Here is a 288,358-nt window from a genome sequence, read left to right as displayed (position 1 = left end):
AATTAGAAAAAATATTAAGTATATGTTTTGATTAAGTAATACAAGCACAAGAAGAAAACAAAAATATTTTCAAGTATCATTCAACTTGTAAGTACAATAAAAATTTCTCATATGGGAGAATTTCTTCTCTAAACTAAGAAATCCTCTTGTAACTGAAACTGTCATGAAGTTACCACATTAGACTAATGACCTTTAGTTATAATTGGATAATTGAATTTTAAATTGTCAAGAAAACGGAACTAAAATTCATAAAACTTGCCAAGAGAATAACTCTTTGATACACATTTGACAATCTGAAAAATACCACAGCTCAAGAAAAAAAATGAACCTGCTCTTACATTATCCAAGGGCAAAGCACTTGAATATTCCTTTTAAAAGCCTTTCCTCCCCAAGATCTCAGGATTAAAAAATAGCTCAGCTACATTTGTTGAATTTGTGGTGCATTTGCTTTAAGTCTCCTTTAGAGTAACATTTTATTAGTTAGGATTGTTACATGAATCCTGTACTTAATATAGGGATCATTTATAGCTAACTTCTTATTGTAATGACATTTCATGATATACTGACAATGATACCCAGTCTCTAATTATTAATTAGGAGTACAGAAGAAATAAGCAAATTATTTAACTGGACAGAAAGTGTAATGCATAGGAATTAAATATTTGGAGTGTTTGTGGATTAAGAAGACTATCCATTCCTGAATTTCTTCCACACTGAAAATTGTTGACACTAGAGGCAAGTATTGACAGAAGTAGGGCTGATCAATATTGAACCTTAAGGGTCAAAGGACTTCATGTTTAGTGTAATAAGCAACTTAGTTTAGGTATTACAGTGTTTCGGTAAAGTAACAATTATTAAGGGTCAGGCAAGGTTTCTTTTATAAACTCTAATTTGGGGACGCTTGCATAGTTCCAGAGTCTCCAAAGGCATGAGATAGTTTGATTGAAGCAAGACAATGGCTTGTGCGTCACTACACTCAAAGTTGAGGAATTAGATTATCTCCACTCTCCACATTCAAATCCTATCTTTTCTTACCATCCCCATAGAACTTTTATGAAATCTCTAAACCTAGAAGCTTTAGATGAGAGGTAAATCTCTTTTAAGTTTTAAATAGAATCTTTACTTTTTTGAAAATTATCTAGCACATTCAAGTAGGCTACGAATTACAAACACTACCAAAGGGAGCTCTGTATCTATTCAGCCAGATATGGTTCAATGAAATCTCAGAAACAACCTCTACACTTTCCACTTAGTTGTGTGTAGAACATTAGTACCACATGGAAATCATTATTCTTCACTCAAACATAGTCGATCATATTGGCCTACTGAATTGTTAAGGTTTGGTTTTCCAGCAAATCTGACTTTTAATGTAACTAAGAAATAGTTTTTAATTATTTATTTCAAAATTTGTGTTGGACACATTAGGATTGAACTTGGGAAAAGGCAAACAATAAAGTAAATAGATGCCAATTTTTTTTTTTCAACGTTTATTTTTATTTTTGGGAGAGAGACAGAGCATGAACGGGGGAGGGGCAGAGAGAGAGGGAGACACAGAATCGGAAACAGGCTCCAGGCTCTGAGCCATCAGCCCAGAGCCTGACGCGGGGCTCGAACTCACGGACAGCGAGATCGTGACCTGGCTGAAGTCGGACGCTTAACCAACTGCGCCACCCAGGCACCCCTGCCAATTTTTTAATAGTAACAAAACGATGATGAAATAAAAAGATAATTACATAGAAATAAATCCCTTATTGTTATTTTCTTAAGTTAATGTAAAACTTTAAAACTAGCATGAAAAAATTTAAGATTATGGGCTTGAGAGAAAGGATGGCTATCTGAACAGAGAAGAGGAGCTGAGTGCTAACTCAAGTACTTTCTCCCTCTTGAGCCCCATATAAACACAATTCTGAATCTTCAAGTCCTTCCTGGGCAGACACTAAGTGCTCTGCCCTCTGTGACCTTTCTTCTAGAATTTAGAATGTATAGATACATTCAAACAACAGAAGTGGGCATTGATCAGTCAAGGAAGAAGCCGTGCACTTTCAGTTTCCATTACATTAAACAAAATACTCATTAGTGCTTGGCATTTTCCCAAGCAGACACAATCTAGGTGTCCACTGAGGCCTCATTGTGCAGTTAAGAAGTTTAAAAAGACCTTCTAGACATCAGCTAGGGACAATTAAGGGATGGATAAAACTACTCCAGGGTAAGAAGGCTGAAATTACTGGAAACAAACACACATAGAATATCAACTACAAATAGACAAACTATCTTTACCTTTAAGATCAGTTAGATATTTAAGGAGAGAAAAACTAAAGATACTTTTGCTTAATAATCATTATCCTCCTTAATGAAACCACAAGACACTACGGGAGTATTCAGTTATATTAAAACAAAACCATGTCTAGATATGTGGTAGAAAAAGCATAATCTCATGGAAATCTGTCATCACAACATAATTATTCTTACCGTTTACCCAACAAGGAAACTAAGTGATACTATTATTAAGAGGTCATAATAATGTAAGTTAGCTCTGAAATCCATATCCATTAAAACTGTTGAAACATGTTTTATTGTTAAACATCACTCCCAGATCCAAGACAGCTTCTAGAAAATATTAGAGAGCAACTACTTACATGCAGGTTAGGCTGACAAACTGTTTTCCCAAGTGTTTCCTTCCCTTCTGCCTTGCTCTCTTCCATCCATCCATCCATCCATCCATCCTTTCATACAACAAATATTTATTAAATACTGTCTGTGAGGCACTGTGTCAAGTTCAGGGGCTACAATAGTGAGCCAGTCCAACAAGGCTTAGTTATACATGAAGTTACAGGCTAGCACATAATGCAAAAGATTTGATATGATCTCTGTTGCTGTCGGTATTAAAGCAACTGTATTTGAGAAATCTTCATGCAAGACCATTAAAATGAGTTAAGTTTCAAAAATCATTCACATTACCTGTTTCTCACCCTCTGGGTATGGGAATGGGAAGCAAAGCTTTTCATGACAAAATTTCTCTTATTTTAAGGAGACATTTATCTTTCCACTTAGGCTGATGCAATCTAATTTACCAGCAAATTGTAGGAACAAATTTCAATTATGAACTCTTTCTCAAAAGGATGCCTTGTTATCTATTCACAAGGAATGTATGAAAGAATAAGAAAAAAGAAAGACCATAAGCTTAATATGGAACATGAAAACCTCTTTGAGTTTGCTACAATATACTCTCCATGCTTCTTAACTCAAAGACACCATTCTATCAGTATTAACACAGATCTTTAAATCCCAGAGCTAATAATGCTTCCCAGTTACATACAGCTGGATGCATCTGACAAGCAGCATGTAGTTGGAACCTCACAGGGGATAAGGTTCCTAACAGTCAACTAAGAGTTCAAATCCCAAAAGAGGTGCCCCTGGTGTGCAGAGCACTTAACCCTTCGACCAGTACCAACATGACTATTCACAAATTATTGATGTCCCTAAATCCCTGGCAGATTGCAGACAGTTCTCGTATCCATCGAAGCCCAAGCATATGGTCACTAATGGGATGGATTAAAAAAAACACATACACACGTTCAGTCTTTGCTACATGAATATAAAGCCACTGAAATGCTAGAAGGTGATTGAACTGGATGGAACACTGTTAAATACATGCTTAGCCTCATGTTATGGATCATTTCCATTGACATCTATCCGCGTCCTTGGTACAGTTTAATTAAAGCTGTCTGGAACAAGTCTGCCCTCTAAATGATCATCAGTGCAATGAAAAGGTGAAACATGAGGAGGCTTGAGGCCTTTTTTTTTTTGTAAAGCATTCAAATGGCTGTCTCTGTGGTTATGAACAGCAGTGGGGGAGAAATTCATTTTCAAAATTAGCCAGCCATTAGACTTTTTTTGCAGGAGAAAGTGGGGCTCCTTTTGATGTCATCTTGGAGTACCAGAAGCTGAGTTAGGTCATGCCAAATCTTAAGAACTCAAACTGGGCCATGTTCTGGTCTAAAATAGATACACTTTTTTTGGCCCTAAAGCAGTAAATTCTAGAGCACGCTTGCATTTGTAATTTATTTGGCAAAATAGAATGCCCCGGTGGAACAGTTTTGCCTGAAATAGTCCCTTTCATAAGGCGATTGTGCACCTAGAAGGTAGGAACGTCATCTATTTAATTTGGCTTTAGAGCATATAGAATACTATCATAGCAAAGAAATAGTTTCAAACAATTAAGGTATTTATTGAATATCCTTTATATTTCCACCACTGTTACGGAGCCAGAGAAACAAAATAAACAAAATATGGATTCAGGGTATAAGAAATGTGGGACGTAGTTTAGAGGCTGAATCTTAAATTAACTAATTATACCTACTTCTTATGGCACTTCCTCCTCTTTAATATGATTTTATTTAAAGAGCTATAAATTAAATTATACATGCCCTTTAATACCAAAATTAATTGTACTTTATAAAAGGGCCCAAAGGACTGTGCCATGTTTAAAATTTTCATTCATTGGTTCCTCCACACAAATCCATCAGTCATGGGCTTATCCTTTTCATTTAATATTTATTTGGTATCTACTTCATATAGGATGTTGAGTTATACCCCATGTCTTACCCCCACCCCCAAATGCTTGTCTCTATCCATTCTACCATGTTCATCCAGACTGGTGAAAGGCAATAGTAGCACTAAACAGAAAAGCACTCCTAAATTTAGTTAGGATGCTATTCAAGAGTGCAGACTATCTTAGCTTTGATAGAAATTAGTCAGACCTGTAAGACATTATTTTCAACAAATAAGTTATAAGTGAAAGCCAATTAATTGGGGCAACAGGTATTGAGTGCTTACTGTGCACTGACATTGTGCTGGGAACTCCGGGGACCAGGAAACAGCAGAAGCATCCTCAACAAACTACAAACTGGGAAGATGCACACATTGGAAGTCACCAAGGAATGATGGAGTTGGAGGACCAAACACTAGAGTGATATTGGAAGGCTTTCTGAGGAAGACAGAGCTTGAGCTGGCTTTGAAGAATGAGGCCAGATGTCCGAGCCTAAAGCACAGTGGCAGGAACATGGAGGGTGGAAGATGAGGTAGGAAATTATCCTGCCTTGAGTGGATGCTTTGTGTTGAAAAGTGTATCTCTTGGGGTCTGATCGGGAGACTAGAAACCACTTTAGGTATTTAACATAGAAAAAATTTTAAATTAGGAACTGATTTTACAGGTGATGACCTGAGATGACCAACAGGAGACAGTGTGGCAATGAAATATTGGCAACTTCAGGTAACTGCCAATAACACTTGGGTTGAAAGAACAAGGGAGAAGGTAGGGTCTCGGGAGCTCAGAGACCAGGACCACCCAGTGGAGGATGGAACTAGAGAAGGCGTGGCCAGTGGGTGCTAGAACAATGGAGAAATACAAATGCAGTTAGTACTAGAGATCTACATGAAGCTGAGAGAAGAGGAGAACTCTTGAAACCTGGCTTCTTTCTGCCTGCCTCTCCTCCCCCATCACCTGGCAGTATCTCCCATGGGCTAAGTCCAGACAGAAGCTGACAAGAAGCCTAGGGAAAAAAAAATTCTCTGCAGGAGTCAATCTGTATAATACAGAACAGAGTAGGTGAAGGAAGGAATATTTATAAGAGAAAACCAGCTAATATCAGCAAAGAGACTAATACAAAATAATGTTAGATTCTTATTATATAATAGGTTTTTAAAACCTAAGGAGAGGAGTTTAAACCAAACAGGCAAGAGATAGTCATTTGAGGTTTTGGGGAAGGAAAGAGACATAATGAAATTGGTATTTTAGGAATATCTGGCCAGAGTTTGGAAAAAGATTTGAGGCAAAGAAACAAGTTAGGAGGTAGGAGATTAAAGGTGGCCACAAACTCTTTGACATTCCTCTCCTTGAGAGGTGGGGTATATTTCTTTTCCCCTTGGATCTGGGCTGGCCTGTAGATGAATTGATGCTGTACCAGTTCTGGAACTAGCCTTTAAGAAAAGACTGGCAGACTGGTACATTGGAACCCTGAACTGCAATGTAAGAAGTTCAACCACCCTACCAAAGTGGTCATGCAGAGAGGTCCTGACACCACTGAGCCCTCCAGACAAGCCAGCTGCCAGTTAAATTCCAATGAGTGACTCTAATTAGTGCCACACGAAGCAGAACAATTGCTCAGTTGAGACTTGCCCAAGTTTTTGATCGGCAGAATCATGAGATATAATACAATGGTGGTTGTTTTAAGTCATTATGTTTTGGAGTATTGTGTTATGCAGTAATATGTAACTAGAATGGAGGGTATTCAAGAATGTGAACATATCATGTTGTGTCCCCAAATAGTAGGAACTGTGAGGAGGCCCCATTTTTGGGGGGAAATGGTCCTAAGTTCTCTTTTGTGTTTATAACAGGTAGACAATTTTTTTTGTAAACCTGTAAAGGGCCAGATAGTAAATACCTTTTGCTTTGTGGGCTATTTGGTCTCTGCTGCTACTATTCAACGGTATCATTGTAGGGCAAAAAAGGTCATAGACAATACGTGTAGGTGAGTTTCAATAAAACTTTATTTACAAAAATACAAGCAGCTGGCCCAGAATTGGTTGTGGATCATAGACTGCTTGCTCCTGGTGTATAATGCTTCAGATATTAAGGAAAATTTAACTAGAGATATGCTATATGTGGATGACACACAGGAATTGAGACTTAGATTGGAGAATAAATATTCTGAAGAGGGCCTAGGATACGGCTATTGTATCTTTTTAAAGTTGCTTCTACTTCATCATTTCTTTTAAATGACAGTAGGATAGTTGGTAAATATATTAGTGGGCTGAAGAATTATTTGAATTTATAAGGTGGGGCCCTTGAACCAGACGATTTATAATATGGAGACATACAGAGGACAAAATCAAACAGATTTTCAGATTATGAATAGTAGTCCTGGGTCCACCGTCAATGGTTTTCAAATTTATATAATTTCAACCCAATGTATTTTATGAGTAAATTGGACTATTCTAGAGCCATTTTTCTAAGTGTGACTAACATCCATCTAATTTTTAATTTATATCATATTTATGATTTATTCGAACAATTATGAGTTTGGCAATATTTCTTGTTTGTATTTGAAAAGCACTTATAACATTAATCTCAAAGTATTTATACCCCAAACTATCCTGAAAAGTCAATGGTTATTTTCCATAATTTATGATATATTGGAGGTATTTTATCATGCTATTTACTGTTATGTCATAGGAAAAAAAGTGTGACCTTTGAAGAAATAAAACAAGCAGCAGCTTCTTAGTTCTCCTGCATATCTGTTAAGTTTATGGATATTTATTTTAGGCTTTATAAAAATTCTATCAGGCAGCTAAACAATTTAGAGTCACACAGCATGTAAATTCTATTAAACAAGGGCTTTTTACCCTTTCACCTCTTGCCCTACATGTGCTTGGTACAGTGGTACCGCTATTCAGAACAAACACTAATAGTCTGCTGGAAATCCTTAATATAACAAATGCAGGTACGCTAGAGGATACTAGTGAATATTCAGAAGTGTTTTTATCCATTTAAGGCAGAGAATGGCTTGAGCAATTCTGTTTTTGGCCTCAAAAAGAGCAACCTGGTTAAGAGGTGAAGCTTTCTTGGAGTTTCTGCATTTGATAAAGTATAGACCTTGCAGTGTTCCCTCATAGACCTGTGACCTCACGCCCTGGCCTCTTAACTTTTTTTGTCCATGAAGGTAGAATGATTAGTCAGTTCCTTTCATTAGATATGTTAGCAGTTTCTGCTAAAAAGATGATTTTTTTTTATTTTTAAAAAAAAAATTTTTTTTTTTTCAACGTTTATTTATTTTTGGGACAGAGAGAGACAGCATGAACGGGGGAGGGTCAGGGAGAGAGGGAGACACAGAATCGGAAACAGGCTCCAGGCTCCGAGCCATCAGCCCAGAGCCCGACGCGGGGCTCGAACTCACGGACCGCGAGATTGTGACCTGGCTGAAGTCGGATGCTTAACCGACTGCGCCACCCAGGCGCCCCAAGATGATTTTTTTTTAAACTTTACTTATTTTGAGAGAGAGAGCGAGTGAGTGTGGGGGAGGGGCAGAGAGTGAAAGAGAGAGGATCCCAAGCACTGACAGTGCAGAGCCCTGTGTGGGGCTCGAAATCACAAACTGTGAGATCATGACCTGAGCTGAAGTCAAGAGTCAGACGCTCTACTGACTGAGTCACCCTGGAGCCCCAAAAGATGATTTTAATAACATTAAATTGCAAAGAATTATGAGGCAAGGCTTGCCCCTAGATACTAAGACAAACCCAGTTTAAGCTGATGACACAGCTCCCATGAAGGGCCATCTGTTTAGCCCTAACAGCATTTTCTTTGTTTCACTTTTGTGGCTTGGCGTCAAACCCTGTCTGGGACACCTGCTCCATGTGAAATGAGACTGGCGGTCTCAGTCCATTTGTGGCTGGCTGAAATTTCCCATCTTCCTCTCCAGGAAAATGGTCCATAAGGAAATCAAGTGAAAAGAGTTAGACGTCACACATGGCTTCACGTATAGGTGTACTGAAGGCCTAGATAATCTTCCTGTGTGAAAAGTACAATATAAATTCAACACTGGTTCATTGGTTCATCTACTTTGCCTCACAGTAGCTCTCTAACACCTGAGGTCTCCTGTATCCCGAAGATGATGCAACTTTAGGGACATCTTTTTACTATTAAGCCATGGCATAATTTGAGCTGAGATTGTAACGTGGCTTGAAATTGGCTGTGATTTGCTGCTTCATTTAAACAGGGATGGTGTATGAAAGTAGCATAAGAGGTACATGTTCTGTGCTTTTTACATTATGTAAATAGATCCGAAGTCTCCATAAATAACAATTAAAGAATATTCATAGGCTAAGAGTAAACAGATTAGATGCCTTCAGACCATACATTACCCAAGAGAGGAAGTAGAACACTGTAATTTATTATAACCCAAGGCAATATTACCTTAAAACGGTATGAATTTTGATTTCAAAAGTCAATAAGGTCTTTTCCATATAAATTTGAAGCCACCAAAAATGGCACTAAACTTACTAAATACACAATTAGTTTCTTGTTACAGATAATTTCTATTGATCCAAATCTGGTTTGTCAGCATGGATTAATCAAAATCGTCAGGGATTGAGATCTGGATGGCTCAAGGGATCAGTTCCTGGGCTATGAGCCTTTCCCCCTCAGGTCACTATTTCCAATACTTACAGGAGTTTTGAGAGGCCTATCTGACAGCTGGTGTGAAACAAACCAGTCCTTTCAACTAAATCTCTTGCATAGATTCATTGTCCCTTATGTTCAAAGACATTATCATTTATAGTCTGAGGGTATAAGTAAGGGCAAAAGTTACTACATTATCAGCAGTCCTAGTTATTATTCATAGATAAGTCCATATTTATAATCTCCTATGGTAAGCAATACTTATTGCTGTCTTCAAGGCCTGCTGTATCCAGTTATAGAATATTTATCTCTGTATGACATTTCCCTGCAAACCTAACCAGTCGATCTCTGATTGGTTGTCCCAAACTATTACATATATATATATATATATATATATATATATATATATATATATATATATTTTTTTTTTGTAGAATAAACTGTAGAAATGTTTCTTTTCTAGAGATTATATATATATGTATCTCCTTTCTTTGTTTGCCTTTCAGGTATTTTCTGTAGTGCAGGTTATAACATTCTTTTATTGCATAAAAACTCCAGGTCCAGGCCCTTACCAGACAGATGGCTTCCCTGAAGAAATACTGTTCCCTACAGCTCTTGTGTTAGATGATTATCCTTCACCTGCTCATAGTCTTTAGGAAGCTTTTCATCTCAACCTGAGCATCCATAGTGATATGCTGGCTAGTACAGATGCCCTGATCTTTGGCCACCTGATCTTATCATTAGGTCTAGGAAACCCTTTGGAGATCCTCTTTTTTGCAGCCCTCAGTCTATCAGAAGCTCCTGACAGCTTTCTTTATTCAAGATGAGTCAGGCAACCTTGTTATTAAGATTTTCCTAGTTATAGGGGTGCCTGGGTGGCTCAGTCAGTTAAGCATCTGACTTCGGCTCAGGTCATGATCTCGCAGTTTGTGAGTTCGAGCCCCGCATCGGGCTCTGTGCTGACAGCTCAAAGCCTGGAGCCTGCTTCGGATTCTGTGTCTCCCTCTGCCCCTCCCTTGCTCACGCTCTGACTCTCTCTGCCTTTCAATAATAAATAAATAAATGTTAAAAAAATTTTTGAAAAAAGATTTTCCTAGTTGTAGTCCCACAGATTTTGTTGCCAGGGGCCAAACACCCTGTTTCTGTTCTGTCTGGGTAGAAAAATTAACAGACTTTGATTACAAAGATACTTGGCATTTTTGGTTAGAAGAGAAAGAACTTTGGCTACTTGGGATTAAAAAAAGGGGTTTTAGCTATCCTTGATCTTTTATAAAATTTTGCCTTTTCTTTACTAGAGCATTTTCAATTTCTGTTTTTTCTACAAAACTATGCATCTAGGAAGCCCAAACACAGTGACTAGTATCTGTGCTATACTATCAACTCAAGTTCATGGTTCTTAATGATATAAAGAATGGGAAGTATCTAGTGCTTTCCGAGGTATTCTCAGAGGGAGCTCATGGTACTCTTTGGCTGTTGTGGAGGAAACAGTGTGGTTCTCTACTACTGGGCCACGTCCATGCAATGAAGCCAGCTTGGTGGAATGTCCTCATGATGGAAATCACCTGTTAGGGAGTGGCCAAGGGAACTGGTAGTTTTGTTACTAGTTATCTATATGTCTATGGCTACTTAATTTCAAGTCTCATTACCTTGGAGTTGGAAGTGGAGGTGTAGGAGGTTCTGATTAAACCAAGCAATGTACCTTCATGGATTCCAGATGTCAGGGAAGTAGCCCAAGAGAGTTACCATCCATTTCCAGATTGCTGACGTGAGTGGCTCCAAATTGATCTGAGTGCTCCTGGCTCATAAAGCTGTAGGTGTGGAAGGAAGAAAGAAGAGCCTCTGATTTCAAGTAAATGGATGGAGATGATCTGGCTAAGTTAGGTTTCCTTCTTAGTCCAGGGAAGGGGAAGAAGTCACTTTTGTAAAACTTCTTAGTTGAAGATGAAGCTATTCTGGATTCTTCCTTAGAGGATCTACTATTCTCCTGGGGATAGGCTGCCCACAAGTTAAGTGAAAACATAGCATTCCTTGGACTTTATTTTTTCCCCAGTGCTGTCACAGTACTTCGTATACATTTCAGTTAAAATTTCATATTGAACTGTAGTTGTTTACCTGGTTTTCCTTTCCAGTGGATAATGAAAGCAGTAACCACGTGTTATTTGTCTTTTTATCCTCAGACCATGGATAGACTCTGGCGCATTACCTGCACAAAACAAATGTATGACAAATGAGTGAACAGTAGAAACCAGAGGAAAACCAGGTCTGCTACACTTCCTTGTAATCCTACTCTTTCCCTTTGGTGATAGTGACCTAGAGATTGAATCATTCCATGTTGGTACAGTATAGTCGGTAAGCACATGAATGCCATGTGCTTCATTTGAATCATGATTCTGAATCTTTTTAGCTATGTGATTTTGAGTAAGCCTTAAGTGTCTTCCTCTATAGAATTAGAATAATACTTATTTCTTTTCAAAAAATTTTAAAAATGTTTTTATTTATTTTTGATAGATAGACAGACATAGCATGAACTGGGGAGGGGCAAAGAGAGAGGGAGACACAGAATCTGCCACAGGCTCCAGGCTCTGAGCTGTCAGCACAGAGCCTGACGTGCGGCATGAACTCGTGAACCACAAGATCATGACCTGGGCTGAAGTTGGATGCTCAACCTACTGACCCACCCAGGTGCCCCAGAATAATACTTATTTAATTTGGGATGTGAGGATTAAATAAATTAACATGAAGTACCTGGCAAATACAGGTTATATTATTATTATTATTATTATTATTATTATTATTGTTATTATTATTATTATTATTATTATTATCATTATCATCATCATCATTATCATTATTATCATCACCACCCTCAAAGTGAGAATATGGCCAGTTTGCTGCTGCTGAATTTAGGTGAGAGAGACAACATCTGTAGCAGCAGGTAAGAGTGCCAGAATTACTGTTATGAACAACAGTAATAGATCAGTTAACCTGCAGTTATTGTGCATCCTCTGCGTGGTTTGATTTACCAGGTGGAAATATGTGGCTTCCTTGTTTTAATTTCCTTTAGAAAAATAAAATCTGATTATTTAGTCAAGGGGATCCCTTTTTGCTTCCAGGAGGCCAAGAGGGGTGTGTGTGTGTGTGTGTGTGTGTGTGCGTGTGTGTGCGTACGCGTGTGTGACTGATTTGAGCTATGTTTCAATATCCAGCAATTGTTTAGGCAGAGAGGGAATGTGTGAGTGCAGAGGCATGGAATGCCACCATCCTGACCAAGCCAGAGAATACTTTTAGATTCCCTGGGGCCTAGAAATAAATGGGGCCTAGAAATGCAAAGGAAAGCAGGCAGGGTGGACAAAAAGTTTTGGAAGTCTGGCATTGGAAGGGCAGACCTAAGAGACCTATGGAGGAATACTGGAGAAGAGAAAACCTCTTAGCCTACTACCTTTCATACATAGCAACAGAATAGCGTAATATGCTAGAAAGTAGATGTACTGATTGCCCATAAAAACCAGTACAAAATAAGAAAATTCTAGAAAGACTAGACAATGTCTAGAGTCTATATTGCTCTGAAGGAATGTATTCATTTAGTATTTAGGTTTCTTTCAGTTAGCATCTTTTACTTAATCTTAAGTCTCTCTATATTACCTTTTTTCTTACTTTGTTAGCCCCTATAACTCTGTTAAAATAAATTGGTGACCTGGAAGTGTACAAGTTCTGTTTTTCTCTCGCCATGAACAGTTCTAAACAATGAACAAATAAAAGAACGCTACATGCCCAAACATTGATTTGAAGGATATCTTGGAGATTTACAATATGCTAAACTAGGGAAAAACTTGGGAATAATCCACACAATACATGTTGCTCTCCATTATAATCAGTTTTTCAGGCTCTGTGTCGATACAACTTTTTCTCCTTTTTCACAATGGTTTACAACTTAAATAATTTAATACAACAGTTGTTATATTTTTATTGCAAGCTTATAAAACTGGAACCATAAGTCTTTTCTATGCAATATATTATCAAAAAGTGACACTGGAGAAGGGAAGCTGATGATTACCGAAACTGTAATTCAATCTTCAAGTTCTGAAGATGTCATAAAAACGTCTCCTTCTTTACTTGCATACGGCAGATACCATCAGGATGCCTCAAATGAACTCTCTCTGGGTATTCAATCTCTCCTCCAGCATTATTTCATATACAATCAGAACAAAAATGGGACTCCACAATGCAAATGCAACTGTGATTCAAGCCCAATAGTTCTTTTGTCAAATAGGATTTCCTTTTATGAAGTTTCATTTTAGAATTAATTTTGATATCAATGCCTGTCAAGCTGTGGAAATTGAGCTGAACCAAGGGAGTCTATTCCTATTTGAGCCGCATTGTAGAAAGTGGTAATTAGAAAAAAACGCAGAGAATTTGTACTGTGCTAAAGAAAATTAAGCTCGTCATGCTGCATGCTGTCATTCTGGTTAAAAGTATAGGTGTGGTAAACAGCAACATTCTATAAATGCCTATTTTTTCATATATTTAAAATTTACTACTTTCACCCTGCCGTATTAGTTGTCAGGAAATAATTTCTTAATTCTGACTGATTCTTCCTGTGGTCTGAAAGCTGTGTGAATTAAATAACAGATCCCTATAGTATTTACGATTAACAGCGTCCCCCATAACTAGCATGGAAGGAAATACATTCCTTTTAGAGAAAGAGGATGGTTAGTTATTTATACATTCTTGCCAATGATTATCATTCAGTGGACTTGTCACGCCTGTGTTGACTTCAGTCTAAGACAAAGAAGCATCAAATTTCCCAAACCTCTTCTTCATATGTCCAACATGCGGTTAATCTACTGACGGTGTTGCGAATGGAATTTAAGAACTGCTACCTTTCTATTAAAAATGTCACTTTGCCTTCTGCAGGAAGGCACTGCAGCAAGACTCTACAAAATCTTTTTGAAAACCTCCCAGGATGAGAATAAACTAGCTTCTTGAGGGAGGCGGAGGAATGGAACTTTCATAGTATGGCTACAGAGGGATCAACACATCCAGTTGGAAAGTGAACATTTCCAATTATTCCCCCAGCCTGAGAGACTGCAGGTGGTGCCATGACAGTTCCTGCATTTTGTCTCTCGGCCAAGGCAGGCCTGGCCAGGCCCATGAGGGGTGAAGGGTCATAGACGCCATGTGAGTGGGTTTCATTCTCATCACAGCAGAGGCTGCTAATCACATTACATTCAGGTGAGGTATGGTGATTATAGCAGGCTGAACGTGGAGAGATTAAACAATAGAAACAGCACAACCATGCTTGTGATGGCTGTGATGAAGGGTGGTGCTTTCATGGCCCTGTGGCAATAGGTTTGATTGGATTCTGGAAACCTTTGGTGAAGGACACCTTGCCCCTCCCAGGTTAGCTTTTTCTAAACCATCTTGGTAGTAAGTGGAGGGACAGAGGCCATTTTAACAGTTTTTAGTAATGAAAAGGGTACAAAACCTTCTCCTCCAGCATGCTGAGGTCTCGTGAATCTATAGAGTGAAAACACATTGCAGGGTCACTGCTTTCCAGCAGGTCTCTACTTCTTCCAGCTGTTAGCCGCTGCACCCTACATGAACTTTTAATCTTGTTTGGTCTCATTTTACCCTTCTACATTTGTAACCCCTGGAATAGATTTCATTTTCCCTTAGGGACATTTGGAAGGAGAAGAGCCTATTCCTGAGTGTTTTTAAATATAAGAAAAGTTGCTTTCATGCTTTAAAATCAGAAAAAGACAGGGTCGCCTTCGGTGTCCAGCACTTGGTTTCGGCTCAGGTGATGATCTCATAGTTTGTGAGACTGAGCTCTGTGTCAGGCTGTGTGCTGCTGACAACGTGGAGCCTGCTTGGGATTCTTTATCCCTTTTTTCTCTTTCCCTCCCTGCTCGTGCTCTCTCTCTTTAATCATGAATAAACTTTAAAAAAAAAATAACTAAAATCAAAGAAAGTCAGGCGCTGGGTATAGCATGAAAGGAAGAATAACTCACTTGTATAGTTAGCCCCTACCATTTAGATAGTTTGCTTTTCACATTTTAGGGCAAGAAATGCTTAATAATAGTGTATCCATTGTCCATCAAGTTGAAATGCTATGCAACATGGGTTGTTCACCTGAACCAAGAGAGGCGGAGATAATCTAGAAGTCAAGAAGTGCAAGGAGAAATTGAGCCACCACCAGCCATCCAAGTTTACCTTTGGGATACTGGTTTTTGAGAAATGCTCATTAACTGCACTCCTCAGAAATACAAATGAAGATATAGGGTATGTGTATGTATGTATAGGTATATACTTGTGTATATATACATATGGAGAGAGAAAGAAAGAAAGGAAAGGTGGGAGGGTGGGAGAGAGGGAAAGAGGGAGAGGGAAGCTTCAGGAATATTTATAAACTAAAGGTAGCACCCTAAATTTTACCAGGAGGTTGAAAAGTAGTCCATGTTGACAAAATAAATGAAGTGGTACATATATTCTGTGCAAATAATGCTGTAAAGCAAATAGTCTCATATGCTCCAGCTAAGGTATCTGGATAGTTTTTAAAGGTGTTTTTTTCTTCTTAAAATATGATGCAATGATCCAACACGGAGGAAATGAAGGTGGCAAAAATCTATGACAAAATCTGAATCATGAAGAAAAAGTTCAAAACTCGCTGGCATAGTTCAAGAGAAGCAACACCAAGTGCTTTTTAAAATACGATGTTGTTGGGGCGCCTGGGTGGCGCAGTCGGTTAAGCGTCCGACTTCAGCCAGGTCACGATCTCGCGGTCCGTGAGTTCGAGCCCCGCGTCAGGCTCTGGGCTGATGGCTCCGAGCCTGGAGCCTGTTTCCAATTCTGTGTCTCCCTCTCTCTCTCTGCCCCTCCCCCGTTCATGCTCTGTTCATGCTCTGTCTCTCTCTGTCCCAAAAAATAAATAAAAAACGTTGAAAAAAAATTAAAAAAATAAAATACGATGTTGTCAAGATTCCAAACTTGGGTGTAGGCGATTGATCTTGAATAGTTGTACCCCACCTATTCTGGATGGTTTGATGTTAGCTTCGTGAGGGAGTTTTGGGCTAAAAAGTGCCAGGGCATTAAGTTCCTGTTAATCTTTCAGGGCATTAAGTTCCTGTTAATCTTTCAGCTGATATGAAAATATTTACATTGAAAATTTGCATAACTACTGAGGTAAATGGATAATTAAATGCATGCATCTTATTTGAGTCCTGAACCCCAAGAAGTAATGATGACAATAACCATAATAGTAACTGAAACTAACATTATTTACTATGTACAGGCATTGTGTTGGATGCATTCCGTGCGTTGTCTCATTTACTCCCCACAACATCCAGAGGCTGCCTTTGGTTATCCTCTCTATTTTACAGATGAGAAAATGGAGGCTTAGGGAAGTTAAATAACCAGGCTTTCTGAACTCGGTGAAAATTTGGGCTCTACTGAGTTTCAGAAACGTTCTGGGATAACAAATTGAATCATCCTGCTCTTCTGTGATTATTGGCTCTTAGCACTGCAGTTTTAGGAATCAATATAGTGCATGGGTTCTGTAAATGTGCCTCTTAATAAGTTAATAAAACAGAGATATTCTCATTGCCTCTCCATCAAAGTTTCAGGGAAAAAATGAGAATATTAAATGCAGTAGGATAGGGAAGATCTGCTCCATTTGCTCTGCAATGATAATCTTTTACAAAAGAGGATTTTTATTATTAATTCTTTGCCTTCTGGGGATATTATAATTTTCTAGAATATAGAACTGCCTTAAGCACAGTAATTTGCTGAGCTAGACTGAATCTCAAAATGTTTCAAATGAGCTGATAAACAAGTGCATAATTAGCCATTATTAGATCAAGTCTGTATGTTACTGATATCCAGATGAACAAACCAATGGATAGGCAAATTGTAGATATAGTTTAAAAAACTAAGAGCCTGTGTTATATTTTTGCATGCTTTGTAACTTGTCCTTTAAAGAATTAAAAACCACATTTCATTTGCCTTTTAAAAAAAGAAATTTAGATTATTCTATCAAATAAATCCTTGGAGACTTAATCATTAAACACATACTTCCATGTATGAATAATGAAGGATTTGTGTGTTAAATGCAGCTCATGCTTTAAAAATGAATAGATGGTGGGATTTTTTTTTTTTCAATTAAAACTTGCCTCAAATCTATTGGTTGCATGGGTAATGCTCTTTCATACCCCTTTTGAGTTCTGGTTCAAGTCCAGAGTACAAAATACATTTGGCCCTGATTATGAAAATAAAAGGTTTTGCATGCTCAAATCAGAAAAGGAAAATACAGTCAGCTTTTATGCTTAAACACACACACCTTTTTCAATTGGTTAACATCCAGTCCAAAATGTATCCATGGTACAGTTAAACCCTCTTTCCCCTCATTTTTCATTTTTCAGGAACTTGACACTGGATCATAAAATGTTGCTCTGGGCTGGAATTCGTCATGCAGGTTTACAGCCTAGGAGTAAGGTTTTTATTTTTAATATTAAAATCAGCTCAACAGTTTTGAGGATCAAATAAAGAAAAGAGACATCTGCAGAACGAAAACAAATTCTAAGCTGGCTTAATTTAAACAAAACGGTAGTTTATGCTATGAATTTAGGGGCCACAAAGCAAAACAGGTAAATGTGTTGGGTCATCTTTGAATAGAAAGTGCTGCAGCAGCAATTTTCCTGAGGATTTCTAAAATTAGAAAGTTGATATTTTGTCTTTAATGGTTTATGTGTGTGTTGGGAGGGCAGACCAGATAATTTCTTGAGGCTTTTTGAAGATCAATGATTCTGTGATTTATATCTATCCGTATTTCAGATGCCAACAATAAAGTGTGAACTGGCAATCTGCAACTGTGCAATGGGTACAAGGCCATATGTGAACGAGCCTAGGTGGAAAATGAATTTGTCACTAGACAAAAACAAGTATTTTGACCTTTGACGATTTTAACAGCTTCCAAAATTTTATGCCATTCTTATGCTTCCCATTATCACCAGTCCTCCATTTGATGCCAACTAATAGCCTTAGGTAAAATTTTATTGTCGTTGGGTTCAAGTTCTGCTTTTATTACAATGATTATATATATCCACGGTCTGAATTTTTTTTTGTTGTTTGTTTCAGCCTTAATTTATTACAGATCTTGGGTCCTGTTAATGTTCTTATATTTACATATCTTCAACTAGTCCTTTCATTTGGTAAATTGGCATGCATTCTCTTTGCATATTTACATGGTTCCTGAAATAGACCATTTATATCCTCAGAGTTAAAGCCGTAAGGCCATCTGGGCTACAAATCTAAGGAGTGCCAGTTTTTCTTTCCATAGGTGTGTCCCCTGTACCCAAGTCACAATGAGAAAATAAGACCTTTGGTTCATAAGATATCAGCATAATTGCTTTGATGTTTTCCAAAGGCATTAGAGAAGTGTTCAACTTTTTTAGAATGTTCCGATTTTGTCAGGGACATTTTGCCATTGTGTATTTGATAGGAAATCTGATCTTTACACTTTATAACCTTTCTGTACTAAACTCATAAAAATGACATGAGTATTCTCCAAAGTCCAAGATGCCTCATTAGGATTTTATTAATGAGCCTTTTAAAGATACTCTCTCCCTAAATGGGAAATTATATTTGGTTCAGAATAAATGAAGCTACACACTTACAAGATCTGAGTTGATTTAAGGCTCTGAAGCAAAGAAACTTAAGCAGATTTCAAATTTGGAGCAATATACTGTCATAGTCCCAGAATAAGAATAGTATATCTAATTTGATTATACTATCACAACATGTAATGCTACACATATTTTCAGAGTTAAGTAAATATTATTACAGAAATCTGGGTCATTACTGGGCTGCAGTGTAATGCATAAATAAAATAAGGTATGGAAAAAGTTTCACTAAATTTTATTTCAATTCCTTGCTTTCCCTGAATATTTCATCGCTGGCATTATTGTATTAAAACAAACCACAGTTTTGCTGTTGATGAGAGACACACAAAACAGCTTGTCTGGCATTTGATTCCTCTACAAATTTTAAGGTCAAAAGTTATTTCTCACAAATGTATGCCTTCAGTTGATATTGAATATTTGAGCTAGGCTTTTGCTCTGAAAGGATTCTGAACGACCCCTTTAATGGACAATGTATTGTTACATTAAAACCCAGGAAACGAACTGAAGATACTACTGCTGTTGCTATAAACAAAGGAGGAAAAAAGACCCCCCAATCATCTTAAATAAGTTGTTTCCTTACAGATGTGAACAGAAAAACATTGCAAAATAACTACAAAATCATACCTGTCATTTGTTTCTGACTTGTATGAGGAAGTAAGTAAAAACTACCTTGGGGCAAAAGAAAATGTGAACCTAAATCCTTTATTTTAACTTTATTTTAATGTTTATTTATTTATTTTAGAGACAGTGAGAGAGAGAGAGAGAGACACAGAGAGAGAGAGAGAACGTGAGCAGGGTAGGAACAGAGAGTCAGCACAAAGTCCAATGCCGCGCTTGAACTCACGAGTTGTGAGATCATGACCTGAGCTGAAACCAAGAGTCCAATGTTTAACCTACTGAGTCACGTAGGTGCCCCATATTTTTCACTTTTTATTTATTTTTCTGGTTTTATTGAGAAATAATTGACATACATGTCTGTATAAATTTAAGATATATGACATGATGGTTTGAGTTACATATGCTGTGAAATGATTATCACGAGTTCAGCTACCATCTATCATCTCATATACATACAATATAAAGAAAAGAAAGAAGAAAAAAATGTTCTTGTGATGAGAACTCTTAGGATTTACACTCATAACAATTTTCCTCCATATCTTACAACAGCATCAACTACTGTCATCATACTTTACATTACATCCCCAGTACTTCTTTATCTTATACCTGGAAGTTTATACCTTTTGACCATCTTCCTCCAATTCCCTCTCCTCCTAGTCCCCTGCTTTTGGTAACCACAGATCTGGTTTCTTTTTCTATGAGTTTGTTTGTCTTTGTTTTGTTTTATTTTTAGTTTCCACATATAAATGAGATCATACAGTGTTTTTCTTTCTCTGACTTATTTCACTTAGTATAATGTCTTCAAGTTCCATCCATGTTGTCACAAATGGTAGATTTCCTTATTTTTTATGGCTAACTAATATTCCATTGTATACATACATATATATATATATATATACACATATGTATACACACACATATAGAGAGATATATACATATATATGAATAAAGAAGTGATATATATATCACAACTTAAAGAAGTTTATATATAAGTATATATATATTTATATATATATATATATATATCACAGTTATATATAAGTATATATATATCACAACTTCTTTATTCATCCATTGATGGTCACTTAGGTTGTATCCGTGTCTAGATTCTTATAAATAACGCTGCTATGTATGTGAGGGGTACAGACATATTTCTGAGTTAGTGTTTTTGTTTCCTTCAGACGTATTTCCAGAAGGGGAATTGCTGTATCATATGGTAGTTCTACTTTGAATTTTTTGAGGACCCCTCTTACTGTTTTCCATAGTGGCCGCACCAGTTTACAATCTCACCCACAGTGCACAGGGTAAACCTAAGTTCTGATGAACAAATTTCACAGTAGATAATTCTTCTGTTTTTGGGTTTCTGCCATCAAAACACAATCGATAATTAAGAATCAGAGGCCATGAATCACCAAGAAACATCAACAGACAGCTTCCAGGGAAACAGAAGCTGCAGACATAGCTATAGACATCCTGGACTAGAAACAGTGGAATGTGTGCAAGATGTTTGCACCAGCAAATAAGAGCTATTAAAGGGGGAGTGTGATTTTTGTTTTAATTGTTTGACTGAAACCAGCAGTGAGGATAATTATTGCTTGAAATGAAGCTTTGATACCATTCTACTATATTAGTTCTATTAAAAATATTTGTATGACAGCCCCTCAAAAAGTTAAACATACAAGTGCCATTGATCCAACAATTCCACTTCAGAGTATGTGCCCTAAATAATGGAAAGGGGGGACTCAAACAGATATTTGGACACCAATGTTTGCAGCAGCATTATTCACAACAGCCAAAATGTGGAAACAATTCAGATGTTCATTAGCAGATTATTGGATAAATAGAATACATATGACGACAGTGGTATATACACACGATGGAATATTAGTCTTAAAAAGCAATGAAAAATTCTTACACATGGTGTAATACAGATAAACCTTGAAGATATTATGCTAAGTGAAATAAGCCATACACAAAAGGACAAATACTGTATTATTTCACATATCTGAGATACCTAGAGAAGTCAAATTCATAGGGACATAAAGTGACACAGTGGTTACCAGGGGCTGGAGGAAGGGAAGAATGGGGAATTATTGTTTATCGGGATCGGAGTTTTTGAGATGGTGAAAAGTTCTGGAGATGGATAGTGGTGGTGGTCGCACAACAATGTGAATGGAGTTAATGCCACTGAACTGTGCACTTAAAAATTGTTAAAATGGTAAATTTTATTTTACCAAAATGGTAAAATCTTATTTTACCAAAATAAAAAAAATATTCACATGGAGTAACACAAATTATGTCGTATTTAAGCATCTTAAACAGTGTGGTAGACCCCTGATATTTACAATAGATTTGGAGACTTTTGTGAATCTCTAATTTTATATGTATGGAATGTTCTGGTTTTCTTCCCAGTTACTTTTCCATTGATAGTTCTTTCTGGTACATCTCCTAACACCAAGGAAAGAAATTCAACTTTTACTTATTTCTTCCCCATGTCTGCAATTTTGCATTGCTGAGACATGAATCTTCTCCCTGAAATGGTTTTCTTTTGCTTTGCTTAGAAGGTTCTGGGAATTCTTTCATGTTATACCTCTGATCTACTATCAAATTCAGTATTCTGCCACTGAAGCTATTGAAAACCTCTATTTTTTTTTTGGCTAAGAAACATTATTTTTCCAAATTATTTTGTTTCTTGTTTATTTCTGTCAATAGCCCCTAGTAGTTAGCCTTCTTTTTTGAGTCATTTTCCCCCCATAAATCTTCATGACAATTACTGTTGAAAGCAAGTAAAAAAGCAAAGCTGAATAGTAGTGAGGGTGCTAGATGGTAAGATATAGATACTAGGCAGTCATGTAGGTTCATTCACTGGTTTAGTGATGCTTCTTATAGGTACCTGTGATTCCACTTCTTGCTTCAGAAAAACTACAGGGGTGCCTGGGTGGCTCAGTTAGTTAAGCAGCTGACTTCGCTCAGGTCATGATCTCAGTTTGTGAGTTTGAGCCCCGCGTGGGGCTCTGTGCTGACAGCCCGGGAGCCTGGCGCCTGCTTCCGATTCTGTGTCTCCCTTGCTCTCTGCCCCTCCCCCACTCGCGCTCTGCCTCTGTCTCTCTCTCTCTCTCTCAAAAATAAATAAACATTAAAAAATAACTAAATAAAAAGAAAAAATACAGATCACTACTTAAATGGGTTCATATTTGCAAAGTCATAAAAACAGTCTCTGACATGTAGCAAACACGATGTAATTTTTAAATTAAGAAATACACACCACGGGCCTTTGGCACGTCAAAATCGATATATAAAAATCAGAAAAATCAGAGCTGAAAATGCCAATGCTGGGTCTTTTGCTGGACAGGAAAGGGGGAACACCTCACAGTGTTGTGAGGGTTTAGGGCTCTTTCCCGAAGTTCCTGGAGCACTGCACCTAAAGTTCTTGTGTCATCCTGTAGTATACAGAAATTTCATTGTGTGTTGATACTCCTCAGCATTCATTCAGCGCCCTTAGTTAGTGCCTGTCTAGAGTAGACACTCAGTAAGAACCAGTTGAATGAATAAGCCTAGAAATGAATAAATTGCCAAGAGAGACAGGGCTGATCTTCCTTCCCTTTACTCAGGTCTAAGCCGCAGGTGCTGACCTCTTTGTTCTTCTCCACCGGCACCAAGAAACCGTATTGTTTCTTCTAGGTCATGAGGCCAATTTCATAGAATGAGTTTTCTCCAATTAGACAAGCCACAAAATATAAACTGATTTGAACTGGAGACTTAGGAGAAAAGACTACTAAACGTTGAAATGATTAAAGAAATAAGTTTATCAGGAAAGGTAAGGTATGTCTTATAGAACGAAGGCTTCCATGGGAATGGAAAAGGAATACACTGTTTTGCCCACCTTTCATGCATGGAAGGATAGATTAAAAAAAATCATTCTTAGGGAAGTGAGTTAAACTGTAGAGATGAAAACATTGTACTTCATTAATTTAATTTAAAAATGTTAAGAGAGTGAAGTAAGACATTATTTCCCCATTAATGAATGTTTCCATTTTAAGCTTGGGGAAATGGCAGGTTGGTCTTGCCACACAGTAAGTGATTCTTACAGTTATGGCCATTAGAAATTCCCCCATCATTTCTGAGTGGGTAATTATTACTTGAAATAGCTCTTTCAGAGTGATTATTATAAAATGTACCTATCTTCTGTTGATCTACTGCTTTATTTATCTCATGTTAAAAGATCTTTAGAAACCTTTCTATCATTAATGGACAAATTCCATTTTACAGATACATCCATTAGTTGCCAAGAATAATTCTGATCTGATTAAAGGATAACCATTTAAGGCCAGTAATTCACATATTAAATGCTCAGGGTGGTACATTGTTAAAAAGACCTTACATGTCCAGACCCATTATCCTTTCTCTCTTGGTAGGAGACAATAAATGAGAACCTCAAATAGTGGATGGGTCTTCTTTCATGTAGACTAGAGAAAAAGAGGGCTACAAAAATAAGTATACAGTTTGAGGAGTCCTTCCAGAAGGATGTTCAAGGGTCGGTTATGAAATAACAAAACACCACAAATCTCTTTGAGATGGTGGGAAGCTCATCAACAAGGAAAATATTCTTGGATGATTATGATCTCAAATGAGTATTTAAGGAAACAAACATGACAAAATATTTCCAATATCTATGAGGTGTTTCTCAGAAGGATAAAAGTTAATTTATTATTCTCATAAGAGCTGTTTTCCATGTGATTAAGGTCATAAATAGAATTTATCTGTTTTCATGAGGGGCAATGAAGACTGGAGAGGCAGAAACAGAAATATGCCGATTTTTAACAAAAGTTACGGGTACACTGTAAACTCCTAGAAGGCAGGCTCCTATCCTTCAAGCCTGATGTTCATCCTGACAAATGTTAATCAATAAAAAGTTGCTGAACGAATACCTCAAATTAGTACGTATCTGTTTCCTTACCTCAGTAGAAAATCCACAACCTACAAATATGTTAAGTTCCAGAAGAATTTTGAGGCAGATTGTTTGCAACTTAAAATACATTTCCCCACAGAAGAAACTATCATGGATGGTAGGGGAGTGGGCAGGCCAGCCCTTGAAAGTCACTTAATCTACAACGTAGCAGAGATATTATACATTTGAGATGAACTAGTAGCAGGAAAAAAAAATATTGCAGCAATAAAACCAAAGAGAGAAATAATAAAGTTGAATAAAAACTTAAAAATTTCTTGTCTGTTAGTGCTTGAAGAGAAGCAGATTTAAGTATGAAGAGATGTATGGAGATTGTCACAGAGAGGCTTAGAAGCTCAAGGAATTTAGAAGCTGAAAGCTTTTTAAAAATTATGTAGAATCCCCCTTCAAAACAGAATTCTACTTATCCATGATAAGAGTCTTTGAATAATTATTTTAACTCTTATCAGCCAAGATTAAAGTGCTTTTTAAAATTCAAAAATGGAATGGTAAAAAGAGGAAAAGAGAGAAACAAGTGAAGAAAAATCAGGTAAACCAAACAACAGCCAAGATGAAAATACTATAATCCATATCAATCTAGGCCCTCCCCTGCTCCAGGCTCTAAGAGTATAAAAATCGATAGGACATAATGTCTGCCCTCAAGAAACTGCAAGTGTAGTCAGGTGAGTCAAACTCATAAACAAGTAAAGTGATAAGGAGCATGACAAAGGTAACTGGGCATAATGGGGCCAGAGAGAGGCTGGTGGCCAGAGCCTCCTGAGGGGGTTGGTGAAGGCTCGTGGTGAATCTTGAAGAAGGAACAGGTGCTTCGCAGGCAGATGGGGAGAGAGGGAGAGAGAGCCAGAGAGAAAGAGAGAGAGAACCATCCAGGCTTGGGGAACAGTGTGAGCACATCAACGTGTGCAGAGTACAGAGGCTGACTGGGAGAGAAGAAATGCACTGGGAGATGGGAATGGAGTGGCAAGCCAAGGCCTGGCTGGAGGGAGGAAGGGCTTCTGTGGTCCTCTTGTGGAGCGGACTGACTCATCGTGCAGATGACTGGAAATGTGAGGGTTTTAAACAGGGAAATAACACGATCAAACAGGCATTTTCGAAAGATCACTCTGGCAGCATGATGGAGGATGGATCGGAGGTGTGAAATACTGGTGGCAGAGAAACTGGTTAGAAAGCTGCAAGAGAATGAAAGCTGGGAGTAAATAGCAGGCTAATTATAGAGGCAGCCAGGAGAGCCATTTGGTCTGTTCTCATCTTCATGAAGGGCCTCAGATTTAGACTCCTGATGTTGTCTCCTAATGAGGCTATCCACACTGTCACTGAGATTCATTGTCAGGACTGAACTTTTAAAATATGCTACAAATTCTTTAACCTCATTTTAATGCATCTTTAATGTTTAGTGTACTGAGAGCCTCAAAAAATGGAAGGGATCTGAGTCCTCCCCAATCTCAGAGAAGCCTGTTAACTGTCTCTGTGTAATTTGTGCATAATCTTCTTGAAGACTAAGAAAGGGAGGCATAGGGAAGAGATAAGAGGTAGAGGGTTTCCATAATTGGCACAGATTAGCTTTGTTGCAGTGAAGGGAAGAAAATGTGCATCTCTTTACTCATGAGTTTTTGATGTTTGCAAATGGGTGTGTTCACAGCTTGGGAGCACCTGAACGGTTGTTACGTAATTCTTTCTTTACCTACTTCTACCACAGATGAAGGCCTTGGATTGGCAATATTTTAGGAAAGGGTATTATGTATCTCTAAATGACTCTCAGTTTTCCTGACATAGAAGATGGACTTTGACAAATGACCCAGAGTTAATAATTTTAAACCAAATTATTGGAAGCGACTTATTTCTTTAGGTTTATGTTTCTGGTGTTATGCTTTTTAATGCCTGATAAAAAGCATTATAATCTGCAAAAAAAAAAAAAGCATTTTGTCATTGTTGACTACAGAGGATGAAATTTACTTTTACTTTTTGCTTTCTAAACATATCTAATTAGCTAGTGTTGAAAGGAGGACCAGACATGAGGCAACGTTAGTTAGGGGCTGTTTGTTTCCGGGTAATTGCAGCATAATCACCTGATGAATAAAGGTAAATAGTAATACAGTGTGTTTGAAGAGTTGAATTTTGAGGGTTTTTTTAAAAAAACATTTATTCACTAAATGAAATTATTAAAACTTTGCTAAGTGATTAAAATACACTTAACACTATTATCTATCCTTCACAAAAGGTCTATAAATCTAGTATATACAAAAATAAAAATACACCTTCAGAACAAAGTGACATGGTTTTAAGGCCAACCTTGAGTGAAATAAAATGTCACAATTTAGTCTTGTATAAATTCAGACTCTAAATAAATCTAATTTATGCCTTCTGAGCTCAGTTGTCCTTGACACATAGAAAACTACAAAAACATATCTCTGCAGAAAGAAAACACTTTTTCCTTGTAGTGATGACTAGATCTTTATCCATATTGGAGAAAGTGATAAAAATGATAGAAGTATTACAGTATTAAGATGAAGAAAGAGGGTCTTCATATTTTTAAAGTTAGCTGTTTCACAACAAGCCAAGGACACAGAAGGGCTCTTTCTCTTTTGGAACATTTGACTTCACATTTATCAAAGCTCTGAGCCTCAGATAAAGATCACTTCTTTCTTCTTCCTCTGCTTCTGCATTGGACATGCCCTACCTAGATGGCTTGGGCGCTGAGGGGACCAAGCCAAAGAAGACGCTGGCTGTATGCTAATTAGTGTTCTGAGGCTTGAGACAGTCTGGGGATCTTTGAGAGGCTTTGCTTTGCTTCTTTCTTGTTGCTCGATCAAGATGAGCATGGTTCTGACAGTTGGTATTGAAACATTATATCATGCAGATATGAAGTTGTACATAAATATTTATTAACTGAAAATGCATAAATAACTTCAAGACCTTTCAGTATTTGAATTGGGATTGTTCAGTAGTAATTATTAGTACGTTTTAAAAAGTTAAAAGTATTTCCCTCATCGGGTGTTGATTTCTTCACCTAGGATTCCTACATGAAGATGCCCCGGGAACGGTCATATATGAAGCAAAGAACTTTATGAAGCAAATTATGATCCTCTTTCATGTTTAAATATGTTCTCTTCATTGAAGTATTGATTTCACCAGACATTTTTGGGGGGTGGTGGTGAGGAAATTGTTACTGTCAGGTATACTGCCTTAATTAGCTTTTGGCTTTTTTTCTTTTTTGTAAGTCATGCTTCCCTTGACAGGAACAGTGGAGTGATGCATCCCCCACCTCAATAATGTGTGACCCAAATTTTGCGGCATAAATTTTCAACCAGTAGTGGTTTTCTTTCTGCTTTTTTTTTTAAACTGGCGTCAACATTACTTCTTATTCAGCTTAGAGAAAAAACAGGAAGGTTTTGTCTGCAGAAGAATTCACATGGAATCTCCCAATGTATTTCTTTACTTTTGTAACAAACTAAAAAAATCAGAGCTTCTAAGATGTTGCAATGAAGCAAGCAGTCTCATGGGTATAGCTGTGGGCATGTTCCAATACTCACTTCTATCAGGGATCTTCCTAACTTCCCTTCTCCCATGTGATAGTGATTAACTGGAAACTGACAAGAGGAACTTGGGTTTTTATGATGACTAGTCTACACGTTTATATTAAACATTTATCCATCATGCTGGGAAAGGCTGATTTACCTTTGGGTATTTAACTCACAGAGTATTCTAAATGTCAGGTTTCTCATAACACAAAAATATAGAGGCTATCAGGTGCCCAAAGTAGTTCCATGTTTTAAGATTTCTTCTCATGAGTAGCATCCACTGGCCTCAATCCATCTGTACATCAAAAAAAAAAATCTAATTCTAAGTATGGATTCTAGATTCTAAAGCCTAAGAATAATGAATAAAATCTGAACGATGGAAAACTGAACAACTTCCTAAATGTTACTATTTGCTGGAGACATTTGCATTCAGATCTTCCCTCAAATTAGATCTCTGGCATTCCTTCCTTGCTTTCTAGCATTGCTCCAATGTTATATCTGTTCATGGCTGGGAGGGAGCCAATTTCAAGGATTTATTGCACAAAGAGCTATTTACTGAGACATATGCAATGCTTTCACTATGAAATAAACAGGAGTAGCATGCCTTTAATATAGGTTTTGACAAGAAGAAACAAAACTTATCTGTCTTAAGCACTCTCACACTGTGGGATGCAGGGGAAATACCTTTGCTATTTATTACAGTGTAGTACCTTCCATGGTTTTGGGAATATAGAATTTTACAACTTAGTCTCACATTTTACCTTACACATGACTTTATATTGTTTCCTAAAAGGTGAAAAGCTATCACCTTACGTGTTTTTAAAATGAGGAGGCCTTTTCATACTGATGGACAAGTCTCCTGTATTCTGCCATGATGGTGTCATTCTCTCTGCCTGCAAGGTTGGAATCAGTCATATGGATTCTTTCCTACACTTTGCAAAATTCGGGCAACTTGTCCTCATTCACTATTTCCCTCAAATGTAGATCCTGCTTTGAGGCCTCTCCTCATCTTACCCCTTCTAGGGCAGTCATTCAAACTTTAGTGTGCATATAAGAATAAAGGAAACTCACAACAATCAGATTCTTTTTTTTTTTTTTTTTTAACAGTCAGATTCTTGATCCCAATATCAGGTGATTCAGTGGTCTTAGGAAAAGCACAGGAAACTGAAATTTAGTAAGTCACTTAAATATAATCCCTTGTCCAGATTTTAAAAAATTCTATAGTCTTCTTATCTCTGCTGGGTCTTATAAACTATCTCCAAACAAAGAATCCTAAAGATTATATCATGTTCATTCATTCATTCATTCATTCATTCAGGCCTTCAACTATTTATGGAGTACCCATGTTTTCTAGACATTGGGTTTATAATAGTGACAGAAGCAAACATCATTGACTCCATGGAATTCATGATCTGTGTTTACCCAGGTTTAAGAAGGTGCCTCTATTACTTATCAGATTTGATCCAAACTTTCTTAGTTTGATGTTGAAGATCTTCATCGACCCTGTCTCTTAACTATCATTCAACAAAGATTCTCCCCTGTAGGCAAGTCATTGTCTCTTACTGTTCCTTAGCTTTTCTTGTCTCCATACCAACTCAATCTACATCTGGTCATTGGTCCTAACATTCCTCCTCAGAAATACTGTCCAGTGTTGTAGACAGGGCAAAGAAATGGGAAAGTAGGTTTCATCCATCTATTAAGCACATTTATTGAGACTCAAGCATTGTTGTAGATATGGGAGAATTCAGTAGTGGACAAGACAGAAAATAAACATATAAACAAAAAAAATATCAGATAAATGCTATGCAGGGTGTGGTGACCATGTCTTAGTGGCTACTTTATATTGGGTATATGAGGCTGGGAGCTAAATGTCAAAGATAGTGGCCATGCAAAGTTTGGGGGGGCATTATTGGCAGAAGGAAAAAGCTAGTGAAGACTCTCAGTGAAAATGTATGAAAGAAGAATATAAGGAAGGCCAGTGTGGCTGTTGCATAGTGGGAGATGATAACATGGTAAAGGCTGGGGTCAAATAGGTCCATATGAGCCAGATGACATAGGGGCAGAAATATGGATTTTATTCTAGGTAGAATGAAATATCATTGGAGGATTTTAAGCAGGGTTGTGATGTGATCTGATTTATGCTTTAATGTAGCTGTCTTCAGATGTTGTGTGGAAACTGGATTGTAGAGAGACCAAAAGGAGACCAGCTAGGAAGTACGGTAGTAACCCAACTCAATGATAATAGTTGTTCAGATAGGTAGTAATTCAAATGGACAGATTGGGCATATATTATGGAAGTAGTGTCAAGGGGATTGGTGGTGGATTGAATGTGGGTGGTGCAAGAGAAGATTCAAAGATAATTCCTAAGTTTTTTACTTGAGTAACTTGCTGGCTTGTCATATTCTTTATTGATCTAGAGAAGGTTTGGCTAAGGGAGGTGGCAATCCAGTGTCCAAATGGTGGGTGACATGGCTGAAAAGATAGGCTGCCATCGTCAGACTGCAAAAGATTTATAATAAGAGATGAAGAAACTCAAACTTCTTCTGAATTGTGACTTAGGAGACATACATTGATGTGTAGGATAAGTTGGAAGGGGTAGAAATTGCATACCTGCAGTAGGATTTTGGGAGTAAGAATGGTGCTGGATATGAGACAAAGAGAGTCAAAAGTCACAAGAATAATTATACAAGAGCCAAAAAAGATTTAGATAAGAGGTCATACAAAATATAAACAGAAAACATGTTTACTTGAAGATATAAACAGAGCAAGAGTGCAGTACGTTTAGTCATAGATAGCTTCTTGATTGGTAGTTTTGAGAAGAGGAAATGCAGAGAATAGAAAGGAGAGAGCACAGCCAGCTCCTGGGAGAAGGGCTAAGTCTGCTTCAGAGGGAGGAATTCCTCAGTCATGGTTACGTCCCACAAACACAATGATGTGGGAAAGAACCTGGGCTAAAGGAAGAGAGTAGACCCTTAATGTACATATGGTCATTCCTTCACTGGTGGCAAGAGAATTAGTGTGTGTGTGTGTGTGTGTGTGTGTGTGTGTGTGTGTGTGTGTGAATAGCAACTCCATCTACATATTAATTACCACATATCTTTTTACTATAAAAAATTTGGGCAATATTGGGATCTTCTAACAGGTTATCTGATAAAACTTACATATTGTAGCATTTCCAGAGCTTGAAATATTGGTTCATAAAATGGGAAACTTCCTCACCTTTATGAGTTCTATTGCCAATGAACAGTATCTCCAAGGCAGGATGTTTATAAGGCAGATCTTTGTCACGTCAAGGGAGAAAAGCTATTGCTCTTTATGAGAAAATGTTTCTAGTTTACAATTAATTTTATTTTTCTGACTGAGTTTTCTTTCTCCGATATAACAGGCTAGATCAATAAGAACTCTGCATCTATAAGTTAGGAAATCTAGACAGGGAAAATCATCAAAGAGAAAGCAGATGATGAAGAAAATCAATATGCTTACCTTCTTGGTATTCCCTTATCCTTCATTTTCCACTTTCCACTCTTGTCTTCACCAAAACCTCACCACTGAAGCTAAATGAATCACTGGAATGAATTTTTTTCTAAAGAAACAAATTTTGGCTCATTTGTGTCAATTGCAAAAGCAGCTGCTTCTTTCCTATATGAGCCATTTTCTGAATAAGTGATTTTTTTTGGTTGGCAAGCTGAGGGATTTTGCCTTAGTCAATAGTTGGCATTATCATCAAATAGGAGCCAAATTAGTCACTGCAAATGAATTAATATCTTCCAGAACCAGAGTTATTTATGCCCTGAGTGATAAACTTGGGAACTGTTAATCAGCGCACTGACAGAATTTGTAAATGAGATCAATGCATCACTGTTGGGGATCTTCCAGGAATGATGGAGGACAGGATGGCTGCCAGAGGACTGGATTCATTTGTTTGCTTGCTCCTTTCTTCCTCTCCTTATTTTGTCTCTTCCCTTCCTTCTTCCCTTCTTCACCTTCCCTTTTCCTCTCTTTCCTTCTTCTCCTTCTCCCTTCCCTCCTTTCTTCTTCCCTCCCTCCCTCCATTCTTTTCTTCCTTCTTTCCCCTATATTGATGATCTATTCTGTGCTAAGTGTCAGGGATATCCTTAAGGAGATCATGTCCTCCACCTTTAAGAATCTAGTGGGGATGTGGCACCTGGGTGGCTCAGTCAGTTGTGCATCTGACTCTTCATCTCGGCTCAGGTCATGATCTCACTGTTTGTAGGAATTGAGTCCCATGTTGGGCTCTGTGCTGACCATGCGGAGCCCACTTGAGATTCTCTCTCTTCCTCTTTCTCTGCCCCTTCCCTCACTCATGCACGTGCTCTCTCTCTCTCTCAAAATAAATAATTAAACTTAAAAAAAATCTAGTGGGGCATCTGGGTGGCTCAGTCAGTTGAGTGGCTGACTTCAGCTCAGGTCATGATCTCACAGTTCATGGGTTCGAGCCCTGCGTCAGGCTCTGTGCCGACAGCTCAGAGCCTGGAGCCTGCTTCTGATTCTGTGCTTCCCTCTCTCTGCCCCTCCCCCATTCACATTCCATCTCTCAAAAATAAATAAAACATTAAAAAAATTTAAAAAAATCTTGTGAGGAAAAGAACTACATGAAAACATCAGACACCATTAGAGTATAATGCATTAAACACAAGTATAAAGGTCTATAAAAATGTTTTATCATACAGATAAGGAAGATCCTACCTTACTCTAGAGGTGTTAGAAAGGCCCTCACTGAGAAAAATAAACATGAATTTTCCAGGTGGAAAAAGCAGTATTTTGGGCAGAAAATAAAGATATGTGTAAATCCATGGATTTGGGGGAAAACATGATCGTCACTACCAGAGCAATCACAATAACAACTAACATTTACTGCATACTTACCCTGTGTCAGATATCACGTTATGAACTTTTCATAAATTAATGCTTTGAATTCTTACAAACCACACTATAAAATAGGGTATTATTCCTATTTTCCTGATAAGAATATGAGGTCCCAAATGGTAAAGAAATGTGCCCCAAAGAGGAGCTGATATGTTTTTGGAGTTGTAACCACTTCAGTGTATCGGGCTGTGTGTGTGTGTGTGTGTGTGTGTGTGTGTGTGTGTGTGTGTATGTGTGTGTGAGAGGCAGCGGGTAGTAGAAAAAGCCAAGAGATGAGACTGTAAAAATCGTCAGGAGCATGTGTTAATAAACACTAAGATGCACTATAGGAAAGGGTTCAGGTTCATTCTTAAGAAGGACAAATTTGTCCATCTATCCCTCTGTCTGTCCATCTACTCATTTATTAAATATGGAATTTTAAGCAGTATACAGAGAATGAGTAAAAATGAAAGTGGAAGAAGAGAAAAGATGAGGGAAAGGACGTAATGAAAATAGGAATAGGCATCACTGAATCTTGGCAAACACCTTTGTGTGTTTGCTACATCTTTGTGTGGAAGTTAAAGAACCAATTGAGGAAAGAATGCCACCGTAGCTCGAGTGAGCTGAAGCAGTACCCACTGCAAAGGCCAGAATTTTTCAAAATGATGATTTTTGAAGTCATTTATTCTGATTGACATATGGGTGAAAGATGTCCTGATATCCTCATTCTTATAGCATTGTCATAAGATTTTCACTTGAAAATAATTTTTAAAGGAGGTATAACCAAATTCTTCCTTCATCAAAACACAGTCTTACTAAAGCGCTTGTGGAATGTCTGTCTTTAATAATTCTATTGCCCAAATATTTGCTAAGATGACTTATTCATGACATTTATGTCAATCCAAATACATAAGTTAACTTGTTGTTTGGCTTGTTATTTTTAAACCAAGTAAAAGATGTATACATCTAACAAATACACTAACTTTGGTTTTAGAATGGTTGACATGTCGCTCTTCCTTTTGACAGCGATTAGTCAGCAGGAGGAATTGCCTGTTTGGGCTATTCTGAGCTTTCAAGACCCAACTGGCATCAGCCAAATAGTCTCTAAGATGAGGGGGCTTTAGCTGAGTATATCCAGACCTGCTTCTAAGATTATTTAGAGGCAAGTTCAAAAGAAGAAGGGACAGAACACAAATGATGAAAAAATTAACTGCTGTGTTAAAAGATCATCCTGGCCCAAGCCAATTCTAGTGTCAGTCAGCTGACTATATTTTTGTGTAAACATTAGAGAGATAGGATGGAAGTAGTCTATGTTGAGCTTGTGTTTCTTGGCCCATAACTGATTTCTGTTCTCAGAGGCAAACTTTCATAAAAGCTGCACATAATCTGAAAGCACTCCTGGAAGATATCGCCATGAAATGGTAAAACACATAACAGTATAGTGACAGTTTGTAGCATGATAGGCTATGTCTAAGGGCCACCAGTTCCTCATGATGTCCTGAGTAACTAAGTAATTGGTCAGGTATGTGGGTTGGTGTATGATTCAAGTGAACAGTCGAGTGGTCTTGTAAGTCTATGATTTGGGGAAACAGAGGTGGTCCTTTCTGAAAATGGGATAAACGATGGATTCCCACCAGGAGCTACTAGGCGCAGAGTCAACAAAAGTGTAAAAAAAATCCATTGACAGGAGAAAAGAGCTCAGTTCAGAAAAGTCACTGAATAGCTTTGGGGGCAAAGTATCTTAACCAGGGCCTTTACTGATTTATATTTTCAATCAGCTGTACAGTTGAAGCCCTGCTCGACAGAAGTTGAGGTAGTTAACTGTGTTGTAAGGCGGTGAGAAATGAGCCCCCTAAGTCTGTTGGACAACTTCCCCACGCATTTCATATCTATGGTAATTCTGTCTAGAATTTATCCTTTTTGTCTAATGAAATCTAATGGCATGACTCTGGTCCTCCTTTACATCTTATTAGAACAAAGTTGTCCTGAGGTAACAAAATGTGTTAAATAAACCTGAAAAGCTTTAAATTTTATGGAGCCATGGCCTCCTGTTTAACTGTGTTACTTTCAGCTTTGTAGCCAATCTTGGCAAACTAGGTACCAGAAAAATGAAAAGTGGAACATACATTTTTTTGTGAAATTTTGTTTTTCAGGTAAAATTGGTTTTAAAATCTGCTAATAAGTAGGAAGAGATCAGCTTCTCTCAAGTTACAGATTCAACTGTCCTTATACAATGTAAGGTCTTCAGTGCAGGTTGAAGGTTCACTTGTCCCACTTAATGCTTTCCTGATCTCTCTAATCCAGTCATCTATGCTCCCAGCTCATAAGTGTGCAGTTATGTCTAGAACTATCCCAGGACAAAAACGCTTATTTACCACCAAGATGAAAAATCCTGTCTACAGAAGGTAAGAATCCCAGAAAATCTGTGAGGCTGGCTTTTGGAGTAGGGCCATGGATAAAATCTTCTCTGGATTTTCCCAATGCATTATGATTCAATATATCAGATAAATGAGTTGTTAGAGAATTTACTCTTAATGTAACAAATTTACCACCAATAAAATATTCCATAGGGACACAGTCTTCATGCCTTTTTAAAAATTTTTTTTTCATTTATTTACTTTGAGAGAGAGAGAGAGAGAGGGAGGGGGAGAGAGAGAGAGAGAGAGAGAGAGAGAGAGAGAGACAGAGAGAGAGAGAGAATTCCAAGCAGGCTCTGCACTGTCATCTGCACTGTCAGTGAGGTGCCCAATGTGGGGCTCAAACTCATGAACTGTGAGATCGTGACCTGAGCCGAAACCAAGAGCCGGGAGGCTTAACTGACTGAGCCACCCAGGTGCCCCACAGTCTTCCTCTAGCAATTTTGGGTTGCCATGGATGTCCAGAGGAACTAAAGGTATTTAGCCTTGGGGTGACATCTGGGTTACTTTCTGTTTCTAGACTGTTATGTAGAAGTAGTATTATACTTAGAATAGTACTATGCTATAGTGTAACTATAACAACTATAAGTAAACAACTATATAGTTAGTAGAATAACTCCATAGCTGCATTGGTGGAATGAAATCATAATAATCATAGTTGTCCAAAGATGAAATAAACTAATTCAGGGGATGTGACCTCCCATCCCTCACCCCCGGATATGTTCAATAAACGTGTGGATGATCATTTGGCAGGAAGTTTTGTGTCAGAGAGTACTTGGACCAGATTATATGAAAGAACTCTCCAAACCTAAAAGTTCTAAGAATCTGTAATGAGTATTTTTAAAAATTATTTTAAACCATTTTTTTTTTTTTGGCGGTGGTGGGGATGGGGGGATTAAACCTGAGGAAGGGTTGTTTGCTGGAAGCAAAATGTATTCCTATATTTTTATACTTTTAAGCTTGAAAACTGTTGCATTATTTTATCTTTTTTTCAGATAGCTCACTAGAAATAAATATGGAAATTTCCTAAGAGGCTGAATACTAATGAGGTTGTAACTGAATTTGGAATTCTCTTCTAGACGCAATTCCTTGGATGATATAAGGTCCTAAATTTATATATGTTTTACCTTTTTGTTTTCAAAGTTAAAACCTATAAAAATTGATAGATTGGAATAACGAACCCTTTTGTGCCCATCACCCAGTTTCAAGAATTATTAACTCACAGGGTAGAATAATGACCCCCGCAAAGATGTCCATATCCTAAAGCCTGGAACTTGTGAATCTGTTAGGTTACCTAGTAAGTAGGAATTATGGTTGCAGATGGAATTTAAGTTGCTAATCAACTGACCTCAGGATAAGGAGATGTGTGTGATTAGATTGGTCCCACCTGGAGTATCATATTAGCAATTTAAATATCTATTTAACTTTGGTGGTATATATTCAAATCTCTTTTTATAGGTATGCAGACTGGTATCCATCCCCACTACAGTCAAAGTACACAAATAAGAGCATTGTCTGCCTTTGCTAAGTTGGCAAATACTTGTTTTACTTGAAAATACAAAGAAATTTCTCGATTCATCCTTAAGGATGATTTTATCCTCTTCATACTGTAACAACAGTCTCTTTTTTTTTTCTTTTTCAGAAATTTCTTTATAGCTGCTATAAAAAATTACCACAAACTTTGTGGCTTAAAACAGAAAACATTTATTATTTGGTAGCTCTCATAGGTGCAAGACAGTGCAAGAGGGAGGCAGAGGAGAGAGACCCAGACAGATGCCCACGTGGGAAGGTCTGGGCCTGAGGTTGTAGCTGGGCTGAGATGGAGGGAGAGGCCCTGAGCCGAGCATGTGGGTGGGGTGGTCTCTGGAAGCTGGAAAGGATGAGGGATCAGATTCTCATCCAGAGCCTTCCGAAGGCATGGAGGCTTATTGATACCTTGATGTTAGCCTTGTGAGACCCATTTCAGATCTCACCTACAAGAACGATGGTATTTATTATCCAATTTCCACACAAAGGTGAATATTGAAGAGGAAAAATGCATTATTTTATAGAGGCCAGTGACATTGTTTATCCTTATCAAGATATTAAGACTTTCAACAAAATCAGCTAAAATCTATTGTCATTTTCTTCAAAACCGTTCTCTAAATTTCCATTTATATTCTTAGGTACTCTTTTTCGTTGTCTTGATAAATACAGTATTTGAGTTCAAAAATCAACCAATCACTCAACCAGCTGAATGACACACTCTGCAAACACAAACATGAGCAAAAACCAAAAATAAAATGAACCCAAACCAAAGCATTTAAAGATTATAAGCAGTCACTTTTAACAATAGATGCAAATGGCCTGAATGAAATTTCTAATAGATTATTTTATCTTGTTAGTATTAAAATGAAGGACAAAAGATCAATGCCTAGGCTACCGGAGTCATATATCCTAATGGGTCATTTATTTCTTATGTTTAAGTCCTTCCCCTTCAAAGATACTGGACGTATTATCCATAGTCTGCAGTGGGATTCTTTACGTGTTATCATTAGAGGTATGTTCAACTGTAGTGTTTGAGACGTACAGATTATATTCTTTTGGAAGGTTGCATTAGAAATGCTATGGCAGCGTACACTTGTCTTGCAAGTGTAAGTTAGAAACACACACCAGAAATACTGAGCATATGGCACAAACTTACACACACACACACACACACACACACACACACACACACACACCCAGAGGCACACGACACTCCAAAATCTGAAAAACACATATACTATTTAACATTTTCCTTAATATTTAACATATCATATCATACTTAAGACCCTATGAGAAACTAAAATGTATAAAAGTTAAGGGTAGTCGCTAAAGCTACTGTGATGTGTAAACTTGGTTAGGTGTAGTGCCTAAATTACTTAGTCAAACACCAGTCTAGATGCTGTTATAAAAGTAATTTTTGGATGTTATCAACATTTACAATCAGTAGACTTTGAATAAAGCAGAGTACCCTCCATAATGTGGGTAGGCCTCATGTCATTAATTAAAGGCTTTAAGAGCAAAGTCTAAGGTTTCCTGACGAAAAAGCAAGTCTGTCTCAATACTGCAACATGGAAACATTGCCTGAGTTTCCCACCTGTTGGCCTACATTGCAGATATGGGACTCAAGACCACAACATCAACTCTTACTTGAGTTTCTAGCCTGCTGGCCTCCCCTCTAGATTTGACTTTCTAGCCCCCACAATTGTGTAAGTCAGTTTCTTAAAACCTCTCTATCTGTAGATGGATGGATGGATGGCTAGCTAGCTATATCTCCTATTGACTCCATTCCTCGGGAGAACCTTTCATTAATATACCTGTTATTGCCCAAACAGGTTTCAAATAGGACAATACCTTGATTAATTCTGACATAATTTGATAGTCTCATTTTGGCCACCTATCACTTGCTTTATTTAAATTGAGCCAAAATTTAAGTTTTATTAGTCAAACTTGATAATGAAAACTTTAAAAGCTCAATGGGGCACCTGGGTGGCTCAGTCGGTTAAGCCTCTGACTTCAGCTCAGGTCATGCTCTTATGGTTTGTGAGTTCGAGCCCCGCGTTGGGCTCTGTGCTGACAGCTCAGAGCCTGGAGCCTGCTTCGGATTCTGTGTCTCCTTCTCTCTCTGCCCCTCCCCCACTTGTGCTCTGTTTCTATCAAAAATAAATAAATGTAAAAAAAAATTTAAAATAAAAAAAACCTTACTCTTTCTACCAGTATTGCTTGCTGTTTCCTGTGTTTCTTTCTCCACCTTAAACCAGCCCCCAACAACTTTCTTATTCAGCCCATGAATCATCCCTAACACACACTTCATTTTCTAAAATACGAGATCATTGAAGAGCTCTATAGACACTTTGTTGTAGTTTGGGGGTTTATTTGCTTTTTTGGTTCAAATCTCTTTTCAGTGACTATCACTACTGTGTTTCTAATCTCCCTGGTGACTATTTTCTATCAATTTATGTTTAGCCAACAGTTCAAGTAATGTGTGTTGAGTTACTAGCAGAAATAAGCTCAAAAACTCTAGATCAATTACCATAGGCTATCATAAGAAGACTTGCTTTGCCTGCCTTAAAACAAAACCCTTTACTAGGGTTTAAGACAAAGTTGTGTCTTCATTTTCTTCTTTAGATTCAGAGTAACTAATTTGACCAAAACTCTAAAAAGAATTGGAAATAGTTAATTACAGCAATGCAGTCTATGATCGAGAGGCCTGAGTTCCTTTCTAAGTTGATAAAATACTTCAAAATGCATAATTATATAGGACTTTTTTCAAAGCAAAGATACGAAGTTCAAAATAACAAAACTACTCCTCTGCTGTTGCTTAAGAGGGATTTAACCACTAGACAATTTATAACTCAGATTATGTTCTTAAACAAATGTTACCCAAATAAAACTTCCTTGAAATCAATGGTACTGGTGTTCAAACATTTCCCTTTATATGGATTTAAATGTGTCCTCTATCATCTGACTGAACCAACTAAAGCCATTTCTCTTAAAGACATCAACAGCTCAAGGGGGAAAAAAAAGTTTTCTCTCCAGGGCTGGGGGAGGACTTTTGCTTTGCACTTTAAAATGTTTGCTCTGTTCCAAGAAGATATTAGGATCAGTTGACTGACAACAGGAAAAATTTTCCTGGCAGAGAAGGAAGCCAGAGGAGATTCATATGCAGACAAAATTTTAACTATCAGGCTGTTTGTATCCCCATGTCTATTCTAATATGCCAAGCTGGGATAAATCAAATGGGCTCTAAAAATGGTAGATAAAAATGTGATTTCGCAATAATTCTGGAGTTTTGCAGAATATCCATCTTGAGCATTTCTTTTTTTCCAAGGAGTTATTTATTACTGGGTGAAGCTATACAGCTATTTCAATATATGTACTACTCTAAGAAAAAAAAATCCTTGAAAACTTTACATTTTAAAGAGTGTTATAAAGATATGATGGTTTTGTTGAAGGGCTAGTGTGAGTTTAAACAGACTGGGGCCCAGGCAGAGATGCCTGAAATCTGAAGGGAGGAGGGAAACCGGGTCAGATGATATGGTGTAGTTGGATGTGTCCACCTTCCCTCTGGCCATCCCTCCTCAGGGGAGGCCTGGACAGAAGGGTCCTGCTTCAGGGTATGTGTTACGTGTGTACACAACCTGTCTTTATTAGGAGACCCCAGGACTGGCAATCTCTTATTGATGTGGGAATTGGATTCATGGCATAAAATCAAAGAGGACTAAGAACACATGAAAGCGATGTTGGGTAAATTCATGAAGCAAACACTTCAGAGACCTCAGGGTGGACTTTTCTAGTCAGCGTTTCATAGCAACTTTATAATCATTCACTTTTTCTTGGTTTCTCAAAGAAAATGTGGTCCTTGTAAGGATTAGAAGAGTAACAGTTTAATCCAGGCCATAATTTATACTCTTTAGAGTATCAATCTATATAAAATTCTATAAAAATAGGATTTTTAAATCCCTCAAGGAGTAGAAGAAATTCTACTTTCTGAGATTAAGGGGAACAAACAACAGATAGACCTGTTTACCGTCTCTTTTATTGCCTTCAGGGATTTCAGCTGCCCCCTGGCATGAGACCTCCAAATTGGGTCTTCTAGCCTAACTCTCCTCCCTTTGTTGGTATGAGCCTTGGGCTGTTTTTCTTACTGTGACATTTCATAGGGCTTATAAATGAAAATTCAAAATGAAGGCACCCAGGGTTGATTCATGGCCCGCTAGACCTATCTGCATTCAACTTTAAATGAACTAAGACTTAAAATATACCTGGTCTAAATATACATCTCATCACAGGAATGCTAGGAGAAGGTGATTAAGTCTTACCCTCATTCATTTCTGAAGAAGGCACATTGTGAGAACCATTGAAGAAATAATGTAACTTAAATTTGATATAAACTGGACCAAACAGCTAAACAAAAGGCAACAATAATAAAAAAAAAAACGTAAAAAAGAAAAGCCCCCAACACAGATAATTCTAAGACTTAATTTAGTTGGAAATTATGTACTGTAAACAGCATATATGATTCTATTCAAAAAGTGTAAACTATTCAAAAAGACTGAAATTTATTTTATTAATGATAAGTTTATAAAGCTGTTAACTTCCTAATGATGTTTCAGGTTAGAAGTTGCCTTCGAGGGGCATCTGGGTGGCTCAGTCTGTTGAGCATCCAACTTTGGCTCAGGTCATCATCTCACACTGGTCTGTGAGTTCAAGCCCCAGGCCGGGCTCCCTGCTGTCAGTGCAGAGCCAGCTAAGATCCTATGTTGCGCTTTCTCTGCCCCTCCCCTACTTGCATTCTCAAAAATAAATAAATTATTAAGAAAAAAGAAGTTGCCTTAGAGTTCTTTAATTTTTTAATTTTAATTTTAAAATATTAATTTAATTATTCTTTATTCTAGGGGCCATTCCTCAAAAACCCTAACTTTCAATCACTTCCTAAATGCATAGTATTTATCAGAAAGCTATTTTTAGTTGGATATCTCTTTCATATACCCTGGGAATTAGACTCTTCTTCTCTGTCTCCTTTCTCTGAAAAATCCAACTCAGTTTATTTCAAAGCAATGCCAATAAATAGGAATTTTTCACAATTGTTAACCTGGGCTAACTGAACCATACTGGTAAACCAAGAACTTTAGGAATTGAGTTATCAGCCTACTTGGAACCTGACAAATGTTAACATAAATAAAACAAAAACACTGAAAAAAGGTTTTTCTATAATGAAACTATATTGTCTTCAGTGAATTTTTGTCCTTTCTTTTTTCTTTTCTTGGTAAGAACTTTGAATTTTAAGGATTGTGAGGCAAAGACTTTTGTTGAGATCTAATTATAGGGAAATAACCCTAACCTTATGGTTAATTTTTACCTTAATCTTCTTTCTTCTCTAGTGTATTCCTTAAAATAATTATTATTCTGTTTTCTTACAATATGTTCTTTCTGCAATATCAGAAATTTATAATAAAGATGTAAAAGGACCCAGGTTCACACCCAGAGAGTTGTGACACAGAGGCCTTTCTTTCCAGGAAGCAACTTTATTTGTGCTGGCACTGGCTCAGTGGGTTTGTACCCAAAAAACTGAGTCCCCAGCACAGTGAGGTGTAGCCTTTTATAAGTTTCCGACTTCTTTATCTCCCATACATGGTAATACAGACATATGGTCTGATTGGGCGGTCTCATGTGACAGGGTCATGAGGGATATCACATTCACACACACAACCAGGTTGCCTTCCCTTATCTTGAGGTTTTTTTTCCTCACCACATTCCTTAGGGAGGGGACTCTACCACAGAGAAAACCCAAATCATCGTAAACCTAAACCTACGTTTATGTAGAGATAACCTCTTTTAACATTTTGGTAAATTTCCTTTCAGGTGGCTCAGACGTTCAAGCCACCAACTCTTGATTTCAGCTTGGGTCATGATCTCACAGTTCGTGAGTGTGAGCCCTGCATCAGGCTCTGCGCTGATAGCATGGAGCCTGCTTGGGCTTTTCTCCCCCTCCTTCTCTCTCTGCCCCTCCCTTGCTCACATTCTCTCTCCTCCCTCCCTCCCTCCCTCCCTCCCTCCCTCCCTCTCTCTCTCTCTCTCAAAATAAATAAATAAACTTAAAAAAAAACCTATAAAAAATAAATTTCCTTTCAGCCTTTTGTGTACACACACATGCATTTCCTGGTGACTAATTTTAGATTTCATAGCAAGGACGTGCTATGTTTTGTATGTTTGGCATTCACAGTGAGTTTAGTTTTTACTTTCCTGGTGTCCTTTAATTAAAGTTCCTTTATATGTAAATCATACTGGCCTGAAATCAGGAATACCAGCAATTGGCATCTACTGTCCATTAGAGTAGTTAGAAGGTGAACATACTTTTTGGGAGCTCTTTCCATGTTCTCTAAGCTGGTGGCCTCCCGAGAAGTTCAGAAAGCCCTTGCTCAGAAATACACATTCCCTGTTCTTGTCTGCATGTGGCAGATCCCTTCAGTTTGTCAAAATTCTTCTGCCGTTTCTCCCTTTGCTGCAATGTAGGCCTGAATACTTAATGAACAATGACTGACTTCACTGGAACTCACAGGGATGAAAATATTTCCAAGTTCTAAAGTAGTGACCCTAGCCAGCAGTCAAAGAATAATTTTTTTTACGCATCATGAAAAGGATGGCTGGAGATATTTCTGTCTATATATCCATTTAGCTATCTTGAGGCACAAAAACACTTCACCTAAATACCTTCATTTTAAAAATAAGGAATGATAAAAAAGTAAATAGCATAATGAAACATTTAAATCCCCTTTGCAACAGTATTTGTGTAATATTTAATTGATGTGTAACTAAATAAAAACAAATTAAAAAAACCCCAAACACTGAAAGGCAAACACCATAATGTATATAAAATTCAGATGAATGTACTGGGCTTATAGGGTTTTTGTATGTAACTACGAGCATGCATGTAAACACACACGTGTACCCACATGCCTGAGTACTCATTCAAAGTTTTACTCATTGAATATATATTACTTTTGTGGTAGAAAAAACAAAGAAGATTCATGATAAATAATTTTAAAAGTTTCCACTGCAATCATCTTCCATTTATGGTTCTTAAAAAATATATTTGACCACAGGATGTTTTAGAAACTGTGGTATCAAAACCCAAGACGGTCAAGACTATCTATTTGCTTAGATGTTATAGATGCCTCATGTCTATTCCAATATTTTCTTTTCTCACATCTAATTTCTCCCTATTTTCTTCTTGAACAGTCTCACATTTATATCTTTAAGCATTATCTTTTCTTTTGGATGTTATGGGGAGTGGGAGAAGAAAACATACTTTGTTTTTACTTATAGGTTACTTTAGTGTGATCTCATACAGTGCTTTGTACCATTCTTTGCCTTCTATATCTTCCGTCTCTTCTCTTCCCAACCCCTTCCCTCTCTTTCCTAGAATAATCACACTGATCTGCCATATTCCAGAGCTACCACTAGCCGTGCTGCTGAAGGTGGGCTTGGAAGACTTTACGGTGTTTGTCTTCATATTGTCTTAACACTGCTTTGGTCTGCACATTAATAGTATATTAAGCCTCTACATTGGTTAGGTTCCTTTGTTTAAAATAGTATTCATTTGGTAAATGCCCACCATTAATTTACAATCCAACATGTCACCAAGTAACTGATCAGACTGTCCTGCCAATCTAGCATTAATGTTAGTCTGCTCATAGATGTCTTGGGGGCGGTTGCAGCTAACTCTAGAAAAGTAAAAGTGTAGAAGATGCTCCTAATTTTTTTTTTTTGGAGGAAACACAGGTTAATGTATATTACATATAGCAGCGTCACATTATTGCATAAATTAAGCTTTAAAGGGCTAAATAGATGTCATTATCATTGTCAAGCAAACATTTATATGGTACTTTCTATATGGCAAGAATTTGATTTAAATTCTTGACATATATTAACCTGTTTCTTCCTCTAACAATACAGTGAATAGGTACAATATTATCCTTGTTTACCAGTTGAGAAAATGGAGGAGCAGGGAGGTTAGAGTACTTGTCCAAAGTCATGGAGCTCCTAGGGAGAAGAGCTGGCATTTCAAGCCAGGCAGCTTACTTCCAGAGGCTCTTAACCTTAATTATAGTATCAGTAAACATTTGATCATATTTGAAAAAATTTTCAGAGTATTATGTTATGTACAGGGAATGTTTAAGAAAAAGGTATGAGGAACCCCTGGGTGACTCAACTGGTTAAACATGTGACTCTTGGTTTTGGCTTGGGTCATGATCTCACAGTTCATGGGATGAAGCCCTGAGTCAGGCTCTGGCAGACACGTGGGAACCTGATTGGGAGTCTCTGTCTCTTCCTCCCTCTCGGGCCCACCCCCTCCCCCCTGCAAAATAAATACACATTAAAAAAGAAAAAGGTGCAAGACAGTTTGTGCCCTTACAGGTCTTCAATCTAGTTAGAAAGACAGGGTAAACAATATAAAACTTCAGAGAATACCAGGAAGCAGAAGCTGTGATAAAGGAGCCATTCAGAAGAGCTCTCTAGGGTTGTGAAGGTGGCCAGGTCACTAAAGGCAGGGGAAATCTGCAAAGACCTCATATTTATGGAGTTCTGAGACATTTGGACCAAGATCAAGATGCTTTTTCTGCTCCTTATTGAAAGTTATCCAAAATATGAATAGCTTAAAAATGCATCTGAAAATCCCTAAGACAGATGGTCTGAAAGTAACTGGAATCATCTGTAGATAGAGCGAGAACTTGATTAAACCCCAGCAGGTGAGTGGGAATTACAAACACAAAACAAAGGAATTTAAAACACCATTATTGTAGCATTAATATAGAAGAATTAGGGTGATCAGATAATTCAGAAGATGCTTGTCTTGATGCCTTTAAAAGTGGGACATGCACTGCCTTGGGCTCCGAACAATTAGTCCTGCGTGTCACAGAAGCTTGGGAGTGACAAGACCCTTTGACAGCTCTGAACGATGAACCCATACCCAGGGGAACAGCAATCTAGAAACTAACTTGATTTGATACTTCTTTTTGTTCAAAGCAACAAACATTTCAGTGATCTATAGTACTCCAGGGTTGTATTTATCTACTCTTACTGTAATGCAATTGTTTCAGAAGAAATAATGGGTGAGTTAAATAACAAGGCCACTGGTATCTCGGGATAAATGAGTACAGGAAAATTTAAATTGTTAAAAATCCTCTCTATTCCTGCCGTTTCTTTTAAGTTCACAGTAAGATTATACTTTCTTCCACTTATCTGACTTGCTATTAAACTGTACTGTGGTTTGGCTTCCCATTATAGTTCATGATAACTTATTCTAAACATTCCATATTTTCAGTGAACATTGTGTATCAGTTTCTTAATATTAATGTCTTTTGTAGAATGTGTTTAATTCACATATAGATTGAATATATACACTCTCTCAATGTATCTAATAATCCATTATTATTACTTCCTCTCCAGTATTTCTACCATCTATCCAGTTATTTAAAATTAGAAACTTGGGAGTCATACTTAATTTCTTCCTCTCCCTTCCCACTTCATAGCTAGTCAACATGTGTTCTTGATTATATCTCTTAAATATCTTATAGATGGGTCCAATTCATAAAGCCTAATTATGTCTATGGACCCAGAGGCATAGATTGTCCTGCTGAAACTAGAACCTGGGTCTTCTAATTCCTGGTTCAGCCATCTCTCTGACCTATGTGATGGTTTTAGAGAAAGGGCTTTGTTTCATTTATTTATTTATTTATTTATTTATTTATTTATTTAATAAATAAATATGTGAAATTTATTGTCAAGTTGGTTTCCATACAACACCCAGTGCTCATCCCAAAAGATGCCCTCTTCAATACCCATCACCTACCCTCCCCTCTCCTCCCACTCCCCATCAACTCTCAGTTTGTTCTCAGTTTTTAAGAGTCTCTTATGCTTTGGCTCTTTCCCACTCTAACCTCTTTTTTTTTCCCTTCCCATCCCCCATGGGTTTCTGTTAAGTTTCTCAGGATCCACATAAGAGTGAAACCATATGGTATCTGTCTTTCTCTGTATGGCTTATTTCACTTAGCATCACACGCTCCAGTTCCATCCACGTTGCTACAAAAGGCCATATTTCATTCTTTCTCATTGCCACATAGTATTCCATTGTGTATATAAACCACAATTTCTTTATCCATTCATTAGTTGATGGAGATTTAGGCTTTTTCCACAATTTGGCTATTGTTGAGAGTGCTGCTATAAACATTGGGGTACAAGTGCCCCTGTGCATCAGTACTCCTGTATCCCTTGGGTAAATTCCTAGCAGTGCTACTGCTGGGTCATAGGGTAGATCTATTTTTAATTTTTTGAGGAACCCCCACACTGTTTTCCAGAGTGGCTGCACCAGTTTGGATTCCCACCAACAGTGCAGGAGGGTTCCCGTTTCTCCACATCCTCTCCAGCATCTATAGTCTCCTGATTTGTTCATTTTGGCCACTCTGGCGTGAGGTGATATCTGAGTATGGTTTTGATTTGTATTTCCCTGATGAGGAGCGATGTTGAGCATCTTGTCATGTGCCTGTTGGCCATCTGGCTGTCTTCTTTAGAGAAGTGTCTATTCATGTTTTCTCTCCATTTCTTCACTGGATTATTTGTTTTTTGGGTGTGGAGTTTGGTGAGCTCTTTATAGATTTTGGATACTAGCTGAAAGGGCTTTGTTTTAATTCTAATCTGTCTCAACAAAATATTAATATATATTAATAAAATAAAATATCATAAACACAAGTTCCTCATACTCATTCAAAAAAACACATAGCTAGTATTTGAATACATAAAAGACTGTTACTATTACCTATGATACCTAGCTCTGAATTTGTCATTTTTATGCTTTACTGAAGGTCTTCTTGCTGAAAGTTCACCACGTTTCCCTCTTTTTCTTCCTGTCTCAATAGAAACCTTGGCCTTCCTTCTGTTCAGGTGGATTTCTCCACCTGTGCTATGGATCTTAATTGCTTTTGCCTTCTCAGGAGTCTTGCTTCAAGAATCTTACCATCTCGGGGCATCTGGGTAGCTCAGTCAGTTAAGCCTCCAACTCTTGGTTTTGGCTCAGGTCATCATCCAACAGTTTGTGAGTTCAAGCCCCGTGTTGGGTTCTGCACTGACAGTGCAGAGCCTGCTTGGGATTTCTCTCTCACTCTCTTTTTGCCCCTCCCCGGCCTGCTCTCTTTCTCAAAAAAAAATTGAATAAACATAAAAAAAAATCTTACCATCTCCAGATGCCTCACTGGCTCAGTTGGTAGAGCATGCGACTCTTGATCTTGGGGTTGTGAGTTCAAGCCCCACACCGTGCGTACAGCTTACTTAAAAAAATAATAAAATAAACAACAATTAAAAAAAGATCTTACCCTTTCTCTCCAGTATGTAACATTCCCCTACTCCACTTGCTCATTCCCATCAGCCTATAAATATCCTTAGGTGTCTTCCAGTTTAAGAAGCAAAAGAAAGCAAACAAACAAAAACAAAACCAACAAAAAACCTTAACTAAGAAAATTTCCTTGCCCTTCCTCCCTTTCTAAACACCAGTAAGTATCTCATCTTTACTCAAGTTACTTGCAGAAAAGACCAGTGCATGGGCTGTCTTTACTGCCTGACCACCTTGCACTTCTCAACCCATTCCAGCTTTTGCCCTTCTGTCACCATGATTACCATCACCATCACCGTTGTTTTGACAAAGCAAATGAATATGTTTCTGTGATTTAGCTTGGCCTTTTATGGAATTTGACATAGTTGACCATTCATTTATTTGTTGAATAGTTATTCAGTTCTTTCTATGGGCCAAACATTGTTCTAGGTGCAAAGGAGACACAATGGTGGGGAAAATGTAAAGAAATGGATTTCAGTGACACTATAGTTTCCTGGTTTTCTTTCTATATGTTTGGTCTTTTCCCCCTTTCCCTTTGTAGGCTCTTATGCTTACCCTTACAATACTGTTTTAACACATAATAAATGTAACACAAATAAGTACATAGGTATTATGTAGTCTTACTGGTGGCCTCACTCATATGAGTGAATATGCACATTTACATGCGCAATGAATAGACAGAAGCTTTACCCAGATCAACTTCCAGGAAGGGCTGAAGACCCAGCTGTGGTGAGTACAGTCATATTAGAGCCTCCAACTGCCCATTCTGCAGATTCAGCCTGAACTGCGTTGCCTTGCCAAGGTCTTGCATTTTTTTTAGGACAAACTCTAATGATTGAGTGGGGGTGAGTATAAAGACCTGTCTGTTCTGGCCTGAGACAATAAGTTGTGCAAGATGAAACCAGAAACCTTGACCCATGAGAAAGCAGGGACACCATCAAAGACCCTGATGCCAAGCTAAAAGACTTTTAGTGGCCAAAATATGGGGCAAGTTGAGTATCAATAAGAATACTCATGGCAATGACTAAAACACATCAAATCAAAAATCCATGCATTCATAGAAATACTGAAGGAAAGCCACAAAATCTTATTGATTTTCTTTGGAGAATTCTGGGAAACTAACTTATTATTCTCAAAAACAGTACATGGAGCATTTAATCTGCCTTATCAGTATAAGCTAGACCTCAGTATAACCGAATAGTTGATGAAGAGAAATTTCTCCTTGTAGATGTACTCCATCTAATAACAAACAGAATTAATCATTGGTATATGTTATAGAATTATAATATCATTGTTTTGCTAATCCTTTACAGAATAATGGATCTAGGCAAAGATTGTGCAGAACAAATATCTATAGAATGAGCTCACTCATAAATATTACTATAAAAAATAATCAAATATTAGCAGACAGAATCTAACTGTTATAGAATCATGCATGTCTATGGAAAATTTATGCCAGAAATGTAAGAATGGTTCAATATTAGGAATATAGGTTATATTATCAGAAAATACGTTAGTGTTATTCATCATATTATAAACTAATGTGAAAAATAATGATCCTCTCCACAAACTCTGAAAAGACAGTTGACAAAGTTAAACACCTATTCTTTTAAAAACACTTAATACAGGGGTGCCTGCAGGGCTCAGTCCATTGAGCATCCACCTTCAGCTCAGGTCATGACTCGTGGTTCGTGGGCCCGAGCCCCATGTTTGGCTTTGTGCTGACAGCGTGGAACCTGCTTGGGCTTCTCTGTCTCCCTGTCTGTCTCTGCCCCTTCCACGCTCATGCTCTCTCTCTCTCTCTCAAAAATAAACATTAAAAGAACACTTAATACAAAAGAAATCAACAGACGCTTGATTAACTTAACATAAATATATCTTAGCCCAAGTCTAACATCTAACTTACTGGGGAAATCTGGAGATATTTCCTAAAGTCGGATGCAAGACAAAGATGCCCACTATCATACTCAATGACCTGGGATATTAAGCAACACAATTACATAAAAGAAAGTGATCATATAAAATTATTGTTATTATATATTATGTAAGAAGTTACCTAATTGAATTGTATAACAGAAAGGCATAGGATTGTATAAGATGTAGGCATAAAAATTTTATGGAGAATGCAGAGCTATATTATTTGCAGATGGTGTGATTTTATGCCTGGAAAACCTGAGAAATTCAGCTGAAAAGCTACAATATACAATAAGATAGTTTAGGAAGATGGCTGATGTCAAATTACTTCGCCAAAAAAGAAAAACAGTATTCATGTACATAGATACCCAGTTAGAAGATATAATTGAAGAAAAGACTTATTAAAATCAAAACAAAAAAGCAAAATATTTAGGAATAAACTCAATAGGAAAATGTGAGACCCATGTGAGGAAATACTCCTGCTACACAGAAAAGTACACTTGGAACAAATGTAAAGATAAACGTGTGCTCAGGAAAGTTCAAGAACAGATAGTTGTTTGTAATTTTAATAACATCTTCACCCCCTAAAAAATATCACCAGGTTTTGTTGTTCTTTCCCACTCCCCCAAATTATAAACCTAAGTCTAAAGTTCACTTAGGAGAATAAATAAGCAAGAATCACCAAAGGAGATCAGTGAGGGGGAGATAGTGAAACAAACTTTAAAGCTTTAAGACGTGTGTCATTCTGGCATATGAAAGAGACTCAAAATACCTATACAGAAATTTAGTATGCGATCAAAATGACATCTCAAATCAATGGGAGAGGCTTAATAAATGTAATTATTAATTATATTAATTACTTAATTCAAGAATAAATGATAGTAAGACTTAATAAGTGACGTGGCCATGGGGAGAATTAGAAAGTTGTATATTTTACCCTGCTTATCAGAATAAAACACCAGATGGATCAAATATTAAAAAAAAAAACCAAACCACGAAACTTCTAGAAGAAAATACAAATTTCTTTATAAATGTGAAGTGTGAAAGGCCTGCTAAATCTTACAAATAATGATGATGTTAGCTGCTAGTACTTTGACAGCATGTACTATGTGTGTGAGACACTGTTCTAAGAGTCTCACATATATTTACTGATATAATCTTCATAACAACCGTGTGACGTAGGTACTATTATTACCTGCATGTGAACATAAGCACAGGACGAGGCAGAACAGCATCATATGTGCCCTAAAGGAAACACAACATACTTCAGAGATTCAAAAGAGGAAGAATTACCAGCTTGGGGAAATAAGAAATGATTTACTAGAAACAGCAGAACTGAGGTGGATCCAGAAAGAAGGAAGGTGGGCAGTAGTAGGGTGAAAATATTGTATAAACCCTCATTCAATCGACATGGGTCACATGTTAACCCTTTGAGAATTTGAGGTCTAATTCAGTTTTGTTACCTTACACTTAAGGTGCCTGAATGAGATAGCTAGATATTGACTATTTTGGAATGGCCACATATCATGCAGAGGTTTCAGTTTTATAGGAAACTTAGGCTGACATATTGGAGCAGAAGAATTTTGTACCAGCGGAATCCTTGAACATCAGGGAACGTACTCAACAAGCGTCCCGTTCGTATTCTGCAATAGACCACAACTAGGGCTGACTGTTCACAGGCTATCATTGCATCAGAGTTGTGTAAAAGAATTATTGCTGGAGTTAGGGTCTTTTCAGTGCCACCACAGCACAGTGAGTGCAGGAATATTTTTATCACGTATATCCATCCCTGTTAACTACATGTGTGGCCCAGATGCTTGTTCTGCTCCATGGCCCACACATCTCTTTAATGCAGACTACTCTCGATGGCTTTCTCGGAGGAGAATGAGGATCTGGTCCACTGGGAGTCTTATGACTTTTTAATCTTATACGATGAAGTGTTTTACAAAAGGGATCAGAAAATTGGAAATCGGAAATATTTTTTTACAAATAGAGATAATGTGAACGCTATTTTCAATCGTGCCTCATGTACACCTTTTAAAATCAGATCATTCTTTCTGAAGTATCAGAGGGCATGATAGATTCAGAATCATAACTGGAGAATAAAATCAGGAACATATATATTTTTTTATCATGTGGTGCAACTCAATAACAGTTAAAAACAAAAGGTAGGATTGAGAAGAGCAATAGAGATAAGTCCCTTAGCTATCCAAACTAGTGGTAAGCAATGAAAATTTATATGAACCCATTTAAGAATCTCATTTGGTTTCCAAACAGCATCTGACATTAGTGAGTACAGAACACCTTCACAGTTGTTATTCTTAATAAGCACTTACAAACTTAAGAAAACCATTGCTCATGGATCATGGTAGTTTTAAACTAACACATGTCTGGAAGGCAGAGTATGTATTGTAAATTTTATACAACACCCTTAAAAATCTTCTTACAGTAAACAGCAGTCAAATTTAGCTGTTATTCCTACCTAAATACACAAGCTTGTGGTGAAGAATATGTCCTGGGGGGCTTTTACCTGGGACATCATCGTATTTACTCAAAGTAACAAAAATAATAACAAAGGTTCAGCTGCTCCTTGAGAAAACGGATTTATTAAAAGATGAGGATTATGAAGATTAGTGGTTCTATTGAGGATCGGAAACAAAAAGAGATGGTTTTTTTCTAGTTCACATTTTTGGCTCCAAAACCATAATCTCTTTTTTAAGGCTTTGAAGACATTCAGAACATTGAGTTAATGACTATATCTTTTGTAAGTTTATTTTTTAATTGCCTTGTCTCTCTCCTGCTCTCCCAAACCCACAAAAACAAAAGAAAAATAAAATGAAACACCAGCATGTAACGAGAAAAAGAGAAGGAAAAAATATAGGCAACTAGCCTGAGTTACTCAACTTTAACCCATGGAAATGGATTTTACTTCCTACTAACCAAGATTTCTAGTAATTCATATTATGATTTAGCTTCTGGATCTATGATATTCCTTTAGCTTAAGTTACAGGATTATTTACAAAACTATGGTCTGTAGCACTGTTTTAAAATTTTAATGTGCACTTTAAACACCTGGGGATTATACCAAACTGAAGATTCTGATTCAGTAGTCCTGGGGTGTGGCCTGAGTCTTTATTTATTTATTTATTTAAACATTTTTTTAATGTTTATTTATTTTTGAGAGAGAGACAGAGCCTGAGCAGGGGAGGGGCAGAGAGAGAGGGAGACACAGAAACTCACTTAGGCTCCAGGCTCTGAACTGTCAGCACAGGGCCAAACGTGGGGCTCAAACTTGTGAACCATGAGATCATGACCTGAGCCGAAGTCAGACACTTAACTGACTGAGACACCCAGGCTCCCCTCTGAGTTTTTATTTTTAACAACTTCCCAGGTACAGCTGATGCTGCTGGTCTGTGGACCATATTGTGAGTAGCAGGCATCTAGATTGGAGAATCATTGAGCATTCATGATTACCTTAATTTTTCAAATGTGAGTGCCAACATCCTTCTAAGCAGTCTATACTGCTGGTGAAATGGAAGACCTGTGGCATTATGGGATTTGTGCTGAAGTCTGATCCAGGTATTAGGAAGAGCAGAAGAGCTCTCTGTGAAAGGAAGAAAAATTTGGGCAATCCTGGAGAGAGGAGGGGAGAGAGACAGACAGAGAAAGAATATGAATGAGTGGAAGATTATGAGGTTCGTAATGTGAACCCTTCAGAGAGGCCTTCAAAACCTTCAAAAAAAGTCTGCAGATAACATGAATGTTTGGTGCAGGGGATTTGGTTTGTGAAAACCTGGAAAGAATGAGGTTTCCAGTTGGGGTGAGGCATAGCTGGAATCCAAGAGACAAAGAGAGATGGAGAGGTTAGTGGAAAAATTTGAGAAGGCCGGGGGTTGCAAAAGGTGCATAACTGAGTGGTTCAAGACCATGTTACCTAGCTCTCCAGAGGAAGGAAGGTGTGACTGACATCTCACTTGTATAATCGATAAGTATTTGTTGAATGGTGAGCTTGTACAAGCTACTTCACTTTGCTCCGTCTCATTTTTTCAACTGGTAAATGGGGACAAGGGTACTTACTTTTAAGGGCTTTGTGGAGCATAAATGAAATAACTTATATAGAGCTTATAGCCCTGTACCTGGCACATAGTAGGGTCTCAATCAATGGCTGATATTATTGCTACCAATACTCTTATTTCATCATTCTTGGCCCACTCTTGAGCACCCAGTAGGTGCTCACACAGTATTTGTTGCATATAAAATAGAAATATTTTGCCTCCCTCCCTGCTGTGAAACAAGGTATACCTTTTAAAAAGTGCTGTGCTTTTACATTTTGATTATGACTGAAAGGAACACCAATAAGACAAATTGCCTGAACTGTTATGAAATTTGGATTATTATAGTAGTAAGTTCCTTTTACTTACAGTAGCCTTAACATGATCAAACCTATGAGGCCCTGGAGACACATTGGCCCTACACTGTTGTGAGATATCGTGCAGAAATATCACAGACCATTGATGATTATAATCAGACACTCACAGGTTTGATTGAGACAGAGAGGCAAAGAAGATAGAAAAAAAATCTATTCATTTTAGAAAAATGTGAATAAGGGAGCCACATGAGGAAAATGTTCTTTCTTCCTCAGAGTATTTCAGGAAACTGAATATTCTACAACTGGCTACTTCTTCCCTTTCCATTCGAAGGCACGCCAAGTTCAAAAAGGAAAATGGACCTTTAGCTCTGGCCTGTCTATGACCTTCAGCAGAGGTTGATTGAGATGGAAAAGAAAAAGTACCAGATCTTCTCTTGCATGATTATAGTGCACAATCCCATTCCTTTTTGCATCATTATAAAGTATTAGAGCTAACCATAAAAAAGGGCTGGATTTATGGAACTCCTCATAATTCAAACAAGAGCCAGAGAACTATAAAATTTGAATCCAGATTTTCTTTTACCATGTATGCGTGTAGTGCAGTTTTTGAAGCATATTCACTTACATTATCTCATTTGGTTCTCATAACAACTTCACCAGGCAAGCAGGCGTAATTACCCTCCATTTTATAGAAAAGCATATTGAAACACAGAGAAATTTAGGGTTTCATCCACTTTTGCCTGGTCAGTAAGGGGCAGATATGGGACTAGGTCTTTCAATTCTCAGTCCCCTGCTCTTGCTATATACAACACTGCACTACCTTGGTCCATGTGTCCTCAGGGTAAAGGGTAAAGGGAGATGATGCATCTCCGGGCCTTCCATGGTGTTAGCCAAGGGCTTGGCCATCCTTATGTGAAACACATGCCAAGATGACATTTATCATGTTTGAATGTGTGTGTAAAAGTGACACTCAGCTGGAGGAGAGTAGGTCACATTCATGAAAAAGGTAACCACACATGAAGTTCAATCTTGTTTGAATCACGCATTCTTCCATGGGAAAGGTGCTATTTTATGAGGCATTACTATTATTACTTTAAATCATATCATATTTGTTTCACCAAAGATAAATTAGACCTGTACCAATTTTTGAAATGTTTATATTTTATGGGCATAGGTTGAAATATCTTAAATAAAATACATCTTGAAAGTTATTATATTACAGAATCACCTGTCTTTTTTAAAGGTCCCCTCCACCAGTAACACTTCAATGACTTTGTGTTCCTTCACCTCTGATGGCATTCACATTTGAGAAATTAAGGTAATCCTGAATGTTCAGTGATTCTTGCATTCTCTCTTATGGAAACCCAGGCCAGATTTAAGGAAACCATAATTTTTTTTCATATTAAATATGAAATGTACTTAAGATTTCTTTAAAAACATACAATTAAACACACACATAATACCTGATTTGTGGGGCTGAAGTTTTAGACCTGTTTCTGTCATATGTTGAACAAAAGGAAGCAGAACATATGAATGGCTAAATTGAAATAATTTGGGGAAGCTATTTTTAGAGGATAAGAAACATTTGAAGAAAAGCCCAAATGTTTCCTTTTTTAAACATCTGGAATTTTATCATTTAAATCCTCTTATTTGAAGTAGTATGATATATGGAAAGAGTTGTAATAATATTGTCTTTTGTGGGGCGCCTGGGTGGCTCAGTCGGTTGAGCGTCTGACTTCGGCTCAGGTTATGATCTCACAGTTTGTGAGCTGGAGCCCCGCGTCGGGCTCCGTGCTGACAGCTCAGAGCCTGGAGCCTGCTTCTGATTCTGTGTCTCCTCTCTCTGCCCCTCCCTCGCTCTCACTCTGTCTCTCTCTCTCTCTCAAAAATAAATAAATATTTAAAAAATTAAAAAAAAATTGTCTTTTGTAGTTTAATGTTAAAGCACCACCATTGAACTTTCAGTCTCTGTGTGTGTGTGAGTAGCTGGGGGATACACTTACTTGAGTGGGATAGAGAGGAGGAAATAAAGACTAGGGAATGCAAATTCATTCAAAGTGTTTGAGAAACACTCTTGTTTTTACTTTTGTTTTGATTTGGAGACATGGATTATCTGTCTCGATCTGGTTATGCTTTTTCCCCTTGGCCCTATTTAAAATCTGATGCACAGGAAAGCCCCAGTGCATCGTGAATAAAGAAATACAGTTTTGTAGGTGCTCTGTGTTTGTGTTTGTGGAAAATGGGTGTTCATCTAAACATATATAAGAGAGATGTCTGTCACAGAGTTACGGCTTTCTGAGCATCATAGCTTAGAATTAATGCCCAGGTGACAGAACACTGGAGAAAAGACTTCTTTTAACTATATCTTGGAGATTTCAAAATATTATCTTCTTAAATATTTGACAGACCCTGTAATTTTGAGATTATTACCCAAAATTAGATCTTGATTAACCAGAATCATTGCACAATCTGTTTTAGAAAAAAAGATTCTAGACAGCATGATATGGGACTGAGGCAAGAAGGGTGAGGCCTTAAACATATTTGGGAATGTTTCTGATGGTATTTGATTACCATACTATTAACTTTTGAGATAGTGGTGCTTCTAATTTTTCTGTTTCAGCATGTAAATCATTCAAACAAATGAAGAGAATCAAAATGATTTATAAAAAACATTTGTCCAAGACACCATTACACTCCGACATCAAGGTTGGAACTTCATACCACAAATAGCTTATTGGTTGTCTACATTTTTAACATTTATAGTGCAGTGATTCCTTATCTTGGGTGCATGAACTTTCTTTTCTTTTATGTGTGTGTGTTTGTTTACCATAGCTTTCATTAGATTCTCAAAGAAATCCATAACCACTTCTACCTCCTAAAGTTAAGAACCACTGATAATAAATAAGCCCTACAACCCAGCAATTGCACTACTGGGTATTTATCCAAAGGATACAAAAGTACTGATTCAAAGGGGCACATGGACCCCAGTGTTTAAAGTAGCAGCACTATCAACAATAGGCAAATTATGGAAAGAGCCCAAATGCCCATCGGCTGATACATGGATAAAGATGTATTTATACACAATGGAATATTACTCAGCCATCAAAAAGAATGACCTCTTGCCATTTGCAACAACATGGATGGAGCTAGAGTGTATTCTGCTAAGTGAAATAAGTCAGAGAAAGACAAATACCATATAATTTCAAACTCATATGTGGAATTTAAGAAACAAAACAGATGAACATAGGGGAAGGGGGAAAAAAGAGGGAGGGAGGCACATCATAAAAGACTCTTTAACTATAGAGAACAAACAGGGTTGATGGAGGGAAGTGGGTGGGGGGATGGGGAAAATGGGTGATGGGCATTAAGGAGGGCACTTGTATTGAGTTCTGGGTGTTACACGTAAGTGATGAATCACTAAATTCTACTGCTGAAACCAATATTACACTATATTTTAACTAACTGGAATTTAAATAAAAACAAAACAAACAAACAAACAAGCAGACAAATTATATGAACTTAGAAGGTCTTAGAGACCACGATTTAGTAGTCCTTTCCTATTAGAGTCCATTCTTGTGCCTGTGAACCAGCTGGATAATGAAGAGAGATATCGAAAAGTTTTCTCCTTCACTCTCCTTTTTATGCTGAGAACCTAAGGCAAGCCAGTTTCCTAAATTTTAGACTTCTACAGGGAGTTTAGCAGTCAGAACTCAAAGGCACCTCCTGAGCAGGACTCCACATCTATCCAGTGAATAACCCCTTATCAGATCTTCTGAATTTATAATTTCTTTGACTTTCTGATTAAAACAAAACAAAACAACTTTCATTTTATGTTTTAGGATCCCTAGGTAATACATAAATACCACCATATTCCAACCAGGCAGGAAGAAAAGAGGGTATGTGACACTGCCTAGGCTCCAGTTGTGATACCCTCTTGTTCTCTGTATTTCTACAGTATCCAATTATTTGTTTATATGTTCCCAGTTTGCATCTGGACTCCTCTCTACAGGACACAGAAGGGCAGAAATTTTTAAAAAAGGGAGCGGGGGGTGAGACCAAAAGTCTACATTTCAAATGGACTAAGATCTCTGCTTTTTATATCTTGATTGAACTTTTTCTCGGGTTTGTTTGATCGGTATTTGAATTGCTACCTTTACCATGACTCTCAATAAAACTAAATTTACTTGTGGTTTTCATAGAATAATGGAGTTCTAGGCATGCACTAAATATAATCTGAATCATTTAAAATAAACCTCCTTGTGTGAATAGCATATTTTTCTAAACATTCTTACAACAAGTTGTTTTGAAACTCAAAAGTACCAATGCTAATAACATCCATAATTATTTCTCTACAACTTAAGCTATTACATATTATATAAGAAAAATTGGTAAAAGGAATGTAAAAAATAGAGTCCTCAAGTTGAATTAAGTAAGTGAGAGATAGAAGAAATTATAGTACTTATGTTGGGAAAGCTACTCTTCAGATGTTGAGTTTTTAGTTTTGGCATGACAAATTAAAAAATTGAACGCCTACACACCAGCATACACAATGGGTTTGAGTTAGGGAAATTGGTTTTAGCTCAAGACGACTGGAAATGATGTTTTAAAAATCCTTTCTCCCTGCTTCTATCTTATTCACCAAGCAAAACCCTAATCCTCTTAAAGTCCAACTCCACCTACTTGCTGCCCACACCAAACAGTAGAGGTGGCTGGGAAAAAGTGCTGGCTGACACTTCTTACACTCGCACTCTTTCCTTTGTCCTCCAACTTCTAACACTTCTCCCTCCTCTTCACTCCCAGCTAATGATCCTGCCTCTTAAATTCAAACTTGAGAAGGCAGAAGAGGATTGCTTCATCTTCCCACTAAAAAATCTGCCTCTGCCTTCTCTTCCTTTACATTGGGGAGCCTGGTCCCAGGGAAGGCTGACCTCTTTACTTGCACAAGGATCCCATTTCCTCTGGACCATTCCAGGACTTCACTTCTACCATGATCCTACCTTTATCTTATATCTTAAGTTTCTACTTTTCTACTGGATCATTCCAATCAGCATAAATACAGACTGTAGTATCTCTAATTAATAAAATACTTCTCTCTAGACCATACATCCCCTCTACCCATCGTACCATTTCTTTGTTTTTGTTTGCAGTAAAATCTTCAAACGCCTTCTGTGTCTATACTTTCCATATCCACCTCTTTCACTTCCTTTTTTCCCAAACCCACTCCATTCAGGCTGTTTTCTCCATTGCTCCACAGAAGCCACTCTTGTTGGGATCCCCAGAATTCTCCATCCAGCTAAATCCAATGGTGAGTTCTTCGTTTTCGTCTTATTTGACTAACGAACAGAATTTGACACAGTTAAGCTGTCTACCTTTCTTGAAACATGTTCTTTCTTTGGTTTCTGAGATAGCATATTCTGGTTAGCATTGCTGTTAACTCAGAGACCTCTTCTTCTTAGCCTCTGTTGCTGAAACCAACAACTTTTTCATTTCTAAACAGAGTCCTAGTCCTTCATCTTTTTTTCTTTGCCTCCAACTCTCTTAGGTATTTTCATTTCTTTTGTGGTTTAGAATCAAAATGCTGGAGGCGTCCCAATTTTTATCTGTCTTCAAACACTCCCCAAGATCTACACTCATGTGTCTGTCTGCTCATCTTCTCTCGAATGATGGATAGATTCATCTACATCTGCAGTAAAGAAAAGCAGGAAAATGACCAAAACCATACCTCCCTTTTAGGGAATGCATGTTTGTGTCCCTCCCCATGAAATTAATACATTGAACTCCTATATCCCAATCTGATAATGTTTGGAAAAGGGGTGTTTGGAGGTAATTATAGTTAGATGACATCATGAGGGCGGGGCCCTGGTCTAATGCAATTAGTGCCCTTTTAAGAGACACTAGAATGCTTATTTTCTCTTCCTACCATGTGAGGACACAACAAGAAGGCAGCCAGCCATCTGTGAGCCAGGAAGAGGGCTCTCTCCAGAAATGGAATCAGGTGGCACTTTGATCTTAGACTTCCCAGCCTGTAGAACTTTGAGAAATACGTTTCTATCGTTTAAGCCCCGTCTATAGTATTTTGTTATGGCAGCCTGAGCTGATTAATACAGCTTTGCCTTCCAACCTGCTCCTCCCCAGGCTACGCCATTTGATAAGTGACACAAGTATCTATCCACTTGCTCAGACCAAGAGCCAGGGGCATCCTTGACTCTCTCCTGCATTCCTCATCCAAATTCACCAACAAATCCTGTCAGGTCTTTCTTCTTCAAAATATATCCTGAATCTTGGATTCAGCAACATTGCCCGAGACACTTATATTTCTAGTTTATACTTTTGCAAAATTTTCTAGTGGGTCTTCTTGTTTCCACTCTTCCGTATCCTCATCCCTGCCTTCAACCCAATATCCTCCGCACAGCAGCCAGAGATAGCTTTTAGAAGGAAAAGTCAGAAAATGTTACTTCCTCTGACTACAAATTTTGTGGTACCCCAGGGCATTCAGAATGAAATCCAATGACCTGACTGTAACCTCAAGGTCCTTTAAAATAGAGGCACTGTTTGTATCTCCACCCTATTTCCCTCCCAATTTTTTTGTTTACTTGCTTTGGTCTGGCTATATTTGCTGCTTCTAAATGTGCCAGTCTTCCTCTTGCCTTGGGGCCTTTGCAACAGTTGTTCCTTCTGAAACACTCTTCTCCCAGAGTGTTGCGGTGTTCACTCCCTCCCTTCATCTAGGTCTTTGTTCAAAGGGCACCTCTTCACAAAGGTTTCTCTTGAGCATTGTGTCTAAAATAGTCACCATCCTGCTTTCTTTCTTGTCCTGATGTATTTATCACTATTGCATTTACAATAATTTATTTCTTTTATCAACTTTCTCTTCCATCAGAATGTAAGCTCCAAGTTCTTTGTCTTGTTCACCACTGGATCCCCAATGCCTAGAAGAACCCCCACTAAAGAGCAGATACTCAACATATATGTGTTGAATGAATGAAGTTTTTAGATGTTTTTCCAAAGGTACAGAAATTGTTATTTATACATTTTAAGGTCTGAAATCTGTTTTCAAAAAATGTGTTCTTCGAAGGGGGAAAAACCCCTGAACAGATGGCACAAGAGCCAGGGCCAGTTCTTTGTAAATCAAGAGGATTTGAAAGTGGCAAAGTGGGAGGTATCAGCACAGCTTACAACCATGCTTACAGCAATGATGATGAAGTACAGAAAGCAGAGCACAGAAAATCACATGTGCTTTTCGGATCCTTGAGTGAGCAGCAGACTGAAAGAGAAGTTGGTTCTACTGTGCCACCCATAGTCTTCTCACCCCCATACCATCAGAACTATAGTTACCACATCTTATTTGGACTTTGTTGAGGCTGCTAATGACTCCAGCAGAGAAGACCAGTTTGCTCCCTTTCTCTTGGCTTTTAGCTTTGCGTAGGACCCCAGCTTTACTGCCATTTATTTTCTTCCATCCCAAATTCCAAGACTGACATCACCCCTCAGTAAGATCATGCACCAATCCCGAATTGTAATATCTCATCATATTTCTTCACTGGCCTTTATATTTTAAAATGAATTTCACAACGTCCCTGAAATAAAATAAGATATGCTTAAAATATTAATTTTAAGAAACAACCAGGACTTTTCACTCAGGGTGAAAATATACTGAGGTAAATGGAATAAACTAAATAAAACATATTTGATTTAATAAGCAGGGGATCTAAAAGTTATGCTAAGTAGTTTATCCAATCACAGTCTTAAATACATCTCTGGGCACTGGCTGGATATAATTGGGAATAAGAATAAGGAGCAAGCTCCAAAATATTAAATCTAAATTAGTCAGCCGTTCAAATGAGCAAACCCTTTGTGGACTGTATTGGTCATGAAACTGCACATCGCCACCCGCCAATGACATCCTAGGACAAATGCTCAGAACGACTCATTTTTTTCCATGGTTGCTAGGTTGGCCTTGAGCAGCAAAAGGCAACTGGATTTATTTTGTTCTGGCAGCAGCTCAGTGGGAACATAAACTAGCAATGCTAGGGAACAGAAGGTCTACACAGAAAAGGAAGCTCCACTCGTATACTATACTAAACCCTCAAATGCCAGCTACGCTTAAACCAGAAGCCATGTAAGTGGTAAACACTAACATTTTTAAAGAACTGTCTAATATTCATGGCAGAATCTATAAAAGGTGACTTTGAATAATCCCTTCCCAGCAAACCTGTAAAAGTTTTATAAAATATGCTGCAAAAGTGACTCACAGTAGATGTAATTACTGTGCAACCTTGGAAACTGATGTAAAAAATTCAGCTGCCAGCATGTTAACAGCCACCTAATATATGGGTTGTTTGATTGGACTCTTTGGGCAAAACTGCAAAATTCCTAACCCATTGCTGCTATATATTTTATCAGGGCCAAATTTAGCTACTTTCATTTTTTAAAATGCCATTTTAGACATCACAGTGAATCAAGTCAGTGTTGCTTAATTGCTTGCATACATTACAATCTAATTCATTTCCCCAAACACTAATTTAACTAGTTATTATTTATTTTTATTTTTTGGAACAGCAGCAGAGTTCTGATGCCTGAACTATGAAACTTGGCAAAATCATTGCTTTCTTAACAAAAAACTGTAAGAATCAGCAGTGAAATTTCCTCCTCTATGCAGTCAGCAACTGTTTCCCAGTTTTTTTTTTTTTTAACGTATTCATCTTAAATTAACAGTTTGGTATAAAAATGGTTCATTGCCCATATTCTGTTTTCAATCATAATGTAGTATTTTTGTGGGCAGGGAGAAAAGCCAAATTATAGGAGGGTCATATGCCATATTTTCACCCCGTGCCTCATATCCATCCTTTGGCTTTGGCTGAGGTGATCAAGTGTATTGTCAATTTAACAGCTAATAACGCCAACCAAATAAGTGAACCTTTGAAAGATGTCCTCTTATTACAAAACGTTCACTCCGTAGCCGTCGCCATTCTAGGCTTTGGTCTTATGTGCTATTACTTTTGGAAAATTGAATTAAATTGAATTGTTGCAAAATTAATTCTATGCTAGTGCCCCTATATGCATTTGCTATTTAAATGACCTTAACAATGAAACTTTTAGAAAAGAGCCCGACCCCTGTATTTTATAGTGGAATAAGTCTATCCCTTCCCCCCAAATTCACCTATTTGCTGAGTTTACTACATACATATGATTTTCTCCTAAGTGGTGTCTATCCCAACTGTAGGTAAAAGAATGGATGATAAAGAAATGCTCTATAGGCCCTTTTCCAGATTAAGATTTAGGATTGTTAGGATCACCCAAATAAAGCTACACAAACTGTCTTGAGCCCTCAGTCTAACCCCTTCATTACCAATCCCCTCTTTATTCTAAGACATATTGTTAGTGAGCAGAGATTTTGTCTTATTAATCTTTGTGTCCCAATAGATATTAATAAAATTGAATTCCTATGTTGGTATATGGTCACTCTGGCATAAAACATCCTTTGATTTACTTGTAGGAAACTAAAATTAATTTTACGAAGAAAAATTAAACAAACACAAAATTTTGCCAAGGTGGGGAGGATCAGTGGAGAAGCCTTCAAGCATAGCAGTAACAATAGAGACTTTCTGATTTCTATCATTTCAAGTTTCATAACTACAGATATTGAAATTGAAGTTATTGCACATGATTAATTTCAGTTCTGTATAAAAATATACTTGTAGATTCTGTATGAAATTGAATTTGCCAGCACTAAACTTCATGTGTTTTGAGGATTAGAGTCTTTGGCTCCTAGAATGGTGAAACAGAGCAAATGTGGAGCCCAGGAGTTGTTTTAGCAGCAGACAGTGCTAAAACCTTTAATTCACTTAAACAGGTTTAGTTAAGTCATGATCAGTAATTCGAAGATGCACATCTGCTCAGCCAGCTGATCTTAGCTTATAATTCTGTTCAACCTAAAGTTCAGAACTTCAACTTCACTTCACAACTCTGTAGAGTACACAAGGTTTAGAGATCTGTGAATTTTCCAGAAACTCCCACAGAGCAGTACAATTCTGTGTCTACAAAGTTCAACTATTATACATCTCCTCTCAAATAATTTGGGGTCTTATGGTAACAAAACAATCAAATTATTGTCAAAACATCATTATGAGAACATCTATATGCTGGGTCTCTTAACACACATGCTAAAATTGGTAACAAGGCACAACATTCTTTTGCTTTGGAAACCAATAATTAAGAATGATCTTTCTGGTTCAAAACCATTCGTCTCAGAATTACAACATCGCACCTGTGCCTCCATTGATATTTTATAGAGTTAAAAACATGACAATGGTTTATTCCTGGGAGTTGGTACAAAAAAACCCTCAACTGACCACAACAAAACACACACACAATATGATAATGATGCAGCAGTGCAACAAGAAGAATGCAAAAAGAAACCCCATCCATGCTTTGCTCACAGTTCTTAAAAAAAATAAAAAAAGTCTGCTTAGACTTGGATGCTAAGAATGACCACAAAAAGAATTTTGAAAAGTGTCAAAACGTAGAACTCTTTTCCCAAAGGGGACCCTATCACAAGTCTGCCAGCTGGGAGGAGGGACTGGTCAGTGTGCTCTGTTAAGGGAGGGGGCAGGACGTCCTGGAAGTTGAAAATCCTGTCACTCAAGCAGCAGGAAGAAGGAACTCGAGGGAAATAAGCATTTTGCAAAAGGCAAACGAAAGAAGATTCTGATCAAGGAAGGAAATATTTTCTGTTTTTTTAGAAGTACTGAGGAGGTAGATGAGTTAAGAGTGTCCATAGAAGTGGATTCTCTTCCTATTTTAGTATATGCCTGCCTTAGGGAAATCTATTTATAAAGATCAACAATAAAACTAGACATATCTTTAAACTTGGCTTTTAAATTTCGGAGCGAACAAAAGCCAATTTATTACAGGACGTGACAGAGATGAAACCTTGATTATACCCTTTTTAAAGCCAGTAGGTATCTCGGCAAACACAAGAGCAACACCTCGCATTGGTACAATACTTAAAAGCACTTTCACTTACACTGTCTCAGTTGATCACCAAGCAGCACCCTACATGTGGACAAGGCTAATTAGCATTACCTTTTTGCAGAGAAGGACATGAGGCTTTGGAGAAATTGCCCGTTGTTTTCAAAAAGATATGTCACTCTTGATAAAGAGCAGTTTGACCACATTAAAAAAACAAAAAAACAAAAAAACAAAAAAAACAAAACCAAAACACCGCATCCATAGAATTGGAAAATTTGTCAACAGTAGTTGACAAATATAACCAAAGTTACATTTTACACTGTATGGTACTCCTTTTGTTCCATAATGGGATTTTATGTCTGTTGGTGGTGGTTTTGTTTTTATTTTTACAAAGCAGAAAGTTCCAATGACTGCTTCAAAATCAGAAATCCCACAGCTCCTAAGCTCAGAGAGTTTAAGAAAATGGATCATTTGTAGCCAGTGTCTCTAACAGCCTTGTGCCAAATTCTGAACACTTTGCGTTCACCTACAATGTTTCCACAAAAAGACTCCAACATCTCTTCCTGATGACTCCTGAACTGCATCACCTGTCCAAATTGTGAGGGTACTGTGGGCAAGGGAAGGAGATGGCCACTGCCAGGTGTAACGACCCTTTGGATTGGTTACAGGTACCACCTCTCCCATACTTCTAGATGCCACCCGGTGTTCCCAGAGGAGTGGAACTTGGCCTTGCGAATCTAGTTCTAATTCTGTTTCTCGAGGTTGTGCAGAGAAGACAAAGCCCACGCTGTGTTCACTGAGTGACTATGGGATATGTAAAGTACCTCTGAGACAGGATTTCAGAGGGTTTAGTTCAAAACCTTTCTCACTGATAGTTTTTCATCCACTCACTGGACAGTCTATATTACATGCAAGGAACTGTAAGGTAAGAGAAATGCTTGAAATTAAGTTTTGATCCTGATCATTCTTAAATTTTTTATTTTATTTTTTTATTAAAAAAATTTTTTTTTAACATTTATTTATTTTGAGACAGAGAGAGACAGAGAGAGACAGAGCATGAAGGGGGGAGGGTCAGAGAGAGAGGGAGACACAGAATCCAAAACAGGCTCCAGGCTCTGAGCAGTCAGCACAGAGCCCGATGTGGGGCTCGAACTCATGGACTGCGAGATCATGACCTGAGCCGAAGTCGGACGCCAAACCGACTGAGCCACCCAGGCGCCCCAAATTTTTTTAAAAATAATTTAGTACCTTCTTAGGACTGATGCCTTTGACTTCCAATGTTTAACAATGGTTGAGTGAGAACTGGCCTATACTTTATTTTCTCCTGAGCCAAATGATGTTGCCTTGTAAAAGAGAAGAGAACATCTCAGTCACAAACTTCATAAAGAAGATCGCCTGACTGGTGATCATAAACTTTCAGCATCTTGTGTCCAGGAATATGCGTGTGATACTATTTCAGGTCCTTTTTACTGATCATTTAGTGCTGCCTCTAAATTTAATGCCTATTGCCTTTTCTCCAGAAAGCAGTTTTTGCTGATGATAATGATGATGGTCATTAGGGCCTTGGAGACTTTTAAAAGGATCTAAGGATGAATGAATAAATAAAATCCATGATGACTCATTCTGCACCCAGTGCCATTAGCTGAACACACATGGGCCTAGTTCCTCCCTCACAAAACTGCACTATTTAAATACATGTTAAATTTCTTTTTCAAACAGAATGAATATAATTTATTCAAAGAATATCATGAGATTGTGGACTGTCAGCAATCAAATAGGCATGTTGCAGAAAGGAAATACATTTTACCAGGTTGATTTTTTTTTTTTCTTTAAAACTAGTCCTTGTAGAAAAACCACCAGATTCTGTCAGGCTCTATGCTTATTCCGTCCCTCATAAATGAAAGGAGCTTATTCTTTGCTACATTTTCGTTGCCTTCTTTAGTTTATGTTTTAAATGTGTTAAAGAATGTCAAGTTGAATTTCCTTCTAGTATTGCTTTAGGTTAAGTGGGGAAAAAATAGGATACTGCGATCTTAGAGCATCATCTTTTACATTATTGAATTATTACAGATGAACTAATATTTTATATTCATATTCATAAAAAATGTGAATGCACAGACTCTGACCCTTAATACTAGCATACAGGTACAAAGAGATATTCCAGAATTATTTTTATAAAGACATATGTAGTATTTCCCTAAAAGTAAAGTTGTCACAAGGTGGTATGGTATGGCCATGATGGTGCCTTTTATTTCACAAAAGATTAAATGATAGAAAATCCCAAGGCTGCAAAAAGATTTGGTGATGCTCATTAGGCACTGAGTTTATTAGTAGAGTTTCTGTTTTTCCCTTTAGGAGCCAGTTTCAAAGCCACTGACAGGCTTCCCAGTGACATGGGAAAGTATTTCTTTATCTAGTTCCCATATACCTGTTCTTCTCTTCTTGCAGCAGTCAGTGGAGCAGTGAAAAGGACATTGAACCTGAAGTCAGATAACACGGATTCTATGCATAACTATCCACTCAAGGGTCAGGTGACTGATCACTGGATGGTGGCCAGAGTCGCCTGTGGCTTGCTCTCTTCCTCATAATATAAAGAAAAGAGCACCACAGGGTCGGTGTGACACAATTGTCATAATTCTGTTTAGTCTGCAAAAAAAATAATCACCAACAGCCCCAAAGAGAAGTAAGCTTTAGAAAGGTTCTGGCTTTAGACAGATTCAGTATATTAAAATTTGTATTTAAATTAAAAGATAGGGGAGCCTGGGTGGCTCCATCAGTTAAGTGTCAGACTCTTGGTTTCAGCTCAGGTCACGATCTCAGGGTTTTGTGGGTTGGAGCTTCACGTCAGGCTCCGTGCTGAGAGAGTGGAGCCTGCTTGGGATTCTCTGTCTCCCTTGGTCTCTGCCTCTCCCCCACTCACACTGTCTCAGTCTCTCTCAAAATAAATAAATAAACTAAAAAAAATAAACTAAAAGATAGATGAGGAGGTATTCACTTTACTTTAGAAATATCTGATACAAGAAATGATGCACTTTAAAAGCTCACTTCCATAAAATGTTCAAAGCACAATTCAATTTGCAAATATTGAATTAAAATGTACCTATGGCAAGGCCTGAGGCACAACTGCATTTTAAAACCCATTGAGGGGCTTTGTACACCATTTAGGCTAATACGATAAGGAAGAGTACTTCAGATCGGGATTGAATGTTCTGAATCAAATTCTGTCTGTCCTATTTTCATGAGGCTGGCCCAATGAAAACCAAAACTTTGATCTGCCTGTGAAGGGCGAGAACTCCCCATGGCTGTTTGGGCTGGAAATGAGCCAGTTGCCAGGCTTTGAGTTTGGACTCTTGAGCACGACTTGCTGCATGAAAATGAAATGTGCCTTTTGGTTCATTTGGCACGTTTGCCAAACCCCTCGCTTTGGTAGCCAGCCACAAGGTGATAGATACTAAGTGCACACTGGTGCATTTCTCTTTCGGGAGGATGAACCAAAGCCCTTTTGGTAAAATGCTTTTGGAACATGAGCAGCAGAGCTCCCCTTTGAGTCAGAGCTGGTTTGGGGAGTGAGGCTTTGACTCTCGCTTATGTGTGTGTGTGTACCGTGGAGTCAGATTTACACTGGGTGGGTCTGAGCACCGCAGGGCATCTCTGAAGTGTGGTGTTTATGGTACTGTGTACACAAAACCTATTCACAATATGTATGTATAAATGTCTAATGCGTGCAACACGGCTTAGAATATAATAAAGAGGGTTATACGGTTGAAAAAAATAAATGTCTTTAAAAAACTTTTTTTAAGTTTGTTTATTTATTTTGAGAGAGGTGGGGGGAGAGAGAATCCCAAGCAGGCTGTGTGCTGTCATCAAAGAGCCCGATGTGGGGCTCGATCTCACAAACCTTGAGACCATGACCTGAGCCAAGATCAAGAGCTGGACGATTAACCCACTTAGCCATCCAAGTACCCCCCCCCACAATAAATTTCTTTAAACACTTTTAATCACTCATAGGGTAGTGAAGGGTTCACACAAAGGGTATAAGACAAGCGAGGTGAGCAGCAGAAATGGTGGACTCCTGTCTCCCACTCTCTCGCCGACTGGATGGGGGCAAAGCCTCCTGCACTGCTCAGGTTGTTCTACCTCTATCTCTGACAGGCACAGATGATGTGATTCCACAGTCTGTACTTCCTGTCAGCTTTCTAATAGCAACCTTACCTGCATGTAGTACTTTGGCATGAATGCTGTCTTTTCTATAGAATCTTCTAAAACACAGCGGTGCGGTTTGGCTGTCTTCAGAGACTTCTTGCTTCTAGAAGCATAGCCATAAGGTCTTCTAGTGTCCTGTTTAAATCAGGTGCGGAAATAGACAGTGATGTCCATCTTTAAGGAAATGGAAATTGAGGTACTTGATGCAGAACTGGATGCCACCGCTTCACACTCAATTTGAAAACCCTCAGTATTGTCTTCAAAGCAAAATACTTCCTTCTAAATGGTTCGTCCACCACTGCAATGATGTGCCACTCAATTGCAGCATCTCTGGGGAGACGGGGAACTGCCGCTACCACCAGGATATGACCTGTGTCATTGGAATTGCCATGACACTTGTGTTCTTCCCAGAATGAAAGAACACAAGCAGGATGTAATGTCAGAATGGATCTTCTAGGATTTCAGAAACTTTATTAGGTTTACGTATGCATACTTCAGTAAATTTTTAGCAAATTAAATAATTATGTAATAAATGGAAATTGGTTGAAATACAGGGGATATATGAGGTGTTTCAGTTTACCAGCTCGTAATTAATTAATAGGCATTGCCCATAATTACCAATATAAGTTATGAACCTGTTTTTTAAAAAAATTTTTAACGTATATTAATTCTTGAGAGACAGAGAGACAGAGCATGAATGTGGGAGATGCAGAGTGAGAAAGGGAGACACAGAATCCAAAGCAGGCTCCAGGCTCCGAGCTGTCAGCAGAACCTGACGCGGGGCTCGAACTCATGAACTGTGAGATCATGACTTGAGCCAAAGTCGGATGCTTAACTGACTGAGCCACCGAGGTGCCCCAAGTTATGAACATTTTAATGTACTTGTGCGATCTGAATAGTTTTTGTAACTTCACTTTAATGTCTTCAGTAGAACAAGAGAGAAAAGGTAAGAAAAAATTATGCTTAGAAACATATGTGAGCATATATATTCAATCCAACTTGTTACTTCAGTATGTCACCCAACGTGAATGCGAACATATTGAAGTGTATTTATCTATGTAGATACATATAACTCAAAAAGGTACAGCACATCATCTGTGCTGACTTAGTTGGTGGTGTCATGCTTTTCACTGACTATACCAGTTCAGGGTCATGACAATAATTTAACTCTTAGAAACAAGTGCTTTTTGTATACCTTTACATTTCAAAAAGACTCTTATAAGGAAAGAAGAATATTTTTATATTGAACAATGTGATTTGTTTTGTATGTAAGGAAAATATGCTCATAATTACTATGTAGGTATTTAGATTTGTTTCATCCATTTGTAATGGATTTGTGTACATCTAGTCTGAGACTACAGGGAGGAGTCCAAAAATAAACTTACCACTTTCCCTACCAAACACATCTTCCTCATCTTAGGAAATGGCATTTATCTACTTGGTTTCCCCAGGCTGGAGAACTGCACCTCATCCTTGTCTCTGTGTCTTCCTTAGGAACTTCTCCCAATGTCATTCCAAGTAGCCACTAAGTCTTGTCATCTCTAACCCCTTAAAATCACTTAAATAGGCCCATTCTTTCTGCCTCTTTACGTTTACCTTAATTTAGGCCACTGTCATTTATGTTGCTTAGATTTCTGTGAAGCCTCCTAATGGTTCTCCTTACTCATTTTCAGTCTTCTTCTTCAATCCATTTGCCACACTTCAGCTAATGTCATTTCTTTCTAAAATATATCTGCCTTTTTTTTTTTTTAAGACTCTGCATGATTAATATTATTACTTAGTGGCTTTTGATCTAACATTTAAGTTCCTTAGTGTGGCCTACAAGGCCCTTCAGGATCTGGCCTTATTTATCTCAATCAACTGTGCATGCCCCACCCCTCATTCCTGGGACCATCTACAATTAACAGATGTTCATCCAACTCTGTATTCTGACTTAATCTTTGGAATTCTCTGCTCCCTTGATACAGAAGGCCTTGCTTCAACTCTGCCTGGCTTAATCATTCCAGGACGTTAGACCTCTCTTTCACTGGGAAAGTCTTTGCTGAATTTCCCACAGTCTCTTAAACGCACTGCATGAGGCCCAATCATATCTCTTCAACATCCAACAAATATCTGTTAGGTGTCTGCTGTGTGCCCAGTAATAGTTTGGGAAGTAGGTGAGGTTGCTGATCAGAAGCAGAAAAAGATCCCTGCCTCCACGAGCTTTCATTCTTCCAGCGTTAGCATGGCAACCTATCTCACTATCTTCCTGACTCTCTTGCTTACTAGATGAAGGAGGGCTCTCCTGAAGTTTTTGTATTATTCTGATTAGCACAGTGTCCAATCAGTAAATGTTTAAAGACATGAATAGACTAACAAGCGTGAAACAAAGAAATGTCAATATATTTCCTTTATCTAGGTCATTATAATTATTCTAAAGCCAAAATAATAGTTCAGAACTAAAAGAACCTGACTTTTTACATGACATGGGAATTTCATGAATAGACACAGAAACATGTCTTCAAAATTATATGTAACCTTTTCTTTCCCTTAACTTGGTTTTAATCGAGCCTATCTATCACCTCTTTTAATGTCTAGGCCAATCTGCTCATTTTCTGACCAACAGAGTCTATAACAGAGTCTCTAAGAATCTGTCTGAAAGACAAAAACACCGACTAGTCTTCTGAAACAGAAGAATAAACTGAACAATAGTATTAAATATATGCTTTCAATGGGCCTGAGATTACTTGAGGGAAAGATATTTTTCTTGCATACCTAAAACAGCCACACTAAACTCTTAAGCCGTCCTTCAGAATTAAAAGTAAACATCTAGAAGACAAGAAAAGGGTTTTTGATGTTTTGAAGTCTCATTGATTTTCTTTTTCTATAGCGAAAAGGAAGACCACAGCAGTATTTTGCTTTTGATAAGAATACATCAGATGGACTTGAAAAATCAGAAGCTAATTACTTTTAAGATGATCTTAGGCACGAAAAAATTTAAGGTGACATGTAGAGTTGGCGTATCTAACATTTAGCATTCAAGTCCCATAATTCTTTTGCAAAACAAATATGATCAAAACATGATTTTTAAAAATGGTCAGGAACATGTATATTTCTTATCTGCCTTCTAAACATATGCACCTTTATTTAAACAGGTTTATATTTTCTGCTTCCTAGGTGCTTTATACTTCTATGCCTATGCTATTCTTTTTCCAAACACTGTTGGTGTGTTTTGTTTTTGTAGAGATCACAAGTCCACTTGATATTAGTGACTTATACTTTCCTCTGCTTTGTGAGTGTGGGTAATAGCCTTTTTGTATACCAATTTGCTTACACTGCAGTCTATGCTGGTAATACTGTACCTTGCCTGACCTCTGAATGGAAAAATAATAACAAGTTAAAACAGTCATTTTACCTGAAGTCGATAAGGCCATAACACTCAACCTGCTTTCAATTCACATACTCAATTTTCATCCACTCACTCTCGACTTTGAGAGGAAGGAATAATGACAGGTTACAGGCACTTTATTTCAAAATTCACTCACAAAGTTATTGACAAGCATTTTTCACAGAAACAGCTCTTCTCTCTGACCCTCGTGAGCTGTTTACATGAAAAATGCTCTTCCTTGTAGATTAATGAGAGAGTGGAACCTAATTCCATACCAAACATGTAGCAATTGCTTTAGCATCTCTGTTTTTGATATGGGAACAAAAATAGGGATAATTTGCCTCAAATTGCAGTCACTTCAGTCATAATAAAATCTCAGAGAGTACTGTTTGCTTTCAACTTTCATTAGGTGAGCTGGGGCTGTTATTAAGGCACCAACACATAAATGTTATATTAGCACTTAACAGAAGCATAGCATTCTCCTCTAGGAGATAAATTCTACCCTTGTCAATATAATTCCTTACTGAGTGCAGTAAAAGAGTTTGAAAAGATGAAATAGTGAAGCTTTGAACTAGAGGAAAAAAAATACCCTGTTCATTCAAGCTTAAAGGCCATTTTGCTGGCCCAAGGTGCTAGGGTACTGTTTAGAAAATAAGTCCCAGAGAGACTCTCTTAGGTCAAGTCAAACATTGAGACAAACTTTCAGACATGTTCTCTTTGTCTGAGGTTGTTAAGTCAGTTACTTTAAATTTCGGAATGCTTTCAGCTGGCATTTCAACTCTGTGTAGAAATATAAGAATTTAGGGCCAAGATGGAGTTCATTTCCAGAGAGTAAATGATAATCCTTATGTGTAAGCCACTGTGTATACACAGCACCCACACTTTGGGTGTTTTGTTTTGTTTTTGTTTTTGTTTGGTAAGCCTTTTCAAAATGTAAGATACTGTGTATAATCGTTGTGATATAGCTGTTGAAATTAAATCTGTGTTTATCCATACTCTTACTACTATGTGTTGTAGGTATTTTTAAAATAACTATCTCCAATTTAGGTCTAAGAAAAGTGTTGTCACCCTTAGTGAAGTGAGGAGCAAGTAATCATCTAAAATTGGAAATAAAGGAAAAGGAGGGGCATCTAAAAGTTTGGTTATTGCGTTTCGTTTCCATGGTCCGTCTTTCCCAACCTTTCAGAATTCCTTATCATATAGTATTTGGCAATTTTAAGGTCTTTTAAGGAGTCCGTTGTCATTTGGATTATTTAGAAGCCTGATTGCATACAATAGACTATTTTAACTACCAAGTTGAAGCCATAGTGTTCTTCATGTGACATGTGAAATACAGAAGTGGCTACTGTCCCTCTGCATTTGTAAGACACATGATTACAGACAACAAGATACAGTACACGACTATGCCTAAAAATGGCGTTGATGACTATTTGGCTTAAAGTTCTATTCATAGGGTCAAATGTATTTGTATTTGCCAATTTATGTTGCTATTCTGCAAATCTGGGAAGTCACTGTCATTCAGCCATTCCCAGAAGGTTAATGCATTTCTGTCTACCCTCCCTCATGTCCTTTACATTCGGGTAATCCTGAAAACGGCCTGTAAATGTCTGTGGTGGCCAGCCATAAGGAGAAAAGAGGTGGTAAGTAAATTTCTGCTGAGACTTCAAAGCCACGGGTTTAATAGATGTTCATTTGTAATCAAGTTTTGAAATGGTAGTTTTGATATATAACATTTATATCAACAAGTTTCCTCTTCAAGACCAAATTAAAATAACTTTCAATTCATAAATATGAAGCAATTATCTTTTCCTTATTAAACACATTTTGGGGGTAAAATGATAACTATTGAATATACCCACAATTTAATATGAAGACAAATATTTTACGTGGAAGTTTTTGGTTGGCTTCAAAACTTAGAAAGGCTTTTTTGGGCAATATATAGTTAAAAAATAAATTTAGGTCCAAGCCAGGAACTTCTCAATCATACCACCAATAGAAATTCAAATACACTTTTTAGGGAAAGTAGCAGAGGCCTACCATCTAATTGAAGCAAACGGCTAACTGCAAGCTTTTTGATATGTCACATATTTTTGAATCCTCAGCAGGTAGCATGGTGCCTGGTACCCAGTAGGTGCTCAATCAAGCTTTCATGCTAAAGGGCAATGTATATCAAATTCCAAAATGCTCATTCAATTTGACCCTGAAATCCTAAATTCAGAAATTTTGTCTAAGAAAATAATTAGAGATGTCCACAAAGAAAACATCTGGAGTTATACAGGATTTTTATCATAGTGTTATATGTAATAGCAAAAACTGCTAGCAATCAAAATATCCAATAATAGAGTATTAGCCAAACACATTAGGGTCTATCCTGTAATGAAATTATGCAACTACGAAACTGTGTTTTGAACATTTGATGGAAAACAAAATATGTGGGAGGAAAAGAGTTCCAAGTCTAGTAGGTATGATATTAATAAAATGCATATGTACATGTGTGTGCAGGTTTATATACACACACATATATATATACACATGCATACATATCTGAATGAGACAGGACAAAATTATCTAAGAAAAAACTCCACGGGTTTTTTGCAAGCCCCTGCTAGCCTATAAAGGTAGAGGATGCTAAAATGGACCCTTTATTTACTGCGTGAAGACCCAGAAAGAAGAGAGGCTAGAGCAGCGGACAGGGCCAGCTCTGTGCAGCAGGGCTAGTGATGGACAAGGAATTAAGGCAGCTGGCAATTAATAGGGAGAAGAACCCAGATGTCTAATGGGGATTTTTTATTCAGTTTTTTTGTGCAATATGCATTGTAGCCTTCTCCTTTGCCTCCTCCTGAAAACTTCAGCAAAATTTTCATTTTTCTCTTACACTTTGTTAAGGTAGGTAGGTTTGCTTTGAGGGGAAGTGACAGAGTGTTGACTCCTGCTCAGGGGCAAAATGCAAGGCTGCCTAAGGGGCCCAACCACATCTGGGATATCTTTAAAAAGAAATGAACCAAAATATTAGCTTTGGGTAGACAGAAAAGAGGGATTTTTATTCCCTGCTGTGCATGGTAATGGATTTTCCAAATTTATTTAATGAATATGCATTACTATTATAATCAGAAAAAAGTTATTTAAAAAAATAAATTGATGTCGGATGAATGAATAAATAAGTTAATAAATGAATGAATTTAAAAAGTGGTAGTCTCAAGAAAGACTTTAAAATATATTCAAAAGCAAACTCCTCTAATTTACAATTAAGAAACCTCAGAGGCTCCTTTCATTTTTGGTTACCCTCTGAAATAGGACACTTGCTTTCAGCATACACACATACACATAGCATATTTATATTTATATTTATATTTATATTTATATTTATATTTATATTCTCAATGACTTTTATAATGCCTGATTAGCCAAATAATAAATTTACCAATTTTTTTGTTGAAAAAAATTAATTTTACCCTTTCAAATCAATATTTTAGTAATACACTTTAATATATATATTACTTGTGCCTATAATAAAGTAGGCAATGAAAGTAATTTTAAAAATTCCATTCCTGGGGCACCAGGGGGGCTCAGTCAGTTCAATGTCTGACTCTTGATCTCAGCTCAGGTCATGATCTCAAGGGTTCATGAGTTCGAGCCCCACATTGGGCTCCTCGCACTGACAGTGTGGAGCCTGCTTCCAGTTCTGTCTCGCTCGCTCTCTCTCTGCCCCTCCTCTACACACTCTCTCTCACAATAAATAAACTTAAAAAAGAAAAAAAAATCCATTCCTCTATATTTTCCATTGTCTATCTAGCAAAATAGGCATGTGCATTTAGGTGACTAATGAATGTAGTTGTGTGGACGTTACTGTTCTCTCAATTGTCACTGCCAATGATCAAGATCACTGATACCAGCCAGACAACAGGTGCTTGACTCTTGGCTGCACCACTTACTGGCCATGTGATCTCAGGGCAGGCATTTCACTTTCCCGTTTCCTATTCTGTAAAATGGGATAACACTAATTCCTGTCCCAAGGTCATCATGAGAATAATAGAAAGCATTTTTAGATTTGTTTAGATGATCATCTTTTATGTGGCATTGCCACACATATTTATGGCCATGTTTACATTGTGTTGATGCCAGCAATCATGTAAAGCACCTAACGGTTAAAGTATTCATTTGGCACCAACATATGCAAACACGGACCCTACATCCTGTAGTTCTTGCATTCATTATTACTGCCCTCACAGTCTTTCATCAGCTATGACTGAACTTGGCTTTGTAGTAAAAATTCACCATTAAAGATATTTTAATAGAGTAAGATTTTAGTTTCTTAACTTATGTAATAAATTGAGATTATGATTTGACATCAGGAAATTATATTGCAGTGGAGTAATGTACTACTTTAACTGTCTTACACTAACAGGGAAAGAACCTAGATGGACTAATATATAAATGATGCCCTTGTGCCAAGTAGAGGCCAAATGATATGACATTCTGCTCAGAAGAAGGTTTTACAGTGGTTCATATTGAGAAAAATAGTGGGAGAAATGAGTCACTACATGTCATGCGATATAGCTACACCAGCCATGAAAGGGCTTATACCATAGGAGTCAGCATTTATTTGATCAGGAGATCCATTACGTGAGTCCTACTTTTCAAATATTTTTTTGCAGCAGCTCATTAGCAGTGCGGAGAAGTAAATATACAATAAGCTCTACAATTTCTTTGTTTAACAATATTTCTGTATTAATCAGTGTTAGGATCATTAAAGTGATTATCCTTCTAAATAAAGATGTATATACTTGTGACTAAAATCACAGTAATGTCACAATAATGTGATGCTTTCAATTACAGTTGTGTCGGCCTTGTAGGTTGATTTTTCTTTCACCTTTACATTTGTTTTGGTTGTATGAGTGATAAGAGCTGTAGTTAAAGGAGTTCATAGACTGTTTCATAACTTTATGTGTACAAGTAATGTTATACTAAAAATAATACAGACCCAAACTGGACATTTGCAAACATTTTTTCCCTTATTTTCAAGAGTAAAAAGTTTGAGAAACACTGTAGTAGAGCAACCTGCTTTTCTTTGCAGAATGTTTCAAACCATATCATTACCAAAAGTAACGTGCAATTTTGGCTGAAAATCCAATACATTTGGCTTCTATTCAAGAAGCAGATAGCTTTGTGGGCTTATTATACTGACAAAGTCGACAATGAGAGTGGTTGAAGATGATTCTGCAAATCTAAAGATGAGGATCCCAGTCCCCATCAACAGTATGTGCACAGATTTATGCTGACCCATGGACAATTTTCATCTGGTTATGATAAATGACATGCATTTGCAGGTTTCCATTCTTACATCTATAAAACGGACAATACCTGTGTGATTATCTTTGAAGTTTAAGGTAAGGAACAAAGGAATGTGTGAAAGCAATTTAAATAGCAAATTAAATAGTCTATGGCTACCCAAATGACATCATTATTATTTCATTAAGAATAGTCTCAGGCCTATTTACCCTTTGAGTTCTTCTTGTTCTTCCTGTTTAAGTGATCAGGAATAGGTTATATGCAGTTAGGAACAGGTAGCACGTTAGTTCTTGGGCATAATAAAATGTGGTTGCTGAAACCTGATTGTTTTCAGACATTACACATCACTAAAACTTTGGCACCTTTTAGAGAACCAAGGAAGCTTTCAAAGCAAAAACTACCATTACATCTCTTTGATAAATATAGAGATACATATTATATATTTATAGAGATGTATAAAATTATTGTATACATCTCTATACATATATAATATTGTATACATAATATGTATAATACATATTATATATGTATAGAGATGTATATGTATAGAGATACATATTATATATATTAAAACACCAATATAAATATATATAAACAATAAATATATATAAATTATATATATATAAATATATATATATAAGTAAATATATATATATATATAAATATATATAAGTAAATATATAATATATAATATTTAATATTTAATTAAATATTTAATTAAATATTTAATATTTAATTTAATATTTAATATAAGTAAATATATATATTTATATATATATAAAACACCAATATAAATATATTGGTGTAGATGCCCCATGCAAAACAGCCACTGTGCCTCCTGGAGGCTGTAGCCCACGTTACAGAAAGAACGGAAGCTGAGAAACAACTCCAGAAGCTGAGAAACAACTCCAGTCTTACCACCTGAGCGTCTGCCCTTGAATTGATATTAAGTAACCATATCACTCATTATAGCCTTTAATGTCCCTTGCTGATACCTTTTAATTTTTAAACAGCCCTACTTTACAAATCATATCCTCTTTCATGTGTTCTCCCAGCTAAAGAATTAATTTTGCAAGCAAAATATCTAAACAGTAAGCATAATAAGAATGAAACAGGTTAAAGCTCATTAGCAGCAGGGAGCAGATGTAGTAAAACTCCGCCAGTTCCCGTACATTTCCTTCTCAGCGGGGACTGGGCACCAAGCTGTGAGTTAGTTCCACTGCACAATGCTTCGCTGCAGTTTCAGCAAGTGCACCTCTATTGCTTCGAGTATAAAACTAAGAATTCACTTTGAGTTTTGATTTTTCTTTGCAATAATAATGTCTAAAAGGACCCTGCAGAGCTAAAATGTAAAGTTAAGCACCAAGTGCCAGCTAATCAGGAGACTATAAAAAATGTAATTTATAGGAAAATAATTATAGATTATAAAGTCATTTTATCCTTTTAAAAATATTACCTTCTTGACAAACAGAGGCCCCCAAATTACTGCATGAAATCAGTAATTGCTCAAGTTAAACTTCCTTGAAACATCATGCCATATCTAACATTCATTAAAATATTTGTTGCATAACTGATAAAAGAAAGCTGCATATGGATCGAAGCAATACACTGATCATGATATAAACTAAATGCAAATGAGTTCTGTTGGAAGAAACACAATCTCAAATTATTAAAATAGGAATTCTTCCTCATAGAGCAGTGTTAAAATAGATCCATCTTTTAGGAAACAGCATTATCTACCAAATAGAGGAGCCTACAGATGTGAATATTAGCAAGGTTTTACTTAAAAAATACTCTCCTAGAAAATAGAATACATTCCTGGGACTATAAGTAGTGCCTAGATGTGTCAAAAACACTGTCTGAGAGACAAATCATTAATATGAAATCACCTGCTAAGTTCTGGATGTCTAGGATAGATTGTTAGGACATATATTTTTTTTTTCCAGAAAAGTGAAGATACATTGTAGAATCCAATTCATGGAATTTTCAATAAATAAAACTGCAACAGATCTGCATGTAACAATCAATAAATTTATCTGCATGGTCTTACAACTCTATAAATTACTCTAAAAACTGATGCCGCGTGTTTGTTTGCTGTGTTAGTGTAGATTTAGTTTTTGCAATGGATTCATTCAGCCAAGTCTGATAGACAAGATGCTTTTAAAAGAATGACATTAACAGTGTTCCAGGAAAGCTACTCTAAATCTTTCAGAGAAAGAAAAAGAAACTTAGAAGTGTAATTACTGGGAGAGAGGGAACGCACATTCTGAGTCTTCGAAGCTGCTAAAATAAACTCCTAATCTTTCCTCTGAAAAGTAATAGCATTGGCTTCAAAGCCTGAAGCAGAGCTAAACCTACAAGTGGGGGCTAAACTTGCCCATTTCAAGAAAATTCAAATGGTAAGGTCAAGAGGATCATTAGAGTGTGAAGAAGCTGACCTAAAAAAAGTCACTTATATCTTCCTTTTTCCATTGTAAAAGGATAAGTGGGTTTCCTGACATGTCTCCTTTCATGCAAACATTTTTGAGTACCTTCACACTCAACTCCCAACAGTTTATATCAATTGGATCATGCATTTCAAAATCTGGGTTAATTCTTCAAACTCAATAGATTGTAGGTAATGTTGGAAGTCATGGCAACAGTGACCCGAGACTTGTGTATACTTTCAGGTGACACAAGACTGTGGGTCACTTTGTGGTATCAGCATTTTACTGTGCAGCTTCAATAACTAAGATCAACTGAGCTCTCTTAGCAATCGCCAGCATAGATCCCATGGACAGTTTCAGTATGGAAATATGGAACTGAAAACTTCCAGAGGATTCTGCCTTTAGGTTTTATTAGAAATTGATTAAGAATAGAACTGAATTGAAAGAGAAGACACATATGTAGAAGATGCATCTCTAATGTGGCAGGAAAACCCACCCACAAAAAAAATTAACTAAAAAAAAATTATGCTCTCTAATATTTTACAGGCTAGAAAACATGGACAGTTGCTGACATTATATCTACCTTCTGGAATAATTTTACTTGGGTAACTTGTCATCGGACCTGAAAATCAAGTGACAAGAAAAGAGTAGTAACTATAAAGTCCTTGAGAGAAACCACACCAACGGGACTGAAGGGATGCTCATCAAAACACAATTTCTGCCTACTGGTCATGTATGAGGAAGAGACAACAGCAGGGTACTGAGCACACTGGAGTAGAGTGTTCTGAAGTGTGATATTTCCAAACAGGAAGGCAGAGAAATGCTTTAAATCACTACTGAAGCAGAGCCTAGAGCAATATGGAATTAACTGTGGATGACTATGACATTAGGTGACAGAGCAGCCTAGTATGCAGCTACAAGAAATAGAATTGTTTTTAGTAAAAAACAAAACAAAACAAAACAAAAACAAAAACAAAAAAAACCCCACTTCAGGCTGATTACTGCCTAGAAGGTAGAAGGTAGAGTTGCAAATAGTGACGAACCTTTTCAGGCAGTAGCTCCTGCCATATAAATGACAGTTTTCACATGAAAATGTCTGAGTGGAGAAAATATTAAAGATCACGGAATTATAGGGGCGCCTGGGTGGTTGAGCGACTGAGTCTGACTCTTCATTTCAGCTCAGGTCATGGTCCCAGGGTCATGGGATCCCACGTTCAGCATGGAGCCTGCTTAGGATTCTCTCTCTCCCTCAGCCCCTCTCCCCTGCTCATACTCAATTTCTCTCTAAAATTAAAAACAAAACAAAAAAAAAGCATCATGGAATTATAAAACTGTAAGATGGGGCAGAGCCATAGTCCTCATCTGTTCAATCTTCTCAAGTCCTCTTTGCTCACCAGTTAGAGAGTTAGCACTTGAATCCACGTCTCTGGATGTCTGGTCTAGCCACCCACCCTACTTACAGTGCATTTTAGAAGCATCAGCTTTAAAATAAAGGTGATACTGTTCAATTAGAAGAAAGCCTGTACCAATTCCTTTATATCTTCAAAGAAAATCTGGGGAGGGGCCGGTATACAAGGTGTGAAATCTGTACACTCAAAACCTTCACGGGATCATTAAATATGACACCTTGATGATGTCTTTGAATTTCTAATCCAGCTGTGTGATTTTTAGTCTACCACAAAGGCCTGTTTTGATCTTGAAGGTTACCTTGTCCAACCCTTTCATTTCAAGAAGTAGGAGCTCTCTTAACTCATTTCCACATAAGTAGCCCTTTCTACTCTCTCTGTAAACATATGCACTGATACTTATGGTGGGATGAATAATTTGGGCTACTAACACTTCTCCAGAGTTCCTACCACTTTGCTCCTACCAATTGAGTTGTGCATTTACAAATCATCAGTTTTCTTTATTTTGAACTTGAGTATGCTGGTTGCAATTGCTATTGACATTAGGTACTTTCAATTAAGTATTGCATAATCCTGTGAAATACAGATGTGAAGCAAGGTAGTGTTGTTTCTATAAAGCTTAAGTTGAATAAACTTCACAAAAAATGAGCTGTTAATAAAAATATACTGTCAGTGTTGGTGAGGCTACAGAGAAATTGGAGCTCTTTTTCACAGTTGGTAGAAATGTAAAATGGTATAGCTGCTATGAAGAACTATATGAAGGTACCTGAAAAAATTAAACATAGATGTACCACATGATACAGAAGTCCCACTTTTGGGTATTTATCCAAAAGAATTGAAATCAGGATCTCAAAGAGACACCTGCATTTTCATGTTTTTTTTTTCTTTAAAAAAATAATTTATTGTCAAGTTGGCTAACATACAGTAGATACAGTGTATGCATTTTCATGTTCATTGCAGCATTGTTCACAATAGCCAACAACAGGTGGAAACAACCTAAGGTCCACTGATAGATTAATGGATAAATAAAATGTGTCATATACCTACAATGGAATATTATTCAGCCACAGAAAAGAAGGAAATTCAACCACGAATTAAACCTTGAAGACATCATGCTAAGTGAAATAAGCCAGTCACAGAAAAACAAATCCTGCATGATTCCACTTACATGAGGTGTCTACAGTGTCATATTCCTAGAGGCACAAAGTAGAAGGATGGTTGCCAAAGGCTGGGGAGAGGCAGGAAGTGGGAAGTTGCTGTTCAATGGGTATAAAGTTTCAGTCATGCAAGATAAAAAAGCTCTAGAGATCTGATGCGTAACATCATGCTGATAGTTAATGATACTACAATGTACACTTAAACATTTGTTCAGAGAGTAAATCTTGTGGTATGTGTGCGTGGTTTTTTTTTTACCACAATAAAAAAAGCTATTAATTTAGCTGCAAAAGATTAGAAAAAAATGTTAAAATCCAGAAATGTTTTTCACTCAGATTATTTCATAAGTGTCTTTAATTTGTTGCTCCATTTTATAGAAAAAGAAAACAGAAATTTTAGGAAATGTATTATGAGTAGGATTTATGCAACAGATATCCAACACATACAGCACATGCCAAGACCAGACTTAGGCCCTACACCAAAAGACTAGTGAATTAATGTACATTATTTGTTTTAATCAGAATGTTTTAGGCCATGTGTAGTTCTTTTCTTAATGAATCCCGGATTTAAACAACTTTTTCAATCCATAGTTTAAGTATAGGTCCCATGTCTAAGTTATTAGTTGAGACACCCAAAATTTTCACTCATAATGCATAAATGATGATTTGGGCCTAAACTTTAAAGGCTATGTTTGATGATTTGCTCACTTCCACTATAACCCAGCTCTTTTATCAGTTCAGTAGATATTTCTTGAGGGTCTGCTTTGTGCTAGGTACCATGCCTGGCATCTTACTATGTGGTATGGAGGGCGCATGAAATTTGGACTAAAACTCAGGCTCAAGGCCTGGCTCTGTAACACCCACCTCATTAAGTTGCCTAGAAGAATAAATGGTAGGCTACCTGACTCATGGAAGGTGCTCAATAAATATCAGCCTCCCCAAATATGTCATTGCATTGAATCACAATGACAAGTGACAAATGGGTACTACCATCCTTATTTTATAATTGTACAACTAATCATTTGGAGAGCCTGTATAAAAACCCAGGCCTGTCCAAAGCCTGTGCTGTTTCCACGGCAAAATGCTGTTTCATTATGGTCTAATTTTGAGTAGGATTCCATTCTGGATGATTTAGCCAGGTTGGGTTGCAAATGCACCGTCAATAGCTAAATGAATTAATGTAACTGTTGAACATGAAGTAGACAGAATGGCTTAGTGGCACCCATTTATAAACTGGGGAATAGCTGCCAGATGCAATGATTTAAATTTCATTAGTGTTTATGCCTAGCTGCTTTTTTGTTTTGGCGGGAGGGTAGGGGGCAATAATCACTCAGGTTGTCCGGATGCTTCTTGGGTCTGCTTCTTTTATTGTAGTTTGATTTATTGTATTTTATAAGTTAAGAAGTAGCCATACAAAGCAATTTAAATATAAGTTTAAGAGAAAGGAATGGCAAGGGCACAGTCATACTTCTCACCAGAATTTTAACTGGTTTCCGTGCACTCTGATTTCAGGAGGGCTACTGCTCTGGGATTTGGAGAAGCATGAAAAGCCTGGGGTCACTAACAAAGTACTATTGTTAGTGTTGCTATCGTTCTGCCTTTCTAGTTGAAGGAGCATCAGCATGGCTGGATAGGACAGAAACAGATCCGAAAGTGAACACCAATGCCCTTTTCTTTCAGCTGGTAACTTCACAGTAGGCTTCCCAGGCAATGAGATGATCACTTCTTTGCTCTACTTCTTACTCTAAAAGTAGCATTTAAATGACTTGTCATGATTAGGTATCTTAGCATCGTGACCAGCTTTACTTCATGCTACATTTCAGGTTTTTTTCTATCACTGTTCTTATGCTGGTACCACAAAGGTACTGACTCGTCTTAGTGTCCCTTTCTCCATTTTTTTCTCATATTCCTTCTGCTTCAGAGAGTCTGTTTCACAATTTAAGAGCCAGGCAAACCCCAAACCTGGAATTATCTGCTAAACTTGGAATTATCTCTCCCTGTTTGACTTCTCCATTGCATTTGTTATGGCATTGATTATAATTTACAGTACATTTGCAAATCCCTTGAAGGAACTTTCGTAATTTTTTTCTCAAAAAATTGTTTGAAATTTCAATGAATTTCAAGATGTATCATCAATCACTTTATAATGAAGCAAATAACAAGCAAAAATATAAATTCAGTGTAATGGGCCGTATTTCATTGTGCGCCAAAGGCATTTTACATCAAACTGACCCATAGCTTGAGGTATATATACCTTTGTCATAAAATCAACCAAGCTTCCCCTAGAGACAATGTTTTTCTTTTTGTGTTGTGTTCCAACAACCAAGTCTTTCTTTAGGTAGCATACCCAGAAAGAAGAACGAAGTATGATTCTACTAAAATGGTGATTAGAGCAACCACCATTTTTGAAGGCCTTCTCTGTGTTAGGCATTGACGGTACTTGTCATTTGGAAATTCTGTGAACACCTTCACTTTGTAAATGATAAAATTAAAAATTAGCATGGATAAGCAACTTGCATAAGATCACCAAGAAGTAGAACAGGGATATGGATCAAAGTTCATCTCAAGTCAAAGTCTGTTCTCTTCCACTATGAAGACCCTCCCTGTTAGTCCCTCTCCCCGCCGCTGAGATGGGTATGACTTCTGATAAAGGTGGTGAAAATAACTTGTGTCGTTGGTTTATGCTCTGCCTTATTTTAGAAAGGATTCAAGATACAGGTGAAGCACAATCATGTTCTCTGCATAGAAGAATGGGTTTTGGGTTGTACAGCCCCAGTTTAAATCTTGGGACCCCTACTTGATAGCTGTGAGAAACTTGTTTCCTTATTAGTAAAAGGGAATAATACTACCCAACTCTTAGTGCTGTGAGAAACCTGTTTCCTCATTAAATCTTGGGGCCCCTACTTGATAGCTGGGAGAAACCTGTTTCCTCATTAATAAAAGGGAATAATACTGTCCAACCTCTAGCTGTGAGAAACCTGTTTCCTCATTAACAAAAGGGAACAATACTGCCCAACTCGTAGTAAGAACTACAAGAAGCAACAGTTACAGTTCCTGGCATAGTGGCTGGTGTGAGTAGAGATCGTAAATATTAGTTCCCTCTTCATTCTACCCTATCTTGTGACCATGATTTCCCTCTCTTTATGTGGCAGTCCATTTGAGAGCAAAATAGTTCTGCTGTTTTCTCCCACTGACAATTACCATCAAGTTTAACCATTATTTCCCCCATGGATGAACAACTCTAGGTGCCATCCCAAGCCTTAGAAAAGGTCTTCAGTGACCACATCCGTTTTTCTCCATAAGATGGAGCCATATAACCTGCTTGGGATTAAGCTTGCGTGTCGATCTCTATGAGGTTCTTTGTTGCTTCTTGATGTACATTAAAATATAGTTAACCGGCACTGTTTTGTAAGACTGTTGAATTTGTACACTTATAGCAACCTACACAATTTGTGTGCATCTGTAACATCAATATCATTCATTTATTTATTTACAGAGCATTTTTGAAGTATTTGCCAGGCACCATGCCAAGAACGTATGTGTTGATAAGAAATGAACATAAGGCAGGCAAGGTTGTTGCTTTCTAGAAACTGCCAATCTTGAAGGGGGAAGAGACAGAGGTGTAAGTTAATGCTGGGAACTCAAACTGACACGTGCTATATTGAATTATATTAAAAGATCTAATAGATCAAAGAGAAGATTTCACACCTTTGTAACGCCAAATTCTTATCTTCTATCTCAAAAATAATATTAATAACAAAGATAAAGATAATGTATGTGTTGAGAAAATAAATTTACAATATCTATGAGTAATATCTGAATAGTAAACTATTTTCATTAAATAGTATCATTGAAATATATTTTTTTCAGGGGTTCCTGTGTGGCTCAGTTGGTTAAGCGTCCAATTCTGGATTTCAGCTCAGGTCATGATCTCATGGTTTGTGAGACTGAGCCCTGTATTGGGCTCTGCACTGACAGTGTGGAGTCTGCTTGGGATGCTTTCTCTTCCTCTCTGTCTGCTCCTTCCCTGCTCACACACGTGTGTACACGCTCTCCTTCTCTCTCTCAAAATAAATAAATAAACATTAAAAAAAACTTTTTCAAACCTTTACCCTTTGTAAGGATGATGCAAACACAGAGAAATTCGGACACTCACTAAATCTGGCTTCGCTAAATGATCCTAACTTAATGAAAAAAAGAACTTTTCATTTAACATTAAAAAGGGACTTTTCATTTAACAAAGAAAATCATACCAACAGACATGCAAACCAAAGATGAATTAACAATATTTGAGTACTGTTTAATTCTTGCAGTTATTGCTTAATATTTTCTCAGATATATATTCAGCTTTACATTTTTCTTCTCCTTTTACTTTTGGCTTTCACTTATTAATCTAGATGTTCATGGAAATGTTCATTGGAAGTAGTGAAGGTAGTTGCATGAAATGAACAGGAGGGAAGCGTTTTAAATAAGACTCCTTCAAAGACTGTAAAGACAATATAGTGTTCAAACTAAGAAATTTTAGAGTTAGAATAATACAAACAGTTTTGGTTTAGAAATCACAACTAGAGGATTAGATGGGAGTTTTCGAAATGCATCTGAGGCATTTTTTCCCACCTCATGCATGATGGACAAAAACATCAAGAAAGGTTCAGTAATTAATCAGTGCCAAACCAATATGTGACTGGGACAATGACACCCACTTGTGAATAAGACTTTCAAGAAGTAAAGTCAGAACACACACAAAAAAACAGCATATCATGAATAAGATAAAACACCAAGAGGGAAGAGGCAACAAATAGACATAGCTCAAAGAAGTTCTCAGCAAATGGTGTGGCACGGTGCTTCCTTCCCATTCTCATTTTGATGTTTAGTCTTCATCAGGAGTGCCGATTATAATTGACATTTGCTCAGAGCATCTAAGATGACATGGTTCAAATGAAGACTCTGATGCCAGTCAAAGAGGATGACAAGAAAACCTTGTTAAGAATACTCATTTACTTGTTAACAGAGTTTTTCTATACACTTTTTTTATGCTGCCCTCTAGGATTCATTTTTATTTATTTCCTCCTACGATTCCATATCTTTTATGACAGTCTTCTCAGTCATGTTGCCCAGAAATGAAAGAGCCTGGGGTTTCCTGACATTAGTGCTTTTAAGATATGCTCTATTCCCGGGTTTTGAGCAAAAGTCAAAGGAAAAGATAATATATGAGTACAGGGTGACCTGAAGCTTGACAAAGGATCTCCCTCTTTCTAGAGAGCGAGAATACCTCTTCCTCATTAGGAATAAAAGCCCAGAAGCCACGAGCTGACATCAGCCCCTGCAACCCCAGGCTTCCTCAGGTTGTCAAAGTACACAATAGCCCTGTAGTGTCTGAAAGCATGACAACTTCTCATACCCAGTAATAACCTATTTTTCTGGTCACCTTTGTTCTAACACGATGCACAGTATGTGTTCATGGAGTCAGATGTACCGATCAGCTATGTACCCACATATAGGATTATAAGATCTATTAATTGCAGGTCCTGTGAAAAGGGGATGATGGCCAGCACTATTTCGGGCACTGCACTAGGGTTGCACTTGTATGTTTTCATTTAAACTTCACAGGAACAGAATGTTGAAATACTATTAATATAAACCATTTTACAGAAGAGGAAACCAAGGCTTAGGGAGGAGAAAGTCAAAAGTTTGGGTAAACAAATACCAAAGTCTTGCAGGCACTGAATCCACTTTCAAAGCAAGAGAGGTGGATTCAAGTATGGGAGATAAGGAAACATTTAGACAGCAGGCTAAAATGCCCTTTTATCCACACACGACTGTCTTAAGTCTATAGATCCAGTTTCTTATAATGGGCTGTGAGCAGGTCTGATACTCAGTCAGTATTTACAGGTAAGGCTCCACAGATTATTAAAATATTTTAAATTAAGAAAAATTTAATGTTTATTTATTTTTGGGAGACAGAGAGCACGAGCAGGGAATTATTAAAATATTTTAAAACTCCCCAAAAGGTTGGTAAAAGTGTCTGCCATGCTGGCTTCTCACCTAAGATGCCCTTGGTATAGCAAGTAAAGAGTTAATGCTCTGGTTTGCAGAAATCTGCTCTAACTCTGACTAGTTGATGCCTGTGCCAGTCTCTCAAAGCCTTCCCTCCTGGGTACGGCCAGCGGCTCCTACAGGGATGCCTACAGATTGACTGGCCCTTGTCCCTTCTGTAGCTCTGGGAACTTAAGTCTCCAGGGGAATTTGGCTCTGACGGAGCCAAGGAGAGAAAAAGAACCCAGAAGTGTGGGTTGGTTGGTGGGCCACGAGTGGGTGCTACAGTAGATGTTAAATATTTTACTGTCATCTCTGAATTGAAGGGTAGGAGAGAAATTCAAGTATTGATAAAATGAGATATCCTTTATTTAATAGAGTAGGGCTCTTAATCACATTTTAATGGAATCCACAGGGAAAAAATAAAAACTTCTTTCCAAATGCAAACATGAAATCTAAGGTAAGACAGTGTAAACATTTCTCAAAAAGAATAACAAGAATATTGGGCTATGCTAAAGAGATCATGAAATAAATTCACCACAGGTGAAAATAGATTATGGTGTCAGAAACTCCGCCACTTCTGGTAAAGAGACAAAAATCCCTCTGCTTTGGCAATTAGTTATTTTTGTGGATCAATATTAATCATGTACCTGAGTGGGTAGAATCTTTGGTAGAGATTTTAAGCTTATTAAAAAGGTGAAGTTCTTAAATCCAGTAAGGTTCCAATTATTTATTAGCCAGAAAAGCTTTATAGTGTATTGCCCTATCCATTTGGCGGGGCGGGTGGGGGGGCGGGGTAGCTGTGTGGCAGGGTACTTATGCTGAGGAAGGAGAAATGGCAATGAGTTGAGAACAAGATATTAGCACAATATCTTTCTGGGTAGCTGATCTATAGAATAAGCTTGTAACAATTTATGCATTCTTTGACTCTGAAACTTGGTGGTGGCTTTCTGCCATATTTGAGCTTGCTTTGTAAGGCACTTGACAATGTGTTGAAAAGAGGTTTGCTGAGTTATTTGTGTCCTTGCCTTTTTTTCCACACCACCAGTAAGTAAGCTCTTAAGGGTTGAGATAGCATTGACGCTTAAGTGTCCATTGGAAGGAACTGAATTTATAGCATCATTTCTTTCTTTTTTTTTTTTTTTTTAATTTTTTTTTTCAACGTTTATTTATTTTTGGGACAGAGAGAGACAGAGCATGAACGGGGGAGGGGCAGAGAGAGAGGGAGTCACAGAGTCGGAAACAGGCTCCAGGCTCTGAGCCATCAGCCCAGAGCCCGACGCGGGGCTCGAACTCACGGACCGCGAGATCGTGACCTGGCTGAAGTCGGACGCTTAACCGACTGCGCCACCCAGGCGCCCCAATATAGCATCATTTCTAAGAAAACTGCATTTTGAGTTCAGGCAACTAACTTGTAAGCAAAGTCTGGGAAACACATTCAGGTAAATTGGTTACCACTTGAAAGTATTACCATCTTCAACTAAGTCAACTTTAAATCAAACATCTCTTTGGGATTCTCGAATAAATTCCCTATTGTTTTTGTACTTTTAAATTTTTTGCAATTATACAAGGAACTCATAACTTGGTTAGTACTAAAGATTAAATTGCACTGGACTTTACTCTTCAAAGGCGCACACAAAGAATTGCTGGACTCAGTCACATTAATTCTTGTGAACACAGTCCTCTAAAATACAAGAAATGTTAATACTATAACTCACAGTAGAGCCCTGCAATCTTTAATGTAATAAAATGCAACCCAAAACTCATAGGACTGGAAGAATATTGCTGTCTAGTGTTGAAATGCATCATTTAAAAAATTGGAACTAAGTGCTGAACAGGGAAATCCACAATAAAAATGGCAGCAGTAAAGGGAAAAAGCAGCTTTCATAAAGAATGTCAACATTTCCTTTCATATGGATGCTTCTGCTAAAATATGTTAATCTGATCATTTTGACTTACTGGTTTTGCTTAATATTTACAAAAGGCCAATCATGTAGAATTTTACATCTTATAGTAGACATTCCATGGACTTTTACTATAATATCCACCCCTCAAAAAAGAGGAAAAAATACTGATGAATGGTTGTGGCCCTGGATATGAGTACTATAAAAATGAGATAAGATGGTAACACACTCCTTTTGTAAAGCCCAACTAGAACTTTAAAAGGTGGCAAAGAATCTTATTTTACACATGGAAAATGGATACGTGCCTGAAGTATATGCAATCGTCCTATCTCTAGGGTTTCTAGGCATTTCAGAATATTTTTTGAATTAAGGCACATTACCATAGCAAGCAATTGTGTGTTATCCCCATAAAAGCAGTTTTCCTTGACCACTGACCTGAGAAATAGCTAACTGAAGTTCTCTGATGTTTACCGTGAAGATAGTGAAGAGCCAAGTGACCTCCTAAAAATGCAAATGGAAGAAATTTTTCTCAGCTTTCAGCATCATTCATTCATTCTGGAAATAGTTATTAAATCTCTAGAAATAGCGGGGCTTCACCTGAGTGGCCAGTTTGTTTTTATCTCATTGACATTACGGATTCTTTCACTGACTGCATTCCCTTTTTTGCATAGACTGCAAGAAAGCTCAGAGCCAAATCTGACAAGGACATAAAACTTTATGGCACATATTTTTATTAAAAAAAAACAAACCTAAACTCAACGCCTGCTGGTTTCATTTTATCATAAGAAACAAACATTTAGTGAGCATGATAAATGAACCAGGTACTCTACTTGGGTTTTCTTTTTCTAATTTCTATATTTAATAAAGACAATTTTTTTCCATATTTTATATACTTTTCTAAGCTATCGAATATAGAATACTAGGCTCCTAATTTTTAAGGGTACAGATTGCAGCCATAAGACCACGCTTCTCCAAACTAGAGAATTAACTTGCCTCAGTTCCTGGCAAGAAGGATGGTTTTCTATAAATTCCAATCACATCATATGGTTTGGTGCAAAATGAACTATCTATATGCATGAAGCTAATTGCTTAATAGCCCTTCTAGCATATGCTTTCTGAAAAAAAATGTACACACACATACACATACAACAAATGTACTTGGTGGAATCCTTTGCTTAAAGGTCTCTGGAATCTTAGCAGAAAGTTGTAAGCAAACCAAGAAACTTGCATGCAAAATTATTCATTTATTCTACTCTTTGAATCACGTGCAAGTCAGGAAGAGCTATTCATCTTGGAAAACTGGCTATTCTTTCTTTTAAAAGCAATTTCCTCAGGTGAGCAAATATGAAATGTGTTAAGTTCTTCTTGAAGGATACCAAAGATGTACCTTCCTATAATCTGAAAGTAACAGTAAACATAATGGGATCTGAAATCTTTATTTGAAAAGTCATCATGGAAGAAAGTTACCTGCTCAAAATTCTTAAAAGTTGAATATAGGTAATATACCACCGTAAGTACAACTGGGAGGTGATTGTAAAAAATATAAATGCATTCCTATAAAATAACACTCCAAATAGCTTTAAATATAGAAATTAAAAAAATTTATTATTCTTTTGATAGAATGACATAACATAATTTAATGCTTTAGGTGTTCTATTTTAAAGATATATACATATATGTGTATATATATTAATATTAACGTATATTTAAAACATATATACATATATTATTTAACATATAAATATATATATATTTATTTATAAGTAGGCTTCACACCCAGCATGGGGCCCCACATGGAGCTTGAACTCACAACTCTGAGATCAAGACCTAAGCTGAAATCGAGAGTCGGAAGCTTAACCAACTGAGCCACCCAGGTACTCCTTAATTTAAGCTCTAGTTTTAAAAGACCTTGCCTAAGAAGCTCAGTCAAAAGCCAAGATTCAACATCTTAGTTATAGTATAATCAGCTCCCTCAGAGTTTCATGAAGAAAGCAATGCAACTTGTATCATGGAGGTGAGAACTACCTCTTAATCATTTCTGTTCTAATTCATTTCTAAATGAATACCTGACACAGTGGTGGAAAATCAGTAAACATTCAATAAGTAGCATTGGTTGAATATATAAATAAGTGAAATGGTCAAAGACTGTTAGAGATGGAAGAGAATATTATTTTTAAAGAAAACGGAGGTCACAGTTGGTTTAACTGCCATTCATTTTAACTTGTGGCTGAGAGAAAAACAGTAAGGACTAGAACCCAACTTTCTGGACTTCCGGATCAATTATTTTTCATGTTATTATGTTTTCAGTGTAAACTGAGGATGACAAATTGCCAAGCTTTTATGTGGAGAGTCCTGTGTCATAGAGAAGAATGGAATAACTACAACATCGGCTGAATACAATTCAGCGAAATGCTGAGCATAAATGACCCTGAGGGGAAGAAGATCCTCTCTCAACAGGACAAGACCATGCTCAGTGGGTGGCAGGAGGGGTATGGGTATATAATAGAAGAAAGAGAAAAAAAAATACACTTCTTAAAACGAAGGCACCAAGACTTGAAGAAGGGTAAGGGTCCGACATTGTGACACCATTACAACGTAGACTCCAGGGAGTTGTTTTAATGAAAAATGATTCCCTGAGAATTAAATGTTGAGTCATTCAAAAGAGAGGTGGAGGAGAATGGTTTCTGTTTCTCCACTGGAGAAGTTTTGGGCTCCTCAAAAGAAATAAGATTCCAAGCAAGGGAGAACTTGTAAGCCAAATGCCCAGAGATGCTCTGGAAAACAAAGAAAGAATAGAAGAGAGAGGTTTTGAATAGGTGACATGGTGCTATAGTTTAAGGGGGGGGGGTTTAAATTTCCAAAACCAGAAAGTCCCCTAGGAAGATTACAGGGCTAGCATGGCAAAAGGGAAGAAGTAAGACACTACTCTGATGTTTTCAGTTCTTGCCTGTGTACTATCCTACATCTTCCTAGGTTAAATTAAAAGAGGATTGTTTTTGGGTTTTTTTTGAGAGAGAGAGAGAGAGAGAGAAAGAGAGCGAGCATGTGTGTCTGTGAGTTGGGGAGTGGGGCAGAAGGAGAGGGAGAAAGAATCCCCTTGATCTCATGTGGGACTTGATCTCATGACCCTGAGATCATGATCTGAGCTGAAATCAATAGTTGGGCACCAACTGACTGAGCCACCCAGGAACCCACAAAAGATGGGTGGGATATTTTTAATTGGTTCAAATTAGATACTAGATAATCCAAGAATTGGCATTCCTTAATTAGCTTGTCCCCTTAAAAAATGACTAACATGGAAAGAAAAAGATTATTTGAAAGGACCAATTCATTAATATTTTTGCAAATAGATGAGTTTTGAATTGATTAGTTATTTCTTTAGTCAAATATTTATTGCATGCCTACTATGTATTACACATTATGCCAGGGTGCCTGGCTGGCTCAGTCGGAAGAATGTGTGACTCTTGATCTCAGGGTTGTGAGTTTAAGCCCCACATTCGGTGTAGAGATTACTTTAAAAAAAAAAAGAGAGAGAGAAACCATTATGCTAAGTGCTGGAAATATAATGGTGAGCATTGCTGTATGCCCTCTGCTTATAGAGGTTATTCTAATTGTACATTACAAAAGGAAAAGGAAAACAACAACAAAACTGTATCTTATTTAAAAAAATTTTTTTTCTAATGTTCATTTATTTGAGAGAGACAGAGTGCGAGTGGGAGAGGGGCAGAAAGAGAGAGGGAGACGCAGAATCCAAAGCAGGCTCCAGGCTCTGAGCTGTCAGCACAGAGCCTGATGGCAGGCTTGAACTCACAGACTAGGAGATCATGACCCGAGCTAAGTCGGATGCTTAACTGACTGAGCGATCCAGGCGCCCTGAAAATTGTATCTTGAGGCAAGTCTGGAATTATTTTATGCTAATAAATTTGATGCTAATAAACAACTTTTATAATATTTGTTATGTGCAGGGATAACATGATGGCTACTTTAAAATCCAAGGACAAAAACTTTTGCTTTTCTGATTATATAATATACTATAATTGAAGAAAGAAACTGCAAATTACAAAAAGTATAAAGAAGAAAATTAAAATCATCTGTAATCAGATCAACATTCCCTGCCCCTGCCCTCCCCCCCCTTTTTTTTTTTACCATTTTTATCATTCTGGTATAATTCCTACCAGTTTATATGTATGTATGTGTGTGTGTATGTATATACATATGTATATATACACACATGTACATACACACACATGTTTTTTACCTGACTAAACTCATATTGCATAAATATTTTCAATTTTTTCTATTTTATGAGCATTTCTATGCAATTAAAACTCCTTAAAAATTATGTTTAATGTCTGAATTCTATTGTATCATTCTTTTTTTTTCTTTCCAAATTCCAGCCAAATCTGTTACTATCATTCACTGAATAGCCCATCCTGTCTACATTATTAGGAGTTTCTGTCGTATTTGGTTCATAGAAATGTAGAGTTAATTTTATGTTTATCTCTCACATTTTACTAATCTGGCTGCAGCTGTACCAAGCCATCCTAAACATGGTAGTGTTAGAAAAATATTTTCATATTTAATACATCATATCTCTTCTTATTAATACTTTTTAAATTGTCCTTTGCCATTTTGATTCCTAAACAGTTTATTTTTTTTAAATTTTTTATACATTTATTTACTTTTGAGAGAGAGACCGAGACAGAGAGTGAGTCGGGGAGGGGCAGAGAAAGAGGGAGACACAGAATCTGAAGCAGGCTCCAGGCTCTGAGCTGTCAGCACAGAGCCCGACGCAGGGCTTGAACCCACAAACCCTGAGATCATGACCTGAGCCGAAGTCGGACGCTCAATTCTGAGCCACCGACTGAGCCACCCAGGCATCCTGATTCCTAAACACTTTAAAACAGCTTTTTTCATGTTTCTAAAATAATCCCACTAGAATTCTGACTGATGTGTTACAGTTATGTCTGTACGTTGAATGCCGTCTTACAATAGTCCTATTAAGAAGCATAACTCTTGACGCTTATCTGTCTTCCTGTATGTTACACAGGAAAGTATTGTAATTCTGTTCAGACAGGGGTCTTGTGTAATTTTTAAGAATGTTACCAGTTATTTAATAGTTGTGATTATTATATGATCTTATTTTCCCTCTTCCCTACCCACAAATCAAGATATTATTGGAGGATGAAAAATTTAAAAATATATTCTTTATTTGTATCATGCCATCTTAATTAATTTTCTTTTTAGTTCAAGAAGTTTTCCCAGTTGATTTACTTGGATTTCTCCATGTGAGAATGAGCTCAACACAAATATACATATGTGTAAGGCAGGAGTCTGCAAATGTATTAGAAAAAGTTATATCAGGCAATTCTCATTGTCCCAATTTATTATAGTCTTCCGAAACAGGATGAGTAAGCCCTGGGCAATTTTAGGTATGTTTGATCTAAATTACATTGTATGTGATTATACATTTCATGATAATGACAATTTGCTCTCCTTTTTTCTAATGCATCTTAGTAGTTCAGTGCCTTACTGAATTGTCTAGAACTTCCAGAATAATCTTAAATTTTAGTGCTATTGTTAGCTGTCTTTGACCCGTTCCAGATATTGATGTGGTCTGTGCCTGTTATGTACAATATAGTAGCTGTTTTTGAGGTCTTCATCAAGCATAAACAATGAATAGTAGCTATATTAATATGTTAACTCCTACCGGTACTGGGAAGACACTTGTTTGTTTCCTAAAGTAATGTCTGGGTTTATCAGAACATTCAAACAAGCTGCTATGCTAGCATGTGCTCCACACAAATACATGTTCACTTAGAGAGAAAGTCTGTAATCTTTTAGAAAATGTTGTATTATTTTAGCCTGTTACATTGACCCAACTTATCATTTTCTTTTGAGACAGTATAATTTAGCCTCAAGCAATCACTGGGTATGTTTTAGCACTAAAACAGTTTCTGAATATCATTTAGAGCTCAACGAACTTTATTGATATTTGCACTCTTTTGTAAAGAAACTTCCTGTAAGATCACATGATATCATCCAATGTAATACAATTTTTACATTGGTTTTCAGTAACTGATCATTCAGTGACAGGCTGGTCCAGTTTAGCACTCACAACCAGCACAAAGAAATAATTTATTTCCTTTTGGCTTTAACAAAGCCAATGTCCTGAGAGAAAGAGTGAGAGAGAGGAAGAGAGAGAGAGAGAGAGAGAGAGAGAGAGAGAGAGAGCGGTCCTACTATATCTGAGCACTTCAGTGAGAAAGATGGAAAATCACTTATGGGGCTCAAATAAAAAGACTGCTTCGGGGAAAAAGGAGTCTGGAAAAATCTGCTGTGGGTACATAGCTCTGCTGAGCAATTCTTTCCCAAGTCTGTGAACAAATAAAATACAATTTTCCTCCCACTTTCCATCATGGGAATAAAAAGGAAATATCAAGATTTTTTCAAATATATATATCTCTGATTGTAAAGATTGTAAAGATTGTTAATAGTATCTCATGTGTTTCAAATGTATAATTATTTGATTCAGACGCCTTATTTTAAAAATTCATTTAAGCAATTTATGCTCTTTTCTGCCAAAGATTTCATTAGATTCACAAATAGAACAATATAGCATCGTTAAACAAGGCGTGGTAATCTTTTTCAATCCCGCTGTGGAAAAATGTATAAAAAGGCAAATTATTTCTAAGCACTTCTAGGGTGCCAGTATTCTCCATTTGACCCATGTTAAATATTCTCATTACAATTACTTCAAATGAATACAAAATCTCAATTTAATCCCAACCCTAGGGAAATGAAACATACCACTCTGAGATGAAAGGCCTAATGTTACTTCGCTATTTGAATGCACTGCGTGTTCTTAGCATAGATCATAAGCAAACTCTATTTTAATAACTCAAATCATTGCACATTCACAACAATATCTAGCTACCAAATAAATGTCATAAACCTGATAATGCAGAATAAATAAACAGAAACCTGCATATTTTAACTATTGAATTCACGGTGGAGTCCCACATGGTTCATGCCGATAATTTTCAAAACTCTTAGCTTTCTCTTAGTAACACAACCAATTATATTAATTAATCGGTAGGAGTTCATTGACAATGAAATCTAGGGCATAGCTTTTTGATAATCTAACAGCACAATTTTTGTTAATGTCAGCCATCTCTTTGTATCTTTTAAAATTCTACTTTTGTGTTAATTGCCAGACTGTTGAGTAGTTTTTTGGTGGAAATTTTACATTATGTTTTCAAAAAGGAGACCTGATCTCAATTAACATTTCCTTGACAAGGTATAACAATATTGTACATCTAAATTTTTATTTATTTTGCCTTTCATTGTTGGCAATCCCCTAAGCTTGAAAACATTTTTCTTCTCTCTGATTTGACATTTGGCAAACATCAATCTTTCTTGTACTTAAATGCATCATAGTTGACAGGCTGCTTTTGTTCAAGAACTTCAGCTTATATACTGCTTTAGTATGAAACATTTATTTCTTTATTCACAGCATGATCAGTTACTATCATCCCATCTTCAAAAATTAAGTAGTAGCCTGAAAAAAAATTATATATATTTTTCGCCTGACAAAAATGATTAAATCAAAGTCCGAATGACTAGGGACTAAATTTAGAAATTTATTATAGAGCACTTTAATATTGTTTCTTCTGTAAGAACATTATATCTTAAAAAGAAGATTAGTTGGATAAATATTCCAGGGCTCTTAAAATATTATAAAGAAAATTTGCTTCCATATAGTTCTTATTTTTTTAAAACACAATTTTAATACCTTTTGTTTGCCTTTAAATAATTTTGGGCCATATGAAATACATGGAATACAAATTAAGTTCTGAGATTTAGTCTTCATGTCTTATTTTTAGGAATGTATGGTCTTTTTTGAGTGGAGAGGATGGGCCATTCTCAAAACTATAGTTGAGAGGTTTCAAGAGAAAATTCTCTAGCAAAATACAGTGAAGAGAGTCATTCATTCACTACACATATGATCAAATATTTTTAGATATTTGCTCTGTTCTAGATAGTTTTTTCTTCTTTCCATCAGCGGGAAGACATAACAAACTGTCTCCAAATATACAAAATTGAAAATAAGAAAGGAAAAATAAAATCTTAAAACAACCACCAGATAACAACATAACTACATTGCAGTGTTGCCTGAAAAGTTTCTCATTTCATGATCCAAAGGAATGGCTGATGTGTCTTTCTGTCTTTGTTTCTGTCTCTCAATGTGTGAAAGACTACCAAAGGAGGAAGGAGAGAGGGAGAAAGACAAACATCAATAATGAGAAAATTTAGAAGGGTATTAGAAGGGGCAGGGTAAAGGCTGCGAATGTAGTTCAGAGTAAAAAATATTCCCAAATTTTATTGGAAAGCACTTTTATTTGTGATTCCATAAAGGAAGAAAATAAAAGTCTCTACTGATAAAAAAAAAAAAACCCAAAAAACAAAAAACAAAAAGCAAAAAAACAAAACAACCCATGCCTTTTATATTACTTAGATTTGATTTTTTTTAAGTTTATTTTTATTTTTGAGAAAGAGAGAGAGGGTGAGAGAGAAAGCATGGGAGGGGTGGGGGGGTGGAGAGAGGATCCCAAGCAGGCTCTGCACTATCAGTGCTGAGCCCGACATGGGGCTCAAACTCATAAACCATAAAATCATGACCTGAGCCCAACTAAGATTCAGACGTTTAACCAACTGAGCCACTCAGGTGCCCCTGGACTTTGATTTCATCTTAAATGTTTATTTATTTACTTGAGAGAGAGAGAGAGAGAGAGAGAGAGAGAGACAGAGAGAGAGAGAGATTGGAGGGGGAGGCGGATAAGAAAGAGCAAGCATGGATGGAAGAGGGGCCGAGAGAGGGAGAGAGCGAGAATCCCAAGCAAGATCCACTCTGTTAACACAGAGCCTGATGCGGGGCTCAAACCCATGAACTGTGAAATCATGATGTGAGGCCAAATCATGAGTCAGATGCTTAACTGACTGAGCCACCTAGGTGCCCCTAAACTTTGATTTTTTTTTTAAAGGAACATATTTTTTAAAGTAAATATGAGTAGAATTCCATATCACTTCAATTAGTGCTAGTCTTTTCCTTGGTTTATTATTGGTCCTAAGATTTCTATCAGGATATTGTCTATGCCATTTTAATCAGTGCTTCTGAAACTGTCCTAAAGTGTTGGAGAAATCTGGAATCGTCAGGGTGTATTTGGTTCATTTGTATTTGCTAGCGCAGTAGGAATACAAGTAGTGTTGTTTTGCTCTAAATCATATGGCAGACAGTCTATCTTTAATGGGATATGTCTAAGTTACCTTGTCCTCTTCTTGCCTCACTGAATGCTCTTACATAGTTTTGACTAAATAAACCTTGGTCAACTTATTCTTTCAATATGATTACATAGTCTGTATCTATAGGAACTTTCTTAAAAGATTGACCTTATCAAACTTTAGCTTAAAGTTTCTATTTGATTCATGGGATCACACTATAACTTTGAAAATATATAAATAACTAAACTCTATGTTTCCAAATGTTTGTAGATGTACAGCGTCGTACCTTATTAATCAACCAGCAAACATCGAACTCTCAGTATGTGTAAGGCAGTTAGCTAGATACTGGGAATTTAGTGATGTCAGTCAGGAGTGCAGGTAACTTGATAAATTTTTAGCTAAATATAAAAGGCTTTAGTTTTTATGTTTTTGTAATTTTTTCACAGTAATAAATTTACAAATTAAAAAAAATGCGATTGGACAATGTGTTCTGAATTTTAGTTTGAAACATAGTCACTACTCTTAAAGAATTTATATTATTTTCTCAATAAAATAGTAAGTTATCTGGAGGTAGGATCAGAGACCTCCTAGCAGTGTTTAAATACATATAGACTTGCTTCAGATTCTGTGTCTTCCTCTCTCTCTGCCCCTCCTCAACTCATGCTCTGTCTCTCTCTCTCTCTCTCTCTCAAAAAGAAATAAACATTAAAAAAATAATAAATACATAGTAGACTTTCAACAGTAGGGATTGATAGCATTTTAAAAATAAAACAATGGCAATAGAAGTTTGGGAATGACTCAAACTATCATTTTTTTACTCTGCAGTTGCAAAAGTAAAGCTTGACTATATGCATTCAGTAAGCATTTAAACAATACAAAAGTATACACAGTAAAAAGTGAAGACCTCTTTCCCACTGGATTTCATCTATTTCTACTAGTGCAGGTGTGATTTTGGAATGAAGTCCAACATTTGTGAGGCCAGTGCATTAACTATACTATACCAGCAGTAACCCTTCTTAAAATGACTCAATTTTCAAATTGAGAAAATGAAATATAATTAGAACTTGAATCATACCATTCATCATTCTGTCCTTATGTTCACACTTATATTAGGACATAATTTTAGGAAATCTATTGGGGGTAGAAAGTTGTGCAAGAGGCAAATGTATACAGAGTCTTTAAGACTAGCCCTTGGGGCGCCTGGGTGGCGCAGTCGGTTAAGCGTCCGACTTCAGCCAGGTCACGATCTCGCGGTCCGTGAGTTCGAGCCCCGCGTCAGGCTCTGGGCTGATGGCTCGGAGCCTGGAGCCTGTTTCCGATTCTGTGTCTCCCTCTCTCTCTGCCCCTCCCCCGTTCATGCTCTGTCTCTCTCTGTCCCAAAAATAAATAAAAACGTTGAAAAAAAAATTAAAAAAAAAAAAAAAAAGACTAGCCCTTTCCTCTCTGCCTCCCACTGGAGGTGATGTTGGGGAAGGACTGTTATGGAATCTGTACTTCATTCACTTTGGGGATCTTATCTTTAACTTACTGTCTGCTCCAAATACTGTTTTCAGCCTTAAAATCTTCAGTATTGAACTGATGGCTTGGTCAGAAATCAGATAAACACAAAGGCTTATAAAGAAAAATGTCCATCATGTAAAATAAAGTATTAACTGGAAGGTAATTAATGCTACAATTCACACAGTGATATAATTAAATGGAATACATGGTAACTGAATAAATTACTTAATTTGCCTGTTACTGTAGAAATTAAAGTATTAAAATTCAGAAGTCAGAGTCCCTGCGATAACATTATACAATAAATATTTGGAATATTTCCATCTATCAATAATGCCATCTGTCCTATCAATACAAATGGACTACAACCCATATGGCTCCTTTCCCCATTGATTACTCTGATGAATGAGATAGCAAAACCACTCATAAAACCATCATATTATATGACACTGTCATTAAAAAGATATGGAGAAAGGAAAAACACAAGATGATACTTAATTTGAAACTGTCAAGTCAATTTAGTAAAGTTTTAACAACCAACACTGTGATCCTAAAAAGTACCAGCATGTTGAATAATATTATGTCAGTCGGTACTCTCCTTGCACCTTCAGAGAAAACAAAAGAACCAAGAAATTTCTGGAAAGCGTGTAATAGCTTATTATGATATGTTCATATTACTAATTATTCCAGTAAGAACATACTCAAATATCCTTTTAGGCATAGGTAATTAAATTAAAAACACTTTTCTTTCACTTTATAGAAAGTTATAAAGTGATCATTTAACTTCTGATAGCAAGTCATTTTTATTTTTATTTTTTTATTTTTATTTTATTTATTTTTGTTTTTAGCAAGTCATTTTTATTTATTTTTATTTTTTAAAAAAATTTAACACTCATTTTTGAGAGACAGAGAGACAGAGCATGAGCGGGCTAGGGGCAGAGAGAGGGAGACACAGAATCTGAAATAGGTTCCAGGCTCTGAACTGTCAGCACAGAGCCTAACGCGGGTCTCGAACTCAAGGACCGTGAGCTCATGACCTGAGCTGAAGTCGGACACTCAACCGACTGAGCCACCCAGGTGACCCAGCAAGTCATTTTTAAAGCAAAAACTAGGTACATTCCTTTTATATCTTGGAATACTGGCCATAAGTGTCAACTCTGCAAAATAATCTTTCCCAAACTTACTTTCTTCTTCACTCTAAATGCACTCTTACAACAGCAAAAATAATTACATACAATGATTCTGTAACAAAGTATTATAAGCAGTGCCCAAACTGACACTAACTAAGCAGGACACTAAATACCACTAACTGGAACACTCAAATTTTCTGTTTGATATGGTAATTTGCATTACACTTAGTTGTAAAGTGGGCACGGTTGGCATGCTTAGAAATTACCTTTATTTTTCAAGATCTATAAAGACGACCAGTATTTATTTGGCCCCTTAGCCTCACTGAAAATACTGCCCAATCTTCTCCTGGTGAAACTTTTTGAAAATTGGGACTTACATCTGTGGATAAGTGAGAAGAAATACATTATGACTAAATATTTTAATTCTATATTAAAACTGAAGTTTAGCTTATATAATTTAAATTTTTATATCATCTTATTTTTAGCTTACATTGAATACCAAATGAAGCCACTAGGGGCGGGGGGGGGGATCTGTGAAATAGCTCAAATTCAAATGTGTCAGCCACAGCAAAAATTAAATAAAGCACAAATCCAGGAAATATTTTCCCTACCAATTGAAAGTGACTTTTGTAAGAATGCTACAGACCCCCGTAGTCACGAGGAGGAGGGAGGGCTCTCAGATACTTGAGCTTTAGACCCTGCTGGGTTCGGAGGAACTTCAAGTGTAACAATCAAAGTAAGAGGCAGCTAGTACAGACTGTTGGCAAACTCCACCTTTTATCAGGTGTGGAATGAGCAGGCTCGTTCATGGAAGAAAGGCATCTCCAAAGCAAAGTTTGCTAAATCCTTAACAGGCAGCATCTAAGCAAACACTTCTACCTCTACAAATATGAAGGCATGTGATTTTAAGAGAGATTTCAAGTTTGGGATTATTATCTGTTACTGTACCAAAGCTACTTGATTTTAATTGTATCTTTCCATTATATTTTAACATCTGGCAGTGTGAGGCTTTTTTTTTTTTTTTTTAATTCTTCCTCCTCTCCTCCTTTAAATCTTTCTTTCTCCTTTAGTTTTTTTTCTGGTAAAAATTTCCAGGCTATTTTTGCCTGCTTTGTTCTTCCAAATCTGCTTCAGAATCATTGTGTTAAGTACATTCCTTATGAGATTTGATTTTAACGAAATAACTTTTATTTTAAAAATAAAAACTATTTAAAACCATATATCTTTAAATAATTTCCATTCAGAAACGTGGTGTATCTTATGAATTTTTTTAAACATTTTTTTTAATGTTTATTCATTTCTGAGAGGGAGAGAGACAGAGCACGAGTGGGAGAGGGGCAGAGAGAGCGGGAGACACAGAACCCAAAGCAGGCTCCAGGCTCTGAGCTGTCAGCACAGAGTCTAATGCGGGGCTCAAACCCACAAACTGTGAGATCATGATCTGAGCTGAAGTGGACACTTAACTGACAGTGGCTCACCTCTTATAAAGGCACCCCTCTTCTAAATTTTTTAAAGCTTCATCCTGCCATAAAGATTTACGGTTTTCTTCATAGAAGAAACCTAAAATATATTTTTAAGTTTATTTGTTTTTGAGAGAGAGAGTGTGTGTAAGTGTGGGTGAGGTACAGAAAGAGAGAGAGGGAGGGAGAGAGAGAGAGAGAGAGAGAGAGAGAGAGAATCCCAAGCAGGCTCTGTGTTCAGCGCGGAGCCCAACATGGGGCTCGATCTCATGACTATGAGATCATGACCTGAGCGGAAACCAAGAGTCAGTCACTCAACAGATTGAGCTACCCAGACACCCCTAGGTCCTAACATTTCTTATAGTTTTTGAAGACTACTGTGCGTGTTGTCTTTTTTCCTCCATTATCTTTTTAAATTGGTTACTCCTGATATTTAGAAAGTAAAAGATTTTTTCATATTTCCTTATCACCGAAAAACCTTATTAAGCTCTAAACATACTAAAACTCTTACTAGCTTTACTGGTTGTTCATCCATCTCAGAGATTTACTAGGGAAATAATAATACCACTGCAAATAACAATGGCATTGCCAATGTAGCTTTAAATATTAGCAGAGAACAGATTCTTAGAAGTTCTTTCTAGAATAAATTCCAACCATCAGCTTAAACTACTACTTATTTAAAAACTTCTTTTATTTATTTATTTATTTATTTATTTATTTATTTATTTATTTATTTATTTATTTATTTTGAGAGAGAGAGAGTGTGCACAAGCAGGGGAGGGGCAGAGAGAAGGAGAGACAGAATCCCAACCATGCTCCGCACCATCAGAGCAGAGCCCGATGCAGGGCTCAGACTCACAAACTATCATGGACCTGAGAGATATCATGGACCTGAGCTGAGACCAAGAGTTGGATGCTTAATCGACTGCACCACCCAGGCACCCCTACTATTTATTTTAAATATTCATTCCTTTCTGATGATACAATAGTATAAATAATGGTGCATTCTAAATTCAGTATATTTCAGAAATGGCTTTTGGATGTCTGTGGGATAACTAAAAGTTACCACCTTAAACCAAGATACAGCTCTTATGCTGAAAAATATCATCTCTGTTACATATTTTAGAAGAATAGATAGAAAAGGCCCTTTTGAAATATCTCTGGAGAAATAAGATAAAACTCACCCCAAGAGAATACGATATCAGAAAGATAAACCCCCATTTCCAGAGAGGACAGTGTGCCATATGGACAGAAGTGTTTCTAAACAGAGTAGTTTTTCAACATTTTCTGAGAGCTCTAAGCTGCTCTTAAATGAGTCTTAACTTACTGCTTTGGAGAATTAAGTAAAGTTAGTGATGACTATAACTTCCTATTAAGCAATTTTCTTTCTCAATTGTGCACAGCCACTTACGCAGCAGAACATAACAGCTCGATCAAATCTCATTATGCCAGATTTAGTTCGAAGCGTTATGAAATGCACAGAGAATGACTTGATATTGTCTGAAGAAAACCTTTTCATGAATTGCTCCTTTGGAGACCAGAAATAGAACAGATACTGTAGGTACCTTCTTATGTGTTCTGAAGTTCTTCAGCCAGGAATCCAGAGCAGTTGCCATGAACTTGGTGCTTGTTATGTAACAGTGAGCCCTGAGAATGTAGGGAAGCCCAGTGCCTCTATGCGTGGCCTCCAGAATTTGCAGGGACAAGGAAGCTTCTGCTCATGTTCCACCACTCACAAGTTTCATTGTGCAAAGTGTTAGTGCAATTTGCCCAGCAAGGCACAGGACTTCTCCAACCTAAAACAGGTAAGGAAATTAAGGTCCAAAGTAAGAAAATAGACTCTCTCCTCAGTAAAGCTATTTCTGAGTTCTTACTCTACTGGGAAAAAGATAATAATAATAATAATAATAATAATACCCACTTTGGTGAGTCATTCTGCAGATTAGAAGTAATGTATATACAAAATTTGTTTTATAGGTTTAGGCTCAGAGCAGCAATTGATATATGCTAGCCATCGTTATTACTTCCAAATTAGGACTTCAAACCTAATAGGTGAAGCTCTCAGTAATTAACTACTGTATGTGTTTTACAGGGTGAAAAAAAATATGAGGATGAAAAGTCTTATACATTGAGCAGGAAAAGAAAAAAGCTCTCTGGGTATATATGATTAACACTTTAAAAATATAATATGTGTCTTAATGCATGGGACACAGCTATCACTAGGACATTGATTTATTCTTGAGAAACAGCTGAAATAAGATTAGGAGAAAGATCTTCTTTTAATGCAGTGTGTCCCTCAGGGGTGGCCCTGTCATTCAATGGGATGAGGGGATGTGGTGTTGGGGTCTTGAAAGAGGGTTTTCAATATGTTTCTGTAAAGTTGAAAATGGATTTGCACCTTTCTGTTTCAGAGACTAAAGGCGCAGTATTTTTGGCTCCTAACAGTTGATAGATAACATTTTTTTTTCCTGTGGATCATTTTCTATAATTGGACATGAATTATATGAGACCTTTTTACAAAGCATCTGCTTCCTTTTTCTGTCGAGACATCTACTAGATCTTGCTCCAAAAGAGCAAGGAGGATAATAAAGGCTCTTAGCTTTCTGATTTTCATAAAAATTCTGTGAATTTTTTTCACTATTGGAAAAAATAAACATATGAACTGCTCAGTATATAGAGATGCCAAATACAGAGTGGTGTTGAGTAAAAACTTTTTTTTTTTCTTCCCCATTCCTGGTGTAAATTCTTTAATAGAGACTTTGCTGAACTTCCATCACAACTAAAAATTCCTCAGTATTAAAGCTCAGTGAAAAGAAATCTCAGTGCCTGGAAGACAAGGCAATCAAATCATGTGACAGTCCCATATGCAACTCCAAATCTGTCCTCATAACTGTCTGTAGAGCTCACAAAAGAGTCACACATGTAGCTATTGGAAGAATATCTTACACAATTTGGCACACAAGTTCTAAGATTAGCAGCTGAAGAGGGGGAGGAGGAAGAGAGGAACATAATAGATTAACTGACACCCATCCACTATCTTTCTAAATTGTTTGGAATGTTAAAAAATATTATTTTGATCAATCTATATATACACCCTCAAATTTGAAAGAGAAATGCAAAGCATGTTGTGGTTGAAAGAACAAATGGTTTAAAAAAAAAAAAACTATGAAATATATGTCACTGAACAAGGGAGTCCAGCCAGCTCCCAAGTGGCATGATAACATGATGAAAAGCAAATCCAGGATGCTGTGAATCAAAAAGGCATGGGTCTATTTTTAAAGAGGTCTGTGTCTCCCCACCCTCTTTGCCAAGTATAGTTTTTCTGGAGAAGTCTAACCTCCAAAGTAGGTGAGCTTCTAAATGTTCCAGGAGTTACCCACCCAATATTTGACCGCCTCCTCCCTCTATAAGGTCTCAGGCTCTACACACATCATCCATGTTAATCACTAGACAAACAGAAGAGCTGTCCAACTAGTTCACTTCCCCTATTCTTGAACAGATTGTTTGAGACATAATATGAATACTAATTAATGATAAAATATCTGTGAGTGTTTTGAAATATGGACAAAGATAGCACTTTTAAAAAGGCACCCAGATAGATCTTATGCAACAAGCCCCACTGGTCATATGAAAGGTCAGGGTACAACTCAGAGACATGAGAGCAAAACTGGTAGAGTGCTTGGCTCCAGTACAGTGGGAAACTGTGGACTACTTTTTTTTTGTTGTTTGTTTTTGGAAGGGGGTGTTTGATTTTCTTTTTAACCTTTTCCCTCTGTTAGATTGGAAGAGTTTAAAATGAAAACTCTCTTCACAGACAAATGGAGAGAGAGCAGAGTTTTGTTAGAGGTCAACCGGAGTAGATGGAGGAACAAGGCTCCAGCATGTTTGTCCCAGGATTATGTGACTGTGCTCTGCAGCAAAAGTACCAGCAGGTTGGGTCTGAGCCGGTGCTCAGTGCCTGAGGCTGACTCAGGCTCTCTGATGCGAGGGCTGAGGAAAGTCATCTAAAAGAATATGATCCCTCTTCAATTCTCATTTCACAAATAGTTTTCTTAGTCTCAGAGGAGGGTACCCACAGAGACAGAGGAAATATAATTTTCTGTTACAGGGAAAGCATATTATTAGATTCAATTATGAAGACGATTAAAATAATATCTTCTGTACTAAGAACCCAAACTACTGCCAAAACATATTATCTCTCCTCCTTTCCTTCTAAAACCAAGTGTTGTACTTTCTCCTTAAAACCTGTGTAATTTGCCCCATCTGGTCTCAGAAACTTTATTCTTTAACACACTAGTCTTTGTGCTCTCTCCTAATCTTGATACTTCACATGAATGCTTAAGTAGTGCTTTATAATCTTTGGACTTCACCAATGGTAATTTGTTCTCATGCCAAAGAAAAGACAAGAGGATAATCCAGAATTAAATACAACAGCAAAATAATTTATATTTGATCTTAGAGTTGTTTTTGAATTGAATTTTACCAATGGATGTATAAAGTATTAGAGACATTCATTTGTCTCACTCAAAGAAATGACAGGGTTTCATGGAAATCTGATGTGGGAAAGAATTAAAGTTGACCACAGTCTGTATTTCATGTTCAGTCAGTCCTTATCTGTCTAAGGATTAGGTATGGACTCCTACACTTTTCTGGAATTAGATGGTATTTTCCAAGACACATTCAAGTCTTGCCATGTTCCAAACCTTCTTGGGGGCATGAGAAAGGATCAATTATTTGCATTTCAAATGTTTTCTTTGCATTCAACTAAATCTAAAAGAGGAGACATGTCAACAAATTTGTCATTATCAAATGAGATGCTGTTAATAGTAGCCTAAAATGACAGTAAAATCTACCCATAAAATAAAAGAAGGAGGAGAAGGAGGAGGAGAAGACAATTTATTGTGGACATGAATTTTTTTGATACCACACATTTTTATGCTTTTTACATTTATTCATATTTCTCTTTATGTGGATTATTCTTCACACTCTCCCCCACCAACCCACTTCCCCAGTAGACCTGTTGTTAGTGTTTGAAGGGTACAACATGACCTTTCTTAAATACTGAGGAGAAAAAAAAGAGATAGGAGAATGGCGTCTGCGTTAACTAGAAAAATATACAGTGTTCTGGGGTGGGTCTTTTCCTTGTGATAGATTGTTAGGGTCAGCCTGACCCCTTACTCGAGACTAACATTTTATACTGGGCCTCAGTTCCCCAAAGCCATCTCACCTGGAACTTCTTACCTGGACCTCCCTTTATATCACACAGGGATCTGAAGCTAACTGAAACCCCTGTATTCAGGCCCTGTGCCTGAGATCCAATCCCAGACCAACTTGGATTTCTGCTTAGCCAGGTGGTAAGATAGACAGTAAGCTTAAAGAAGACAAGGACTGTGTCATCTAATTCTCTTGTGTGTTCCAAGTATCCTCATGATGATGTTATTTTATCTAGTAAGTACTAGAGGGGGTGTTATCCTTAAGTGACAGGTAGCACACCAATTTACACAGGGATACTCTGAATTTAGCAAGAGTACTGTTGGGACTTTTGAGTTGGTTGGGTTTCTACTTTCTAAGTATCTGCAGACTAAAATATAAATTAAAACAGTTTTACAAGTAGAGTTGACATATAGAATCATTAGGAGCAAGAAGTATGTAGGGAAGGATTTTCACATTCTTATGTTCTTCTGTTGGTTAGGCCCTAAAACTTGTAATCTTCCTTGAATCCTTTCTTCCTTTTACTGCTCACCTTCTATCTGCCAGGAAATCCTATCAGTTATAGCTTCAAAATATATCCAGAATACAACCACTTCTTACCAAGTTCCATGTTACCATCCTGACCCAAGTCACTATCATTTTTCATATGGATTATTGGAATTATCTTAATTGGCCCATCTGCTTCTACCCTTTGAAGAATCCATGCTCAAGCCAGGGCCTAAGAGATACTCTTAACGCGCAAGTTACATCGGGTCAGTCTTCTGCTTAAAGCCCTCTTGGCTTCCCATTTCACTCAGAGTAAAAGTCAAATTCCTTCCCCAGGTCTGTAAGGACCTTCTCCTCCCCTGGCCTTCTCCTCTCACCTCTATGGCCTTGCCTTCTATCATTATCTTGTAAATTCACTTGGCGTTTAGTGACACTAATGTCCTTGCTGCTTCTCAAACAGGGCTGGAAACTTAAACAGTGACACATTATCAAATTGTCACTGGCTGTTTCTTCTGCCTAGATTGTCCTATGCTGGTAATCTGCTTGGCTAAATCCCTTGCTTCCTTCAATTCTTCTGCTCAGATGATACCTTCTCAATGAGCCCAACTGTGACCACCCTATTTAACGTAACATCCCCTTCCCCTCTACACGCTTACCTCCATTCTTGATTTCCCTTATCCGGTCTATTTTTTTTTTTTTTTGTCTCCCCCTTCTTAGCATGTAAGTTCCATGAGGGCAGCAACAGAGAACCCAGCACAAAGCGAGTGTTCAATAAATATTTGCTAAAAGAATCCATTTCAGAAGCAACACAATCAATGATAAGGTAGCGTTTTTGCCAAGAACAAATATTGAAAATCATGGGAAACACTGTAAAAACTGAAAAAAAGGAATATATATTTCCAATCAAATTATACAATTCCTTTGTTTAAAATAAACTAAAAGATTAAGAGAAAGACAAAGCATACTTTTATGATTTATTTTAGATAAAGACAGAGCACAAAGAAAATAGGTAATAGCTAGGCAAGGCACTATAGCTGTTATTATAGATTAAGAAGTGTTTGATTGAAAAAACCGGTTAGAATAACTAATAGGAAATTAGTTATTAAAGGATTAACCTAGCCATGCTAAAAACAATAAAATATGAAAATTCAAGGTTACATATCAAATATTAAGTGTAAACTGTGATCATTCCAAGGATATCTGAATAAGAGTTTAACCTGATATTAATGTCTGAATTTTATTTAAAATTTCTAAATTTTATCTTAAGAGTATAAATCAGTGTTTCTTTTCTACCCTAGTTTGAGTGAAACGAGTTCTGTAAAATCAGGGACATTATCCTCAACCTCTAGCTCAAGGTCTATGTCGCACAGCAGATACTCCATGCATACTTATTTATTAATAGACGAGTCAACACACTTTCTCGGTGTGGTGAATTTACTGGTTCCTTCTTTGTGTGACTAGAGAGTTTCCAGTAGCATCTTGGTAAAGAGGGAGAAAAGCAATAAAGTATCTCTTGTATTTGCCTGTCTCATACATAAAGTACAGGCAATAAAAGAGTAAGAATTGGCCAGCTCTTTTAAAAGCTCATTATTGAGTGAAATAAACATATTTTCTTTCACCAGTAGGGTAACAGGCCCAAGATCAAGTGGGAGATGAGGCCCTCCCCTCCCCTTTAACCACAAGCTTTCTAATCCTGGAGGTGCTAATGAAGCAGAAGAGATAATTGGTTGATCCACACCAGAGAATCTCTTTAGCTCTAAGTGAAACTCTTCATGATTCTAATACGATATAACTAAGAGTGACTCATGGAGCTTGGTGCTCAAACAGGCAAGTTCTGTGAATTCAGTTTGTGATTTATTATAACCCCAGTTTGTGTGCTAAGTCACCAAAGAAGTGAATGTCTTTTGTGCACATTTGAGATGCAGCCTGAGGGACTAGGAACGGCTCTGCACAGGATGTTCTCTGTGCTGCCTGCCCACATGATGATCATGAAAATCAAGGGAGTCCCTAACAAACTTAAACATTTGAATATCTTATCTTTAACCCGACCTGTGTCCAGATGATTCTCTAGGTGTCAGTGTAATACATGACTCTTGTGGGTGTTCTGTAATACCAGAGCACACAGATTCAACCAGGGATAAGGAAGTATATATAACTCATTCATTTAGGTAGTAAATCTTTATTAACAGCAATAATAACTATATTTACTGAGCTATTATGATGTGCCAGTTACTGTGCTAAGCATTTCATCTGCATAATCTCATGTGATCTTCACAAACCCACTGATAGTTACTATTATTATCTATTGTAAAGATTCGAGCACTGAAACTTGGAGATCAAGTAACTCACTCAAGGTTATGCAGGTAGGACACAGCAGACTTGGAACTCAAGTGTAAGACTGTGTGATGCTAAAGCCCATGCAATCTTAACTACTAAGTCATCTTACCTTTAATTTCTACTGTCATTTTTCTCACCTTTGTCTCTACTGATGAACCACGCTTAACCCAGCGTTGGATATGAAACAGTGCTATATAACATGTAGTGAAGTTTCAGAATAAATAGATTGTCCAAAGTTCTAAACAAGGATGAAAATGGAGAGATTAGTGTGATAGACAGAGCTTCGGCTTTGGAGACCTGGGCCATGCACCTTTGGAGAAGTTACCCTGTGAAACCAGTCTTCTTATCCATAAAATGACAAATATGATGTTTGTATTACATGGTTCTTGAGAGGATGGTAGATAATGTGTGTGGAATTCTCAGTACTTGGTAGACAATATATAAATAGTAAGTATTAATTTAATGTCGAATCATCAGAAAATCATATGATCCCACAAAGCAAATGTTTTGATAGTATATGGATTTGTTTTCTACATGTATTTGGTAGCTTAATTACTCAAGAATTATGGTAGTAATTTTTTCCTTTGATTTGGATTCTCTGTCTTCATATTCAATGTTGCCGGTTTAGTCACATGGATAAATTACAGCTTCTTATTTCTTATAACAGTCTGAGAAAGTATTAATTAATAATTTAATACCAGTGAAAACTTTGATTTAATGAGTTCTTAAATCATAAAAAAATTACTCTTCTATCAAGGTTTACATTTATATGTAGCATAAAGTTAATTATGGTCATTTAATTATTTATTCAGTAAATTTTTACTGAATGCCTATATGTACCAAATACTAACTTTGCTGGGGATACAATGTGAAAATATATCACTCTACTCTGAAGGAATCACACTTGAGAGGGAAGACAGTTATGCCAACAGAGGGCCACTGTGAATCATTTAGAAGACCAGCAAAAAGGCATTACAACAGTTTAATCGAGAGACAAATTGCTGAACTGAGGTAGTCACAGTGAGTTGAAATGGAGGGTACTTATATTTATTGATGATATTCAGTAACTAGAATGGATGGAAAGTGATACTTAGCAGGATGCTTATTTAGGGAGGGCAAAGGAAAAAACTCTAGGCTGACTCATGGGTTCTAGTTTGATTTAGAGGCACAAGTCATAAAAGTGATGCCTTAAACAAAATTTTCTCCTTAAAATCTAACTCATGGAATTATCAGTGATATCTGAATCAATAATAGAGAATGGAAGGGATAATGGTGTTAAATTTAAGTAGAAGAAGAGAAATAGAAAGAATAAAATAAAATAAAATGCTAACAAAGGCAACTAATTACATGACCACCCTATAAATTAGGCATAATGATTTATGATGATAAAAATTACTGGGACTATAGGCAGAAATTTTAGATTACTCGTTCATGAATAACCTTGAATTGTCATTCCTCTTTTGTTCTGTAACAAATATACAATATCCCATGTCAGCAGCAGTGTATTTAAAAAGAATAGTAATCTCCTCACTAAGGGGAGACTTAATTGTGGTTCTAACCCTCAACTTGGAGACTGGTACCCGAAAGGCATTTCAGCATGAGTGTGCCCAACTAGTTCCAACTTGCTGCAATCATTTAGCAAGAGAAAAGTCTAGATTGCAAAGGGATATAGTCATTGGATTGGTCTGCTCTTTAAAAAGCTATTTAGAGTTTGAAGTCCAAGCTGCTAGCTGAACAAAAATCCTCAGACACAATCAACCACAGAATTTCAACCAGACCTCAAGTATTTCACAAAGAAATGATATATCATTTGTCCAAAGAGAATGAAACACCTGTTTCTAAGAGTGATTTAAGTCAATAAGTAATAAACTAAATCTTTGTTATGAATGCTTTCTGGTGTCTGAATGACTATTGCCCTTTTAGAGGGCAAAGTGCACAAAAGATTCAGTGACCTTGTGACTTGACAGTCAAATAACTACCATTATGTTCAGTCAATGTAAATAAGCATGGCTGACAATGTGCTAATTGGCTGCCTCTGGCCAGCCAAGTGTACTTTTGACCTTAATGAGAACCTAATCAATTAATACTTAAAGCAATAAAGACCTCTTGCTGATTAAGTAAGACAGAAATCATCTTTTTCCAACAGGATTAGAGCTGCAAAATGGCAAACTTTTAATTTAATATATGATAATCCTCCCTTCTTAGGACCCTCTTATTGAGCTAACATGGCGAAATTGAACTCTGAAATGTGAAATCTTTGATTCAACTGTTTATATTTAACAGCTTTCTTAAAAAACTAACGAACAGTAATTCGAATACTAAAAGGATGACTGCCAGTATGCGTTTGAATTATATATTAATCAACTGAATGTGGTCATGGAGCTGAAGACACACATGTAGTTTCTTAAAACTGAAAGAGTCCATATTAAAATTCTCAAGAAAAGAATGAAACTTGATAGAATTGTTACTCAATCTGGGACTTTTCTGAGAACTACTGAGATGAGAGTTGCTAGCATTTCAGGGGCATAGAGTTGCCTTTTCAATTAAAAAGAAAATGTTACTATTGATTTTCACAAAGATACTGAAATGCTCTTATAAGAAACACTTCTTTACATTACTACAGATTGTCAGTTTTAAGTCACAAAGTGGAGTCTTCTGTCACTTGATTGCTATAAAGCAGCATCTCTTTCAATTCTCCGTACATGAGGCAGTCTTTATGCTGTAATGAGGTCATAATTTGTAAGAGCATCCAGAATTACTTTCTGTTTACAATGTATAATATCTGACTTGGCAAGGGAACACATTTATCATTTTAGGTTAAAAATTTATCATTCGGATGCAATGACTAAAAATTTACAATTCCTCTCCTTTAATGTCATACTCCTCTGAGAATAAGTTTTCCTGTTTAGAGCTTTGCAACTCCTTTGGATCAGATGATACATTTGAAAATGTATGTAATTTATATAGGAGAGGGGGTACTGTTTCTTTCTAAAAATGATGAAGAAGCAACAGCTGTGTATCTTCAATAACTTGAGGCTTTTAATACCGATAAATATGAAAATATGTCATACTATTTTTAATGCACCGTTTTTACAGTGTAGTGACTGAAAACAGCAAACATTCTGTGTATTTAGGTTCATAATGAGAAATATGCACCATTCAAAACTGGAGTTATTGTCATATTGTAGCAAGTAATAAAAAAAATTGGTCTTAGATGGTAAATAAAACAGTGCTAAGTCATTACAAGAACACTGACAAAGTCCAGAGTTGTGTAGATCCTACCACCATGGCATCAGTATGGATTATTTATTTATTTTTTAATGTTTGCTTATTTGTTTTGAGGGAGAGAGAGAGAGACAGAGACAGAGACAGAACTTGACAGAGAGACAGGGAGACAGAGAATCCCAAGCAGGCTCTGTGCTGTCAGCCCAGAGCATCATGTGGGGCTCCATTGCATGAACCATGAGATCATGACCTGAGCTGAGATCAAGAGTCACGCGCTTAACTGACTGAGCCACCCAGTGCCCTCATCAGTATTGTTTTAAAAAAACTACAAAGTGAGGCACCTTGGTGGCTTGGTCGGTTGAGTGTCCGACTCTTGATTTTGGGTCAGGTCTTGATCCCAAGGCCGTGACATTGAGACCCTCATTGGGCTCCACACTGAGTGTGTGGAACCTGCTTAAGAATCTCTTTTTTCCTCTGCCCCTCTCCGCCACTCATGTGTGCATGCTCTCTCTCTCTCTCTCTCTCAAATTAAAAAAAAAAATTTAAAAAAACTTTGAAAAATAAACTACAAAAACACTGTTCATATTCCTCTACCCATGAGATAACAGAATATCTATTTGTACTTCTCAAATACAATTAACTAGTTGTACTTCTCAAATAATACTAACTAGTTAATAGTTAGCTGTATTTTCCAAATAAAAAGGTAATTTAATCTAGACTCTGGGTTTTGAAGACCAGACCAATTGGGTTTCAAAATCTAGATTACTAGTTCAGGTCATTAAGTCAAATTATGTATTTTGTACAGAATCAAATGAGAAACCCATACTGGAGTTAGAATTAAATCCCACAGGCTCATATTGATCTTACTATACTAAGCTTTACCCACAATGACTTTTCCCCCACATTTATTATGAAAAATGTCCAACAGAACAAAGTAGAGTTATGAAGTGAAAATCTTTATATATCACTGTTAACATTTTAATACACTCTCTGTATCATATATCTTTCCCTCTACCACCAATTTTTTCTTTTCAATTTTGATTGTCTTTTGTTTGTTTGTTTTTTTTTAAATATATTTTGTGGAGGCAGTTTTGGGTCTGTAGAAAATTTGTGCAACAAGTACAGAGTTCCTGCATCCCCCTCAAGCCCGCTTCCCTCGTTTTTGCCATTAACATTTTGGATTTGTGTAGTACACTTGTTACAACTGATGAACCAATATTGATATATTATTATTAACCAAAGCCTATAGTTTACATTAGACGTTACTCTTGGTGTGTGTTCTATGGCTTTTGACAAATGTATATTGACACACACCATTACAGTATCTTACAGAATGGTTTCACTGACCAAGAAATCCCTTGTACTTCTCCTCTACCTCATATCGACCCTTCCCTGAGAGATAAAGGTTAATGTCTCTTTTGAAGGATACCACAGAGGTGAAGTGTCCTTCCCATTGTATCACATGCTGGGGTACATGCATGTGATGTTGTTCCTTGATCATTTGAGTAAGGTAGTGTTTGCCAGATTTATTCATTATAAAGTTACTCTTCCTCCTTTTTTCCTACTCTATTTTCTGGAAAGGTGTACTAAGACCAGTGTATACTCAAGGGTCGGGAATTATTTATATCAGTATGGACTCATACTCCCTGAGAGATAAAGTATGGACTTTATCTCCCTGAGAGATAAAGGTTAATGTCTCTTTTGAAGGATACCACAGAGGTGAAGTGTCCTTCCCATTGTATCACATGCTGGGGTACATGCATGTGATGATGTTCCTTGATCATTTGAGTAAGGTAGTGTTTGCCAGATTTATTCATTATAAAGTTACTCTTCCTCCTTTTTTCCTACTCTATTTTCTGGAAAGGTGTACTAAGACCAGTGTATACTCAAAGGTCGGGAATTATTTATATCAGTATGGACTCATATATATTTATTTTATACTTGGGATTTTGTTGCTAAAATTTGTCCAGCTTTGGCCACGGGGGGGCTTGTTTCTGATGGCTCCTCTTGTCTACTTGTCTCTATGTCTCTATCCTTTTGGTTTTGGAACAGTTTCTTACTTTCTGAGACTATAAGACACTCCAGGCTAACTTTGTATCCTCTACCTCGGCCAGAGTCAGCCATTTCTTCAAGGAGTCCTAGTTCTTTATATTGCAGAATGGCATTTCGAAACTAAGATCTAGGTATCAGTGTGTTCATTGCCACTGGGGTGTTACCACAACGGTTTTTTTTTTAACTAAGAATGTAATAGGAGGAGGCATAATTTGAAAATTCAATTCTTCTTAACTTTAAACACCTGAGAAAAGTTAAGGAGGACAACTACCATTAGTTGTTCTATTTCACCTAATGTCTTAGGAAAAAAATCATACTACCCTCAATAATATTTTTATTTTTGATTTTTCTCAGCCTTATTTGGACCTTTATAAAAACTGACTTATTTTAAAAAATGACAGAAACTTCAGGAATAGTCATAAATGCTCATATATCTATTCAGTTTTATGCTCTCTGAACAAGACATGTTAGATTTATTGGTGTGGTACAGCAGTAGCTGCTTTGGCTTTTAGTTAAAATATGGTCTCCTGGTATCTTTCTCCGTACTTCTCTTCCCCTATACTTCTGAATACCTTTCCTCAGTCTTTACATACATAAGGTAACCAACAGAAATTCATTCACTAATTACCTGACATTTGGGAGTGGTAATGAAGGTTCCTACACATATCTCAAAAGGTAAAGAAAAGTGTAGTATAATTATAGTTGTATGGGTAGCCCTATCGGTGCCACTCAAAATGATAGATCATCAAAATGGTCTTATGCTTAGTGGAAAGAAAACTGTCCTGGGAATCAAAAAATGTAAGATATTTCCTATTTATATATGTATGTGAATTTAACATGCTTCTGTTAAGAAGAAAAAAAGTCAAACACTGTAGCAATGCATGGTAAGGAAAATTACCATGTATTTGAGTATCTCTCAAATACAAATCTCAAATCTGAGTATTGGAATCCCAATACTCAGAGATAACCACTTTCAATCTTTCAGACAAATAGTATATATACCCTCATTGGGCAATATACTAAGATATCTTAAGTACAAACAAATGTATATGTAACTTTACATGAATGGGACTATATGATATATGCTGTTCTGCTATAAGCTTTATTTATTGGTAAGAATGAAGATCTGCCCTTATCAATAAATGTGGATATACCAACCATTTTAATTCTGGGTAATTTGTCACGGTACTATTATGCTATAACTTATTTATTAACTTTCCTACTGCTGGATAAATTGCATCCAAAGTATTATTGTTATAAATTATACAGAGACCAATGTCTTTGTTGTCAGATTATCATCTTAGAATAAATTCCTAGGAGTAGGATCAGAGAGTAAAAGAATATGGATATTTTAGTCGCGGATAAATATTGCTAAACTGTCCTTTGGAAAGGTTGGTCAATGCATACTCTCATCAGCAGAATATTCTCTTAAGATGTTGTTATCTCTGTTTCTGAGTTTAAACACTCTATATTTAAGTGAGGATTTCTTATTTGTCCTGCATGAGGAGTCTTTCCTCAGTTCTGGAACCTCCTCACTCATGATCTCTGAGCATTGATCTTTGCCTGTTCCCCCTACCTTCTTCTTCCAAAGCACAGTTGGACATATGTTAGACCCTTCTTTCTATCTTTCATGTTTTGTTTTGTTTTGTTTTTTAACCTGTTTCATGTTACTCATGACTAAGTGGAAAACAAAACACATTCCCCTGGGAATTCAAACACAGGTTTTCCCTCAAACAAATTTGGAGTTGAAACTGCGTGATGGGTGTGGTCCTGGAAACCCTAAGCAGATTAATTTTATCTTTGTCTTTGTCTTGTTGGGCTGCATTCTGGAAAATCACTTTAGTTCTATATTCGTTTACTCATTCTCTCTCTCTTTTTAAAATCTTTCATTTATTTTTGAGAGAGACAGAGTGTGAGCAGGGGAGGTGCAGAGAGAGAGGGAGACACAGAATCTGAAGCAGGCTCCAGGATCTGGGCTGTCAGCACAGAGCCTGATGCGGGGCTTGAACTCACAAACCATGAGATCATGACCTGAGCCAAAAGTCAGATGCTTAACTGACTGAGCCACCCAGGCATACCTCTCTCTCTCTCTCTCTCTCTCTCTCTCTCTCTCTCTTAATGTTTATTTATTTTTGAGACAGAGAGAGACAGAGCATGAGTTGGGGAGGGGTGGAGAGAGAGACACACACAGAATCTGAAGCACAGAGAGCTGTCAGCACAAAGCCCGACGCAGGGTTTGAACTCATGAACTGTGAGATCATGACCTGAGTGGAAGTTGGAGGCTTAACTGACTGAGCCACCTATGCGCTCCTACTCATTCTCTTTTTGAGTTGTGTCTAATCTTCTGCTTAGTCCATTCCCAGAATTTTTAATCTTAATAATAATATTTTTTATGTCTAAGTTTTCAATTTTTTTCTTTTAAAAATCTGCTTACTTTTAGTAGTCTTCTGTTTTTTCAAATACTTCATATTATGGATCCATAATTTGAACATAGAAAGTTCCTAGGGTCTAATGCTGCTATTTTCTTTTGTATCTTTTTGTTTGTTTGTTCATTTATTGTCCTAATGACTGTTGACTCTTCTCTGTAGCGGCTTGTTTCCTGATGTAATCTGTTATTTTGGATGGCGGACTAATGTTTGGAAGGAGCTCCGATGCTTGTAGAGCTCCGATAAAGCCCGGGGTCAAGGTGCATTTCTTCAGAGGAATCTGTGCTTAGTTCTGCCAGTTGCTCCACACTACCAATTTACTAATTCAGAATTACCTAAAGTTAACTTATCGGCTTAGGGTTTCTAGGACCACACTTGATCATGTGGTTTCAACACCAAATTTGTTTGAAGAAAACTCTATGTGTTTGCATTTCCAGGTTAACGTGTTTTGTTTGCTCCTCAGAGCCTAAGGCAAGACACACAAATTCCTTGCTGTCTCCTTTTGCTAGTGAGCCTATTTTCTCAGTCCATCCCTTTCATGCAGATTATGGCCCTTCAAAAGTGTTTTTTTTTTTAAATGTTTATTTGTTTTTGAGGGGTGGGGGGACAGAGAGAGAGGGAGAAAGAGATCAAGGAGGCTCCATGCTATCAGTGCAAAGCCTGACATGGGGCTCAAACCCATGAACTGTGAGATAATGACCTGAGCCAAAGTTGGACACTCAACCAACTGAGCCACCCAGGTGCCCCAAGAGTAGTGTCTTAGACAGGCCTCAGGTCCTGCTCTCCTCGCAGCTGCAAAGCACTGTCTTCTGTCCCCATATGGCCAAACACAAGTGTTTTGGTCACCATAATTAGCAAATAATTCCCATGATTTCAGCTTCAGTTTATTAATTTCTCTTCCATTTGTTACCCTAGAGATTTCCTTTACTCTCTTAGGAGCTCAGTCACACAAGGTAAAGGATATATGTATTTTTTAATATGGCATTTCTAGTTATACGTTAGGGGATTTTTTTCAGACTGTCTAAGGTTGCAAGCAATTTAGGAGGCACAGTTAAGTGTGGATTTCAGAAAAACAAGGAACACTCTGTTAGTCTAAGTTTATCCCAAACATTGCCTAGACCACACTTCTACTAAAAGATTTAAATTTGATTGGGCATTCTGTAATTTTATTTGATATATCTGACAACTCTAGAATCTAATCCATCATATTGTTGGAAATGGAAATCTTGCTTATGTTTTAAGTACAATTTTCAGAACTCAAACATGGGAGATGCATACACATTTGAGAATATATTTTCTCAAGTGGTATCAATTTGGCTTGATACACATAGTTTTAACCTGAAAATTCTAGAAATGATTCCATTGTCTTCACATGTGCAATTTGAAAAAATCTGAATCCCTAAGTCTCCTCCCTTCCCTACACTTTTTAAGTCATCTTTTAAAAAAAATTTTTTTTCATCCCTGGGGTTTAATAATTTAAAATATTTATCTTGCTATTGCCCATTCTTTATAAGCATTTTCTAAAATGAACTGAATCTTTTTGATCTATAGAGTCAGGATTTTTTCTCTTCTGCAGACTTTTTTTTTTTTTTTTTTGGATTTTTGTGTGTTTTATTTATTCAGTACCCCACCTCTTACCCCTGCCAGCATATAATAACCATATGTTAACTTTCCATTTTTCTTCACATCTACTTTGGTATTTTTAAGTGCTTAAGTCTTCATGACTTCTTATTTTTGTGTGACTTTTCACAACCCTGTCCTCAATCCTGTCTGGGTTTTCTACATTGCTGAGTCTCTTCTTTGCTGTTTTTAATACATTACATGTTTTTCCCTTGTGGTGTTATTTGCCTCTCAATTTCTCTCTTTCATTCTTCCACCTTCTTTTTCACCTTATTCTTTGTCTTATCCTATATTTCATCTTATTATTTCATAAAATTCAATTTTCTTGAGTATGCAAAGCAGTTGGACATTTTGATACCATTAAAAATTTTTTTTTAATGTTTATTTTTGAGAGAGAGAGAGAGAGAGAGAGTATGAGTGGGGGCGGGCAGAGAGAGAGAGAGAGAGAGAGATACAGAATTTGAAACAGCCTCCAGGCTCTGAGCTGTCAGCACAGAGCCTGTTGCAGGGCTCAAACTGCAGAACAGCGAGATCATGACCTGACTGAAGTCAGACGCTTAACCAGCTGAGCCTCCCAGGCCCTCATGATACCATTTTTGAAGTGCATTTTCTTCCAAGTATTCCCTCTATCTGTGTTTTATATGTTCTATTCTGCTGCTTCCATTTTTCTCATTTTAGTGGGAGCAGAATTTATTTGATAGCTCTCAATTCTAAAGGGGGTCATTCTATCCAAGCCTGGCTCATTCCAAAATAGTGTGGGTGTATTTCCATTGCTTTTCTTTTCTTGAATGCCCAAGCACTCAGTAAATTTTCTGTTCAAACATATGCGGTGGACATATGCCAATGTTCAGTATTATTTGTTTTGTGTCTCAGATATCAGAGGGGATGGGAGGAAGAAATTCTGTTTTTGATAGCACTTCATTCATTCTCCTCATACATCAGTAGAATTCAGAGGTGGGTAAGTATTCTGTGCTTCATCTTGTTTTCCTATGTTAGCATAACCCAGATATTTCCAATGTGTGGTTCATATGGTTTGACAACACAGTTTCCCCCCTGCCTCCCCGGCTTCATTGGCTGCTGCTTGCCAGTCTGGATCAAGCCCAGTTACCCATAGAGATTATTCCCCCTTTCTCTCTTCTCTCCATTTTGACCTAGAACAGAAATGACTGAGCTCAGTGGCTCTTCAAGCTAGGACCCCAGGTTACTGTATTTTTTTTTTTTAAATTTTTTTTCAACGTTTTTTATTTATTTTTGGGACAGAGAGAGACAGAGCATGAACGGGGGAGGGGCAGAGAGAGAGGGAGACACAGAATCGGAAACAGGCTCCAGGCTCTGAGCCATCAGCCCAGAGCCCGATGCGGGGCTCGAACCCACGGACTGCGAGATCGTGACCTGGCTGAAGTCGGACGCTTAACCGACTGCGCCACCCAGGCGCCCCAACCCCAGGTTACTGTATTGAAACAATAAGGGACAGGCTGTTTCCTAAAGGAAATAGTCAACATATTTTTATGTGCCTTATTTTTACTCCTAGTTTCTATCCCTCCAGATTTAGGATAAAATTGGGAGAATATCAGTGAGTTGTTTTCAACAGTTTGATTCACATATTCTCCCCTCATTACACTACTCTCTAGAAAAGGAGTTCTGTGTTGATTCTTACCATCTTATCCTAACTTGATTTAAATTATTCTGTATGTGTAATGCATTTGATTCTTTCCTAGTTTAGCATTGGTCATTTACTTTTTATTTTTGCTTCATTTGTTAAGTTTTGGTACGTTCTACGGAAAAAAAATTTTTTTGTGAAACTTCCCTTATGTTGCTTGCCATCTTTCATCTAGTTGCTCACTTAAAACACACACATACACATGTCTCCTTGGGAAAGTCATTTTACTTCTTTAGGTCTCAACTTATAAAATGAGGAGACAGCTATATGACTAATGGGGTCTTGTCCATTTCCATGAGGACATGAATAGAGTATGTTTACTATGATGTAAACATACAAAAATAATTGGAGAACAAATGGGTACACTCTTACCTTGCTTAGTTCATATGCAAAGACTAATTTACACCATAGGCAGCATTCTAATTTATGATTTCAAGTTTCCTTGCCTCAAAATTGGCCTTTGACACATACACAGACAGTTCATTTGCAGTAACAGGAGGAAGGCAGATAGAATATTGAGTGTGTGTGTGTGTGGGGGGGGGCAGGTTGTGGAAATTTTGCTCTGATTGCTTCCATTATCTCTGAGAATTAAGGTCCTCATCGGGAGTCAAGAGGTAGGTCCGGAATTGTTGGAGGTTTAGGATGAGAGGAGACATTGTGAACTAGTTATCAAGGAGTGCCGGGGAGTGAATGGATTCAAGAATATGGTAAGATTGCTGCATTAGCACAAAGGGCTCAGTTAGGGTACATGTTCACAGATTTAAGTAGACCATCAGTATAAAAGTGTTTTTTTCTTTAGCTATGTTTAGGTGCCTAGGTGCCGGTAAATAATGTGCAGTGAACTGGATTGCACTGGGGTTGGGGTTTTGTCGGGTGAGTGTAATAGAGGGAGGGGGAGAGAAAGAGGCCAGGAAGATGAGAGTGAATGCATGGAGTGATCATAACGATGGGCCATTACATCTTTCCAGGGAAACAAAGGAAGGACAATGGGGAGCTAACTGAGAAGGGAGGACAAGAAAGGACTAAGAAGCACTAAGAGATGGTAGGATTAATGATTATACTTCCTACTGGAATCAGAGTACTACAGGGAATAAACTGGAAAGATAGGTGGTAAACAGAGGGTACGTTGCTGGAAGTGAGAATACAGAGGGCTTGTTATTGGTCAAATAACAAGCCTCAGTGTATGACCAGTGAGGTTTAGTGTGGATGAAGAGTAGGTAGGTATTGGAAGGACTACCTTGTCTATCTTGAAAGGATACTGTAATCACAAAGAACTGACAAAGAAGCAGAAGTTAAAATATGTAAGGAATGAAGGGAGATAATCTGAGGGTCTGTAGATGACTAAAATAAGAACTTCTGCAACATTTTTCTTCTATGTGTTTGCAAAGATGAAAAATATTGACAGGTTCCAGTGTTGGCCAAGTGTGGGAAGAGTATGGGACAACATGTTCATAGGCAGTCTGGCAATATTTATCTGTATTCTCAAGCTTTCACTCAGCAATTTCATTATGGGGAATTTGTCCTACATAAATAGTTGCACAAGAACGTAAAGACATTTGTAAAAGAATGTTCAAGTGAAGAAATTTTTACAATAGCAAATAACTGTAAATAACCTAGATGTCCATAAATAATTGGTGAAATAAATTATTATACACTCATCAATGAAAAATCATACAACCATGAAAAGGAATGAAGAGGGTGGTACATGTACAGACATCAAACAGTGTCCCCAGTGCCTCATTAAGTGGTAGGGAGGGTGAGGAAAGATATAAAATGGTATTCACAAAGTATGTTCTTTTTGTTGTTAAAAATAATTTAAAACTTCTTGGATTTTATAAGCTTGTACACGTTCTTAAATAAAAAAAAAGTAAAGTTATTTCAGTACAAAATCAATGAAAGGTAAAAACATTAGACTTCATCAGAGGTCTGTGGAATACTCCAATGGCTTGAGAACAAAGTTGGAGAATGAAGACAGTAGGAATTTGAAGCACATATCAGCTGAATACCAGCCGCCCTGAGAGACAGGCACAGAGGACTCCTATATGGATCTGGCCCTAGGTCCACTGTGACTACACCCCACCTCTCCCCTCATCACTCACCATGCTCTAGCCACTGCTTCTTTCCCCCTCTATTTTCTATGCTAAATTTACTCCTACTTTTTGCCTTGGCGCTTGCTATTTTGGCTGCCTTTGAAGCTCTTAGAGATCTCTGCATGGCTGCCTTCTTCTTCTCAATCAAGTCTCAGCTCAAGCATCACCTCTTCAGATAAATGCTCCACTTAATTGACTCAAGTTCATTCTCTTTTATTTTCTGCATTGTATTTATCATCCTCTAAAGATACCTTGTTTTTTTCCTATGCGACAATGTCTACAACTCCCCTGCTAACAGAAGGCACCCATTATGTTTTGTTCCTCACTGTACTTCTAGTATTCAGATGAGTATCAGGTATAGAGCAGGTGCTTCATACTTATTGAGTGCATTAATGAAGGAATGGTTGGGAGATAGTCATATGTCCAAGTGATGAAGCTTCACTCTTCTGGTTTACTCTAGGTTGGATCTATAGGGAATTTCTGGGACATCCAGTCACAAGGCTATATTAATGGCAAAGCTCTGTCCTAACTAAGTAAGTATGGTAACAAGGCTTTTTTGTCTTTTTGTTTGCAGGGGTGGGATGATGAGGTGACAATAGTGGTGGGAGTGATAGCATGGGTGGTATGCTTTGCATACTAACACATAGATTCTGAGAACTCCTTGCCTCTCCTTCCATCCAAACCAATTCTGCTCACCCCAATTTGCCTCATAAAATGGCTGAAACAGTACCACACCTATAGTTGGAAATTAGGTTCAGAACACAGCCGATCCAAGTTTACAGTAATAACAGGAGATGAGTTGCTCTTTATTAATTTCTTTCCTAGCGTGCACTTTCTTTTTCTTCATTTCTAATACTATTCTGAATGTCCAAATGATAAAATTTGAATAGTATTGACTCCACTCATGAATGTAAGCCAGATTTTGTTATGGGCATGCGACACAGGCATAAGCCAATGAACACACTGCATTTCTGTGGTCTTTTCCACTGAAATAAGATGGAGCATGGGATCTAAACTGGATCAAAGCAAGTAACCCAGTATTTTTGCTGTGAAAATTGAGCTATGGTATCCCTCTTTTCTATTTGTGCCTGGTGAATGGAGATGTAAATCTTGTAACCGCAATAGCAATGGGAAGAGAGACTGGAGCTGGTAGGAATCATAGCAGAATGGTGTAAACCGAGAGCAAGTAGAACTGAGAGACGGAACCTGATAATACTGTGTAAATTCCAAAATAGACTACATCTGAAGTGAGATCTATTCAGTTTCCATATCCTGAAATCAAAATATTCTTAATAGATACCAAGGCAAATGTAGACCTTCAGTTGGGCTTTATTTCTGTCTCTGGTATCTGGGGTACAACCTGTTGCCGACAATGTCAGTGCTTTGCCCAGAAGTCCTTTTGCTCTTTTTGTTTTTATGCATTTACCTTCCTTTGGTGTAACAGCCACATCTTCCTGGGCCACTGGAACCACTTGGCCCACAAGCAGCAGAGAGCCTGGGAGTTTCCCAGTGACTATCTAGTCCAGGGGTAGGAGAGTGCAGTTCCCTTGCCTTGATTGGGATAATGCTATGGCATAACGTATACTCCAGTGATCCTGTGCCTGACATCTGCCTGAGGATGCCCTATGCCTGGCTTCCTCTGTTTCCTATCCTACACTTCCCTCATGAATCACTTGCACATGGATCTTCATTTCAGGGTCTGATTCTAAGACAGTGTTCCCTCGATATGTCAATTGTTGGCAGAAAAGTTCCAATAAAAATATTAGAACTAGGAGAAGTTTCTCTTTTGTCTAGTTTTTACTGGCTCCAGAGAGAACAGAGAGCGCCCATCTGCAATGCAACTTCACAGACTTCTAATCAAAGATTCAGTGTCAAGTGTGTTTTCTGGATATATAATGTTTTAAAACTTCAAATTCATAGAAACTTATAGTATTCCAGATTTTAGCTTTTTATTTTATTTATTTTAATTTTTTAATTTATTTTGAGAGAGACAGAGAGTGTGAGCAGGGGAGTGTCAGAGAGAAAGGGAGGAGAGAGAAATCCCATGCAGTCTCCACAATGTCAGCACAGAGCCCGATGCGGGGCTCGAACTCATGAACCAAACAGTGAGATCATGACCTGAGGTGAAATCAAGAGTCAGACACTTAACCGACTGAACCACCCAGGCACCCCAGATTTTAACTTTTTAAGATGGAGAATTATTTCTCAAATACTTGAATCCTTGTATCTGCTCACAACATTCTTCCCCACAGTGTGCTATATCATCTGTGGAGGATTTGCTGTCTGGGTTGTAGGAAAATATACTGCTGTTGCAGGCTATTCAGCTTAGAAACTGATTGTGCCTTCAAAGTCTAATCTGTGGTATGAATATTTTCTTAGTTAAAAAAGGAACAACCAGAAAAATACTGTGACTAATAGTATACCGAAATAACACCAACACATATGCTTATTATAATGTGTGATTAGATGGACTCAAAGAACTAAGTGCTTTCTAATCTACTATTTTTATAGAACCACATGAGTTTCTGGCTTTAAGGTTTTTTTTTTTTAAATTTTTTTGAAGTTTATTTATTTTGAGAAACAGAGAGAGTGAGCAGAGAGGAGCAGAGAGAGGGGGGGGAGGGGGGAGTAAAAGAGAATCCCAAGCAGGCTCTGCACTGTCAGCGCAGACCCCGACGCGCGGCTCGAACTCCCCAGCCGCGAGATCATGATCTGAGCCAAAACCAAGAGCCAGCTGCTTAACTGACTGAATCACCCAGGTGCCCCTCTGGCTTTAAGTTTTATGCTCTTGTCTCATTTTATATTTATATATATAATATATAATATTATATATATTGCATATATTGCACATTCCACCATATTAGGTCAGTATTTTACTATTTATGGAAAAATAATCATTTCATTTTATAAAGTTCACTTATAAGTCAATATAAGTGGACAAGTAGTAAGAGGTTTGAAAGTGGATTTTGGTGAAAATATTCAAATAGGAATAATTGTGGACTCATGATTTGTGAGTTCAAGCCCCACTTCGGGTTCTCTGTTGTCAGTGCAGAGCACACTTCAGATTCTCTGTCCCTCTCTGTCCCTGCACCTCCCCAGATCATGCTCTCTCTCTCTCAAAAAACCAAAAAAAAAAAAAAAACAGTAATTATAGGCTATGTAATTTCTTAAAGAAATTTGCTGTATTATAATCATATGTTAGGAAACCTTGAGTGTTGATGATATTCAGGCATCTACTATTCATATGTATTATAATGGTTATCTACCCAGGATCTTGGTGTCCTTTCTGTAGAGCATCACTACCTATAAGTTGGTATAATTTGATGAGTTTAGATAAATAACCAGCAGTAATAATTGTTGCTTTAATTAAATAATATAATATGGAAGTCATTTCATTACTCAATAGCCTCAAGAGCTGGGTTCTTCCATGCGGCTTTCCGTGGCACACTTAATGTATTCTGATAAACAGCATCTGTAGTTACTAATGGACAAATCTGATGCATAGATAATAATGCTTCACACAAATTATATCATCTGGTGAGTTGTTGAGGGCACTGGACCTGAGAATTCTGAAATTAATAGTTAAGTGGCTAAGAAAGTCTTATGGAGATTTAAAAGAAATGCTATTTATAAGTGGTACAAGTGGTTTACTCACCTCTGAATTTCATTACTGGATATCATACTTTCAATAAAAATACAATTAGGAAAGTTTTGGATTTAGGCCCATAATGAATAACAATAATAAAAAAAATACAACATGGGCCTTTAGGGTTAGTCCCGAGTTAAAATCCAGGTTTTCTCCTGCTTGTAAGCTGTGTGATCTTAGACTACCTAGATAACATCCTTCTGGGTCTTATTTTGATGTTATTTTAAAAATGGGATGAAAAGATCTTTTGTGGAGGGTTATTGTAAGGACTGTGTGAGTTGATGCATGGAAAACACCAGATTTATAATTGGTTCTCAGTAAATGATAGCCATTATTATCATTGTTGTTAGTGGTAGAAAACACATGAGATTAGAAAATTACTTATGGGTTGAGTGCTACTTTCAAACTGGGATGGTTGGTAAGGATTTGTGGATTGTTCATATGGCCTTCAATGCAGTTGGCTTCTTTGCCATCATCCATAAAAGTCAAATCAATAGTAATTTTCAATGACTGTTACGTATATGGTATTGTTTAGGCACTAACAGAATTTGAAAGATTCTTGTCTCCAATAGTCTACAAGCAAGTGGGGCAAACACATGAGCCTATGGCAAATTGTAAGACCAAGTATGATAAGGGCTCAGGTTTTTAAAGAAACGGTTGTCATCTGTTTTAAGGGTGACAGAGGAGGAAAACGAAGGAAAGCAGCAATTCTGCCATCTTTTATAGCAACATTAATACATATGAGAAAGAGAAATCTTTGGTTACGTAATTAACAAATGGCAGAAGTAAAATTCAAACCCTATCTGTTCAATCCCCACATTGATGCTTTCAAATTCTATGCTAAATATCACACACTGTCTTAGATGCTGCAGTTTTCATATATCATAATTGATACTGGTTTTCTTAGGTTGGAATGGATACACTTAGTTGTTGTTTGGCTGCTTGGGTTTTCCTATACAATTCCACTTTGATGGTAATCCTTACTTAGAACTTCTCCCAGTATCTTGACTTGAAAAGCCGGCATAGAAAGAGTGACCATAAGCAGTAAATGAAGTCATGCTGTCAGGACCGTGTGGCAAGAACTACTTCCTGCTTACAAAGTCATTTCATTTCAGTAGCTGCCTTTCCTCACTACTGGGCAACACTTTATTAAGACATTTCAATATGTTTCCTGCTTTAATTAGCCATGCAAATGATACACCACCTTCAGGAGCAAATATTACTGAAAACTGAGTCACATGAGGAACAAATACCCAGGTCTGCAACTCGGTAATGAGATTATTTTGAGCAAACTTATTCATATCTCTGTGGTTCTCTTTATCTCCTTGGAAATTCGGCAATAGACAAATCTGCCAATAACATTCTGTCACTTCTATTTTGCATCATGATTATTTACATAATAATTTTATTTGCCTTACCAACATATAAGCTACTTCGATGCAGCAGCTAAAGTAGTATCTTGCACATGACCAATAATTATTGGATGAATGATTCATAAAACTGAAATATTTCCAGTGAATGTTCATATGCTTAATGTTCAAGAAAACTAGCAGTATTGGATTATGTAATTCAGAAGAGTGATGAAAGCTTTAAAGAGTAAAAACTTTTTGGCTTTTAAGCTCCTTGAAGGCAGAAGCTATAAACAAATGTGAAACATTCTCATGATCAGATAAGAGTGGAATATACAAAATGATGTTTAATTAATGATTTTGAATCAATACAAAATGAGAATGATTCAGAGTGCAATCAGCATTTTTTAAAAATTCCAAACTATCTGCTTTCTATGGCATTTTGCCCCCTTCTCACTTTTTTCTCCCCTCTGGGAACTGGAAGAGCCCCTGGAATGACCTCTTTAATGCTAAGCTTTCTCTGTTGCACTTCAGTGTGAAATCTTTTTCTCCTTCTGAAAGCTGGAGGGAGCTTCCTGAATGATTGATTGGTTGGGTGTCCTCTGGACACACTATGCAACCACTGATTGATGTGCTCGCTCTTTCACGAGCACATTCATTTTCTCTTCTCTAACTCATACAATCTATTCATCCCACGATGCATTTCTGCATCCATTATCACTGTCTTTCAATTTTTAAGCAGGTGAAAAGATGGAAAGTTAACACTTATAAGGGTATAAGGCTTATAAAGCAGGTTTGTCGTAAGTAAAATATCGGATCATCCCACATATCCAGAAGAATATTTTCTGGAGGGTTTCTTTTACTTTGATCAGTTACAAATTTAGAACAACTTTGGGAAGGGTGGGGTGATGTTTGCCCCACTTGCTTATAGACTTCTACTACAAACTAACTGAGTCAGCTACTAACACAAGAGCTAAAATAGGGATCAAAATATCAAAATTCCAGTTAGAATCCTATCGTTGCTTTTCAGCTTGGGAAAGTCAGTTAAACTTCTTAGGATTCAGTTTCCTTATCTGTACAGTGTGAAGAATGAACTAGAGCTTTGAAGCTTTGAAGTCTCCTTCTGGCTACAATGTGCAATGATTCTGTAACTACCATCAACAGGTAGCAACATCATGAAGAAATCTGACACTCATGAGAAATTTAAACCAAAGTCATTACACTTTTGGGGGGAGGCTAATCACAGTACATATTGTTAATGTGATTTAAATATGAATGCCATGACCGCTCAGGAAAAATATGAACAATTTATAAAAGAATCTATCATCTAACTCAAGATTCTATACAATGAGAAAAAAAAAATTTCTCCAATCTACATGTACTTTAGGAACAAACATTAATCTTATTAACATTGCGGGGTCACTTTTCTACATTGGGGTAAAGAAGAGGCATCATGAAGTAAAGTAGAAATTTAGTTTAAAAATTGGTTAGCCTTTTGGTTTACAAAGCAGAGAGAGCCTTCTCTGATATAAGAGAAGGTTGCTTTTACTTTCCAAGACCTATCTCCACATGGCTCATCACTTCAATGAACTGCAAAACAGCCCTTTCACATCAACCAAATCAAAACATTTTAACTTCTCATGAAATTAAGCATTTTGAAATGTCTTAACTCAAGAGTCTCCCACAATGACATAATTTACAGTGTCTATCTGTGAGAAATTTTAATCCCAGAAGAAGATTTAAGTAATATAATGCAGGACATTCTGAAGCAAATGCTAAGACAGTCTGAGAGAGACGTTTCATTGGCAGGTCAAAACACACTGGTGAACTTTTATTCATTCATTAATTCAGATAATATTTGTGGAACAGTTAATTGTCAGATGCAGTCTTTTGTTTATTCCGTTCATCTGTGTATCCTTACCGAAGATGACACATAGTCAGATGATAATTTGTATGTTGTGATATCAGCTACTGTAGACTACCTGCTTCCCTGTCAGTGTCTCCCTTTTGACTAGTATTTTTCTTCAAAGCTCTGCCTGCCTTTTACTGAGCAATGGGATTAGTGCCAGACCGCAGTAAGCAATTTGTTCATCCTTGGAGAGCACATTTGCACTACCCCATGATACAGGCATTTAAATGATTTTATTCGTTCACCTGTGTTGAACATTAAGGGGGTAAATTTTCAGTCCAGGGATTTGGCTTTAAAACTCCAATTGATGTTAATGAGAATTTGTAATGAGCCCCTTCTTCTTAATTAGTGGCACCATACCTGTGACTGTAGGAGGCATGGCTTAGACGTGGAGAGCTTAACGAGGTGATAACAAGGAGAAAATGTTTAAGCCTGGATTTTGGCCTGGTCCATACTTTACTATGCAAACATACTTTAGGAGCTGGTGCTTTAAAGTAAATTTATTACCTGGCTTTTATGACCGTGTAGACCTTCCCTAAGAACAATCTGTCTTTTCTATAAAAATACTCGTGTTCCATAGGAAAAGAGTGACACAGAGGAAACTAAATCAAAGGAGCAAGAATAGGATCCGACTTTCCCTCCTTGTTCATGTAGAGCGAATTTGATGTTGAAACAAACGATCTCTCACTGTTTTGTTTGCCTCAATTAGGGAATACCACAGCTTATAAAACTCTTTCCACACTGAGGGGCAAAATTTTGTTCTTTAGGTAAATTGAACCTGTAAATATCATTCAGGATATCACAGGGATGATTTAAGGAAATAAGAATCTTGCTTTTATAGCATCTTTCCTTGAATATTATATGATCATTATGGCATGTGGGTAAAAACCCAAGTTTCGATCTTGCAAATTCTATCCACTTGAGCTGCTTCTTACTGCTACAGCACATGACCTAATCCAGGAAGAATAAAATAATCGCAGAATAATAAAATTTTCACTGTACCTAGCAAAGGACATAAAAGTTGGATTATTGATTTTGTTTGAATGATGTGCTGTAATTTCATACGCCAACAGAGTGGAGCACAAATCCTGGCCTGCCAGCTTTCATTACTGGAATTCACTTTCTTGCCACCAAGTAACTTCTACCGAGTCACAAAATAAATCTGGATTTCTCAACTTACTGAAAATGAATCTCTTTTGCCCCAGGTAATTAATAGGAATTGAGGGCTATAGATCTGCTTCATTTGGGAGAAGAGGGGAAACAGCTGAACACAGACAGTTCTGTTACCACTTCTCTGGTTTACCATTATTCCCGTGCCAAAGATAAAGTAACATGCATGCAATTTCTAAATCTTTACCGTATCTCTTTGCCTCCTTGACATACTGTTTTTGGTTCTTTCTGTTGGTTCCACTGTGCTAGTTTAATAAATAGTAATGGTAAAAGTAAAAAACTGTGCATCAAAACAAGAAATAGGGGCATCCAGGTGGCCCAGTCGGTTGAGCGTCCGACTCTTGATTTCAGCTCAGGTCATGATCCCAGAGTCATGGGATGGAGCCCCGCGTCTGGCTCGGTGCTAGGCATGGAACCTGTTTGAGATTCTGTCTTTCTCTCACCCTCTGCCCCTTTCCCCTGCTCGCGCACACTCTCTCTTTTTCTCTCTAAAACAACACAACATAACACAGCAAAACAAAACCAAACAAAAAACAAGAAATAAAACCAGGTAGAGGTCAAAGTGGCCAGGTTTGATCATTGTACACACTGTTTTGCATCAGCTATCATACGTTCATAGAGCTAAACCTAAGAGTTAATTTGTACTGATTTTTAAGGGAAAATGTGTGGATGACAATATAAAATCAATGGTAAACAGTGCAAAGGGCCTGATAACATGTCAGTTAGTCCATGATGCAATTCTTATGTACATAAAAAATTAGAAATTCATATGTAACTAAAGGCATATACTATGCAAGTGACAAACTATCTCTGATTTATTTAAATAGGAAGAATTTTGTAACACAAATAATATATACCAATGGAATGAGAATTTCATAGAATCGAGAGGAGCTATGGATATAATTCCCAATAATGATTATTATATAATTAAGTGACAAGTAATATGTAAAGCTTTATGCATTATAGTTTTTCTTCCATACTCCAATAATATCTACTGAACACATGTCTAAAGTATCAGAGTTAACAATGAATAAAGATGGCATGCTTACGGAACTAGCAGAAACTGTAGAATTATATTACAAAATTCTAGGCCTATAATTACTTGAAGAAGAAGTGGTCCATATCAAGATGAAGGTTAATATAATGGTGGCATAAATTAGGATTGTGCTTCTTTTATTGAAAAATGACATGGCCTATGTATTTTCAGGGACTATAGTCCTTCAGCTTGCCCCTCGAGAAAGCAGCCTTTTATGAACCACATTTATTCCTGTAGATGAAATTAATCTGCAACTTGGAGAAAACCTGGCCTATTCCAGGGAATTAGGGAAGACTGGAGATTAGAGAAAAATATTTACATTAGAAAAAAAGTATCTAGATTGAAAAAGTTCGATATTTAGATTAAAACATGTTTAAAAATGAGAGAATTTTCATGGTCACCTTCCCTTCTCAAAGCATAAATTCCTTTCCTTAAAATAAAATGAAATCTTAGAAATACTTAAAAAGAATGCATGGCATAAATCTACATTCCTGGGGGTAACAAAGGCATGGATAAATTATTTTATGTAAAATTCTTTATGGTGGAATGAATAATTATTAAAACTTTTAAGACCTTCCACAGTCTTTATACTGGTTATTTTTTACTTCTTGTCTCTTTGCAGGACAGATTTATAATCTTGGTACTGCTTAAATAGAGTGGAGAGCAGAAAGTAATATGCTCCTCCAATTTGGGAGTTAAGAACAACTTTAAAAATAGCATATTAGTTCTGAATTTGGAGCTGATAATGTCTTTTCTGCTATCACTTAAGTTTGTGTGATATGTTAGGGAATGGAGAAAACTGGCACAACATAAAATTAGATTAAAATACTTATAAGCAGACATTCAACCGATGTCTGATAAAACTGTTTCAGATATAATCTAACGGCTTAACATCACCAGAAGACTAGAACTTCCTGTGTCTTCAAACAGACCAACCAGCAGGAGTCCCACGGCAGGGAAGAGAGGCTTCTGGTTAAAATACGTGACTTAAAATGTCCTCACCACAGTGTGTAGTGTTGTAAATATCAGAGAAACTGACATTTCATAACCATCAAACTAAAAGTTTGGGCTTATTTTTCCATTAAGGTTCATGTAACAGGGCAGTTCAAATTTATGTTGGAGGCTAATATAATCTCAAGGTTTTAAAGGTACAAGGAACACATTATGCAAAAATTCTCCTATGGCATTTTATAACTAATACTGCTGAATATTATTTGAATTTCTCTTTTCAGAATGAAATTAGAGTAATGGTGATTCACGTATTATATACCTACACCATTCAGTAAGCACTTACTATGTATCATTTGTGGATGGGTCTGGAAATACAAAGACAGACAAGCTCCAGGAATCCAAGAAACAATGAGAAAGAAGAGGAAGGTGGAGGAAAGCCTTAAAATTATGAACACAACAGAAAGTGACAAGTGTTTTAGCAGAGCCATGTGTAAAACTGAGTAAGCATGCAGATAAAAGGAAGCAATTTTTCAGTGTGATTTTTAACTTTGTATACGGCATTTTACAGTTAATTTTTAGCTGTATATATATACTTCCAGTAAGTTAGTGAGTTAGTCACTTTTGATTTGCACTGCCAGTAGTCTTCATGAGTGTATCAAGCAATCTACACAAATGCTTAATTAGTCCTTGAGAAGAAGGTTATAGTTACAAAACTGATGACAGGCTGTGGCCCATGGAAGTTTCTTTTTGAAAAACTCTGTCTCTGGTTATAAAATTAAATTGAGCCATGATTTGCACCACCTCCTAAACTAGAGATGCCAGTCTTATTCTTTGTTCCTCCATTTGCCTGTTCCCCTCCCTCAATTGGTTGTGGATTTTTACCAATTCTGCCTCAGAAATGTCTCTTTAATCTGTGTATGTTCTCTCCATTCCCATCGCCACTGCCTCTGTCCAGACGCCCACAACATCTTTCCTGTCTCCCATCTCTTTTGTCCTTCCAGTCCCAGATGTCAAGTTTTCTTTCTAAAAAACAAGGCAGATCATGTCATTCTCATACATAAAGATTCTCTATTCGTTTTGTTGTTTGCAGAATACAACTCAAACTTCTGATCTTGGATACAAAATCCTTGATGCTTGGGCTCCAGTCTACCCTGTCCAGGTGCCACATATGCTTGTCACAACCAACATCTCATACTCACCCTCATTTCCCAGATACACTAGTCTCTTTCACAGAAGGTAAAACCACTCTCTCTCTCTCTCTCTCTCTGGGATTTCCCTTCTTCTTCTCTGGCAGTTTCTGAGACCTACAGTGGTTTGTCAGTGGCCAACTAAAACCTTTGGGGTCTCTTAGAGTTGGCAATAGACTCTGTCATCAGCACTGCACAGTGCTCCAGTTCCTATCTTTGTCACTGCCCTTTCCATATGGTTCATACATGGCTTACATGCCTCCTTCTCCTTACTTCTATCTTATCCTATTGGCTCACCAAATCTCTGGGTCCAACCCAGTGCCTTACATAAAGTTTACTCCCTATATACATCCAGTAAACCAAAGCAAATACGGCAACGATGCTGGTCTCAATAATAGCATTGGCGGTATTACTGTTATTAAATAATGTCAACAGCAAATAGTTACATAACACAGCGTGACAGACACTGTTCTAAGTGTTTTACGCAAATTAGCTCATTTAATCTTCATGCCAGTGGCACTATTACTATCTCCATTTATAGAAGAGGAAATTGAACCACAGAGAAAGTAAGTGGTTTGCCCAAAGATGCCTAAGCCTCCCACAAATTTCCATGAAAGATATTCATTGGCATTAAAAGAAACAAACACATGAACAAACAAACAAAGGTTTTGTGTTCAAAGTAGTTTTGGAAATCCGGGGTTAAACAGAGATATACAAATTTCTTCACTGCAGGACTCTGTAGAGTCTTTATGCTGCCAACAAGCACTGTGACAATGTAAAACTGTATTAAGGGCATATATGCCCTGATTCTCTAGACATAGCCTTGTGGTGGCCAAGCGCCCTATGAAACTAGTGATCCATGAAACACACTTTGAAAAACACTGCTAGAGGGTTATTTAAGGTGACACAATAAAATCTGTTATCAATTAATATTTGCATGTCACTTTCTCTTCCTCTCCTTCTCCGATCCCAAAAGAGGTCTTAAGTCCCGTGGTCCTGCCTAAGGTCAGAGGTGAACAAATAAATTGTCAGACAGTAGTTAATTTCCTTTCTTCCTTCTCTCCTTTCGATTTACAGACACTTTAATTACATATTAAGAAACACTGGACAATTTTTCTTTGCTGGTGTTACATATAGTTCTTAAACTAAAGTGCAAAGGCTTTTATATTACAGCTAGAACATGTCAGCAACTTTCTATGCCTAGTTGAGAAATGTACATTACAGTTGTATCAACCTTCCACTGAGCTTCTATGTATTTCTAAAGGCAGCAAGCAGGATATGTACAGGGTAGAAATAAAGAGACCTGAGTTTGCACAAACTAGCTGTGAGATCTTACTCTGTGCCTCAGTTTCTTTATCTGTACATTAAGGATATTTGAGTAGCGGTCTCTCAAGTACCATCTAATTCTAAAAGTCAAACTCATGCAGATTGCTCCTCCAAATTCACTGAAGCATAGAACAGAAAAACATTAACTAAATATCTAAACTACATTGTTGGGAGTTTTTCCCCCATATTATAAAGAAACTTCTGTCGACGAAATTAAATATAAATAGTAGGTCGTGGAAAGCATCGTCAGGAGAAGTGAAGAACAGGAGGTAAGAGGAATAAAATTTTTACTGCTTCCTTGGTAGAGACAGTTTTTTAGGCTAGAGAAATGGCAGATTCTTATATTCTGGTGTACAGGAACCATATGAATAAAACATGGCTGTGCAAATGAACTCGCAACCTTATTCCAAAGTACCATTCGGGAATAATACGTTTAATGTCTCATCAACTTCCCCAGAAAAGTGAGAGTAAACCTGTGCGCACAGACAAAACAACCATAACAAAAACCAAGGTAGAAATAAATCTGCTCTGGGGAACAGATTTGATCGACATTTGAAGGTTTTCAAAACTCTAAGTAATATGCTAGTCACTTAAAAATATTCCCACATTTCTGCCTTCTCCCATCATTCTATGCCTTAAGATTCATCTGTCAACTTTGATGCATCTTTTTAAGTACCCCTCCAAGCCTAAAAATCTAGACCACAGAAGAGCCCTCTTTGCTTTGAAACTATCTGATCAGTCCATAGATCATTTACCTGCAAGGATTATTTGGTGAAGCTAAAGCGGCACATCCACCAGCAGCATCTGAGGGCCGAGGCGGCTGAACGTGAACAACAAATTGTCATTGGCATCCCATTTATGAACCTTCAAACGGCATCAGATCTTTTCCATGGGAAACCAGATCAGGTCAGACTAGAGCTGAATATTTCTTAACAAGCTAACCATCAAAAGAATTTACGTTTTGAATAAAAAGGCTATCATTTGTTGATTTGAATATCAAAGGGATCCACTGCAAACTCCCAGTCTAGAAAAACCTCCCTAAGCTACACTAGACAGGTGTTTAATAATCTATTATTAAGGCACTATTTTAGGTTACTCAGAATTATAAAAAATAGCTGTAACTGTGAAGCTGCAAATGGGACTGCACAAAGAAATGAATGCTATTAACATACTATTAACAATTCAAAAGAATGAGTTGACATACCAATCAAACTTGTTAATTGACTGTCAATGGCCTGTCCCTGAATATACAACATGACTGCATTATAGATTTCAAATGCTGACAGGAAGACAGTTCCATTTGCATTAACTTCATAAACTGATCAACAACCAAACTGCCACATACATTTATAATGGGAAGCTGAATCATTTCAATATTCATGGAGCTCTGTAATTGTAAATTAGGTACTGGCAAACAATACAATACTGTACGTACTCTAAAATATCCTAAATTTCATTGACCTACTTTCGTTCTGATTTTAAAAGACAGAGAAAAGTTTCATCTTGAAGTGATCATTACTTTAATTTATGGTTTGTGCCTTAGGCAAAATGTGTTTGCAACCCAATTTGCAACTGTGGTTTATAGAGGCAACTCTAGAAGCATCTGTGGTCTAGAAAATAGAAGGTACAAAAGGTGATGCACAGGTGCTCTTGCTTTAGTTGGGGATTTTGAAAACAGAAATATGGAACAAGATGGTATCAGCTCCTTCAGTGACGACCAAATGATCCATTATGACAAGATGTTTAGCAAATAAACATTCATATAACAAAAAGAAGGTTAAGTATTAGTCCTGTCCTGGAGCTTCCTCGAATCTACTTACACAGCCCTGCTGCTGTGAAACCATATTTCAACATCTTCAATCATCTATCAGTTTGGGAATCAATAGAGTAACAGTGAAGATAAATGAGGGCTGAAGATTATGGCTAACAGACGCTTCATGAGAAATGATCTGAAATTCAATAGTTATCAGCATGGAAATAGGCCTTTCAAATGCTTCTATGACCTCTTCAAGAATTAACACTGATTTCTTTAAAAAGCTGTTTCCCATGGAGGTAAATGCTACTTTTATCTCTAACATTTTTCTCTGATCGTTATCTAGGCATGACTTCGCCAGCCACTGGAGGTTGCTCAGAGTTTGTGGAGCAGTCCTGGAGAATTTGAATGTATCTTCACAATTTTGGATTGGCCAATTTACTCTCATTAGCTTCTATAAAAAATATATTAATTTTGTTGTTGTTGTTGACTTTCCCAATAGCCTATTGCTAGATAATTAACCAAATGAGTTTACTTGTTGAAGGGGGGGTGTGGTACTCCTAAATAATTTGAATGTTATCCTTAGAGGATTACTCATCCAATCTGTTAAGATTTTTAAAATCTTTGTACAAATAAACAATAATATATACTACATAAAAGTAAATGATATACATACAATATGTCTGTGTATATAAACCTATATAAATGTTTAAATATAATATATAATGTATTTACTGTATTTGCTTCTATTTACAAATATAAATGTTTATAATATAAATACATGTATTTATTTATATGCAGATAACGTATATATTTAATAAACTTTTTCTTTACAGTAGTTTTAGATTTACAGAAAAGTTGCACAGGATAGTACAGTGTATATAATAAACTGCATCCAGTTTCCCTTATTGTTAACATCTTACATTATCATGACACATTTGTCACAACTACTCTACGAATACTGATACATTATTATTAAGTAAACTCCATAGTTTACTTGGATTTCTCTAGTTTTTAGCCAATGTTCTCTTCTCTGTTGCAGGATCTCGTCCAGGCTACCACATTACATTTAGTCATCAGGTTGCCTTTGGTTCCTTTGACTGTGACAGTTTCTCAAACCTTCCTTGTGTTTGATGAACCTGACAGTTTTGAGTAGTCCTTGTCAGTTATTTTATAAATGATTCTTCTATTTGGGTTTGTCTGATGTTTTTCTCATGGTTAGACCAAGGTTATGGATTTTGGGGAAGAAGTCCACAGAAGTAAAGTGCCATTCTCGTAAGTGATATATTTTTATCTTTTTTTTTTTTATTTTTTATTTTTTTAAAAATTTTTTTTTTCAACGTTTATTTATTTTTGGGACAGAGAGAGACAGAGCATGAACAGGCGAGGGGCAGAGAGAGAGGGAGACACAGAATCGGAAACAGGCTCCAGGCTCTGAGCCATCAGCCCAGAGCCCGACGCGGGGCTCGAACTCACAGACCGCAAGATCGTGACCTGGCTGAAGTCGGACGCCCAACCGACTGCGCCACCCAGGCGCCCCGATATATTTTTATCTTTGAAGGTTCTCAGGATACTAACTGTACTTAAAATATAATAATTTGTTTACTTAGAAATAAAAGGCAACTAATTTAAATCATCAATAATAATATACTAAAGAGGCCGTGTGGCTATAACAGAAAGGCATTCTATTACTAATTGGTAGTACAGTAGATGTTAAGCTATGTGTTCACTGCAGGTTTTGGGCATGTCTGGGCATGTCTGTAGCACTGGTAGTTTAAGTCCACCAGGGGATGCATTCACAAGAAATGGAGCCAGGCAGGTAGAGACAGCAGAGGAAGAAGACACATCCTGACCAAAGGGAAAAGAGAAAACTTTACAAGTATGGTTCAGGGTCAGTGGACAAGCTTGTGGGGGATGGGGCAGGGGGGATAAGAGTAGTGGTGATCTTGACTACATTATTTCCAAACTTTAGGACAAGAAATATACATCGAGAGCATAAAGAAATATTAAAAAGGGTCTTTTGATAGACATTAGAGGTAGGGGTGGTAGCTACTTCAGCACTAATAGAATGTTAGTGGCTTGGTAGTGATACTGGAGGGTGTTGGTGACTTGGGAAAAGACTGAGTACCATTAGAATAAACTTTAGTGTCTTCATTTAGTGTCAGTAATGACATGGGCAGGTATCACTCCCTAAAGATGACATCAGTATAGCAAACCAGGAAAGGAGGAGAAAAATAGAAGAAGCTCCATAAATAGCCAAGGGTATTTGTTTTTCATTTTTATGTAAGCTATTTCTTAGGAACACATAAATAACATCTTTGGGAAAAATCATTGGGCTAGATTTTTCTCAGAGAAGTTACAGCGTCTAGTTAGAGATATGCCAGATTAGATGGTTGTTTACCTATTGGCCTGACCTATAGTTATTTGCATTTTCTGAGTTTCCATAACCATGAAATGGGATCCAACCTACTTCAAAAAGTTGTTCTAAGACTTTGTAGATATGAGAATGATTTGGAAAGTATAACAATGTCTTTAAATTGGTTCTTGGGTTCTATGCAACTCAGGTTCAAGAAATGAGGATTTACGTAGGGATCCAAGGGACATTATAGGAAACAAAATCTCAGAAAAATGCCTCATGAGCACTGGAACTAAAGTCTTGTTGTGGGTTGAAGGTGGTTCTGAAGAACCACAGTAGCAAGGTGTTCAGGAGTCTCCATTCTAGCGTTCAAATGAAATTACAATTATTTTTTAGGTGTCAGCTTTTTCTGTGTGGCTTTCTTACTCATTCTGTCATTATGACATATCTATTGATTGACTTGTGGTACTCCTGAACAATTTCAATGTGTTACCCTTCGATCATAAATGCAAGCAATAAAGGGAACTCCACAAATGGCTAGCTACTTAATTCACCACTCCATACAGCTTCCCTACCTGTTAGGTTCTGGTTTCTTGTGGATACAATTTCAGCTCTCCTATGGAACATCATAGTCCCTCCTATTTTGTGACATCTTTCTATAAATTCTTTTTACCTTAGCTGCCTGATATTTGCCTAACCCATATCTTTATGGGTAGGATATTATTCTTTTTGCTTTTCAGTTTGTGCCAAGCCATTTGATAAGACCATTGCATGGCTGATGGAATGCCTAGTCCCTGGAACCTTTCTCTCTCTCTCTCTCTCTTTTTTAAATGTTTATTTATTTTGAGAGAGACAGAGACAGTGAGAGAGAGCAGGGGAAGGGCAGAGAGAGAGGGTGGGGGAGAAAGTGTGGGGGAGAGAGAGAGCCCAAGTAGGCTCTGCAATATCAGCCCAGAGCCCAATGCGGGGCTCAATCTCACGACCCTGGGATCATGACCTGAGATGAAATCAAGAGTTGGACGCTTAACCCACTGAGCCACCCAGGTGCCCCTTTGAGCCTTTCTTGGACAAAAAGCCACTGGTGGTATGAGAGGTAGGAGTGAAAGTCCTACCCTGCACAAAGACAGAGGAGCCTGTAATTGTTTTCCTCTACAAAGGAGATTGGGAGACATTTTTTCTTAGAAGGGAACAATGGACCCGGGAGCCTCCAGAATGGTCAAGACCAGTGTAAGACTTGAGAAAAGACACTTTGATTGTGATATTAGTTGGCTGTACAAAATCTAAACCTATACTTTAAAGTCTGCTCCTCAGAAAAATCATAGAATTTTAGAGTTAGAAAGGATACTAGAGATCATCTGGTCTAAAATTTTCAATTCATAATTTTCATATTCATATATAATGATGTGTATAATTATATAACACATAGTTTTTCATTATGTAGGCTTTTTATCTCATAACTTTTAGTGCGAAAGTTCAAGTCTGGGTTAAGTGTCTGCTAAAGGTTGGAAGGCTCTTTAGAACAGTGTTAGGTTTAGAGCTTAATGTCCTTTCTTTTAGTCCAACCTGTCTCAGGAAGCTTAGATATATGTTAATGTGGCAATAAACCTTTATCAAGATAGGAATTCAATTTTCTTTGAAACATGTTCACTCTTTTCTTTTTTTGGCCAATACTTGGACATCTATCTTTTACATGGTTTCATAAGGATTCCTTTGTCTTCACTAGTTGGTGATATATACACCTACATTTTCTATAGCTTCCAAATCCTTTCACCTTCCCTTATATAGTTACTGCCCCTCATACTCCATATTCATCGTCTCTTTAAAATTCCTCCTATATGATCATCTCTCCCTCTCCATCTCCTCTTGAATTCTACCAGGTGGTTCTAATTTCTATCAGATATTTGTAGAGGCAAGCTTAAGGCAATACTTTTTGCCCCACTTCAGTCAAAATCTTATGAGGCAGCTGAAAGAAGAGAATTACTGGCTACTGTGATTTATCCAAAGCAGAGATTTTGCTACAAATATAACTAATGACTGTGCATGTATACTATACCTCCCAAGAGGAAAAGCTGTCTTTGACACATAACCTATCATAGAAAGAAATGATTCGTTCCTGTAATCAGTGATAGTATTTATTCACAAGTAATATAAAATAGATGAAATAGAAATATAAGATTTCAATTATGAAATGCAGCTTCATAGGAATGGGCTCTGGAACATGCTGTACAGCTCCCTTTTGTATTTGCGATAATAAAGACGCTGAGAATTAATTAATTAATAATTAATTTTTGATAGAAAGAGAGAAAGGGAGAAAGAGCAGGGAAGGGGCAGAGAGAGGAAAGAGAGAATCCTAAGCACGTTCTGCGCTGTCAGTGCATAGCCCAAGGTGGGGCTCAAACTCACAAACTGTGATCATGGCCTGAGCGGAAACCCAGGGTCTGATGCTTAACTGACTGAGCCAACCAGTTGCCCCAAGACACTGACAATTTATTTTTGCTTATTTATTTATTTATTTATTTATTTATTTATTTATTTATTTATTAAAAAAAATTTTTTTTTATCTTAGAGAGACAAAGCAGGAGCAGGGCAGGGGCAGAGAGAGAGAGGGAGACACAGAATCCAAAGCAGGCTCTGGGCTCTGAGCTGTCAGCACAGAGTCCAACGCGGGGCTCAAACCCAGCTGTGAGATCACGACCTGAGCTGAAGTCGGATGCTCAACCAACCGAACCACCCAGGCACACCCCCTGACAATTTAAAACAGGTTAAGTGATACACAGAAATAAGTAATGTCATGATGTTTACTATCCAGAATGTAGTCAAGGGCCTTGAAGCAAGCTCCTTCCTACCTCCTTTACCAGAATTAAGCTGCTGAGCAGCCAACCTCAGTCCTGAAAGAGCCACATGCTTGTTAAGCTCACACAATCTCAGTGCAGTTTCTCAGATGTCTCCTCAAAAGTTACTTTCCTTTTACTTTACTCGTGGTTATCCCAAGCTTCTTGTCTGGTTTTTCTGCCCACAAGAAGTTAGATACAACAAATTGGAAAGTGTCAGAGAAGAAGGCATGAGACTCAAGCTCATGGATGTTACCAGGAAGGGACAGCTGGTCAACTAGTAGCCAGGGAGGAGACATAAGGACTACAGAAAACAAGTCCAAATACTCAGAAATCCAAATGGGGATAAATAGTCTTATTAACCTCAATAGCCTTTGGGAAAATTATTACTTTAGAGTAAAATAATGCTCATGATGTGACCATAAATCTTTAAGAACAATAAAATTCTTCAGTATATTCTTTTTAATATGCAGGGTGAAGTGGAATATATTTCACCGAGTTTTTTACTTAAAATATTTAAATAACATAAGTAATCTGAATCCTTCACTCATATAGAATATTTTTTTTCTCTATGAATTTAGGATAAATGAAGCAACCGCGTACAATGGTTGCTCAACTTACTTTAGCTCTGATGAAAAGTCACATACTAATTTTCATGTATTTTACCTACTTCCTTTTTGTCTCCTCCCCTATCTCAAGAGGAGAGTTCCTTTACAACAACTGTATTATCTTCTGGTTCTTATTTTTTAGCCTCTGACCTTAGGCAATCCATTTAAGAAAACTTTCAATTCCTTCAGAGTATCCTTTTCTTTGTTTCCAGATGCACTGGGCCTAAGGACATCAATATGATCTGTAGAGGGTTCCAGCACAATTGTTACTTAGTGGTACTCATTAATTTTTCTGGAAGAACTCTAAGTCATTCCTTTTACCTTATACATTTTCTATATAACATTTTAACAACTACCCATCCTTACAGTTATTCATGTCTTGTCTATTGATTTATGAAAAGAAATTCCCAGAAGTCAAAGCCCACAATCTATTAAATCATTTCTTCTTGGAAGTCATTTCTGCATACCTCGGTCCTTCTTGCCTCATCTCCTTAGATGACTTAGTTTTTTTCTTTAACGGTTGCCCCAAATACATTCCTTATGCAGTTTCATTCGGCTTTTATAGAGAGATTTTATCCTTCCTGACACAGCACAGCAATAAAGTGTGCCTCAAGCACGGTACCCATAATCACACCGCTCTCTTTGCTGTCATGCAGAACTGGAAACATTCAGCTAACCTGAAATCCAGCATTATCTAGAGGTCTTTGTTGGCTTTAAGGGTTCCTCCCCCTCCTCTTGAAGGTCTTTTTTTGCTCTGTCTTTTAGTTCAAGTTGAACTTAATTCTCTGCATGATGATTGTTGTTCATGTTCACTCACTATCTTTTGCAGATGCTATGGCATAATTTAATAGTTCCACCTTGATCATTAATATAGCCACAAATATAGATTTGATTTCTCCAAATTATTAGACATAAACTTTATATATATATAATAGAAGTGCTTAGGTAAACTGATGCCTCAGGATGGAGTAGGAATACAAATCTAGAAAGTTAGTGAAAAAAGAAAACTCCTCCTTTGAATTACAGAAAGGAATGGGAATTTTACATTAAAGTGACCCAAAGCATAGAGTAAAATAGTTTTAGTTGAACTGATACTGGTGAAAGGGAAGTGAATACCACACATATTTAAAAAGTGATATAGGGGCACCTGGGTGACTCAGTCATTTGAGCATCTGACCCTTGATTTCAGCTCAGGTCATGATCCCAGAGTTATGAGATCCAGCCCTGTGTCAAGCTCTTGCTGAGCATGGAGCCTGCTTGAGATTCTCTCTCTCTCTCTCTCTCTCTCTCTCTCTCTCTCTCTCTCTCTCTTCCCTCCTCTACCCTCTTACACCCTCTCTCTAAAATAAAGAAAAAAAATTGTTAAAAGGTATATAGGGTGGAGATATATAAAAAAAGGGTCTGCTTGAGAACTACTATGTATGGCCCTTACACTTTTCTCCGTGTTCACTATCCTGGGGGTTTTGTGTAATACAACAAATGAGTATACTAGAAAGACTGCTTATAACTCAAGATTCCACAGCAGTCAGTAAGTTTATACATTTGTACCATTTTTTCTCATTCCCTTAAAGATTTAAATTAGATTTGTTACCAGAGGCTCCTAAAATTTCCTGTTTGAAAAGTGATATAAATTTTTTGTGTAATCTCCAAAGTGCTTCCAAAACAAGATAAACACATTTTATAAAATATTTTAATTCTAATAATGAGTCAGAAAACATTTAATCTACATGAACTAATTTTTCCTAAGTCTTAAAAAGTTTTTTCTCTAAGTGATTTTTCAGAAATTAAGATTTCTGAAATAGCCATTTATGGAAAACTTTCTTTACTTTCTAACTGTATAAATATCTCTTTGTTTTCTTGCCAGATGCCATAGAGAGATCTTTACCATGATATCTTCCAGGAGTCCTACCACTAGATTATTCTCATGCTTACATGTCTTAGAGTGGAAAATGAAAACGGGAGAACCATGCAAAATTTTGCCCTTATAAATCATTAGCAAGTTAAAATTGTACCATCAAATAAGGAATATGCCTTTAAAATATTTGAACCTTGGGGGGATTTTAGCTTAATATGGATAATTAAGCGCCAAAAGGAAGACCTCTGCTTGACATGATAAGAGAAAAAGACATAGAAACTTTCTAATGAAGAAAGACATCTCAGTGGATTTGAACTCATTACTTTTGATAACTAAGGAAGATATTTCATTTACAAGTTTATCACACCAACTAATAATAATACTTTATCTACATATGTCGCATTTCATCCAGCAATCTCAGACAAACATCTAACTGACCTTCTCAACCCCCGGTGAGACTATGGTACCTGGGAATATTACAGGCATAAATTAGCTCTAGAAAGATCCTCCATATTGTCTCTAAATTTGGAAGAGGATATTACCAAGAAAATGTTTTCAATGGAACATAACAGTTTATTTTTTTAATGGCTTTTTTTCTTAGTTCATTGACTTTTCACTCATATAAATCAAGTCTCATTTTAAAATTCAGGATCAAAGGAAGGATGCAAGTATTAAAATAAGTATTTCTCAAATGTCACAGGTTCTCTTTTCTCCTTCAGAGCAAGCAGCAAAATCTATTTCAAGAATTTATGCCATGTGTTTTTTGAGTGCTTTATGAAAATAAAGAATAAAATTTTGTTTGTTTTCTTCAGTACTATCTGCTTCATTGAAATTAGATTCAATTTGGCATTTATTTCACCTGAATTTTTCTTTTTTCTACCACTGGCAATGACATTCAATATTTTCCAAACTCTGCTCAAAATGGCATTTAAAGGTTCTACTCTTATCTGACCCAGCATTTTAATATCTCTTTAATATTATCCCATTGCCATGAATAAACCATAGCAGACTCTCTTTGGTTCTTAGGTCTCCTAGAACTACAAGTTTACAAGTATTGTTTGAAAAACAAAAGGGCTATTTTTAATTTTAATTGTGGCTAACATCCTGAAGTAGATCCTGAATTTCCCAATCATGTTGCTGAACCTACCTTCAAACTTGGTGGGTGGGAACTGAGCAGTAGTCATGTGGAATGGCCTTTAATTGAGGTATCAGTTTAATACAACAAAGCACAACATGCATATTCATCTGCTCATGCATTCAGACAACAAACATTTGCTGACCGAGGTTCTGAGAACACAGAGATAAATAGGACACAGTCAAGACTGTAATGGAATCCCGGATACAATGTCAACACAGTGTGCAAGGTGTTCGGGGAGCAGAAAGTCTGAGAATCTAACACTGTCGAGAGTCAGGGAAGACCTCATTGATGAGATATTTGGCCTCTATTGGCTGAGTAAGAATATAACATGAAAAGCAGGATTTCAAGAACCCTCCTAGACATTTAGAAATAATTGAATGGAAATATATTATACTCCAATGTTCGTAATTATTATTTATATAAATAATTATGCCCTACCAGATTGGGCCATGCTGTCTGTCATCCACGCAGTGAAAACAAACCCATCGTGTCCACTAGAAAAATAATTAAATATAAGCTCCAGGTTCTAGGGGTCAGAAAACACAAAATAACAGTACTGTTTTTGACTATAAACATGGTAAAATAGCTTTAAATTAAATGTAGACTATAAGGAGAATCAAAAGAGATATTTAATCCTAAAATTCTATAAAAAGGAAACAGCACAATACAAATGTAAGAAACCACTATAATAAAAAGAGTAAACTTTCAACTTAGCCATAAGAAAGCCAAAAAACTTCCTTTTGATAATCCTTAAATTAAATTTCATTTTTCAGAATGTGTCTCTTTTTCTTGAAGGCATCCACAGTCTTCCACATGATGCCTAAGTGTAGCCAGACTGAAGTGACAGTCTTTAGGCATTTCTTCAAAGAAAGGAATAAGATCTGACAGATTCCTTTGCACGAGGGGAAAAGGCATAGAAGGACAAGGTCTGGTGGGAATCTTAACATTACTCTCTCCATCTGCAAGATAGTCCTTCTCTGCTATACTGTGATAATAGCTTCTGAAGGTGTTAGCACACAGCAAGACATCTCTCTGTTTTTTTTTTGAAAAAAATACATAGCTTTTACTTTTGGATTGGGACTTATCCATTGTCTTTAAAAATATACACACTTTCCCGATAATCTGTTAGAGTTCAGTTTAGAAATACAAATTTTCATTACTTGACAGGTAAAATATGGAACCAATTTAGAAAACAAACCAAAAAAAAAAAAAGAAGTAAATTGACAAATTAAAAACAACAACAACAACAACAACAACACAGTCTCTCTTTTATATTGCTGTCATATGAGAATTGTGGCATTATCAGTATTTTGAAGTCACACTGAAGTGTAACTGACCAGATGTAGCATAATACCTAAATTGCCTCATTAATGTTGAAGCATATAAATGGCGACTTGTACAGTCAAACAACCTTGTTTACAGTTTCAACTGGTTGGCTCTGAGTACAAGTACTTCAGGACATGTGGAAGGAATATATTTTTGTAAAAGGATGTGTAACATGAAAACATCTAGGCCCAAAGTAATTTCTCCATCTGAAGTAATCTGAAAGGACTTCATGATATCATGAAAGGCTTGGGCTGCTATTTGGTGGTACTTGCTCCTGCACCAACTGCCTAGTTATGGGCGTAGCCAGTGGAGGTGCTTATTATATACTGTGGACCACAACATTCCACACATGATGCTTATAGGTCCACAAAAGTTTGAACCAGTGTATGGAATAGGCAATTATACTATAGTACATTTATACAGGAGAGCTATGGTAGCAGGAAGGGGGGGGGAAGAAAGCATGCTCAGACTAAGTATTAGAGTAGCTTGATTGGCTTGTATTGGTTTTATGGGTATATCTAATAAATCAGGTAAGATATACAAGATACGGCTACAGATCAACTGTTCATCCCTGGAAAAGTGGGAATTAAACTTCTAGTTTTAGTTCTGAACTAGTTGGAGCTTGCACTTTCAATCAATTAATATAAATTTTGTACTGTGCCAGTCTGAATCCATTTTGGTTAGTTAGTGCCTGTTCAATAATGACTGCTAACATTTTGAATATTATTCCATGTTGGTATCTAAAGGAAGTATACCAGGCTACATACTTTCATTATAATTGTATTTAATAGTACCATATACACAGGACTTGAAAATCAAAAAGATAATATTTAATCAGCTGATAATCCTTTATAACTGTTCTTCATTGTCCTTCCTAGCTCTGTATTTTTTACAATGAAACAGGTATTATACTGGGGGCTTTGCGTGAAAGAACAGAAAGACATTGTTCATGCACTCAAGGAGTTTACTAAGATAGATAAAATGATTAGAGAACAGTTAAGTGCCAAACTGGGTAGAAATTATTATAAAAACCACAGATATTCAGAGGAAGTTATAATCACTGTAGGGAGCAATAAAAGATGATTTCAATGAAGAGATCAGTCATAAACTGGTCTTGAAAGAATGTGAAGATTTGAATAAATGAAAGATGAGACAAAGGAAATGTTACAATCCAGGAAGTGGAAATGTGCATGGACAGTATAAAATGCAGTGAAAAACAAACAAAACAAAACAAAACAAAACTGAGAGCAGTGAAAGATAAGGCTGCCAGGGGGCCTTCTCACTTCCAAAGAGCTTCATAAGCTGTGGTTAACAGGCAGGGAAGGGCTGCTAATCAGACTAGGTGAGGTGCCTTGACCTGGACCAGGCCCTTTTTCTCTGGGTGCCAAAACGTCACATGCAGGCACAGATCCTCTTTCTTTCTTTTCTTCTACTCTGGAAACTAGATCTGTAAAAGGATTAAGGACTTCTTCTTGGGTCAACTAGCTCTCGTTCTGCTGCTGCTGCTGCTGTTATTTTCTCACCCATCAGGCTGAGAGATAAGCCCTTCTCAAGGCAGGCACTTATTCTTACCTACTTATTGCCTCTCAGTCTGTCTGTCTCTATCTGTCTTCCCCAATCCTACCAGCACTTAGCTTCCCAGGAGTTCTTATTATCTCAGACTTGGTGATTTGTTTATGGCACTATCTGGCCTTTGCAGGATGAGGGGGTTGTGCTTAGGCCTAAACCTCCAATTGCTCATCAGTTTTCTGGAATAACCTGAAGGTTTCAGACACCTTGCTAATATTACATATAATTCATATTCTCATTTGCCATTGCTCTTTGTGTATTTATCCCCCTTGAGAACCTCATTAGGACAAGGGCTGCATGGCAGGACAGGATATGGGAACTCCTGGTTCTCTTAGCCCAAGGCTGTAATGGGATCCTCATGCTACCATTATAGTCTAATGGAAAGCAGGCAAAATAATTTGAACTTGACATAGTATATTAAAAGAACCCAAAGGATTTTGAACAGTAAAGTAACAATAATAAAACAGTGTTGTGGCCATGTCTGCAGAAAGAATTACGAAGGAGGGAGATGGAGATAGGTAGACCAGATAGACAACAATCCCAGTTGTCTAGATGTAAGGCAGGATGGCAGTGGTAGGAAACATGATGAAAGACAGATCTGAGAGGCATTATTAAAGAAAAAATGACAGGACTTGGTGACAAATTCAATGCAGAAGTGATGATGAAATATTCAAAGGTGACTTGAGGGCTCCTATTTGGGAAGCCTGGAAGGTTAGTGATTTTATAGCACTAAAGAGAACATGAGGGATAGAGCGTCTATTTTTTTTTTTTATTTCTCTTTTTTTTAAAGAGGGATGTAGAAAAAAACCTAGTGAAGGTGAAATGACTACAGGATGTCTTTTAATACCATATTTTTTGTTGAAACATAAGATAAGAAGGCAGGAGATCATAAACCAAATCATGTTACAGGACCACAAGGGCAGATAGGCTAATTAATAGAAGTCATGAAAAATGAATAAATGGCCTAAAACAAAGTGCCAGGAATTGGGCTTTGTGGAGGTAACCTTGGCTAGGGCACATGAGGAGGAAAAGATAGAAAAAGCAAGGTTGGCAAGGTAGAAGGAGAGCCAGGAAAGGCCACTAGGCAAAAGGAATGAAAGAGGAAAACTAAATAGGTTACATGTAAAACAATGTCGAGATGGGGCACCTGGCTGGCTCCATCAGTGGAGCATGTGACTCTTGATCTTGGGGTTATGAGTTTGAGCCCAACATTGGGTATAGAGATTACTTAAAAAAAATCTTAAAAAAATATCAAGATGGATGTGATCAACACAAAAACTACCTTTTGATTATATAAATCTCTGAGCAAATAATTATATGATGGAGAATTTAAAGTAACTCCTCAGTTTTAATCCCCAATTTCTTTGCTTCTATTCAGACTCATTCTGAGTAACCTGTAAAAGTAGAGAGTACCTTATGAGGACCATCTATATAAATTCCTTTCACATGTTTGAAGACTATTGTTTTTTTAAGCCATTCCTTTCTAAGTTAAATGATTTTAATTCCTTAAGACCTATGCTTTTTTTTTTCCAGTGCTGTCTTATGAACTCTCCCAAATGCATTAGATATTGATGGTACCTAAGACAACCCCCCCCAAAAAACCCCAAAACTCTGATTATAGGGTCTGCTTAAAACTATAGAAATAGGGAGAATTTGTGTAATCCCTGAAATCTTTTTATTTTTAACGTTTATTTATTATGGAGAGACAGAGAGAAACAGAGCATGAGCAGGGGAGGAGCTGAGAGATGGGGAGACACAGAAGGTGAAGCAGGCTCCAGGCTCTGAGCTGTTGGCACAAAGCCCAACATGGGGCTTGAACTCACAAACTGTGAGATCATGACCTGAGCTGAAGTTGGATGCTCAACTGACTGAGCCACCCAAGTGCCCCAATCCCTGAAATCTTTGAACATGACAGGGATTATATAAATTCTCCCTAGAAGATGTTTTGACTTATTAGTAGTTTCAGTAAGCAAGAATAAACTTATTTCAGTAAATTTCAGGACCCAATTTTATATATATATTATATATATAATATATATATATATTTGCATTGTTAAGGCTAAGCTTCTAAATTCTTAAGAATGTTGACTGAAAGACAAGATGCAATCCATAGAGTTGGAACTTCTATATGTCAACAATCAAAAGAATGATATTCATTGGCATCAATAAGGAAAATGAGAAATATGAAATAAAAAGAAACAATGGAAATGGACTTGCTATAAACCTCAGCCTGTGTTATGTCGCAGTGGGAAGTCGTTTTCAGAGAAACAATCTTGGGGACAGAATGCATCCAGTTCTGCTAATCTTGTTAGCTATTTTGTAACTTGCATAGTAAGTTAAAGGTAAGAACATTTCAAAGATGAACAGAAACATGAGGTCTTTGGTTCCCAAATATTGGACAGAAGTATGCAGGGCTAAGTGTTAGAAATTTTTTCAAGCCTTTACAAATTGTACCTCAAGTCGTAGTATGCCGATAACACAGTTAAAACTATATTTCAACAGTTATTTCTATATAAGATTTTGGGCTTGGGGCGCCTGAGTGGCTCAGTTGGTTAAATGTTCGACTCTGGCTCAGATCATGATCTTGCGGTTTGTGAGTTTGAGACCCTTATCAGGCTCTCTGCTGTCAGTACAGAGTTGGCTTTGGATCCTCTGTACCCCTCTTCTGCTCCTACCCCACTCATGTGCTCTCTCTCTCTCTCTCTCTCAAAAATGAGTAAACATTTAAAAATATTTTTGCTTAATTAATGCATTTGGTCCACAATAGCAGAAATTTTATCTATTTTATTTCTTTAAGGCCATCTAGGAAAAGTCTAAGCTATTTCTCCAATACTCTTTAATATCCTGAAATACTAAATGTTCCTTCAAGCTGCTCTTGCATATGTAGGGAATGGCAACTGCCTAGAAGGATCCAGTCCACCACATATCATTATTATGGTCATATTTTCTTAACAAAGAGACTGGGAAACAGACAATATTGTTGAGCTTCTAACACAGACAAGATACATGGATACATTTTCACTTAATTTGCATAGTGGTTTTATGACCTAAGGATCATTTCACTTTATATCTCAGTAAACAGACTCAGAGAAGTTAGTAGCTTGTCAAAGGTCACATCCCTTGTAAAATGGAAGAAATGGGAGTTGAAGTGAAGACTCTCTACCTATAAATACCTTGTTCTTTAGTTATTGGTCTAGTCAGATGGAGAGGAGTTTAAGGTAGGGTATAAACATGCCTATGAGACCACTGGCAGTCAAACATGAGGCTTCTGTACAAAAGGGTTAGTCCAGCCAAACTTCTTCACATTATGAAACTAACTCTATTCCCACAAAACTGCCAGACTGCTAAAACTGCAGACAGTTCCCTTAGGAATAGAGAGGTTTATATTTATTTATTTATTTATTTATTTATTTATGTTTTTAATGTTTGTTTATTTTTGAGAGAGAGAGACAGAGAATGAGCAAAGGAGGGGCAAAGAGAGAGAGAGAGAGAGAGAGAGAGAGACAGAGACAGAGAGAGACATGGAATCTGAAGCAGGCTCCAGGCTCCAAGCTGTCAGCAAGATCCTGACATGGGCCTTGAGCTTACAAATTGCTAGATCATGACCTGAGTCAAAGTGGGATGCTTAACCGACTGAGCCACCAGGCATCCCAGGGATAGAGAGGCTCAGAGGTACACTGGGGCACCTAGGTGGCTCAGTCAGTTGAGTGTCCGACTCTTGATTTTGGTTTGGATCATGATCTCATGGTTCATGAGTTCAAGCCCCACATTGGGCTCTATGCTGACAGCGCAGAGCCTGCTTAGGATTCTCTCTCTCTCTCTCTCTCTCTCAATGAATAAATAAACTTTCAAAAAAATAGAGGTCAACTGAGTTAAACAAACAAACAAACAAATAAGCACTACTCATTCTTCCTGGTTTTTCTTTTTCCAGCTGGATACCTTTCTTTTCATTACTTGAAGTAAAGCAGGAAAAAAAATTCTTTGCAAATATTTCCTTAAGCAAGATAAAACAAACATTTGATGAAAACACCTTCAACAGTTAAACTTGTTCCAAGAAAAACATCTGGATCAAAGTACCATTTTCAGGGGAGAACAAGAGTAAAACAACAAAACAAAAACATGAAGAACATATTGGCCATTCCTAGTAATACATCAAGTATAAGCAGTTAGAGTAATATATAATGACCATTTTTCCACTCCTTTAATCAATACTGTTAAGTATTATGCAGGGCAAAGCTGATCCACATTGGTAGTAGAAGTCTCTTGCTTGGGCATATGGGATGGGGAACTGGAAGAGTTATAACATGGAAACTCTGGACCTGAGGGCTGGCAGTATTCCTCTGTGTGGACTGAAGAAGCAGAGAAAGCTATGCCACAAGACAGAGCAAATGCTGAGACAGAACAGAGATGACAGAGGGAGTCCTGTTAGCTTCTAGAAGGGCAGTTTAGCTCAGTGTTCAAGGGCATGGACTCCATGGCACATGCAGCTGTGTTTCAGCTTGGCTTCATCATTTATAAGCTATGTGACCCTGGCACGTTACTTAACCTTTTTTCTGCTTTCTCTTCCTCATCTATGAGATGGCGATAAATAGTACCAACTTTATAGGATCCATGTGTACACTAAATAGCTTAATACACGGATGCATGCTTATACGAAGGCCTGGTATCTAGGAAGTATGATGCTATAGACTGACTTGTATTCTTCCCAAATTCATATATTGAAACCTTAACCCACAATGGACTATACGTGGAATTAAGGCTTTAGCAGGTAATTAAGGTTAAATGGGACCATAAGGATGGAGTCCTAATCTGATAGGATTGATGGCTTTGCAAAAAGAGGAAGAGAGAGAGAGAAAGGTTGCTCTCTCCCTTTAAGTACATGCACTGAGGAAAGGCCATGTGAGGACACAGTGAGAAGGCAGCTGTCTGCAAGCCAGGAAGGGAGACCTCACCAGAAACTGAACTGGCTGACACCAAGATCTTGACCTTCCAACCTCCAGAACCGAGAGAAATAAATTTCTGTTGTTTAAGCCACCCTGTCTCTGGTATGTTGTTATGGTGGCCTGAGTGGACAATGTAAACATGATGTAAACCTTTGCTGTCATTATTGGTCTGATTTTAGTTCCTGGTTATAGTTCTGATGACTTTCTGAGGGCTAGCCAGCTCCTACCTTGAGGTTCTGGGAGGCAGTGAAACATCATCATCACCAACTTCCTACATTTGCTTAAGTCAGCTTCTGTAATTGATAACCAAAGAGTCTTACCAATAAATGACTTTGGATGTTAACGTAGACAAAAATGACTTGTAGACCATGGCTGGGATGAAAGTACCATCGAGGAGATGAGATTTAAGCTGGAACTTAAAAATGGCTAGACTTTGAAAAGGTGGAGAGAGGGAATGCTCTGAGACTATGGCATAGAGTCATGTGTGCTGGGCATGTCACAGCGGTACACACCGGGCTCAAGAGTAATAATCTGAATCCGAAATTTGGATTATTCTGTACTAAGTAATCACAGTTACAGAGAACTATTTACCAATGTATCTTAAACATATTAAAGGTACAAATGTCAAATTCAAATATCCAGGTGATTTAATAAATCTAAAGCCTGGTTAAATAGGTGAGGTAAAAAATTCATTTTTCTCTTTTTTATTATGTTTGGTGAGGATGCAAATGCTATGAATTCCCTCAATGTTATCCATAACTGTCATTGCATAGAATTAGTTTTTAAAAGTTCAAATTCTCTCAGGAGTCTAGCAAATTTCTTGGCTCTTCTAGATCTTTGTCAGACAGATGATTCTATGCCTTCTACTGATGAAAGCCTTTTCAAATGTAATATTAAAATAGACAGATAATTGCCTATCTGTCCTTTAACACCACTTCATTTACAATTCTGAGTGAACTATCCTGTAAAAATCAAAAGGGTATCTAAAGTCTTGCTCCCTAAAACAAACTCTTGTTTATAGGAGATCTCAAGGGTGAATGTCATCACTACTTCCTTTTAAAACTTTAATCAAACCATTCTAAAACAAAATTATTACGTATATTTCCCCAAATAGCTCATAAAACTAAAGACTCAAGAAAGGCATTGCCTGAAAACTATTACTTAAATGTTGCTATTTAAATATGCACTGAGACATATTTTGACCCCAAATAATTTTTTTAATTGAGAAAGCATGTTCCACGAATACATTTTCCAGTGTCACTTAAAATGGTCAAGAGGAGACATGCCTTTTGACCTGAGCAGGTTGCTGGAAGGCAGGGAACTCAATTTTATTTTCTATGGCTTTTCACAAAGTCATGACCTGTCAATATCCATTCTTCTTTGCAAAAAAACTGGCCCACTCTTTTAGGTGTCATCTCTTTTAGGAAGACAGTCATGAATTCCCAGGCTGGTGAAGAAAAGTACTCATTCATTCAGTAATTTGTTCATTCCTAAAACACTTACTGATTATTTTGTATGTGTCAGGCAAACATTCTAAGCAAAGAATCACACAGAGCCAATACAGCTTAGGGAAAAACATGCCACAGAGATATCTATTGTAGATATCTCAGGTAGCCTGTGTCAGGCTTTCAATACTCTCTGGTCAAAAGGCTGGTCAAGTACTCACTCACTCACTCACTCACTCTCTGGTCAAGTACTCACATGCAACAAACTGGTTTTTCATTGTGCGCTAGTTTTCTTGTTTTCACTTAAATTCAGTCCCTTGTATACGGTCTTCAGTTAACAATAGTCTAAGATGCTTCATGATTTAGACAACACGACAATATTCAAGAGTATAATAATATTCAACTCGTCTTATTAGTCCTTGCTTCTCCAAGACAATCCTTGATCCTTCTGTTTTCGTCACTTAAAAAACTAAGATTACAGATCTTGACCTGTTTTTCTTGCTCCTAAGGCATGATTCAGTTTCTGTGCATAGGTTTTAAAGGAGTTTAGTTTTTGCCTTTTTCCTGGGTTCCTTCTTTCCCCAACTTGAAAAACAATGGATTAAAAGCACATAGTTTGAAGTCAGGTAGAACTGAGGTTCATAACCTATTCCACATGCCACAGAGAGGCAGGTAGTAGCTGTGTCCTTCTGGACAAGTTACATAACCTCTCTGAAGCTCAGTTTCCATAATTGAAAATAGGGATAACAATATTCATCTAAAAGTGTGACTGTGAGGATTAAATAATAAATGCATGGTTTAGCACGAGGAATATACAGTCTTTATGGCTTTGCCCCTGGCCCGTGACCAGTTTTTTCTCTTTTTTTTTTCCCAATTAGGTCTAAATTAACTTGCTTTTAAGAATGGTCTCCCTATTCTGTGGAGCCAAGCTTCTTCATCTTAACTGATTGTTCTTATTTATACTTTGGGTGTGCTCACATTGTAGTCATATGGTCTTGGAAGGGAATTTCATCTTTTCCTGGACCTTAACTCTATCATATTAGCTCCCTTTCCTGGCCAGACACAAGTTTTATGTCTTTCTGTTACCAGCTCTCCCCACTTCTCTTTGTGCTCCTGATGACTCATTACTTCTGTGGTCCTTCCACCCCCTCTAACTCCAGGGAAAGACCCTATGGAATCCCATCATCAACACCAAAACACTTTCAACCTCAAGTGAAAACAATGGCCACCATTTTTAGCAAGAAATATGATTTACCTTTATTCACTGAGCAGATAGTGTGCACATGGTCTTAGACAAGTTCTGAATGCACTGGAAAGTAGTTTAGACACCCCCTATATAAGATGTATATCACAGTGATATAAATTGATGGTGGGGAGAACTGGTTCTCTAAGAGTTACATTAGTGATCCTTCTGGCTCTACATGTCTTTGCTGTGGTAATTTCAGATGTTTTATTCTTTCATCATGCATAAATTTTAGAATCCACTTGTTTTAATCCAGTTCCAAGGGGCCAACAGGACAATAGGAACACAGTTTCTTTTCTGGACACACTTCTGTTCTGTCAACAGGAAAGCCTTCCATTTGAAGTGTGATCTGATCATCTTCCACAATCAGACCAGTGGCCTTTTCTCTTTTGTCATCTATTCTCGTTCATTAACTGCCACACGCTTTCAGAAACTTTGAGAGTTTGATGACATCCCACTCTACGTGCACAGTATGATCATAACACATATTTACAATTAATATATTTCCCATATAATATATGCAAGAAAAAATCCTCTGAATCGTCTGTGAGGAATAAAATTACCATGTGTGTGAAGGAAATGAAGTGATATCTTTTCTCTTTTTTTGCTAAGTTAAAATGACTATCATTTGGCTAAATTCTTACCCTGAAATTCTCCAAGGAGCCCTGTCTACATCACGGACTAATAGACTGCAAAAATTTTCTGGGCAATAAAAATGGTGTTTTAAAAATTAATGAAGAGAAGCAAAATGAGAGAACTCATTGTTCTATTTATTTTATCATTTCAGAAATGTTTTCTAGTATAAATTATACATATAGTATATGAATTATTTTATAACAGTCAGTGGAACATTAATTTTTTTTGGTCAGGGGGAGAAAAGTGAGGTTAGAAAAGAGTGGTTGAGGGAAGGACACCTTCTTTTCTTCACTGTCCTGGTAAAAGGACTTCAGGGCTTAAAAGGTAAGTTTGAGCCAGAAACAAGTACAATGACTTTTGTATTAAAAGAAGCAAACCTATGACAGATATAAAAGGAAAATACAGCGGTGAACCTCCAAAATTTATGTACACTGAAATGTTATTAGAGACATCTCCCCTGGTGGGGGAAAAGAAAACTGTATTTGAAATAAATATATGCTATTCTTTGCCTTGGTTTCTTTTTAGTTATTTTCCATTACCAACACCTTTTCAAAGAATTTATTAGTAAGTGAATATTTTTCTTTAAAATAATAAATTTTAAATTAAAATTTCAATAAATATTAATTAATTACTTAATCTGTTTCCTGTATATTTAGTAATAAATATTTAGGGGCACCTGGGTGGCTCAGTTGGTTAAGTGCCCAACTCTTGATTTCAGCTCAGGTCATGATCCCATCATCATGAGGTCCAGCCTAGCACTGGGCTCTGTGCTGATAGTGTAGAGCCTGCTTGGGATTCTGTCTCTCTCTCTCTCTCTCTCTCTCTCTCTCTCTCTGTCTTTCTCTGCCACTCTCCCACCCTTTCTCTCTCTCTCTGTCTCTCTCTCTCAAAATAAATGAATAAATATTTTAAAAAAGAAATATTTAGCATTAAATTCTGTGGATTGTGGTTTAGCTAACATTCTCATTTACTCAGGCAAGTTACCTGTCTACCCTGAAATATCTACAAAAAATATCTCTATGGTACATTCTTTCTTAAGTTCTATCAGCTCTATGATATTCTTGATTGACTCAGTCATCATTTTCTTTGATGGTCTTTCTTGAGACTACTTGCCCACCACACAGAACCCTAAAGAGCAACTATTAAATGATAGAGTTTATAGAGACCACTATTAAATTAAAGTTTGGGCAAAATAATAATAAAAAAGCATGCAAATACCATTAATAATCTTTGAGACAGTAAGCTTATTAAAGAAGACAGGTGAGTGAAAGCAGACTGGAAAACAAGTATAGTTTCCTTCCTCAAGTCACCTTTACTGGGAAAACAAACAAACAAACAAACAAACATTTTATTCTCAAATAAATTGGTGATTTGGGTTGCATCACAAAGTAGGTGGACAAAGAACCACAGATCAGGTACCCTTCTGTTAACATGAAGATTACCAGGTACTTTGATAATGTAATGAATTTTCCAGGCAAGCACCAAGAACTGAATCCAGTCCAGATGTGATGATAGCACGTTAATAAGCTAATTCCTTTAGCTACCTCTTCATTTTCTGAGGCTCATTCCCAGAGTGGCAATGCCATTAACTCTGGATGAGGTGCTTTGCCCAATAAATACCTCTTGATTAAATTCGCTGATTGGGCCTTCTCTGCTCACTTCACTCTTTATCCCTCTGGGAAATAAACTCTCACACGGTATACTTCACAGGACATAGAAGAGGCTCCATAAACAGTAGGAACATATACGGACTGAGCGAACAAATGGCTGAATAAACAGTTCATAAGACATTAAAAGTTAAACTAGCATTGCTAGGTTAGTGGTCACTAGACAGGGTAACAGAATAATAAAGTTTAAAGACACTGCAGAAATGGATCTATATATTGCATTACTCTACATGACTACATTGTTCTTTTTATTTAATTTAGAAAACCTTGTATGAAGAAATACAATTTACACTTTTATTTTATTAAAATATATGGGAGGTGGGTGGTGAGATGTATACTTACTTGAAAAAGTTTTCATCATTCATCATAATCTTCTGTAAGAAAAGCTAAGAAATGGTTGCTGGCTGGTTCCTCCCCTGAAGATCATCTAAGAGTACTTTGCAATTTAAGGGAAAATACTAAAAAAGGTTCTAACCAAGACAAACTATCTGGCACATTTCCTGCAAGGAAAGAAATCTCACAGAAGCAACAGGTGCCTTTTTTTCCCCCACGGTGGTATCCATCAAAAATAAGACAATGAAAAAATAATTAAAACGTGGCACAGACAACAAAAATGGAGTCTATAATCCCCACTCTTAATGCAACAAATATTGTACAGGATATCCACTTAATAGCCACAATACTGAAATTTGGCTGAAATGTTACAACCCAGCAAACAGGGTTCATTAAAACAATCTTCTTATGCGTCAAGAAGTGATATATTAGGGAAATAATGTTCATAAAAAAACCTAGTTTTTGACAATTGGCACCATAAAGCAGTTATTATCTCTGATTAGTAAAACAGTTTGTTTGAAAGCAATCAGTTCTGAAGAATACAAACAGGAGGGCAAGTTATAAAACATATGAGGTTTATATAGAAGGCCATTATTTTACAAACAACAAATGATTTAAAATGCTCTGAACTAACAATTATTTGGAGTCACTTTCATGTTATAGAACTCAATAAATAATACTTTTAAAAAAAAACTTCACACAGTTTGTCTTGATCTTCTTGTAATTGTAGGGCATTATTAGTTTCATGTGTATCATGTTTCTGGATACTGGGTGTTGAAAGATTTATTCACGTTGAGCTGTGTCCGAAGGTAATTTTAGTTTTCATAAAACCTAATTCTACAATTATAACCATCTGAGAAAATGAGTATTCTTCCTATCTAACACTGTAGTAAGAAGAAACATTCTTATTACAAACCTGATCCACACAAGTGATTTTTTTTCATTTTCCTTAAATTCTTTAATTTTTTTTCTTATTAGACCCTCAACCCACAAATGTTCAACTGTCATAAAAGATCAATGTTACTGAACTGCCAGCATTAATCTTTTGTTTGAAATGTATAAAGAAAGACAAATAAAGGAGACATTGCAAAATGTCTTTGTGAAGTGGAAGCAGATATTGAAATGATAAATAACATAACCTGCAAGCACTAGTTATAATGTTCTTGGGTAGAAGAAATTCCTAAATACCAAAGACGGCGGCATGACTGTCAGGTGCTCTATAAATAAACCATGGACAATTCCTGACATTGGACCTTTCATTCTTGCAACACTATGCTAAATAAGCATGCTCTCCTTGCCTGTCTGAATTCTACATGCCCATTTCCAGAAATGCCGCTGCAGATAAGTAACACTGTCATGTTTGTTTTGTCAACTACATGCTGATTATCCTTTCCTATCTGCAGTTGGGGAACATTATCAAGTTCAGAAGCAATCTCTCAGAGAACCTTTCCTAATGTGGCTGTATTCGATCATTTCTGTAAGCGACTTCCATAAGCAAACTTTTCAGAAGCACACATGTATTTTCCAGGATTTGACTTTTAGACCATGATAAAAGGAATGACTTAACCAGTAAGGCTTTGGGAATTTAAAACCAAAAGGAGGATGAAGTCATTCATTCTATGTATTTTCATTTACTCCCTGAAAATGCAATACTGGAGGATGGCATATCCAATTTTTTGAGATGCTTGTGCAATGACCCTACTTTCTCTTCCTTCCTAACCTCTTCCTATTTGTTTTATTTTATTTTGACAAATCGTTTATGAAGCATTTGCAACTGATGCACATATCACAAAATTATTTCTGCCAAGCTTCCTCTGTGACCTGCCCGTGGGACATGACATGCTCCAAGATGCATCGCTCTATCAACCCACATTTTTCCAGGACAATGCAAATTATGACAAATTCCATCATCCTGCATTATGTGCTTCATGCTAATCTCACTAATTCTGAAGAATCAGGAGGGCCCGCTGTTCCGCTGAAGGGCATACTGTCTGATTGAATGATAGGAAAACCACATTTGCCATCCCCTTCTCACAATCCCAGCTGTGGCCACCACTGCCCCACTTCTGCCAGGCAACTGCTCTTGCTGTGTAACTTCCATACCAGAATTAACTTCACATCGGCTGAGCTGTCTGCCAGGAAATTACACATCGCCAACCAAGATGGTGCTCAAGTCCAGAAAATAAAAGGCATTTGGTGGCAAAACGGAAAGAGGAAACTGTATTTCTACTGACTGCTGGCTATCCAGATTCATTTTCAACTATTTAAAATGAAGAGGGAAGACCAAACTTATCATCTAGATGCTAACAACCAGACAGACTTGAATGCTTTTGACCCAGAAGGCTTTTGCTACTGGATCACTGCAAATGGCCACCTGAGAAGTCTGAACAGCTAACCTTGAAGATAATCCTTCTGTGCTTCAGAAGGTGGCAGTATTACTACATGAAAGAAGCCTAAAGTCTACGTGCTATTCTATGGCCACATTGCTGAAATAAACATGTTTAATTCCCAAAGAAACGTATATTTTATCCGGTGGCATAATTTACTTATAACATTAAAACTCAAACACGGAGCAATTTGTAGCAATAACCATGATTATGCTGTTAGTGGCCCAAATGTCACTGTCTAGATTAGGCTAAATGATACCTAGCACCGAAGAGCTACTATGATTTATTTTTTATGATCACGGGTAGAACTTGCATGCTTAAAAGGCTCACCAGAAAACTGCCTTCAATAAATAAAAAAGGATGAAAAGATTGAAAGAATCTTGTATTATTGTTCGGAGATGTGCTTGTAAAAAAATGTCACAGGAATGAGGTAAATTTTAAATCTCAGAGACACTTGCAAAAGGAAAAAAAAATAGACGGAAATATCTTGAACATTTGTAATGTTATGTTTTAGATTTTAAAATATTTTGTTGTAAGCAAATCATTCATCTTATAGAATAGTAAATTAAAATATATCTAAAGTGTTTTGTCCTTTTATGAGTGTCTTCTGAAATGTCAGAACAAAATAAAGATTTTTAAATACATGTAATGCATTAAAATTGATTATTTTAACTACTTCTAGAGAATGCAGTAAATATAAATCTGTTGATAAGTGTTAGGAGTAAAATAGCCTATTCAAACTTCTAATAATTTACTTTTGGGGAATTCTGGTCTGCTGTGTACTTCTACCTAGAAGCTACTTGATACCACAGATTTTTTTTTTTTTGCTCATTATCATCCATCAAATTGAAATTGTTATTTGTAATCAAAGAGAAAGGAACTTAACCTGTACTATCTAAAGTTGAAAAAGGATTTTACAATAAACATACATTTCACTAGTTACTAAAATGAGGGCAAATTTAAGTCAGCATTTATATTTGTGCTTTAATGGAACATTGCATAATTGGTTTAACGTTTTAGTGAGTCCTCATATAAGCTTCATAAGTACACAGCACAAATCGACATTAAAGTATCACTAAGAAGAGACAGGAAGATCTTTAGCTTTCTACTCTGCTCCCAGGGAGACCCAAGCCCCTTAGAGGAATACGACAATGCGAGCATGGCTTCAGCAAAGGCACTGGGCACACCCTGCGCATGCTGTGGCTTGTTGACATGAACCAGGGCAGGCAGGCACCAATAATACATGAAGTGCGGTTCAGAGGCAATTAGGATCAGTTGTCAAGGCCAGGCCATTAATGAAAGAACATGTCAGAGGAGCTGGAGACTTCAATGGTTGAGGGCAAGAAGGCGATTTAGTGTGACAGATCGAGTCCTTCCAATGTCCTCAGTGGTATATGCTAATACCAGCCTTAACAACCTTTTGTGGCAGTGTATAATGCGACTAACATGGACTTTGATTCAGCAAAATGACTGCTGCCACTGTTAGTCTGTCTCATTCAAACAACAGTAAAAGCATTGCTACAAATAATTATCCACTTCCGTCCCTCCCTCTGCCACTTAATGCATCCGCCCTTTGTGCATGCCACAGTGTTTGTTACTAGAAGGTTAGGGTGTTTTTCACTTTTGGTGTATGTGATACAGTTTTTTTGTGTTTTGTGTTTTTTTTTTTTGGTGGTGCATATATTCCCAATTAATTAATTACAATGGGTTTTAGGAGGCAAAATAAATAAACGTATTCCATTCTCATGGAGTTAACATTAAGAGTTGCTAACATAAGTCAACTTTGTCTAAGAGAAACAAAGGACTATCTTGCAAGTTACTCACAGGCAATAAGGGAAGTTGCTTACCTAAGGCTCCAAAACCATTAGCAGAAAATTAGCCTTATCTTCAAAGAAGTAAAAGCAGGAGCATTACAGAAAATTGCTTCATTGCCACTTTTCTGGTCTTTACAATTTGATAGTAATTTAAAATAAAACCCTACATGCCTATAACCTGATGATCATCAATGACTAGGAAGATGTGTTAAACACTGGTTAGCAATCCAGATAAACAATAGCAAGGGAAATATGATATTGTAATACAACTCAACCAATAGATTTTTATGTTACGATAAAACTCCATAGTATCCAACTCTTAAATTGTTTTTGGGTATAAACCCTGTAATTTGTTAATTTTTGGCTCTTCTTTCTTATTTTCTGCTTATTTGGGTAAGATATTCTTATGAAGGGAAAACTGACTTAATAGAAGATAAATGGCATAAGTTTTTTTTTTTTTTATAATTTATTTATGTTTTCACCCCCTCCCATTTTTTCCAGGATTTACTTCTAGCATCTCAGCTACAAAAGCTGATGTTATGATACCTTAGGGCTTATGGCAGAAAGCTCAGCCTTGCCTGCTTATGAATGACCAGGGAGATATGAAGAAAGGTGTTTGGGTAGAGATTAATGGGAATCATGTTGTCAGGGTGGTAACTTCGTATGATATATACATTATTTTCCTGTGTCTTATTTTTTCCTTCACTTCTGAGATGGTTTTCACTTCTTTATTTCCTATCTCACATACTGTTGTTCTCTTGTTTAGGAATTTTGTTCAATTCTCTTTCCTTACTCTGTTTTTTTCTTGCCTTAGCCAGTGTCACTGCCTTCCCTAATACTTGATTAATTATCAGCTTTCTTGCATCCTCATATAAGCACTTTTTTCCTTTCTCAGGAAAGCTTTTAGAACTGAGCCCTAAAAGGAGTACTGGTGTTAAAAGAATTGTCAGTACAAACATCTAAACGTTCATGCATTTAAGAAACAAAACAGATGAACGTATGGGAAGGTGGGGGGGAGCGGAGAAAAGAGAGGGAAACTAACCACAAGAGACTCTTAAATATAGAGAACAAACAGGGTTGATGGAGGGAGGTGAGTAGGGCATGGGCTAGATGGGTGATGGGTACTAAGGAGGGCACTTGTTGTGATGAGCCCTGGGTGTTGCACATAAGTGATGAATCACTGAATTCTATCCTGGAAATCAATATCACATGTATGTTAACTAACTTACATAAAACAAAAAATTAAAAGAACAAAAAAAGAAAAAATAATAAATGTTCATGTAATCCCAAAACACATTTTCATAAATAAATATTTTTTTTTTAAACGTTTTTTATTTTTATTTTTGGGACAGAGCGAGACAGAGCATGAACGGGGGAGGGGCAGAGAGAGAGGGAGACACAGAATCGGAAACAGGCTCCAGGCTCTGGGCCATCAGCCCAGAGCCCGACGCGGGGCTCGAACCCACGGACCGTGAGAGCGTGACCTGGCTGAAGTCGGACGCTTAACCGACTGCGCCACCCAGGCGCCCCAATAAATATTTTTTTGATAAAAATATATATTTAGGAAAAAGGTTGGTGTGCTAAAAATTATATTCCTTATAGTTATATACAAAGTAAACACACTTTCCAAATGCCTGGCAGTATTAAGCTATTATTACATTAAAAATATACTAATGTAAATTGTCTAACTGGTCCTAACCAATAATGAATATATGCCCTTCTATAAAGAAGTTCAACAGACCAGTGATCAACTCTTGGTCAGTCTGCAAGACATCTAGCTTAAGATTAAGATTAGCCCTCCAAAAAAAAAAAAAAAAAATCAGCCCTCCAAGTCTGGGTCTCTGTTGTGAGACATGATATTTCTACATCTTGATATAAGATCAGCTGATATGTATTTTTTCCCCCTGAACTTTTAGGACTAATATGATAATGGAACTGGTTCAGCTGGTGACAGGGACCAGTTTTCATGATTTTTTCAGTCTCCTAGACTTCATGACTCAGAAACAGACCTATTGGGCTAGGAGTTAATATCACAAAGTTAGCTGTGACAATACCCATTGGTAGAAATTCAGAGTTTGCCAAAATAAAAATGATTTTATAGGTATTCATTTGGATAATAAAAAATTCCAAATCTATTAAAAGAAAATTCCTGGAAACTTCCTATTTTTTAAAAAAGTACAGTTTGAAATGAGCAACTTTTTTGAGATGGCCTTTGATAACTGTGTTCTGTCTCTCTCCCTCTTGGTTTGAAAATCTGGCATCTGTCATAATGTGTTTCCTTTGAGCATAACATTGTAAAGGTATTATTTTGTCTTCTAAAAACTCCTAGAAGGTTTGTTTCTCTTTGTAAGCATAATTATACCTAGTTTCTTCAATCAGTGTCTCATATTTTAATAATATGTTGCCATTTGGGTACAGCCATAACCATAATAATGAACATGGGGTTCAAAGATCACTAGATATATAGATGGCATGAACCATTAGTAAGAAATATTCTACACCACAGAAATCACACATTAAAAAACCTGAAATTCACTATAGAATTTGCTATTCTGACTAAGGCATCCTTCTATGTAATTAACATAAATCTCGTTACAAAACACGCTAGTTTTAATAACAAATAGGGACATTTTACAGGAAAAATAAAGAACATAATACAAATAAAATTATAATATGAATAATTTAGTTATCTCCTTCTCATACCTCAAAAAGACATTTGTGTAGCTATAATGGACCTAAATCGGAACTATTTCCCTTGAAAAATAGGCTTATCTCCCTTTCCTATATGTCACTGAAATGCATATCATCACTTCCACACAAAAACACATAATTAACTCTAATTGTTTCCAACACTCTGAAAAGGAGAAATGGAGCCTGGGTTTCTCTCTTTTATGTGTGTTTAGCCTTTCTGGCCACAAGGGCACCGTTTAGTAAGTTACTTCCTCCAAAACCCCTGGCCACTGGCCTCTTGGCCTGAAGGAGTTAACACAGCTGCAAGAGGTGAGTCACAGAATTCCTTTGTGACAGAAAGATGAAACTGGGTGATTGCTCAGAGGTGTCCTCCTCTGCTATTGAATGATGAGCCAGTAAGGAAAAAAAAAATCACTTCTCACAAGCAGGTTTTAACAAGACAAATGACGAGTATGCACTGTAAATGCACAGAGGGGGTGGGCGTGAAAGGAATGTGAGGGTGTTCCTGACTGGCACAAAATTAAAATGGAAACAGAATGAACTCTTCCCTAGAGGAGATTCTTCAACTTTGTTATGACTTGTGTCCATGATGACCTGACTCTGTATTTGCTGTCTTAGGATATTTGTTTTGGGTGACACTTGGTAGCACAAGGGAAGAGCACAGTTCCCATAAAACCTCTGGCTTTCCAACCTCTAGACTCCAAGTCCCACTCAGTTGGAAGAGAGCCTCACACCCTAGCTAGTTAAGTCGTTTGCTCCAACTATGACTAACTCTGACTTTCCCAAATAACTGTCTGATGCATGGCTACGCTCCCCCAAATGCCCCGGTTCCTGGGTCTACCTCAAATATGGTCAAGTGCTTTCCTGCTTCAGAATGTTGCAATGCTATTTTGTATCCTCTTTTTCTCATCCTCTTCTCCCCTCCCCATTGTATCCCCAAAGCACCTCTTCCTTCCTGGGTGCACTTTGCTCCCTCAACCATTTACAGAACTGTAACAGCGGCTACTTCCTCAACCAGGGCTAGGTTCTTGTAGGAGCTGTCTTTGAAGTTCCCTTCAGACCTTTGTTGTCCCCCAAGATTTCCATCTTATGCCCTTCTGGCAATTACTGTTGCAACTAATATAGTCTTTAAATAGTTCTTTGCTTGCAGACCCTAGGTTCCCAGTGTTGCCTCCTCAAGATCAGCTAGGTCATGTCCATGAAGACTGAAAAGGAAGATGTTCATGAAGACATTGCAGGAAGAGGTCCTCCTTGCAATTTAACAGTATCTGCTTACTGTTCTCTTACTGGTTCTCTTTAGCACCCTTTACACCCTTCCTTTTGGGTCATTTATACCTGCCAGCTCTGATTTGTTAATTCATTAAATGTATCATTGCCGAGCACCTACTATATGCCATACACCAGGCTTGAGGTATCTTAGTGAACAAAAGCAGGTATGCCCCTTTTGTAGGAAGCTGGGTCTAGTAAAACAGTCAAATTTGATAAAACAATCTCAGGCATAAAATGCAACTGAGACGCATTAATAAATAGATTTAAAGGTGAAGTGCGAGGTGATGTAAGAGCCTGGTCAGGGATGCCAGAGAGACAGGAGAGGTTTCCCTGAAGACATGAAGCTTGTGCAGAGACCTGAGAGAAGACAACCAGTTAGTTAGTTTCCAGGCCCAGGATGAGGTACCTGCAAAGGTCCTGCTGCAGAAAGGAGCATGTTCAAGTTCAAGGGGCTCAGTGAAACTGCCTTTCCTCACAGCCTCAATCCTCGTCCTATTGCTATATCACTACTTCAAGACTGAAGGGAAGTCCCTGGAATTGCTTTGCTTCCAGTGAGGTTGCTCTTCCTCAGCTGAAACACCATTTCTCCTCTGAAACCTACCTAAGAAATCAAACTGTGAAGAAGGCTCATATGGACTGACCGTCCACATTTTATTTCATTACCATCATGGCTAATCAGATCCATGTTAATCTTAGCCCAACCCTCCCTAGTCATTTTCATTTGACCCCATCTCCCACCCACCCTTCTCTGACCTCCCAAAGACTTTCCGTGGGCCCTGTGGAAGGCGCAAACTTAATAAAACGATACCACAGCAGCAAAGTCCCCATATGCACAAACCTTTCACTCAATTTTCTTTTCACTTTTTTGCTCACAGTGAAACCAGGCTATATTCTGAGTCTATATCTTTCCCTGAGGTCATTCAAACCAGGCTCCTTTTTTCTTTCCCATCTCACATTCTAGGACCTGGGGCTAGTGTGTTCTCTCCAGTGCTTTAAAGCCCATAGCCTCTTAGAAGCACAAATCACAGCCAGACTGTACCACCATTTCTGCTTCATATCATTGAGCACCTATCACACTTGGCATGGCTCTCATTCATGGACTCAGTTGGCATGTATGTCTCTGTCTTCCACTGTGCTGCTACTCCTGTCGTCCTTGGCCGCTTCCACACGTAGACAGATAATCTAGCTGACCCTGTGGACTCTCAGGTGTCTGAATTCTGCATTTCCCACCACCCTTTCCCCATTCCCATAGTCATTAGAGCTGTGTTTACAAACTGCAAGTTTGGGTCCATTAGCAATCATAAAAATCAATGAGTTTTTGATTTGATTTAACAAATTATAACCAGACTTTTTTTTTTCCTTTTATGTGAGATAAAATAGATTTTGAATATCAGTTCATTACATTAAGTAAGGTAAACATTGTTTCATGAAAATTTCCTTCGGTTACACATCATATATGTATAGGCATACAAAGCTGTCTCGAAAATCATATTATTTATTTACTGTGTCCAGTCCAAAAAGTGTAAGAAATACTGACCTGTTTTGTCTTCACCAATGGCTACCTTACTTCCAAAACTTTGACTTTAATTTTCTTAATGTGTATTTATTTTTGAGAGAGAGAGAGAGAGAAAGACAGAGCGTGAGCAAGGGAGGGGCAGAGAGAGGGAGACACAGAATCTGAAGGAGGCTCCAGGCTCTGAGCTGTCAGCACAGAGCCCAGTATGGGGCTCCAACTCACAAACCATGAGATCATGACCTGAGCTGAAGTTGGAAGCTTAACTGACTGAGTCACCCAGGTACCCCCCCCCCAAATATTGACTTTAAACATCCCACTTGCTAACTACTACCTTCTACTTTCAGAGCCCACATGTTCCAGGCTCTTCTCTATACAGTTTTAACCTCATTCAGACTTCCAAATCACTGACTCCACCACTCTCCACTAAATTGCCCCTTCCTGCTTCATATGCTCAAAACTCTCCTTGTCTGGCTCAGATTCCAGGCTCTAGCTTTAATCATTCCCTTAACTGCTTTGCCCCTTGCTACTCTGGTTTTTTTTTTTTTTTTTTTGTCAAAATCCCAGAAGCTACACCAAACTCTCCAACTACTTTGTGCTACCATCTAAGCTTCTTACTGTCACTGGAGAAAACAGAACTGTGTAGATATCACATTGAATTTCTGATCACAGATTTCAAGCAGGCTTTCAATGCTGCTTAATCCTACTACATCTCCCTAGGAATTTAACTTTCCCATTCTCCTGGCAACCATTTTTTTTTTTTTTTTTTCAACGTTTTTTTTTTTTTTTTTTTTTTTTTTTTTTTATTTATTTTTGGGACAGAGCGAGACAGAGCATGAATGGGGGAGGGGCAGAGAGAGAGGGAGACACAGAATCGGAAACAGGCTCCAGGCTCTGGGCCATCAGCCCAGAGCCCGACGCGGGGCTCGAACCCACGGACCGTGAGATCGTGACCTGGCTGAAGTCGGACGCTTAACCGACTGCGCCACCCAGGCGCCCCAACCATTTTTTTTTTTATATGAAGTTTATTGACAAATTGGTTTCCATACAACACCCAGTGCTCATCCCAAAAGGTGCCCTCCTCAATACCCATCACCCATCCTCCCCTCCCTCCCAACCCCCATCAACCCTCAGTTTGTTCTCAGTTTTTAACAGTCTCTTATGCTTTGGCTCTCTCCCACTCTAACGTCCTTTTTTTTTTTTTTTTTTCCTTCCCCTCCCCCATGGGTTCCTGTTAAGTTTCTCAGGATCCACATAAGAGTGAAACCATATGGTATCTGTCTTTCTCTGTATGGCTTATTTCACTTAGCATCACACTCTCCAGTTCCATCCACGTTGCTACAAAAGGCCATATTTCATTTTTTCTCATTGCCACGTAGTATTCCATTGTGTATATAAACCACAATTTCTTTATCCATTCACAGTTGATGGACATTTAGGCTCTTTCCATAATTTGGCTATTGTTGAGAGTGCTGCTATGAACATTGGGGTACAAGTGCCCCTATGCATCAGTACTCCTGTATCCCTTGGGTAGATTCCTAGCAGTGCTATTGCTGGGTCATAGGGTAGGTCTATTTTTAATTTTCTGAGGAACCTCCACACTGCTTTCCAGAGCGGCTGCACCAATTTGCATTCCCACCAACAGTGCAAGAGGGTTCCTGTTTCTCCACATCCTCTCCAGCATCTATAGTCTCCTGATTTGTTCATTTTGGCCACTCTGACTGGCGTGAGGTGATACCTGAGTGTGGTTTTGATTTGTATTTCCCTGATAAGGAGCGACGCTGAACATCTTTTCATGTGCCTGTTGGCCATCTGGATGTCTTCTTTAGAGAAGTGTCTATTCATGTTTTCTGCCCATTTCTTCACTGGGTTATTTGTTTTTCGTGTGTGGAGTTTGGTGAGCTCTTTATAGATTTTAGATACTAGCCCTTTGTCCGATATGTCATTTGCAAATATCTTTTCCCATTCCGTTGGTTGCCTTTTCGTTTTGTTGGTTGTTTCCTTTGCTGTGCAGAAGCTTTTTATCTTCATAAGGTCCCAGTAATTCACTTTTGCTTTTAATTCCCTTGCCTTTGGGGATGTGTCGAGTAAGAGATTGCTACGGCTGAGGTCAGAGAGGTCTTTTCCTGCTTTCTCCTCTAAGGTTCTGATGGTTTCCTGTCTCACATTTAGGTCCTTTATCCATTTTGAGTTTATTTTTGTAGATGGTGTGAGAAAGTGGTCTAGTTTCAACCTTCTGCATGTTGCTGTCCAGTTCTCCCAGCACCATTTGTTAAAGAGGCTGTCTTTTTTCCATTGGATGTTCTTTCCTGCTTTGTCAAAGATGAGTTGGCCATATGTTTGTGGGTCTAGTTCTGGGGTTTCTATTCTATTCCATTGGTCTGTGTGTCTGTTTTTGTGCCACTGGCAACCATTTTGTGCTTCATCTTCATTTTATGCTAAAATGATGACCTGGTTTATTTTGTTTTTCCAATACCAAATCTGTGAACAGTTGAGCCCATATACTGTGCCTACCCTTAGGTCACAATAGAAGCAGCCCTACTTCTGTTTAAGGTTAAACCACTCCACTTACAGTGAATTCTCATCCATCTTGCTGACACAAAGATTTGGATTCTGAAACTACTGTTATACTGTCCTATGTGTTCAGTTTTATCCTCTCATTTGGATTATATCCATTAACATAAAAATACGCTGTAGTAACCTCCATCTTAACTTTTTTGTTTTTTTATGATAGAGAGAGAGTGAGCGGGTGAGTGGGAGAGGGGCAAAAGGAGAGGGAGAGAGAGAGTCTTAAGCAGGCTCCATGCCCAGCATGGAACTTGACATGAGGCTTGATGTGGGACTTGATCATGACCTGAGCTGAAATCAAAAGTCAGACGCTTTACTCACTGAACCACCCAGGTGCCCAATAACCTCTATCTTAAAAACAATCATCTCTCAATGCTAATTTACAACTGCCCTATTTCTGTTCCCCTCTATACCAAAACCCCGTGAAAGTGTAATCCATACCCACTGTCCTTTTCCCACTTGCACTTTCACTTTAGCTATCAGTTTTTGTCTCTACCCATCTGTTGAATCCAGTCTCGTCTAAGTTCGCAACAACCCCCACTTTGCCAAATCCAGAGGTCAGTTCCCTGTCCTCATCTTATTCTATTCAGAGCAGCATTTATACCACTATCTAAGTCTTCATTTTTTTTTCCCACTCCCTCATTCTTTAACTTTATTCTTCTGAGATACCATGCTTTCTTGGTTTTCTTTTTATCTCTAACACATAGAAATCCACAAAGGAGATTAACTGATGATCTTATTAAGAGTACTATAGGACTTGATCCCTCTCCTTGTCACTTCCCAAAGTTTTCTGTCTACTCATTTCTTAGATTTTAATCCCCACTGACATGCTATGGCTTTCAATTTTATATCTAGAGCCCTGACTTCACCCTTGAGTTCCAAACTCATATAATTATATACTTGCTTGATAGGAACACTTGGATGTCTACCAGATACCATAAACTTAACTTTCCCCAGCCAAAGGGGAAACTGGGTTTTCTCCCATCCCCACTTAACCTGCTTCTGTTCTACTCTTCCCTGTCTTTATTTATAGGACTACCATTCATTTGATAGTCAAGCCAAATATTTAGGGACTATCTTTTTTTCCCCTTTATTTGAGTACAGTTGACACACAATGTTACATTAGTTTCAGGTGGATAACTTAGTAATTTGACAAGTTTATACATTATGCTATGTTCATCACAGGTGTAACTACCATCTGTCACATTACATTGCTATTACAATATCAAGGACTGTATTCCTTATCCTGTTCCTTTTATTCTCTTGACATATGCATTCCATCCATCCACATCCCTCCCTTCTGGCAGCTATCAGTTTGTTCTCTGTATTCATAAGTCTGATTCAACTTTTTGTTTATTCATTTGTGGGTTTTTAAAAAATCTTTTTAGATTCTACTTATGAGTGGGATCATGGTATGTGCCTTTCTCAGATTGACTTATTTCTATTAGCATAATACCCTTTATGTCCATCCATGTTGTGTCAAATGGCACAATCTCATCCTTTTTTTACGACTATGTAATATTCTCATGTGTGTGTGTGTGTGCATTTGTGTGTGTGTGTGTGTGTGTGTGTGTGTGTGTGTATACCACATTTTCCTTATCCATTCTTCTATCATAGATACTTAGGTTGCTTCCCTGTCTTGACCATTATAAATAATGCTGCAACAAACACAGGGGTGCATATATCTTTTTGAATTATTGTTTTCCTTTTTTGGGGGCAAATACTTAAGAGTGGAATTATTGGATCATATGGTATTTCTATTTCTAATTTTTGGAGGAACTTCCATACTGTTTTCTACCAATTTACATTCCCATCAATAGTGCACAAGGGTTCTTTTTTCTCCACATCCTCGCCAACACTTGTCATTTTTTATCATTTTGATTGCAGCCATTCTGACAGGTGTGAGATGAAATCTCATTGTGGTTTTGATTTGCATTTCCCTAATGATTAGTGATGTTGAGCATCTTTTCATGTGTCTGTGGTTTAGGTATCATCCTTAATTCCTACCTTTCTTTTTACCAACCATTAGCAAATTCTGTTAGCTCTACCTTCAGAATGTGCCAAATCATCCCCTTTTCTTTATCTCCTACCACCATCTCCTACCTCTCCAACCTTATCTCTGACCATTTTCTTCCTCACCTACTATGCTTCTCCCCACCCTAGCTCCTTCCTGCCTTTTTCTGCAGATTTTCACAAGCTAATTCTTGGGGGAAAGACTCTCCAACTCTCTAATCTAAAAGGGAATACCCATCCTCATTATTCTCTATCTCTGTGCCCTAATTGATTTTCCTCCTACTACTTAGTGGAATCTGAAATTATTCCATTTGTTTGTACAGTTAGTGCCTACTTTTCCAACTAAATATTGATTCTCTGAGGTCAGGGCTATATGTTCAGCAACTTGAATGTAGTTGAATGAATGAATGGGAGCTGAAAGTGGAATCACGGTGGAAAGAGTAGTAATGGAAAAGGAATAAAGAGGTCAACATGATCAAATACAGTACTTTTAAGAAAATATCATTCTGGCTGGAGAGTCAGAGTTGATACCAAGGCCAGTAAGGAAGCTGCTAGAACAGGCTGGGTGAGTGATGATGGGAGCTTGTTCTAAGACAGTGAAGGTAGAGATGGTGAAAAGAGAATGGATTCCAGAGATGCTTAGAAAGAAGATCACTTGATGTCCTATCACACTTGGATATCAAAAGTGAGGGTCCAGGAAAGGGATATTTGAAGGATGTCATAAAAAATTTGTACTTATGCTTAACTACTGACTTAGGGACATTAAGAGAGGCCAACTTGTAAGGACAAGCCATGACTTATTGTTTGGGCATGCTAACTCTGATTTCTCTTGGCATAATTATGAGGAGATGAGAAAATGGCAGCTTGATATAAAATTCTAGAACTCTGAGAAATAATTTTGACTAATGTTATAAATTTGTGAATCACTTTATATATATAAGTTGTGACTGAGGCCATACATATGGAAACATGGAAAATCTCCAGGTTCCTGCCTTCAGAAACTGGTTGAATATTTATGATATTTCCCGTGATGGTTGAAAGACTGAAGGAAAAATGAGTTGGGGAGATATGTGGAAGTTAGGTCAGGTTAATAAACTATTATGGTGTTTTATTGTCTTTCACCACACATTGTAAGTCTGTATATTATTCAATAATTCTGGTGACTGTTTTCTTAGGTTAGTACTGAGGACTGAAGGTTCTCAGATATTCTTTGCAACATTTGAGGAGTAAGAATTTCCTTGGTAATGATCTCTTACGCCCCTGTGTGGTCACAGGCACATGTAGTATCATTATGCTGGGTTCTATACTTCATTCAACCATGTTGTCCTCTTCACAGAGTACCACCAGTACAATTCAACAACCAGGGTATGAGAAAAAATCATCCGCTTTTTAAGTGTTAGAATTGAATGGTCACAAGGGAGTTATTCAAGATTAGTTTTTGACCTGAACAACAATTACGTGATCTTGTTTCCAAGTTAGAAAAAAAGAATAGGAATCAAGAACCAAGGGTTTTTCTGAATTTAAACGTAAATCACACTAATTCTTTCAAATAGTACTATGTAGGTTTCAAGAAACTTAAAATTAAATGTATTATGAAAACACCCTTTCCAATATTAATTTGACCATATAGGTAACCGTATACTTTATCATCCATGCCAATGCATTTTGGGGAGTGAAAGAAGGAGTGGTTGATTATTACAGGTAACCATCAAGACTGCTCAGGCATATTGGGACCTATGGTCACTCATTTTATACAGCCTGATATCTTTTTTTTAAATGTTTATTTATTTTTGAGAGAGAGAGAGAGAGAGCATAAGTGGGGGAGGGGCAGAGAGAGAGGGAGACACAAGAATTGGAAGCAGGCTCCAGGCTCCGAGCTGTCAGCACAGAGCCTGATGCAGGGCTCAAACTCATGAACAGTGAGATCATGACCTGAGGTGAAGTCAGACCCTGAACTGACTGAGACACCCAGGTGCCCCTATACAGCCTGTTATATTAAGAATGAAAATCCAGACCAGTATCTTGTCCCACTTAGCTACATCAGGTGGTAAAATATAAGCATAAAATGAAAGTCCGGAATTCTGCATCTATTTAGTATTCTGGTTTTTCTTTTTTTTCATTGGTTGGTTTAAACACATAATAACTGAGTAAGTTTTGAAAATTCAATTTGTTTGCATACCTGTGTATTAAATTTGTGGTACAAATCCAGGTAATATTCCCATTTCATTACATCAACCCAGATCATATATTAGTACTTTAAAAACTTAAAGGGAATGCTAGAGACATATCATTTACACATTAAAAGAAAAATGAAACTGATTTCAAAAACCCAAATTATAAAGTAATACAGATTAAAAACACCAGTTCCAACATTCATTGTAGTTAATACATAAAATACATCTATTAATAGGTTTGTTAAATATGTGCATACAAAGAAAACGCTGTTTACATATAGAATAAAACTATCATGCCTAAGCTCAATCACACTGAATACCACCTTTTAGTAACCAAGGGAAAAGGTTCCCCATAATGTAAATATATACTTGGGGATGTTTATTTTTCTCATTTCAGTTTCATTTTCAAAATATGCTGTATTTTCCATGTAACCCATTTTTCATCTGCCCAATTACTAGCAATCTTTTTTCTACTATCAAAAATGATCATTTGTTTCTTTATTGTCGTAGATAAAACATCCTTTCATTGTTTCAGCTCACAAGCTGCGCAGATCCTACCCACTGTTCTCGCCTCCAGCACTTTACATTATTGGTGCATTATTTCATGCGTGCCCTACTCTTTTATCAATTGCTTTTGAAGTAATGTTAATAGACTAGAAAATTGAGACATTTATGAAGTATAGGCAGTGTTTATGAAAAAATCCATAAAATATGACACAGGCAAGACAAGATAAAAGCAGCATTTTAATAGATTATGGCAAAGAGATCCTGTCAGAGTTGACAACTGACTCCTTCGAGATCACTAATTTTTATGGGATTAATTCTGTGGTATAAAAAATGAAGTTAAATGTCCTAATTAATCTGTAAATAGCACACCCACAATTAAACCTTGTGGCCCCTTCTTGGATTGGGGCTGCAATGATTTTTGAAAAGTAATTATCTCATATTCATAATGAAGAAGGTTTTTCTTTTTTCATTTTTTTTTCTCATGGCATTTCAGTTAAAAATCCACCTGGATTCAAACTGGAATAGCAGCCTTCTGAAACATAGATCAGCTCAGAGCTTGGTGTGGAGTCACAGCCATTAGACTTGTGAGCCAAATATTTATGAATGCTTTATGTATTAAGAAACTAAAATTTGGAGAAATGGAGTGAGGTGGTGAAGGAAAATCTAGAGTTTCTCCACATTTGAGTAACTCTTCTTTGTTCCACGATTTATAGCACCCAGAAAGGTATAGAATTCCCTTCTCTTATTGCGCCGGTAACATGGCGAAGCCCTGTCTTTTACAGGAGTTAGAAAGTACATCTATATAGAAGGTAGAAAATAAAGCTCTTGTCTGGCTTTTCCTGATGCTGAGGCAGGGTACTCAAGAAATGTTGGTTCCATTCCCCTTCCTGCCTTCCACATTTCATATTTGAGTTTTATAATACTTTCTGTAAATGTATGATGCTAGTTGTATGTAGTCAGATGGAAATAATATAATTTATTAAATATGAAATATTTTAGAATATTTTTGTAAGACTTAATGTTAATAATACATACTTGGCCTTTATGACTCACATTCATTATTTCATTTCATCCAGACAACAGTAATCCAAGGTAAGGATTACTGTTACCACCTTGTTAAAAACAAGGAAAATGAGGCTCAGAGATGTTTAAGGAATTATCCTAATTGTATCTACATGACAGGTGACAGATTCTTGAACCTAGCTCTCCTGAGTTAACGTCCTATGTTTTTTCCACTATAAGTAAACTATGAGGTTATGTCTTTACAATCAGAAATACCCTGTTAAAACAGTAAAATATTCTGTTTTGGTGAAGAAAAAAATTATTCAAATTAGTGAGTTCTCAAATTAAAAAAGGTTCAATGACTACTTAGTTTTCATTTGGATATTCTGCATTTTGGAGGAATAAGGATATAGTTGGTTTTTTGTTTGTTTGTTTGTTTTGTTTTTAAGAAGGACAGTTATGTTCTTCCTTGAGTCCCAGGAGAAAGTAAGTTTGTGAAACTTAATCTGATTTATCTACTTTATTTATAGCCTATGGCCCTAGCAATAGGTAAACTGTGGTTATAATCTGGAAGATAATATTGTAGCAAAATCATGTACTACTACCATATTTGAGAGAAGGATCTTTTAAGTCGTCATTGCTTGGCAAAGTAGTACCAATATTAAGAAAACAGATACTGATGTTCTCAAGATACGACAATGTGGTTTTCTGACCGTTCATAGTCTTACTATAAACGGTTTAAATATTTTGGCTGATCAGGTGCTTGGTTGACATGGTTAAATGACTTATTTATTTGATGCTTAACTGATGGAATGTATTTTGCACTGGAGGAATCTTACAGGCTGGCAAAACCTCTCACATTTCACATGGAGAAATAGAGAATCAAGAGACATTGAGTGATTGCTCAAGATCATATACAAATTAACTTGCAGACTCCTGACTAGAACCCATGACTTCTGATTCCAAGTCCAAAGTTCTCTTCCAATAAATTACCTTATCTGATTATATTAGACTATTATTCAGTCAAAACCTTGGGTACACACAATCCAAGAGTTTAGCACATCCTCTGATGGAACATTCTTCAACAGGTAAAACATTTAAGAACAGATAGGCCCAGTATTATAAACATGTTCGCAAAGAGAAGTCCTAAGCTGACAGAAAGAGAAAATAATAAATGGCACCTTTTTCATCTCTAAACTCTCTAATACCAAGAAAACACCTTAAAGCCCTTGCCTTGGGTAAAAAATATTTGAAATGCCAAGTCCAGTTATCAATTCATCTCTATGTGTGTCGGGAAGGATTACTACAGTTAAGTATATTCTAAGCCTGTTTATACCCAGCATAACTCCTAAAGTTCCAATAAGAGTGCCTATTTTTATTTTTATTTTTGAAGTGACACTAACTTGAGAAGAAAGAAAAAGAACAAGCAAGTTTACACCATTCTTCAAAGTTCATTGCCATGAAGCTATTTTGATGGTTTAAAAAAAGAGGAAGCAGGCTGCAGCTCAATTAGATGGTCTCACTCTCACATTCTCTGCATACAAATAGCAAAGGAACTTGATGTAACAGAGTTTGCTAATCAAATCTGAAATTCTGTTTATTTATACAGTTACTGCATCCTAGAGCTGAAAATAGAGACAACTAGTTACAGAGGAACACTTTTAATATTACTGTTTCCACATCTTCGTGTAAGAGTAGATGAGGAAGTTTCCTTGTATGGCGTGGCATGCAACAAGGCCAGCCTGTGTACTCGGGAATGCTTCGGAGATGTGAGTAAAGGTTTTTACTGAGCATTTAATAATACTCGTTGAATAAATAAACTTGGGTGCCTCTGAGTCAGGGAGTACGCTGTTGATTCTACTATGTACAGTGAGTGCTACGCAGTGACTCTTTCTAGGGTATGTAATAATTATCAGTGACATTCCTTACACTTACAAAGCGCTCAGTAGTATTGAATGGAAAACAATGACCACAGTCTTAAAGAATGTAGAACTAGTTTTCGTGACTTTGGACTGCAGACACACTCAGCAACAACAAAATTAACATTTTCCAAACCACATTTGTGTTCAGTTCCTGATTACTCCCATGATTCAAACCACTTAGGCTTTAAGTTTTAGATTACTCCCTTTTACATTCAATTACCACATCAGAAGGTTTATAATTGAGTTGAGATCTACCATCTCTCTACTTGCCACAAAGCCACCTGTGTTAGAGTTTGAGGAATTTTGACACGGCCATAGAGAAAATTAGACTCTTGGCTATTGTGCTTAGACACGTTGAAAAAACCCATTAAAGCCCTCACTCACGTCAACAGAATCCTACATATATTCCTACGAAAGATCAGTTACATTTTATTTTTCAAGAATACACAAAATAAAATAACATTAAAATGGAAATAGAAAATTAGCATGACAGAAAAGAAACACATTAGTCAGACCTCAAGGGTCAACATGGTAAATCAAGTTTCATCATTTTTTTTTAATGGTTATTCTGTTATTCTTGTGTTAGGTAATGGTATTGTTGGAACAGTAAGCCCTCAACATCTGTGCACTTTGGATCACCTTAAGCCAGCTGGTTCCTCTCAAAAGTGCTCATCTTTTGTTCTTACTATGTCCTGACCTGGGCCTCTAGCCTTAAGACAGCTCTGTGCTTTCTGCAGCCAGGATATCCTCTTCAAGACTGTCAGGCAATTTCAAATGATTGATGTGCTAGTCTGGTGCTCTGGTATTTTTCCCTCAGTAAGTCTCCAGTAAATCTACAGCTCATTCTGTAAGAATGCTAATTAGATCTACTCTTACTTAACTTCATGCACATTTTTCTTCTTTTCCCGTGTCTTTGGAGGTGAGCTCGAAGTTTACAACACAGTGTGTTTCTAAGATAGTTTTTTTTTTCCCCACCAAGGGAAGCAATTCAAGCAGTAAACTCGGTTGACGCTCTTCTCTCTAGAGCTGTGCATCCATTCTGCCCACCTTGAAACATGATTTCTAGGCCCACTCTGAAAGTTAGCAATCATTTACCCACTGGCCTTTGAATCCCTTTCTCCTACTACTCTGTACTCTGCTAAGTCTTATTTGGATGCTGCTCTACTCCTTCCTTCGTGACCGGAGGCGACCAGCAGAGGAGACCCTGCGCTCTCATCTCAGAAGAGAACTTTAGCTTCTGCTGCAGAGGGTCACAGATGGGACTCTCACCTTACGTGGGCCATGCCCCTAACTGAGACAGCCTTCTCTCAGTCAAAGCCCACACAAGGCACAATACATATGGAAGATTAGAAAAACATATCAAATTAAAATTTACTTGTATGCAAGACAGTATTCCTATTCTTAGAAAAAGAAATACACTGAACAATGTAAAAGGCCATGTAACTGACGTTTAAAAGGCTCAGAAAAATGCATGTATGCACATAAAAATACACACACATATAAATATGCACATAATAAATATATGTTTTCTATACACACATATACATATGCAGAGAGAGGGAGAAAGAGCAGGTGAGCACACACATCTGATAAAGGAAATGGGGCAAAGTGTCCACAACAGGTGAATCTGGGCAGAATATATATGAGTATTCTATGTATATGCCCTGTATTCTTATATTTGTCATTTTCTGTAAGTTTGAAATAATTGCAAAATGAAGCCATAAAGAAACAAAAATTGTGCTTTAGAATCCCAATAGCTTCTACCATACAAGATATCGTCAGCTATGGTGAGGGGGCAGGGAAAGCATGAAGAAGGTAGGACAATTGGTGCAGTAGAGAGAAATCTCTCAGTTTAAGTGTGTGGTAGTCAGAGAGAGAAGGCAAATACTTGGATAATCCATAATTGGAAAGGTAATTCCTGTAGAGAGGAGAATATATACATATGCCCAGAGGAGATTGCTTTCTTTCTTTATTTTTTTTATAGTTGGAGTTGAAAGATTTGGATTTTATGAAGACATAAAAAACGACTTTGTCTAGTAATGTCTATGTTATTTGTACTTCTCTACACTAAATGTAATAAATGTAACTTGAATATAACAATACGAGGATCAACACTGTGGACAGAGTTAATATGTGCTTATCTGAAACTTAGCAGATAAAGAGATACTGCCAAAATAAACAACCGAAAGTGAGAACGGACATTCAAAGTACATTATTGTGTTACTGGAACATCTGGTACTAACACTGTCAAGTTTACATATGTTCTCAAATACTTATTTATGTAACAATCAAATGCTAAGCATTCCAGCTGCACTTGTAAACTTTTTATGAACTGAGTCATATGCACAAGCTCAGCTAAATATACTTGACAGAGGGAGGAGCGTGAGGAAACTATTAACTCTCAGAAGTGAAGTTTGATTGCAGTGGGGCCTCTGGCAATGTTACGGACCAGTGTTTGGTAGAGCTGAGCTGCTTGGCTCGTGTGAGATTGATTTCATTCTGGTGGGTAGAATCACAAATATCTAGTCAATGGTCAAAATCATGATGTGACAGCTAATTGTTTTTTTTTGGTACAATTTTCTCAGGAAAGAAAACTGTATACAGATTTAAAAAAAGAGAGTGGAGGACATGATGATGTAAGGTGATTAAGAAAAGGGTATTGGATTCTGAAAGTAAAAAAATATTTTCCTCAACACATTCTAGAGTCAGACAGGTGGTCTGACTGTAGCAATGCATAAATTAGAAAAGATAGCATAAAAAGACAAGGCACTTTTGCAGGATGATCGTCTAATATTGCTCCCAATGAAAATTAGTTTTGTGATACTTGCCTCTTTAGAGACAGAATACACAGTAACTACCTTAAACCCTTCTGAAAGAGTAAAAACGCAAGAAGAATGGAAACAAATATTTCTATGACCTGTTTCCTTTTCTACAAACAAAAGGAAGAAGATGGACATGGCTTTTCCCAAAGTTTGCCTAATCACTGCTTTGATCCAATTTCTAGAGTATGCAATACCACACAAATTCACCGAGTTCTTTATTTTATGAACAGCAGACCTTAATCAAAGTGATTTCTGTCAGGTTGAGGTTAAAAGGACATATTTGGAGGGTGGGGGTAAGAATCGCTTCCACCCCCAATCTCCTGGCAGGATTCTGAAAGTTCCTTTAGAATTCACCAGATGTTTCAGAATGATTCCTTGATCTGGAGGTGTGAAGATCTGTAGTCTATGTGACCCTCCTGCCGATACTTGACTTATGCCAAAACTTGAAATCACAGATCCTGGGCCAGGAAAAATACTATTTCCCCTTCACCTTGTGTAGCTCTAGGAAACCTAGATTCATGTTTAACCTCCTGGGGGTACTCTTAAAAATCTGAAACCCATGCTCCATCCCAGACCAGTGAAATCAGAGTGAAATGTAGGTATCAGCTGCACTTGATTGTGCACCCAAGGTAGAGGATAAGGTTGGGCATTTTTTCAGGATCATGGGATTCGTTTTATAAAAAGGGCATCGTTTTTGCAAAATAATTTGGAAGCGGTAGGCGTTCCCCATGCTCTGTCTTTTAATTAGGTCTGGAAATGTGGGAGTTACAAACACAATAGCTCTGACTCTTCAAACTCCATCTCTTCTCACATCTTGAGAACACCTTAAGGGCTGCTAAGGGACTGTCTGAGGATAGGTCATCTAGCTTTCCAAGTCCTACAGCTTCCCTCATTTTAGCTGAAGAAGGGCTGAGCAAGAACAATGTTTTGGTTTTTTTTTTTTTTTCATTTTTGACAAGTTATGAAAAAAGTTGCAAATTCTGCCTACACAACTATATTGTACAGTCATGAATGTGAAGGAGAGGGTGGGATTTAAGCAGGAGCTTAAATTATGAGCAGGACAGAACATACTAACCTTTTAAAAATACCTTTTAGGGCTTTTTGAAACAATGAAGAATATAAACATATACATATAAATTTCTTGCCAAGAAGAATAACCTGGAATTGAGCTTGAAGAAGAATGACTATAAATCCTGCTCTGCCTGGACAGTCCTCGTTTATACCTATTGTCTCTGTGTATTACTAACAGTACCTTCTTTGATTCAGAGTGTCCTGTTTGGATTGTGAATTACACTATGAGGGATTAGAGAGTTCAGATTGAACAGATAACTCAGTTTAAAAAGTAGAGACAATGGGGCACCTTGGTGGCTCCGCTGGTTCAGCAGCCGACTGGCTCATGATCTCATGGTTTGTGAGTTTGAGCCTGCTTGGGATTCTCTCTCCCTCTCTCTCTGTCTCTCCCCTACTTGTGCTTTCTCTCTCTCAAAATAAGTAAATAAGCTTTAAAAAAAGAGTAGAGACAAGATACATGAATTATACATAGCAAATGCTCAATAAGTATCATTTGCTGTAAGACTATTGTCATTATTATTAATTCACAAGCAACATGTTTTACAGGCAGTCTACAAGTATTAAAAGGAAACAAAACACATACTGCCAGATTTCAACCACATCTCTACAATTGAAAATTGGTTTCCTCTGCATTCCCACAAGTGGTAATACAGTGTCATCTTTGAAAATAGAGGGCGGTTTTCTTACTCCTTTTTCTATAAAAAAATGTAATTCAAGGTAATTAAAAAGGATTTTGTCTTCGAAATGTCAGAGGGTGTGTAAGATGTAATGTAAAGATAGTTTTTAATCATTACTAAATAGATGGCCTTCTTTCTATTATTATCTAAGCTTAGCGATTTATGTTCGATGGTCTGGGACAAGAAAGCAGAAAAGAAATTAATTAAAAATGAAAAAGACAGGAATGGCATTTAGATCTGCTTTAAGTACTATCTAAAATGTTCTCTTGTTTTGACTTACTCCAGAAGGAAAACTTAAAACAATGAGTAAATGAGTATAAGTTACAAAGAGGCATATTTTAGCTCAACATAAGGATTTTTAAAATAGAGTTGTCCAACAGAATGGATTGTTTCAGGAAATGATGAGCTCCTTTGCTGAAGATATCCAAACTGAGACCGGATGAGCATATGCCAAGGATGCTGCAGGAAACATTTCTGCACTGTGTGGGAGGTTAGCCAACAGAAGATGATGCCTTAGGTTCCTTCCAATGCTAAATTGTATAAGTCCTATGACTATCGCAAACATGAATAACTACCTTAATGATACAAATCCCAAGGCCTGGTTAAGAAATTGAAAAAAAAAGAAAAGAAAAGAAAAGAAAACCAACCAAACAACGAACCTTACTCGGGTTCTAGGGAAAACAAAGCATGTGAGGAAGCCTTTTTTTTTGAATGTGAAGATAAGAGAAGTTGCTACATTCTAAAAGTATACGCTTTATGATAAATGCAGTTATTTTATAAAATTTAAGGCAACCAATAAAGCATGCATTTTCAAAAGATAAATGAACTGAAGAATAAAGAACCATTTGCTGAATTACCAAATTAATCCAAAATAGGATAAGAAGCTAGGCAGAAAGCCACTGAAGGAAGGTTTTCCACAGTCTCACAGTCCCATGGAGAAAAAAAAATAGAGTTCAGAAACTTATAAGGGGGAGAAATCCTGATTAAAAACCCTAGGATTGCAGTTAGAAACCCAGGTATCCACAATAGCAAAGCAGAGACAAAAAAGTGGTAGATTGAGCAATTACCAAATCTGTAGTTAAATCTCAGGATCAGAATAAGGTAATCTGCCAACATTGTATTGCTCAACCAGATCCACAGAGAAAGTTGACATTATCCAGAGTCACTACAGTTTAGCAAACATAGTTTTTGATATTAATAAAACACACACACACACACACACACACACACACACACCCCAAAACAGGACAGGAGATAAAAACCAAATCAGTAGATGAGCGATTTACTGGAATTCTCAGGTTGGAAACAAAGAACTATGATTAATAGTTTTAAAAAATAAACGACATGAAAAATTTATAGATTCTAGAGAGGTAGAACTTATTTAGAAAATCAAATAGAATTTCTAGGACCAATAATAAGTGGAAATAAGAACAAGATTGGTGGGTTAAATACAATGTTGGAAACTGACAGGGGTAAGTGATCTGGAAGAAACACCAGAGAGTATTTGGGTTGAAATCTGGGTAATAAAAGGAATGAAAATACTAAAAATTTTAGCTATAATATATGAATGAAAAAAAAGTATACTTCATGTTCAGACTGTGGAGGAGAAAAATAATAGGACAGGAAACAACTGAATAAAATAACGGCAAAGGATTTCCAAAGTGAAAAGCATCAAGGCAAAGAAAGACACATAACAGCAATACTGCTAAAAACGATAAAGGAAAAAAAAGTTGAAAATAGCCAAAGGGGAAAAATATACCTTACTTTCAAAGGTACAGAAATAAGAATAATAGTTGACTTATCAATGGAAATAATGAAAGGCAGATAATGGAATGACATTTTCAAGCTGCTGAAAGACAATTGTCATCCTGGATTTTATACCCACCAAAAATGTTCTCCAAAGTGAAAGTGAAAGTGAAATAGACAACAGCAGACAAACAAAAAGAAAATGAAATATCCTCAATGAAATGCATACAAAAGTTAGTTCTGCTGGCAAAAGGAAAATGATTCCATTAAGATACAAAACAGATGAACATAAGGGAAGAGAAGCAAAAATAATGTAAAAACAGGGAGGGGGACAAAACATAAGAGACTCTTAACTACAGAGAACAAACTGAGGGTTGCTAGAGGGGTGTTGGGTGGGTGGATGGGCATTAAGGAGGGCATTAAGGAGGGCACTGGTTGGGATGAGCACTGGGTGTTATACTCCAGTATATTCATCTGTATATTCCAGATGAATCACTGGAATCTACTCCTGAAATCGCTATTGGACTATATGCTAACTTGGATGTAAATTAAAAATTAATTAATTAATTAATTAATTAACGTTAAAAAACAAAAAAGGAAAATGATTCCAAATGGAAGCATAGAAATTCGACAGGAATAATAAAAATGTGGGTAAATATAAATGAATACTGATGGTACATAGCAGCAATTACAACACTTTCTGGGGGAATAAAATAGATGCATTAGTACAATGATTGATGACAATAACACAAAGGATGGTGATATGTAGTATTCTAAAGTCCTAGCATTGTTCAGGAAGTTTTAAATGTATGGAATTATATTACGTTGTAATAAGATCAGACTGTATGGTGTATTCTTCAGGATAGGCACTAACCGTAATAAAAGAATGTGTAATTAACAAATCAACAGGGGCACCTGGGTGACCCAGTCAGTGTTTGACTTTGGCTCAGGTCATGGATCTCACAGCTTGTGAGTTCGAGCCCCGTGTCAGGCTCTGTGCTGACAGCTCGGAGTGTGAAGCCTGCTTTAGATTCTGTGTCTCCCTCTCTCTCTCTCTGCCCCTCCCCTGCTTGTGCCCTGTCTCTCTTTCTCAAAAATAAATAAACATTAAAAAAAAAAAAAGAGTGGGGTATAATAATGAAGGAAATCTGTTTAACCTTAAATAATGTAAAGAAGGAAAAAAAGGAACATGAAACAAGTGAAGAGAAGAAAACAGTTATACACACAAATACATGAGTAATTACATTAAAAGTAGTTGCTTTGGTTAAAAAATATTTCACACTAGATTAAAAAAACTGTAAGAGGAGTGCCTGGGTGGCTCAGTCCATTAAGTGTCAGACTCTTGATTTCGGCTCAGGTCATGATCTCACGGTTGGTGGGATCAAGCCCTGTGTTGAGCCATGCACTGGGGTCTATGCTGACAGTGCAGAGCCTGCTTGGGACTCTCTTACTCCCTCTCTCTCTCTCAAATTAAATAAATTAACTTTAAAAAATACAATCAGATGCTATTTATAATTGATATTCTTTAAATATAAGGATAGAGAGAGGAGCCTGGGTGGTTCAGTCGGTTAAGCGCCTGACTCTTGGTTTTGGTTCAGGTCATGATATCGCAGCTTTGTGGGTTTGAGCCCCACATCGGGCTCTGTGCTGGCCTGCTTGGGATTCTCTCTCTCTCCTTCTCTCTCTGCTCCTCCCCACTCATGCCTTCTCTCTCTCTCTTTCTCTCTTAAAATAAATAAACAAACTTAAAAAAATAAATATAAGTATAGAGAAAGGTTGGAAGTAAAAGGATACAAAAATATATAGCATTGTAACTCTAACCAGAAAATCTGCTGCAGTTATTCTACTTTTAAAATGGATGATAAATGATAATCCATCAGACAAAAACAATTCTAAATTTGCTTTCACATACCTCCAAATATCTAAAGCAAAATGGACAAAACTTAAAGGAGAAGGCAAATCCTTACAACCAGTTCCATCAATTATTGGTAAAGAAGGGAAAGGAAAAATACCAGCAAAGATATAGAAGATCTAAAGAATACTTTCAACAAACCTCCTGTAAGTGGCATATATACAGCACTGCGCCCAACAGTAATAGAATGCACATTCTACATAAATGAATATGGATCATTTTCCGAAGTTGGTCATGTGGGCCATAAAGCAAGCCACAACCAATTGCAAGAGACTAAAATCATCTAGAGTACATTCTTTGACCACTACTTACTTAATTAAGCTGGAAATCAATAACTAAAAAATAACAAATATCTTTGTTTCCTATCCTAAATGAATACTACAATAAATAAAAACAACCAGAAGTTTTCCATTGCAGAAACTGATCCAGAAATTATTTTCAAACATTTAAAACCATGCTGTAAAATAAATTTGCATTGATTTTCAGCTAATTACCAAAAATCTGCAGAGCATTTGTTTTGATTAACTTTGTATAGATGAAATAATACATAAAATTGCTTAATTGTTTTTGCCAATAAATGAGGTTCCCCTCTTAAAGATGTCACTCTACATACCTGGGATCACTAATATGATAAAGATTATACTTGAATTGAAAACTTTGTTATTAAAAAAGGGCCAACCTGTCAACTTTACATATTTAGTCAATTGCCACAAAAATAAGAAAATCTTAAGCACATCTACTAACCTTGATAGACTGACTGTATGGTCCACTGCCAGCAGGTGCTCAATGAGAAATACTCTGAACATGGAGGATTTCTTTGGGACGAGAGGGAGACCATCACCAATCTTCACGTCACTCTGGTGGGCAAGGCAATCTACTGAGAAACGTATTCCTTCCAGCAACCTAGTTTCTACACGTACTCTGAAAAGTAAGCCAAATTGAAAGGAATGAGGTAAAATTAAAAAAATCAAAACCCCAAAGCATGGTAATCAATGTGGAAAGATCGTTTATTGTTGTGGGTTAAGTTATCGGATGGAACCTAAACATTTATTTTTTGTTCCTTTCCTAATTCTAGTGAAGCAACAGTAATACTATAAATCTAAAAATACATCTTTAGCAATGCTGCAAAGTTAGAGGGGTGCTAACAGCATACCAGAAGAGGAAGGAATTTCTGGAAGGTATGAAGCAAGACTATGAAAGAAAAACTGGGGAAAAATTGCAACAAAGTAGAGAATTTGCAAACTCAAAACAAAACAAAAACAAAGAAAGGATATTACATTCAACAATTATAACTTTCACCTCTTTGCTGGTTCACATGGGGTGATGTAAAAGTTAGTCTATTTAACCTCCAGTTCACTAAACTGATCTTCAGCCTGTTCTATTATTCAGCCTGAGTGATTTTTTTAATGTTTATTTTAATTTTTGAGAGAGAGAGAGAGAGAGAGAGAGAGGGGGAGGGAGGGGCAGAGAGAGAGGGAGACACAGAATCGGAAGCAGGCTTCAGGCTCGGGGCTGTTAGCACACAGCCCGACATGGGGCTAGAACACATGAACAGCGAGATAATGACCTGAACCAAAGTCAGATGCTTAACTGACTGAGCCACCCAGGAGCTCCTGGCCTGAGTGATTTTTAAGAAATCACTAATAATTTCATTTTCATAGCAGCTTTTTATTTTTTTCAATTTTTCAAGTTTATTTCTTTTGAGAGAGGAGAGAGAGAAGGGAAAAAGAGAAGCCTAAGCAGACTCCACACTCAGCATGGAGTCCACCGTGGGGCTCACTCTCACGACTGTGACATCATGACCTGAGTCAAAATCAAGAGTTGAATGCTTAACTGACTGAGCCACCCAGGCACCCCCATAGCAGCTTTTCAAAAAAGCTATTATCTACCTCGGGTGCCTGGGTGGCTCAGTTAAGCATCAGACTTCAGTTCATCTTATGGTTCGTAAACTTAAGTCCCTCTCAGGGGAGCACGAGCCCTGCTTTGGGTAAGCCCTGCTTCTCTATCTCTCTCTCTCTCCCTCCCTTTCTCTCTCTTCCTCTCTGCCCCTAGTGGGATTCTCTCTCTCTCTCCCTCTCGCTCTGCCCCTCACTCACTTGCACCCTCTCTCTCAAAAAAAAAAAAAAAGAATATAAAAAAATTAAAAAAATATTATCTACCTCAATGTCACTAAAGATATTAAATAGAATAATTTTGAAGTTTTCTTTATTTATCAAATTAACTTTGTTTCCACAAAAGTTCCATTGTTTTATTTGTTGAGTTCCTTGCCTCTTTGTGCTTGTGTTGGTTATTCTTGAATTTTTGTTCTTGGTTATCTACTCATATTTATATGCAAGGATCTTGATTACTGAATATTGTTACCTGGAGTGTATTTCAAGTGACAATGTTCACCGGAACATTGTTCTGACAGCAAAGATGATTCCCTGGTGTTGGCTACACTTACAGGCTGGTTTGTGTATATACCATACCTTTTTGGTGGACACATTCCCTTGTTTTGGGGGCCCCACTAATCAGAAGAGACCCTATCCCATTAAAATCCCCTTTGGGACTCTCTCCTATCATATTTAGTTTTCCCAGTTTGTGGCTTTATCCTGTACTTAGTAGAGTCAGCTACTTTGAAAGCAGAGTGCTGGTATAGTTATTCTAACACCTTGTAATTAATTGGCCAACCAGACATAGCCTATTCCTCTCAGTTCCTTATAGCTGCTAATCATGGGCTTATTCCTTTTGTTTTGGAAGATCTTTTCCATCTCTATGGAGCTTTGTTGGGATATGCCATCAGTCTTATCCTATTTGCTTTGTATCTTCCAGAAATTTGTACTTCTGATAGACCCCTTCCCTGCTTTCTGTAGTTGCTATGGATTTATTATTGTTTTATATTTCTTGTGTCAGTTCAATAGAATTCTGGTAGGGAGGAAAGACAAAAGCTGTCAAAATGTTCAGTCAGTTCTCTTGAACCAGTATATAAATTTCTGTCAACTCACTCGAACTGAGTGAGCAATTAAACAAATGTAATCTGATAACACTTTCTAGTTTACTGAAATGGGAGCCATCCATCTTAATTCCAACTCTCCATTAACGTTTTAGTAAATTCACTTAGACTCTGCTTTTCTAACCTTTCTTCAATATTAAGAAGTACACTGTCCCACTCCCCAACTCTTTCTCTCTTTTGTATCTCTAATCTTTCTCCTGTGGGTCCTTCTTTTCTTCTACAACTGATGATAAATCTTCCCTATCCCCCAAATAGCTCCTCAGTTCAACCTCTCTCCTATCCTTCACAGCCCTTTCATTAACTCTAAGCCCTATAGCGATGAACACTGCCAAATACTCACTCTTGAGGAAGTTTTCCTTGGAGTTCCATGATCCTATCTCTTAGTTTGAAGTTAGTGGGATAATGGGGAGTGGAAAGAGCATAATGCCAAAGATAGAGAAGAATCATGAAAATTCATCAGGAATGGGGAAAGGATGGAAAACAATGCTGGAGCCTTCATAAGTCAAAACCTATGTTCTTTCTTTTCTTAGTCTTCATCTGCAGCAATGAACACCACTGAACCCTCTCTCTGAATGTAACTTCCTTAGAATTCCATGGTATTATTTGAACTGGGTCTTCTTCTCACCTTTTTGACAATTCCTCCTTAGTCTGAAGGTAGTCATACAATGCAGGAGGTTTCTACAATATGGAGTATAATCTGTAGGAGAGTCAAAGATTAAAAAAAATTCCTTGAAATTCATCAGAATGTGGAAGGAAAATATAGAAAATAGGACAAACAGGAAAACAGGCTGGAAGTAATATAAAGTAAATGGTGGACCTGGCCGGTCAGTGGGTTAACTCTGGGTTTCAGAGCCACTGAAGTCTGTGTAGGAAGTTGTAATCTTAGCGTTGTCTACACAGTAGAATGGCTGGCAGATGCCAGGTACTTGAGCCCCTATCTGTAAAGCACCCAGTGAGCATTTCTTATCTCATTTGCCTAATAGTAATAGAGATTCTCATATCCTGGTCACTGTTCACTAGTTCTGGGGTGAAATGGGTAGCCTGCTCATGCCTGAAAGCTGTTCACTGTGCCACCTGAAATAGGCCCAAAGCAAAGCAGATGTTCCTGGTTTCCCTGGGTAATGCCAGAATACTCTGATCATTCCTTTATCTCCTGCCTACTAAGTATTAAAACATTTTCTCATTCGTAAATCACTTTCTGCTTATTAACCTGTGCTGGGCCTTGGGTTGTTTCACAAAATTATATTACCTAATTCTTAGAGAGTTAGAGTCTCTAAGTCTAAGAAAAATCTTCTTCCTTTCTTTCTTTTAAAAGATGTATCTCCCTGGAATAGTGTTTTGCATAAAAATTAAATGACTACCAGTCTCTAGAAAACTTCCCAGAAAATCAACTTTCCTGTCAAATTACTTTAAGCATTTTCTGTGATACAATCAAAACCATTTTCTTTTTCTTCCTTGATTTACTTTGAAGGTTAAGTATTTCAAAAATAATTGAAAAATATGATTAAATATTAGTCAATTTCCTTGGTCAGTCTTATATAGTCAAAAAAAGAACAAAACATGTGGTGTTCAGTTGTTTAAAAGTATGTCTGAAACCATTTATTTCAAGGATAAGGAAACCAGGCCAAGTTGGACCATTTGAAAATGAACATAGATTGGAAGCAGAGGTGAGGGGAGAGAGTAAGAGGAAGAGTGTACTAGCTCTGCAAAGATGCCTTCTTGACCTCATTGCCAGTACCTCTCTCCAGTATTAATTTTCCTCTGCGTATATTCCAGAATCCCTTTACTTCTCAAGCCGTACCATGAATGCATGTCTCTCTGTGTGTGGATTACTGACAATGGTTGTTAAAGAACAGTAAGAATGGCCACGTAAGACAGGGATAGAAAAGAAGCCTGTGATAACAGATCGTGCTAGGAAACATGAAAGACACATACATTTGGAAAGCAACACAACCACTCTACTAATGGGAGAGAGCACGATAAAGGGCAGGCTTGGGAGCCAGACAGAGCAAGGCATGAAACTGGAATGGGGATTTCAACGAGATAACCAGAAAAGTGCCTCATGTCAGGCATTCGGGCAACTTTCTCTTCACATGACAGCAATAGTTACCTACCTTGCAGGCAGACAGAGGTGAATGTGGTCACATATGCTGAGTTAGCAGCCGGGAAATTCTTCACGCTTTTTCAGATAGGTGGACCAAAATGATATCTTTAAATTCCATTTCCCTAATTTAATAGGAGCTGCAGAAGAAAAGAGATTTTCATAAGTTCAGGAAAATTGTAATTAAAATTCTTCTTCTAAACAATTATTGGTGATATTTTGAGTAGGCTTCATAGAAAATATATTCCATATATTATATATATTTCTCATAATGTACTAGTGTGACTGTAGCACTTGGTGATGAAATAATGCAGAGGTTGGCAACCTTTTTCTGTAAAGGACTAGATAGTAAATATTTTAGGCTTTGCAGGACAAGAGGCAAAAATGAAGACATTATATAGAACATAACACATTTTGGAAAATCTAACAAAATGTAGACAACAAATTGCTTTATTAGCAAAATTCAAAATACAACAGTAACAATTGAAACATTAAAAAATACGTCGATTAATGAGAAGAATGGAGTTCTCTTTTCTTTTGGGATAACATTTCACTCAATAAACTTTCAACGTTAGTATTCCTGACATCAAAATGGTTGCAAAAGGTCATCTGTAAAAATCATTCTTAGCTTGTGGGTGGTATCAAAAAGGCAGCAAACTGGCTTTGGTCTAAGAGCTTTAATTCATTGAAGCAGTACTCAGCTCTAAAGCTATCATGATTTGGCCTTTTATAAAAATTAAAGTGTGACTTTAAACTTCAGGTTTTAGAAAATCAATCAATTATAATTCACCAATTTTTTTCCTGATAAATTTTATATTAATAACATTAAATAAATGAATACATTTTTAAATGTTAACATTATGGAAAAACAATCTATTGGTTTTTATTTTAGCATACTTCCAATGAGTAATCTCAATGCTTTTAATAACTCATCCCTTAGTGAACAATAGCCAGAATAAGGAAAGAAACCATTACCCAAATTTCAATTAAAACAAATTGATCTTATTTTTGACCTCTAAAATTTCTTTTTTTTAAAATTTTTTTTCAACGTTTATTTATTTTTGGGACAGAGAGAGACAGAGCATGAACGGGGGAGGGGCAGAGAGAGAGGGAGACACAGAATCGGAAAGAGGCTCCAGGCTCTGAGCCATCAGCCCAGAGCCTGACGCGGGGCTCGAACTCACGGACCGCGAGATCGTGACCTGAAGTCAGACGCTTAACCGACTGCGCCACCCAGGCGCCCCTTGACCTCTGAAATTTCTTGTAATGCCCTTTATGCTAAATCTGACATTAGAACACTTTCTATTTGATTTGCCTTAGATTGTAAATACTAGAAAATTAAGATAAATACAATTTTCTTCAAGATTGTTGATTATTTACATATATTGCTATCACTTACTTTCTCCAAAGCTCTAGAAAATAATGAGCTAAATCTTCATGGAAACAAACACCAGAAGGATTTAATGTGATAAAGAAGCTAGAAACCAGAACCACATCTGAGGAGACTGAACATTACAAATAAAACAGAAAAGGGCAATAAAATTCTTGGGATGAAGTTAATCCTGGGATGACCACTGACTTTATAGAACTCAGTTGTTAAGGAACTTGGGAGAAATTCTCTCTCCTTTAAGGTGATTCAGTTAGAACTGAGAATCACAGACAAAGAATGCTGAGAAGATAACTGAGCAGCTAATTATCAGTAAAGTGACAAAAGGAATAGGTTTTAATATATATGATATATTCTGAATAAAAGAAAATAGCTACAAAACAAAATAATAACTTACAAACAGTTCCAGTTGAGGATCTTAAGCTGTTTTCTAAATTAATATTATGTCATTCTTACACACTAAAAAATTATGTCAAAATAACAATTTATTTCTTGTGCCAGCAAACAGTGATATTCTTTTCTTGCCAGATCCATTTATTTGGGCCGGGGCAGGGCACTAACTTCTCTTATTCAACATTCATCGGTGATAGTCTTTCTTAAAGTACTAAGAAAACGAATTAAAATTATTCTAATGTGTTATAGCTTGATATGCAAGTTAATACTTAAAAGTAAGCCAAAGATAAAAGGTTAAAAGTGAGATCTCTAAGCAAGGATTAAATATTTAGTCTTAAATTTAAAAAAAAAATCCCATTTATTAGAACTTCTGGCTATAAGAATTCCGAAATATTTGACTATTGGAAAGATTTTTGAATTTCATTCTTTATATTTTTCAAAGAAAGCACTGCTATTTTTCCAAGTTCAAGTATAATTCTGCTCAAGAATAGAGATTGGGCCCAGATGAGCTCTTGCCGTTCCTTTCTGGTTGGTGATCGTTTGCTAAATGTGGCACTCAACAGCATTTACACCTAGGAGACAGAGGATACCATTATAAAGCAGAGAATCTGAAGCTCCCATGTCAGAATCCTTCTCCAACTGCTCCTAGTCTAGAAGTAACAGAGAATTAGAAACTTCCCTCACTCACATCTATGCTTTCAATAGGTCTGACAGCTGGAGATCTTGAATTGAAACTCATGTTATACAAAATACATCTACTTTTAGGATTTGGAATTTTCAACCCACAGCTATTCCCTGAGGATGACAAACAGGTGATAAAAGATACCTGACTCACTTGCTGGCAACACCTGGCTGGTTTGCTTGCCTACTGAGAACACTTGGGATGGAGCTGCTTCCACTCTTGATGGTCTAGGGATACTGAAGTCCTTGCACTACGATGCTGAGAATACTAGGTGTCCTGATTATATGCAGCTATCCCCACAAACAGTAGTAGATAAGAGATGGGCTGAAAGGTCCACTATTATTCATAGCTCCCCAGAAGATGAAGGCTATCTGCTACTGTGGCAATCTCCCTTTTCCTCCCGACAAGTCTGTAGTGGGTCAGGGTGCTAAGGAATGCTACTCTGGGAGCATCAAGATGCACTTCACTGCTTTTTAATTCTTTGGAGATTATCCTTTTCATTATCCCATTGGGCTATCTGGATTTATGACACGTTAATGCCGAGAATTTTCAACTAGGAATTTCTAGCTGAAAATATAATTTTTGTCATAGAAATTGATTTGCAAGAAAAAGTTTGTTTAGTCATGCACATGTTATGAAAAAATGATTTGAGACAGCTACTTGTGAAAATTTACCTTGCCAGCAACTTTGTCAGAATCTGTTACCCTGCTAACTTTATAAGCAAGAAACAATATAACCACAACGTTTAAAGTACTTGGTCTCTTGAATTCAGAAAATTCTCTTTCAACTAGACTATATTGAAAAAAAAAGTATTATGGATATTTTAAAAATATATTCTTTATCATTTTTGTGTGTCCTAAATATCTTGAAAATTTGAATAACTATAGAAAGCTATACCTTACCATATTAGTAAAAGTAAAAGATATTAATAATAGTTTGTGCAAATTTTGGCAAGTGTGTGAGAAAAGTTGGAATTCATGCACATTTTATAGGCATATAAATTGGTTCAACGTTTAAAAAAATTTTTTTAACGTTTATTTATTTTTGAGACAGAGAGAGACACAGCCTGAACAGGGGAGGGCCAAAGAGAGAGGGAAACACAGAATCTGAAACAGGCTCCAGGCTCTGAGCTGTCAGCACAGAGCCCGACGTGGGGCTCGAACTCATGGAGCGTGAGAACATGACCTGAGCCGAAGTTGGACGCTTAACCGACTGAGCCAACCAGGCGCCCCTGGTTCAATGTTTTAAAACAGTAATTTAACCAAATGTTCAGAGTCCATATTTGGAATACGAAAGATACAACTTTTGGAAGATAACAGGGTCTTCATGACTTTGAGATAGGGAAATATTTTTCTTAAATGAGACACAAAAAGCATTAACCTTAAAAGACAAAAAAAAAAAAGAAAAAAGAATAAATTGTTCACCAAAAGACATCACTGAGAATGAAAAGGGAAGCCACAGTATAGAAGATGATATTGCAACACACATCTCTGACAAAGGGCTTACATTTAAAATAGTAAGAAGGCTCTTAGTGATCAATTAAAAAGTATGACAGATAATCTTGTAAAAGAATGTACAAGAGACTTACACAAACACTTTAGGATTTCCAGATGGCTAAAAAGCAAGCAATCACAGGACTACTAATTAATACAATGAGATACCACCATGAACTCACTAAGACGGCAAGTATTAAAAAGACTGACATTGTAAGTGTTGGTGAGGCTATGGGGCAAATGGAACTCTACTAAACTGCTGGTAGGAATTCAAATTGTTTCACACACTTTAGAAAACCCAGCAATTCTACTCAATGAGAATGCATACACATGTAAACAAAAGTTCCATAGAAGAGTATTCATAGCACAATTATTTGTAATAGCCATTTAATGCCCAAAAGTCCATCCTAGAATGGATAAAGTGTAGTATATCCATACAAAGGAATACTCTTCAGAAAAAGATTTAAAAGAAAAGATGAACCCAAGCTGTCTTTACAACAACATGGAAGACTCTCATCACCATAATGTTGTGAGAAATGAAATGAAAGAAGCCAGGCACTTTGGATTCTGTGTCTCCCTCTCTCTCTGCTCCTCCCCCACTCATGCTCTGTCTCTCTCTCTCTCTCTGTCTCTCTGTCAAAAATAAATAAACGTTAAAAAAAATTAAAAAAAAAAAAGAAAGAAGGAAGCCAGGCACAACAGAATACCTGAGAATGAACGTTTTCATTTGTGTAGTGTTCAAAAACAAGCACTCCTAATTACCTGTGGTATTAATTGTGAGAATGGTGCTCACCTTCAGGAGAAGGGGAAGGAATGGTGACTGGGAAAGTCACAAAGCTGAGGGGAGGACTTCTGCAGTCCTGATAAAGTTTTATTCCTTGGCCTGCATAGCAATTATGCAGGTGTGAGCACTTGTGAAAATTCACTCATCTGTGTATTTGATTCTTGCTCTTTGTGTTAATACATCAACAAAATGATACAAAGCAGTTGTATGGATTTCACTAAAGTGATTCTCCCAATATCATTTCATTCATGCACAGGTGACTGGACAGACACATTTCTTCCAGCTTCTCCATTTGCACAGCCACCATCTTCTAATAAGTTTTGGTCATATCACCTGTATTTTTAAACATTTTCTCTCACCATCCTTTCTGTGTTACTGCATTTGTCTTTTTCTTTGAAGTGGTAGATAATAACCCTGAGAGCATCCAAGAGTAGTTTTGGGTGGAAGTTTTAGTCTGAATGATCATGTCTTCTCAAACTAAGGACAATTTTCTTCTATTTTATAAAATATCTCTCCTCTACCACCAATTTGTGTTCTGTTTATTTTAAAGTGGGGCCCACATTTTTCTTCCATATCTCTCAACTTCTCTTCCATATTTTCCAGTTTGTTATATATTCTGGGCCACATCCTTGACAGGTGGGAAATTATTAGATTATAAACTTGTTCTTCTGTTTTGAACTGTATGATATGTCTCTGAAAGTCAGGTTAACATGCACTTGATTTCAGGAATCCAAGTAGCTTTCTGAATGAATTTATCAATATTTTTGGAAACATCTGGATTTTCATTGAATTTTTGAGTTTTTTCACTCACATATATTATTCAAACACAGTGAAAGAATAAAGGAAAAATAATGAAGACAATGCTCATGGATGAGTTTGAAAAAGATGCTAAATTCCACCTTGTCAAATATTATACAATGCAGACATTAAGTAATTAAGCTGGATTCTTAAAAAGTTAAGGTCCAATTCTGAATATGGCATTTAAAAGAACATTCTATTTAAGGAATAAAGAATAACATCTATTCTTAGAATCTATTATAGAATAACATATATTCTATGATGTTATTAAGATATAATATGCTTTAGACATGTCATTTTCCTGTGAATGCCTTTGAATCATCTTTCTTCTAGAGAATTTTGGTTTTCCGACTCGCTTAAAACAGTTTTTTGGTTTTGTTTCAATGAACATATTTGTGGGACGACAGCCAAGAAAAGGTGCCATTTGGGGAATGAAGGGGAAAACATTTTGTTTCTTTTTTTTTCTTGGGATATTTTTGTTTACAGAGAGAACACAGGTTGCCATCAAACTTCCAGATCTGAACAGCAGAGGTGACTGTCAGCATCACTTTGTTCCTAAAGTCAGTAGCTTTCCAAAACAGTGTCCTTGCCAGCTGACCTCTTTAGTTACTGCCACATTTAGACACGTTAACAAAAGCCTATTGTTTACCCTAAGTGGTATCATTTCATTTTTATGTATGGCTTGCTCAAGGTGAATTTATTTGTAAGGAGGATTACTGCTCTAGAGTTATTCCATTATTAAATTGCTCTAACAACACTGAGAAATTATTTTCAGCCACTAATTAAAACTAAATGCAGCACCAGAACCCATCCAGTAAGTATTTGCTTTGCTTCAGCACCTAGAAAATGCTGTCATTAGGATTCCATTGGAAATAATTTATTTGACAACATCTGACAAATTTCTACACTTAACTTTTCACTTAAAATTTCATAGCTAAGTAGCTTGAGAAAAGTACCTATATTTTTTAACACAATCCTTCAATGACAGCCATATAATGTAGGTACATCACTGACCTATGGAGAGGTCATATAGCATAGAAGTTAAAGGCAGAAGCATGAGAGCCAGAGTACTTCTGTTTATCTCACCAACTGACTACTTGTGTGAATTTAGCCTAACTAATTTTTAGATACCTCAGTTTCATCATCTGTAAAATGGGGATGACAACAGTACCTAACTCATAGGGTTGTTGTGAGGATAGATGAGCTAATACAGTGCCTGGCACATAGTAAGTATTAAATAAAATCCAGCAGAGTGCCTGGATGGCTCAGTCAGTGAAGCATCTGACCTCAGCTTAGGTCATGATCTCATGGTTCATGAATTTGGGCCCCACGCTGGGCTCTCTGCTGTCAGTGCAGAGCCTGCTTCAGATCCTCCGTCTCCCTCTCTCTCTGCCCCTCCCCTGCTTGCACTCTCTCTCTCTCTCTCACACACACACACACAAATAAATATTTTAAAAATTTAAAAAAATTTAGCCAATTCCTGTTTTTAGTGAGGAATCATTAGAGAGTGTCTGAAGATGCTAAATCAGTAGAGATATGCATGTATTGTATAAAGTTATAAGTCATCTTCCAAAAGACCTAAAGATAGAAATTGCTAACTTTAGAAGTCAAGGGAACGATAAACCCAATAAAAATAGACAAAAAATAGCATAAAAAATAAGGGCATAAGTTAGTTAAATACAAAACCACTCTTTCCTCTCGTGCCTTCTGGCTTTGCTATTTCTGTTATTCCTGATGCTTTTTAGCAGCTCTCTCTATGATTTCAAACATTGCCTATGCCCTGTCTTCCAAGCACTGAGCATATACACACAATCACATTGAAGCTGAGGAACCTGTAAACCCCAAGAAGAGAATAAAGATCGCCACACACAAGTTCCTGTACTTTTCCATCTCTGCAATTTTTGCACTGGGTTGTGTAAAAATTCTTCAGCTTAACCTTCCAGCTCCTTAAGCTGATGTTTAGATCAGTTCTTCCTGCCATGCATCCCAATACCAAGGTTTCATTTTGTTTACAATTGACTCACTGTTACAACAGCAGCCCTTTTTGTTAAGTTAGCTGTACCTTCTGTAATTTATCTGATGCTAATGGTAATAATTAGTTTTCTTCTGCTTCTCAACTCATCTTCCCAAACAGGTAAATTATTCCTGTGTGTTGAATACGATGTCTGTCTTTTGTGCCTGTGTTGGTTTTCCTCAAATTTTTGGTGATTCTTGGTTATCACTTGATGTTTATGGATAAGCATCTAGATTCCTGATTACTGCTAGCTGCAATATATGTCCCCAGTCCTAGTGACAATATGTATTTTTTTCCTGATTCTGTGTATAAGCTCTGATTATATGGGCTCCGGCCATGCGCCTAGGCCTTCATGTGGGCTTATCTTTTGGATGCAAGTATGCCTGCTCTCGTGAGGCCACCCAGTAGCCTACATCTCTAGCTGAGGAACAGAGTATAAGCAGAATGGAAGAAGCAAAATATACCCTATGTTAGATAAGGACAAGTGTTATTGAGACGTTTAAAACAAGGAAGCACAGACAAGATATTAGAGTGAGTATGTGGCATTCCTAGATAGGGCAGCCAAGGCAGGCCTCCTTGAGAAGGTGACATGCCCCCAGGGGCACAAAGTAAGGCAAGAATGTTCCAGGCAGGCTAAATTGCAAGTGCAAAGGCCCCATACAATGTCTGAAACTTCTGTAAAAGGAAGCTGTGTTAATCATTCACATTTTGCCTTTTGGAACTTCTACTGGTTCCCTATTTGCTTTGTGCTGCAATTTAAGATGTCGCAAGTTTTTGAAGTATTAAACACGTTAGTTCTTGCTGAGTGGTTATAATCTAGGTGCTTTGTAAAGGCTTTCTAAAATTGACTTTCCAAAATCATTATAATCTTACTACCAAAAAGTCCTGACTAAAATCTCCAGGGAAGGTCCTATAAGCAATGTTGAGAGTCTCTGAACTGGAAGTCAGGTGATATGCACTCCAGTCCCATCCCTGCTGGTAACTTGCTGTCAGCCTTTGGTCTCTAAACTTCTTCAGTCCTCAGTTTCCTCACCTATGGAATGGGACAGGTGAGTTGATTCAGGTATCTTTTTTTTTTTTTTTTTAATTTTTTTTTTTTCAACGCTTTTTATTTATTTTTGGGACAGAGAGAGACAGAGCATGAACGGGGGAGGGGCAGAGAGAGAGGGAGACACAGAATCGGAAACAGGCTCCAGGCTCTGAGCCATCAGCCCAGAGCCTGACGCGGGGCTCAAACTCACGGACCGCGAGATCGTGACCTGGCTGAAGTCGGACGCTTAACCGACTGCGCCACCCAGGCGCCCCTGATTCAGGTATCTTATGTCCACATTTTGTTCAATGAATAGGGTATTTTGAATAACCTTAGATTGAACTCTTTGGTTTAACTCTACTTTGCCCCAGTAAACATCGAAACTTGCCATCTTCTATCTGGCCCATTTCATTCCTTGTTATCTGCCTGACTCCTGACAAAACATCTTTTATGAACCCTCTAAGTTATAAGGGCATGGTACTATGACTGTACCCTGTTTATTAAACCCTCCTAAACTTAGGAGGCTGCTCTGGTTAGTTCATTTATCTTCACATAACAGGAACCATCGAAACTTCCACTCACTGGGATAAAGTTAGGAATACGTTGTGGAAAAATGATATTGAGTTTCTTATTTACTGATTGTGAAAAGGTGGAGGCTGTCATATCTGGGAAAAAACATACCCAGGACAGTTTTCAAGCAACTGCCTTTTATGCAGCTAAGGCAGGGTGAGGTGGCTGGAAGAGTCTTCATGGGATAAAAGTACAAGTCTTTGAACAATCTCCAAAGCTTTTTTTTTTTTTTTTTCTGCAAAAAAACCTTCATCTTAATCCTTAAATACAAATTGAATACACACTCTTGCCAGTAGATTTTAAGCTCTCTGAAGGCAGGACCTATTCCTTAGTTGTCTTTACATCTCAATGGCATGACATAGTACCGCACATAATACACATTCAACACATGCTTGTAGGTTGACTTATGTTCAAAATTTTCTGCCTCCCTTGTCTGCCTTCTGGCCCTCTGTGGCATCATACTCTCTCTTGTTTCTAGATCTCATAAGGCTATTTGTTGTCTTTGGCAAGGCAGCATTTTTCTCCTTCTTTCTCCTATCTTCACCTGATAACTCCCAAGACACCTGAATCCCCCCGAGATCTAGGTCAGGTGCATTGCTCTCTCTCTGTCTCTCCACCTCTCATACCTATTTTGTTATGGGTATTATTTTCACTAGACTCTAAATCCTGTGAGTGCAGACAACAAGTCTGTTTCCTTCTCTGTGGTACGCCCAGCATTTAGCACAGTTCCTGGCACAGGATAGATACTAAGAAAGTGTTTGCTCAATGAAAGTTATGAAAAGAAGGAGTCCTAGGATACAGCTGGTCAAAAGAAGAAAAGGTGATGAAAGAAATAGGTGATAAGAGGAAACAAAGGCTTAAAATAATTTATCAAGGAAGATCAATCAAAGTTAAGTCCTGAAAAGTTATTTGAAACTAGTGCTCCAAAATGATTGCTTAAAAAATTAAGCTGAAGAATCCTCATAGGTCACAATCCTTAATATTGAGATTTATTCCAAATAGGTGGGAACGGAATGCCGTTAAGTGCAAGCAAAGACACTTCCTTGGGGGTCAGTGAAATATATTAGAAAAGTATAAATTAAGGGTCACTGGAGAGGACTTAAGCAAGGCGAAGCACAGTATCAGATGCCTACAGTGTGTGCTAGCAATTATTCACATCCAGGATGTATTGACTTCTAAGATTATAACACACAAATGCTATCTGGAAATATTTGTTATTCGATAAAATATAGGGAGAGTATATAGAGTTGTGAAGGATGGGAGGAGTGTCAGCTTTCAAGACAGTAATAAACATTAAGAAGCAACTCAGTCTTAATTTTAATATTACTTCAGCTCACTTGTGAAATTCTAAATCTTAAATGTAGACTTCTGAATTCCTCCAGCAAAATGTATCTTCTTTGGGGGTTATTAAATCAATTAACCTTGGGAAGGGAAGGTTAAAAGGACTTCTGTGGGCTACGTTCTCACAGCATGAAAGAGAACAGGCAGAAGCCTGAGTGAACCACGGGTAGGGTTCAAGGAAAGGTTTACACTAGCAGATGATCAGCTCTGTTCTTGCTAAAATTTGGCAAAGAAATACACTGTGGTTTCTTCAGATGACAGCATCATAATTCATTTAGCTCTCTCCTACCTTTTCACAAAAAGGCCAAAACCCCACAGGAAATGTGAGCACTGACATTTTCTACCCAGGATCAAAAACCGACTATTTTGCCAGAAATTGAAAACAATATAGCTAAAACAGTAAATACAACAGTAATGTGTTGAAAGAAATAGGCTGCTGGACTGGCCAGTGACACAATCCATCATTTCTATTTTAACTTCTGATGGATAGAAAGGTAAAAAAGAAAAAAGAAACAAAAAATAACAAAAATATGTTTGGGTTGGCAGACTTCCATGAAATATAATGAAAACCAAATAAATGTCAAAAAATCCCTTTGCATTAATTTACAGATTATGCTCCACAGATTTGCACTAAACGCAGTACTTCTAATGGCAAGTTTGATTATATGTTTCTAGCTGATTTCCAGGCAGTTAAAAGCTAGCTTAAGGGCCATCTAGAAGGCCTGATTTCTTTTCTTTCCGCAAAATGCTAAAGCTTCTTTATCATTCTGTATTCAGCCATGAACTCAGCTGCACAAGCCAAATGTAAAGGTTTTATGGGCCAATCTATCATGTGAATTCGTGAACAAGAATACAAGCCTACTCATGCAGACGCTGAGGGTGATTTCCATTTTTATGAATGAAAAAGAACCCTGCATAAACATTCTTTATTTAAAGTTTTAAATGAAGAAAGATGCAAAACAAAATGGGAGCATTTTGTTTTATATGTCAATATCTTGTAAGAGGGGCAAAGTAAGGGATCTGGCTCACATGATTCCCAAGACAGCAGTATCTCCTTTGCATTAAGTACATAAATGAGATTTATGGCCACTGACCTAATCTTAGATGCCAAAATGTACAGCAGGAACAGCTTTCTGAAAAACTTAATTTAAAATTATGGTGTTAACAAAAGCATTTTAGGAAGCAGACAACACGGCTGGCGTGCACGCACACAGGCATCTAGGAGAGCTGGCTCTAGAAAGGAGCTGTGGGTATTTGCATAAAGCTTTTCAATACATCTCAGAGGTAATTTAAATCCACAGGTTTTCCTTTTTCTCCCTACCACCCTGGTGTTAATGAATTTCCAAATAAACTCATATCACCAGACAGTTGATTTTCACCACTAAAGGTAATTTAATACCAGACATTCATAGATTTGGGGGAGGCTTAGAATAAAGAAAAATAAATAAACCTGTTTATTCCTTTTCTGAATTTTAAAAGCAGGTTCCTTACCACTAAGTACTTAACTAGATTAGCACCTTGGAGAAAAGAAAAGGCTTGAGCAACTGCACTTGTAATACTTTATCCACTGAATGAGAGAAAATGGGTTGTGATACTGCTAATCCACTGGTAACCACTTGGAGATTTTCCTGAACACACTGGTTTTTGACCTGAAAAAGACCAAAAAAAAAAAAAAAAAAAGAAGAAGAAGAAGAAAAAGAAAAAAAGAAAGTAGTAAAGGAAACCTACACTGACAGATATCAAGTCAACACTTTCTTAATATAGTCCCATAAAACAGAATTCCTGGAAAAAATAACATCCTGCAGAATAAAATGTCAAGTTGAAGAAACACATCCCTTCCCTTATCATTGGATTTTAACAAGTGAACTGTGTGGATAGTTGGAGGAGGTAAACATATAGTAACATGTTTTCCCAATGATTTCAAAAGCTTTTACTTTTAAATACAGATTTGAAGCATGAAAGTGTACACTTCAGGTATACCTACATATATCATCTCCCTGAAACAGATAAATCATGTCACTATGTAACATGTATATAGGGCTAAAAAGATTATCAAAGAGAATCATCGAAATTTTGAAATTAAAATGCAGAGTTCAAAAGAATGTTGGATTATGTAAATTATCTGAACATTCAGTTCCAAATTCCTGTCTTAGTTTATGTTGTCCCTAAACAGTTTAAAATATGAACTTGGCTGCAGGTAATTTCTTTGGGAGGTGAATCCTAGGAAACAGAGTGAAGGAGGCGTGGGGAATGAGAGAGGGAAAGAAAAACCAATAATGGTGTTGAGTTCATTAATGATCTGGGCAACTGAGGATCAATTCTCCTGGGCATTCTCTGAGGAGCTCTGTAGAAAGTGCCTTAAAATTGCTTATCTGAAGGATGTCAGGCTGGTGCCTTTATTCACAATACCCTGTTTCCCATTAGTTGAGGGCTGTTGCAGGTGGCAGTGACTCCCTCACCCTTTCAGGCTTTCCTGGCATAAGGGCTGAGTGAGGTCCGCTGGTTTCAGAGAAAGCCTCAGGGAAGAAGAATGGAGGAATGCACAGCTCATGCTTCTGGCAGAACACTGTCAGTGTGCCTAGGGCTGTTCGGTACTGCTGTAGCTAGGGTCAGAGGTGAGATGACAGCATGTGACAAGGGCATCAGACACCTGTACCTCAGATGCTAGGTCACCTACAAAAGCTACATTTCACTACATGACTTTGAATCAGCTCACAGGATGGAGATTAGTAAGACTCTTCATAAATTCAAAGTTTTTGCTTTCTAAAATTCATTATTATTCCTAAATTAAAAAAAAGCTGCAATCTAATTTATAAAAATAATTTGTGTTCATGTAACCAATCCAATTTCCTTTCCAATTAACATTTCTGTGTGTGTGTGTGTGTGTGTGTGTGTGTACTTTCTGAAGAAATTAATGTTTAAACTAGGCAAAAGAATGCACTTGAAATTTAAAGAAAAAGAGGAAAGAGAAGAGGGCAATGATGCTAAAAAAGAGAAAGAAAGAGTATCACCTAAATAGGTGTTTATGACAACTAATTTTCACATTGTGTCAGCAGTACAAAATTATTTAAATGGAAAATAATGTAATTATTTTTTCACCTCAATAAAGAACAATCTGGTTTGGATTAATTTAACATTTTTCAAATGGTTGCTTCAGCATCATGAACAAACACATTGTCTTAATTGTATTTTTTTAAAAAGACCATATATCATAGTGGTTAAAACTGCTCAGGCCTTGAGGTCAGATACTTATGTCTGAATTCTCACTCTACAGCTTACCAGCTGTGCAAAATGGTAACAGTGACATATTTAGTAATACATTCAGTAATTGGTACTTTAGAATTAAATCACATGACATCATATAATATGTATGGAGCCCTCAGAAAAGTGTCCAACTCAGAATAACTGCTCGGTAACATTGTTTATTATTATTGTTGTTGTTAATATTCTGCAAAAATTAGGTGGTAAAAAGTCATAAGGGCAAGTTCGTAATTATGTGTGTACTCATATATTGTTACAGTACAAAGTAATAAAGGAGAAAGAGCATGTAACTGAGTAAAATATAGACTCACTGTTTTGTAGAAGGTGACTCCATGATTTCCAATGGGAGGTGGAGTTTCACCTTGGTCTTCTTCCCCTGTTATAGTGAGGACATTGTCCTCATTACGGTTCACCTCACATGAACGGCTACCCATAAACAGCTTGTCTGAGGATTCCAAATGCTAAGAAAAAAGATTAGTGAGCAGAATAAGAAATGATGACTCAGGAAGCTTTTTAAAAAAGCTGAAATCGGATAGGTAAGTAGAATTTACTTTTACTCAAGATAAAACTGAGAGGAAAAGCAAAAAGTTTACCCATTCATAGGAAAACGCGATTATCTGGGAATGGCAAGCAAGTTGATGTTGGTGACACCATGCGGTCTGTGAGCGGCAGAGAAGAAAAGAAGAGCTACAACAATCGCACAAATCCTTGGTGTATCACAATAATACAAAGGAACAAAGGCGTTATACTACAGCAGTGTAGAGTTGGGTGGTGAAGTGCTTAAGAGAAAAGGAAAAATATATGTCTGCTAAAAGCATAGGAGACACAAAGGAGCATCAATAAAAAAAATCTTTAAAAATTTAAAAATTCTAGTAGGAGAAAAGGTTGATCATGCAGTATCAGGCCAGCATTAGAAACTCATGTGTCAGCACCATTAATAAATGAGTTCAATTAAATAAATTAGTACATAAATGTTGTGTAAAGTAGGACAAAGTAATATAAATGAACAAACTTAAAGTACTGGGCATACTCGTAAGAAATGAAATTTGTGTTCAATCTGGATTAAATTTGTTCTTGCACATGGGTGTTATGGGTCTAAATTACTATAGTGATCTAATGGGCACCAAATATGATAGATAGCCATTCTTAATTCTTCAAAATCCTCTAATTTTAAAAATGGAATAGAGAAGTGTACTAATTTGAGATTCTGTAATTTCAGCTCTAAAAGAAACATCAGCTTAAAAAAAATTTTAATGTTTATTTTTGAAGGAGAAAGAGACAGAGACAGAGACAGAGAGAGAGAGAGAGAGAGAGAGAGATGGAGCAGAGAGGAGACACAGAATCCAAAGCAGGTTCCAGGCTCTGAGCTGTCAGCACAGACCCCAACGCGTGGCTGGAAATAACAAACCATGAGATCGTGACCTCAGCTGAAGTAGGACACTTAACCGCCTGAGCCACCCAGGTAACCCAAAACATCAGCTTTTAAAAGATGAAAACTAAGTTTATTTTAAAGAACAGACGACTGGGTTTCTAATAAAGTTTGGTTTAAAGTAGACACACATAAAATATGTATGAAAGGTAAACTTGTGTATCACAATAGAAAATAAAGTACTTTTTCCTCTAGGTTTTCAAATTGGTTTCCAAGTGGTTTTTTAAACTGGGTTTCATGTCAAAATATACTTTTCTTATTATATGGGTTTTCATATATGAACTTGAGAAAAAATGTTAAATGCTTTCCTAAAAAACTAACCAGTAAATTTTAGAGGAGTCAAAGATGATTAATTCATGCCCATCAGGTCTGTTTTTCTCAATAATATTAAATAGAGGTTCTGTAATTCATGGGTTGTCTGACTTTCTTCCTTTGGATACAGTCAAATGAAGAATGAGACTCAGCCTAGTATTCCTCCCACTCAGCTTTAACATTTGTCAATTCAAAGCTAATCTTTTCATCTGTACTTTCACCCACCTCTTTATCCTCACCGTGATTATGTTGAAGGAATCCCAGATATACCATTTCATCAGTATATATTTCAGTAAGTTAAGGCAGAAAACTCATTTTTTCTTTTTAAATACAACCACAATACAATTATCACACCTAAAAAAATAATTCTTTAATATCATCAACTATCTTGTCAATGATGGTTTATTGAACTTTGACAAACTATAGTTCGATGAACTATAACAAAGTGTAAGATATCTTAGCAGATAGTACAATAAATGGCTGAAGCAAAATCCACACACCTGATCTAAATATATGTCTTAGTAATTAATTGCCATATGAATTATTAACAGGTAAAATTCCTAAGTATCCAATGTTACTTAATTTAAAATTTCCACTAAGCAATATAGAAGGATTTTGACTTTAAGATTCAGTAGTTGCCAATGAATTATCTCCCATGTGTTCACTTTTCTTTCTGTGAATAGTCAACGCTAACTTATATTAATATCTGCACACAGATAAAAAGAGATGATGCCCATAACACAACAGTGCATGAGGTCCTTTTAGTTATATTGCTGCCTTATTTTCTATTATATACTACCTCATATTCCAATAACTATTTTATCTATGGTGACAATGAATAGTAGGGCTCGACTGCTGTAAAAGATGGCTTTTAAATCAATCATCCTCTGACAAATTTAAGGAGATGAATAATTCACCTCAACTTAATTCAACAAATATGTATGTATGTATGTATGTATGCATGTATGTATTTAGAAGGAGCAGGAGAGAGGAGCAGAAGGACAGAGAGAGAGAATCTTAAGCAGGCTCTACTCAGAGTGGACCCTGATGCGGGGCTTTATCCCACGACCCTGGGATCACCACCTGAGCTGAAACCAAGAGAATGATACTCAACCGACTGAACCACCCAGGTGCCTCTCAACAAATATTTATTGAATGCCTAGTAAATGCCTCTGCAATATTATATATACTGTGACGTCTGCAGTCACCAAGAGAAAAGTGATCTCTCCTCTCATCTAGCTAATGATATAATTTAATAGGAAAACTGTAAAAATATGCCAAAGCAATAAATGCCCATGTGATCTATTTCTAACACTTAGAAAGTATGATATTTAAAACAATACCTAGCAACATTTGTTTCTCATGTGGAAAATATAATTTTACTAATAAAAAATTGAGGAGAGGTAGGAAGCTTTGCATATAGAAGGCTACTCAAAATTAATGGGACTAAATTGATTAATCTAGATTTTTTTCCTGGATAAGGCACTCGTTACTTTCCATTTTTAATAACAGTTAGCTGTGTTTAGGCAGATGAAATAACTTATAATTAAACCTGAAGTAATCAAACAAGATAAGTTTAAAACATCAAGTCTATGTTTTATTATTAGGTACCTTTCCTTTTCAGAAGTTTATGATTAGTACTGATGATAAAGGGAAGCCTGGCTAGAAAGAAAAAGGAGTGGCAGGACATATACTAAGTTCAAAGAGAAAATATAACTGCCAATCCTAAATCCATTTAAAAAATGGTCTCTCTCTTAAAAACTGAGAACAAACTGAGGGTTGATGGGGGGTGGGAGGGAAGGGAGGGTGGGTGATGGGTATTGAGGAGGGCACCTTTTGGGATGAGCACTGGGTGTTGTATGGAAACCAATTTGACAGTAAACTTCATATTTAAAAAAATTAAAAATAAATAAAAAATAAAAATAAATAAAAATAAAAATAAAAAATGGTCTCTATCTTTAGAAAAATACTCATTCCAAACTGAAAGCCCCATTATTTGCAATGGAATGGAAACTTAGCGTATAATTGACGTGGGTCAAAAGTATAAACCAGAAATTCAAAATATACATAAGTACTTGACCTAAATACAGAAAGTCTCTAGTTAAGTAAAGCTGTACATTGAAAGTTCTCAGAAGACTCAATTACTGTCCTTCATTCTTCTAGTAAATACAATTCAGGAGAGGCTTAAAAGGAAGTTTAGAAAAGATTCCCAAAGGATTTATATTCTCTCATTAAATATTCACTTATTTAAGGAAGTGAATGACCAAGTGATAGATATCAAACTGAATCAATAAAAAGAAGCAATTAAATAATATATGATATAATATTGTGTAAAATATTTTCCTACATGTGCACCATGGTCTACATTATAAACAAAATAAAAAATAGGTTACCAAAGCCCATCATTTTGTTCTGAACTTTAGTTATAAAAAATATAGAAAATTCACTATTTATGTATTATGTTACAGTTAAAGAATGTACAAAAATATAAGCAGATCGCAGTTTCTATCTTATTTCAAACTGAACTTGAACTACTTTTGAACCTAATCCAGGGAAATGACTTTTAAAGCAGTGGAGGATCTTATTTTTAAAGGGACGTGAATCCTTACCCCTTGGTTACACTATTAGAAAAAAGATAGTAGAGATGTAATGTACAATATGATTACAGTGAACACTGCTGTACGTTATATAGGAAAGTTGTTAAGAAGTAAATCCTGGAGCACCTGGGTGGCTCAGTTGGTTAAGTGTCCTACTTTGGCACAGGTCATGATCTTGCAGTTTGTGAGTTCGAGCCCCGTGTCGGGCTCTGTGCTGACAGCTCAGAGCCTGGAGCCTACTTGGGATTCTGTGTCTCCTCCTGTCTCTGCCCCTCCCATGCTCATGCTCTGTCTCTCTCTCTCTGTCTCTCAATAATAAATAAACATTAAAAAAAAAAAAGTAAGTCCTAAGAGTTCTCATCATAAGGAGAAAAAGTTTTCCCTTTCTTTTTTCTTTTCTTTTATTGTATCTATGAGAAGATGGATGTTATTGATGAATTTATTGTGGTGATTATTTTACTATATATGTGAATGAAACCATCATGCGGTACACCTTAAACTTATACTGTGATATATATCAAATATTTCTCAATAAAAGGTTTTATGTGTTTGAATTGGATCAACAATCCATGAACTTATACACATATATAAAAAGATCAACAGAGACTCAAATATGTAGCTGCAAAGTATCATAGTAGATAGTATTTGCTCAATAAAGTTGAACTTTTGATGTAATGTGGCACCCAATATACCGCTAACATTCACTGTGAAAGTACTACCGCTCAAATAACATAACAATGGGAGCATTTTCTATGATTACAGTAGCCATTTTCTAATTAATAGATATTATTAAATATTAATATTATTTAATAATATTAGCACTATTAGATATTAGCTCATTTATAATATTTGAGACTGACCTATTTTGGGGAGGTGTTGCATTATCATTAATTCTTCTTGAGACTTTCTTTTTCTATTCTGTCCACAACTATTTTACTGCTTCCAAGAACTTCAATTCCTAATTCCACCTTTAATATATTAAAAAGGTCAAATGTAACAATAAGAGCATTACACTGTTTTCTCAGAGAAATTTTGTATTTGCAGCAAATTGGGAAGTTCTTCCCAATCTTTACCATGTTAAGTATAGATTGTATCCATAGATCATAAATCATTAAGAAATTATAAAAAATTATTGCCTACTTTTATCACACAAAAAAAGATAAATTTAGAAGCAAAAAATCTAGGGGCACCTGGGTGGCTCAAATGGTTAAGCATCTGACTTAAGGTCAGGTCATGAACTCATTGCTCATGAGTTCAAGCCTGGTGACGGGCTCTCTACTGACAGCTCAGAGCCTGGAGCCTGCTTCAAATTCTGTCTCTGTCTCTGTCCCTCTCTCTCTCTCTCAAAATATAAATAAACATTAAAAAACAATTTAAAAAATAAGCGAAAAATCTAGAATTCTTTCCTAACAAATCATTCTCCATGTTTCTTTCTGTCCTTTTTTCAGGCGCATAAATTTTAAACATCTATAATCATACCATAGGCATAATTGTGTCTTTAAAATTGTGCATTTACAGCAAAGGAAACAACCAACAAAACTAAAAGGCAACCAACGGAATGGGAAAAGATATTAGCAAATGACATATCGGACAAAGGGCTAGTATCCAAAATCTATAAAGAACTCACCAAACTCCACATCCGAAAAACAAATAATCCAGTGAAGAAATGGGCAGAAAACATGAATAGACACTTCTCTAAAGAAGACAGCCAGATGGCCAACAGGCACATGAAAAGATGCTCAACATCGCTCCTCATCAGGGAAATACAAATCAAAACCACACACAGATATCACCTCACGCCAGTCAGAGTGGCCAAAATGAACAAATCAGGAGACTATAGATGCTGGAGAGGATGTGGAGAAACAGGAACCCTCTTGCACTGTTGGTGGGAATGCAAATTGGTGCAGCCACTCTGGAAAACAGTATGGAGGTTCCTCAGAAAATTAAAAATAGACCTACCCTATGACCCAGCAATAGCACTGCTAGGAATTTACCCAAGGAATACAGGAGTACTGATGCATAGGGGCACTTGTACCCCAATGTTTATAGCAGCACTCTCAACAATAGCCAAAATATGGAAAGAGCCTAAATGTCCACAACTGATGAATGGATAAAGAAATTGTGGTTTATATACACAATGGAGTACTACGTGGCAATGAGAAAGAATGCAATATGGCCCTTTGTAGCAACATGGATGGAACTGGAGAGTGTGATGCTAAGTGAAATAAGCCATACAGAGAAAGACAGATACCATATAGTTTCACTCTTATGTGGATCCTGAGAAACTTAACAGAAATCCATGGGGGAAGGGAAGGAAAAAAAAAAAGAGGTTAGAGTGGAAGAGAGCCAAAGCATAAGAGACTCTTAAAAACTGAGAACAAACTGAGGGTTGATGGGGGGTGGGAGGGAGGGGAGGGTGGGTGATGGGTACTGAGGAGGGCACCTTTTGGGATGAGCACTGGGTGTTGTATGGAAACCAATTTGACAGTAAACTTCATATATTGAAAATGAAATAAAGTAAAATTGTGCATTTAATGGTATGCAATATGTAATTATCAATGTTGTATACCCTGTATAATAAATATTTTCAATGGATGTCTTCCATTGAGCTGGTGTACTATAATTTAACTATTGTCCTTAAAAAGAAAAATGCAAGCATGTCCATATTTAAAATGCTTAGAAGAGTATCTGGTATATACAGTAAGTTCTGCATTATTGTTGGCTTTCATTATTGTCATTATTATTATTGCTATCACTGCTATTGTTATTGTAATTGTTCTTAAGGTACTTAAAAATTAAAACTTAAGAAGAATAAGTGAGATGTAAAAATATCCTAATTAGTTGATACATATACAGTTGACCCTTGAACAATGAGGAGGATGCTGACCTCCCTGTGCAGTTGAAAATCTGCATATAACTTACTTTCCCTTTTTCCAAATTTTCATTTAAATTCCAGTTCATTAACATATAGTGTAATATTAGTTTCAGGTGTAGAATTTAGTGATTCATCACTTACATACAACACCCAGTGCTCATCACAAGTGCTCTCCTTAATCCCCTTCACCTATTTCACCCATCCCCTACCCACCTCCTCTCTGGTAACCATCAGTTTGTTCTCTATAGTTAAGAGTATGTTTTTTGGTTTGCCTCTCTTCGCCCCCCCCCCACCATGTTCATTTGTTTTGTTTTTTAAATTCCACATATAAGTGAGATCATATGGTATTCGTGTTTCTCGGACTGGCTTATTTTGTGTATAGCTTTTGACTCCTTAAAAACTTACCTACTAATAGCTCACTGTTGACTGGAAACTTTATGGATGACATAATCAGTCAGTTAACACACATTTTAAATGTTATATTTATTATATAATGAATTATTACAATAAAGCAAGCTAGAGCAAAGAAAATGTTAAGAAAATCATAAGGAAGACTAAATACATTTACAGTATTGTATTAAAAAATGAATCTGTATATAACAGGCCCATGCAGTTCAAACCTGTGTTGTTCAAGGGTCACTTGTATATTCTTGGGAAATCCAAGAGAATTAACAAAAAAGATACTAGAAATAATACCATTTTTTTGAGTTAGTGCTATAAAGTCAATTTATAAAAAACCAGAAGCTTTATGCAAACAATAACTTGTTAGAAAACATAATGTAAGAAAACTATAATTATAGCTAACGTTGATTGAACATTTGTTAAGTGCCAGGCATACCTTATATTTATTTATTCACTTAATCTTCAAAATTACCTTACATTCATCAAATCCAAGACAACATCCACTGTGAGACACATAATTTCAAAGATGTTAAAGTATGGAAAACATGGTTTATGATCTATAAAATTCAATATTATCATCCCTAATTTAAAGGGCAAACTGGGACAAGAGAGGTTAGAAAATTTGTTCAAGGTTGGTCAACATGAAGGTGAAAGTCAGCCTGGATCCCTTTCTGTTTCTGGGAATACATAAATAAAACTTTTTTCTAAATTAACCTTGTATCCAGAAACTTTACAAAACTTACTATTAATTCTAAGAAGTTTGTAGATTTGTTTTACGTTTTCTATTTATACACTTATAATCTTCAAATAATAATAGATTTATCTCTTCCTTTCCCTAACTTATACATTTATTTATTTTTCTTGCCTTCTCTACTGGTTGAACAGAAGTAATGATTTCAAGCATTTTTATCGTGTCTTTAAACTCAGATGAAAAGATTTCATCAACTCACACTGAAAGTAGGATGTTTGCTGCATCATTGGCAATGGTCCTACGCTTTTGTCTTTGTTATTTTGTTAATATGGTGAATTCATTGACTGATTACCAGTTGTTAAGTCAGCCTTGCATTCCTGGAATAACCTAACTTGATTATTCATTTTATAAATTACAGGTGCTATTTGATAATATTTTTTGAAGGATTTAAAAATCTATGTTCATGACTGATTGCTTTACTATTTTTTAAATTTCTTAATAAATTCCTTAATTATCAGATTTTGTTATTTCCAAGTATATTTAAAAAATTAGAATCATGAATCTAAGACAAAAATAGATTGAACATATATCAAATATCAGTAAAGATTGATTTTACCCACTGAATAAAGCTAGTCCAAGGAAATCAGAGAAGTTACACTAATGAAAGAACTCTAGAATAAGACAGGGATAAATATACAAAAATGGTTAATGTCCTGCAGGGCTCTGTTCTACTTCACAGAAAGCATTCACATCCCTGCTGAGCAAAAATCTACATATCAATTAGCAACTTCACAGAGTCTAGGCCGTAATCAGTAAATTTTAAGTGAAATACAAGTTCATCTCCTAGACAATGAAATATTCCTTGAGTGGGCTTAATAATACCCCAGAATAACACTGAAAGGATATGCAGTCATCCTTTCCAAAGCATTGTAAACAGAAATGTCAGTTATACTTAACAGAATCTACATTGTAATAACTAAATAACATTATAGTAAAAAATAATGAGTTTCCTCTGCTGTTTTTTTTTGAAAAGTTTCTATAAAATTGGCAATTTTGCCCTTAAATGCTTGGTAAAACTTACAAGTGAAGCCATTTAGACCTGGAAGTGTGTGAAGATCTTTAGTAATAAATTTATCTAATACAAAGGACTATTCAGATTTGCTGAATTATTTCTGGTGTCAGTTTTTTTTTTAAAGGAACATTTCCAATTCATCTAGGTTTTCAAGTTTATTAGCATGAAATGGTTGGCAGTATCTTCTTTTTTCCTTTTAACATCTGAAAGAACCATAAGGATGTCTTCCTTTTAAGATTTCTGGTACTGTTCATAGTTGACCCTTGAACAACATGGAGGGTTAGAGACACCAAACCCTTGTGCAGTTGACAATCCACATATAACTTTTGACTCCTTAAAAATGTAACTACTAATAGCCCACTGTTGACTAGCGGCCTTACAGATTACATCAACCGTCAGTCAAGTAACACATAATTTGGATGTTCTATGTATTATATACTATATTCTTACAATGAAGTAAAATAGTAAAGGAAATGTTAAGAAAATCACAAGGAAGAGAAAATATATTTACAGTAACGTCTTTATGGAAAAAAAAATCCATGTTCAGGCAGGCCTACGCAGTTCAAACCTATGTTGTTCAAGGATCAACTCTATTTGTGTCTTCACTTCAATCTCAGTGTTGCCAGGGATGAATTCAGTTTAGTCATTTCCAAGAATGAACTGTTGGCTTTGGTGATCTCTCTACTGTATGTTTATATTCTATTTAATTTCTTTTTAAACTTTATTATTTTTGTTTCTTTGGGTTAAATTGCTATTTTTTATCTAACTTCTTATGATGATGGCTTAGCTCATTGATTTTCAGCCATCCTTTTTATCTAATATATGTCTACATCTATATAGATACCTATGTAGATATGTATTTGAGGCTATATATGTACATATATATTTGAGGCTATAGATTACATTAGAAATACTGCTTTAATGTTATTTTATAATTTTGATATGTCAAATTTTTCATTGGTAATTTGTTCAAGAAATTATTAATTTCCCTTGGGATTTATTCTGTGTATCATGGATTACTTAGACATTTAATTTCCACATATATGAATATTTTCAATCTATCTTTTTAAAATTATACTTAAAAACTTGCAACATAAAATTTACCATCTTAACCATTTTCAAATGTACAGTACAGCCATGTTAACTATATACATATTGTGCGACAGATCTCTAGAATTTTTCATCTTGTAAAACTGATAGTATATACTCACTGAACAAATATTCAGTTCTCCCTCCCCCTAGCTCCTGGCAACCAATATTATACTTTCTGTTTCTAAGAGTTTGAGTACTTTAGATATTTCAGATAAGTAGAATCACGAAGCAATTGTCTTTTTTTATGATGGGCTTATTTTACATAGCATAATAATCTAAAGGTTTGCCCATGATGTTGCATATGACAGGATTTCCTTCTTTTTTAAGACTGAATAATAGTCCACCGTATGTATATACCACTTTTCATTATCCATTCATTTCTTAGTGAATATTTAGGTTATTGCCACATATCAACTATTGTGAATAATGCTACAATGAGTGTGATAGTACTCTTTAAGACCTTAATTTCAATTCTTTTGGATAAACACCCAGAAGGATTTCTGGGTCATGTTCTATTTTTAATTTTTTGAGTAATCTCTGTATTGTTTTTCTATAATGGCTGCACCATCACATTCTTACGAAAAGGGCACAAGTGTTTCCATTTCTCCACATCCTCACTACCATTTGGTATTTCTCCTCCTCCTTCTCCTCCTCCTCCTTATTCTTCTCCTCCTTATCTACCTTTTCCTTATTCTCCTTCTCTTCTTTTAAAAATTTTTTTAAAAAGTTAATTTATTTTTGAGACAGAGAGAGAAACTGCAAGCAGGGGGTGGTCAGAGAGAGAGGGAGACTCTGAATCCAAAGCCCAAACTCTGAACTGTCAGCACAGAGACTGATGTGGGGCTCGAACCACAAACTGCGAGATCATGACCTGAGCTGAAGTCTGACACTTAACCGACTGACTGAGCCACCCAGGCACCCCGCTTCCATTTTTGATAGTGCAACCCTACTGAAAGAGGAGATATATCACTGTGGTTTTTATTTGCATATCCCTAATAATTAGTGATGCTAAACATTTTTTTTATACAGCTGTTGGCCATTTGTCTACCTTCGTTGGAGAGAGTATATTCAAGTCCTTTGCTATTTTTAATTGGATTATTTTTCTCATTGAGTTAGAGTATTTTATATATCCTGTATAATAATGTGTGTGTGTTTTTAATGTTTATGTATCTATTTTGAGAGAGAGCATGAGCAGCAGAGAGGCAGAGAGAGAGTGGGGGAGAGAGAATCCTAAGGAGGCTCCACACTGAGGTGAGATCTGGGATGAAATCAAGAGTTGGACGCTCAACTGATTGTGCCACCCAGGCATCCCACTAATATGATTTGCAGATGTTTTCTTCCATTGTATAAGTTGCCTTTTCACTGTGTTGTTGATTGATTTATTTTCTGTGCATAAGTTTTTAAGTTGGATGTAGTCCATTTGTCTATTCTTGCTTTTGTTATCTGTGTTTTTGAAGTCATATCCAAGACATCACTGTCAAATCCAGTATCATGAAGATTTTCTCTTATGTTTTTTTAGGAGTTTTATAGTTTCAGGTCTTATGTTTAGGTCATTAATCCATTTTGAATTAATTTTTGTAAATAGTGTAAGGGAAGAGCCCAAATTTGTTCTCTTGTTTATGGATTTCCAGTTTTCTCAACACCATTTGTTGAAAATGGCATTCTTTCCCTATTGTGTAGCCTTGGTACTCTTGTTGAAGGCATTTGACCATATACAAGAGGGTGTATTTCTGGGTTCTCTATTCTTTATGTTGGTACCATACTGTTTTAACTACTGTAACTTTGTAATATTTTTTAAAATTAGAAAGTATAAAGCATTGTTATTTTTTCAAGATTACTGGGCTATTTGGGGTCCTTTGAGAGTGTATATAAATTTTAGGCTAGTCTTTTCTATTTCTGCAAAATAACAATTAAAAAAAGCAATTGGGATTTTGATAGGGATTGCATTAAATTTTTGGATTATTCTGGGTAGTGTGGATAATTTGACAATAATAAGTCTTCCAACCTACAAACATGGAACGTCTTACCGTTTATTTGTCTTCTTTAATTTTTTTTCAGCATTTTTTTTGTTGTGGTTTTTACTGTATAAGCTATTCATCTTCTTGGCTAAGTTTATTCCTAAGAATTTTATTATTTTTGAGGCAATTGTGAACAGGACTATTTTCTTAATTTCCTTTACAGACTGTTTTTAGTGTATAGAAATGCAACTGGTTTCGTGCATTGCAACTAGTTTCATATCATGCAACTTTGCTGAATTCACTTATTAAGTTCTAACAATTTTTTGAATGTTTGTTTATTTTTGAGAGAGAGATATACAGAGAGAGAGAGAGAAAAAGAGAGAGAGAGGCAAAGAGAGAGGGAGACACAGAATCCAAAGCAGGCTCCAGGCTCTGAGCCATCAGCACAGGCCCCGACGTGGGCCTTGAACTCACAAACTGTAAGATCATGACCTGAGCTGAAGTCAGATGCTTAACCAACTAAGCCACCCAGGCACGCCTCTAACAATTTTTTTTGAACGAAATCCTTCCTTAAGGTTTTCTACATGTAAGAACATAGCATCTGCCAACAGAGAAAATTTTACTTCTTCCTTTTTGATTTGGATGCTTTTATTTCTTTTTCTTATCTAATTGTTCTGTTTAGGGCTTTTAGTACTGTGTTGAATAGAAATGGTGAGAAAGGAATCCTTGCCTTGTTCCTAATCTTAGAGGGAAAGTTTGTTTTTTTACCTTTGAGAATAATGATAGCTATGGGCTTTCATTTATGGTTTTTATTCTGTTGAGGTAATTTCCTTATAATTTTAGTTTGCTGAGTGTTTCCATCATGAAAGTGTGTTGAATTGTGTCAAATGCTTTTGCTCTATCAATTGAGATAGGTAGTTACTGCCCTTTACTAAAGTGATATATTGTTTGATTTTCATATCCTGAACCATCTTCATATTAAATGAATAAATCTCACTTGGTCTTGGTATATAACAGTTTTAATGTATTGTTGAGTTTAGTTTGCTTATATTTTGTTGAGGATTTTTGTGTCAACATTCATCAGGGATATTGGACTGTACTTTTCTTGTATTATCTTTGCCTGATTTGGTATCAGGGTAATACCAGCTTCATAAAATGAGTTTGAAAGTATTCCCTCCTCTTCACTTTCTTGGAAGAGTTTAAGAATTCCTGTTAATTCTTCTTTAAAAGTTTCATAGAATTTTTCAGTGAAGTCATCTGGTTCTGGGTTTTTCTTTGTTGGGAAGTTTTGATTACTAATTTCATCTCCTTACTAGTAACAGTTATTCTCAGATTTAAAATTCTTCATGATTTAGTCTTGGTAGGTTGTATATTTCTAGAGCTTTATCCATTTCTTGTAGGTTATCCAATTTGTTGGCATATAATTGTTATAGTAGTAGTCTCTTATCCTGTTTATTTCTGTTACACCAATTGCAATGTTTCCTCTATTATATTTTATTTTTGTTGAGTCTTCTACTTTTCTTAGTCTAGCTAAAGTTTGTCAATTTTGTTGATATTTAAAAAAAAAAACTGTTTCATTTTTTTTCTATTGTTTATTCTTTCTTTTATTCCTGTTTTAATCTTTATTATTTCCTTTCCTCTGCTAGCTTTCTATTTAGTGTGTTCTTTTTCTAGTTCCCTGAAATGTAAAGTTACATTGTAGATCTGAGATCTTTGCTTTTTTTTTTTTTAATTTTTAAGAATTTTATTTATTTTGAGAGAGAGAGAAAGCACAAGTGGGGAGGGACAGAGAGAGTGTGATAGAGAGAGAATCCCAAGCAGGCTCTGCACTGTCAGCGTGGAAACTGATGCAGGGCTTCAACCCACAAACTGTGAGATCCTGACCTGAGCCAAAGTTAGTTGCTTAACTGACTGAGCCACCTAGGAGTCACCCCCCTGCCCCCACACCTTGCTTTTGTTTTTAATGTATGTGTTCACTGCTATAAATTTACCTTTTGGTGCTGCTTTTGCTGTATCTCATAAGTTTTGGTATTTTTTTTTTCTTTTTTTCTTTTAGAGAGATAGTGCTGAGAAGTGGGGAGGGGCAGAGGGAGAATCTTAAGCAGGCTCCACTCTCAGCATGGAGCTCAGTGTGGGGCTTGATCCCATGACCCTGGGATCATGACCTGGCTTGAAATCAAGAGTCGGATGCTCAACAGACTAGCCACCCAGGAGCCCCTGTTATTATTTTTTTTCTTAAGATATTTTCTAATTTCTTATGACTTTTTTCTTTGACCTATTGATTGTTCAAGAACGTATTTTTTTTTTTTAATGTTTATTTATTTTTGAGAGAGAGAGAGACAGAGTACGAGCAGGGAAAGGGCAGAGAGAGGGACACACAGAATCCAAAGCAGGCTCCAGGCTCTTGAGGTGGCAGCACAGAGTCTGATATGGGGCTTGAACCCACGGATGGAGAGATCATGACCTGAGCCAAAGTCGGCTGCTTAACCAACTGAGCCACCCAGGCACCCCAAGAATGTATTTTTAAATTTTAGTAGCTTTGTAAATTTTCCATTTTCCTTTTGCTATTGACTTCTAGCTTCATTTCATTGTAATTGGAAAAGATACTTGATAGGATTTAAATCTTAAATTTGTTAAGATTTGTTTTGTGGCCTCACAAGTGATCTATCCTGTAGAATGTTTCTTGTGTGCTTAAGAAGAATGTATATACTGCTATTATTGGGTGGAGTGCTGTTTTTACATCCAGTAGGTCCAATTAGTCTATACTATTGTTCAAGTCCTCTATTTCTTTACTGATCTATGAATTGGTTGATCTATATATTATTGAAGAAGAAATATCAAAATCTTTAGTATTATTGTGTCAATATTTGCTGTGTATATTTGGGTGCTCTGCTGTTAGGTGCATATTTATTTATTGTTATACCTTCCTTGCGAATTGACTTTTTTTTTATCATCATAATGTCCTTGTCTCTTGTGACAATTTTTGACTTGAAGTCTATTTATCTGATATATGTATGGCAACTCTTGCTCTGTTTTGATTACCATTTTCATGGAATATCTTTTCTATCCTTTCACGTCCAGTTTACGTACGTCCTTATGTCTAAAATGTGTCTCCTATAGATAGCATATAGTATAGCTTATTTTTTTTATCCATTCAGCCACTCTGTCTTTGATTGAAGGAGTTTAACTTATTTACATTTAAAGTAATTACTGATAGAGTAGAATTTACTACTGTCATTTTGTTCATTGTTTTCTTCATGTCCTGTAGTTATTTTGTCATTCCTCTCTTGCAGCTGTCCTTGGTGTGTTTTGCAGGTTTGTTTTTTGTTTGTTTGTTTGTTTTGTAGTGGTATGCTTTGATTGCTTTCTTACTTTCTTTTCTGCATTTTCCATAGGTATTTTCTTTGTGGTTACTATGGGAATTACAGGAAACAGATATCTTACAGTTATAATAATCTATTCAAACTAATAATATCAGTCATATAAAAAACTCTATTCCTTTACATTCTTCCTCTTCCATTTTATATTACCAATGTCACAAATTACATCTTCATATATTTTGTATTCTTATTTTTAAATTTTTATTTGTAAAATTCTATATCAGAATTAAAAGTAGTTTACATGACACCATCATAGTAGTACAGGTTTCTGTATGTATATTCACCTTTGCCAGAAAGCTCCACATTTTCCATATGCTTTAGTGTTACTGTCTAGTGTCCTTTTGTTTCTTTTTCCTTTTCAACATAAAGAACTCACTTTAGCAATACTTGTAAGACAGGCATGTTTAGCAGTTGATGGACTCCCTCAGCTTTTGTTTATCCGGGAAGGTCTTTATCATTCCTTCAACTTTTCTGAATGTTTAAAATTTTCTTTAATAAAATGTTGGGATAAAACAAAAGTGAAGTTAAGAAAATTTCAAAGAAAAACTAAGAAAATTTATTATTAGCAGGTTCACACCAAAGGATGCTAAAGGATGTTAAGACCTTAACATGAATGTTATTATCTGGAATTATATTTGCCTATTCCTTGAGGAAACAAATTGCAGTGAAGTGGACAAACCATAAATGTACCATCAATGAATTTTGACAAATGCCATTACTGTCATCCTGGAAGTGCCCTTGCTTTTATGCCTAAAGGATATTTTTGCTGGGTACAGAATTCTAGGATGACAGTTATTTTCATCTAGTATTACAAAAGATATGATTCCATTGTTTGGGTTTCTCCTTTTTTTCTTTTTTTTCTGTTTAAAAGCTAGATTTTATTCTAATAGTCTGAGAGTAGCCTGTTTTGAAGACACTTTAAATGTTTTTAATTTCTTTGCATTTGTTTTTAGCAATTTCATCAGCATATGCCTATAGAATTCTATTTTATTCAGCTTGGGTTTCATTAAGACCTCTTGAATCTGTACCTTGGTGTGTTTCATCAACTTTGGAAAAGTTCTCAGTCATTATCTTTTGAAATATTGAATCTTTCCCATTATCCCTCTCCTTTCTTTCTGACACTAGTTATATGTATTCTAGACCACTTCATTGTTTCTACTTCTCCTAACCTCTAATGTGTGCTTTCTATCTTTGTTTTTCTACATGCTTCATTCTTAATATTTTCTTTTCACCTATTTTCCAATTCACTGAATCACTCTTTGGCTATACCTATAGATGTTTCACAAGACCCTCTCCCCTTCCCGACCTTAACCCAAACAGTCATAGCTCACCACCACTATCTGCCATATGACCAAAAGTTCTGGTCTTATTACTCTGAATCTGGGTTTAAATCTGTCACCATGGAAGCCCAGGATTCTCAGACTATGTTTATTCCATAAAATTGAATCCCCATTTCTTTGGGCAGTGAGGCAACTTTCTCACCATTTTCTTTAGTTTATAGATTTATTTGTCTCACTCCATAGGATCCATAGGCTATCCGTAGGATAAAAGCTTCAGGAAAGAAATGATTTTTGGGTGTCAGTTCACTATTGCATCCCTACTATATGAACAGTGCTAGGTATATAGATGTAAACAGTCAATAAATATGTGTTAAACAAACGAACAGTATTCCACTTTTCTTTTATTTCTTTTAATACTTTCCCCACTTCTCTTTTATAAGAAATCAACAAAGTGAAACTTTATAAAAAACATCAGAAACTTTATTTTAAAAATAACAACAAGCCACATAGGAGAGCATAACAACTAAACACTAGGAAATAATATATAGTCAACTAGAGTTTAAAAGCAGAGAAGAAAATTGATTGGTTATTTTATATTACCTTCCCCCAAACTGACAGGTCCACCACGGATTTTGGAATGAAAAACACTCTTCCGTTGTCCAATTTGATTCTTGACTTGTCGACACAGTGGTATATTATTGCTAGTATTGAAATTCATGCATTTGGGACAGAAATGAGTCAAGTAGCTCTCTAAATTTGAGTGAATCTGATGCTTGATTACTCTGCTCCAATGACCTTTTGTAGCAATAGTGACTTACTGGTACCCAAAGCCAAAATCTCTCTGAATCTCAAGTTATGTCATTGAAGTTTATAGGATTAGGTTTTAAAGCTTCTGAAATGCCTTGTTTCCCCTTACCAAATCATTTTCCTCCTCTTTAGCTTGGGGACAAAGATGCAGAGGTAGGAAAGATGGGGTAGGAAAGCTGTACTGAACCAAATGTTGGTGAATAAAAATCATCATTTATCTTCCTTCTTCTTTTGTCCCTTCTGTAAGGAAATATTTTTGAGGTGGCATAGAACAGTGGCAGCATACCTCTATGGATAGGATCTTCCAGTTTATACACGTTGCTATGAATGGTGAGAGCAAATTTTCATGCATAACAAACTCAAGAGGCCTTCCATCTGAATGCTTTCAGTCTCTTTTATACATATACTTTTCCCCGGCAATCTCTAAGTAGACTTTAGTATAGGATCAACTAGATTTCAAGCCACATTGTGGGTACCATTTTCATTTGAGTTCTATGGAAAGTTTTAAAGGGCACTAATATGTCTCTTTCTACTTAGACTACTAAAATGTTGCAGAATCACATTTAAATATTTATTTAGCACTAAAACTCACTACACCATCTCCACCCTGCCCCTTGAAGTTAATTTTCTTAATCAAATATTTAAAATGTACAAGTATATGCTCATTATAAGATGTCACCAATTACAGATATGTAAGTATTAAGCTTTTCTATTTTCTCTCTTCATGCCCCTTTCCCCCAAAGAAACCAATATTATCACTCTGGTTATTATATGCCCACCCCTATTCTCCTCATTCAAATATAAATAAATATATAAGCTCCTTGCCTCCACCAATATTTTTCAGAAAAACAGGATCAAATCCTACACATCACTCTAGAAGGACTAGAAATCTGTCACGGTAATCATGATTCCCAGAATAACTTCATTTTGAAGTTAGAATTAAAATTACTCTGTAATTTGTCCTTATTTATAGTGAATTCCATAGGGGCCTAAGAGATTTTTTAAACAGACTAGGTGTCCATAGGTATTTGTTAGATTGAAGCAAAAAATAAAAGCAAGGAGATAGCTTAATGTTATAAAGTTTTTCAAGATATTTGATGATAGTTTGAAATAAAGCAAAATAAAGTGAAAGAGCCAAGAATGGACTATGAGACTATGGTATATTTAAAAGTTATAACTTCCACGAATGTGGGCTTTTACAATTATGTAAAATATATAATTGTCCCATGAGATTATTTCAAAAATCAAAATTAAGTACTAAGTAATAGTAGAGTCCATTAATAAAACTGGGGCTAAATTTCTGTGAACCTGTTTCTTTAAATATGCAGTGGCTTTGCCAACAATTAATTTGAAATATTATTTCCCATAAAGCTGTTTGGAAAATCTAAAACAACTATATAAGGAAGAAAAAGCTTGTAATGGTGAAAAGTAAAAGTCTTGATTCTTCTGTTAAAGGTTATGCATTTTAATATGATCTTTTGGCTGATTTATGTAAAGCTTTGTATTTTTCATTTTCTCAAGGCTGCCACTGTAGTGATGTATGGTACATTTTAGCATCAAGTTTGCCATAAGCAATAAAGCCTGGGCCCCAAAGAAATTTTAATATATTTCCCCATTTTTTAACCTGGAGCTTTCCATTATTCAGTTATTTTGTTTAAGATCCCCTGTTTAGTTGATATAAGTTTTATATTCACATAAATAACTTCACAATTTTAACTTACAGATAAAATTTAAATAGATTAATTATTTGACAGAGAAGTTTAAGGGTCATCATATGTAAAGTGAAAATCTTAGTGATAATTTAAATTTTACACTGACAATCTGTCTAAAGGTTGTATTTTTATATTCTAGTCTGTTTGGAGCATTTTTTTTCTCTAACAACAAGATAAAAGAAAAATAAACAAGAAATTGACTTTCATTAAATGGTATGCAACAGGAAAAGGAAGCACATGTCTATAAAATTCTGTAAGAAGAAAAAATGAAGAAAATAACAATTATAAATTCAAAGATCTTATTCCAGAACTAATAGTTGTTACAGAGAGTATAAAGATAAAAAGGGAATAGTCCTCAAGAAATTTATGACCTAGTGTTAATAACAAGTGCTTAAACATTATAAGATATAGCTGATTATTTGTCACAAGAAAGGAAGAAACGAAGTGTTAGGACAGTTCATCAGGTGGGGCCATGAATGTTTGAGCTCAAGCTCAATCTGCCATGAATATTATGGGTAGGATATAAACAGTTAAAGAAAGTGAAGAAGAAAGGAAGACAAATAAGATAGAAAAAGCAAAGGCAAGAGAGGAGAGAAGCATAAGGCACAGTAAGAGAGTATCCATCTAATGACTCCATACTACTGGAGTAAAGGATACACGTAGGGGGGTCCTGAGAGCAAGACTGAGAAAGGACGTTATGGTTAACATGTTGGACAGTCTTCAATTCGTGGCTAAATATCTTTTTTACTTAGAAAAAAATGTAGCTGTATTACACATTTTTGTGCACAGAAACAAAATTTAGGAAGAAAAATCAAGATGGCAGTGGGACAGAATTTGGGGATAATGAAAGCAAGGAGTCCACTTAAGGAAGCTTTATGTTCTCCAAGAGTTTAGGCAAGATACTACTTTCACTAGAGAGATGGGCATGGAGATGGAATGGTGTAAAAGATAAATTAGACTAGCATGCAAAGGACTAGATAACCAACTTAATATCATGGTAAAAGAGAGAGAGCTGTAAGAAATGATGCCAGTATTCTTTTCCTGAGTTATTAGGGGGGAAACAGTTGTGTTAAATAATAAAAATAAGGAGAAAGTACATTTAGAGAGGACAATGAGTTCAAGGTTTGTACACAATGAACTTGACAAATACTGAATACAGTCACATCCAGCAGCCAGTCAGAAATAAGGATCTTTAAGGAGAAAGAGTAGTTATCAGCAGAAAGATCAGAAAAAGAGTGACTTGAGAATCATCTGCATAAAGCTGAAAAGTAGACTGTGGGAGAAGATGAAATCCCAGAGACAGAAAATATGAAAAAATAAAAAAAAAATGTAGCCATAAAAGGAACTTCGGAGTATATACTTGTTGAAAGTAAGAAGCAGAGAAACTACTGAAGGAAACAGAAGAAATCTTGAGCGAGTACAAGTCAGAATGGTAAAGGGACATGTAACCATTATAGGGGAATTTTTCAAGGAGGTGGTGGCCAATATTATCAAGGAACAGGATTAATTAAAGATTATGAAGACTGAGAAAAGACCAAGAGCACTTCATCAAAGTAAATGAGGTCAAGCTAGATTGCAAATGTTATAGAGTGAATGGAAATTAAAAGAGTTTAGGGAACAGATATAGATTTTCAGAGTGGTATTCAAGGTACTACATTCTAGATCTATTATTTGGGGTGGAGGTTTAATTAATTTACTCTGAATTTATAATAGCAATGTGATTTTGATAAAACATGTGAGAAAGTATCTATATTTTTTCCCTCTAGCATTTATTTACCTTCCTTTTGGAAATCATACTTCGTTTTCCCTCTAGAATCCCCTTCTCTACTACTTGGGTGAGTTCAGGAGTAAAGCTGGTGACTAAAACAATGTGATAACACCACACATCTATTAGAATGGCAAAAGTCCAAAATATTGACAACACTAAATGCTGATGAGGATGCTGAGCAACAAGAATTCTCATTCATTGCTGGTGGGAATATAAAATCATGTAGCCACACTGGATGACAGTTTGGTAGTTTCTTATAAAAACTAAACACAGCCTTAACCATATGATCCAGCAATCACACTCCTTGGTATTTACCCAAGGGAGTTGAGAACAAAAACTGGCACGTAGACGTTTACAGCAGATTTACTCATAATTGCCAAAATTCAGAAGCAACAAAGATGTCCTTTGGTAGGTGAATGATAAGTAAACTGTGCTACATCCAGACAACGGACTGTTACTCAGCACTTAAAAACTAACGAAAAGACATGGAGGTAGCTTAAATGCATATTCCTAGGTGAAAAAAGCCAAACTGAAAAGACTACATATTGTATGACTACAACTATATGACATTCTGGAAAAGATAAAACTATAGAGACAGTGACAAGATTAGTAGTTACCAGGGGTTAAAGGGAAAGCAAGGATGAACAGGCAGAGCACTGAGGATTTCTGGGGCAGTGACACTATTTTGTATGATACTATAATAGTGGATACATGTCATTATACGTTTGTTCAAATCCATAGAATGTACATCATTGAGAGTAAACCATAATATAAAGTACATACTTTGGGTGATAATGATGCGACAGTGTGAGTTACATTGTTACACTGACTGTAACAAATGTACCACTCTGATGCCTGATGTTGATAGTGGGAAAGGCTGCGCATGAGTGGGAACTCTGTTCCAGATACTCAATTTTGCTGTGAACCAAAAACTGCTGTAAAAAATTAAGTCTGTTCAAAGTTAACTCGTCTAATGTCAGCAAAGATAATACCAAAAAATTACGTTAATAATTTGGCTATTATAGATAATGCTGCTATAAACACTAGGGTGCATATATCCCTTTGAATTAGTATTTTTGTATTCTTTGGGTAAATGCCTAGTAGTGCAAGGTGGATCATAGGGTAGAGGCATAGGGTGGTGTTATCTTTAAGTTTTTAAGGAACCTCCATAGTGTTTTCCAGAGTGGCCATGCCGGTTTGCATTCCCATCAACAGTTTAAGCGGGTTCCCCATTCTCTGCATCCTTCCCAACACCTGATGTTTCTTGTGCTAATTTTAGTCATTCTGATAAGTATGAGGTGGTATCTCATTGTGGTTTTGATTTGTATTTCCCTGACGATGAGTGATGTTGAGCATTTTTTCATGTGTCTGTTGGCTATCTGTATGTCTTAGGAAAAAATGTTTATTCATGTCTTCAGCCCATTTTCTACTTGGATTATTCATTTCCGGGGTGTTGAGTTTTGTAAGTTCTTTATATATTTTGGATACTAACCTTTTATCACATACATCATCTGCAAATATCTTCTCCCATTCTGTAGTTTGTCTTTTAGTTTTGTTCATTGTTTCCTTTGCTGTGTAGAAGCTTTTTATTTTGATGAAGTCCAGTAGTTTATTTTTGCTTTTGTTTCCCTTGCCTCAGGAGATATATCTAGAAAGAAGTTGCTAGAGCCGATGTCAAAGAGGTTACTGCCTGTGCTTTCTTGTCTAGGATTTTTATGGTTTCAGGTCTCACATTTAGGTCTTTAATCTGTTTTGAATTTATTTTTGTGTATGGTGTAAGAAAGTGGTCCAATTTAATTCCTTTGAAAGTTGCTTTCCAGTTTTCCCAACACCATTTGTTGAAGAGACTTTTTCCTTTTGGATATAAAAATTGTGTTTTTTAATGTTACAAAATAACCAGTAAGAGTTAATTATATTCTTCCTGATTGTCCAATAATGTTGATAAAATGAATACTGTATCAAAACAAAAATGACAAATCATGTTGGTGACACCCAGTAGAATCAACTTGATTGGCTAAATAAAGTGATTGCCTTTTCATCCTGATTTTCAAATGCTCTGCATCATTATATAATTGGAGGAGATGAGAGCAGGGAAGAGAGAAAGGGGAAAATAAACCAGTGTGATGAAAGCAAAGAAATGTTACAGAAATGAGAGTTGAAGATGAAATAAAGGGGAAAAAGGGCACACATCAGACAGAGGTCATGGACAGGACATGGTAACAAAAGTCATAGAAAGTGAATCCTGAAGAAATTGCCAATAAGAATGAACAAGGCTTTCACATTTCCCCAACTAATCAATGTTTCTATTAGAATAAAAAAAATGTAAAGAAAGAGCTGGATATAGTAATTGAGAAAATACTATGTAATTTTTTCCATAAATGGCAGTTTAGTAAGCAATGTCCAAAAATGCTTTTTAAGAATTATGTATATAATTAGATGTTCTGTAGTTGTCAGGCAATGGGGACACCTAAAAAAAAGAAGAAGGAAAACTCACCATATTTATTCATATTTATCCCACCTTAAAGAAATCACATACTTTTTTTCAAGAGGGCAAATGGACTGTGAAAACCAATGAAATACTAAAACAACAAGTGAATAAGGAGCTATTTAGGTAAAGCTGAACATACAATGAGTGATGTCTAAACAAGAATTCGGTGGTTTTTATTTTCTGTGCATTGCACGTGGCAGCAATAGTAGCAGAGAACTAGAAGGTAAGAGGTTCCTTTCATTGGATATGAAGGAGGTTTGGATAGTACGACTTCATTTTCTTGAGGATTAACAGCTTTTGGGGAAAAGATCACCAGTAATCATCTAGCTTAATTCAGTGACTTACTTTCAATCCTGTCAACCCCAATTTTTCTGGATACTAGTAATTATTTTCTCACTTTGGAAACTCATTCTAAGATTTCTGGAGTTACCATTCTTTTCCTTCCTTTGCCAATACTCATTAAACCCTTTTGATTCTTCAGATTCCCTGTCATATATATAACTTGGGTGTGCCTCAAGACTTGGTGACAGAACATGAAAGATGCAGAAAACTTTTTCTGATCCTTTACATCTCAAGGAATGTACCTTAAAAAATTTTTTTTTATGTTTACTCATTTTTGAAAGACAGAGAGAGACAGAGCACAAACAGGGGTGGGGCGGAGAGAGAGGGGGACACAGAATATGAAGCAGGTTCCAGGCTCTGAGCTGTCAGCACAGAGCCCGACGTGGGGCTCGAACTCACAAACCATGAGATCATGACCTGAGCCGAAGTCGGACGCTCAACCGACTGAGCCACCAAGCTCCTCTCAAGGAATGGACCTTTTAGTCAAAGGATGCAATCCAGATCTTTACCTATTCCAAATACATCTTTAAATTGACATTCTGCTGTATCTTGACAATCAAGGTATTTAAAATAAAACCCTTTATCACACTTGTGCCTCACTTTCCATGTTTCACTTGTACTTCTGTTCTCGTGGATAGTTTTGGAAAATCTGTTTCTTTTTTTCCTCCACTCTTTTTAAAAAAAATTTTTTTTAATGTTTTATTTATTTTGAGAGAGAGAACGAGAGAGTGAGGGAGCACAAGTTGGGGAGGGGCAGAGAGAGAGGGAGACAGAATCTGAAACAGGCTCCAGGCTCTGAGTTGTCAGCACACAGTCTGACGCAGGGCTTGAACTCACTGACTGTGAGATCATGACCTGAGCCGAAGTCAGACGCTTAACCGACTGAGCCACCCAGGCACCCCCTTTTCCTCCAATCTTAAACTTCATGTAATGAAGCTCCAATTCTTCCTCAAACCTTTCCTCTCAGGCATATGTACAATAAACTAATTTTTATTTTACTAGATGATTTAATATTTGATTATATAATATCCTGTCCTCTCACTACTTCATGTATATAGGATTCCCTTTTGAAGTGAATTGCAAACTCTTCGGAAATGTAATTTATTTTGCATCATATAGAGTTCTCAAAACTATAAACATTTGCAAAGTTCTTCACTAAGGATATGAAAAAAAAAACACTAATGCTTTTTTTTAACCCTTTTAGCTATTGTTATAGAATTATATATACAGAGCCAGTGCATGTATCTCAGCTTTCTATTGAAATCACTGTTGAGTCTGAATCTTAGATTTACTTGCCTTGTCCTCCAAGTGCAATTCCAAAAAGCGTAGATAAGCAACAGGTGCAAATGCATCAGCTGAATGTATGACCACTTCTGATGCATCCCTAAAACACAAAAATTTTATAATGCATTTATTACTACATAAATTATGGCAAATTGTTCTCTGCTAGTGTCTAGAAGATACCAAAAATCCCCCTTTTGTATTTATTTCCACTGGTGAACAATATGTAGTGATTAACTACATATTAATAGTCCAATTTTTAATTGGGAAAAGGATTGGGGAAACGAAATTTCCAGGAAAAAGTAACGAAGCTTTTTGTCTTCATAACGACACACAGTTCAACTTTCAGATTCACTCAAAGCTCTCTGAGCACTTTTGAAACTTAAAATTCCTATTCAATTTCATTTTCACAAATTTGCTTGGTAGGGGCTAACCATTAAACAATAGCGCTTTATCTTCATTATTCCTTTCATTTTCAAGAGGTAATTCATTCAGTGTTTCACACAAAATCTCAATTATCCTTCACAAAAGCAGTGCTGGTGATGGTTTTAAGCTCTAGGTGAACTCTTCACACTGCAATATCGTTGCTATTAAAATTGATTGTCTGACATAGTAATTACCACATTCAGGTAAAATGATATGAACTGCTTGCTGGCACCATATGGATACATGTAAATTAACTCAACTTTTATCAAAGATACCCTGTAAAGCACATATGAATAACTAAGATGTGTGACGTTCTAATAACTAATTATTTTTTATTGTTGTTTATTAAGAAAGCAATAGTGTTTTGCATTTCAACCGAAATTTTAAAAATAGAAATTCCCCCATATCTCTTTAATGCCTTGGGAGCTAGTTCCATTGTTTATATTACTACATTGTTAGCATTTTAACCTTTGTAGGATAGCAAGATAAACTGTTACTTTATTTGACTTTGCCACTAATGTAAGTTATTTTTGAGTCAACTTTCGCAATGTAAAGTTATTTAATGGCAATAAAAGGAACCTCAAAATACTTGGCTCCAAAATATTAAATTTTCATGGACAAAATCTGTTTACTTTCCCCTTTGAAAGATCAGAGATAGAAAAAAAAAATGTTTGATGATTAAAAAAGTCAACTACCATTCATGAACTTCTAATATCAAATATGCCTCTTGTTAGTGCTTAGGAAAAATAACATTAAAAAAGGCTTCTGTGACATTACAAGGAAAGCAACTTCTAGTATAAAAGAAACAGAATTATTAAAGAGTCAGGATCTTGACAGAAAGGTATAACTGCCTTCACAGGCTACATCAACCAAAAGATGTCTCAGGTATAATGAGGAGGAGGAGCAAGACAAAGTAAAGAGGGCCTCACGATTTCTCCCACGTGCCCCTCTGGCTTGTTAGCCCTAATCCTATTTCTCCTACTTACTCCAGAGTTGCTTGTTCTGATCCTATCTTGGCTCAGCAATCAGATTCCGATTCCAGTTCCTATGTACAGTCTCACTCTTACATTAAATTTCAAAATCCATGTTCCTGATCTCAGCCGTGGATACGGACCCTGAGCCTTGATTATGCCTCATCTAGGCAGCTTGGTCTTGATATTCTTGACAATGGAGTACACCAAAACTCTAATTAACCCAGAACCAATGCTATGTCAGCAGAAAGGGTGTCAGCAACTCCCTTGTCATGCCAGTATTCTCCACTAGAAACAGAAGGTTGAGGGGCGCCTGGGTGGCTCAGTCGGTTGGGCATCCGACTTTGGCTCAGGTCATGATCTCAGGGTTCATGGGTTCAAGCCCCGCGTCGGCCTCTGTGCTGACAGCTCAGAGCCTGGAGCCTCCTTCGAATTCTGTGTCTCCCTCTCTCTCTGCCCCTTCCCCACTCAAGCTCTGTCTCTGTGTCTCTCAAAAGTAAATAAACATTAAAAAAATTTTTTTAAAAAGAGACAGAAGGTTGACAGCAAATAGCTCATTTAATAAATGTAATTACTGCATTCTGAATAAAGATCGTTATTCAGAGAAAACACAGATATTCTAAGCGCTAAAGAAGAATATGATTTTTATGGATTCTATTAAACCCATAATCTCTAATTGACTAACATCAATTCATTCACTTATACAATAAGCCAGCCACTTATACAACTAGATCTCAAATGAACAGTGTTTAATGCTACCATTGCTCTTCTTTACCCTTTTGGAATATCCTCAGAGTTACCCAGGAAATTAAGACCAACTGTGCCACAGCAAAAATGTTTTCCAGTTGGCTACTTTCCTGTCCTTTCTATTAATACAGAGAGTCTGGGCACTATCTCTTATACAAGTGGGGCTTCTCTGCAGCCAAGGGGGCTAGCCCATGTTCCCTTTCACTGTGGCATTAGACTTACCCCTATTTACAACTTCAAAAGGATAGGTGAGTCAGGCCAGGCTCCCAAGGTGTGAGGTCAGGCCCTATCCCCTCACTTCAAAACAAAAAACCCTGACATTATCTCTTGAGACACAGCCATGGTCTTTGTTCCTACCCTTCTTCTAAAAAGACAACTGTAAACAGATACTCTCTGTGGATTCACACTTATCCTCATAGACATGTCCAGTATCATTTCTGCAAAGCCTTCCCTAGTTTTCTCCTTTATGTGCTTCAGTAATGTGTTCACAGACTTTTCATTGCACATCTACTACATTATAATTACATGTTTGTATGCTTGTCTTCCTTCGTAGAGAGGGAACAGATTTTGATCACCTTTGTCTGACTGACCCCCACCCGACCTCTCTTGGCTCAGTACAGAGTACATTGTCTGGTATTTATCAGACATTTGCTGAATAAATGACTGTATAGTGAAACTTTCTTAAGTATCTTCACACACACTAGTGAGCTCTCACAAACCCACACTAATTTTTCAGTTACCTATCTTCACATGAATACATACTTTTTCATGTGCATGCTGTATGTATACATGTGTGTGTATACACCAATAATAGCATATAGGATCTCTAGCATAATAAAGATAATACTTAATAGGTCTAAAAATTTAAATATAAGGAAAATAGTTCATAAATTTAAGTAAATTCCCAGATTATACAGGATAGACGTCAGAAGGTAGATAAGTGCTTGATTCATCCTTATTGCTAAATGTCACATTATGATGCTCTGTGCTGAATTATGCCTTGAGTGGGTAGAAAATAGGAGTAGGTGGGGAAAATGAGTACAAAGTATTTTCACCATGAAGTTTAGTTCTCCCTCTCTCCCTCCTTCTTTCCTTCACATTCTTCCTTCCATCTGTTCACCCATCCATCCATCCATGCATGCATCCATCCCATTTGTAGCAACTTTACATTAGCAGTATAGTAATACCAATACTAATAATTCAAATGGAAAGATGGAGTTGCATCAAATACTGACATTTACAAAATATGTTCATTGACAGAAGAAAATCACTTCCATTAAAACAACATTAAGAGTTCAGTTTTTATGTCCGATACACACAGATATATATTTCAAAGTAAGAAGTAATAAGTAGGCTCTTTATTTGAGGATCTACAATTGTCTTGCAATTATCCTCCTTTGTTAAAGGTTAGGCTATAATTCTTTTCCTCAAGGCCTTTCCAGAAACAAACAAACAAACAAAACACCCACCTTTATTTTCTGAACTAAAAATCTGTATCTAGAAGTGAGTAATCACATTCTAATTGACATGAAAAGTGAATTGTGAAATGTTCTAGTTAGTAAGTTTTAAAATTACTTCCAGACAAAGACTGCTATATGACTTTCCCGTAAGATTTAAAAAATGTTAATTGAGGCAAAATGTATATTATAATAAACTTCCAAAACCACCTCAATTTCTCTAAATTACTTCATTATACAAAGAGGATTCAATGTGTTTTTGAAAAAAAAAATCCCTAATAATAATCAAATCATTTTGCAAGTAAAAGTTTATTTTTTCTCCCCTTAGAGGTGGTCTTCTCCTTCTCATCAAAAAAAATATATATATAAATTGATTTAGACATTTGAAATGAGCTTCCTAATAATCAATTAGTTTTATGCCAACTGTGGCAGGCCACTATTAAATCAAATAGAACAGGATAAATTGTTAAATTTGTCCAAGGAATGAATTCAAAGTTACAAGATCCAGATTTGTTTGTTTGTTTGTTTGTTTATTTATTTATTTATTTATTTATTTTTGAGAGACAGGGAGAGACAGAGCACAAGTGGGGGAGGGGCAGAGAGAGAATAAGACACAGAATCCGAAGCAGACTCTGGGCTCTGAGCTGTCAGCAGAGCCCGACATGGGGCTCGAACTCACAAACTATGAGATCACTACCTGAGTCAAAGTCGGACGCTTAACTGACTGAGCCACCCAGGTACCCCTACAAGATCCAGTATTATTAATGGTCAATTGTTAACAAACAGTTACAAGAACTACACTTTTAATTGTATCTCTAAGTCAAATAACTTTAATTTGTCTAACCTGTTATGTTAGGACTTTTGTATGGGTGATTTTCCCACCTCTCCTGTTGCAGAAAGAACTCCTACAGGGCAGGGCAGTAGCTTGCAGAGCTCTGCTCACACAATTCATCCAATAAATGATTATTCAATTGAACTGAACAGCTCATTTCGGCACTAGAGGGTTCTTTTTTTTTTTTTTTTTTTTTAAACTAGGGGGTTCCATACCTCCCCTGACATCCCTCTCTACGATAGCATGACTAATTTCCCTCATGCTATTGTCCTGGTCAGGCTCAGGTTTCTGTGCCTACAAATGATGTCTACAAAAGATTCAGTGTTTAGGGCTAAAGCACTATAATAAACAGACCTTCTGGTTATGTAGTGTAAAGCAGTACATCTCTTAGAATTCTAAGTTGTTCATAAAGACTTCTAAGACCTCAAGTTGTCAAGTAAATGGGAAAAGTTTGCTTCTTTAGCATTTTTCTCTTACTGTGCTTTGTTTTGTTTTTACTAATTTAGTTAGACTCATATTAATAAGCAAATATATTGCAAGTTTCCCATTATACTGTAATTCAACCTAGCATGCAAATACTCTTCTTGAAAAACCAGATAGTATAGAGTAAGACCTAATGTACACTTCATTCAGGAATCATACCTGAATGAAGAAATATCTCCTACCTATGAACTTATGACTTTTATCCGTTATCATCTTGTATCTTAATTGTGTACAGATGTATCCTCCAGCTAATCTTCAAAGGCAGGACCTATCTTTTATTTTAGTGTTTATTTATTTATTTTGAGAGAGAGAGAGAGAGAGGGAGAGCAAAGCATGAGCAGGGGAGGGACAGAGAGAGGAGAGAGAATCCTAAGCAGGCTCCACACCTGGTGTGGAACCCGACATCAGACTCCATCTTATGACAGTGAGATCATGACCTGAGCCAAATCAAGAGTTGGACACTTAACCTGCTGAGCCCCTAGGTGCCCCGCCATCTCTGAACAACAATGATGTGCAGTAGAATGCTTTAGACATAATAGGTACTTGATAAATATTTGCCAAATAAATTATTCTGTTGATGGTTATTAAAGGAAAAAAGTTAGAAGAACATGAAAGAAGAGTGGATGATTATTATATATATGATAATGAAAGTGTCCTGGCCATGTTTCACTAGATAAACGTATCTGTTTAGAAAATTCACCTAGAGTTGTCTTAATTTTCTTAGCTCACTCCTCTGTTCATTATTAATATGTACCAAAAAACCTATCCCTTAGTGGTGAACATGTTGAAGCTGTTCCTCAATACAGGATTCTAATCTTTCATCAGATGAGGCTTCTGAAATCAAGCATAATTCTGCCGATCTTTTCCAAGAATGAGAGCTTAGGAAAAGCAGATAAAGTGTTCTTTTAGCATAGGAGAAGAGTGACATAATTTAGAGTATGGATAACAATGTAACAAACTGAACAACAACAACAAAAAAAAACAAAGTTCTTATTTTTCACCAAACTAATTTTAACAATCTTATGCTCACCATAAATAGAATTCATTTAAAAAAAGTTTATATGTAAAAATAACCCCCCAAAATGAAAGAGAAATGTTTAGCATTACTATTCCAAGTTGCTAAAAGCCAAGAAAAAGGAAAAAGAGGATGGAGTTAATGGAACCCACAGGCTACTGATGTGGCAGTTTATCAAATGTAGCTGTAATGAAAGATAAATAATACAGGCAATTCACACTTCATGAAAGGATAAAAGTGTCAGTGTGTAGGTACCAGTTTTACTGCAGGGCATAATCAGCAAGTAAACGAAAGTGCAATGTCTAAAAAGTTTATAGCCTTCTATGAAGGCCTCGTCTTGTCAGGTATTGATTTAGGTATTCAGACGATTTCACTGGTATTAAACAAATTGAGTGTTTGTGAACTTGGAGGACATGTTCTATTTCTCCCAACAAAAGTTGCCTCGAGCTTAATGTTAAGTTGCTTCCATCACTTGAATTTAAGGAAAGTGAAGAAAATGCTGAAATGGTATCTTACACAATTATTTTCTTCTTAAATAGAGGGCAATCCAAAGTGAACGTTTCATACTCTCCACCTTCTCCACAAACATGGACTCCATACTTCTTAGAAAGCTAAAAAGAGGAAAACAACAACAACAACAACAACAACAACAACAAAACTTAAAATTAGATAGCAAAAATTGTCACTTAATAGCATTTTTCCCTAAAAAAAATACATGCAAGAAACTTTAATTCCAAAATACATCACAAGCTACAGGAAAATAACTTTATATTTCTACTTAAAACATATGTTTAAAGCCATCTGAAAAATGTTATCATAAAGCATAGGAATGTTAGTAATCCCCAAATCCTTGTAAAAAGATGTAAAGGACCAACATTTTATGTATAATGAGAAAACTTAGAGATCATTATAAATGTCAGGAATGACACCAGCTTTAGATTCAAAGAAGGCTAAAGAGGAAAGGTACTGAGTCATTAGATAGTAAATGAGAATATATGCAGCCAAACTGTGCTTGCTTCTTGTCCTTTGACCTATATGTGAATGGGGAAAAATAGGTCGTGTTTAGGCCATTTTTCCGAGACAGAGAGAAAGCAATCTAAGGCCTTTCCTGTGGCCTGTGAACAGAAAGGAGTCACAGACATGGTTATTATGCTTGAGGCTATTTTTTGTGAAGTTCCAAGGGTACCAAGAGCTAGTGACGTTCCAAAGCTGTAGACAAGCCTTAGGAAGGTCTAACTCCAAGAAATGTTGGGATAGATAGCTTATCATGTTGTCTAATTAATTCTGAAATTAAAAATCAAACAAGCAAGCAAAGAAATAAACAACCTGTGATTTGCATTAAATATAAGCTGTATTATTTAAATAATCCTGATACCAACAGTATATTAATCTCCCATTGGGCTGGTATATGACTGGAATTGATGCTGGGGAACACAGCTCACTGGCTGTGTCAGAGAATCTTCCTGCTCTTGTGTAGACGCTTTATGACTGTGATTCCATCCCCTTTGTTCTGAATTTCATAGCTTTCCCTGCTTATAGCCTCCCCTAGTCCAGAGTCCTTACTGCCCAAAGGAAGAGTGACTCCATTGATGTCACTATTACTGCCAGTGCTGGGACTATGGCCTAAGTCTTCAGTTTTATCTGAATAGTTATGTATTTATTTCTTTGATTATTTTTGTGGTTGTGCTATAATTCTGAATCCATTACATTTCAAGTCTTGACTATGTGCCCTTAGGGATTCAAGGCATGGGTTTGTGAGAATTCTGTTCTCTCCAAGGATCAGCAGTAATGTGAATGACACCGTAAAGCCAAACAGTAAGAAAAGGAGGGAAAGAAAACTGGGTGGCATTTGCTATACGAGCTCACAAGAGCAAAGCAGAAATTTTCACCATGTTGAATCATGAACTAGAGTATCAGCAAGGCAGAATTATGGCAGTGGCCCTTTTGGAAGCAGAAAACAAAAACAGCTTACTTTACCATATTAAGTCAAATTAAATTAATATCTGCTTTGCAATAAAAATGTAGAAACAAAAATGGGATATGGGTTTCAGCAATGTCTCCTCGTTCTACCAGCTAGGGCCTGTCCTCTTTTTGGCTTATCTCCCTTTCAAAGGTCTTCTCATTCCAGCACCTTTCCACCAAGTGAACCTTCAAATCTCACTTTTATGGTCAGTCTTTTTATGTGAGAGTATACATTACCAATTATTAGCTTCCTTTAATTGGAAAATGCTTTATCCAAGCTTTGCATACTTTCTATAATCTACCAGCAAAGAATAGCTGGATTTTTAAATTAAAGTTGGCATTGCTGTTATCCTACTGAAGTAGTTCTATTAGTCTCTAGTAAAAATAATGTAAGTTGCTATGTGAAACCAATATATTATCATTAAAAAAGACTGCCAGTACTAGGAAATCTAAAATTTGGATGTATCCAGTGATATTTTCATTTCACATACAATATTTCCATAATATTCATGTAATCACTTCTTCAACTAGTATCTATTGAAAAATGATTATTAGGCAGGTCATGCTAGATGAGGAAGATCCAAAAGTAAATTAAGACAATATCCCTGGTGTTTTGAAGCTTATCAAATATCCTACACCCTATATTTCAACACCACAAGATAATGAAACAGTGATGTTTCTTCTATAACTAAACATACACAATCTCTTCTCCCTTTCTTAAAAAAATTTTTTTTTCAACGTTTATTTATTTTTGGGACAGAGAGAGACAGAGCATGAACGGGGGAGGGGCAGAGAGAGAGGGAGACACAGAATCGGAAACAGGCTCCAGGCTCTGAGCCATCAGCCCAGAGCCCGACGCGGGGCTCGAACTCACGGACCGCGAGATTGTGACCTGGCTGAAGTCGGACGCTTAACCGACTGCGCCACCCAGGCGCCCCATCTCTTCTCCCTTTCTATTATTGATTCATCAGCATGAACACAGATTCTAAGTCAAGAAGTCTGAATAAAGAGCTCACTGGTTTTTATAGCTGATGAACCAAGAAGTAGTCTTGAATATGAATGCTTAGGATGTCTTTTGCAGCCATTCTAAACTCTACTAGCTTCAAGCTCTAATAGACATGAGTCCTCAGAGAAAAATCCAACTGTATCGGCTTACTTTTAGCCAGCTCCAAGGCCCTTTGACGTTGTGAGGGAACTTTCTTAAGAAGCAAAGCCAAAAAAAAAAAAAAAAAAAAAAAAAAAAAAAAAAAAAGAAGCAAAGCCTATGCTAGTCAACCACTCTCTGTAATGAATCTCCTGCGAAGACACAGCATTCTATTAGAAATCAATATCCTTGCAGCACCAAAGCATGATGTATGCCTGTTATAGAAAGGGTCAGTTTAGGGACGTGGAGAATCCAGATGTGCCCATTCCAGAGACATGTTTATGATACACAACATTCACTTTACTCTTCTAAAACCTGTTAAGTCTGTGTTACTAATATACTGTTCACAGAAAACTGCAGCTTAATAAAGTTGCAATATGTCTTTAACATGTCTCAAGTCCATGTCTGGTTTCAACTCAAAATTGCCATTATTGCATGCTAGCACTTAATCATTCCAAATACAGTTTTGCAATTCTCTTTGATAAGTTTTTCTATCAATCTTACTGTCACTGAAAATGCTAAATAGGTAGCAGTATTTTTAAAGTTTAGTTTCTCACTAAATTATCATGATTTTTTCTGTAATTTAAGTACATAAAATAGCAATCTATATTGAAAAATAAAAAAATAATTTTTTTTTCATATTTCTTCACTGAGGGCTAATATTTATTAATGATTAAACTATATTTAACAATTTCAGTTAGTATGTAAAAAGTGGAAAAGACAGTTGTTTTCACCATAACAGCAAAAATATGTCAGACAAGTTACAAAATCATGTTTTTTTTGTTTTATATAGAGAGAGCTAAGGATGCAAAGAAGTCTGGATGAACTAAATTCCAGGTTGGGGTGGACCTTTCCTAGGCGAGTGAAGATGCATGGCCGCTTTCCTAATGGGATAACGGCATACTTCCACAGAGAGACTTCAATCAGCGTGTGTAGAAAACAGTCAAACACATGACCATATGTGGACTTCTGCAATGGCTTATTAGAGTCCTGGGGAGACCCAGGAGTCAGTATAGCCTGCCAATTCTTTCCCAAAGGCTTTAACCAACTGCACATAGTGGCTACACGCAGAAGGCTGGGGCCAGGACAGAAGAGAGAGAGAGATTCCTTTGGAAACATCTACTCATCAAGTCTTTTCTATTGAGCTTTCACTGTGCCAAAGGCTGGGGATAGAGCAGGAAAACTAAGAGATTTTTTTCCCAAGGCTTGGAAGGCCAGGAAGAAGTCAAGGAGAGGCTCAGAGCACTAAGCCTGTGAAAAGGCACGAAACACTGGTGGCAGGACAGTAAAGCAGGGGGAGAGGACAGAAGGGAGGAAGGAAGAGAAGGAGGGAGGAGAGGGGAGTGGAGGGAGGGAAGGGTAGAGAGAGAGAGAGAGAGAAATCTAGACTCACTGGGAGCACAGACCACAAGCCCTGATAAATGAAGAGCCCTGATCCTACTCTTGAAGCATTTGAAAAAAGTAGTAAACTGAAATAAAATGCAACTCAGATCAGACCCAGCTCAACTGGAGATTAAACAGAATAAACACCCCAGACTAGCTGTCAGACAGAGGAAGGGGTGTGGTTTGGGGAGGGACGGTATTACTTTAGTCTCTACTCTTCTTTTTTATTCAGTATCTACCACAAAATATGTAAAAAAAAATTTGAGATGTCAAAAAGTGAAAACTGTGACTTATAATCAATAGAAAAACAAACAAACAAAAACGGAAACAGACCCAACATTAACCACGTACTGGACTCAGTAGGCAAAGACTATAACATAACTATTGTAAATATGTTAAAGAATTTAGTGGAGAAGATAGGCAAAATTCATGACCAGAGAATAGTTTCACCAAAGATGGAAATCAAGGATAGACAGATCTAGGTTCATATACTGGCTCCAACACTTACTAGGCATAGAACCTAGGATGAATTGCTTAACTTCTCTGAATTTCCATTTTCCTAGTAATACCTACTCTTATAAGTGTGTTGTCACTGCTAAAACAGATGACACATACAAGAGCTCTTAAGTGCATAGTAAGCACTCTCAATATATGCTATTTTTTCTCTATTAGGTTAATTTGCCCTTCCCTTGGGCCTTCTGCTCTTTTATCTATACACTCCCTTTTTGAGGATCATGACCACTATTCTATTACTTCTATGCAAATGGCTCGCAAAGCAAAAACCCTAGTCACTGATCTCTCTCCCATATATTAGGCCCCTGTCAAAATTCTTTTTTTAAATGTTTATTTATTTTTGAAAGGGAGGGAGGGAAGGAGGGAGGGAGGTAGAAAGAGAGAGAGAGAGAGAACACGAACAAGCGGGGGAGGGGCAGAGAGGGAGACAGAGGATCAGAGGTGGGCTAAAGTGGCGGCAGTAGAGAGCCTGATGTGGCGCTTGGACTCACGAACCTTGAGATCATGACCTGAGCCAAAGTCAGACGCTTACCTGACTGAGCCACCCAAGCACCCCTCAAAATTCTTACTGTTTTACTTGGGAGCGTTGTTGTTCTAAATTTAACATGAATAAAGCAATGTTCTTGATTTTTTCTCAAAACGTTCTCTCCCTGCTCAATACCCTATTTCTGTAATGGCTCAATCACAATGAAAACTTGAAATATTGAAGAACTTGACTCCTTCCTTTCCTTCTGTCATTCTTTCTGCCAGAGAGCCTACATTTTAAATTTTTACATTAATTCATTTATTGAATCAACAAAGATTCACTCAGTACTTACTAAGTGCCAGATCCTAGTCTATATACTAGGAGAATGGTAGTGAACACTATCTTCCAGTCTAATATCCTCCATGATCACTTCACACTTCAACAATTACAACCATCTCTTGTCTTCCTGTTTAGTTTTCATAACTCCCAATCTACCCTACATATTATTACCATACTAACTCTCCTTAACAATATATGGCCATTTGCTTAAAAGTTTTTGGGGGCTGACTGTTAACTGTTTAGTAAAAAGCAAACTCTGTAGACTGACAATCAATGCTTCATCCATTTCATCCGATCCTTTGCATGGATATAAAGATTGAAATGTAATACAGTAGGTAAAATAAAATAAAAATTCAAAAGGATCTTGACTGGCTGAAGGAAAAAAAACACACTAAATCTTATAAAATGAAATATAAAGTGATAAACCCCAACATCTAGTTTTCTTCTCTTCAACTTAAAAGGAATTGCCCTTTTTATTGCCTGTGGGACTACACTATGATATATTTCTGGCTTGTGATATATTTCTGCACTGCATCAGTATGTACTTCTTGAATTTAAAATTTTTCATGTGTGACTTTTTCTCATGAGACTATGTTTCTAAATTCCTTAGACTCTCTCCTAGCTCCTTCCCACTGTATAGCACGTAGTACTTAGTGACCCAATTGGGTGCCCTCCTTATGGCCCAGATACCCATGCATGCTCCCAGACAAGAGCCCAAAAGACATGGACTGATAGGTCTAATTTGAACTAAAACAAAGCCACCCCTAATCAGAAATACCAAGTAAAAGGGCAGAGAAAGTTACTAACTTCTTTTTCTCTACCTTTAGAAACAGGATTTTTATCCTCTAGTTTTAGAAATCTGAAACAGTAAATAAAATTCAAACATGATAGTCAATGTTTTCCTTATCTCATTAGCCACTGAATCAGTGATGTGACATTTCCCCCACTCTTTTCAACCATTTGGGGAATGTTATGTAGAAAAAGATTTAGACCAATAAAAACGTTGAAAAAAAAATTAAAAAAAAAAAGAAAAAGATTTAGACCAGCTGGTTATTGGGTAAATTAACACATGTGCTATTTTGCCGGACATCTACCATTTGGTCCCAACCTTTGTATGAATACAAAGATATAAAGCTAATACAACAGATAAATTAAAAGTTCTAAAGGATCTTAACCAGTTGAAAAGAAATGTTGCTGTTTTCTAATGAGTTGAATTATTTTTAATAAAACAAGATCATTTCTTTACTTATTACACAATATAATTTTCATCGCACAAAAGCATACTCATTGATTCATGTATATCTAAATTGTGCTATGTTCTATTTTTTTAAAGTTTATGTACTTATTTATTTATTTATTTATTTGAGCAAGAGAGAGAGTGGGGGAGGGGCAGAGAGGAGGAGACAGAGAATCCTATGCAGGCTCTGCCCTGACAGAGCGGAGACCAATACGGGGCTTGAACTCACGAACTGTGAGATCATGACTTGAGCCAAAATCAAGTCGGATACTTAACCAACTGGGCCACCCAGGCACCCTATGTTCTCTTTTAGATAAAACTCTTGGGGAAAGAGTTTGGGTTTCCATTTATTGGGTTTCCATCTAACTGTTGTTAAGATAAGTTTTTTAAAAAGCGATCTGACAGATGTGGCTGACTTGGGTCATTTCATGGATTATAAAAATGCCTCAGAGTCTGAACATTTAAGAAGTGAATTCCTAGTAAATAAAAAGGAAATTACTTACATGATTCTATTTTTTTCTAGTGTACTTATATATAGATGAATATTCATAGTCATAACAATTCCGTTTGAATGCTACTGATTTTTGAACTGAAAAAGTTAAGGGCATCTGGCTTCCCTGTTTAATTTTTATTCCTTTAAAAGATTATAATAAATACAATTGTGAGAATTTCTTATTAAATCAAGATTTTTCTTCTTTTAAACCAGCTTCATTTATCTGTTGGGCATCTTAAAATTGGAAAGAAAAAAAAAAGTAAAATCAAATCACATTTCATCCTCTCACCACCTACAGAAAACCATGAGGTTTATAAAAACCGCTAAAACATAGAACTTACTCAAGAATTATTTATTGAGTATCTACTATAGGTTTGGCATCGTTTTAGGTGCTGCGGATAATGATGGGAGCAGACATATAAATCCTGCATAGAACAGCTTTGTATCTGGAAATACAGACAGAAAGTTAAACAAGCAATTGCAATAAAAGGTAGTGGTTGCTTCTGTGGATGCATGAGATGCTGTGGGAGTATAAAGCACAATACCTAACCAGAAGGAACCCAAAACCTTCTCAAAATAAAACTTAAGGTAAAATCTGAAGGATGAGTTAACCAGGAAAGGCTAAACGGAGAGAGGCAGAGGTGGAGGGAGAGAGGCAGAGGTGGAGGGAGAGAGAGAAGGAAAGGTTGTTCCAAAGGGAACAGCATATATTAAGTACCAGAGCACATGATGGGTCCTAGAAACTGAAGTAAGTATGGCATAGCTGGATCATAACTAGATGAATAATGCTGAGATGAGGCTGACTAGAAAGAAGACACATCTTATGGGGTTTTGTAAATCATGCTAAGTCATTATCCAAAGTTCAGTGAGAACCTATGGTAGGTTTTAAGCAGATAACTGAACTGATCACATTTATCTTTTAGAAACATTCTGGTCACACAATGGAGAATGGTTGAGGCAAGTAAGTCAGGAAGCACAAAGAACTGAGAAGTTGCTGGAGGAATCTAGCCAGGGGGTGAAGATTTCCTGAACTGAGGAAATAGCAGTGAGGACAGAAGGGAGAGGCAAGGTATTTTGACAGATATTGTTAGGAGGCTGCATACGTGAAGGCTCCATACATTAGGAGGCTCCATAATTGAATGGAGGAGTGAGGAAAGTTAAAAAGAATTAAGGAAAATTGCCAGTTTTCTTCACTGGGAAACTGGTGGATGGTGGTTGTGTTTATTGGTATCTCAGCAGGAGAAGCGTTTGCTGGGAGACTCCAGTGACCTTATCCTTTCCAAATTTTATGTGGCATGATACTATGATGTCACATATCTTTGTAATCATCTTCCTCAGGTCTCATGTTACCATGTTTCTTAAGCTATTGTTAAGCTTCTCTGACTCCTTCCTGCTCCTCCTAAATTATAAATATCCCTCATGATTCTCTGTAATATATTCTTCTCAATTTATTCCTTTGGATAGCCCATATACTCCAAGGCTTCAACCATCACCTTTATGTTATTCTCCTGCTGCTAAAACCAACACTATCACCATTCATTAAAGACCATTTGTTTTATGCCTTAAAGTTAAGAAAATGATATAATTATTTAATCCTAAGAACGACTTTTAAGAATAAAGAGGATCGGGGCGCCTGGGTGGCGCAGTCGGTTAAGCGCCCGACTTCAGCCAGGTCACGATCTCGCGGTCCGTGAGTTCGAGCCCCGCGTCGGGCTCTGGGCTGATGGCTCAGAGCCTGGAGCCTGTTTCCGATGCTGTGTCTCCCTCTCTCTCTGCCCCTCCCCCGTTCATGCTCTGTCTCTCTCTGTCCCAAAAATAAAAATAAACGTTGAAAAAAAAAAAAAAGAATAAAGAGGAGCATGGATTCTGGAATCAGACAGACAGATTTAAGCACATATTCAACGTCTGCTACTTTCTCCAGCTGTGTGACTATGGAAAAAATTACTCACCCTCTGAATGATCCCTCATCTGTAAATGTAAATATCAATGGTCACAACCTCATAGATTAGTTGATCAAATAAAATAATGCATAAAAAGTGCTTAGCACAGAGTATGGCACTTAGTAAGCATTTAATAAATACACAGCTTTGCTACAAAAGTAAGTAAGGCTTATATTTGTAGTCATGTGCAGTGAGAGCAGTGTTGCACAACTGGTTAAAAGCAGTAGTGCTGGAGACACAATCCTTGGTTTCAACCCTGGCTCAGTCACTTTCTGGCTGTGCAATCTTAGGTCAGGCCAGCTCTCTGAGCCTCAGATTGCTGATCTGTAAAGTGGAGATGACGACGGTACCTATCTCACAGAAAAGCTGTTTTCAGAAATAAAACCAAATGAAAGGAAAGCCTAATGTTCTGTCCAGCATATAATATATACTCCATAAAATGGCTAAAAAATTTTATTTTTTCCCTTTTCTAGTGGGGAGAACTAACTTGATTTGCAAAGGTTATGGAACTTAGAACTAAATAAAACCAGAACTTGAAGCTGCATATTGACTCTAAAATATGGTGATAAATGAACTTTAGTGTTTTGCCTGAACATCTCAATTGGGCTCCAATCTCATAGTTTAAAAAATATGCCTTTGGTTTATATGTTATAATTAGAAGCTCAGTGTGTTTAAGACCAAGCTTATCATGTTCTTTCTTAACCCTGTTCTCCTCTGCAGAAATACATGCTTCCAGTCTCCGCAGTCATTATGTGTGGACTACTCTTTAATTCTTTCCTTTTGGCTTCTGTCAGTTTGATGCCAATTTCTTTTCCATTTCTTCCATCAGAATCTTCTTTCAATTTTGTCCTATCTCTTCATCCTTACTGTCAGCAGGCATCATACTCCAACCCTTCACACTGTTACCTATAACAGTGTCTTAGACTCTTTTTTTATTTCTAATTTCCTCTAATCCCAAATCCATAAATACTGTTGCCAGACTAAATTTCCTATGATATCTTTTAATAATATAAATCCCTGCTGATAAACCTTCTACATCTTGTTAGTTCTTACCCCAAATTGCCTGGCCCATCTCTCCAGGCTCTTTTTGATGAGGTCATAAATTCCCACCTCATCTGTTTCTTATGAATCTACCAACACCAGCTCTTAGTTCCATTGAAACCAAGTTCCTCATTGTTCCTGCATGGCTTTTTGCCAAGAAATCTTCATTCATATTGACTCAATTCGTTGCCACCATCCATGTAAATATATCCATCCTTCAAACCAGTTTAAGTGCTAATACTTGAATGATATCATTTTCAGCTACTCCAGGTCATGCAACCATCTTCCATTTTTTAGCTTCCAATTACATTTATAGTAAATACCAATTTATCTGGCTTCATCTTATCCAGGTCTCTAGACTTGTTAGACTCTCTGTGTCATGAAAAATACCAAATCATTTACTTATTTCGTACCCTTTAAAGCGATTAGCATTGGGGCGCCTGGGTGGCGCAGTCGGTTAAGCGTCCGACTTCAGCCAGGTCACGATCTCGCGGTCCGTGAGTTCGAGCCCCGCGTCAGGCTCTGGGCTGATGGCTCGGAGCCTGGAGCCTGTTTCCGATTCTGTGTCTCCCTCTCTCTCTGCCCCTCCCCCGTTCATGCTCTGTCTCTCTCTGTCCCAAAAATGAATAAACGTTGAAAAAAAAAAAAAATTTAAAGCGATTAGCATAGACTGGATGTATAAAAAGTCCTTACAAATACTTATTATTCAATTCTATTAGTACAACATGACACTGGCAATTAAGAGTTCACCTATGAAACACATTCAGAGAAATGTGAAGAATAAGTTCAAAGTCATACATTGAAACAGCCACTAACTGTGGAAAATGGCCTGCACCTCTTCTCTTTAAATACAACAATCAATTGACCCTACTGCCTGGTCAAAATCCTTAAAGTACACTTTTAAGGATTTTACTGCCTTCCCCTAAAACTTTCAGTTATTTCTCATTGTTTAGATAATTAAATACTCATTTCAGGACTCAAAATCTCTTTCTGTCTGGTTTCAACCTCCTTTTTCAACTTCCTCTCCTACTGCTCAAAATATACTCTAAATAATCCAGCCAGTCAAAAATACTGTCCCTCTTGTAAGGCCAGTATGACTGTCAGTTTACCTCTGAAGTTACTCACAATACTCTCAACATTTAATTTTTTTTCTTTGAAATTGTCTGGCAAATATTTTTTACTTTCTTAGAGTAAATTTTAACACATCTTATAGTTTTTATTCATCATAGTGGACATCTTGACCATAAAGTTTCACATATCCTTCCAACTCAATTATGTTCAAAATTCAAAATCTCTTGTCAAAGATATTCTGCCTACTTTTTACTTTCAAGGTCAAAGGTGTTCTTTTCCATAAAGTTGGCACTGCAGGGAACAAGGCTTAAAATTCTGTCTCTCTTAAATCAACTTTAGTGAAATTCTTTTTCTTTTTCTTTTCTTCTCTTTTTAATGTTTTATTATTTATTTTTGAGAGAGAGAGAAACAGAGCATGTGCAGGGGAGGGGCAGAGAGAGAGGGAGACACAGAATCTGAAGCGGGCTCCAGGCTCTGAGCTGTCAGCATAGAGCCTGACATAGGGCTTAAACTCACAAACTGTGAGATCATGACCTGAGCCGAAGTCGGATGCTTAACTGCCTGAGCCACCCAGGTGCCCTTCTTTTTCTTTTTGAAAAAGTGATAGGTAGCTTGGATTGCAGACTGTACTTTTGTCAAACCCAGAAGGAAGATATAAGTTAACTCCTATAGAACAGAGCTTGGAACACAGTTTTAAGCTTGAAACTTGCATTACACTTATCCTGGTTTAGTTCAACACCTAGCAGAGTGGTATAATCCTTAAATAGTCAATACATATCTGCTTACCTTTGACTCAAGGCAAGAATTCAGATTTCCCAATTCTATGTGAACAGTCCTGGAAGAAGCAACCAAACCTATGAACTCACACTTTTTCAGCTGGTATGGTTCCACACTCCCATCTAGCAGACAACTTTTATTTAGATGATCTTAAGAAATTTCTTGATTAAAGACTAATTGTTGCTGGCAAAGATGGTAGATTGAATCCCTATATCTACTCTCACTCCTTTCTAAAATCTTGCTAGAATGTATTTCATAACAAGGAATAAACTGACAAAGATGGGGAACAGAAGAGAGGAAGTGACAAAATCAAACAATTTAGCAGAATGAAGAACACCGAGTCCTAGGTCAACAGTGGAGAGTGTAGAGGACCAACCCAATTTACACAGTAGAACAGCTCTTTCCTCTTAAACAGAGTAAGGAGTTGGCAGCACCAGGTACCTCGAAAAGTGAAGGAGAAATGAAAAGTGCCCCAAAATAAAGATTGATTGGCAGTCTGTTTAACAAGCAGTCAGATCCCTAAATTCCTTCCCTGTAGCCTGGCAACTGTCTTTCCTCCACCCTGGCAGAACCCTGGAAGTTTATTCTCTGCATACGGTGATGAAAACAGAGGAACTGGCGTAGGAGAAATGAGACACAGCTGAGGGAAGAGGAACTATAATAAAATGGAATCAGTTAATGTATGCACATAAGATTCTGAGACTGCTAGTCATTTATTCCTGCCTAACTCCCAGGAAAACAAAACAAAACAAATCAAACCAAAACAAAATAAAACAAAACAAAACAAATTGCAGCATGTCTTTACTTCAAGAGAGGAGATTGGAGAATCCTTTTCTTTGGAATCTAGATGGCTTAGATTAAATGACTTAGCCATACCTTCCTATAGTAAAGTTCGAGATCATAAAGCCCTATCCACACATTTAGTGCTTACAATAAAAAATTTAGGCCCTTACTCTTAAATATGAGGAGAACACCAAGGTTAGCAGAAACATCTCTAAAATTAAAGTTAGAGACCAACGGAAACAATGGAGAAAACAGACTATGTACGGGAAAAGAAAACTAAAGGAAGAAAAATGAGAAACAAAAAAAGAGAGAACAACAATAAAAATAGGATACACTCTAATAAGGATAGAGTGCTATAATTTTAAAAAAGAGAATTCAGAGAACAAAAAATGAGCTTTTAGAAATTAAAAATAGGCCATGAAAAACTCAGTTGAAATTGTAACCAAATCCAAGTCCATCTGCCTGATGTGCAGCAAAGCCAATCACTGAGACAGAAGTCAGGTATGCTGCAAGGAAAGGGTTTGAGAAGCAGCCAAACGTGGAGATGAGACTGGAGGGCAAGCCTCAAATCTGCCTCCCTCCAAGGGGAGAGAATATGTTTTTTATAATCATAGGGGTTGAGATTACATACATATTGAGGAAAAGGGAAGGGAAAAGTTATGAGTATTCATGAGGGAAGATGGAGTCTGTACACTGAGCAAACATGTATGTAACATGTATGTAACATATATCCCATGTTCACTGGGGAGTGGAGATTGACACCAGAATGAGGCACAATTCAGACCCTGAGTCAGGAGATTACCTGAGGGCAAGGAAAAGGAGCTACAGGCATGCTCTGAGGGCAGGTAGAAACTAGATGAGGTCCGGGACTCCTTATCTCTAGGAGATATCTTATACCTAGGCTGGAACCATAGCAATTGACCTTGAGTCCAGGCTTCTGCAGACATAGCTAGTGGATTTGTTGGGGGGGGGTGTCTAAAAAGACACAGTATCTGATGGGGAGGGGGGGAATAGTTCTCTGAAAAACAAGCTTTAAACTTTCTGCTAGTTTCAACCTCATTGACCCTATGGGGCACAGTTTCAAAGGTTTGAAGATAAAATTGAAAATTCTAGAAATGGCAAAAATGAATCAGATAAAATAAGGAAAGAAAAGTTAGAAATTTAAGTAACATCTAAATAATAGGAATTCCAAGAGGCAAAAACAGAAGGAAGATAAACATCAGTGAAATACTTCAAGGAAATTTCCCCAAACTGAAATTTTCAAACTAAAAATTCTACCTATCCAAGCACAATGGATAAAAACACACTCACTCAAGACATAGCAAATAAATTTTATAATTCTAGGAACAAAAGAAATATATACTCTTGGAGAGGAGATGGAGAGAGAAATGAATAAGATCACATATAGTTAGGGATCAGAATGATTTTGGGCTCTCAACAGTACTGAGATGCAAGGAAATAAGATCCAGAAGGAAAAATATTCTGAAAATAGAATTCTGTGACCAGGTAAAGAACCAATCCAAAGTGAGGAAAGAATGAAGACATTTATAGAAATACACAGTGTCTCAAATGTTTTACCTCCTGTGGACCCTTTCCTAAAAATCTTCTAGAGAATATGCTTCACAAAAGTGAGAATAAACAAAGAAAAAGGAAAATGTTGTGTCCAGGAAACAAGGGCTCCAAGACAGAGGGAGGATCAAGGGATCTCCAGGACTATGGGGAGATGCTAGGATGACAGCCTTACAACAGGCATAGGAGGAAACCGGTCCAGGCTACATGTCAGAAGGCGTTGGAGAAAACTTCTTCTGGGGAGAAAACTGACAAAATACTCAATACCCCTGAACATCTAGATAAGAGATTAATAAACCAGTAATGAGTACAGCATTGAATTAGTGGTGAGCACAATACTAAATAGATCAAAGAACAAGACAATTATCATTTCAAGGGAAAAAATAAAAAGTTGTACAGGAAAGGTTTATGACCAGAGTTTATTACCTAATTCAGCTGTGTATTGGGTTTTCACAGTTATCATAATGTCAACTAGACTTGCAAAATAACCATCTGGGAAGATGGTAGAGGGAAAAAGTTCACATATGCGGTGGAGGTAAAGGGAGACAGCTAACTCTGCATATTCTGGAGTGATAAGTGAATAAATAATGCTAAAATTGAAGAGAGTCATGAAGTAGTAATACAAACATGTAATTTAGAGATGTGGAGGTAAATATCAAAATAATCAACTATAGAGGATGAAAGTAAGATGTTGAAATGGGAGAAGGGAAAGACTCAGAAGGTTGTTTCTGAACCAAAAGTTGAAGACTCATTTGACAAACACTGTAAAACATCACAAAAATAAGACTCCTCTTTAACATTTAAGGAATAGTTCTAAACCTTTAAAATTTGATGCAACTTTTATATTAAAATTCATCTACTTTTTTGAACAATGAGAAAATAGTCCTGGGGGAAAAAACCCACGAAGGAGAAAATAATTTTAGAATCCATTTGTTCACTTATCAGATGATAATTTTAGGAACCTGCAGAAGTTTAAGAAGCAAGCTAAAATTGTTCTATAGTTAATTTAGAGTTACAAATGTACAATCCTTAAAGTTGTATTTTTTGATCTAGAAATTACATTCCTAGGAATTTATCTAAAGAAAATAATAATCAGAAATGTACATGAAGATTCAGTAGGAAAGATAATAATCATAATATTATTTATAATAATTTTAAAATAAGTAAAATTATTTATAATAATTTAGAAATAACAAATATTTCCAACAAGAGATAACTCATTAAATTTGTCATAATACATTTGTATGTAGGATACAAATATGATGGGATCCACACAGCCATTAATTAATGTATTTTCAAATTAGATATATTTATGTGGGAAAATAAATATGACATAATGCTAGGAAAAAAAACCAAGACAAACTATGTACAGTTGAACCTAATTATGTAAATAAGACATGCACAACTATTTAATTATGTGAACTTGTATAAAAAGTGAACTCCCAGGAAAAAAAAACAAACTGTTTCAGAATGCACCAACAACGTTAGCAGTGTGCATCACAGGGTGCAGAAACTATGCTTTTTATTTACTTCTCTGTACGTTATTATACTCAAATTTTCAGCAATATGCAAGTAACTTACATTGTTTTTTTTTAATTGCCATTTATTTGTATAATTTATTCAAGATTTTTCCTTATCAGAGGCAAACATTTAGAAATATTTAATGGGTATCTTTTGTCTATGTCCTTGCAAATGTATTATTATTTTGTGTGCCTGTATTTTTAATTGATTTCCATGTCACTTTTATGCATTCAACACTTTGTTGCTATATGCACATTGAAGATATTTTTCTAACTGCAGACCTGTATTTCATAATGTGCACTCAACACATTTTAAGTAACTGGTTAATTTTAACTAACTGGCAATGGACATTCATACTGCTTCCAAGAACCCCAACACCATCAAAAATAAACCTGCAAAAACTATTTTCTTTTTTTTTTTTTTAATTTTTTTTTTTCAACGTTTATTTATTTTTGTGACAGAGAGAGACAGAGCATGAACGGGGGAGGGGCAGAGAGAGAGGGAGACATAGAATCGGAAACAAGCTCCAGGCTCTGAGCCATCAGCCCAGAGCCCGACGCGGGGCTCGAACTCCCGGACCGCGAGATCGTGACCTGGCTGAAGTCGGACGCTTAACCGACTGCGCCACCCAGGCGCCCCAAAAACTATTTTCACTAATGTCCCTTGTGGACTGATAGGATGGGGATATTTAATGTAGGAATTGCAATACTGCCTTCCAGAATGGTAGTACCAACCTATATTCCTAAGGTTCTGTAAAAACCTCACCTGTCAACAACTGGCATTATCCAGTTTTCTTATTTTTGTCAAACTGGTAAAAGGTAACATTATTGCTTTAATTTGTACTTCTCTGATTGCTAAATCTGTTTGATCATCTCTTCATATCTGTATTTGGTTTTGAGATATTCTTTTCTGTACAGCGTTTCTCCACAGCCTTTGCCAGTTTTCTGTTAGGATTGTTATCTACATGTTGATATATGTCAGTTAACAATCTCTTGAGAGTTTTAAATGTTACTCCAACTATTGTGTCTACTCAGTTTTCTGGGGTTTTTTATTGTAAAGCAGAAAAATTTCAGAATTATTCTTCAGTAATAGCAAATTTTACTCATAATAGTAAACATTGCTAACATTTATTGAGCATTTAGAATGTGCCAGATACTGAGCTAAGCACCTTATATATCATCCTATTGCTATTACTTCCATTTTATACGTGGGAAACTAACTAGATCAATGTTTGAAGTAAGCAGTAGAGTCAGGATTCACAGCTGAGCTCCTGGGTGCAGAGTTAGCTTGCTGACTGCTGTCTGATACTGCCTCTTCCCCAGGCAATCTGAATGAACTATGAAAAGGACCCTTGCCCAAAGGTATCATCTTTTCTCCACCACCTCTGCCACCAACCTGTCTGTAATTCTCACGATTAAATAGTGATTTCTTCAAGGGAAATCATTATAATATACAAAAACTCCCTTAACTAAAAAATATTAACTCTTAGATACAATAATATATTAAAGGATTAACATATTAGCTCAATTAACTTATTACATTTTATAAGTCATGTCCACCCACGTTACACAAAAGGTACATAAAAGATGTTTCAGGAGATCTGAGGCAGGTGAACAAAATGGGTTCCTCTATTTAATCCCTTTTTCTCCCATTCCTACAAGGTCAAACATTTTTTTTTCTCTTTTTGAATTTCTTGAGTATTTGGGAGAGTTGTGCCAACAAGTTGAAAAATGAATACGTAGTTGATTTTTATCTCACTTAATGAGGTTAATCACATTATTCATAAAGATAGAGACATACGGACATTCCTTAAAATCTGATTTCTTAGGCAATGACAGAGAAGACAGAGTCCTAGAAAACGTGTCTTTAAAAAATTAAAAAAAAAAAGTCATACCCTACAAATGCAGAAAGAAGATGGAGTTTGACAAATGACTCATTCTGCTTTAATATTAGAATCATTGTGCTCTGGGTACATCAGATTGAGGTCTCTTTTATGAGCATAAGTAAAAATGAAAGGAAAAATAAGAAAACCAAAAATCTGGGTTAAGATCTGGGTTGTGTCAGATAACTGTTGTGCATGAGGTGAGAAATAAATTGATAACAAATTGGTGTAAAAATTTAGTTAGCACTTACTTCATGGAAAGCTCATGTACACACAGATTAGACTATGCAGAAGCCAGAGAAAAAGACACACTAGATTGTTTTGCATAATTTTCTGTAACCATCAGGAAAAAATAATTCCTGCCAAAAATGTGCAATTAACCATTAATATTCAATCCTTCTCTTTTGAGCAATTTTTACCATTTTGAAAAGCTCCTTGTCAAAATCAGCAAAAATAATGACAGGTAAATCCTATAGTAAAATCCCTTCAAACATTGCTTCTGTTCCTTTCTCTCTCTCCTTCACTCCTGCAACTCCAGTTACGGGTATGACAAACTTCTCTCCTTTATATCTTTTATATTTTTCTCTTTTCTTTCCATCCTGTTTTTCTTTGTGCTTCAGCCTGGATGTTTTATACCACCCTATCTTCCAGGTCTTTAATTATCTACACAACTGTATCAAACCTACTGATAAACCCATGTTGTATCCTTAATTTCAGACATTGTATTTTTAAGTTCCAGAATTCTATTTGATTCTTCTGTATAGATTCAAAATTTCCCTTAAAATAGTTCATCTTCTCACCCAATGCCACAGTCATTTTAAAGTCTAGATCTGGGAATGTGATCATATGACTCCTCTGAGACTGTTTCTAGGGTGTGTTTTTTTCTCAGTTTCTCTGGTTTCAATTCTCTCATCAGATCTCCTGATATGCTTGGTAATTTCTGATTGCCTGCTGAAAACTGTATGTGAAATATTTTAGAGACAGTTTGAGGCTGTGAATCATGTTATCCTTCTTAAGAGGAAACAAGCAATATGAGTAGTAGCACAGGTTAATTCAGTCTAGGATTGGTATGATCAAAAGTGGGATATATGTATTTGCAAGGGCTGCTCTATTTCTGGTTTGCCTTTACCCCTAAGCTATAACCCATTCAGGAGACCGACTGAATACCTGGAGGGTTAACCAGGTCCACTCCACTTAGGTTTGCAGTGAATTCCAATTTGGGTCTCTCCAGTGCCATGAAAGCCCTACTCAGCTAGAGTTCTCCATAACTGCTTCCTATCCCTGTACCATTTTTTTGAATTAGAAAATATCTTGAAGGGAATAGAGGCTCTGTTCTCACTGGAATCCTGTCAAATTTTCTCATTTTTTTTTGTAATTCTCTAATGCCTTCCAACATTATTTCTGTTTTAATTTCATATAACTATTCTAATTTTTTTAACTGGGAGAGTCGGTCTGATGTAAGTTATTCCACCACAGCTGAAAATGGATGTCTTCAATGTCTATTACCCTTAAAATCATATATACATTCTGACGCAGTATTTCCATTCCAGGACATTATCCTACAGATAAACTTATTCATGCCACAAAATATATGTACAGTAATGTTCATTCTGGCATTATTTGAAGTAGCAAAAGACATGAAAGCATGAAAGAAAACAGTAAGGAATAAAGTTCATCAATAAACAATGGGCTCAATAGTTATCCACCTAATGATGTTGTGGAAACAAATGACATGTATCTTTATGTGTTAAAATGGAAGATGGAGAAAAATGTGCATAGCATGCTCCAATTTAGGTAAAACTGAATAAATGCTTGCATATGTATTTACATATGCAAAAAAAGTTTTTGAAGAGATACATTAGAACAGAGAAGACTGGCTGCTGTGGGAAGGGGTAGAAAACCTGGGAACTTGGAATCAGAAGATTTTTCATTTTTGATAGTGTTTGAATTTAGTTTTTAAACATTACATGGTTTAATGTTATAATAAACAATAGAAAAAATATATAGCATGAGAAGTCTACATACTGGGAGTCAAAGAAGAAAATGGCAGCTCACAGGAGGCTTATTTAAGCATGACTGTGAAGTTTAGACTTTAAGGACAGTTTGGATTTACTTGAGTGAAGGAATATGGGGCACCTGGGTGGCTGAGTCAGTTGACCATCTGTCCTACTCTTGGTTTCGGCTCAGGTCATGATCTTATGGTTCATGGGTTCAAGCTCCATGTGGAGCACTGTGTAGGGCTCCATGCTAGCAGAGTAGGACCTGCTTGGAATTCTCTCTCTTATTTGTCTCTCTCCCTTTCTCTCTGCCCCTCCCCTGCTCATGTGCACATGTACACTCTCTTTCTCTCAAAATAAAGTATGAAAAAAAAAGGAGAGAGAAAGCATGCAGAGAGGGGGAGTAGAAGATGGAGGAACAAGGGAGTACTCACTCTAGGGAAACCATCAATAGTAGCAAACTCATAAAGGATAGATAGGGTGGATGTAGAAGACTGCCTATTTTTACAAGCCTCAGTTTCCCCAAGGACACATTGGGCTGTGTCTAGGAGTTAAATTTTACTTTGAGGCAATGGGGAACAATGCAAAAGTTTACAAGCAAAGTGTAATATGATCAGATTTACACTTCACATGCGTGATGATGACAGTCCTGTGGATGATGGATTGACAAGGGGTAAGGTGAGGAGGAGAGAATTGAGCTAGAAGATTGCAATAACCCCAAAGCACTGACAACAAGGATTAAAAGGGGCAGATAATAAGATAGAAGGTAGAATTAAAAGAAGTCAGGGCCTTATTTATGAATGATGGAGCCTAAGAAATCATTTATTATGATTCACTTTTTCTTGGTCTTGGACAACTGAGTAGAAGACAGAACCTTTCATGGTGAGGACACATAAAAATGGCATGGATATGTCACCCAAGAAATGTTTAGTTCTGCACAATTGAGATTGAAGTGCTTGAGTCATGTAAGAGAGAAAGGTGTCCAGCTGAATACAGATGTCTGGAGCATAAAAAGATGGTGGAGGAACAGTCTTAATTGTCATAAGAATAAAATTGGTAGCTGAAGTCATGGGGGGTATTTAGTCTCACCACAGGAGGAAGGCTATGGATGGGACCACCACTTATAAGGGGTGGGACTTATACGGTAAGCCTCAAAAGGAAGCTAAGAAAATATTCAGAAAGGCTTCAAGACTTAAGTAGTAGAAGCCAATGGATGACAACAGTTTCAAGAAGGCTTACACTCTTTCAGAGAGATCTAGAAATATAGGGCTTGAAGTGTGTTGTTGGTATTGAAGAACTACAAGATGATATATGTGATCACTGTGTTAGAAGTACTTAGTGCTTGTTTAAAGATCAGATTCCCGGGTCCTTCTGAACTCAGATTTCTTATGGTGGGAAATGAGTACATACATTTTAACAAGGTCCCCAATAAACTCCCCAATAACTCTCAGGTCTGAAAGTAACGGTGGCAGACTGTCCACTCCGTAAGAACAAGAATTTTTTTGTTTAATTCATTGTGTATACTTAGTGCTCACCACAGCATCTGCCACATAGCAGGTCCTCAATCAATGCTAAGTAACTTAAGGATGAGAGCAATGAATGGACGCACAGACAGATGAACACACAACTGCATGAAAGAACTAAAGAACTAATGTCTTTGCCAAAAACCTTGGTAAGATTACTGGAACTTACGTTCTAGTGGGATGGGTGAGGGCACAACAGATAATACACAGGTAAACAGATAAACATGGTAATTTGTAGACATCTATGTAAACTGAGGTAGTCTGGGAAAGCTTTTCTGAGGAGGCAGCATTTGAGCTGTCGCTTAAATTATGAGAAAGCAGTCGCCATGTGACGGTCTGAGGTAAAAAACATTTCGGGCAGAGCAGAGTTCTAAGAAAAAGGGCAAACAAGTGTGTTTAAGTAATGAGGAGGCATCTGTGGCTCTGGCCCAGTGAGTGAGATGGAGACTGGCAGAAAACGAACCCGAGAAGATTGAGTGGACGCAGATCATATATGGTTTTGCCGGCTGTGGTCTCATAGGAATTTGATGTTCTTCTAATTGTAATGAGAAACTGTTTAAATTAAACAAAGCACTGAAATGATTTGATTTACACTTTTAAAAAACTACTTTGGCATCTGTATGAATAATGGATTGTAGCAGGGCAGTGGTGGAAGTAAGTAGACCACTTAAGGGTTGATGAAGTACTCCGGACAAGAGAGGATTATGGTGGTAGCAACAGAGACGGTGAGAAGTGCTTGGGTGTAGAAGATATTCCGGAGATGGAACAGACAAGATCATGCTAACGGGTTGGCAAGAGTAAGTAAGGGAAAGGGGAGTCTAAAGAACTTGGATTTTAGCCAGTGAGCAATGGGGACTTAAAGTTTTGAAGCGAGTGACACAATTACAGTAGAATATATTAGAACAGTTATCTTCAGGCAGTGAGCAAAATGCATTCTTTGGGAAATGAAACGGAAGGTAGAGGCAAATTTGGGGTTGTCAATAATACTGCAGGCCTGACGTGTGACAGGCACTGAACTAAGCTGAAGACAAAATGAATGGCAAAAAGTGAGGTATAGCTATAAAGGCCGCCATCAAGTTTGTGGAGATTTAATTTGCAGTGCCTCCGGGCACCAGAGCTTCGCAGAGAAATTTGGCCAAGCAAGATTTGGGAATCATCAGAATATAGCTAGTTATTAAAGCCATGTGAGTGACTGATTAAACCCAGAAAAAGGTGATAGAGTAAAAATGGAGTCTAGACCAGGAACTGACAAAAGAGACTAAGAGTAACCAGAACAAAAGGAGAAAAACTTGGAGAATGTGGCATCATGGATGCTGATGGGGGCGTTTTAAGGAGTGTTTATAGCTGTCAGATAAGGGCTAAGAAGCATTGGTTGGGTTTGGTAAAACAGAGATTGTGGACGATCTTGGTCAGAGCTGTATCCATTTGGAGGTGTTGAGAGAAGCCAGACTCCAGGTACGTGAGGCATCTGGGACAGGAAGAAGCACTGACCACGAATACAAAGAACATTTCTGAAATTTCTGGTTTGGAAGCAAAAAAGAGAAGCAGCTAAAGCAATGAACAGAGTGGAGGAGGGGTGGAATCTGGAATGGGAGAGATGGTGGTATGTGTTACTATGATATGAAGGACACAATAAAGAGAAAGAGGAGGAAGATACAGGAGGGGATGAGTGTTTGCAAGGTCTGCAATCCCAAAGCCTTAGTTGCCTGTGCTACAAATACTCTACATGCTTGAAACCTGAACTTCTAACTTTAGATTTATGGAGCAGCTTGCAAAAAGCTTTTTTGCCAAAGCCCCAGTCTCTCATTTCTGAAGTTCTCTTTCTTTCGCCCCCATAAATTTAATTTCGTTATTTATCTACATTACTTATTTCAGAGGCAACATTTAGTCTGATGGTAGGGAATAGATGAGAACATAGGTATCAGGTTGTGAGAAGCTGTAGCCGCTGTGAGAATGTCCCATCAGAGCAGTATAAAAAGCAACCATGTCCATTTAGCTCAACTTAAATAAGTGACAACAAATAATCTAGAAATCAAATGTAATTTGTGGCAAATATATGCTCACTTCATTTTTATTTTGATCTTTATTTACTATTTGCCTCACACATATTAGATGCTTACTAACGCTTGATGAAAAAAGGAATTAATTTTTCAGGGATTTCTAAGCATTTGGTACATATTGGTAAACCATAAAATAAACGCAAATAACTGAAAGAAAATATGAAATCCATAAAGTTAGTAAAGAAGGTATCTGCTAACATATCATGGCAATGGTACTAACAATGTCTAGAAATAATGTTGATAAATTAAGAGCAGTGGAGGAGAAAATGCTAACTTACTAGAGGAGTTCCATTCTTTCATAGAAGTAGGGTAATTTCCTTTTTTTCCATCATAATTGTGACATAAAATATTCTTACAATTCTATCTTTTAGTTATCATTGCCATACTAATAACATTTGCCCCCAAACTCTCATAAAACATAATACACAGTTAATAGAAAAGAATCAAAATAACTAAATCTTTCTTTAATGTTTAGAACACATTTAGGATTTGACAACGATATGGGTTTAACGGTTGTTACTTGAAACCTTAAAATAATTTTTTTGCTACTCTGCAGGTTAATTTCCTAATTGGTAAAAGAGAAGAGGTTAGATTAGATAATATCTGAAGGAAGTTCCTACTCACATTTCTGATTGAAAAGCATATGATCACAGAGACCATCAGCTACTTTAGGAATATAGTACTTTTTATATAGCATACAATGTCCATTTTAATAAAAGAAACCTTCTGACAGGACAGTTTCCTTTTGGTATAACTTACTGTTTTATTCAGACCCAAAAGCTGGTAATGATTTTCATAATTAATTTTAGACATTTTTATATCCATTAGAAGTTTAATTTTTTCACAAAACTATATCATGAATGTTATCTGAGTTTTTCCAAAATAAAATTAATTTTGTAATCATCATATGACGGCCTCACTTTTTCTTCCTTTAGAGGCCTATATTTTGAGAAATAGTATAAATTCTTACCTCTAAGAGATAAGGTTCCATTTGATCCAGGGTTTTTCCAAGATGCTTATCTGGATCTAAACCTGCCAAGAAAGGTTACATTTTTTTTTAAAGATAACTATTGGAGTATGGAAACCAATTTGACAATAAGTTATATTTAATATAAAAAAATAAAGATAATTATTGGATTGGATGTTTAAAGACGCATTCCCCTACCCTCTGCCCCTCCTTGCCTAGGAAACCAGTACGTGTATATTTCAAATTGCTTTGATCCTAAAGTAAAATATATTTTCCTATTCCCCTTGGATAACTGGTTTTCTTGCTCTTGAAAGATAAGTTTTATACCAAATCATTTGATTGCACTGTATCAGCTTCCAGATATATTGTTTCAATTCATTTTGAGCAACTGTAATTAGGATGGAAAACAGGTTTCATTTCAAAGGTCATTTATGTCCTCGGTATTTTAATTATTGTCATTATTTTACTGATGGACAACAGTGAGAATTTTCTTATATGTCCCTATTCTATCTAAACTTTAAAATTCTTACTTTGAGAGTAAGAGTAGAAAATAGGAGAGTGGTAGACCATTATGCTTTTATAATTAATTCACCTCAAAGGAGGGTAGGAACAAGGACAAAAATAGTTACATTATCAAATTAAATGACATTTCATTTCAATGACCACTTGTGCAATAATGTATTTTCTAAGCAAAGACAGAGACAGCTCTGAAAAAATTGTTATTGTACCAACAGCATGTGCATAATCTTAGATAGACATGTTCAACTGATATAGTAGAGTTTATGTAGGTGACAAGGTATAGGCAGATACGTATGGGCAATAAACTCTTCCCACATAATAAAACTCACTTGCCAGTGAAGAAAAAGTCACATGCCAAATGGCTGCTATAGAATGAAATCATTCATTTTAGATATTACATTCATAATACAATTAGATATTTACATCCATAACATAGGTATTGGCCTAGCCTCATTTAAATAAGTTATTTTTATTTCTTAGGGGATTAGACTATTTAGCTTATTAATTACACAAACTGATTAATAATTTTCTGCTCCTAGTTGGATGCCTTTTTTGGTAACATGATATTTCTTATTATCACACATCAGAAGAAGGGAAGTCAGGCAAAGACTGAGGATTCTTCTGCCACTGAGTATTTTTAGGTGAAACTCAAAGCAAAAAAAAACTCAGACCAGTAGCACTATGCAGACTTTCTGAGTCAACTCCCTTCACAAAAATCTTATTCTGATGGTCTATTCACTAAAATTAAAATTGCAAGGAGATGGGTGAACGCATAGATGAACCAATCACTGACTTTGTCTGGTTCCTCCACGTCTACCACCACTTAGCAATTCAGTATTTAGAATGAACAAGTAAATGAAATGCTTTGACAGAAACACCTGTATAATCACCACCCACATTTAACAAGCATTAAAATCGTGTCATATTTCCTCCACAACATTTTTTTTTAAGAAATAAACACCACCAACACAATAGAATGTCCCAGTATATTTACTCTTAATCTATATCCCCTATTCCTTCTATAATGTAACCACTCTTCTAAAATTACATTTTTATAATTTTACTGTAAATGTATGTATCCAAACAATATTTATTATTGTTCATGTATATTAAATTTTTATATAAGTGATGTCATCTTTAACTTGATTTTTTTGTTTCACACTGTTAAAGAGATTTACATATTGATTACTATGGCTCTTGTCCATTCATTTTTACTATTGTATTCTATTCCATTATATGGATATACCAGAATTTAATTATACACCTCTGATAGATGGGTACTTGGGCAAAGGGCTGTTTCTAATTTCTGTTTTGCCACAAGTACTTTTTATGCTGCAGTGAATATGCTTTAATTGAAATTACTATGACAGAGGAGAATATATACATATAATTATATACATTATTGTATATATGCATGTGTGTGTGTGTGTGTGTGTGTGTGTGTATGTGTGTAATCTTCAAGTCTATTAGATATTGCTAAATTACTCTCTAAAGAGGTATTACCGTTTTACTTCCACTTTCAGGGACGTAGAATTCATATTTCACATAATGTGAAAATAATTTAGTGGTGTCAGAATTTTAAATCTTTGTTAATCTGATATACATACATATCCATACATATACACATATATGTAATATACATATATACATTGAAATATATAAAATATACACATAATTGTTTTAGATATTTTAGTTTTCATTTTCTGATTACTGTTAAAAGTAAGCACCATATCAGGACCAGATGGTTTCCCAGGTGAATTCTACCAAATATGTAAGGAAGAGTTAAAACCTACTCTTCTCAAACTATTCCAAAAAAAAAAAAAAAAAAAAGAAAGAAAACTACAGGCCAATATCTCCGATGAACACAGACAAAAATCCACAGCAAAATATTAGCAAACTGAATCCAGCAATACATTAGAAAACCATTCATCACGATCAAGTGGGATTTATTCCAAGGATACAAGGGTGGTTCAATATTTTCAAATCCATCAACACGATACATCAAATTAACAAGAGAAACAGTAACAGCTATATGATCATCTCAAAAGATGCAGAAAAAGCATCTGACAAAGCATAAGATTCATTTATGATAAAAACTCTCAACAAAGTAGGTTTAGAGGGAACATAACAAATAAAAGTCACATATGAAAACCCCACAGCTAACATTATTCTCAATGGTAAGAAACAGAGCTTTTCCTCTAATGTTAGGACAAGACAAGAAAGTTTACTCTCCTCCCTTTTATTCAACATAGTACTAGAAGTCCTAGACACAGCAATCAGGTAAGAAAAAGAAATAAAAGACATCCAGACTGGTAAAGAAGAAGTAAAACTTACACTATTTGCAGATGACATGATGCTATATATAGAAAACTCTGCAGACTCCACCAAGAACCTGCTAAAACTGATAAATGGATACAAAATTCACGCACAAATAATCTGCTGCATTCCTATATACTAACAATTCTGTAGCAGAAAGAGAAATTTAAAAAAATAATCCCATTTACAATAGCACCAAAAGGAATAAACTATCTGGGAATAAGCCTAACAAAAGGAAGGGAAAGACCTATATTCCAAAAAAATATAAATCAATGATGAAAGAAATTGAACATGACAAAAAAAAATGGAAAGGTATTCCACGATCATGGATTGGAAGAAACAATACTATTAAAAGGTACACACTACCTGAAGCAATTTATAGATTTAATACAATCCCTATCAAAATACCAATAACATTCTTCACAGAACTAGAATAGATAATCCTAAAATTTGTATGGAACCACAAAAGACCCCTTAATAGCCAAAGCAGTCTCAAGAAAGAAGAACAAAGTTGGAGGTGTAACAATCCCAGATTTTAAGATATACTACAAAGCTGTAATGATCAAAAGAGTTTAGTACTGGTACAAAAACAGATACATAGATCAATGAACAGAATGGAGAGCCCAGAAATAAACTGACACATTCATGGTCAATTAATCTATGACAAAGGGGGCAAGCATATACAATGGGAGAAAAGACAGTCCAACAAATGGTACCCAGAAAACTGGACAGCTACATGCAAAAGAATGAAACCGGACCATTTTCTTAAAAATAAAATGGATTAAAGACCTATATGTGAGACCCAAAATCATAAAATTCCTAGAAGAAAACAGGTAGTAATTTCTTTGACATCAGCCATAGAAACACATTTCTAGATATGTCTCCTCTGGCAAGGAAAACAAAAGCAAAATCAAACTACTGGGACTATGCCAAAATAAAAAGCTTTTGCACACTGAAGGAAACCATCAACAAAACAAAAGGGCAACCTACTGAATGGGAAAAGATGCTTACAAATAATATAACTAGTAAGGGGTTAATATACAAAATATATAAAGAACTTACACAACATTAAAACTCTCCCCAAATCATCTGATTTAAAAATAGGTGACAACCTGGGATGCCTGGGTGGCTTAGTTGGTTTAACATCTGACTCTTGATTTCAGTTCAGGTCCTAATCTTACAATTCATGAGATCAAGCCCCACATCAGGCTCTGCAATTTGCAGAGCCTGCTTAGGATTCTCTCTCTATCCCTTTCTCTCTGCCCCTTCCCTGCTCATATGCCTGCACATGTTCACTCTCTCTCAAAATTAACAAATATTTTTTTAAAATGAGCGGCTAGCTGAATAGACATTTTTTTCAAAGAAGACATACAGATGGCCAACAGACACATGAAAAGATGCTCAACATCACTCGTCATCATGGAAATGAAAATCAAAACCACAATAAGGTATTAATTTACACCTGTTGGAATGGCTAAAATCAAAAACATAAGAGATAAGTGTTTGTGAGCATGTGGAGGAAAAGAAACCCTTGTGCACTGTTGGTGGGAATGCAAATTGGTGCAGCTACTATGGAACACTACGGAGGTTTCTCAAAAAATTATGCTTTATGTATTTGAGAGTTAAGTTGTTATGTGCATACACATTCATATTCTCTAAAACTTCTTGATAAGATTATTTCTTTATCCATTAGTAACAACCTATTCATCTCCATATGTCTCCATATGTGGTTTTTATCTTATATCTTATTTACCAATGTTATGACACCAGCTTTATTTTGTTAATATTTTACTGGCATATATTTTTCCATCATTTATTCTCAAATCTTCTATGTGCTTTTGTTTTAGATGTCATTTATAAGCTACATATAATTGGATTTTTAAAAATTTTATCCTATCTTATAAATACAACTCTAAAGAATGGAGTTTAAATATCGTAAATTCTTAACATTTTATGTTATATGTCTGGACCGATTTCTACCATCTTACTGTAGATTTCCTGTTAAGCTTTATACAAATTTGTTCCTTTGTTCTTTTCTGCTTCATGCTATAATGAAAGGATTTTTGTCTGTTTGTTTCTCTACTGATTAGGAAGCTATAGACTGAATTTCTACTCTTTCAGTAAATACTTGTAATTTTTAACATTCAAAACCATATTTTTAAAGTCTAAATGTATTATCTAAACTGGGACGCACCTGGGTGGCTCAGTTGGTTAAGTGTCCGACTTTGGCTCAGGTCATGATCTCATGGTTCATGAATTCGAGCCCTGCATTGGGCTCTGTGCTGGCAGTTCAGAGCCTGGAGCCTTCTTCGGATTCTGTCTCTCCCTCTCTCTGCCCCTCCCCACCCCAATCTCTTTCTCTCTCAAAAATAAATAAACATTAAAAATAAATAAATGTATTATCTAAGAAGTATGAATCTTAGAATATGAATCTAACAATTTGTTTAGCATCCTTTTGACTAAGAGAAATGAGCATGTTTTCACTGGTACTAAATAAGCCCTACCATTTCAGTTGTTATTATTGTGTTAATTCTTATTTCCACCAGTTCTGGCAAGAAAAATTAAGCCCGCCAACATATTCTACCATGTCTATGTTCACAATTGTTTCTCATTAACTTCTCCTGGAATTCAATCTATTTCTAACTGAAATCCATTCTTTATTACTAATTTTTTTTTTTTTTTTTTTTTTTACTGAAGATCTGTGAGTGGTGAAACCTCTTAGGTTTTAGATGTCTGATAATATCCTATTTAACTTTCATCATTACATAATAGATTAGTTATAATATATTCCTTCTTCAGAAATTAGTTGTTCCTAATAAGATTTATGCTGTCAGCTTAATAGTGGTTCCCATATAATATTTATTTTTTCTGTGCTAAACTGTACAGTTTTCAATGTACTTGTGACATACTATAATGTTAACATAATGTGTGTAAATGTATGTTTGTTTATTTTTATTTATTTTGAGAGAGAGAAGGTGCAAGTGGGGGAGGGGAGAGGGTTAGAATCCCAACCAGGCTCTGGGCTGTCAGCGTGGAGCCTGATGTGGGGCTCAAACTCAGGAGCCCTGAGATTATGACCTCAGCCGAAGTTAGAATCATAACTGACTGAGCCACCTAGGTGCCCCAGTTTATTTTTATTTATACCCTATAGCACCTAATGTTCACTTTCAATTCTAAAATTTACATTTTTATTCCAGTCTAGGAAATTTTCAGTCATTATGTCTGTAAATACTGTTTTTCTGCCTTCTATTCTGAAACATCTATTACACAAACATTGCCCTTTCCCAATCTATCTTACTATTTTTAAATTGTTCTTTCAATTTGTTTTTCTCCCTCTATGTTGTCTTTTGGGTTAATTATTTTTCCTGCTTCATTCATTATCTTTGACTTGACTCACCTAGAGTTTATTCTATCCACTGAGGTTTTTTGATTTTTTTAAGTGACTGTATGCTTCATTTCCAATATTTCTTTTCTTTTTTAATGTTTATTTACTTTGAGAGAGAGAGAGAGAGAGAGAGAGAGAGAGAGAGAGAGAGAATGAATGGGGGAGGGGCAGAGAGAGAGGGAGAGAGAGAATCCCAAGAAGGTTCTGAGCCACCCAGATGCCCCTCCAATATTTGTAATTGGTTACTTGTAATTGGTTACTTTTCATATCAGTCTCTTGCTATTCCAATGTGATTTGTTTTTCTAATTGATTGCTTTTTCTTTAATGGATGTTTTATTTTTCTTCATCTCTCTGAGGTTCTCCTTCATACAGGACACTTTCAGTCTCTGTTTCCCCCCAAGATTATGATCTCCTAAGTGCTTTTGCCTGCTTTCTAACTTTTTGTATTACAGCCCCACAGTTCAGTCTTGTTTACCATTTTGTATGTGTACTCATTTCTACTTCACAGAGATGTTTATGTTTTCCAGCCCAGCTATGCCTTTCATACTTTTCCTTCATATCTTTATCTATTACTGTGGGCTTGAAATGGGAATGTGGAAATTTTTTTTTTTTTTTTTTTTCAACGTTTATTTATTTTTGGGACAGAGAGAGACAGAGCATGAACGGGGGAGGGGCAGAGAGAGAGGGGGACACAGAATAGGATTTGGGACAGAGAGAGACAGAGCATGAACGGGGGAGGGGCAGAGAGAGAGGGGGACACAGAATCGGAAACAGGCTCCAGGCTCTGAGCCATCAGCCCAGAGCCTGACGCGGGTCTCAAACTCACGGACCGCGAGATCGTGACCTGGCTGAAGTCGGACGCTTAACCGACTGCGCCACCCAGGCGCCCCGGGAATGTGGAAATTTTAAAGCATGAATGTACAAGGCCAGGATGACTGGAAGTCACTTTTTAGCTTTCCTTCCAAATCCTTGATTCTTACATATTGGTCTTACAACATAACCTATCTCACTCAGCACTTGGGCACTAGGCTACACATCATTAAAATCATTTTAAAAGTCTCTCATGATTGAATCTAATAATTGACATTTTGCTTCTCCGTAAGGATCTGGGAATAAATAAATGCCTGTCTAAAAGTCAGGAAGGGAATTTAAGAGGACATGGTTTTACATAGGTAGGCACTGGAAGATCAAACTGATAATCTTCCCATTTTTCTTACAGTCATTTAATTCATTATAGAATCACCAGGCCTCAGCTCTAAACTGTTAACCTATAAAAATAGCTGTTACATCTCATTTCAGAGATTGTTGCATTCCATGATGGATAAAGTAATTTGGCTTGTCTTTAGATAATAGTCAGTAAAATCTGTAAACATAAGCCACACTAGGCATAATTTTTCCATATGAATCTGTGATCATCACACAGTATATTTTGTCAAAAATTAGTTGGTTATTTAAAGTTTTTCCTTATTCATTGAAATATTTTCAATTTATTTAGTCCTGGAGTATGGCACTAAAAATATTAAAATAAATCAAAATTTAAAACCTTAAATAAGATTTTCAAATATTTTCCTGAAGCACATTATAGACCTTTTCACTACAGTAGAAAATTACTATAAAGCTATAAAATAGCTAAAATAAAAGAGCTACATTTCTTTTCTCTTAGAGTTAATAATGAAATAAGCTGCATGTATAAGTCTTTATAGTATGATAATGGGGTTTATGTTATGTTTAGTGAGCATGATAGGTTCTATGATTCATGGTCTGATGCTTTAGACATTTCACACAGGGAAAACAACCAATCAGTAACATTTCACATACACAAAGCAATAGATGATTTCACTGGACATATAAAAGCAAGAGAATGGCAGGACCTGAGAAATAAATAGCTTAGACACATTGTAAATTTATCGGAGGTTTTGTCTGGGGATTTTGGTAGGCTTCTTTGGCATGAACAATGATTTAAAGGTTCTTATCTCATGATCTGATGTTATTTAAATAGACTAGCATTCTTTTCCAAAAAAGGTCTAAATTCTATAATGAAACTCTTTGTCTAGGTTCAATACAATAGTCTACATATTCTCTTGAATGGATCTTACTACTTTAAATCAACACTGTATATCATGCACACTTGGGTCAGGCTAACCCATTCCACTGTACTTGATTATGACTACTTCAGTCCTTTTCTCCTGATGCTTTGCTGGGTACTCTGTCCAAGTGCAATCTGTCTTTGCTTCCATTCTTCTGTTCATTAGAAAGTGACAAATTTGGGGACCTCATGATTACTACTCATATGACATGCCCATATGAAATTTCAGATTGTTTTTTTTTTTTTTTTTTAATTTTTTTTTTCAACGTTTATTTATTTTCGGGATAGAGAGAGACAGAGCATGAACGGGGGAGGGGCAGAGAGAGAGGGAGACACAGAATCGGAAACAGGCTCCAGGCTCTGAGCCATCAGCCCAGAGCCCGACGCGGGGCTCGAACTCCCGGACCGCGAGATCGTGACCTGGCTGAAGTCGGACGCTTAACCGACTGCGCCACCCAGGCGCCCCCAGATTGTTTTTATAAAATGTTTTCTTGGATAAGATCCAGAGATTACTAGCAATTCAAGCTACTCTCTTTAAGAAATTAATGGCCTGGAACCACCATGATCTCAGAGATCTCTTCTAAATCAGCTGAGCCTATTGCACGTGGGGTGATATTAGTCAGGGATGTGGTAGGACGATTATTCATCCTATGCCAGAATATATTCAGATATAGAACTTGTCTCAAGAAATCTTTACTTCCTAGAACACTGATGATTCCATAAATATTAAACTACATGCAAATGAAAACTCGTTGTAGCTTATTTTTATAAATATAATGAAAGTTTGAATATTTAATTTTCTTACACTTCCACATATTTTTTCACAAGATTCCTCATTTAGAAACATTGTAGCATTGTATGTACGGTTGTTATGATATTTAATTCTTCTTAAATGGAACAAGATTATTACTAAAATAATTTTAAAACAAGGATTTGGAGAAACAAATCACTTTAACATGAAAAAACTGTTAGCGTATCTATAATTATGAAGCTCATGGATGTCAGTCTTTTATCTCGTGTATTTTTGGTTTGGGTATTTTCTAACTCGGTGATATGCATGGAAAATTCTGACATTCTTGAATATCTTTCATAATTGAGTCCTTCATAATTGAGAACGGAAGGTCAGGGTCAGATTAGCATCAAAAAATATATTTATCATTGGACATATTTTTTAACTTTTAAGCTTTAAATGGTTTAGAGAGAAACAGTTTAAATAATGAAGTCAATATTTGAGTAAAAATTTAACACAAAGGTTAGACAACATTAATACCTTCTCTGTTTAATTTACTTGTTTTACCAATAAGAATCCACCCATATTTCTAAGTACAACTAAAGATGCTAATGTACCAATATATTTGTATTATATAATATTACATCTTCTATTACACAGAATCATTTTATCTATTCCTTCCTTCCTCTCTCTCTCTCTCTCTCCCTCTCTCCCACACACACACCCTTTCTTTCTTTCTTTCTTTCTTTCTTTCTTTCTTTCTTTCTTTCTTTCTCTCTCTCTCTCTCTCTCTCTCTCTCTTTCTCTCTTTTTCTTTCTTTCTTTCTTTCTTTCTTTCTTTCTTTCTTTCTTTCTTTCTTTCTTGTAATCTCCACATCCAACATGGGGCTTGAATTCATGACTCTGAGATCAAGAGTCACGTGCTCTACCAATTGAGCTAGCAAGGTGCCCCATACATAAAGTCATTTTAAGGCATAAGAATAGATAACAATACGTCAGTAATTTTTAAAGCCATCTTATACACGAATTCATTCCATTTTCAATTTTTCAGCGTAGCCATTTAACTGGCATATGCAGCCAGTCCAAAAGGCATAATCTTCTCTTTCTTTAAATAAACCCAAGAATCTAGACCCAGTACAGTTTCAATATAATTTGAAAATCTCTCTCCTAATCTTTGTAATGTCATTGTTCCCATTTTATTTTATATAAAACTGTATTATGTTAAAACTCTTTGAGGGACTATGAAAAGCCTATGAAAAAGCCACAATGGCTCACGGGCTTTTTCAAAGAAATTCAACTTTATCTAAAAGTTTCAACTTATCCCAGTCCTTGAAAAAGATGTTTCTTTTTTAGATTCACTCAATTTAGGTGTTTTTTTCTAGTGAAACCTGGGTCATGAATGGACATAAACTGCACTTCCCCCAAACCTTAATAGTCTGTTCAATTTATCTCCTGAATCAGTGAGTGGTAGAATGAAAGTCTCAATATATCTATCTACCATATGAAAACATTTTTATTGATTGAGATGTTTACATTTATTAATGTTAATATATATATCAATATCAAGAAACATCAATAGTAATAAAGAAGATAATTACATTCCATAGAACCCAGGATGCTGTTATATTTAGAGTATATTTGAACTCAAATACATAAGTTACTTACAGTTACTAACACATTTTTCTCCAAAGTGCAGAAAAAATTTACTAAAAATCCTGACCCCTAACCATTTAATCATGTCTTATAGACATTCCTTGATGGAAGCTGGGTGGATGAATAAACCCACAACAAGACCTAGGCACTGGATAACTCCATGCAGAATTAAGAAATTAATTAGGAGGAAGAACCGTAATTTGCAGAGCTGACATCTATTTTACTTTACTTTCATGTATCAATGGGAAGCAATTACAATTCAATTAAAATATTCAATTTTATTACTTTACTGACTGACCTTGAAGTTAATGCCTGTTTTATTTAATTGCATCATCTATGAATAAATGTTAACCCTACACTGTTATGCCCCATTATTTTCAATGCATTTTTCAAATTCTCAACTGAATTATATCAGTCAATTTATTATCTGCTGTCATGAAAGCAAGTGGAGGTTTATTTCTTCACGACAGCCCAATATACGATATGAAAGAAACATCACAAAATGTTTGATAATGCTATTTTTAAAAGAGTCAAGTAAAATGAATTGTGTTCTCATATCAACTTTTGTAGCCTAGACTTTTACTGTAAAATCAGTAGGTGATATTAGAAGAGGTATAATCCTTCTGAGAAGCAATTTCTAGTCTGCCTATAATTTTTGATAAATTCAGTGCAGACAGGAATGGAGCATCCCATGTATCTTCAAAAGCTAAACACACACACACACACACACACACACACACACACACACACACACACTTAATAATCTCTTCCTATTTCTACCAGATTCACCAGCCACCAGAACAAGCAGATCTCATTTAAAAAGCTCTACAGTTTTGTTGGTAAATGCAACTTTTTCCTTTTTTTTTTTTTTATTCCTAGACTCCACTTGAGCACACCATAATAATTGAGCATTTTAGAAATAAAATGATTAAACCTGTGTAAAAATGAACAGGTAAGAAAGACTAATTATGTGATCTTCAAAGTAAAGATAAACTCACATATTGTGAAAGTTGAGTATTTGGGGAAGGATGTTATTTCACTTTCTAGATTTTCCATTTCTACTATTAGACCACTAAATCCTTACCTTAGAGGTTGTATTAGAACTCATCTCAACATAACTTCTTTCTGAAATCTATTAATTGGTATTTTACTTCAGTGTAAGTAACATAAAGGAAACTCAGATACTTTATGGATTCACTTTTAAGATCCATGACATCCATAAAATTAATGACCAATAAATCATATTAAGTATAATTCTGCAGTTAATGATAATCAATACTTGCTGGTGATAGCTGAAATGGTCCTTTTTTTTTTTACCTTTAAAAAGATTATACAGTTTTAGCAAGTAAAAAATGAATCAAAAGTAAAAGATACGGGTTTCAAACAGAGGGATTTTTTTTAAGGGAGCAATTTGAAATATTTCATTTAGAAATATCTTCCTAAACTTTCATAGTATTATTTAACATAGTAAGTACTGGAAACTGAAAGCTTGATATGAGTAGGGAGTATTTAAAGGAGTAAAAGTTGAGGTTAAAAAAGTAGACAAAAGCCAGATCCTATAGGGCCTCGAGTTTCATCTTAAAGAACTTATACCTGAATGTAAGGTCACAGAGAAGACAGAGAAATGATAAGCAAAGGAATGACAGGATCTAATTTGACTTTCAGAAAGATCACTCTAGCTTCAGTATAATTCCTTGGCAGGAAATAAGACTGAAGGTAAGAAGGCACATAAAGGGGCTGCTGCAGTAGTAAGAGAGTATGTAACTGACAAGGCAGTAGGTACAAAAGGAAAAGAACAGATTTGAGAGCAACATAAAATAGGTAAGATATACAGTACTTGCTAATGAACTATAGGATGATTCTCAGGTTTCTGACTCTGGACAATGTTAAAAATGGTGGCACCATTTACTTCAGATATAGGACAGTAACAGAAGAATGTTTGGGAAGGTAAATAAAGCTAGAATCAATTTGGAAATGTATTTGAGGTTCCAGTGAATCATCCAAGAAGGGATATCTAATTGGCAATTAATTATAAAGGGTTAAAGTTTAGCAGAGAGGTCTGGGCTAGAAATACTAATATAGAAATAGATGCTATGAGATGAAATGACTCAAGGAGAATATGCAAAGTGACAAGAGAAAACACAGGAAAGAGCTTTGAGGAATATCAAACTTTAACTGACACTGTAGTCAGCTGTCCAAAGTCCAAATCTGATCTGGTCATCTTCACTTCAAAATCTTTCAAACATATTCTGGGCAAGATGAGCACTAGCTTCTAATTCTTCCATTTTTTTTTTCCTGCAATGGTTAATTTTATGTGTCAGCTTGACTGGGTCATGAGGTCCCCAGATTAAGCATTGTTTCTGGGTGTATCTGTGAGGGTGTTTTCTGGATGAGGTCAGTGTTTGAACGGCGGTCTTAGTAAAGTAGATTGCCCTCCCCCATGTGGGTGAGCATCAACCAACCCCTAAGGGCCTGGGCAGAACAAGGCACAGAGGAAGGAAGACACTACTCCTCCCCTTTTCCTGCCTCAGTATTTGAACTGGGACATCTCACATCTCCTGCCTTTGGATTTGGATTTACATCACTGGCTCCCTTGGTTCTCAGGCCTTCCAACTTGGATTAAATTATACCTGTAGTTTTCTTGGGTCTTCAACTTGCAGGCAGCAGATTGTGGGACTTCTCAGCTTCCATAATCATGTAAGTCAGTTCTTCATAATACATCACCTTCTACATCCTATTGGCTCTGTTTCTCTGAAGAACCCGGACCAATACATTTCCTAATACATTTCTCCATTCCAAACTCCACTAACAAAAAAATCTCTGAATAATCAGGAAGAAAACATCAGGACTGAAACTACCCAGAACTTGAACTAAATTTTGCTTGACAGAAGATGGAATCAAATTCAGAAGAAAATAGGTCCTAAGACTTCTCTGGTGAAAGAATAACTTGTTAAGAAAAATAAGTAAAGGGGACTCCGGAGAATCATAATAGCCGGTACCTCAGCTCCCATATCTTGAGATGTGATACCTCATGTGGTTCTTATATAAGTTTATACTGACTGTGACCTATACACATTTGTTCAAATTTGAGACATCAACCAATACAATAGTATCTACCTGAAAGAGAAGTCATCAGAGGACAAGCCCTACAACCTTTATAACATATTCTTGCTCCATGCAATTTTAATTGATAAATGTTGGGCGCTCAGCTCACATTTCCAACCATGGCAAATACAGAATCTCACTTTCCAACTATGGCAAATACAGAATCATACTGGTATTAAGGCACAAAACACAAATATCCGCTTGGACAATATAATTATTAAATAGTCATATGACTAAATAGACAAAGAAAAAGATTTGTGGACTTACTTTCCAGGAGTTTTCGGTTAACTGTTACATATTATCATGAAAGTTGTTTTAGCGTAAGCTGTCTGACACAGATATAAATGTTAGAGGGCTCACTTTTATAACAACTGCATTAAATAAGATCTTATTTATTTGTAAATATTGTATTCTGTGCATTTTTGATTTTTGTAGAATAGAGGGAATTGGAGCTACTCGTTGAGATGAAGGTAGAAAGATAGGTTTTGGAATTATAGTACATATTTCTTGTAAGGCAATATATTACATATATTAACACACACACCATAGCTTTGGGATGGAAAGGACCTCTATCTATTAAAAAATTCAAAGAACATATGCATACCAGCACCAAAGAGTTATGGATGTAACTTAGTGTTAGAACAGCCTGCCCCACCTACAGAAAAAAAATGTGTTAGCAATAAAATGAACAAAACCAGCATTTATGTCCTCTGCTGTTATAATCTGTTACTCCCCTTTAGAGACTGACCAAAAGGCATTTTATTCAGAGATTATGAACCTTGGGATTGGCAGTATTTCTATTTGAGTCTTAAGGTAGGATTCTACCACACATACTCAGAATTTGATATTTAAATCTTCGTTTATTTCCCTCTCAATTTAAAATAGTAGGTGATTTACAATACATTTGGGAAATGTCAGAAGTCTCAACTTTTGATGTTTCAATACTTAAGTTATAAGTTTAAAAATTCTGTGCTAAATTATTTTGTATAAAGATAGAAATATATTTCTAATAGCAATTAAACTACACTCGAATGCACATTAAGTAACTCTTTTTAAACAAAATAATTATTTGAACAAAGTTCAGGCAAAAAATGATATGTTAACCACAGAATATGAAAGAATAATGCAAATTGCTTCTAACCTTTACTGTTCACCATTATTTCCTAGGAAGACTATTGCAATGAATGGTTTTAATTATGTCCATTATTATCCAAATGAATGACAGAAGAGCACAATGCGTAGAAGCAATAATTAATATGCCTTATCTTGGCTTATTTGGGCAGTTACAAAAGAGGAAATAGATTAATATGACATACAGGAATTACCACAGGTGAGTATGCGTAGGAGTGGAACTCAGCAATTGGGAGGGTTGCACAATTAAAGCTCGTGTTCTAATTAGTATGGGCATCTCTGAATGTTAACCCAAAGGGGTAAACTATAAGAAGTATATGTTAAAAATCTAAGAGAAAAAAAAAAGGTGAGCAGCCCTCTAAGAGAGAGGCAAGTAAAGAGTTTAAAAACTATCCAGGCTGCTTGGAAGACAGATAAGGATGCCGGCAATGAGAGGTGTATATACCGTGTCATTATCTGAAAGGTCAAAAGAGAAATTTGTGGATGGGTAAAACAAACAAGCAAAAAACTAGAACTAAGTCCATATAGACATTTACGAACACACTGGAAGTATTTAGGACATTGTTTAATGCAACTTTTTTTTCTGAATTAAATGCCAAAAATATATTGTCAAAGAAAGGGAGAATCTGGAAAATAAGAATACAAAAGGTAACATGCGGGCTAGACAGCCAACATGAATGGCTGGACTAAGTGCTGACTTTCTCTCCACTGACGAGGACTTGCTACAAAGACAGCAAGTAAGAGGACAAGAAGCAGCAGAGAAGTTTAATTCAGTTTTATTTGGCATTGACCTTGTCTGTACAGGATACGAGGGAAACGACTATTCCAAGGGCACTTTCTGAGAAAATCAGTGGGGCAGTAACAGAGAGCAATCTCCTAGGAGAAAATAATAGAGCAACTTGAGAAATTCCACAGCAATAAATCACCATGACCAGATGGTATTCAACTGAGAGTTTCTGAAGTAAATAAAGTGTGAAATGGCTGAGCTACAGATGAGGATATGCAGTGTATCTGGAAAACCAGCAACTGTTTTCAAATATTGCGATTTTGCTAATATGGTCGCTTTTCTGTAGGAAAGAAAAAAACAATCAAATTAAGATTTATAGAATTACAGACCAGTGGCTCTCTTGGTGATAATGGAGAAACTGATAGAGTCTAATTAAGAATAGCTTCCTTCAACATCAGGATAAGGTTAACCTGCTAAGGTCAAATCACCCACTGAGTCTATAAAGAGAACACTGTTTCTCTCCATCCTATTAAACTTATCTGGAAATGTCAATAAAATACTAGATAGAAGCAAACCAGTAAATGTAATTTATTTGGGAATTACATGAAGCTTTAACAAGGTCACATGAGACTATTGGGGAAAATAAATAAGCACAGTCTTTGGGAGGAGAGGCCACAAGAGAAACTTCTGTCATTAATTGTAAAACTTGCTAAGTATTGAAAACAAAGTTTCAGGGACAATTTCTCTTCTCTTCCCTAACACTAAGTTACCTCTTCCAAAAGTATAGATCACATTCAAATTAAAAAAAGAAAAAAAAATAATTTCACTATGGACAAGATACACAGTAACAGAGTAGGGAAGAAAGATGTGCTCCCAAATCAAGAAGGAAACAAGAGACCAAAAGACAACGGCAAGATAAGCAAGTAACAAAATTTTTACCTATCCAATGGAATCTGAAAGCCATAACTGAGTTTAAGTTTCTCATTACTGTGCTCTGTGCCAAAATCAGATTTTAATAAAAACTAACAAGTAGTGGAGTAATGAGACTGACTTTTACATATGCAAATGAAGGCTGCCACCTTCAAGGTGGTCATCTTGGCACACTATATGCTTATTCCAACAGTACGATATATTTATCCTCAAATGATTTCTAAAATTTTCTCTATAGATAAACTGCCTTCAGAGCCAGTGGCATACTGTTCTGAAATCATCCAGTGGTGGCAAAGCTTCATCCTTCAATAGTGCAGCCAGAAGCCATTGTGGAGGGGTAGCATTCCCTCCCGAAAGCAACCTTTGCTAGTCCAATTCTATAACCTCTGATTACCATTTTGTTACACACAGTACAAAGAAGCCATATTATTTGGGAAAAGGCAAGGGCCATGCAATAGAGTCTTGAAGAAATCACACAAGGGCCTGGGGCAACCTCCTGTGCCATTATTTGAGAGTACTCCAAATGTTAGAAAGTTCTCATAACTAAACCAAGACATGTTTCACCATATAGCTTCTACTTGCTCTTAGAATTATCCTCTGAATCCACAGAAAGTACCCGCAGCCTTTCAAATATTGTGAGTTGCTACAAAAATCCCTGTTCTCCTTGGCCCAGTAACCTGCTGCCTTCACTTTAGGCTAAATATATAGCTCCTTTATATAGTCCTCCTGTGGCACCATTGTGTGTCCTTTCATTGTTCTGGTCACTTTCCACTCAGTATAGCTGTTTCTGTGTCCCATTTTAATGCAATCTTTCCCCCTGCTTAAAAAAACAATTTCTGCTCATTGTAGGAAATAAAAAAATTAGCAAAAATTAAAAATTTTTCATGTTAACATTTTCCAGTAATATCTTCTGCTAATCCACTGTCATTTTATTTGTTTTTTTTTTTCCCACAAATACCTTTTGCATAGATTTGAGATCCAATTACTTATCCTGCCTTTTTCTTAAATTACTATAGCGGTAACCTTGGTAAATTAAGGTGCATAATGAGACAAAATATTCTACCTTAACTGTTAATGCAACCCCTCAGATCTGTTTAGCTGTTTTGGTAGCTACAAGGTACCACTGACACGTATGTAATGTCATAAAAGCTCAAAGATTTTTCTCTCAACTGCTAGTGTTAAGGAGTATCTTACCTATCCTGTATCGTGGAGTTGGCTTTAGGAATTAACATTCAGAACTCTTTATGTTTACTTTTTCTACATTTTACCTGGTCAGATTTAGTCCCTACTCCCAGCCAATTAATATGAATCAGTATTCTGAATGTATCATTCAAAGTATTAATGATCCTAAGAACCTCTGTGTCATCTATATATTTAATCAGCATGCCATTCAAGGGTTCATTCAAATAACTGTTTAAAGGAATAAAAGGGTAGGATAAAAAAGAGTGATACAGGTCTTCCAACATGTGATACTGACTTACTATAAATTTAGTATTAGTTTTATTTAACTAAATATGAATTAACTATTAAGTCATTTGTTTTATCTTACATGACTTACATACACACATTCTATATACAAAATCTGGTGTCTTTGAAAAAGTCTAAGTACATTAAATCAAATTTTAAATATCAACAGAATTCAATATTGAAAGGATTTGTGTAATGAAAAAAATCTATCCCTAATACGAGTAATATTTTAGTAATGCTGTTTTATTTTAACTGTATATTGGTGTGTAGTTTTTATGAGTTAGGAGTGGTAAAAAGCAAAACAGCGATTAAATAGGAGCTAGATCCCAGGAGGCTATGGACATAAGAGCTAAAACTAGTCTGTGAGCAAAAAGAGGGGGGGATTAATTTAATGTGGATCTGTGTCTTAGAACAAAGTTAACCATGTTAATATGTAAAGATTGAATTAAAAAATAAATCATCAAAATATGGTATCTCCTTGTTCAAATATATGTCTAAGTAAACCTTGAACTTTTTAAGTGAAAGTACATAGAAAAAAGGGAACAAAGATGAAAGTAGTTTGAAGTCATGCTACTGCTAATGAATTAGGGACTTACATATATAATAATTGCATACTATCGGCTGAATTTGCTTCTCCTCACTGGAGTCTATTATTTGGTAATGCATTCATTACTGCTTGGTTTATAAAGTACTACAGTTATTTACCTAAAAGATAAATAGATAACCTGTACTTTAACTTTTTTGCTACTTGATATGTTAAACAACCTTCATACTTAAAAAAAAAATGCAATTATCGAAGCACAGCTGAATGGCCCCAGAGCACACAGGCTCCATTAAATTTGCTTACATCTAATTACTCCTGCCTGAGGCAGGTGAGAAATTTACTCTTATAAGATCCTTCTTTATCTGGTAGCCAAAAAATAAAAAAATAAAATGAAATAAAATCAGTGATTTTCAATCTAATTACTATCTAAAACTATTTGTAGCACTTGCTCTTTCAGACCCTATAAAGCTGGGCTTTGTGCAATAACCATTGTAATTATGTTTTTAACTGCTTAATACAAACATTTCCTCCTAGAAAAATTAGTGTAAATCATCATCAATGTCAGCTATGAATTCATTTCCTGTATCTTTCAAATTAAACATTTTAGGGTCATTCAAAAACATTGTTATTTATAAATTGTGACGCTGTTCCATTTTCCCAAAACATATAACTTTTAAGTGATCTTAAAAATCTTTTGAAAAGCAAATAAAAATGTGAGATTAACAAGTACAGCATAAGAAGCCAAAAAGCTCCAAAATTTAATCTTAGTTCAGACACTGACTTTTCTGAACCTGTTAAAAAAAAATACATCTCCTAGCTCCATTTCCATTGAAAACCACCAGCTTTAATTTTCTTGTCTAAATTCCACCTTTTGCATGGGAAACTTCCAATGAGTTTTATAGGGGCAAAGAGAGAGAGTGGTGTATTGGATTTATGTTGCATTACAGTTATACAACACCCAAGCTTCTTTTTTTTTCCAAGTGGAAAAATGAAAGAGCAAATGAAATATATGAGAAAAGCTTACCCACTATGTGTACTTGTTAAAATACATCATTGCATAACAAAAGTCACTCATAATTATCCCTATACCAGTCTAGAAATAATACTAATGTGTGTAACATGTTAAGCTGTTCAAAACTTTCATAGAGTCCTACTTTAGAAATGTTTAGTAGGACATGGGGCGCCTGGGTGGCGCAGTCGGTTAAGGGTCCGACTTCAACCAGGTCACGATCTCGCGGTCCGTGAGTTCGAGCCCCGCGTCGGGCTCTGGGCTGACGGCTCAGAGCCTGGAGCCTGTTTCCGATTCTGTGTCTCCCTCTCTCTCTGCCCCTCCCCCGTTCATGCTCTGTCTCTCTCTGTCCCCAAAATAAATAAAAAACGTTGAAAAAAAAATTAAAAAAAAAAAAAAGAAATGTTTAGTAGGACAGATGATAAAATATTTGTTTTACTGATAAGAAAATAGGAGCTGTGAAAATGAAGGTTCTGGGGCTAAGTGAATTCTCTAGATTGCAAGGCTAACACATGACAAAATCAGGCATTGAAATGACATATTTTGATTCTGAGTCCAGTACTCTTTCCTAAAGATCAAGTTAAACCATAATAAAATAAAAAAGGTGCTCCTTAAACTCCAGTACACAGGCAGCAGTGTGCCACAGGTTATATCGGCCCATATTAACATGACATACCTTCTTGGAACAATTTTGTTAAGAGAATTAAGGACATAAATATCCCAAACAATGAAATATAATGAGGATGAGCATTTTGATATTAGGCATACACTGAAAAGCCTAAGAGGTGGCACAATAGATTATTATAAATTTTTTTAACGTTTATTTATTTTTGAGACAGAGAGAGACAAGAGCATGAATGGGGGAGGGTCAGAGAGAGGGAGACACAGAATCTGAAACAGGCTCCAGGCTCTGAGCTGTCAGCACAGAGCCCGACGTGGGGCTTGAACTCACGGATCGCGAGACCATGACCTGAGCCAAAGTCGGACACTCAACCGACTGAGCCACCCAGGCGCCCCACAATAGATTATTATAATAGGCAGAGAGTAATCTTCAATCTTGGCTGCCCCTTCGTATCAATCACCCAGCAAACTTTTAACAAATACCAATACCTATGCCTCACCCCAGAACTACCAAATTAGAGTGGGGCCTATGTAGAAGTACTTTTTTCAATATCTCCCCAGAGGATTCTAATGTGTAGCCATGGTTGAGGACCACTGATAATAATATTACACATGTGGGTGAACAAAATACAAGGAAAGCAGTACATGAAACTTGGAAGAATATAAGAGAAGGGAAAAAAACCTACATGTTTGAAATGGGTAAGAATGGGAAATATCTTATAGAAGAGTATATTGCTAATTTATATTCCTGAAAGAGGTACAATCTTCCAGGTATAATGTTTGCTGCAGTTGAGTTTCCTATCATCATTTACTATCCTCTTTGGTGGTTTTTCAGACTCACATTTATAACAGAGCTCTCAGACTATGCACAAGTCCTACCAGAAATTAGCCCAACTAGAAAGAGAGAAAAAGGGCCTGATCATAGGGGAAAGCATTCATTCCTGTATCTCAGGGAAGAAGGGAATAGGCACATCAATAAAAGTGTTGAATTATTGCCAAGCAATCTTGAGAAAGAAGTACAAAGCTGGAGGTATCACAATTCTAGATTTCCAGATATACTACAAAGCTGTAGGAATCAAAACAGTATATTATACTGGCACAAAAATAGATACATAGACCAGCGGCACAGAATAGAAAGTCCAGAAATAAACCCACACTTTTATGGTCAATTAACCTATGACAAAGGAGGCAAGAATATATAATGGGGAAAAGATAATTGCTTCAACAAATGGTACTGGGAAACCTGGACGGCCATATGCAAAAGAATGAAACTAGACCACTTTCTTACACCATATACAAAAATAAACTCAAAGTGGATTAAAAGACCTAAATGTGAGACCTGCAATCATAAAACTTCTAGAAGAAAACATAGACAGCAATTTCTTTGACATGAGCTATAGAAAAACATTTTTCTATATGTCTCCTCTGTCAAGGGAAACAAAAACAAAATCAAACTACTGGGACTACACCACAGTAAAAAGTTTTTGCACAGTGAAGGAAACCATCAACAAAACAAAAAGCCAACCTACTGAATGGGAGAAGATATTTGCAAATGATAGGGGTTGATAGGATACATATTTGCAACCCCAATGGGGGTTTATATACAAAATATATAAAAAAACTAACAGCTCAACACGAAAAAAACCCAAATAGTCTAATTAAAAAATGGGCAGAGGACCTGAATAGACATACAGATGGCCAACAGACACATGAAAAGATGTTCAACATCACTCATCACCAGGGAAATGCAAATCAAAACCACAATGACATATCACCTTAGACCTGTAAGAATGGCTAAAATTAAAAACACAAGCATTAAATTTCAATTAAATTAAAAATAAGGCATTTTAAAAATACAAGAAATAACAAGTATTGGTGAGGATGTAAAAAAAAAATAAATAAAAAAGAGAGAAAAAAAAAACAAACAAACCAAACCCTTGTGCCCTGTTGGTGGGAATGCAAATTGGTAGAGCCCCTGTGGAAAACAGTATAAAGGTTCTCCAAAAAATTAAAAATAGAATTACTGTATGATCCCATAATTTCACTGCTAGGTGTTTATCCAAAGAAAATGAAAACACTAATTCAAAAAGATATATGCACCTCTCTGTTTATTGCCACATTATTCATAATAGCCAGATATGAAAGCAACCCAAGTCCATCAATAGACAAATGTAAAAGATGACATCACTACTGATCCTACAGATGACAGGACAATGAGAAGTCATTAGGGATTACTTTATACCTATAATTTTCACAACATAGGAAAAATAGAAAAAATTCTGGGAAAAACACAATTTATCAAACTGAAATAAGAAGTAGAAAATCTAAACAGTCACTCTAACACAGAAATTGAATTTTGAATTGAAAACTTTCCCTGAAGATATCTCCATGGCCAGAGGGCTTAAACAATAAGTACTTCAAGACACTGAAGAAAAGATTAATACCAATCTTACAGAAAAACTTTTAGGTAATTTTAAAAGAAGAAACACTACAAAGCTTTATGAGGCCACGGTAACTTTATTACCCACATCTGTAATTACTAGGAAAAAAAATTATAGATCAGTCCCTCTTATGAACATGCAAAATTCCTAAACAGAGTAATAGCAAACTGAAGCAATAACTATAAAAGAAAATTTATCACAAAATATTATATGGCAATAAATATTAATCTATGATATAAAATAGATGAATCTTGAAAACATTGTTTCAATGAAAGAAGCCAGTCCAAAAGATCACATATTGTAAAATTCCATTCATATGAAATATGCAAATGTATAAATACATAGAATAGGCAAATCTATAAAGACATAAAGATGCAAAGTGGCTTCAAGAGGCTTAGTAGTGGAGATGCGGGGGGAAAGTTGGGGAAAAATGGGGAATGATTGCTAATGCATACAAGTTTCTTTTAGGGGGTACAAAAATGTTCTAAAATCTGATTATGGTGATGACTGCACAACCATGTGAATATACTAGAAAACATTGAGTTGTACACTTTACATTTGTGAATTACAGATGTTAATTGTATCTCCAATAACTGTTAAAAAGAGTGTACAGTATATAATAGCTTTATGCTTGGACCAAATAGAGAACTCAAAAAACCGGTAGGGAAAATTCAGAAAACCATGTAAAAAATTCTTTTTTGCGATTCTCAACGATAATATTGGTGGTAGTAGC

The sequence above is a fragment of the Lynx rufus genome, unplaced genomic scaffold, assembly GCF_022079265.1.
Source record: "Lynx rufus isolate CCGP_SWC_20201006 ecotype Redwood Valley unplaced genomic scaffold, mLynRuf1.p SCAF_13, whole genome shotgun sequence".
Classification (NCBI taxonomy): Eukaryota; Metazoa; Chordata; class Mammalia; order Carnivora; family Felidae; genus Lynx; species Lynx rufus.
Note: the sequence above shows the minus strand (reverse complement) of the source record.